A 288,358-nucleotide genomic window follows, 5' to 3' on the forward strand; every position below is an offset into this window, starting at 1 on the left:
ATGTGGAATGCCATCCAGGTTGTAGAGAGGCAGTTGCAACAGACAAATGCATACCTGGAGGGCATTCATTCTGGCCGGGCAGCCCAACAGCGAGCATTTCAGACTCTGGCCTCAGCACTGTTGGCAGCCATTGTCCCTGTGTCCAACTTCCCCCCTCCAACTTCCTCCAACCAGACCCAATCCCCAGTACCTCAGCCTATCCCAAGCACACGATCAGACCAGCATGCACACACCTCAACACAGAAGGGTAGCTCTGGCAAACATAAGCACCACACATCCCACAGGCACTCACACAAGCATCATACCCATGCACACATACCAACATCCACTGCCTCCACTGTGTCCCCCTCCTCCACATCTCCCTCCTCCCTCCCTGTCACGTCTCCACTCACACCTGCATGCACTACATCCTCAGCCACTACCTCCATCACCAGCACGCCCATCACCACACACTGCTCACGTGCAATCACCACCCCCACTACCATTCACACATCCCCTGTGTCCCCTACCAGTGTGTCTGTGAGCCCTCATCCCAAAGTACACAAACGCAGTCACACACCCACCTAACAGCCATCCACCTCACGACAGCCTCCAGCCCATGCACCTTCACCCAAAGTCAGCAAACGAACACCTCCTACAACCACTACCTCTTCCTCCATGCCCAAACCCCCTCCATCGACCCGTCCCAGTGTGTCTAAAAAACTTTTCCTGTCAAACCTTGACCTCTTCTCTTCACCTCCCCCACCTCTTCCATCCCCTAGAGCCTGCCTTTCCAGGTCCCAACCCAGCACCTCAGCCACCACATCACCGGGCACAGTGGTGCCAGCAGTAACTGGATTCTGGAGTGCGACAAGCAGCAGGGCTGCCAGTGTCCCAAGGAGCGAGGCCAAGGACATTCCCCCACCTCCAAAACAGAAGAAGTTGCCCACATCCCGGAGGGAGAAGGCCTAAAAACCCGGCCACCAAGGGCTCAGCCAGGACAACAGTTGGGAGTGGCAAGACAGCTACGCCACCATCCAAGGTGGGGAAGGGCCTGAAAAAAAAAGGCAAGTCAACATCACCACCATCCTGCACGGCGGACAAGACCGGCACCGCCACATGCACCGCCGCCACGGGCACCGTCGCCAGCACCCAAGATACTGAGCCCTTCACCTGCACCGCAGACACTGTGCCCTTCAGAAGCACCAAGGTAAGTGAGCTCGCCACCAGCACCGCCGCTCATGACACCGCCGCCAGCACCAAGGTCAGTGAGCGCCCCACCAGCACCGCCGCTCAGGACACCGCAGCCAGCACCAAGGTCAGTGAGCCCCCCACCAGCACCGCCGCTCAGGACACTGCTGCCAGCACCAAGGTCAGTGAGCCCCCCACCAGCACCGCCGCTCATGACACAGTCGCCAGCACCAAGGTCAGTGAGCCCCCCCACCAGCACCGCTGCCTAATGAGCGCCGCAAGCATCGCCGCTACTGAGCCCGCCGCCAGCAACGCCAGTGGACACACCACATCTTGAGCCAGTGGCACCACCGCAGACATGGCTGCCATCCCCAGTGGTCATTCGTACGAGGCTGGTGGTCAGTTTCAGGGGCCTGGCCAGCTTGCATGTTGCTCCACCGTCAGTGGAGTGTCACATCCACTACCTCTGTCCTTGGCAGGATGAAGCACTCTGGGCACAAAGCCCCCTCCAGAACCAGTGGAGAAAGGCATCCACTACCTCTGTCCTTGGCAGGATGAAGCACTCTGGGCACAAAGCCCCCGCCAGAACCAGTGGAATATCACATCCACTACCTCTGTCCTTGGCAGGATGAAGCACTCTGGGCGCAAAGTCCCCTCCAGAACCAGTGGAGTATCACATCCACTACCACTGTCCTTGGCAGGATGAAGCACTCTGGGAACAAAGCCCCTCCAGAACCAGTAGAGTATCACATCCACTACCTCAGTCCTTGGCAGGATGAAGCACTCTGGGCACGAAGCCCCCTCCAGAACTAGTGGAGACTGTTATCCACTTGAGAGACTGTGGCTTTGCACTCCCCAGGATAAAGCAGTGGGCAAACCACCCACTGGAAAGACTTGAGAGACTGTGGCTTTGCACTCCCCAGGATAAAGCAGTGGGCAAACCACCCACTGGAAAGACTTGAGAGACTGTAGCTTTGCACTCCCCAGGATACATCATTGGGCATGGAGCCCCCTCGTGGAGCTGGCGTCGTGCACTCATCCGGCTGAGGTGCCCCCCTTCCCTTCCCCCTGAGGTGCCTGTGTTTTTTTTCAATCTGATGCCCCTGCAGTGTTCTCTCCGTTTCAATCGGGTATCTTGTGTGGGCCTCGCCCATGCATTTTGGGCCCAGTGGTCCACGGACTATATTGGTGCAGTACCTGGACTTTAATTGTTGGTGTATTTATTTGTTTATAGTGTATATCAATTTTTGATTAATGGATTTTACATGATTACAATCGTTCACCTCAGTTCCTTTTGTCCTTTCATTCTTCCACGGGGTTTAGGGGGGTGCAAATGTAATGTTTCAGCATATATTGGTGTGTGTGTTGTTGTGGGTGAGGGTGCGGGTGTTGCCTGTTGTATGTGTGTGTCACTCTCTTTTCCCTCTCCCCTCCCCTGTGTTGTAGGTGCAGTACTCACTGTGGTCGTCGCCGCCGTCCGTCGTGCTCCTGGTAGAGGAGCAGGAAGACAGTCTCAGGGATTATTTGGAGGTCAGGCTCCATGGCGTCCTGGTTCCTTGTGGAATGTGTACAGGTGAGTGTTTCTCCTTCCAAGTCCTGTTTCCGCCGTGTTTTTGTTTGCATTGAAGCCGCACCGGAAAAGGTGGCAGATTGGCCTGTCATAATAGTGTGGGTGGTACATTGCCTTCCGCCTGTCTGTTGGCGGGTACCGCCATGCTGTTTGTTTGTACCGCCATGGCGGTCGGAGTGTTAAAGTGGCTGTCTATGTTGGCGGTTTCCGCCACGGTCATAATTCCATTTTTTTTACCGCCGGCCTGTTGGCAGTTTTACCGCCGCTTTACCACCGACCGCCAGGGTTGCAATGAGGGCCTATGTGTTAAAGTATCATTTCAGAAATTACACATAATAAAGAAACAATATTGATTTGCAGTATTTCGAACAAGTTAATCGTCATAGTTTGAGAAGAGCACCAATACGCAAAAACAAAAATAAATATGAGTGGAAGGTGAGAAAAGGCAACTTGACAAAATTAAAGAAAGTTATCTTTAAAAAATTTAACTTTGCAATTTTGGTTGTCCTGCTGGGCATGTTTTTTGTCAGATACACACCTTCTGTTTGCAGAGCACTAGCAGTTAAACAGAATAAAATAGTACCTCTATCACGTCGGGAGCAGCGGGTGGGCTCTGATTTAGTTGAATTAATCAGTGCTTGGTCCCTGCGCCACTTAAAGGAATGGAAATGATGCCACGCCTGAAATGGACAAATTATGAAGCTGTAAAGAAGAGTGCCACGCAAACCAACAAATGGTGAGCGACAGGCAGGCTCTAATCCCTTTCTTGTGCACAACAGAGTTTCGCAAGCAAGACTACATAGTGGAGACAGCATTGTCGAGTTGATATATGTGTAGGCCGATGTTAAAATTTTCAATATTGTTTTATGGCACAGACCATTGTGTTTATGCAGCTCTGCTATGTGTTGGCTGTGAGACGCTGTAGTTTTGCATTTTGTCGACTGTTGTTAAAAGCATTATATGACACAATGTTGTGGGTTGATCTCAGGGGCGGCCCCTCCAGGTGAGTGAAGGAGCGTCGCCCCAGAACTGAAAAATAAAATGGTAATAAACTTTCTTTATTACTATTGTACCTTTTAGCACCCCATCCTGTACAGAGTGTCAGGACAGGGTGGGCGACAGCAGCAGGGAGCTGTGCACTTTAGTTTAAAGTGTGCATGTCCCTTTGGCCGGCAGACTTGCGACGGCCATCCAGACATGCACACTTCAAACATCTCTAACCCAGCAGTCTTAAGACAGCTGGGTTAAAGAAGGCACAGGCCTCCAGCACTCTGGGGAGCACTGAGAGAGGCTGCTCCCACCAATCCCGATGCTGGTTTCATGCTGGTTACCAACATTAAGCCAGCATCAGGATTTGGTAGCGCTGTTTCCTGGTCCCCGTGCCAAAGCCACGACGAGGAGGACGCCGTAAGAGAGAGGGAGACCCGTTGCGTCAGGTAAGTGCCTTTTTTTAAATAGTATTATTGTATCCCCCCTGCCGTAAATACAAACCAGCCGCCACTGGTCGATCTGTCAATATGATGAGCGTATTTGCACTTTAGTCTTTGAGGTAGGGTTGCAGCTCAGAAAACAATTCACATTTGAATTAATAAAAAGTTCTCCTTAGGTGTCATATTTTCTACCGTCCAAATTGCTTTGTTTTTTTAAGCAATGCTTCCTTCTCCACCCCCACCACCTCGTTACCATTTAACTAGTCATTAGAACTGGGAAAAGTAAATTGATTCTTTACTCACCAGTTAATTTTTAGTCACTAACTTGTTTAGTGCAGCTGTTAATGTGTCAGATATTGAAAACTGCCTGCTCAGCAGAGTTGAGGCTGTTAATTATCTGCGGGTGTAATCTATTTCTTAGCATGGTAAATTTGTCCTGCAGGTGTGTCTTTTACTAGTCGAACTCTTTGTCCATACAGTAATTGACAACACAGATTTTTTGTAATCAGCGCTATCCAAAACGTTTACCTTTTACTTTGAAAATGTATTGTTTTTCCACTTTCTCTTTTATAACGTTGTCATTCTTTCATCTATGGTTGTCAGCATCATGAAATCTTCTTTATATTGCCTCAAAGGGCCGGATTACAAAACATTTTTGACTGGTCCTATTTCCTGTCCTTGGTAGTAAGTGAAGGCTGTGCTTGGGTCAACCACCTTTTATCTGCGTCTTATGAAAGAGTCATGTATATATGTGCATATTTGTTGTGCGTGGCGTTTTGTTGCGATCACCTCTTTTGTTGTTCTTTGTGATGCAGTGTTTTGTGCTGTATTATTGCAAGATAATGTTGTTCTCTTCTATTGTGGTTGTTATGTTATGTTCTATTTTGACTGTTTTGTTTCGTTATGCCCCGTTATGTTTTAATTGTGTTATTGTGTTGCTATTTGTAGGCTGTGATGTTGGGCTCTGTATAGTCAAACTCCAAGCTGCATGTTGTACATGACCGCTGCTTGTAGTTTCATTGACAGTCTATTGGCCAATAGTGGTGGTACATTGCATGGTACTTCTATCTGCCATAAGTACAGAGGGGCATATTTACAAGCCCCCTGGGCCGTCCTAGTGTAATTTTTATTTTACGCTAAGGCAACGTTAAGGAGGCCTTTCTCCTATGCCATATTTACAAAGTGGCGCAATGTAAACCCTTGCGCCACATTATGCCTGCATCAGGCATAATGTATGCAAGGGGTGCACCCCAACGTAGGGAGGCCTGAAAAAATGGCACAGTGAAATTTACAAGATTTTGCTGCACCATTTTTTCTGTCATTTTTAATGCCTGCTCAGAGCAGGCGTTAAAAATGACACACCATTATTAACCTATGGGCCTCCCTGTGCTTTGCTACACTAGTGTCAGCATCAAAAATTCTGAAACTATTGTGCTAACAACCGCCATGGTGCGCTGTATTATAAATACCGCGCAACCATGGTGTTGTTAGGTAATAGTAGGGGGACCCAAGAAAAGTGGCCCATCGGGACCGATGTGCCACTTTCTTGTAAATCTGCCCCCAAAATTTGTAAAAGAATGCATGACAGTGCCAAAAGCTTGTGCAGAAGTCAGCGGCCAGTGCAATTAAATGGCGGCGCACCGGCGGTGTAGCCTTAAATCCATCTCATATCCCTCTGATCCACTATCAGATAATCAATGCATCTTTACCTTACTCTTGCAAGTTCCTTCTTTCTACCTTGGTGATGCTTTTCTGAGTTTCTCTTCCTCCCTCCTTCCATGTTGTGTAGTGTAGATATCCCTAATAGTGCCTTCTGCTTCTTGGCGCTATTTTTACTTAAAACTTTAAAATTCTATATTTCCTGTTCTACTAAATACATTTTACAGGGTAGATTCATAGATAGCAGAGTCCAGGTGCAGAAACAGGGTAGTTGGATGTTTTATATGTCCCGGAGGCTTCAGATAAGGAGGCCAGACACCTTGCCCTTGGAGGAAATCTGGTTCTAGTGATGCAGGTCCAGTCCTTCTCACCCTTCTCACCCAGGCAGAGGGTAGCAGGCAGCAGGTCAGCACAGCAAAGCAGGAGTCCAGCAGAGTGCAGTCCAGCAGAGTGGGAGTCCTTCAACGGCACAGCAGTCTTTCTTCCCGGTAGAATACCCACAAGTAGAGAAGAGTAGAGAAGTGGTGATGTCTGAGGTTCAGTTCTTATAACCTTTGGTGGCTTTGAAGTGGGGGAGATTACAAAAACATGCATTTAAAGTGCACAGATGTCCGGCCCTCTCTGCCCTGGCTTCAGACTAAATACAGGAGGTATGAAGACCTTTGCCTGTGGACGAGACACAGCCTAATCAGGTATAAGTGAGGCTGGGTGCTGCTCCTCCCTTCCATCCTGCTCAGGATGGCCCATCAATTCACAGCTACGCTCCCATTGTGTGTGGCTGTCTAGGGAATAGAGAAAGTCCAGCTGCTAACTGCACCCAGTCATGTGACCAGAGGCAGGCTGCAGGCATCAAATGGCTAAGGCAAGAAAATGCCAATTTTCTAAAAGTGGTATTATTAGTATTGCAATTTAAAATCCGACTTCACTGTAAATTGGAATTTAAAATTTTGATTCCACAGACACCAAACTTGAAGGAATAATCTCTTCCCATTTGGAAATTATGCTTATAAAATGTAATGAGGCAACTCCAATGATATCCTATAGGAGAGATACGCCTTGCATTAGTTAAAAGAAAATGTAAGAGTTTTTCACTACTAGGACATGTAAAACTTATTGGTACATGGCCTGTCGTTTAAATACACTACACCTTGCACTCTGGGTTGTCCAAGGCCTACCTTAGGGCTGACCTATATGTGTAAAAAGGGAAGGTTTGGGCCTGACAAAAGTGATATTTTGCCAGGTCGAGATGGCAGTGTAAAACTGCACACACAGACTCTGCGCTGGCAGGAATGAGCCATGGTTAGAGGGTTACTCAAGTGGGTGGCACAATTAGTGCTGCAGGCTCATTAGTAGCATTTAATTGACAGGCTCTGGTACCTGTAGTACCACTTTACTAAGGGTTCATACGTAAATTAAATGCCCTAATTGGAGATAAGCCAATAGTACAATGTCCTAAGGCCGATAAAAGCAAATTCAGCAAAAATAGGAGGAGGAAGGCAAAAATTCTGGGGATGACCCTGCAGAAAGTGCCAGGTCCAACAATACCAAACCATTAACAATGAAACAGACAACTGACAATTCAAATCCTTTCGTAAACAAAGTAGCAGATAAACTATACCATTTAAAACCAAAGATGAATCAACAGTGCTACAAACATAGGAGTTGCTTGATACTGTGAAGGCAATCTGAGTCCAAGAAATTAGCAAATATACTTTTTTTTTGATAAACCATTTTTATTAGTTTTATATAGAATGGCATAAAAACCCAACAGGTCACTTGTACAATCGGCACAGTTAAAATAACGCACCATGTAAAACCAACAGGTGACAAACAGATGCACACACTAGAACCACCGCCCCGCTCGTTGGACTACACACACTATGATAAAACTAGGCTCCTTGCCCTGTCTCAGGTCCCCCACACCTTTGTATTTTTGGCTGGGCACCCCAATGCTTCATAGACCAATTTCTCCTGCTGAGCACACCAGTCCACCCCATGACACCACTTTGCAATCGCAGGGGTGGTCTCTGTTTCCAGTTCGCTGCAATGTCTCTCTTGGCCACCAAGCAGGCCGCCCCCACGAATGTTCGATGCGCTGTGCTGGAACCCACCCCTTCAAGCACCCTAGGAGACCTAGCAGTGGAGCAACCTCAACTTCCACCTGTATAACTCCTGAGATCTCTCTGAGCACCACCCTCCAATAACTCATTATATGAGGAGACATCCACACCATGTGAAAGAAGTCTGCACTGGGGCTTGCACAACGAGGACAATCCGCCTGGGGCCATAGGCCCGCTCAATGTAACTTGTCAGGTGTGAGGTATGCCGCATGAAGAAAGTATGTCTGCACCACTCGGAGCCGGGAGGTCATGGTTAGAGACCGCGGGGCCATCAACGCCTCCCTTCAGTCTCCATCGTCTATCGGGCCCACCCATCGCTCCCATCGCTCTCGGAGCTTATCAAGCGTTTGGATTGTGTTAGTAACTAATGAGCGATAGATGTGTGACACCCCTCCTTTACCCAGAGCGCCTATCATAATTTTGGCCTCTATGGGGCTGAACTCTGGGAGTTCCGTCCCCACCCAAATATGCGCCAGGATCACATATACTTAGGAGGTGCAATAGCACACTTATATCAACCCCAAATATGCCTCTAAATTTCAGGTAATCCACAATTCTGAGTAACAAGCCCCAAGGATGAATACCTCATCTACAAAAGGGCTCCCCAGAAGGAGATGTGACTTCCCACAGATATACAGTGCACTCATGGTCACTGAAACCACCACAATCAAGTGCTCTACTAAGGTAGCAAATAATCTGGCAACATTCCACCTCCTCTACAGCAAGAGACATCATAGCTGTGATCTATGATTTGACTGGGTGAAGTGCCCAAGTTGCAAATATAAATCTCTTATATTTAATAATCGGCATGGGTTGGAATGGGACCCTTCGTACCAAAGAATAGATAAAATACAAATACCCCACATCGGTTGACACTAGTCATAGCACCAAGGTCCAACACCCTAGCAACTACTAAGAGTTGCCTCTCCATCTCACATGGCAAGTAAATGTTCACTGAGGGATAGTCTATCCCAGAGTATCAATATTGAATGAAGAAGAATCATCAGATAATATTATAAGTCTGCATTCTTGCAGAAACATTTCACAGCCATTTTACAGCGCCACTTGTTGCATTTATAGAACCCTCAGAAAAGTGACACCCAGCATCAAAAGTATCAAAGGATGCCAGCATCTAAAGGTGAGATCAAACATAAGGCCAGACAAGAAATGCAAGAATGTATTCATTATCAATTAATGTCAAATTGAGTTGGCACTTGTCTCCCCCGCCCTTAACACCTACTTTTCTCTTCATACTAGGAATGTGTAAGATATGTTGCAGAGACACAAGTAAGTGGTGTCATCTGATAGAGATTTCAAACCACAGATTTCTTATCTTACAATAAACCCCTGGTGTCTGACTGGATTAAAATAATCTTGAGCAGCACCCCTGCATGCCAGTAAGTGGCATTGTTCAGCTCAGCATCAACATCATCTGTGCCGGAAGTGACATGCGCAGCTCCTATAAAGGTGCCACCCCAGCACACATACATCAGTCCTCATCATTGTGTGCCAGTCAGCGCAGATCCAGAGAGAGCTATGCCCAGTCAATTTTTGACGGACTTTTCTCGACATTTTGTCAAAAATATTTTTGAAATGTATCTCCTGGTGTGATAGGGATGTCCCTTAAAAAAAACAGCAAATTTCAAACCATGTAGTGCCTGCTATAGGCAGATGTCTGGGACAGACCCGCACTTGGTTTGTTAGTGGTGCCTGGAAAGGGACCACAAATCCAAGACCTGTGAGGACTGCCACAGCATGAATCCAAACACACTGTGGTAATGCTCCCTGAAGCTCCTTGCCACCTGACATCAGTTGACCTCACAACGCTCTTGATCCTGGTCATGTGGAAGGTACTGGGGCTGCTTGCGGGGACACTCCTGGCTTTCGTCATCCTAGTCCAAGTTGGCGGGTAAGTCCCAAAAGCATAAGAAGTCAAAGCACTCTGCTGGTCCAAGTCCTCAGACAAGGTGCAGAAACGACAACACTCAAGGTCTGGCTCCACTGCGAGCCTGTGTCTGGCTCTACTCCACCCCTCCCAAAGTTTCCCAGAGCAAGAGCAACACCTGCCCAGCTCAAGCAGTTTTATGAGCTCATGCACATCATTTAGGTGGTCCCACCCCTCTGGAGTCCCTTTGTGACCCAGGAGTACAGGATAGGCCTCCACTGGATTCTCACCAATGGGTCTGCCTTCATCGCCAGTCAAGCCCCATGGATGCAGAGCTGGATTAGGAGCATTTCCGGTTGCAAGACTGGGATCTTCCACGGAGCCCAATGCAGTGCCTTCATTCGTAGCAGCATCGACGCCACTCAGCCACCCTGATCCCCAACGTCATTCCAGAATCTAATGCGGAACCGGATTAGCATTGCCCTACACCAGCTCTGGCACCTGCCAGTACCAGCCCTTCAGAGATGGAGTCACTGCCTTTTTGTTTATAGGCCTGGAGAGGGGAAATGTTAGAGGGGTCTGAGGAGCCTCACGGATTCCACCATCCCTTGATGAACCAGAGGGCAACTGGTATGAGGAAGTGGTGGATGCTGTGCACCATCAGACACTTGCTTGGTTTTTCCTCCCACTATGGCTGTGGAGGAGGAAGTGTCTTTTACAATGGTGGTGTAGAAGGCGGCTTAGGTCCTGGACCTTACGTTGCCTTCGGTGGCAGTCAAGGCGAACGTTTTAACAGAGGTCTTCAGCTGGAGGTTGCCCCCAAAGAACCTCACCTCCCATTCAGCCAAGCTCTCACAGATGTCTTGTTTGGGGCCTGGTCAAAGCCCTGCAGGAGGATCATCTGTTGCAGCAACAGGGCATGGTCTTGCACCCGAACCTGTGCACCTTCCGCCGTCATGCATGGAGATTGAGCGGCAGCAGTTACAAACTTTTGACCTTCTTCCCGAAGACATTGATGTTATTTTGGCAGCCTGATGTCTCTCCACCAAGACAGTATGCGCCTGCGACTAGGACAAATTTTTAGCATGTGTGTGCATGTGTATAGCGTGTGTGCATCTAAGAACATTGACCCTCTTTCTCCACCCTTACACCAAATTGTATTGTTTGTTTTTTCTCTGGCCCGCAGGGCTATGCTCTAGGCACTGTTAAAGGTTACCTGATGGCCATTCCTGTCGGCCTTTTTGGCTTTCTTGAGGTTGCCAGACAAACCTTCTTTGTTGAAATCACCTTTGTGACACTAGATTTCTCAAGGGACTCTTAACTTTTGTTTCCTCCTAGACCATTCATAATGCCCCAATGGACCTCAATGTGTTCTTAACATATCCCATGTGCGTGCCCCTTGGGCTGCTGCACAACTGTCCACTCCATTTTTTCATCATCAAAAAGGCTTTTCTGGTGCCCATAAAATGAGCCAGGAGAGTCATCAAATTGCAAGCACTCTCTGTCCACCCTTCCTACGTGACGTTCTGCCCAGACAAACTGGTTCTAAACCTGTACCTCCTTCTTGCCGAAAGTCGTGACACCCTTGCATGTAGGCCGAAATATTATCTTAGCTACCTTCTTTGTCTAACTTCACCCTTGTAAAAAAGAGGGGATCCTACACTCTCTGGTCCCAAAAAGATCGTTGTCGTTCAACGTTGATTGTACTAAAGAGTTCCGGTTGGAAAATCAACTCTTCATTGGGTACCTTTGGGTGAAGACGGGAATGACAGTGCAGAAACAGACCATCTCATTATGGATAGTGCTCTGCATAAAAATCTGCTACGCACTGGCCGAAAAGAAACTCCATGAGGGTTTTCTCACAAATTTCACCAGAGCCAAGGGTGAGACAACTCTATTAGTCTCATCACTTCTCTGACCCACCCCCAGAGAGATATTGCTTGAGTATTTATTTTAAGGTAAGCAACCTGCAGTTAGAAGTCTCTATCACATGAACAAGTTACTTTCTTTCAGTAACCCCTTATCTGGTAGAGACTCTATCTGGAAGCATATTCCTTACCCTACAATAATCCCCAGATGTGAGACTCCTCATAAGGGGCGTTAGATTATGCTGTAGTTTTGTCACCCCAAAGAGAAAAACATAGACTTGATCTGGAGTCAGAAAAGGAGGCTGATACTCAAATGTGAACTGCATTAAAGACAAAAGGGAGATCATCCACCCCAAGCAGAGTAACCTCCTTTCAAATACAATAACACTTCAGAAGAAGCTCAGCTTGATCAGAGCTGTGTGTCTTTTAGAACCTGGACCTGCCTACTGCATGAAGACTCTGATGCAAGAGTGATGGTGGACAAATCACACCAAGGAGCAGAAAGGTGCAGATCCAGAGCACAGTCTCAGCTAGCCCCAGTAAGGAGTCCATGCCAGAGGCATCAGGCACAGTAGTATTCCTCTCTCCACCAAGGCACCTCTGGGAAGGAGGACATCATAGCGGGGAAGCAGAACTTCAATGGCAGCACACACCATCACAGCAATATGTCCCATGGCTGCCATCACTAAATCATAGAGTCCTCTCACTACCAGGCTCTGAAGGCAACTTGCGCACCACACCACTGGTGTTTGTAGGAGAGACCAGGTACCTAACTTTGAAGTGAATTACATACATGCAAAGTATCCATGCGCATGTTTAACAGAATTGTTTAGCATACCCGATACCAGCCCCTTAAGATGTTGGATTTATGCATGGAGGAGCTCTGGTTCAGGTACCAATGGGGAAAGAAGTGAGACATGCAATCATTACAGTGATGTGAAAGCTCAGATGTTTGGCCTCCTCACCAGCACTGAGAGGCAATGCCTCCGAAGGCTTATCAGGAGTCCCAGTCACGGTCAGGCCTCCATGTTCATACTGGATTACATGGCAGGGAAGGAGGCAGAATTGGGATCGGTGATCAGAGAGAGACTGATTGTCCTCCTCTGCTAGATCCTGGATGGTACTGCTGGTGATGCCTAGCAAGATTTCAGTCGAGCTATGGCTTGGGGATGAGGATGGTGTCATAAATTTAAGCGTTTGTCACAGCTCTGCCGCTAGATGGCCACCTTGTTGTTTGGCTCTCTGGCACATCCTGGCAATTTCTCACATTGATTTAAATAATCCAGTTAGATGTTTTCGAAAAGCTTTGACTTATATGCTTTATGCAACTGAGTTGCCTTATTTGACAGATCTGGATCAGAAGGTGCCAAGGTTGTGAGAAGGTACTGCCCCCCCAACTGTAACAACTGGTGTATTTTGACTCTAGGGCCCATATTTATACTTTTTAGCGGCGCATTTGTGCTGCTTTTTGATGCAAAAGCAGTGCAAACTTACAAAATACAATTGTATTTTGTACGTTAGCGCCGCTTTTGTGTCAAAAAATGCCACAAATGTGGCGCTTAAAAGTATAAATTTGGGCCTAGGATCCTTAGGCCCCATACCTTGGACCCCTGAGTTGGGCACCAAGTGCTCATTTCAGCAATAGATTCTCGGGATAGCTAAGCAAAGCAGCCAAAGGCTTGATTGAGGGAGATGCTTTGGGGTACAAACTCAGAACTCAGCAATGCAACAAACACCACTTAATAAATCCTTGTCTAATCAGTGTTTTTCTTTTAAAAAGGAATAGTACTTTATTACACCCAAGATAAATACTATGCACAAATTAGCGATAAGTACATGCAGGTGGACATGCCTATGGAGCACCCTCAAAAGAACCTCGTAACCCACTGGGAAGGAATGGTTCTCACGGTCTAATGTAGCCTGGATCGCTATCCCATGGGTGCCTCTAATGGTTTGCGCACCAGCAGGCCCCCATCCTCTACTATCACAACACCCACCATGTGCCTAACATCAACCTCAGAGGTGCAAAATTAAAAGGTCAGATCTTGCTGTTTCAGTGTGCCATGTAGGTACCCTCGAAAATAGAACCTTTCAGCAACCAAAGGAAAAGCATTTCAAGGCAATACCAACAACATACATTTGGTTTAACTTCCTTAATTTGCCATATTTTCTTATTGGCTTTTGCACTTTTATGGGCGTAAATAGTAAAAAATACTAAAGACTTCCGTTAGGAATCTCATTTCTACCTTACCCAGGTTACCTAAGAACTGCTATGTCTGGACCTGATGGCCCAGCTCAGGTAGGGTGACCACCCGTCCGTAATTTTCATGGACTGCCCGCAATTTCACCCTCATGTCCGTTGTCCATAGTAAAAGGTTTAATGAACAGCATTTGTCCGTAATTTTGGCCTTTCAACTAAAGGACACATTCCCCAGCTGAAGTTGAATGGAGGAAGTCTCCTTTTTTGCATTCCCATGGGAAGGGCAGATACAAACAAAAAATGCAAATAAGTGCATTTTGTAAAAGGTTCTCTGGAGCTACAATAGGTCTTAATTAATGGACTCACCTTAAGCTTTCTGTAACAAAATGTTTTTCCTTTTTGAGAAGTACTGAAAGGGCGCTTCAAGCTGAGCTATGGAGTGCATGCTTTTAATGGAAAGTTATAAAAAAGGTTTGCACTAGGTAGGTTCTGTATATTACTGAAATATATACTTTAGAAGCTCTGCTTGTCTTGATTTAAATGTATATGACCATTGTGTGGCCGACTATGTTATACTCCATGTATGTTTAAAATGATGCATGTTTAAAATGATGAATTACACATCCAGAGTGCATTGAGGGACCTCTGAACTCTAAACATACATGTCAATTCTCTCTACTACACCAAACATGATTAAATAGATTAAATAGAGGTTTCATGACAAAAAATAATGCATTCCTACTGTATAGTTTAGCTTTCATTTATTTTTCATTTGGGGTGTGTGTTATTTTATATGTAGTTAGTTGGTGGTGAAATTGTTAACAGAATATTTTGATATTTTTATCAACACCTATGATTCCCCCTCTGCGTTCACTGACCCTCGTCCCCATTGCAGTATTCATACTTTTTAAATGCAGTTCGACTGCCACTTTGAATAGTTATCTAGGCCTTGATTTAACATGTTTGTGACACAATGCAGCAAAACAACTTGCTGCACTGCGTGAAGGGAGAGGGCAGGAATACGCCATATCAAAATATGGCTCATTGCTGCCCTCTACCTGCACTAGTGCACAACCTGCAGTCTAGTGCCAACACACGTACCCTTGTGCAGTGGTGCAAGGGTGCCTATGTTGCAGACAGGATTGTTTTTGTGCAGGACAGGAAACCTGCCTGCACAAAACACTCCTTAGAGGCATTGTCCTGCAGCACACTCAAAAGGAGGAAACAACAAGGCAAAATAAAGATATTTCTCCTTGTTGTGCCTCTCCTGGGAAGGCAAACAATTCTAATGCATTCCCAGGTCTACCAGTGTTGGTATATCTAGGAATCCTTAGAATACATGGGTGGATGTGTGGGAACATCCAAGCTCCACCCATGGAATGCCTTCCCGGCATAATGTAACACAGGGAAGTGACTTGTGCTGCCTTGCACTGTAACAGATTTTCCAAGCCATGCAGGGAAAATCTTCATAACATGGTAAATCTAATTCTAGGTTTTGCCTAGCCCTGCGTTGCACAAGGGAAATGCAAAACCTTTCAAAATCTGCTCTGGAATGTCTTAAAAAGCCAGTGATATTAGGATATGGTGTCCTGCCTTCCCTTACCTGCATAATGTACCCTTTTTAGGGTTGAGGCTGCGAGTGTATGCGCTAGGGCATGAGTCTCACTTGCAAGATTCTATTGTGTACAATGAAGGGCTTGGAGCCTGCCTGTTGCTTACCATTTGTTGGCTTGCGTGGCACTCTTCTTTACAGCCTTGTAATTCGTCACTGCAGGCAAATCATCATTTCCGTTCCTCTGTGTAGAGCAGGGACCAAGCAATGATTGATTCAACTAAATCAGTGTCTGTCAGCTGTTCCCGATGTGATTGAGACACTATTTTGTTCTTTTAGGTTCTAGTGCCCTGCAAACAGAAGGTTTGTGACTGGAAAAAAACGTGCCCAGAAGGACAAATAAAATTGCAAAGTTTTATTTTTTAGAACAAATTTTTTTTATTTTGTCAAGTCGTTTTTTCTCACTTTGTACTCATGTTTTCTTTTATTTTTGCTCATGGGTGCTGCTCTCAAAGATGACGATAATATTGTAAAGCAACATTGTTTCTTTATTATGTGTAATTTCTGAAATGTTGCTTTAACACATATTGTGCAGTACCCCCAATCCAAGGAACTCCAATCTGCCCCATTACTATTCACCCCACCTCACCCCACACCAGTCCACCCCACTCCAAAACAAACCACTCACCCCAATCCACTCCAACCCACCTAGTCCAGTCCTCCCAACCTACCCCTATTTAATCTGGCCCACTCCAATGTATCCCTCTTCAATCCAAAACAATCTGCACCACTCCAGAACAACCTGCCCACTCCAATTCAAAACAATCTGCCCACTTCAATCTGCCCCTCTCCAATCCAATACAAGACACCCCACTCCAATCCAAAACAATATTTCTCACTCCCATCTACTCCACTCCATTCCGAAACAATCTGTCCCACTCCAATCTGCCCCAGTCCAAAACAATCTATCCCACTGAAAACTGCTATCCCCCAATTCAAAATAAGTTGCCCCACTGCAATTCAAAAGTCTGCCCCACTCCAATCCAAAACAATCTGCCCTACTCCAATCTACTCCATTCCAATCCAAAAAACAAACTGCTCCACTCCAATCCACCCCAATCTAAACCACCCCACTGCATCCCATCACACCACATGCCAATCCAATCCACCCCACCCATTTCAATCCATCCCACTCTAATCCACCCCGTCCACCCCATTCACTCAAATCCACCACACTCTACTTCATTCCACCCCATTCTATCCCAATCCAAACCACCCCACCCTACTCTAGTTCAGTGCATCCCACTCTAATCCAATCCATCAACTCCACTCTACTCCACTCCACTCCAATCCAATACACCTCACTCCAATCCGATCCACCTCACTCCAATCCACTACACCCCACCCCAATCCATCTACTCCAGTCCACCCCACCCCACTCCATTCCAATCCACCCCACTCCAATCCAGTGAATCCAGTCCATCCAGTCCGTTCTAATCCACCCCATCTCAATCCAATCGACCCCATCCCCATCACTCCAATCTAAACCACCCACCTCAATCCAATCTAATCCACCCAATCAAATCCACCCCAATTCAATCCACCTCACCCCATTTCAAACCACCCCACTCCAATCCAATCCACCGCACTCCAATCCACTACACCCACTCCAATCCACCCCACTCAACCCCACTCCTGTCCAATTCACCCCACTCCAGTCCAATGCACCCCACTTCAATCCAGTGAATCCAATCCATCCCACTCCAATCCAATCGATTCCAATCTAATTCACCCCACCCCACCCCACCCCAATCCAGTTCACCTCATCCCAGCCCTATCACTTCAATTCAAACCACCCACCTCAATCCAATCTAATCTATCCAATCAAATCCACCCCAATTCAATCCACCTCACCCCCTTTCAAACCACCCCACTCCAATCCAATCCACCCCACACCAATCCACCATACTCCACTCAATTCACCCCACTCTACTCAGTCCAATCCACCCCATTCTACTCTAATCCAATCCACCCCACCTCCTCAATCCACTCCCACCCACTCAGCCCTACTCCACCCCATTCGACCACACTCTACAACACTCTCTGCCACTGAACCACTGAAGTCTACTCCCCTCTACTCAACTATACAACACTCTACTCCCCCACTCCACTTTGACACTCCACTAACTTTTAGACATGCTGAACAACAGCCACACTGGCTTTCAACATTCCAAAAAACATTGCCAAAGCCAATAGCTCTTGTATAGGTGAGACCTATTGGCTTTGCCAATGCTTATTCTTTTTTTAGTTAATGTGTCTGATTATCCTGTTATCTGTATTTATTTAACACAGTGTACTATTAATTTTACAGAATTGTACCAAAATACTGTCTTCTAGTTCGAAAGGGGATTGAGAAAAATACATTAATTTAGTCAGAGGCTTAAGTGCATTATGTGTAATTGGGAAGCCTGGGTTAAAATCCCGGATTCCATGCATACATAAATTGTACAATCTTTACCTGATAATGATATTTGAAAGCAATTTCAAGTAATTCAGTTTGAGATGGACTGTGTACACAAACTCACTTTTATTAGCCTGTAATGTTCCACCATTCATAACAATAATTAACCATAAAGGGACACCAGTTAATTGGCTCACTTTGTTCACTCCTGGTGTTATCAAGAGGGCAGGTTAAGGAATAGTTATCAAATAAATATTTATGCAATATTCTGAACTAACATACTAAATTGAAACACTACTATATATATCTTTAAAAAGATTTTATTGCTGTATGCCAAAACGAGGTTACATCGCATGGTGGTAGTCAGGTATGTCACAAATGATTCCATCGTACATTTACAGAAGAACACTTCTGAGATCCATACATTTATGAAAAGTTAGCACACAATTTTTACAATTGTCTGTGTAACAAACTGACTCATAATAAACTGTTCATCCCCATCCTCCTGTCCAGTCACTGCTGCCTTAACGCTCAGTGTAGGGAAGCACAGCAATGAATCCTGTGGTGCTTAAAGAAAGTGTTCTAGTGTGGAAATCCAGCAGTGCATTGGAGATAGGTGCCCTTAGACCACTGTCTTGTGTAGTTACCTAAATTTGGCAAGAACAACTAGTGCATAGAAACCAAGAGTGTGTATATTGGGTGGGTGACAGGGAAGTGTATCATCCTTGGTGCAGTCTTTAAAGCCCTCCGCCAAAATATCCCACTTCAAAGCAATAAAATATTTTCTCAGACGACTCATTCCTCCCTGTGTGATAGGGTGATCTCAGATCAAAATGAAGAGAGCAAGCCCTTGGTCGAACTTACACTAGTCAAGGAAATTGATCCTTCCAGTGCAATATAATATTGTGTTTTACTAGAAGAAGGGCCAGGTCAAGGAATTTAGTGGAGGGTTTCTTGAACAGAGGGTAGGGAACATGCTGAATAGGACCATTTCTGGGGAATTCGTAAGTACAAGGCCCATCATGGTTGACAGCACCTCAGCAACTCTCTGGAAGTATGAAAGAGTGTGGGGCAAGACTAAATCATATGAAGCAAATTGACATTTAACTGCATACACCAAGGACAAATGCAACTGCAGCACCCTAGTATATGTTGGTAATTCGGGCAGTAGTAAGGTAGATTCAGTCCAGAATATTAAACTGAATATACTTTATGGGGATATCCCAATACTTTAGCCCAGTCCGCATCATGCAGAGATTTGGCCAGGTCAATCTCTCAGTTAGTAATGTTGGTCCCAAACTGTATGCTATCCCATAGGTTTTAAAATGTTTAGAAACATAATCAAAATGTTGCTGTTGCTTTCTTACTGAAAAAGATTGGTTAATTTGGATAGCGTGGATGCCCTTGACACCGTGCTCAGGGGCATTAATTTACAAGGACATAATGTGCCTTTGAATGTAGCATTCCTAGAGGCAATCACATAAAGATCATAGTGATTAAATAGTGCTATGTAGAAAATAGTAAATAAATGCCGGGATAAAGTAGTGTCATGTTCCTGAACTTGGATGTGTCGGTAATTTTGACTTTTGTCCTGAATTTTGACCCTTTGTCCTGAATTGTTTTCTTGAATTTTGACCCTTAGTCCTGAATTTTTTATAGTCCTGTCCAGAATTTGCCTGCATACCAGGTGGTCATCCTAAGCTCTGGCAGTGCTTAATAAAGACAAAAATATTTCCCGAGGTATCTCTTTTTAACCTTCAGAGATTGTGTTTCCAGTGTTGGAATTATTTTAAAGTGCCTGTGTTAGTCGGTACCCCTCATGTGTGCCCCTACTTATTGATAGGACAGCTTCTCATAGACCAGCAAGCTCTCTTCCTGCCTCTGCACTTCTCTCCCTGTTACTGGGTTGGTGAGATGGTGCTTTTGTTGCTCTAGCATGCCTGCTTTCTTTGGCCCCGTCCCCAGTGCTTAATTTGAGCCAGTGGTTTCCCGTACAGAGCACCAGCACTTATTTCTGAGGGATGGCGCTTATTTTTCTGCCTCAAGCATTTACTGCGAGCAAAGACACATATGGGAAAGATGGAGGAAGAGAAAAACGAAAGAGAGTAACGAAAAAGCATCACAAAGGGAGGAAGCAGAAAGCTGCAAGAGTGGGTTGAAGGGGCAGGGAGTGGCTGTAAAGGTGCCTCAGTATTCCGTGCCCACACATTTAATTGCAGCAGCTGCATGTTTCAGAGGAGAGCTTTGGGCACTGGCACTTTTTTATTTACAAACTAAGCATTGCCCGTATCTCAGACACAGGCATGGTAATATGAAGGATGGAAAACACAGATGGTGCAGGTAGTGCTCAGGAAGCCACCAGAGCCAGGCCCCACCACTGGGAGGGCTGAGGTGACTTTATATGCATTGGAACTGAAACTTGTGCAGGTTCCTCAGGGGCACCGCTGCACAAGGCTCCATGGTAATGTTGAGTAGAGTGCTCCCTGCACGAAGGGGTAAACTTTAATGAAGCATGATGGCATTCAGACAATGGATGGCCCACAGGGGGCAGGGGCGGGGGTGGTCCTAGGGTCGTGAAGGCTTTCCAGAGATGTATCAAACACCACCTGATGCAGCAGTGATTTTCTAGGTCTGAGGTATGCAGTCCGTAGGAAAGACTATACATGAGTGGTTAGGTTACTCCAGTATTTCTCTGGTCTCATGGATCTTTTCTTGGTGTGTTCGGTTTATTGCTCCTAGTGGTGTAGTGCAACCAACAGGAGGTTCACGTTTAGGTTACCTGGCAGCTATCATTTTTTGGGACTTTCTTTGGTGGGATTTTAAAAAGAGCTTCTGACTTGCACTCCAGCTCCCAGCTCCTGGTAGTCTCCTGGTGCAGTGTCTTCTAGTAGCAGCACCCTAAGACCCTCAAGACATACTACACGCCCTGTCTCTACTTCCAAGGCCTCCTATGCACTTTAGGGATACCTGTGTATCCAGGGGCGTACCTTCCTCAGTAAGATGGGGGTGAGGAATGAGCTTCAGAATTCCCAGCAATCACGGTGGCATACAATCTCAAAACACATTATACCACAAGTAGGGCGAACAAGAGTAGCGTAAGAAGCAGTGGAAAGGGAGAGGTATGCAGACTGGTAGGAGTACTAAGTGAGAGAAACGCAGTATTTTGTAAAATAAGGAACATTTTTAGGGTTTTCAAAACAGAAAGGACTGTGTATGTGCGTGTTTTTGTCATTTGTGTGCATAAATACCAGGTGAAATCCGACAGAGATGTCACCATACCAAGACTGAAAGCTACTGTACACAACTATTCATCACAAAATACATTTATTGGTGCGGTGTAACAGCCCACACACACCCCTGAAGATACGCCCCTGTGTGGATCTTGCAGGAGTCTGGAGTACCCCTACCCAAGCACCTCACATCAAAAGTGGCCAATAGAAATCTAGAGAAACTCTTCCTTGGGTGATCTCGGGCGTCTACTGCCCCCAGCAGAGAGCCAGAAGCCAACTCTATTGGCTCCGCAGTTAGGGTGCAACAGAGTTAAGAAAACAGACGTCCTTCCACTCCAGATATGGGTTAATCAGCTACCACGGCTGTTCTTACTCTCCGGTAGATCCACTGTTCTCGTAGTCACTGCCTCCGTGCAGGGGATTAAAAGTGGAGAAGGAGAGCTCTAGAAGGTAGGTGTCCCTGTTCACAGCATTCTGGGTTTTCCACCACGGTAGAATCACATTATGCTCTGTAGCATCCCTTCCCTGAGTTTACTTCCCCCAATCCAAATATGTTTTCTTCCCTCCAAAGCTTCAAAGTGAACTTCTGGTGGGTGTGGTTGTGGTTCTATCTGCTCTTATTTTGTTCCTGTGAGAAAGACATGTCAGATTTTCCAGATAGTGGCAGCTTTTCACTTTGTGCAGATTTCATCCCTGCCCTTTCCTGGTTCAAAAGAGAAGGATAACATATAATTGTCATAATATTGTTCAGAGAGAGGTTTAAACTGTCAGATGGCTGCAGGATGAATAACGTGGCCCAGCAGGCAACTTCAAAACGTATCTCTCCTTAGAAATGGCTCAGGGAAACCATGTACAAGTCAGAATATATAAAGGAATTCATATAGGTTGAAATTAATATTTTGTGTGTCTATGGGACTTGGGGAAATATATATGAAAATCCATGTCGATGGATTTTCTAAATTGAGCCAAAACAAAATTGTATTTTAAATTGTTTTCACACAAAGTGTAAATACAGTTAAGCACTACAGACTTACACTTTAGTCAAAAGAAAGGGAGCATTTCCTTTTGGTTTCCCAATGTAAATTATAAGGCCTCATAGATAGACCATAACTTCTTTATTGAGTTTATGTAAAGATTGCAAATAAACTATACATTATAGCAATCCGGTCTTGCTACTTCTATAATCAAGTTACTGATGCACACCAACCCTTGTGCATAAACTCAGATCAACCATATTTATCGCCTGTATTTTAATAATTTCCCTCCTCAATTATGGACAATATCATGGTGTTATCTTCTTTTTCTGCACTTATACTGTTTTTCATAATCTTTGGGTTAGTCATGATGCATATTCCGGATTCCTTGTCTGTTCTTCTACCATATTAACCCAAGCGCCTCTATTCAGGAGTTTCATACAGGTCGATCGTGAGCTACCAGTAAGTAGCCCTAGCCCGCAGACTGTATTTTGAGTTACTTGCTGTCTGTCACTCCATTTCTAGAAATGCAGCTGTGAGGCTCGGAAAGGTGACTGCAGGAACAATAAATAGGCAGCCTTCTCTTCTCTTAGATAAAAATTGTCGCTGATAAGCCGTCTTAAACAAACAATGAATACACGCCCCACATCAGAGCACTGTTTAAAAACCTTAACCCTGAAAAAATATAGAATCCGACAAGTCACAATCACTAGTTTATTTCCTTAAAGTCAATGAAAGTGACAGATTTGGTGAAAAGTTGCATTTAAATGTTCTTTTCCATTCATTCTTTCTTTCCTTTTCTCTTTCTTGTTTCTTTTTTCTCTCATTCTTTTTGTCTTTCTTCCATTCTCTCTTTTCCTCCTTTTCCTCTCCTTTTCTCTCTTTATCTTTCTTCATTACTGTCGTTCTTCTTTCTGATCCTTTCTTTTTCTCTTTTTTGTGTTTAATTTTCTTCTTTCTTTCTGTTTCTCTATCCCTCTCATACTCTTCTTCTCTTTTGCTCTCACATTGGCCGTTTCTCTGTTTTTTTTCTTCCATGCCTTGCATCTTTTTCTTTTTCCATCTTCCCTTTGTTACTGTCTATCTCTGCTACTTTGTCCATTTTTCTTTTCCCGTCTCTGCTATTTTCTTATTTTCTTTTTTACATTTTACTTCTTTTGATATTCCCTTTTTTCTTGGTTCCTTTTTTCTGTTGCTTGCCTCATTAGTTATTTTGTTCCTTTCTTTTATTCCTTTGTTCTTTTCTTTCTAACCTTCCTTCTTTCGTTTCTTTCTCCTTAGTTTCTTTCCTTCCTTCCTGTGCTTTCTTGATACCTCCATAACCTTAATTTTTATCTTCCTCTTCTTCCCTTCCTCCCTCCATTCTGCGTCTCTATTCTTAATCCCTCCCTTAATTCTTTCCTTCTTCCCTGCTTCCTTTTTCATAATGTCTTCATTCTCTCCTTTCTCAAGTTCTTTCTGTTTCCTTCTTTCTCCCCTTTCTTTCACCTTTTATCTCTTTTTCTTTCTCCCTTTTCTTTGCTTCTTTAGAGTTACTTAACTTCCTAAAGCAATCTCTTCATTCATTAATTTGGCGTTTCATCTTAGCCTCAGAGGGATACTTTTGGGAATCGGGATGGCTGCAGGGATATGCTTACTTCTAGAGCACTAGCAAGTGTGCCTGTACCTATTCTTTATCTGAGATTGTTAAAATGGTGCCAGTTTGTGGACATGAATGGATTTTAGGGCAATTAGATAGAAAATGTGAGACGTTTGGGTTCTAACCCTTCTAATAAGGATAGTGTCATCCTATATATTGCGTGACTACGTGACAGCATACCCATTGAGACACATCTCACAGATGATTTGCAAAGAAGATTAAATGGACAACACTGATCTTGGGGACCACATAGTTCCATAATCTTTCCCTACCAGTTCTTCTGCCATTAATGTTGGGTGCTTACTGCATCAGGACTGGGTGCTGTGTGGGGGCCGTGCTTACGTTGCTTGATCTTTTTTGTGTTGATATTTAATATATATATTAGGTAGGAGCTCCGGATGTTTTCAAAGATCAGCAGTAGCTCTCACTATTGAAAAGGATGGAGACCCCTGCACTATATCTTCTATTGCTTTTTGGTCCTTTCTGATAATGTTTTGATGAACAGTTGTTCAGATGTAGCATATACCATCATATCCCTTTGCCATGCTGAGACTGTGGGAGCATTATGATGAAACTAGTCTATGGCTATGCAATATTTATATCTTACTAGCTGTTTACTAGGTTTTGGTACTATTCTTATTAAACATTGTTTGGCTACACTTCTAGGAGCAGCGGCGTCACTGCACAGAATCCCCATACCATACTTCTCCAGCATCAAGCTATTTTTCTAGAGTTATATCATGTGCATAAATGGCGTTTCCATTTTATCACACCTAGGGCAGCAGGGAGATGTCCCTGGATACATTTCTTTATGTTTCAGGGGTTCTTAATTTATATTTGAATCTACCATTCTATGAAATCTCGCACACTTGTGAACATGCACTTTTCCATCTGAGTCTGTAGTGAGGTGTGGAATATCATTGCACCAGTGCTATCTGGCATTTAGTTGAGTTCTCACTCTAACTTGTAAGGGTTTCTGGATTAGGAATACCTGACTACGACCCTGTCCCAGTGTCAATAGCGCTCCCAGTGTCTGTGTCTCCTCAGGAGCACTCAGCATAGGATCACTGACATAATATGGGAATCAACAATATTGTGTAAAGATATATTGTGTTAAAAATATAGTTTATAAAAATATTGATTTCCTGTCCTTGTAATGGTATTTACAAACATATTGGAAAAAATATTGTTTCACACTATTGTTAAAAGCATATAAAATATTGTTTCATCATATATAGATATATTTAGTAGTAAATCTGAGATATCTTAATATATGCCATGAATATAATATGTATATATGTGTGTGTATGTTTTGTGTATACATATATATTTTAGTGTATGTTTTTGTGTGTATATATATATATATATATATATATATATACACACACATGCATATACATACATATATGTATAATAATGTAACACAATTATTAATAATCTATTTATAGTTGTTGTTTAATTGTTTAAATCTACTACTATAAAAAAGCACATACATATATATCCTAGAGATTATATATTAATTGAAATTTTACATGAAACAGGAAAAATATTAACAATTCACGTCCAAAACATTATTTAAATTACCAAACAAATAAAAAAAAAAGTAAAAAAACACATTTACAAAAAATATTATGAAAATGTAAAAATAAATAAAATATAAACAAATACTATAAAATTAAAATTATAAACAAATATTAATAAGAAATGTATTAACTAATATAAAAATTGTATTGGAGTCTGGGAATATTAGATATACTATTCCCACTCCAGGTTATGCAACAGTACAGAAAGTTTAGGACTTCAAAGGGATTAAATATATTATAACTGCTATAAACAGCACAGCAGTAGCGAAAGTGTTGGTCTTTGGAAGGGTTTCATTTACTATTCCCTCTCCAATTTGTGGATCAGTAGTGAACGTGTTGGACTTCAGTGGGGTTAAATTTACTATTCCCACTCCACTCTGTGCAAAAGTAGGTTAAGCAGTGGACTTTTGAGGGGTAAGATTTACAATTCCCACTCCTGCCTGTCAACTGTAAGGAAAGCATTGGATTTCGGAGGGGTAAAACTTACTACTCCCACTCCAGTCTGTGCAACAGTAGAGAAAGCACTGGACTTTGGATAGGTTAAATTTACCATTACCACTGAAGTCTAAGCAACAGTAGGTAGGCTACATCACTTTGCGCACATTAAATATTTGGATAATCCTATTAATTTACACAAAATATAAAACTATACATATAAAAATAATTGCTTAACATAATATATATATATATACAAATAAAAAACAATTATTTAATTTATAAAATTCATAAACAATGTAATAATACATTTTCAATTAAAATGGCTATTTAATTATTACTTAATTTCCTTTCCACTCTAAACCTACAAACCTAGAAACACACACTTAAAATATTATGAAACTAAATAAGTATAACATAATTTACATAATTGATAGTCAATTACATAATTAACTAACAAGTAATAATTAATTGTCAATTAATTATGACTTAACTTTCCTTCCCACAACCTACAAAACCAACAGCCCACACCTAAAATATAACTACAATTTATAATTATTACAACATTTACATAAGTATTAATAAATTAAATATGTAATCATACACTGATTATTATCTTTAATTATTATTGAATTAACGTCCCATCCTACAAACCTAGCAACCTGAAACTAAAATAAATCAGTATTACATAATGTACATAAGTTATAATGTATTCAATAATTAATTATTAATTAATGGATTATTAATTAATTAATTGTTAACTAATTATTACTCAGTTAACTTCCCTATACCCCTACGAACCCAGTAGCCCAACATAAATTATAACCCAAATATATAATTATTACACAAATGACATAATTATTAATCAATTAAATATTTTATAATAAATTAGAAATAAACTGTCAATTATTACCTAATTAACTTCCCGCCCTATACCCCAACAAATGTAGCAACCCGCACCTAAAATATAAGTATAATAAATGAATATTACATAACATATTGCCATGAGCCTTGTTATCGGCAGTTAAGAGGAAAGATCATTGCCCTTTCTGGCACACCCTTGTAAATGGGGGCATGGAGGCAAACGTTCTGATTCACAGCAATATCTCTACAATTACCTGGGTTGTTCATTTTTCTAAACTATATGCATGTGATGTTGGTGTGGTTCACACACAGTGTGCCCCTGGTGGGATACCAGCCGATAGTAGGGATAGCTGTATAGCTGATGTTTCTTCTTACGTTAAGGGTGCAGTCCATACTGACTGCGAGGATAGTACTATAGCTGGTACAAACTTGGAGATTTCTCACTAGGACTAGGTGCTTAAAATGTCAGGCCCATTTCCACTACTGAAATCAACAAAGCCATAGATTGGATTGCCCCTACCAAAGCTCCTGGTTTAGACAAGATCCCCGGGGACCTTTTTAAGGCAGACATGGATATGTGGTGCCGATATGTTTCCTTACATTTGAATGCCTTAATTGTTGCTTCCACACACAGATGATTCTGATTTTCAAAAAATGGCTTAAGGTCGCTCCCCTCCAAATATAGGCACGTCAGCTTTATTGACAGCTCCCAGAAACTTTTGAGGCGGATTGTGTTGAATAGATTGCATGATTGGATGGCTGATGTGGGCTTGCCTTCATCCTTGTAAGCTGTCTTCAAGGATGTTGTCAGTTCAATTGATCTGGTGTTTTAGATCCAACTTATTTACTGAAAACACGTCACTCTGGGGGGAGGATGCTTATATGTAGTTTTTGTGGACCTATGGTCTGCCGTTGACCTCATACCAAGGGAGGCACTATGGAAGGTCTTGACAGAACTGGGTGTTTCAAAATATCATGTTGATGGAATCATCAGGCTCCACTCCAATAATTTTATCCTCGTCAGATGTGGCTCCCCGTATGAACTGATTGCCCCAATTCCTGTTACTCGGGTTATCAGCCAAGGGTGTGTGCTAGCCACTACCCTTCTTTAAATATATTAATGATTTAGTGCTCTAGCTTGGGTTGTGTGATAATTATGCAATGAGTCTCACCAAGGGGAAGGTCCCGGCACTCCTGTTTGCTGATGATGCTCTTTTGATTTCAAAATCCCCCATGGGGATTCAAAACCTGCTGAACCAATTTCAAACCTTTTGTAAGCAGTGACGCCTGGAGATTAATCTCACTAAAATCAAGTATTTGGTCTTTAACCCCTGCCCATCGCCTGCTCCCACCCGACCCTAAACAGTGTCCCCCTAGAAAGAGTCCACACATTTGACTACATGGGGGCAGCTTACTTGGTCCTCCCATATACAGAAGTTTACACTCAAGTTAGAGCAATATTCTAGAGGTGTTGTGAGGTCTTTCCGAGGCTCCACATTCCACCCAGTGTCCCCAGCTCTCCAAATCTACAATCTGCAAGCACTCGGAGCTCCTTATATGATGGGGAACTTTGGGGCCATGAGAATGTAACCAGTTTGGAGCTAGTTGAAAAACGCTTTTTTGAGCCTCATTACTAATCATCTGATCAGCACTCCGCTTATTCCCCTCCGGTTAGATTTGGGCGATAGATCTGTCTCCAACAAAGTGACCCTTAGACCATTATTGTACTGGCAGAGAGTCTGGGTGACTCAGGAACGTTTGCCATACCGGCTGGGCTTGGAAGATGTTGTGAAGATACCTGGGGCTTCTAGAATCCCATGGTTCAGGTTTATTAAACTCTGGCTAACTGGGTTGGGTTGTGGGAGCCATTGATCTAACTCCAGGGCTGCCAGTGGGATTTCAAAAGCTATGCCCAAGGATCTACATCAGTGTTACACAGATGCTCTGAACTCTGGGAATGGAAGGATGGGTTCACTTCCAGTTGCTTTGCTTGAGTTCAAGGATGATTACATCTTGGAAGGTTACCTAAACAAGATCGAACCCCCTTTTGCCAAAGCATTGTACATGAAATTCAGGTTTGGGACCCTGTCACTTTGTTCAGTTACAACAAAGTGGCAGCACTCCTCTAAAGAGTTGAACATATATTGTCCCTTCTGCCCCCAGGTGTTACGAGTCCATCGACCATGTTCTTATTTTTTGTCCACATTAAAATGACTTCAGGAGGAAGTGGAGTTTGCCAGTATGATGCAATTTGGGTATTAGGGATTATAGATAGGCGATTAAGATCCTGAAACTCAGTACACCCAACCCATTGTATTTGCCGTTTCTCAATATTTGCTGAATATGTAGAGGTTCAAGTAAAAAAGCTAGCCCTCGGAAGGGTGTCATGCTGACTCAGTTTTACTATTTGATCTGTGTGCCAATAACACAATGTGAAATTCCAATACTTCAATTGACCCCCTTGAATCATGGTACACGTTTGAACCTTGTTTGTTTACTGTCCGCCATAGAATTAATTCTACGTACTTTGTATATTTATCGTTTTTAACGGGTTTAATTGTATTTTATATAATTTTATGTACTTTTATGGCAGATATGCCGAATAAAGATTTATGATGAAGATGACATAATATACCAAATAAATATCAATCACATGCTTACTTAAAAATATTAAGTAAATAATAATGATTTATTACTTAATTAGATTTTCACCCTATACCCTTACATACCCAACAACCACCTACGACACTATAAATTACTATTAACAATTAAATTAAAAATTCCAAATCACTTAAAATTAGAAACTATATTTAAAAAAAAAATTATACAAACAATTCTAACACATGAAATTAATTTATAAACTAAAACAAATTAATTTGATGAAAACATTCTATTCTATTCAACAATATTATTGAAAAAGATATTTATAAGAACTATATTCTTTACAGCAATATTACGTACCTGAAAAAATGATATTGTTGACGATGATATTTCTGCACCACAATATTTTTGTGCCACAATATTTTTTTCAATATTTCTGTCTGCCGATAGTTATAACTTGATATTTGGTCCAAATACCCTCAGTAGTCCAGAGCTCTCTGGCAATACCCACCTCACTGGTGTATTATAAGCACTGTGTGGGTCTCTCCCAAATGCCTCCTCTACCTCCTGAAAAGAGACATAAGTCTTTCCTGGGTACTGGTCTCCCAAGGTGTCACAGCTGCCCTCTTTCCACTGCACCAAAACCATGTTTTGACTCACCTATCCGAAGGGTTGCTACAAAGAAAGGAAAAAGGGCGGGCCCTAAAAGACACAAACCTCCCTGTATGCAAATGCCCCTTGATATTAAGGTACGTGGGAACTCAACGGAGGACATTGGGCCCTAGTCCTCCACGGAAAAACATGATTCAGAAAAAATTGTGAGGTCCCACTTGTTGAATGCAGATATTTATTTCTCAATATCCAAATATCTAAAGGTGTGTCACGTTCATCTACAAGACTAGAGATATTGTCAATATTGCTCCAAGTCCAATTTTATTTTGAAAAACATTTCGATTCTCTGTGAAAATGTAAACACACACAGATCCAAAAAGGTATATGAATTTGGGCCAGCCAACACGTCTTTTGCCCCACGGGCACGTAAGCCAGGGCTTTCTCAAGGCTGGGGAAGAAAAAGAGATGTCATAAGACTGAGGAAAAGGTAGAAACAAGTGTGGTTATATTAACACCGGTGAGAGGAAGCCAAGGTGATGTGCCAGGAAAGTCCTGAGAGATTACTAAGAATAAGACTCGATTGGTCCATGTGAAAAGTCGTGCTATCTAAAGATATGCTTCTCAAAATCCAAATAATTATCAAAAACAAGAAATCAAAAGCCAAGCAAGTGGCAAAACAAAACCGAGTAAGAGAAGGATTTGGTGAATGGAAAGGCCAGGACAAATAAATATAAATTGTGAGTAGTGACCAATATATATACAACTAATAGAAATAGTCAGAGACCAAACTTTGATTTTATCTAAGGTGACTAGAGTATAAAAAGGCATGCTTTCGAAGAGAAACATTGTTATATTAAGAAATAATTTGAGTAGAAACTGTAGATGTTGCTGTGCATGCAGGAGGAAGAAAGAAGAAGAGGAGGAAGAATAAGAAAGGAAGAAAAAAGAGAGAAGAAAGGGAAAGTAGACATACCATTTCAAGTCATTGTTTGTTCAGATGGCCAAATGATCAGTCGAAAGTATAAGTAGTAATACAGCAAATATCCTGAAATATAAGTGTATGTATATAACATCGCATAACTAATATCAGTAAGTTATACACTAATTAACAGTCAAGGAAGGCCTTTCCGGCTGAAAAATATCAAATAATAAAATTTGTAAGGGAATAAAGTATTATCTGTGTTAACTAGAGAATGAGCACAATTATAGTTTAAAACTAGACTCAAGAGAAAAATGACAGAGGAAGAAAGAGCAAAGGCAACCAAGTCTATGAGATTTCTCAAAAAAAGAATAGCTGAGAATAAAGCTAAGTGCCATTGGTTATGCCTTATGAAGGACCAAAACCATAAGAAAGACACCAGTTTTGTATGTTCTAAAGATAGTTATGCACTTTACATCAGTGAAATGGTCAGCTACTTGGACCGTTAGATAATAACAATGAAGAGAAAAGCCAAATATTTAATGATAGGGGAAAGGCTCCCCCGCGACTGGACTCACCCGTTTTCTATAGGTATATAGTCAGTCTCAAACGTCGCCTGAAGAAAACAATCAAAATACAGGCGGCGCGCCGAAAAATGTCTCGCGTCTTTATACGCAGCCGGTAGAGAAGTGGTCTCTTGTCCTGTCAAACGGTGTGCCGAAAAACGGCTTGCGTCTTTATACGCGGCCAATAGAAAGGTGGTCTCTTGTCCTGCCTCGATGTAAACTATCGGGCATAGACAATGAGAAAGGACTAGGAGTGCTACCAGCATACTGGTGGCACACAAACTTTGAGGGCGTCATCTTGGTAATAACCAAGAACGGCGCCATCTTAAAGTGGATATGATAATATCCTAAACGGTGACTGAAAGGTACTATCAAATTATTACGACCTTATGTGTCAATGGTCTTTGTAAGAAATGGATTACTGGTTACAGAGTAAGAAAGAAGAAAACAAAATGAATTGAAAGAAATAAAAATGTTTTTTTCTCTCTGTAGGTGTAGCCCTAACACCTGAAGGAAATAAGGCGTGAAAAACAAGGGCAAAAATGCACCATATGAAAGAAATATAAATTAACCATTTTAAGAAGAGACAAAGGTATATAAGCAGAGAACTAAAGAGAGACGGAACATTAGCCAGGTATTTAAAGCAAAGGGATAAAGTACATTTTAACAATGACATTGTTACAAGAACACTGTTACAAATAACACTTAGATGGCATTGTAGTTAGGTGTATCAGTTTTACAGTAACCAATAGTGCCACTCATAGTCTTTGTTCAGTCCATGATTGACTGTATCATGTCGAATAATGAGTCTACTTTCCTCCTTGCGCAGGCGTAATGCAACGTTCCCACCTCGAGGGGTTGGTTTTATACGTCGAAGGCCACAGAATGTAAAATTGCGTTCATGAGGGTGAAATTATGTAAAATGTTCAACCAGTGGTGCTTTCATGTCCAATTTTTGGATATTGCGATAGTGTTCTTGAATTCTTATTTTGAGCGGGCGAATGGTACTGCCTATATAGGCTTGGTGGCATGGGCACCATATTATGTAGACCACATTTGGGCTTTCACAAATAATAAAGTCATTGATATAAAACCTTTGCTCATTGATTGTAGTTATTGTAGTTTTAGAGAGGCCCCACCTACAAACTGAACAAAATCGAAGTTTGTGTGCCATCAGTATGCTGGTAGCACTCCTAGTCCTTTCTCATTGTCCAGGCCCGATAGTTTACATCGAGGCAGGACAAGAGACCACCTTTCTATCGGCCGCGTATAAAGACACAAGCCGTTTTTTGGCGCGCCGTTTGACAGGACAAGAGACCACTTCTCTACCGGCCGCGTATAAAGACGCGAGCCGTTTTTCGGCGCGCCGCCTATATTTTGATTGTTTTCTTCAGGCGACGTTTGAGACTGACTATATACCTATAGAAAACGGGTGAGTCCAGTCGCGGGGGAGCCTTTCCCCTATCATTAAATACTTGGCTTTTCTGTTCATTGTTATTATCTAACGGTCCAAGTAGCTGACCATTTCACTGATGTAAAGTGCATAACTATCTTTAGAACATAAAAAACTGGTGTCTTTCTTATGGTTTTGGTCCTTCATGAAGCATAACCAATGGCACTTAGCTTTATTCTCAGCTATCCTTTTTTTGAGAAATCTCATAGACTTGGTTGCCTTTGTTCTTTCTTCCTCTCTAATTTTTCTCTTGAGTCTAGTTTTAAACTATAATTGTGCTCATTCTCTAGTTAACACAGATAATACTTTATTCACTTACAAATTTTATTATTTGACATTTTTCAGCCGGAAAGGCCTTCCTTGACTGTTAATTAGTGTATAACTTACTGATATTAGTTATGCAATGTTATATACATACACTTATATTTCAGGATATTTGCTGTATTACTACTTATACTTTCGACAAATCATTTGGCCATCTGAACAAACAATGACTTGAAATGGTATGTCTACTTTCCCTTTCTTCTCCCTTTTTTCTTCCTTTCTTTTTCTTCCTCCTCTTCTTTCTTCCTCCTGCATGTACAGCAACATCTACCGTTTCTACTCAAATTTTTTCTTAATATAACAATGTTTCTCTTCGAAAGCATGCCTTTTTATACTCTAGTCACCTTAGATAAAATCAAAGTTTGGTCTCTGACTATTTCTATTAGTTGTATAAATTGGTCACTACTCACAATTTATATTTATTTGTCCTGGCCTTTCCATTTACCAAATCCTTCTCTTACTTGGTTTTGTTTTGCCACTTGCTTGGCTTTTGATTTCTTGTTTTTGATAATTATTTGGATTTTGAGAAGCATATCTTTAGATAGCACGACTTTTCACATGGACCAATCGGGTCTTATTCTTAGCAATCTCTCTGGACTTTCCTGGCACATCACCTTGGCTTCCTCTCACCGGTGTTAATATAACCACACTTGTTTCTACCTTTTCCTCAGTCTTATGACATCTCTTTTTCTTCCCCAGCCTTGAGAAAGCCCTGGCTTACGCACCCGTGGGGTGAAACACATGTTGGCTGGCCCAAATTCATATACCTTTTTGGATCTGTGTGTGTTTACATTTTCACTGAGAATCTAAATGTTTTTCAAAATAAAATTGGACTTGGAGCAATATTGACAATATCTCTAGTCTTGTAGATGAACGCGACACACCTTCAGATATTTGGATATTGAGAAATAAATATCTGCATTCAACAAGTGGGACCTCACTATTTTTTCTGAATCATGTTTTTCCGTGGAGGACTAGGGCCCAATGTCCTCCGTTGAGTTCCCACGTACCTTAATATCAAGGGGCATTTGCATACAGGGAGGTTTGGGGCTTTTTGGGCCCCCTCTTTTTTCTTTCTTTGTAGCAACGCCTGTAAAACCACAATAATCCGACTCCCGGAGTATAGCCCAGATTTTCTCAAAGACTATCAAGATGTCACTGCATACAAACAGAAGGGAATTACGGATTTCCAAAGTAGATCAAGTATTCAATTCTTCAGGCACTGGTATCCCGAGCTCAGCATCTACTAACTTATCATCAGCCAAAATGACCTTTCTGGCACTGGAGAAATCCCTTAAAAAGGAAACTTCCAAATGGTGGGAGGTAGCCTCTCTCAAAAAATATCTTGAGAATGATCGAATTCCTCGTGGACTTAGAATCCTGATCTTCCCACCAACTGATACCACCTCACAGGAACACCTACAAAAATGGGAAGCAAATTTAAAATTGGCATCTACCAACATGATCAAACAATTGATCGAAATATCCCAAGACGAATACGAAAGACATCGAACAGAAGTGGATAAATTGACCCAAAGCAGAGAGGTAGCCAACTGGGGTGATATCACCACCAAGAATTATGCCATCCTGAATAATATTATTGATCGTTACGAGGAGGACATTATCCAAAGAAAAAATCGCAAATTTAGAAGGGACCTCCATGATTACCAACAAGGGAGAGTTTACACCTTTAGCAAAAAATATGATAACATCAAAGATTCAAATCTCTCTCCGGAAACACAGAGCTGCCATGACACCTTACCGTCCTCAGACCTTGAATCTTCTGATGACACTGAAAGATGCTCATCAACTAGACCTTTAGTAAATTTTTCCGAGGAGGCAAGGCGTTATCGACTAGGAACTTTAAAAGATATACGAACAAAACCACCAGATACTCCAATGGAAGAACCAAGTACATCCGGCATACAAACAAGAGCCCGCAGCAAGACCCCAAGGTCCTAAACTCTGATATACAATTAACAGTCAATCTCTCGGATCATGAGCTCTCTCCATCCGATCATCAAATCCTTAACAGAGGCCTTTCTTTTTGCCCTACTAACTATTGGAACATCACTCAAACTAAGATTGATTTCTTCAAATTCATACGCCATCTCAAATTAAAATCCTTTTTTTCTAATTAGTCGTCTTCTTCTTCTTCCATTTCAATACCTCCCTTACAAAACTCAAGTGACCATTCAGTTCAAGACCTTGAAGATATCAATATCTTAAGGAACCTATCCAATACTGATGAACCCGATTTACCCCTTTCTTCGATAGCTCAAGACCTGGACCTAGACACTAACCAATATCATCCTTCTGACCTGTGACCTAAATCCACTTTCACCCTGATTCTTTCGGCAGGAAATTCTATTGATCTCTTCTCGACAGTGGTTTTGAGGGACTTAGACCGGGAATTCAAACATTATGGTGACAAACGCAAGCATTTTCGTCCTAACATTACCCAAACTCAAGTACATGCCCTCAAAGCACTGAGTAAAAACAACCAAATCATTATTAAAGAGGCCGACAAGGGTGGAAATATAGTTGTTTTGAACAACAATGACTATTTACAGGAAGCCTATCGGCATCTTCAGGACAAGAACTGCTACCAACCTCTTTCATATAATCCAACAGCTGAAATCCAACATAGGCTTCGTGATCTTTTGGAGCATTGGCATTCCCTCCATATTCTTTCAACTAAAGAGAAAAATGCCTTATACTTACAATTTCCAACCATTCCTACCCTATATCTTCTTCCAAAAATACACAAAAAAGGTCACCCACCAAAAGGAAGACCAATAATATCGGGCATTAACTCCATCTGTTCCCAATTGGGTACCCTAATTGATAAAGAACTACAACCTTTCCTGACAAACCTACCCTCCTTTGTAAGAGACACCAAAGATATTCTACAAAAGTTACAAAACATTGATTGGCAATCTGATTATTTTCTAGTCACTATTGACGTTGTCAGCCTTTATACCTCCATAAAACATAGTGACGGCTTAGCAGCTGTTAGAAGAAGCCTATCTACAAAATCAGTGAAATATCTGGAACGCAACTCAATGATTATGGAAATGTTACAATTTTGTTTAGAAAATAATTACTTTCTATTTGATGGTAGGTTCTATTTACAACTCCAAGGTACCGCGAAGGGGGCAAAATTTGCCCCACCTTATGCCTGTATACTGATGGGTGCAGTAGAAAACCACTGGTTATGGAATGACAAAACTGAACATCTCTCTAAACATATAATTATTTGGGGCCGGTACATTGATGATATCTTGTTAATCTGGCAAGGCCAGAAGGGCCTTTTAAATCAATTTTTACAGTCACTAGTGCCAAACAAATGGGGCATCGACACCACCTACCAAATCTCCAACTCATAAGTAGAATATTTGGACCTTTTGATCTTTATAAAAGAAGACAAGTTACACACACAATTCTTTCGAAAAACGACAGCAGCAAATTCAATCCTCCATGCCACCAGCTGTCACCCTTCAAGTACCATCCGGAATATTCCTCACGGGGAATATAAAAGAGCCAGATTGAATTGCTCTACCACAACAGACTATGACATTGTTTCCACTCAAATGACTGAGAGACTAACGGCCAGGGGTTATAATAGTCAATCACTCAATGTAACTAAGGAAAAACTACGTGATATGGACCGCACTAAGCTACTAAATAAATCTCATACACCGAATACGAAGCCTGTTATCCGGTTTATCACTGAATTACATAATGGTCATCATCTGATTTGGAAACTCCTTCGCAAACACTGGTACCTCCTTCAAAATAACCCTTCCATTAATCAACACATAACCAATTTTCCACAAATAGGCTTCAGACGGGCTCCCAATCTTAGAGATAAACTCTGTTCATCCTTCTTTCAAAATCAGTCCCCAACATAATTTCTATCTTCAAACCCAAAGGGTTTCTATACATGTAGCAAATGTTCAATTTGTAAGTGGGGCCTCTCTAAAACTACAATAACTACAATCAATGAGCAAAGGTTTTATATCAATGACTTTATAAACTGTGAAAGCCCAAATGTGGTCTACATAATATGGTGCCCATGCCACCAAGCCTATATAGGCAGTACCATTCGCCCGCTCAAAATAAGAATTCAAGAACACTATCGCAATATCCAAAAATTGGACATGAAAGCACCACTGGTTGAACATTTTACAGAATTTCACTCTCATGAACGCAATTTTACATTCTGTGGCCTTCGACGTATAAAACCAACCCCTCGAGGTGGGAACGTTGCATTACGCCTGCGCAAGGAGGAAAGTAGACCCATTATTCAACATGACACAGTCAATCATGGACTGAACAAAGACTATGAGTGGCACTATTTGTTACTGTAAAACTGATACACCTAACTACAATGCCATCTTAGTGTTATTTGTAACAGTGTTCTTGTAACAATGTCATTGTTAAAATGTACTTTATCCCTTTGCTTTAAATACCTGGCTAATGTTCCTTCTCTCTTTAGCTCTCTGCTTATATACCTTTGTCTCTTCTTAAAATGGTTAATTTATATTTCTTTCATATGGTGCATTTTTGCCCTTGTTTTTCACGCCTTATTTCCTTCAGGTGTTAGGGCTACACGTACAGAGAGAAAATAATATTTTTATTTCTTTCAATTCATTTTGTTTTCTTCTTTCTTACTCTGTAACCAGTAATCCATTTCTTACAAAGACCATTGACACATAAGGTCGTAATAATTTGATTGTACCTTTCAGTCACCGTTTAGAATATTATCATATGCACTGCTCCACTTTAAGATGGCGCCGTTCTTGGTTATTAACAAGATGACGCCCTCGAAGTTTGTGTGCCATCAGTATGCTGGTAGCACTCCTAGTCCTTTCTCATTGTCCATGCACAATAGTTTACATCGAGGCAGGACAAGAGACCACCTTTCTATCGGCCGCGTATAAAGACGTGAGCCGTTTTTCGGCGCGCCGTTTGACAGGACAAGAGACCACTTCTCTACCGGCCGCGTATAAAGACGCGAGCCAATTTTCGGCACACCGCCTGTATTTTGATTGTTTTCTTCAGGCGACGTTTGAGACTGACTATATACCTATAGAAAACGGGTGAGTCCAGTCGTGGGGGAGCCCTTCCCCTATCATTAAATACTTGGCTTTTCTCTTCATTGTTATTATCTAACGGTCCAAGTAGCTGACCATTTCACTGATGTAAAGTGCATAACTATCTTTAGAACATACAAAACTGGTGTCTTTCTTATGGTTTTGGTCCTTCATAAGGCATAACCAATGGCACTTAGCTTTATTCTCAGCTATCCTTTTTTTGAGAAATCTCATAGACTTGGTTGCCTTTGCTCTTTCTTCCTCTCTCATTTTTCTCTTGAGTCTAGTTTTAAACTATAATTGTGCTCATTCTCTAGTTAACACAGATAATACTTTATTCCCTTACAAATTTTATTATTTGATATTTTTCAGCCGAAAGGCCTTCCTTGACTGTTAATTAGTGTATAACTTACTGATATTAGTTATACGATGTTATATACATACACTTATAATTCAGGATATTTGCTGTATTACTACTTATACTTTCGACAAATCATTTGGCCATCTGAACAAACAATGACTTGAAATGGTATGTCTACTTTCCCTTTCTTCTCCCTTTTTTCTTCCTTTCTTATTCTTCCTCCTCTTCTTCTTTCTTCCTCCTGCATGCACAGCAACATCTACAGTTTCTACTCAAATTTTTTCTTAATATAACAATGTTTCTCTTCGAAAGCATGCCTTTTTATACTCTAGTCACCTTAGATAAAATCAAAGTTTGGTCTCTTACTATTTCTATTAGTTGTATATATTGGTCACTACTCACAATTTATATTTATTTGTCCTGGCCTTTCCATTTACCAAATCCTTCTCTTACTCGGTTTTGATTTGCCACTTGCTTGGCTTTTGATTTCTTGTTTTTGATAATTATTTGGATTTTGAGAAGCATATCTTTAGATAGCAGGACTTTTCACATGGACCAATCGGGTCTTATTCTTAGTAATCTCTCGGGACTTTCCTGGCACATCACCTTGGCTTCCTCTCACCGGTGTTAATATAACCACACTTGTTTCTACCTTTTCCTCAGTCTTATGACATCTCCTTTTCTTCCCCAGCCTTGAGAAAGCCCTGGCTTACGTGCCCGTGGGGCAAAACACGTGTTGGCTGGCCCAAATTCATATACCTTTTTGGATCTGTGTGTGTTTACATTTTCACTGAGAATCGAAATGTTTTTCAAAATAAAATTGGACTTGGAGCAATATTGACAATATCTCTAGTCTTGCAGATGAACGCGACACACCTTCAGATATTTGGATATTGAGAAATAAATATCTGCATTCAACAAGTGGGACCTCACTATTTTTTCTGAACCTATCCGAAGGGTTGGACTTCCCAGATTTCCAGGTCTCTCATGAGTGGGGATCATCAGAGTACTCTCCTTACCACTGTTTGCCATGCTAGCCCTGTTGGTCAAATCAGTTATAGGTAATGACGGGAGATGTTGCCTTCACTCACAAGGGGTGATGCGAGTGGCTCATCTTCAACAAATTCTGCTAAGAGTTATTTTTCCCAGTTATCCTCAGCTGCACACCATTAGGCTGCATGCTGAAGCTGGCTAGCTTAATAATAAAGTTACAGATTAGGTAACCACCTATCCAATTTTCTAAATGTCTATTTGGGCATAGGACACATGACATTTGCACTATTTAAAAACACCTCTGAGACCTCAAAGAAAGGGAAATTCTTCTGCTTAAGCAGTAGTATCTGTAAAAGCGTTAGCAAAGTTGTCAGTCTAAGACATCAGCAAGGGGGCTTGGCCTAACTACCAACCATTATGGCGGTGCGCATCTGACGCTCCCGGGGCCTCGCCATTACTAGTTGCATTCTGCTGCCATCCTGCACTCTGGCCTGCCGTTCAAAGTGCACTAAGCTGTCTGGCTGTTATTGGTGCTTGCAGCCCGGGGCTGGTGTGTGGGGTGCTGTGAGGCCAGCCGCTGAGACCTGGTGCCCACTTCAGAGGCCCTGCGGCGATAGGGGCCATGGGCGAGCCTGAGGTTGGGGTTGCGGCAGCCCTTGGTGGCTTTGCTTGCTGTCAGCTGGCCTGCCTGTCGCTTTCGTGGCTGACGCCAACTACACGCTGAGCCCTTCCCTAATGCCGCTTGGATCGCAGAGGCAGCATTTACATTGGAGCGCTCCTCTCTGGTGAGTGTCACTTCGGGCCTGTAGCCTGTTGGGTCCCATCTGATGTTGTTGGCTCAAGACCTACAGTAGTACGCTGCAGTGACCCGGCACTCCATGACCACAGCACATTTCGCCCTTCTCTGTGGCAACCGGGAGCGCATGGTGAGTGCCTGGCAGTGCACTTGGGCACTGTCTTGGGTCGAGCCCCTCAGCACCTCCCCTCGCTGCACATCAAGACTTCGTGCTTCTCTCTCATGCCTGCTTCTCCGCCGCAAAGCCCTGGCAACCCTCACAACTCCAAACGCTCTGAAGCGGCTCCTGGGCCCCCTTACGGTGAGGTTACCTGCTTTGCAAGGTGCAGGGGCACTTGCAGTTTGCGACACCACAACCACGCATAACCTTGGCCTCCACTGCCTAATTTTTTGATTCTTTGCACCTGGCCCCTCATTTCCTTGGCCCTCCTTGTCCAAGACTCCAAGATGGGGCGCAGTGACCCAAAGCAGTGTCAATTATCCTTTGATGGCAATAAAACACCCCGGTGACAGGATGGCGAGGTACCACAGGGGTCTGTTGGTGAAGAGGGAGCACAAACTGACACCCCTCCCCCATGAAGGGTGCTGCAGCAATTATGGTAGAGTTGAAGGCTGGGTTTAAGGCCATTGACACACACTTGAATGCCCTTAAGATGCGCTTGGTTGGCATGCCCCGGCACCTGGATAACCACTACACCAGGCTTAGTGCTACTGAGCAGCAGATTTCACATGTGGAAGATGGGGCGGTGGCCCTGAGAAAATGTAGGGAGCCAGCTGAGTGCTTTCTGAAGATGGTGGAGGTGAAAAATGAAGATCTGGAGGCCCAGTTCCGTCACAATAACATTCGCATTGTGGGGGTTGCCGAATCAAACAACACCGGTCCCATGAACGGGTGCATCAAGCAACTTCTGACTGACCTCTTCGGCAGGGACTCTTTTAGCCTCACTTTTGCTGTGGAGAGGGGGCAGCATTCTTTGGCCTCCCAGCCGGGTCTATGTGCTACCCCGACCAATCATTGCCCATTTTCTGAATTACCAGGACCGGGACATTGCACTTCGGATGGCTCACAACAAAGCCCCTCTACAGATACAGGGCATGATATTATCCTTATATCTGGATTTCACTCCCATGGTTCAAGAAGCCCGGCGCAAATATGCGGCTGTGACCAATACCCTACAGAATGCTGGAGTGCGCTACGACATGCTCTACCCAGCTCAACTGCATATTGAGTTGAAAGGCAAGCACCACATCTTTGACACCCCAGGGGCGGCAGTACTTCATTGCCAACAGCAGTGGGTGGGGTGTGTGGGATTGAGGGGTCCCTCACTGGGGGTTTCCCCCGTCACTCTCCTGGGCCAACGCTTGACAATCCTGCTGATTGATAATAGCCGTCTCATGAATTGATGGCACCTCTCCATTGTTTTGGTATCTAGCACTGCTCGACTTGACCTGCTCTTACATGTTTCTGCTTCCTGCGGTACTGTGCTACTTGATATGTCTGTGTAGGCGGTATTGCATTGCATTGATATTTCTCTGTTTGATCTTGATCTAAGGGGCGAGTTCCCTCCTTGTTTAAGGAGCATTGCTACTTCCCCGAGGAGTACTCCATGTATCTATGGGTTCCTTTCTTATTACGGGAATGGGAAATTTTGACAGTTTCTTTGACTCTAGTGTGGGTGGGGGGCTGGGGGTTGTTTCGTTTATAGTGCAGTGTAATGATGCTATTGTTATGGCTTTTCTTATCAAACATGTTGTTGCATGTCATGCTCCTCATTTGTTTACGATCTGTATAATGTTGACCTTATGGCACGTCCCACCATGATTGCTTCCGCATTCGACATCACATGCCCTAAGTGGAACATCAGGGGGCTAAATAACCCTAGAAAGGATAAACAGGTCCTCACATATTTGAATAGACATGGTATCAAATTTGCTTTTCTGCAAGAGAACCATCTAGCGCCCGCACGACCTGCACCTTTGCTGCACAGTAGGGGGGAATCCCTATTTCTCATACTACAGCTCGTAAACCAGGGGAGTGTGTATCCTAATCCATAAAAGTCTGTCATTTGTCTGCCATGAGATGCTCTCTGACCCTGGGGGGTGCTATCTGATTGTTCTGGGGACTCTGCTTGATCGCCCCATTTTACTGGTTGTCTATGCACCCAACACAGATTCCTCTGAGTTTTTTTATGACCTATTGGCGCAATTGAGGTGCTTCCAAATGTACCACATCCTCCTGGATGGCAACCTCAACCTTACCTTACAACCACATTTGGACACCACATGCACCTCTGGCTCCGCTAAGCCCTGCTCTCAGAAAGCATTGCATATCTTGTTGGACACCTTTCATCTTATCGATGCCCGGTGCACCTGCAGCCCTTCCGCTACTCCTTACGCCTTTGATTCGAGTCCTCATAATGTGTAGTCTTGTATTGATCATTGATATGTAACTCCAGCCATGCTCATTTGGATTACAGGGATCTCCCATCTCATCTGTACATTAAAGGAGCACTCCTTAGTGCTGGCATCCCTATGCGTCCCATCACAGACCCCGCCACTCTACTCAAGACGCTTCCCCACTAACGCACTACACAATGAAGTGTTTCGCTCTGAGCTGCGTGAGTCCATATCCGAGTATTTTACTCACAATACCGACACAGTTCAGACCCAATCTATACTTTGGGAGGCATTAAAACCATACATCACAGGGGTATTTATCGCCAAACATGCTTGGGTCCTACGCTCTATTAGAGGAGATCTCACTAGAATAGAACAGGAACTACAAGCCCTAGACCAACAGTCCAGGCTGTCGCCTGCTTCCCTGATCCTCCCAATTAGGGTGAACTTTCTTCGAGACTTTAAAGAGGCCGTTGACTGTGAAGTGCTGTACTTTGGTAGGTGCCCTATGGTGCGTTGGTATGGCAAAGGGGAGAGACTTGGCCATACGCCAGCCTGTTTGCTGCGACCTTCTTACCAGTCGTCCTACATCACCACTCTCCAGACGGAGAATGGGGACATGGCATCGGATTCCCCAGCTATCCTCTCCACCTTTAAGGTCTACCATCAATCCTTATATACTGTGTATACTGGCTCGGCCTCTGGCGAGCTCACCAATTATTTGGCAGAGGTTGCCATGGTGTGGCTGGACACCGGCCAGCAGCAGTTTTTGGCCTTGGAGGTTTCTCAGCCATCTAGTCCCTTGGTAGCTCCAAGTCCACTGGAACTAATTGCTTTACAGGTGCTTTCTGTAGGGCATATAGAGAGGTCCTTATCCCTCATTTGCTTGAGGTCTACACGGAGTCCCTCTATCAGGGTGTCCTCCCTCCTTCAATGCAGGAAGCTGTGATTGTACTCCTCCTGAAACCAGGGAAATCACCACATCATTGCGCGTCATATCGTCCATTGTCTCTCCTCAACCATGAGGACAGGATATTGACCAAAATATTGGCTACACGCCTATCCCTGTTATTGGACAGTATAATTGCCCCCATGCAATCTGGATTCATGCCTTACCATTGTACCTCTACCAACCTGCGCATTGTCTTTGCTGTACTTAACCAAATAGCCCCTGAGGTCCCGGCTGCTGCGTTTTTGTTGGATGCCGAAAAAGCTTTCGATTTCCTCAAGTAGCCTTTTCTTTTTGCTGTAGTTTGTAAACTAGGTACACCGCAGGGCTTTTGAGACTTGGTTGCATTCACTTTGACTCTCAGTACTCGTCAGGATTGCCCCTTTCTCCCCTTTTGTTTATTCTTTGTCTGGGCCCCTTGGTCCGCCATTTCCAAGAGCTGCATATGCACCAGGGACTCCATTTCTGACATGGTCCCCTTCTTGCCACATTATATGTTGATGACATCCTACTCTTCGTCTGCGAGCCGAGCGAGCCAATCTTACCCCATTGATTGAGTTGGTGGTCAGGTTCAGTCTTTTCTCCGGCTTGTCCGTTAACTGGATCAAGTGTGAGCTTTTCCCCCAACTCATGCCACCACCCACTGCCCGCTCCCACACCTCTTGCTATGGAAGGATGACTCTATTAAATATCTTGGTATCCACCTCCAAAGAAGCAGCCTCAAAGTCATACAACGCAACCATGGCCCAGCAATCGATAAGCTTGTCACTCAAATTGACAGATGGATCTCCTTATGCTTATCTCTTGCAGGTCGTGTTGCTATAATGAAGATGATGGTTTTCCCTCATTTTTTATATTTATTCCTTAATATTCCAATAGATCTCACTAATCTCTTTTTTGACATGCTGCGTGGCCTGCTTACACTCTTGTTCTTGGCTAGTCAGTGTTCTCATGTGTGCTGGTTGACATTGACACTCCCATTTGTGCATGGGGACTTTGGAGTTCCGGTCTTCTGTTTGTATTATCAAGTGGCTCAGGCTCAGTTTGTCTACCACTTTTACGACCCTGATGACAGGATTCAATATCATAAGCTGGAGCGATCACAGTCCTCTGTATCGTCACTCTCTGTCCTCCTTCCGTAGGGTGTCCCTAGAAACCCCACTGAAATATAGACTCTCCCCACCAGTTGCTGGGCCTGGGCCTGGCTATGTCCATATTTGGGCTTCGACTCTTTCTGCTCAACTCACATTCCCCTTTCCAACAATCAATGGCTTCTGCTTACATGCGAAAAGCTGACTCAGCATGTCCTCCTCTCTTTGCAACTGCGTACGATTGGCGACTTGTTTGCGAGCTCCAGAATCCGCCCTGTGGCGGAGATTACAGAAGGGCACCAGACTTCCCATATGGAGAGATTAATTATACACAGACTTTAGAGTACCCTACTATCCACATTGCCTACATATCCCGCAGATCCCAGGAACTTTCCCTCTCTGTCTTTGATCATCACTGCCCCAGATGGCTCACATTTAATCTCCCGACTCAACCACTCCTCGATGCAGCTTAGACAAAGTGGCCGGAAATATCTATGGTGGCTGGGAAAGAGATACTGGTCACCCTCTCATGGAAAATGTCTGCAATGTCTGGTGTTACTGTTGCACACAAACCACGCTGGTATCTAACAACTACCATCACAAATTGTTTAATTTTAAGTTTTCACATCAATCTCCCAAGTGCTGGGCGGACTTTGCAGATTTCATCCATTTGACATGGACATGTCCCAACATCCTGGCATATTGGGAGGGTTTCTATTCTGCAGTGTCATAGATGGTGGACCAGGAGCTTGCTCCTGACCCCTTTCTGACTTTGTTGAGTTATGTCAATCCGCCTCCAAAATCCATCCGGCAGTTTGTCGCCATAGCACTGTTGCTTGCCAAGCACCGGATCGCCCTCCACTTGGTCAGTGGTATCCGTCCCACTATAGATGCTTGGCTGCAAGATCCCACATACTGTGACGCTACCAGTGCCCTATATGGATCCTTACAGCCACTGACATCCACCAGAAGGACATTTAGCTAATGATGTCTCAGAGATTTCATTGCATGGATTGACCTGTTTCACTGCTTGATCGTGCTCATGTCATTTCAGTTGTTTCAACGCTTTCTGTGATATCGCTTTTTTTTTACATTGGCACAAAACTTGCAATAAAAATAAAGTGAATACATCAGCAATGTTGTAAAGAAGTATAAATTGAAACAGCTTGCTATGTGTTGTTCCAAGAGGTGTCTTGTAGTATTAACTTTCCGAATGAAAAAGTATATATCACTCAGAAAGCTTGATGGGATGAATATTTCTGTTATTATCGCTATCCATGCTACATCAATAGTGGCCAAATATTATTTTGAACTGCATAAATTGCATTCAGCCATGTTCCCAGCAATTGAACCTTTAAGCCCGTTACCAAGAGGAGACAACTATCAACACGCTCTTCTGCGTGGGGAGAGTCACTGGACACTACGTTTACACATGCCCTGTGAGTCAGTGGCAAAGGGGGGCCTAGCTCCCAGTTTACCTGACTTCCAGACTAAAGGGCTGTGTGGGAGGCCACCACGCGGTTGGGGCGGGGAGGCGCTGCCTTGGCCGGCTCATCTGCATCCAGACAGCCATATTTAAGGTTTCACACCTCTAAACCAGGGATTTGTTTTGCTAAAAGTGCTTATACTGACATAAGGGCAACGCTTTAATAATAATAAAAAAAATAATTACAGCTGGCATACCATGCCATGGCATAATTGTGAACTGGACGGCTATTTTTTATTTACCCACTGCAAGGGATATTTTAGAGTTTCTACATGTTTGGTAATACCATGGTCTACATACTACTTCTAGACCACACAATAGCTGGTGGAAATGGTGTTGGATATGTCACAACATATAGGAGAGCCACTTTCAATGCCATTCCCTGTGGTAGTTTGCAGAGTAGATGTTTCCAGTGTGAAGTAGGCGGAGGAAACACTGTGGTTGCTCCACCTTTAAATACTGGTTGGTAACCGAGTGTTGGATGGATACAACATCAACCGTTTTTAAAAGATGTCTCATTACTGCTAAACTCTAAATGGGTCCATAACACTGTTTTTTAAATTACCATTGCTTTTTTTACTTCAACATTTGAAGCTTAAATTCCATGTTCTTATTTTTTATTGAAATTTACCCATCACTCTTTGTTCTTACTATCTCACATGGTTTGGAAATTGTAAACCCTATTCTTAACTGTATTGCTGTTTTGAGTTTTTGCACGTGTACCTCGTGTCTTTTCCAGAGGAAAACCTTGTTGGTTGAGCTACATTGTCAAGGTGAGATCCAAGGATTTCTCACAGAAATAGAGTTAAAGCTCATGTCAAGACTATAGCATTTCTCCTCCATAGTTTAACAGTCTGATGTTGTACAGGGAGCGCCTTAAGTCAATATTTCCTTTAGAATGGCCCAAATGGGTTGTATGTCAAAATATCAAACACTAATATGTCACTGTGCATCAATACAGATTACAGGATCTCAATGTGCACGTTACTGTCAAGGTAAACAAACATACGAGTGTTGATTTAATTTTCGAACCCCAGATCTACTTACTTTGAGGATATTGTGCAAGTTGATATCTTACATTCAATCTTGTTGCAGGTTTCCATTTAACAGTAAATATTTTGGTACCACATAACCAAGTCTGGATTCTAGTTTGAAACTTTGGTGCTTTGATATGTGGAGAGGAGTGCATACCTGCCCAAATGAGGTACTGGACTTTATTTGCCTTGAGAAAAGCCATCTTGATCTCAGGAATATTTGCACAAGACCCGAATGACTGGAAAACCAGAATCCAGTGGGTGCTCAAGGATCTGTTGGCTCCACTGCAACCAAAAAATCCTGTCGTGACCACTAGTGTACTAAATGGAGCCACAAAAGTATAGTCGTTTTGTGGCCTGCCTAGTGGGTGCTGACTCAGACTCCACAGAAAACTTCTTAAAACTTTAAAGCTTCTTTTCGAGTGTCCAATTAGACTTCCCAACTCGAACTTGGTCTGCTAAACCATGTTCATGCTGTGCCTTGTAACTGGTTTCCTAGATCAGATACTTGGACAGTGTTCATTAGTGACTTAGAATCCTCCTTAGCATAACTTTAGATAGGCCCTGTTTCAGTTTTGGTAAATGGCATTTAGTGGGAGAGGATGTATTTTTGGGATATATTTGGGACTTCAAGTGGATTCTAGCATCTAATTCCATGAAAGGTTTATTTGCGCGTGAGCTGGACTACTTTAGATTGTGAAGTTACAGCATCATGATTCCCTATTGCAAATCAGCAAACATCATGAATAAAACCGGTCAAGAATGGTAGAGCTTGTAGTGTCGTAGTAACATGCAACATTAGTCCTTTCTTGTTGCTTACTTATAAATTAGCAATTGAGGCCCAGAGACATTCCTTGCCTCCCACCATGTTTTGTTTCATAAATGCTGATGTTTAAATTGGCTTATTCCTGTCTCAAGCTCAGTGTTCTTTCTCCTTGGTACCCGGTTGTAATTCAGTCAGCTATATCTGGGATCTCATGGATGAAAGACATGCGGGACGAATAAGTAAGAATAAACTTACTTCAGTTATACTTGGATTTCCTTGTTGTGTAGTTCATTACATAACAGAGCTCCCCCAATCCCTCAGTTTACCTTAGCATAATCCAAAAGGATGACATTACCATATAGTCAATGTTGTTGAAATACATAGTGTCAATTACCAAGGAACATTGGCTCTATGGTGAAGTTATGATATTGTTTTGTACTGAGGCAAGCTATATGCACTCTTCGGGTCTCATCTCAGCCCCAGAAAGTGCTAGCAAGTTCCAGAATTTTTCGTGTCCTCCTTTTGCCTACCTGTAAACAAAAGTCCTATTTGTCTTGGAAGTTATAGTACAGAATGGACATTGATGTTGTTACGTAAGTTTCTATTGAATGCTACCTTCTAGAGTAAGCCTTGACAGAGAGAGAGAAAGGGAAAAAGAAAAAGAGGGGGGGCAGGCCTTGTTACTCCAGAGTAACCATACAGGATACTTCTAAGTAGCACTGACAACCTCAGGAGCACAAGAAAAGGTTTTTCAACTGTCACCTTTTTCGCTTTGCTCACCATGGCTAATGTAGAAGAAAGTTTTCTTCGCTCTGAATGCCACCATTTGGACTCTGCACATGCTTTGGTCATAAACCTACATAGATATGGTCTGGCAGTGCTTGTAACCAAGACTGCAGATGCCAAACTCAAAATCATAGCTAAATGTCTATCACATCTTTCTCATCAAGCTCTGGCTATAGGAGAATCAGCTCTTGAGTTCATTAAAAGTGCAGATCACAACTGTATTGGGAGGACATGCAAATCCATCAATCTAGGCCTTTAATAATGAGGTCAGGCACTTGGCGACTGGTTCCAAGGACATTGTCTCCATCGTGCAGCAGTATTATACCATTATCCATCTAAGAGAAGCATGTGCCCCCTATCCTTTCACAAGAGTCTCCTTTCTTCATTTTCAAAGTTTTTATTGTTTTTCATAAAATGACTGTTCACCACAAAGTATTACCCCTGCTCTTGGTTAGACTCTCCTCTTATGTCACTAGTCCCTTCAGTGATGGTACCAAAGCCAGAACTACAAGAGGACAAATGGTAATTAGTCAGTACTTCTTAGACCTTCATCAAGCACATCTGAGAGAACTCGTACTGCTCACGAGTATCTCAGACAAGTAACAGCTTTACAATCCCTTGAAAAAACACTGTAACAACATGTATCCCTTTTTATAAATAAAATACAATTCTCTTAACCTCAACAAGTACCCTCTTCTCCATTCCAGGACATACCATGGTTTATGGTGTTCATCTATTAAAAAATGGGAAAGTGCGTATCTCATATGTCCAGGAATGTCGGTTTTGCTGCCAACAATAACCCATAAACCAATGCATGGCTCCTCCTTCTTGGTCCCTAGGCCGTGTCAGGCACCCAACCTAGATCCCAATTATGAACAATGCAGATATATGTGCGAACATCCTGGATGACTGAAATTTTAATTTCTGGCCGGCATATCCATACATATATCTGCATTGCACGCGTTAAACCAACAGAATGGAGAATTACTGTGCAGACCTGGTTTTACCAACTGAAATTCTGCATGACATTCCGAATTCTGTGGGATATAATGCACACAGTTACCACCTGCTGTAGGCAGATAGTAGATGTTTATGAAGAGAATGGTGTGGGCTTGGAGTATGGGAAGGATGGAATAGGTGGTCAAGAGAAGGGGAGGATGTTGACTGTTAGGGGGGAATTAGATGCTCTTCAGTCTTTTAGTAGAGGTTCAGGCAGTAGCTTGAGATTAGACTGTGCTATTGATGTTCCAGAACCTGGAAAATTAATGTATGGGAACATCAGCCACATACAACAGAGTGGAGTGGAAGCCTACTCTGGGATTGCACGTCATCCAACTCCTATTTAAGGCCCTAGTACTATGCTCACTGTTGATCCTAAGATAGTGATCCCCATAATATTCAGTATGTCTTCCACTACTTCCTCAACAGTCACCAGTGGAAGAGCATTCTCAATGTAAATGGGTCATCATAACCCTTGCCTTGAACCAATGCAAGCAGGGATGAATTTTATATCATACATGGCATAAATACGAGAATGAGTAGGCTGCCTCCATAAAGCTGTCTTCATACCTACCTCGACTCCCTGTGCATGTGTAACTCAGTCGTACGAGCAATGCCAATATTCCCTACCACTGAGCTTTACTTTAGGTGATTCCCAGCTCTTTTTCCCACCCTTCCCGAAACTTCCATTTTCTGGGAGACTCCTTTCTGAAAATGTGCTTCTTGTCATCTCTTACCTACCCATAGGAGCTGGTCTAGCCTATCCTCAGGTAATCATTGGTATCAATCTGAGTAACTGATGTAAAGCCCCTCGACCTTTAGTATCTGTCTTCTTCAAATAATAAAGTCGGGAGACAGATGTTCAGCTTTCTGGACCATTGATTTGTATCTCTAGATTCCTAAAAGAACAACAGTTATTGAGTTTTGGTAAATTTCCATCTTTTGATATTCATATTAAATGCTGAACCTAAGATCTATGCTAGAATGCTTCACCTAGCTTTGATCAAACATATTGACAGGTTATTGGTGGAAGAGTGTTTATTCATGGGTAGGCACCAGGTGCTGAACACTAGCAAGAGAGTGGCACTGGAACTGATGGAACCGCTGTCTCCTTAAAACCTATGACCTTAACTCTGTGTGAAGATAAATATAGAAAAATAGTCAGACTTCAGGGGAGCTGGGGGTATTGGGATAGGGGAAGAAGAGAGAGAAACATTGCAGCACAGACAGAGCTCTACATAGCCCGAGCTTATAATACAGAAGTCTTATTTCAAACACGTTTTTATTGAATTTATTATAATAATATTAGATCACTACATAAGTGCCACTTGCTTTTGACCATTAACAACACAAAAAAAAAAACAAGGGCTAGGTCTAGGAACCTATTCCCAGCATTCTTTTCTTAGATCAGGGCAGTATTCTGAAAATGCTGAAGGATTTTGAGGATGCTGATCCAGTGCTGGGGTTTTCCTAGGGCCACTCCTCGGACCACAAACACAGTGATGCACCTTTGGCCACATGAGTAAATATCCCTCAAAGTCTAGGTGAAGGACAGCCAAAAAACAGTTGCCACTGGCCTCTGGTTAGAGCAAATGAGTGGTTCCCTTTAACTTGCAATAACTTCCTTTCTGGGCAACCAAACTGCACTCTAATTACTTTCCAAGATCCAGCATACTCAGCTGAAACATTTGAGGACTGGGACTCAGTCTCGAAAGCTCCACTGGTGTTCCAGTGTTCTTGGCTACCAACTTACCCAGATAGGCTTCTTCAGCTTTTGTGCTCATGCAGCTGTAACAGGAAGCTGGCCAACTGACTCTTGGAGTCACTCCTGTCTGAAAAGACTTTTCATCGAGCAGAGCACCACAGGCACAGTCCTGTCTTTGCTAGCCCAAGGAGCAGCATGTGCAGAACAGTCTTTGGGGCAGCCTCTCTTTGCTGGGTTCAGGGAACAGCCGGGTGCTCCTTCTTTGGCCTTCTATTCAGTACAGAAGTGGATCCAAGGGTGCTGATTTTACACCCAGTTTGTGCCCTCAGGGATGTGGCACCTGCTAGCCAATGGGTTACAAGTTTCCCCTCCCTCCTAGTGAAGGCCACAGTTTGGGCTACACTGTTCCCATTGGAGAAGGGCCAAGGCTGATTTTCATGTAACTGGGTCCAACCTGAGGTGGCAAGGTGTGCAAATTGACAATAGACTGGGATGTTGCCCCAAGTAATTTCCAGTGACTGAGATTAATTCAGGCATTCCATCCATCACTTTTTGTATACTTTCCTGCAAATTGTGGCATCTAGTTAGCCTAGAACGCACTATACTGCCCATTGCCAACATGGCAAAACCCTTTTCTTGGCCCCCTAGCCCAAACTCTGAAATGTAGCTACATGCCCACTGAAAATGGCTTCTCCATCTCTGTCTCTGACGCTAACCTGTCTGCAACAACAAAAAATGGTTCTATCCATCATTTTCCCTTTTAAGGTGGCTTTCCCTTTGAAGCTCGCCTTTTGGGCTCAGACCATATTTGGTGTGCCTGCCAAAGAGAGGGCACACCCCCTTCAACAGCAGACTCTTTGTGTTCTTTCGTGAGTGTCATTCACACATCGCCCCAGCAGGGTAGAAGGCTGTCTCGTGGTCAGCTACCGTAAATGGTCACTGGAAATCTTTGGGGGACAAAATGGCTATTCACTAAAGTCTCCACTTGTGCAAAAGTTACATTAAATTCAACTTGGACATCAAGTTGTGCTTAATGCAACAATTCTTTTTATACCTTGAAGTATCATTTTTAGTAGTCCCATTCAGAAATTAGCACTGCTGAGTAGTTAGAGTGTAACCCAGAAATTGCCAACGGGGCTACAAGCCTCTTCACAGTAAAGACAGCAGTGAGGGGTTCTTACTGTCAGGACATGTAAAGTTAATAATCATATTTACAACTTTTTATATAATACACCCTGCCTTTAAGGCTCAGTTGGCCTGCTTTAGCGGTGACTTAAGAATAATAAAAAGGAAGCTTTTAGCTTTGGTATTACTTTAAATGTCAAAGTTGAGTTAGCAGTTGAAACCTGCTCTGCAAGCTAGCAATGGTGGGCTAGAAATCACGCTATGCTTTGCCATACTTGAAGTGGCACAATAAGAGTGGTAGTCCACAAGAGACACTTTACCTTAAAGGCCCTGGGTTTCCTGGTATCATATGCATGGGACTTTTGAGTTAGTTAACTTATTCCAATTGTGGGTGAACCAAACAGACATATACCTTTTTAGGGTCTGAGCAATGGCACGAGGTCTTGTGAGTTTTCTTCAGTGTACCTTCAGAGTCGAAAAACCAGCACCTAATAGTGTAAAAGTGGGTCAAAAAGTAGGGGCGAACCTGTAAAAAGCTATTGCCTCAAGCTTTGCTAACCATAACTTGTCAATTTCAGTGTTTCTGGGGGTTTGAATTTGCAACCATAACCACACTTCAACTGCAGTTCTTCAGATAAATTTGTGTTTTTTTCAAATATATGTTATAGTATTATGAACAAAGTTAACCATACCTTCACTTTAACCTTTGTTTTTCAGTGACTTTTTTCATCATATACCTCATGCAACAGTTTCTAGCACTCAAAACTCCAGGGGCAGCCAATCTTCCATGCACAAGACATTTGGCCTTTTATAGCGAGGTTGGCTGCATGGCTTGGCCTGTGTCCAGGCCCTGACACCCAACGTTGTGGGTAGAGAAAGAGTCCAAGACATTTTTCTGGGGGTTTATGGTCCTTTGAACTTGGTTTGTAAACCGTTGTGCCATGCTAGCGATGGAAAACCCCACAGTAAAAACTGCATTTTAGTTTTCACATTTTAATGCTAGGGATCACTTTGTGGCCCTTCCCCCCATCTCCACACCTGAGCATTGTGGTCATGGGTTGCTCCTCATGCACACTTCTGGCTCCTGCATTTATTTCATGACACAGGGATTGAGTTCCAGCGTCCTGTAATGGAGGCAGCAACAATTTAGATTAATTTGCCGCAAACTAGTCAGAGAGCTTTTTGAAATGGAAGATGGGTGAAAAAGGCTCCATTATCCAATCAGAACCCAGGTCTGCAGTCCTTCATGAACTAACTATCCAGATATCTCTAACTTTTTAAGTTTGTTTGGCACTTTGTCTTAATATGAAGCCTACAACACACTTTTATAATGCAGATTTCTCAACAAATACTGAATAGATGGATAGACTTATACCAAATCTGACAAACTTTAGTAAAGTTTTACATTCGTGCCAAGTTTGGTGTAATTCCATTCAGCCGTTTTTTCTTTACCTCAGACAACATCTTTTTCTGGGATTTAATTTGTGAAACGTCACTCCTATGGCTCTCTCTTTTTTCTACTCCCTGTTTGTTGGATGTGCATGAAACATGCCATATGAACCCAAATCAGGGAAAGGTTTATTTGGAATGTTTTGAGCAGATTAGTCCAATGGCACTTGTAAGGAAATGCCTTTGTTAGCATGTTCACCCCCACATTTTTGGACTGATGCGGCTAGTTATTCGACTCTGAGAGTGCACTGAGGCCTGCTAGCCAGTCCAATATCATTTTGCTGTGGGTAAAGTTGGCAGCCCTATTTTCTAACACTGGGTTCTAGATGGCATCCCAACCCGGCTAACTTTTGACTGGGACGACCACATTGTGTCATGTAAGGTATCACATTAATTGTGACATTAAATGCGACCTGATGGCCAGATTGAAGTTAATGTCACTATTTAAGGTAGGCAATGTTTAAAAAGTTTCCACTCTGTGCTCCACTCATCCAGTAACCAAACAAAGGCACACACACCCAGACAGCTTTCTGACTGCCTGGGGAGACATGTGAACAACTCCCAGGCTCAGGAACAAAGGCAGTGCCACAGCAGCGGGGTGTCACCTCCTTTGTCAGGATGGCCACTCAAGGGGGTTAGCTTCAAAGGGGAAGCAGCCTTTGATGGGCAGCCTGGCCCAAACCTTCTGAGCAGGATGCCTTTGCTTTCTGCAGACAACATTGAGATTGGGCCAGACAGGGGAATCAGTTTTTACATGGGCGCGTAGCCATCAGGTAGCCACACCACCAGGGAGGGCTACCAAGCTCCTCATGACAGAGGAAGGATCGTGATATCTTGAAGGAGACAAGAATGTGCCATTCTGGGATAGCCAAATGCTACACATCACAGAAACATCATCACTAGGTAGGGGGGACCGAGTAGCCCAATGGCTAGTGACCGCAAGGTTCTTTCAGGACACTACACTGGGATAAATATGGTACCCCTAGAACCCCTTGCACCCCTAGCACCGTGGAGAGGACCGAAGAAGGACTGCCCAGCTACCCTTGGACCCCACAAAGAGAAGCGGCATGCTCAGAAGAACTGCACCTGCTGCACTTCGAGATAGCAAAGATTGGTCTGTGCCTACGTCTCCTGGCTTGGGGAAAATTTGATTCCTGACATCCAACAACAGCAGTGAATACAAGAATCAGACAGCTGATCTCCTGAAATCAGCTCCAGGGACACAAGAGCTGAAGTTGCAAAGTTGGTAGTCACCGCAGACGTTTTGCTGCTACTAGTCGCCAGGCACCCAAAAGGACAAATTCAAAATATCTAAAGCCTGCACCCGTATCTGCTGACCCCCGGAATGCTATCCAGGACCGGGCTCACCATAACCCAGGGACACTAGCCCCCAGCAATTGATTTTTCTCCACCTGCGCTGCAGACTGACCAGTAGCGGAACATCAGCTGGCCGGCTACTGCAACGTAGAAGACTTCAAGGGACGCTGACCTGTGAGGCCAAGTTCACCCCACTTCACCTGTGGACCGAGGGAGCATCACAAAAGCACCCCTGTCGACCGCACCACAACCGAAGCAACCTTTGAGCTACTTTCTGTCTACATTTCTCAGCACCAGGACCACTCCATTGATGACTATGGTAGTTGTCTTGTAAAATTTGGATCTTGCCTTAAAAACACTCTGGTGGCCAGGTAACTTTCCAAAGTATCCTTTCTGACCACCTAGGCCTCTGCCCTGTTGGACTCAGGTTGGAGTTGCCGAACTAACTTTCCAAACTTTTCAAAAGATTCCAAACTTTATGTGGGCCATTGCTTGTGTGCATTCAATATAAAAGTTATTTATTGCTTCTAAAATATGTATCTACAAAACCCTCTGGTGGAGTTTGATGCTTAAGGTCTCTAAAAATTTCTAACATTACTATCTATTTTTATAAATTTGTGTCTTGTTTCTGCATTGTCATGTGACTTTCTTATTCTGTTGTTTGGTGTTGTTAAACGCTTTACACATTGTTCATTTGCTAAGCCTTACTGCTCGCAGCCACACCTACCCAGGGTTGAGATAAACACACCTGACTGGACCCAATAAGGTATTTGTGAGTGTACAGCATGATAAGGCCTCCCGCTATATCACATACTACACCCAAATCCTCACAGCGCTAAAGTAATTAGAATATCAAAAAAGAGCTTTTCGATGGAAAGGTAGACATAACCATAACTACAGAGATGCAATTTCTATCTCTGTAAGAATAAAGAGTATATATTGCCAATATATAATCACCACGGTTGAACCACACTTTCGATTGAAAAGACAACTTTTGGATTTGCCTATAACTTTGATCCTCACAATGGATCTGTCCCACATTTGGCATCCGTTTAGCATATGCAGCGATGGTTCAGCATGTCAATCTTTGTGCACTTCAGTACGGTGATAAAAAGTTAAAGAATTCTGAGTAATCACAATGATGGAATGGGATCATTACGGGCCACGGCCCTTCACCTCTTGCACATATACAGAGATACAAAGACAGACACACAAGGCACTACAGATGTCCTGGTGTACCCACAGGTACATGCACGGGTGTACACAGGTGTGCGAGCCTGCACACTGTCACAGATGTGCAACAGATTTTAGACAAAGTGCAATTTATTTGCTCCAGAGCACCTGTTTGATCCTTTGACCTTGGTAAAGGTGCAGGTGTAGGCGCTGGGGCAAACGAGTCCCCTTATTTGCATAGAGCCAACCCCCCATGCAATCTAGGGAGCAGAATGAGCTGCACACACCTCTGCAGCCCCATCTGTAATATACAAGTGCCCCAGGGGTGCCACGATGTGTGCAAACCTCCTTCAGTAATATGGCACGAGGAATCCACGCTGACCACTTTATATACAGTAATTGTGGCATGAACAGTAATGAAAACTGAGCTCTTTTTATTCCTCCTAATCACTGCTGAAGCTGTGTATGTTTAAATACCTAAGAATCTCACTGTGGCCGACTCTTAAAAAGAAAAGCAACTAATTTTAGAAGTAAACTGAAATCACTTACAGAATTCAGCATATCTGTGTTTTAAATTAGAGACAATAAAAATTAGGTAGTCGACATTTGGTGGAAATAGCTTGTGCTAGTTTTTTTGTATGATCTTGGTAGTCCATACCACATTCATGTTTCCGTGTGACAGACATAAGTGTTCCTGGCCCCCAGGCCGTCTGGTACATACTGATACTTAAGTCCGGCTTTTCTATTGTGGAAAAAAGAATTGTAAGCACAGAATGCAAAAAAAAAAACAACAGGATGCCGTATTGCAACTTCAGAGTTCTCTGGTGGGAGGGCTGGGAGTGCATCCTATAGGTAGGCTGCTATATACCTTGTCCACTGCCTTCTTACCATAATTGCAACTCCTAACTTTGGGTGCACCAGGACAAAAATCTTTATTTATAAAAAAAACATTTACGTCCAGTCATCGATGTATTGGCACTATCTGGAGCTGCTGTGTACTGTTCTGCTTCCTAGCTTTCTCCTAGTTTTTTTTATTCATCGGCTCATATACCCCAATCACTCACCCATTCATCCATTTTTCCCAAATGTAAAAATTGTGGTGTGACCAAATATTAATGGGTGTCTGCACAAGGCATGTTTGCAAGCTGGAGGCCAAGGTTTAGTTTGTTTTCTTATAAGTTACTGGCTGGAAATTTACCAAAGGTGCAAAACACATGTCATGCCCTCACTTCATATACAGTCCTTCTTGGAAGAACCAAGCTCACGGCTATCATGAACAACTCCATAACCACCACCACCTTCCTGTCTAGCTGGAAAAACACAGAAGTCAATGCCCTATTGAAGAAATCAACAGCAAACCCTAATACCCTCAGTAGCTACAGACCCATCTCGCTACCGCCTTTCCAGCTACATGAAGAGAGCAATTAACACCCAACTTGCAGAGCTCCTAGAACTCCGTCAGCTCCTAAACAGCTCTCAATTTGGCTTTTGCACCAACCACAGCACAGAAACAGCCCTCATTGCAACCACGGATGACATCAGAAGCATCCTGGACCAAGGAGAAATGGCCAGACTGATCCTCCTCGAACTTTCTGCAGCTTTTTCGATATGGTCTCCCACTACTCACTTATCTGAAAGCTTCAGCACCTGAGTATCCATGGAGAGGCCCTCAAGTGGATATCCTCTTCCCTCATGAACAGAACCCAACCAGTTATACCTACACCTCAGATCCTAAGAAGCTCATCTGCGGAATCTCTCCAGGATTGTCGCTCAGTGCAACACTTTTCAACGTCTACGTGATGCCCCCCACGGCCATCATCAGAGATCATGGCATCAATATTGTGTCCTACTCTGATGACACACAGCCCATCCTCTCCCTTACCAATTCGGACGGTACCACCAAAGCAAACTTTGCCAACTGCATGAGCAACGCCGCTGCTTGAATGGAAAACTGCCTCCAGCTCAACACAGACAAAACCAAAGTCCTTATCTTTGGCACCAACCACTTCCCCTGGGATGCCTCTTGGTGCCCCTCTGAACTTGGTCCCCCATCCACCCCTATGGACCATGCCAAAAATCTCTGAATCATCTTGGACACCAACCTCTCAATGAGCAGACAGATCAATGCTGTCGCTTCATCATGCTTCCACATTCTGCACATGCTATGCAAGATATTCAAGTGGATCAGACTTAACATCAGACAGTCACTCACACTCTTAAGTAGGGTTGACTATGAAAACACCCTCTACTTCGGTAATCCCAGCCCATGTTCTATGCTGACTCCAAACCACCCAGAATGCCGCCACCAGACTCACCCTGAGCATTCTACAAAATAATCACATCTGTCCATTCTTCAGCAATCTCCACTGGCCACCAGCCCATTAAAGAAGTTCAAGCTACTCACTAATGCCTATAAAGCTCTTCACAGCACTGATCCAGAAACCTCAACCACTGCCTCAATTTCTACCAACCCACCAGACACCTTCGATCTGTGTCCCAGGCAAGAGCACACCTACCTTGCATCAAGAAGACCAGAAGCGGAGGACCCTCCTTCTCATACCTCGCAGCCAAGACGTGGAACAACCTCCTGCATCACCTAAGAACCTCCCCCCACCCTCATGGACTTCCAAATGAACCTCAAGACTGAAACAGGCATGATTTCCATCTCCCCCCAGGCCTACCCTACTAAACACCTGGATACCCTCATGGGTGATTAGCTGCGCTCTACAACTCCACATAACATGGTATAACATAACAGTAACCGAAGCAAGATGCATCTTTCGTGTTCGGTGAACTTTCTTCATGAGGTGTTCATGTTGCTTGCTCAGAAAGTCTAACAATGGTAGTTTCACAGAACATAAACCTTTCCAACACCCCTAAAAATGTGATGCCTACAGTGTTCTTGACCAAAGTCTGCTAAAAAATGAACAGTAGGTCACACAGATATTTGAGAGGCGTTGACAGTCCCTCGAAAAAGTCATTTTATCTAGACCTCATGAACGGTGACTAACTGATATGTGAATTATAAGTATTCCCCTACAAGACGACACATAAATAAATAATCACTCGATAAATGGCTGATTTGCTGGGTCGGTGGTTTAACAAAAAAGACACAAACAGAAACGGATTCAGAGACTCTTACAAATGTGACTATTTGTGCAGACAGGAAAGTGTACTGATAAAGAAAGTTGTCTAACAGTAGATAACCAAGGAGTGGCCAGATAAGTGGACAAAGAGGCTACTCACAGACGAAGATCGATAATTAAGAGAGGTCAATAAACTATGGAGAAATTTGATACGGGGAGGAGCTTCTCGAGATGTTTGTAGACTGGAGAGACTGATTGATGATAGAGGACAGCTAGTATCAGTTTGAAGTACTGTTGTCATGGATGACGCCCCTGTCCCCTTCACCACAGAGGCTACGTGGAGGCCACACTCTACAGAAGGGAATCTCGATTGTTTACTTCGCCTCCGCCGTTTCTTAGCTATGATTAAAATATTATCCTGCGATTTTGCCCAGAAAGTTACTCAATATATAAATGTTTAACTGTGGTTCGAGGAACAAGTGTGAGTTATTTATTTAGGCACGTGTGCCTTTTGGCACTTCTGAAATCAAGAGAAAAAAGGGCAATCTTGAAAAGGCACGATGCCATATGAGAGCTGCATAAGATGTTTATCATACCAAAGAGGAGCAACGTACTATTTTAAGCCTCTCTAAACTTGAATTGGTAAATGACTGGCAGGAGATGTTGGTTGCCACCAGCGGTGCTAGCTGAAGGGACCGCGCGGTTAATAATTAAACCTTTGTGCCTGTTCTCTTACTCTTTCTGCTGATGCTTTAATCCTGGGTTACTGGCAGTTTAAGACTGCATTGCACAGGAGCTTTCCTCTTTTTTGCCAGTAGTTTCTCGCCCAGTCGTGATGCTGCCAGGATTGTTCTTGCTTGTGCTCCCCCTGGCAACCTATGCCCAGGATCAGCGCTGCTACCCAAGTAAGCAACAACTGTTACCCTTCACGGTGCGAATATTTTTCTGTCTTGCCGAGGGTGGAGCGGATTGTTACACGGATGGATGAGTGCATAGATGTGTGGGTCGGTTTGGATGGATGGATGGGCAATTGGGGTTGGGTGAATGGGTTAGTGTCGAATTAAGTTTCTGTGGTTAATGAATTAATGCATGATTAGGTTTAGAGGGATGGGCGGTAGGATATATCGCCTGCCTGGGTCCTGGTGGATACCTTGTTTAATAAATGAATGGATGGATAGATGGATGGATGAGTGGGCTTGAATCGCAGGATTAATTTTATAGGTTTAGGTGGATGATGGATAGATGAATGGATGGGTGAGGAGGTTTACTAAATAAAAAACCGAGCCTATATGCAGGACTGCATATTAGCGGGTAAACCCTTGCTAAAATGTATACTTATGAAACTTGTAAATATATTCTTTTATTTACAAAGCCCCGTTACTCCTTTAATTCAATTTAATAAATTTTCTAATAGATTTTCTGATATTTTTAACCTTCACTTATTTTGATCCATTTGAAGAAAGATCTTGGTCAGAATACTAAATATTTCAGGGTTCTGTGTTCCTTCTGTCACACATAGTACTTAAGTGAATTGAAATGTATCAAACACTGTTAAAAATCTTGTTCTGACAAACGCTCTCTGTGTGGGAAACTGGTGACATTTCACTTTTTTTGCAGAGGCTCCCAATGCTTTCCAAGTGCGGATTAGTCTCAGGGCTGCTCTGGGGGACAAAGCAGTAAGTATTCCCACAAACTTCTCTCTTCTACGCCCCCCCCTACCCCCCACACACACCTTTTCTACTTATTTTTGATCACTAAAATACATGCTTTGTGTTCACCACTGGAATAGTTCTCGATTTTGTTTTGTTTTACATGATTTCGATTGATATTTTGCAATAAACACAGCTCACCATGCCCAAACCCGATTCTTTAAAGTAACATACATGGCAGTTTCAAACGAGAATCAAGATTGATTTATTTGTAATTTGTTTTGATTTGGTTAGCAACATTCAAGTAAAACTCTGATTTGGTTCACATGATCCAATGCTGTGTCGGTTGTATGTTATTGAAATGATAAACTTGCAATTGCTTCGTCTTAAAAAATACCATATTACATGAATATTTTCTGGAGATTTGTTTTCCTGTAAATCCAAAAATACTCACCAGTCGTGTATGTCTTGATGTTGCTGATTGTGTTATGTCTTAGTTACTATGAGGTGAAAATCTTTTTCACAGCAAAATACCCCTCTGACGTTATTGTTTAGAGTGAATGTTCTTCCAAATTATCAGGTCTGTCCAATGCATTTTAAGTGGGAAGCTTAAACTCATAATGCTGGCAAGTCTTCAAGAAGGGCCATGTTAGGGGCTTTCAGACCACCGTCTTTTTGCCAATGGACCAGCTCTCGTCAGCCATTGGTTAACTTCACTGAGAGTGATGGCATTATTCTCTTTCACTAGGACACAGATACACACAAAGTAGTTTCCTCCATCAACAAGGACTACGATGGAAATGTTTGCCCTTTGAGACCAAAAAAACATATATGTGCTTCTAGACTCTTTTTTTCTACATATTGACGAGAGCCAGACAGATCCCCAGATCAAAGATTTACAAAACCAAGACAAAACAAATGAAGCTTTGGCAATGACAAAATGGAGGTAACCAGCAGCGGACATATTGACTTTAACAATGCTTTTTTTTAGGGTGGAGCCTACGTTGCATGCGCTCGTGCACGCGTATCGCAGCGAGACGCTTTAGTGTTTAGAAAAGGGCTCGGAGCCCTGTCGACGTCACATCAGTGTTTTTCATTGGTTCGTGGGCTTGTCTAATAAAATCTGCTTGCTTTCATTAGTCGAAGGCATGCATATGTCATGCCTTTTCCGGTGGCTAGCCCTCCTCGAGCGCAGCGATCAAGTACAGAAAACATGCGAGGCTCGCTGTTTTCCGTCGGGCTCGTGGACTACTTTTTCTCTAAATTACTAGCGTGATCTTGCTTGGCAGAAGTCGAGCGCTTTACATAGTTAATTGCACTTTTTTCGGGTTACGTATATAAATGCACTTTTGCCAATAGGTGAAAAGTCGGGTTAGGAGTTTACAACGCTATCAGCTCTAACATGAGCAAACGCGAGACCCATTGCATTGCAAATGCTTGTTAATGGTTATTATTGGCGTGTTTGTAGTCTGCAGCCTGTTAAGTTAAAGGTAAGAAAATTGTAAACTGTGCTACTGCGGTGTTTAGGATGAACTTTGGGAGCCCTAACCCTGAAAATTCTTACTCTCTGTATATCAGAGTTTTGCATGTGATCTTAGGACATTTCCATGTAGGATTTTTTTTGGGTGCAATCCTCTCAGCAGAAAAAAAAACAAAATCAAAACATTGCATCAGTTATGCTTTACATTCTCAATACAGATATCATCACGTGCCTTCTTTCTGGAATAAAAATTGTGAAGAGCCTTTGGCTTCATTAAACAAATACCAATGTGTCAGCATGATGCGTGTGTTGAACAGTGAACTGCATTTGAGGTTTACTGATTACTCAGCAGTACTGCATGCTAACAGCTCTTCTATTTGTACTTATGCTTTTGGTCAATAAATGACTAGTTTATATATATAGAGACACATTAGTCATTGTTGCAACCCATAGAATTGGCCAATCGAATGAATGGTGGTGCTGTTTTCCACTAAAATATTCAGAGTGAAATCATAGGCAACACAATCTGTTTTCGTATGCCCAGTTTTTCTCAGATCTAAAGGTGAAACAAGCATCTGCGGATGCCAAGTATGCATGTTTATTTGTCTCTGACTTCTGTATCACTTCCACTTCTTCTCTTTCCGGAGCTGTTCTCATGGGCAGACAAGGTAAGCAGTGAGGAGAGGCATCTTGGAGTAGACACAATTCGCGTGTCCATACTGCTAAACCAAACCCATCAAAATGGCCTTGTCTCCTGCAACCCTTCACCACCTTTCTGTAAACCGTACCCTCCTGTAAAATACAACTAAAGAATATTTGGTCAAATTCTATCCTCCTCTAGCATCTATTTGTACCCATTCCCATGTAATATACAACTATTGATTGCCTCGTCTGCTGCTACCCTTTCCCCCTCCCTTAGTCTACTCAGTTCTCTCTGTCCACCCTACACTGAAAAGTATACCTGACCTCCTTCCACCCTCCTCCGCTTCTTTTAGTGCCCCCTTCCTCCATCAATTCATAGGTTGTTAGTTCACTACTTCATTTGCGGAAGCTCTGTTAGAGTGCCACATTTGCTGCTCAATGAAGGCAAATTTGATCCACATTTCTTATCTCTATAAAAAAAGGAGGCTGGAGAGGGCAGCTCCAGTATAGCTTGCCCAGTACAGCTTGCTCCTCTTTGCTTTCCCTCTGCTTCCCATTTTTTTCTGTAGAAATCTGTGGGATGGTGGGAGATATTGTGACAACAGCTGCCCCCCCTCAAATTCTCTCAATTTTGTGTAGACCCAGGGAAGGTAGACAGGCACCCGGAGTCTCAATGATGATACACCAAGAGCTGCCAGAAATCTTCAATGCATTTATGGGCTTCATAAGGAAATATACAAAAAAGCATTGACAAAGTTAGTGGGTTTGGCTTTTGGAGAGTGCACAGGCACACATACACAAGGCCCCACATGCAGCCCCACTCAGAAACACATATGATCAGAAGGCACACAAAGAAGAACATATAGGTGAGGCAGGTGGAGAAACAGACAATGGGAGGAATCAACTGATTGATTGATACTTTGGGCCACATGTACCCAGCTTTTTTGGTCAGAAACAGCTCGATTTGCAGAATCAGGCCTTTTGCAACCAAAAAAATAGCATTTCCTATGTACAAAATGTACAAAACCATATTTTGAGATTCGGTGACATATTACCCAATCGCAAAATGGGTTTGTGACTTGCTATTATGAAGGGGGGTGCCAAGGGCGTCCCTTCTGAATAGCTACTCGAAGGAGGATGTATGACTGTTTTATCGCCGGGAATGCAGTCGCAAAACAATCACATTTAACAGCCAATTTCAGACTGGTGGTAACCCACTCGCAAACGGGAAGAGGTCCCCAAGGAACCCCTTCTTCTTTGTGAATGGGGAAGCCAACATTCTTCAGAGCAGGCAATGGTCCAAGGGACCATTGCTTGGACCATAGCCTACTGTGAAAAAAAAATGAAAAGGAAACTTTTAATTTTTTTGGTAATGCATCCGTGCTTAAGGAAAACGGGCTGCATTTAAAAAAAACTGCTTCATTTAAAAAGCAGTCATAGACATGAAGGTCTGCTGACCCCAGCAGGCCACCATCCCTGTGAGTGTGACCATTCCCAAATGGGTTGCAAATTGTGACCTGCCTCATGAATATTAATGAGGCAGGTCCCTTGCATTGAATTAATGTCTAGTCTTTTTCCTATTAAAAAAGTACTTAAATTCACACGCAAATACTAACCACAAAAGTACAAATGTACACATTGAAATCAAGACTTCTTTATCACCACCTCAATTAGAGATATGTTTAAAAGGTCTCTTCTGTTTAAGAGGAACTCCCACATGAACACTATGATGTTTGTTCATCTGGGAGTTCACAACAGGAAGGTCTTCCTAATGCAGTTGTCACAGAGTTCTCAACATAAAACCCTTGCCCCTTGCATTTGTCTGAAGGATTACAATGTAAATCTCATTCCTAGTGCATTTGTCAAAGAATTAAAAATGTAAAACCTGACTCTCAAGGCAATGAGTCAGAGTAATTTAAGGCTGACTAGGGAAGGCCTAATGGACTAGAAACTCAGAACTGAGCAACACACAAAAATGAGGCAAATAAATCTATGCCTAACTAAAGTTGTTATTTGAACAAGGAAAATAATTTGAAAGTGCATACAGCTAAATACACAAAGTGCGAAATATTTACAAGATTTCATATAGAATTACAAATTGAAACCCTGAGACGGCTACTGCTTTTGTCACCACATTTAATATTCATTAAATTAAGCTTGTTGGTGTTAACAAATCAATAAATAGACAGGGATATGTGGTCCCAGCCTAGAGAGATCCTTCAAACATTTTAGGAACACTCAAAGTATACATTGATCTTAACCTTAAATATCTATCTGCAGATATCAAGCATTTTTCAGCGCTAGACCAAAAACATGGATATATGTATTGAATGTTTCCCTGAGACTTCACAATGTAAAGTTCCTTCCTGTGGTATGTTTCATATAAAAGCTATTCTTGGTTTTGTCAGAGAGTTCACAATGTAAAATCCCTTCATATTGAAGTTTTCATTTGTTTTAAAACAGAAAAAAAATGTAAGTACGTAAGTACATGTTATTATCAAATTCAAAAGCATTTACACAATTTCAGGTGGAATTACAAACTGGAATCACTCCTAAAAGGGCCATACGTATTAACCACTGTTCAAAGCATATACACTAAATAAATATGACAGAGTGCAACTAACCATGTAAAGTAGTATGTTCTTTGAGTCACCATGGAACAATTTTCATACAAAAAGTCCCTAATCATAAAAATGAGAAATTGTCCAAAAGGGCCTATTTGAAAATATGAGGCTTTCCACAATCCCAAAATTTAAGAGCCTGATTTAGAGTTTGGCAGATGGGGTTACTCCATCACAAATGTGACGGATATCCTGTTCGCTGTATTACGATTCCATTATATCCTATGGGAATCGTAATACGGTGGATGGGATATCCGTGACGTTTGTGATGGAGTAACCTGTCCACTAATCTTTCAATCAGGCCCTTAGTCTACAGGCTCTGTCAAGTCATTTACGGTGTAAAAGGAGATGTCTACTGCCTTTGTCACCATTTAAAATCATTAAAGTAAGCCTATTGACTTTCTTATGAATAGACAAAGGACCATGTGGTCTTTCCCTAGAGCGATCCGTCAAGCTGTTTCGGCAGACACAAAGTAGACATGGGTATTAACTCTCTCTCTGAAGACATCAAACATTTACTGCAGCTAGACCTAAAAAAGGATATTTGTACTAAACTACTTACTATTGCATTTGTTAGAGAGCAGACTCAAGAAAACCCATTCCTGTTCCATTTGTCAAATAGTTCAAATGTGAAGCTTCTTCTGTGGTGTTTGCCGCTGAGTTTATGTTATAAAACCTCTTTCTATTGCATTTGTGAGAGCGGTCACATGGAAAACCCTTTCCTATTCCACGTGTCAAAGTTCACAACGTAAAACTCCTTCCTATTGCATTATTGATAGGGTTCAGAATGCAAATGTGCTGCCTGTGGTGTCATAACCTTTCATAATATAGGCTTACAGCTTTGATAATTGGCTTGCCACAATAACCAACTCAGGCCTCCCATATTGAGAGCAATCAATACAATACAAGCACTCTTTTTCAATGGAAGCACACAACATCTTCCCAATCAGGTTCAGTGGGGAGGAAGATCAACATTTGGGTGGTTTTACAGCAGCTCTCTAAGTAGTATTGCTTTAAGCTCTTTTATGTTGATCGTATAAGATATGGCAACACCGGCACTGTCAAGCCAGATATAAAAAGACTTCTACTGAAAAATGTAACAATATGAAACAATATAGCACACTCAGCAAGTTCATTCCCCCTTTAGCCTCTTTGCTATATAAATAAGTGCATTTATCTCTACAGGCCTAGCATTCAATATGTGATCTTAAGGGTTGCCAGACCCCTCAATGTACGCTGAAAAATATGAGTCCAATTCTGGAATTCCAGCTACAAATTATGGAGGTCAAGTGTGTTAGTTCATTTGGGACAAATGAAGTCAACAAGACTAGAACTCATAACATGCACTGTGATGTGAGACGAGAAACCAGAAGAATATTTAACAAGTTTGAAAGATCTTTTCTAGCTGTGTTTTTGGGCATAGAAACACTGCATCTCAATCTGAGGCTATATTCATTGAATTTGCAAAACAATTTTGCAGGTGTAAAATTTCTTGCCTCTTCCACCTCTTCTCCCTGGCTATAAATTGGGTTGACACTTTCAGCTTTGAGCAACAATTCAGTACTTTTGGGTATGGTACCCAACTGCTGGAAACATGCATTAGTCCTACTTCTGTTTAAAAAAAAGTCTTCTGCAGATCCTACTAACCTGCCTAACTACTGTCCAGTCCCCCTTCTACCACTTCCCACTAAGCTTTTAGGAAATGCGACCAACAGCAAGCTTTCCAGCTTTTTCAAAGCCAGCTTCCTCTTGAAATCCTCTCAGATTTTTAGGCCTCACAAATCCCAAGAAAATACTACGAGCTGCCACCAACGATTGTTGGATGACCTGGGATCAGGTGCCTCTGCTGCCCTGATCCTATTTGACCTCTCACTGGCTACTGACAATGTGGTACATCCATTCTGCTGCGCCGCCTCTTCAATGCTGGCATCTGCAAACAGGCTGTCAAATGGCTGTGCTCTCGTCTCTTTTTTAGATCTTTGGCTGTGTCACTTCCTCCATTCCTTTCTGTGACTGTCCTGGTTTCTTGCAGTACACCTCTGGGCTCCTCTTTAAGCGCTACACTCTTTAATATTTACTTTACTCCCCTGCTGAGTTGGGTTGATCCATTGGTTTTGTTATAGTGTCCTATGCTGAGGATACTCAAATCATCATATCCGTCTTGAACTACTATGCCGAAACACAGGGAAAATTATGTTCCTATATGTTGTCCATCAACACTAAGTTGAAATCCAATAGTCCTGAAATAGAACAGTGCATATTTGGTAGTTTATCATCCAACTGGTCTTCTCTGTGCTGGTCAGGTGACCTGGGACTCATACCTATCCTCACTACATCCTCAAGGAACCCTGAAGTCATTTTTAAGATCTCACCAAGAAAAAACAAATCAATCAATTTACTACAATCTACTTCTCCATTCTCTCAATGCTATGTAAAATCTTTGCCTTCTTGCTCCTGGCCACCCGCAAAACCATTGTGCGAACACTTATCACCTCTCGTCTGGATTTAGGCAATGCACTTTATCTTAGTGTATCTGCACATCAGTACACTGCCTACAAATGATCAAAACTGATGGCGCTCATCTTACCCTCGATCTCGCAACTCCTTCAAACATCTCACATCACCTTAGAAATCTGCACTGTGCCTATGCATAAATGGGCCGTTTAGAGAACCCTGTTTTGTCCATAAGACCCTCAGCAACAAGGGCCCCGCATGTCTCAACAGAAGACTGGAACCGTATCATCCTGCACAAGTCTCACATTCTGTCTCCTTGTATCAGGCGACTCAACCTTGTATCACCTGCCGCAGGCTCAGCAGCAGATCATTCTCATACCTGGCCACCAAAAACTGGAGCATGCTTCCTCTCTCTATCCACAGAGTGTTCAATTTTACTTCTTTCAAAAAGGTTACAACCTGGGTTTTCCAGCAGGAATGAGTTGCATGTCCTCATTAGCTCTCCTTAGTGTCTTGGATTTCATTGCAACAGAATGCCCTTTTCCGGGTAGCAGGTGTGCTGTACAATATCCTAAATAGATAAAGGTGTTAGTGTAAAGGCTGGCAGGTGCTTGAAGGAGTGAATTATATTTTGCCACAAAATTAAGGGTGAAACATAGGAATTTCTTGACTATGACTAAATGTGACCTACAATCTTACCGCTTGGGGATCCTTTTGGAAAACACTCAGTGTAAATAAGAAGATCTTAATGGAAACATTAGTTGAGGTGTGGTTTGTAGCCAATAAAGATCACATGAAGAACTAAAAGTCTTTGGTGGATGTCAGTAGGATCATGATTCTCCATGGGTGGAAAATTATCAGGTGAATGTATCTTTTGTGGCCTTTACTAATGCAGACTACTTTTTGGTGCTCCTGTTGGGTTGGTTTTGTAATCCACGCATCAGGAACAGTGCTTTTGCCTTTGCTATAGTGCGACTTCCACTGTAGATCACTCCACGGTCTTGTGCATATTATGTTGTTATGCCCATCTGTACTGACAGAAACAAAATTGCTTCCAAAGACATTGGTTAATATCACTGGACTACTACTTGACTGTTTGTTGGGCCTTAAATCAACTAAGGTGAAAACAGCCATTTGGTGTGTGCAGTGCAAATGTTTTATTTGATCTCTTGTATTTTTGCCTGTGAAACTTTATTACTGGGTTTACAATGGAGAGGTATAAGTATTTCTTGTAACGAACCTTTCCTGAGTCAATTACATATGGACCTGGGATGACTGTTTCAGCTATTGACTATTTAAATTCTTTATCCCGACGGGATTTCGTTTTCTACCAATGAAAACAGCAAATGTAAAAAGACAAATATGGAAGGCTTTGGAACAAGTGGTCCTGTAGTGGCCAACTGCTACTTCGTCAAATTTTGTTCTCAATACGTTGTTGGAGGAGCATTTGGATGGAACATTTGACATACGTTAGATGCATTAGTGCCATAGGTGGTGAGATAATCACTGACCTGCCACTTGTTAATGAATTCATTATTTTAAATCACTCTGGGTAAAGTAGTTGTGATTTCTGGCACAGGGGCCATGTTACCAACACTGTGCGCCTGCGCATACACTGGTGAGAGCATTTCCATTGCACGGGGCATCCACCTTTCTAGCATTGTTACCCCTCGTCAACAGCACCCTCTCTATGTTTGATTAGCGCAGCTGTGTATATTACATTTTCACTGTGTAGTGCATGTTTTATGAAGTTGTGTCTAACCGTGAATATGTCAGAAAAACATGTTACCATATTTCCAGTCAGGTACATCTTCATAAAATGCGCAACAGTGAATGAACAATGTAATACGGGCATGACGGCATGCACACACAAGAGCACGTGCACAGCTTAGTTCAGGCACCTGCACCTGTGCAAATGCAGGCGTGCGCATCAACGTTTCCACAGGTGCACACTGTTCTAATACAGTCCTGAGAATGGTGATTGCTTGCAAGGCAGTCAACCCTTAGGTTTTAACCAGCATTCAAAGGTAATTAAGCCTTACAAAACAAGCATGGAAAAAGCAAACATGTTTGGCTTGCAGTTTGAGTCCACTCTACATATATAAAGCCTGCTATAATGAAGAAACACAAAATGATTGCTTTCTGTGTAGCACAGATCTATGAGTTAAGAAATGTGAGGCTTGATGATCCAGGCGGAATGATAAACAAAACAGGCAATAGTATGAGAATTAAATACTTATCTGGTTCAGCCAAAGCCCTCTCTCTCTCTATAAATATATATATATATATATATATATATATATATATATATATATATATATATATATATATATATATATATATATATATATATGATTTTGTATGTATATTTCTTTATTGGCATTTGAATAAACGTATTTTTTTACAGTATCTGAAAGAGAGACGGAAACAATTCAATGCTTCTCTTACACTTGTGCAGCAGCGTCATGAGGAGCAATTATAGAGATACATTATGAATAGAACATTTCGTAAGCCAAACAAGCAATATCATATAAGTAGTATCAAACATTTTCATCACACACTCCTAACCTTTTAATGCAACTGAAACGATTAACCCTCCCTTCCTCCAACCCCGTCAAACGTATTTAATATGGTGCTTTGCAGTTTATAGACAGAGCTTTTTTATTGTTTCTCTTTAGCATTGTCTTTGAAGGTTAAACAGTAGGCCCTTCCACACTGTCCTCAGCTTCCCACAGCCAAGGATCATTCAATCTTTGTGACGTTTGTGCACCTCTTCAACTAGCCTATAACCCCCCCATATTTCCATTGCCCTTATACAGCTATTGTAGGTCATCCTCCCTGAGCGCTGCCAACTTCTGCATCATTGCTTCCCATATGAGAAGAGCTTTTGTTACCTTCTCATCCCTCCTTGTCCTTCTCAGATGCGTCTCTTCTCCTTTCCATTCCAGTAAGTCTCTTTTCTAGGTTTTTATCGCACGGGATTGTGCACTTAATCAATGTATGGCAATACGCCTTTTTGCTACTATAAGGCCTAATTGTGCAAACTTCCTGCATAACTTTTTTTGGCTTTATCAGGCAGTAATGCCAACAAGCATTGTTTGAGTGGGAATGCAATCTCCCACCCTGTGATTTTTTTTATGTGTGCCAGTATTTACACCCAATATATTTTAATTACTGAGCATTTCCATATCACATGAAGAAAATCAACATTCGTCTGTCTGCTTTGAGCGCAATCAGAAGATCTGGTTGGGTAAATATTGTGTAGCCTTTTTGGTGAATGGAAGGTCATATGACTATAATTATATTGAACCAGCCTAAACCTGGTGTTAAACATGTTTCTTAGTACTGCTTCATGGTTTCCCTTCACTCCTTGGTGGTAATAGGCTCCTCACTGTCTTGCTCCCAGACCTCTTCTAGCTGAAGTGGTGGTAGTTGCCTATCCTCCTAGTCCGCGACCTCCCTCCATGGCAATCAGTGTCTGGGAACAAAGGCCACAGTTCTCTCTCAGTGACTGCTATCTTTGCATATTGCAAAAACTGTCCTCTACCCGGTCTGAAGTATCTATGGCATCCTGAATTGTTATAAAGCTTCCCCCCGGATATAGGTCAGAGAGCATTAAGCACACTCCCTCTGTACATTTGTCAATGGACATTGCTTGCGCAATCTGCACAAAGGGGCGTATGATCCATAGATCTAGTTCAGGGGCGAAGGGTGCACGCTATATTATCTATTGCACCACTCGTTCTTATGAGTTGCATAGCAGATGGATTATGTGGGGATGTGTATAAGAAACGCCAGCACCCCGCATCAACAACTGACCTAGTTGGTGTCCCTCATGTGTACCATCGAGCAGTGACCTCTCCCAGCTATTTTCCGTGCCCAGCCAGTGGACTGCTTGTTGAATCTGAGCAGCAAGATAGTATAGCTTGAGATTCGGGAGCTTCATACCTCCCTTATCTCATGCACTCCGTAGCACTGACAGTCCAAATTTACATTGTTTACTTGCCCACAACAAGTATACCAGTAGCTTATCTCTATCCTTAAATACCTTGTGAGGAAGTTCGTACATGGAGCTGAACAGCATAAGAACATCTGGGCAAAATAACAATTTTTATAAGGGCAATTTTACCCACAAGAGACAATGTTAATGAATTCCAAAATTCGATTGAAGGACGAAGGGTGCGGATGACACAGCTGATATTCATCTCATAGGCCTGTTGGTTATCGCAAGAAACATGAGTACCTAAATATTTAACCCTGTCAGTTTTCCAAGGAATTCCCACCTTCGGCAATCAGTGTGTGGGCACAGTTTGCAGCTGCCGTATGGGGAATATAACCGGTTTTGCATTGTTCACGCACAATCCGGATAGCTCACCAAATTTGTCCATAACCTTTAGTAGGGTAGGAGTTGAGTATTCTGGCTGGCGAAGGTACACCCTGGCGTCGTCAGCATATAGCGAAACAATGTGTTCAGTGTGGCCCAGTTGGATCCCCTACTGCCTCAGAAGCTGATGCAGAAGACAAGCCAGGGGCTCCAATGCAATATCAAATATCAGAGGGGATAAAGGACATCCCTGTCTGGACCTGCATTGTAGGTGTATAGCTTCCACCACATATTGTCCTGTGTTAACTCTCACCACTATGTGCACGTACAATAATTGCACGCACCGTATGAAACCCTCACCCAATCCCATGCCCTCTAGGACCTGCTTGATATATCCCCATCCCACTAAATCAAAAGCTTGCTCAATATCAAGAAAAGCTAGTGCATAAAGATCTGTCATAACCTCGGGGCATGTAGAACATGGGTTAAGCGGCAAATATTACAGAGTGTTCCTGCAAGGGATAAAGCCTGACTGTCAGTGTAAATCAGTTGTGGCAAGTATGGTAGTAATCGCGATGCCAGCACATGTCTAAGAATTTTTTGATCCGCATTTAACCCCTTCGCTGCCAGGCCTTTTCCCCCTCAGGTGCCAAGCCTTTTTTTGGCTATTTGGGGCAGTTTGCGCTTCGGCCCTCATAACGTTTTGGTCCACATAAGCTACCCACGCCAAATTTGCATCCTTGTTTCCCAACATCCTAGGGATTCTAGAGGTACCCAGACTTTGTGGGTTCCCCTGAAGGAGACCAAGAAATTAGACAAAATACAGTGAAAAATTCGTTTTTTAAAAAAAAAATGGGGAAAAAGGGCTGCAGAAGAAGGCTTGTGGTTTTTCCCCTGAAAATGGCATCAACAAAGGGTTTGCAGTACTAAAATCACCATCTTCCCAGCTTTCAGGAACAAGGAGACTTGAATCAGAGAACCAAATTTTTCAACACAATTTTGGCATTTTACTGGGACATACCCCATTTTTACTATTTTTTGAGCTTTTAGCCTCCTTCCAGTTAGTGACAGAAATGGTTGTGAAACCAATGCTGGATCCCAGAAAGCTAAACATTTCTGAAAAGTAGACAAAATTCTGAATTTAACAAGGGGTCATTTGTGTAGATCCTACAAGGGTTTCCTACAGAAAACAACAGCTGAAATAAAAAAATATTGAAATTGAGGTGAAAAAAACAGCCATTTTTCTCCACGTTTTACTCTGTAACTTTGTCCTGCGATGCCAGATTTTTTAAAGCAATGTACCGTTACATCAGCTGGACTCTTCTGGTTGTGGGGATATATAGGGCTTGTAGGTTAATCAAGAACCCTAGTTACCCAGAGCCAATAAATGAGCTGCACCTTGCAATGGGTTTTCATTCTATACCGGGTATACAGCAATTAATTTGCTGAAATATAAAAAGTGAAAAATAGGTATCAAGAAAACCTTTGTATTTCCAAAAAGGCCACAAGATAAGGTGTTGAGAAGCAGTGGTTATTTGCACATCTCTGAATTCTGGGGTCCCCATACTAGCATGTGAATTACAGGGCATTTCTCAAATAGACGTCTTTTTTACACACTGTCTTACCATTGGAAGGAAAAAATTTAGTGAAAGACAAGGGACAATAACACTTGTTTTGCTGTTCTGCGTTCCCCCAAGTCTCCCGATAAAAATGGTACCTCACTTGCGTGGGTAGGCCTAGTGCCCGCCACAGGATATGCCCCAAAACACAACGTGGACACTTCACATTTTCAGAAAGAAAACAGAGCTGTTTTTAACAAAGTGCCTAGCTGTGGATTTTGGCCTCCAGCTCAGCCGGCACCTGGGGAAACCTAGCAAATCTGCGCATTTTTGAAAACTAGACACCTAGGGGAATCCAAGATGGGGTGACTTGTGGGGCTCGGACCAGGTTCTGTTACCCAGAATCCTTTGCAAACCTCAAAATTTGGCCCAAAAAACACTTTTTCCTGTCATTTTGGTGACAGAAAGTTCTGGAATTTGAGAGGAGCCACAAATTCCCTTCCACCCAGCGTTCCCCCAAGTCTCCTGATAACAATGGTACCTCACTTGTGTGGGTAGGCCTAGCGCCCGCGACAGGATATGCCCCAAAACACGACGTGGACACATCACATTTTCAGAAAGAAAACAGAGCTGTTTTTTACAAAGTGCCTAGCTGTGGATTTTGGCCTCTAGCTCAGCCGGCACCTGGGGAAACCTAGCAAACCTGCGCATGTTTGAAAACTAGACACCTAGGGGAATCCAAGATGGGGTGGCTTGTGGGGCTCTGACCAGGTTCTGTTACCCAGAATCCTTTGCAAACCTCAAAATTTGGCCAAAAAAACACTTTTTCCCGTCATTTCGGTGACAGAAAGTTCTGGGATCTGAGAGGAGCCACAAATTTCCTTTCACCCAGTGTTCCCTCAAGTTTCCCGATAAAAATGGCACCTCACTTGTGTGGGTAGGCCTAGCGCCCGCGACAGGATATGCCCCAAAACACGACGTGGACACATCACATTTTCAGAAAGAAAACAGAGCTTTTTTTTACAAAGTGCCTAGCTGTGGATTTAGGCCTCTAGCTCAGCCGGTACCTGGGGAAACCTAGCAAACCTGCGCATTTTTGAAAACTAGACACCTAGGGGAATAATCCAAGATGGGGTGACTTGTGGGGCTCTGACCAGGTTCTGTTACCCAGAATCCTTTGCAAACCTCAAAATTTGGCCAACAAAAACACTTTTTCCTGTCATTTCGGTGACAGAAAGTTCTGGAATCTGAGAGAAGCCACAAATTTCCTTCCACCCAGCGTTCCCCCAAGACTCCCGATAAAAATGGTACCTCACTTGTGTGGGTAGGCCTCGCGCCCGTGACAGGATATGCCCCAAAACACGACGTGGACACATCACATTTTCAGAAAGAAAACAGAGCTGTTTTTTACAAAGTGCCTAGCTGTGGATTTGTGCCTCTAGCTCAGCCGGCACCTGGGGAAACCTAGCAAACCTGTGCATTTTTTAAACCTAGACACCTAGGGGAATCCAAGATGGGGTGACTTGTGGGGCTCTGACCAGGTTCTGTTACGCAGAATCCTTTGCAAACCTCAATATTTGGCCAAAAAAACACCTTTTTCTGACATTTCGGTGACAGAAATTTCTGGAATCTGAGAGGAGCCACAAATTTCCTTCCATCCAGCATTCCCCCAAGTCTCCCGATAAAAATGGTACCTCACTTGTGTGGGTAGGCCTCGCGCCCGTGACAGGATATGCCCCAAAACACGACGTGGACACATCACATTTTCAGAAAGAAAACAGAGCTGTTTTTTACAAAGTGCCTAGCTGTGGATTTGTGCCTCTAGCTCAGCCGGCACCTGGGGAAACCTAGCAAACCTGTGCATTTTTTAAACCTAGACACCTAGGGGAATCCAAGATGGGGTGACTTGTGGGGCTCTGACCAGGTTCTGTTACGCAGAATCCTTTGCAAACCTCAATATTTGGCCAAAAAAACACTTTTTCCTGTCATTTCGGTGACAGAAATTTCTGGAATCCGAGAGGAGCCACACATTTCCTTCCACCCAGCGTTCCCCCAAGTCTCCCGATAAAAATGATAATTCACCTGTCTGGGTGGGCCAGGTGCCTGCAACAGAAAAAGGCCAAAGACTTGTAGAGATTGAGGGGATAGCACAGCGAGTTGATAAGCACATATTCTTCTTTTATACATCTTTAGGCTGACTCTGCTGTCGGGACCCACACAAGTGAGGTGTCATTTTACTTGGGAGACTGAGGGGAACGCTGGGGAGTAGGAATTTTGTACTGGAGATGTGATCGTACAAAGAAAAGTCAGGAAAATATGATTTTTTAAGCACATTTTGAGGTTTGCAGAGGAGTCTGGGTAAGAAATGTTGGGGGATCCACACAAGCCACACCTCCCTGGACTCCTTGGGGTGTCTAGTTTTAAAAAATGTCTGGGTTTGGTAGGTTTCCCTAGATGAAGGCTGCACCCAAGACCAAAAACATAGGTGCCCCCTCCCCCCCAAACACAGGTAGTTCTGTAATATATAATTTTGATGTGTCCACATAAGTCTGTGATGTGCCAAACACTAAAATTGTGAAAAGAAACGCACTTAGGTTATGTGAAGAAGACCCCTTACCCACCAATCAAGTTGGTGGAATGCTTCATCATTGGGGTCCCACAAGTGTGCTGCGACGACTGATTACAGCAGAGCAGGTTTTGTCATTTTTAACCACACATACTGGTTGGATTTGGCACGAGGGTGAGTGATGGTTCAGCAGATCAAATTTTATTAACAAGAGATTTCACAAAAGTGAAATGCACTGTTAATAACTGAAAGGCCAAAAAACTGAACCAATGACTCACAGCTTGTGAGCTGTAAAGCCACGGCAAGGCACGAACCGCTTTACAGTCCATTCACACACCTTTCATACATGACATGCACAAGACCATTCACGCCCCCAACCACGGGCCCAGCACATTACAACACTCGCATCGACAGACAGCGCCACTCAAGGGCCCATCACTTTCATACACCCACATGCCTGATACAGCAATCACACCAACTGATGTGTGTGGACTGGTGTTTGACTGGCACTGCCAGCCAAGCACCACCCCACACACACCGCCAGCCAAGCGCCACACCACGCACACCGCCAGCCAAGCGCCACCCCACACACACCTCCAGCCAAGCACCACCCCACGCACACCGCCAGCTAAGCGCCACCCCACGCACACCGCCAGCCAAGCGCCACCCCACACACACCGCCAGCCAAGCGCCACCCCACACACACCGCCAACCAAGCGCCACCCCACGCACACTGCCAGCCAAGCGCCACCCCACGCCCACAGCCAGCCAAGTGCCACCCCGCGCACACCGCCAGCCGAGCGCCACCCCACGCACACCGCCAGCCAAGCACCACCCCACACATACCATCCCTTTTTTTGTTTTTAAACAACAAAGAAACCACTAATCATAAATAAGTACAAAACTACAAACACAAAAGCTCTAACTGAATACATGACTAATGCCAACCGTGAAACTGAACATATAAAAATATAAAACAGCAGTTTACGCTCACGGAATTTCCCAATAATTCTTCTGTGTGTGGTAGCTCCTGAAACAGCCACCCACACACAGCCCAGGCTTTGAAGGACAATCAGGGCAGTACATCCTAGTCTCCTTCCTGATACCTCTTCGAGCACAGACTCTACATCTCCTACCAGGAAAGTTTTTTTTGGCTGTGGGAGGAATGTACTCAGCAAAGTGACGATCTTTCAATCCAGCCACATCCTCCACCACTGCTTCTCTAGGAACTCTTGCCTGTTCCAGCACAACAAGGCTAGCTATGATAGACTCCTGAAATTTCACAAATGTCATCCTTGACTCTGGAGAACTATCCTTGAACACAACAAAAGCATTAAAAGTTGCCAAGTGGAACAAGTGAACCGCTAATTTCTTATACCAAACATAAGACTTACGAGCAGCAGTGTAAGGTTCCAACCTCTGATCTACTCTATCAACACCACCCATGTGCTTATTAAAGTCTAAGATGCACACAGGTTTGCGCACTTCGGCAACCTGACCCCAAACAGCCACAGGTGAAGTACTCTCATCATGGATGGTACTTAGCATGTATACATCCCTCTTGTCTACAAATTTTAGAGCTAGCAGCTCATCATTCCGCAAGGCACTGCACTGTCCCTTCTCAAGTTTTTTACAGAAAAGCTCTCTTGAATAGCCTTTCCAATTAGAGCGGATTGTGCCACAAGCAACAGTGTCCACTCTGAACAACTCCTTGAACAACTGAACTCCAGTGTAGAAGTTATCTACATAAAAATGGTGACCTTTGTTAAACAGTCTACCAAGTTCCCACACAATTTTCTCACTAATTCCAAAAGTGGGTGGACAACCAGGGGGGTCAATATTGGAATCCCTACCAGTGTAGACCTGGAAATTATAAACATATCCTGTACTACTTTCAGACAGCATAGACAATTTAATTCCATACCGTGCCCTCTTGCTAGGAATGTAGTGCCTAAAAACCAAACGACCCTTGAACAGGACCAAAGACTCATCTACAGATATTTCTTTGCCTGGAACATAGATCTCTGAAAAACGATCTACCAAATGATCAAGGACAGGTCTAATCTTATAAAGACAGTCAGAATCAGGATGATCTCGTGGCAAGGCTAAAGCATTATCTACAAAATGCAACATCCGAAGAAGAAGCTCATACCGGATACGACTCATGATGGCAGGAAATATAGCAGTTGCCATCAAGGGACTAATAGACCAATATGAAGACAGCGATAGCTTCCTTATCAGCCCCATCAAAAAAGTTAAACCCAAGAACTTTTTAAACTCTTCCAGATTTGTGGGAATCCACCGGCTAGCTCTAGAGTGTGGCCTAAGTATGGCAGCGTTGTCCCTCAAAAACTCGTCTGCATACAAATTAGTCTGCTCAACAATCTCTTCCAAAAATATATTGCCCATAAACAACTCAAAAAAGGTGATGGGCAAAACGTTTTCCGTAATAACTCGACACCCTGGAAAACCAGTAAACGCAGGCACCTGTGGCTGCTCCATGTTTGGTGCAACCCACGTGTCAGGTCTTCCAATGGGAAGCCTTTCAGCCGCTGGCTCCTGCACCATCGGCACATCACTGTCCTCCTCTAAAACATGCCCTTCATCAGCACTGAGAGTGGCTTCATCATCAGATGATTCATCTCTGACAGAAAATTCACTTCCAGAATCCTGCACTTCCTCCTCTGCCTCAGATGCAGAGTCAGTCTCATAATCATGGTCAGAAGATGACTCAATAAGCACACTAACAACCTGCTGAGCGGTCATCCTACGGCTAGCCATGATCCTTCCTACAAAAATTAACTGGACAAATACACAACCAACAATCAGCACTGTGTAAGATAAGTAACAAAGTGTAGCTTTATCACTAAGAGTTATAAATTCAAAAACTATACTGCTCACTTGCCTGAAAAAGCTTGACTCACCTGCAACTACTCTGCACAGCCACAGCAACCACCAATGATACCCCACTAAAAAGAGAAAAAAAAAGCAAATTAGACATAAGACAACACAATAATCATTGTGCATAAATCTAAGGACAATTTCACACACAATCCTGCATTCAGCACACCACCTACAAACATGTCATTCATACATGGCAACAATACTCACTGATTTATTTACTTACCTAAAACATGCAACTACGCAAACCGCAGGACAACTACTGCCAAAACAGCAACAAGCCACATGCAAAGTCAGCAAAAGCTTTGAACTAGAACAAAAAGGAGAAAAACTGTTATTATCATAAAAGCAAATACTTCGCCAGTTGACAAACACCCCGCCACCAACCATTTTTTTATTTTCCCTTGTGTCTAGTGTTCTCTGCTTGGGGGAAGATGGGCCTAAAACAAAATAGGCCAATCTACCCCCAAGGGGGGCAGAAATGCCATAGAATATATTGCCCCCTTTGGGGGTGACCCCTGCCCAAGGGGCCAACCCCCCACACAAAGCACACACATGATCCCTGGCGCTAAGTGGATTCTGCCCCCTTGGGGGCAGATGGGCCTAAAAAATAAAAAAAATAGGCCAATCTGACCCCAAAAGGGGGCAGAACTGCCCAATAGTGCTTTTTGGCCCTTGGGGGCGACCCTTGACCAAAGGGGCACCCCCCAACACAAAAAAAAACAAAAGAAAGAAAAAAAAATCCCTGGCATCTTCATGGTTTCTGTCCCCCCCCGGGGGACAGAAGGGCCTACAAAAAATAGGCCAATCTGCGCCCAAGGGGGGGGGGGGCAGAAATCGCCCAGATTACATTGCCCCCTTTGGGGGGCGACCCTTGCCCAAGGGGCCACCCCCCACACAAAGCACACACACACACATTATCCCTGGTGCTATGAGAATTCTGCCCCCCATGGAGGCAGAAAGGCCTAAAAAAAAATTTGGCCTATCTGCCCCCAAGGGGTACAGAACTGCCTAATAATGCATTTGTGCCCATGGGGCCGACCCTTGCCCAAGGGGCCGCCCCCAACACAAAAAAAAAAACAACAATAAAATCCCTGGTGTCTAGTGGCTTTCTGCCCCCCTTGGGGGCAGATTGGCCTAAAAATAAGGCCAATCTGCCCCCAAGGGGGGCAACGGCGATAAATACATTGGCCCCCCAAAGGGAGCGACCCTTGCCCAAGGGGCCACACCCCCACACAAAGCACACACACACATATATAGTATCCCTGGCGCTATGGGGATTCTGCCCCCCTTGGGGGCAGAAGGGCCTAAAAAAATAGGCCTATCTGCTCCCAAGGGGGGCAGAACTACCCAATAATACATATGGGCCCCTGGGGGCGACCCTTGCCCAAGGGGCCGCCCCCAACACAAAAAAAAAAACAATAAAATCCCTGGTGTCTAGTGGCTTTCTGCCCCCCTTGGGGGCAGATCGGCCTAAAAATAAGGCCAATCTGCCCCCAAGGGGGGCAGAAACGGCAATAAATACATTGGCCCCCCAGGGGGAGCGACCCTTGCCCAAGGGGTCGCTCCCCCACACTAAAAAACACACACACACACACATACATACAGAAATCCCTGGTGTCTAGTGGGCATTCCTGCTGCCCGATCGCATCGCGATCAGGCAGCAGGAATGCTCAAAGAGACATCGAGGGAAAGGAAAACCCTTTCCTTTCCCTCGATGCCTCAGGCATCCCCCCCCGCACGAAGGTGAAAAATTCACCTTCTCCTTAGACGCGCTGGAAGCAAATGGCTTCCAGCGCGTCTTTCACCATTTCATGATATCACGTCATGGGGGGGTTGGGGGTGAAAGGGGAAGGGATTCCCCTTTCAGCCCTGGCCTGGGAGGGTGGGGGGGCGGCCCTTGGGGTGAGCGCTAGTGCTTTCCCCGACGGCCAGTCCCAGGACCTAATGGTTACGTCCATGGCGCCACACGGGCGCTGCCATGGACGTAATCATTACGTCCATGGCGAGGAAGGGGTTAACATAGACAGTGGATGATAAGATCTTGCCTCTAGTGGATCCTTCCCTGTCTTAGGGATCATCGCTATGAGCGCTTCTCTCATGTTATTGGGCAGCACCTTTCTCTCCAAGGCCTCATTGTACACTATTACCAGTTTATCTGCTAAGTGCCCTGCAAACGTCTTATAGAATTCAGTCAGTATCCCATCTACCCCGCCGACCTGGCTGTCTCCAGTGGTTCAATAGCGCTCAGCAGCTCCTGCTTAGTTTAAGGGGTCCCCAGAGTTTGCCTCCTTTCAGATTTGAGCCGTAGAAGCTGTAACTCAGCTATGAAGTCTAAAAGGGCAAGATGATCTGTTATGTGTGGCGTCTGATATATCCTTCTAAGGTGGGCTGTAAAGACCTCATTGATGGCCCTTTGTGTGGTGACGGTCTGTCCCCTTTCACTGTGCAGTGTTAAAACTGGGTGAGGTCTGGACTCAAATTGAATTAATTGAGGCAGCAGTCAACCCGCCCGGTCCCCCTCTACATATAGTCGTCTATGATTAGTGTGTCTGACATGTTTACTTAATTGATCCCATTTCTCGCAAACACAATGCCGCTGTCTATACCATGTGGCCATCCCATCAGGAGTGTCATTTAGTCTCTGGTCCAGTAGTGCCAGTGCGTTCTCTTCCTGAATTAATTCTTCCTCCAAAATCCATTGAATACCCACTGTCGCTGCCATCCACTCACCCTGAATCACCACCTTGAAGGCATTCTATTCTACTGCCCGATACCCTGCAGTTTCCCAGTTCTGAGCAAATTACTGGGTTACTACATCAGACAGTGAAAAACTGGGTCTGTCAAATTTCCGTCCTGAGCCGCCATAGAGTCACCGCGAGAGGCAAGCATGTTAAGGAGTAGCAGGAGGGATGTGTGATTCGAGATGTAGCACCCCAGTGCACTGTGAAATGCGATAGACTGGACCAACAAATAGTCCAGCCGGCTATGAGTACCCATCACAGGCATGTAGCATGAGTATGTTTGCCTGTGTGGGTGGTGTACGCACCAAGCATCCACCAGGTCTGTGTTTGCCTGTAGTTGTGTAACAGCTGCCCTTACATTTGGTTTAGTATTTTGTTGCGGGAGGTTCTATCTATTTCTCCATTCATGACACAGTTGTGGTCATCCACCAGTATCACTTTGGTGTCTAAGTGGTCACGCGCCGCCAGCACCACCCCACCAATGAATGCTTTATCATCATGATTTGGTACATACGCATTTATGAAACAAAACTTGTGATCATCTAGTGTACCCGCCAATATGACATACCTCCCTTTCGAGTCCACTTGGACATATTTTTTATGAACAGGACACACAGGGCTATCCACATTAGAGTACCTCGGGCCTAGCCTGAGTAGGATGTAGCGTATATCTGTCCCCTCCATCTCCTTTTTAAATATTTTATACAGTCCCCCCAAATATGGGTCTCCTGAAGGAATGCTATAGACACCCCATATCTTTTAAGGTATGCATGGACCTGGGCTTGTTGAGGCCCCTCACGTTCCTTGTGAGAAATTTATAGTGTGTCCCTTTGATTGATGTGGTAGACATGGACCCAACACTGTGACTAATCTAAAACCTCCTTTCAGTTGTCGTAGATCATGATAACGCCAATAAGCATAAGAAGGTAATTTAATAAACAACCTTGTTGAATGTAAACATTTTCCCATGGTACCCTCCCCTAACACACCCTCAGGCAGTGTTAGGAAGATCCTGTGACACTACCCACCGTCACTGGGTCCCGAATCCCACCCCAGTCTCCTATACACAATAGCCTTAATTAAACTGAATGAAGAAAAGAATAAGCTAAAAATAAAAAATAAAATAATTAACACTTAGTAGAATGTAGCTAGTATGGGTGTAGTTACAGCCTTGGATACCAAGTCCTCTGTGAATCCAAAGGCCACCTAAGGGATCCAAGCAACTCTCAAGAGGCTTTTGCAAGGCACCTCCCATCTGTGAAGCTTAGGAATGCCGTAGGCGAGTTACCTTCGACTTCGTGACAGTCAAGGAGGGCAGATGACCGCCAGCCGGGGATGATTGTGAATCAAATATTCCTAACCTCCATCATATTCCGAAGTCAAAAAAGTTGTATTACATTGTAGTGGTTCCCCACCAATTCTCATTACAAATAATTCTCTCAGCTTGGCAGTCATCTCGGATCTGTGCTGCCACTAAGAGTGTCAGGAATCTCCAGTAGTTGAGTGAACGAGTTCTGTAGGGGTACAGTCCATAGCTCTGCTTGTATCGTCCCACCTGGGCACACCAAGATGCTTCCAGTGTCGACTCCAGCAGAGAGTTCATCCCTATTTGAAGGTTTCCCTTTGTTTCTATTGGACCCGCGTCAGCCTCGTCTTGATGCTTTGCTCCATTCCTGCATCCGCCTGCTGGTAGAGAGTCCCAGAAGTTCATACCTTACTATCGCCACATGTGGTGTGCCACGAAGACCACCTTGTCGTCTTATTGGATCCTGAGCTTGGCTCTAAATATAAGGCTACAGCGTATTTGGTGCTCCCTCAGCAGTTTTATAATTGGCATAAAGTGTTTATGGAGTTCCTGTACTCGGCGCGTATAGTCAGGAAATATTAGGATTTGCTAATTTTCAAACTGTGGAGGTGGGTGTACACGTACATGCTGACGTATGGTGTCTCTATCTCTGAAGTTAAGGCACAGGGAGGCACACCCTGGCTGCGGTGGTGCCACTAAGGCCCAGTGGGCACACTCAACGAGAAGTATTTGGAGAGACCCTTTGACTGCAAGGTATTGACTATCCAATCTTCCAGGAACAGTTCCACAGATTGCCCCTCTACCCATTCTGGGAAGTCCACCAAGCGCATATTATTTCAGCGTGAGCAACCTTCTGCATCCTCCACACATACCTCCAACTGCGATGTGCTGCATTTGAGCCCGCTATGGTCACCTGTAATGACTTAACTTCATTTATGAGAACTGTAATGTCACCTTCTGTGGTTGTTACCCTTTCAGATACCTTTCTCAGATCCAGGCAGAAGTAGTTGACATCTATTGCAATTGCATCTATTTTTTATTCTAGCACTGTCCTTGTGCCCTGTACGGCTGCCAGAATTTCTGCTGTGGCCCTTTATTGGTTATCAGGCTCAGCTGGAGCCTCTCCTCCTGTGTTGACTCCTGCTGCCTTAGGCCCTGGACCGTGTAATGATCAATCTTGTTGGTTTGTACAGGTTTGGTGGCTTTATCTTTGCCCATTTTGACAGGGCTGCTCTACTGGGATCCAATAACATGCAGGAGAAACTGAGGTATCACCACTTCCTTGGCACCCTTACATGCACCCATGACTGCAGTGTGTCCTGCAGCCAGCGTCTAGCAGGTCTGTGCTTCCATGTGTTCAGCAGACGTTTCTAGGAAGTTTGGGCACAGCCTTGTATGTCCCACAGGGGTGAGTGACAGTTTATGTCTGGGGCTCGCAATGGTCTTAGAGGTCCCTTCTCATGGTCTGTGATTGTATGGGAGTTATTGTTGTGCCTATGTCCAGCCCTCTAATGTCATGTGATTAATATCATTCGCCGTCCTGAGAGGATGCTTCTCAGACAGTCCTGATCAAGTGTTAGTGATTATATAACTGACTGGTCTTTTGAATCCTAGGGGGGTCCAGAAGGCAGGGGATTTCCAGCATACACACCACCATTTCAGCCTGTTAGGTTACAGTTCTGTGCTCCTTCGCCTCCCCAACTCTTTTTGCTGGCAGTTCTCTATGCATTACGTATTGAACAAGGCTGAAGTAACTGATGCAGCAATCAGGGGAAAAAAAGAATCTCTTTCCCAAAAGGGGACTCGCGCTCCTCGAAGACACTGTTATGATTTGAGCTTCCAAATGTGTCCCAGGCTTTTGTCTTCTCCTCGCCAGGGTACTGTATGAGTCCCCTGCAGCAGTCAGCCGTGGGGCTCGAGAGACCAGCCCCACCCAGGCAAACCAGGCCAAGCTCAGCCTGTCCGTCCAGCCATGCTGGTCTTCAGTATCGGACCCGAGCGCCAAGGCAGAGCGCGTCTTTTCATGGGGGACGGCATTTCACTGTCCCAGCAGGGTTCTGAGGCCAGGTGAGTCTCTGATTTTTAAAAGATTCCTCGCTGAATTATAGTTCGCCGCTGCCTGTCACAATGTGGAGTGGCACCTGCAATCGCCATTGAACCCTCCGATAATGCACCTTGCAATGTCTTATCATCAGGGAGGAGGCAGACTCTCTCATAGTCCACTTGTGTGTTGCTGTTCGTGGTCTATGACTGACAGCGGCCCCAGACCCGGCAGTGTATTACCACAATCCCAGAGGCTGCATTGTCGTCCACACTTTCAGCGGGGATTTCGCACCACCCTCCTCCTCATTGCTCAATCTTTTTAGTGATGCATAGCCTTCAGTTTTCGACCTCAAAGGCACACAGGACTCAGGGTGAAGCAGGATGTTTCACTTCACTGTGGGAGCAGTAGCAAGGCATGTCTAACCCGCCATTTTGTCAGGCCCCCCCCACTCTACGTATATTTTAAAGAATTGGTAACAATATGTCTATCATATATACCACTGCACTGTGATGGAGCATTTTCATCCTTCACAGGAATCAATGCTCATCGAGGTCAACGGATCTTTGGACCCGACATAAGATGTGGTACAACTATACAATAAAATGTTAATACAAGCCAATTACAAGGGCATACAAGGAAAATTTCAGTCAAGAAAAAAGGTAAGGGCGTTATTACAAACTTAAGCTCAGAGTCATATAGAAAATTTGCAAGACAAAGTTATAAAGCTACAGAATCACCAAGGGTTGACCAAAGCGACATAACAAGTTCAAGCAAACTAACATTAAAGAACTAGGCACTCAACAAAGATGATGCAAAACATCAACAAGATGATTTGGATTACAGAGAGTAAAGGTTGTTCAGTTTTAATATAGCATTAAGGCAGTTAAAATCATCAAAGTTCAATTTAGCAGGGCAGAGGAAAACCCTTGAGATTACGAACCAGGGGAATACAAGTGTGGGGCAAAACACAAGGGGGCAAAAGGCCAAAAGAACAAAAAGGGCAAAAATAAATTGGAATAGGTAATCTTGGGCAACATGTTACTAAGGTGGGCAAAAAGTAGGTAATAAGGAATGCGTCAACATGATAGAAGCTCACTCAAGAGCCTTCTGTAAAAGTTAGGAAGAAAATCTCTAATCTCAGAGAAGCATTTCAATGGGGCAAAAGGCAGAGAGGAAGATACCTCTCCAAGGGGCTCAGCATTCAGGATGCAGGACAAAGGGTTTCAGCTTTCCATTTTCATCAGGAAACTCATCTTCTGACCAAAGTCCAGCTGGACATTGACTTATTTTTTTTTTAAGGACCAAATTTACTAGTTTTGTTTTCAATGAGTTAAAGAACAGTGCACACACAGTGAGCTCCGACAGCATCACTAATACAGGTACGGAGCACAAATACAATCCATTGCTGGACAATCATTGTTCAGTATTGCATTACAATAAAACATCATGGTAGGCACACCATTAACCCCATATTTATCATGTTTTTCAGGGTGCCCTCGCGCTGCATAGATAGGTTTTTCTTGATGTGCACACCAATCGACCCCTGCTCTCCATCCCGCCAACAAAGGGGCCCCGGAGAGCCTCCAGCCGCGGGCAATATCTCTCTTAGCGACAAGGCATGCAACTCCCACAAATGTTCGGTCAGCACGGGCCCCCCAGCTCCTCCAATAGCCCCAGCAATGCATCCCTAGGGCCTAGGTCTATAGGACGCCCCGGGACCTCTGCTATTTCTCTGCCAAACCCCTCTCAAAAGGGTCATATTTGGGAACAGCTCCAAATCACATGGAGGAAGTCCCCTCCCAGGAGGCCACACCTGGCACAGAATGACCCTGCTCCGTCAGACATCTTTGAGATTATTGCAGGGATTAGACAAAATGCGTGTAGGTAGTTAAATGGACCATCCGCAGCCTCGCTGAGATGGCTAACTCCCAGGAGGGCCAACAGCGCCTCCCACCAATCAGCATCGTCCAGCTACCAAACCCGGTGCGCCCACCTCTGTCGCAGTCGGTCAAACCCATCGGGGGCGTTCGTAAGTAGAGATTTGTAAACTTGGAACACTGCTTTCCTCCCCAGGCTCCCAGATAACGGTTTAGCCTCAAGCGGGCTACACTTGATGAGCTGGATGGTCACTGAAACATGTGCACCCAGGGCATGACGCAGTTGCAGGTATCAGAAGAATTGTGTCTGGTGTAACCCGCAGTGTCATCTCATGTCCTGGAAGGACATAAGGTTGTCCCCAGTATACACGTCCCCAAGTAAGTCACCCCTTTTGAGTCCCAGTGCTGAAAGCCCTTTAAGGGCTTGTGCAACCAGTTTCCATGCCACAGCAGAGTCATTCGAGTAAGACGCCGGTCTCATTTTATGAGTCGTAGGGCCACCCTCCAGCAACCCACCGCCACCCTGGTGGAAGACGCAGTCTGGACAGGAACCCTGCCATCATAGAGCATAACCAGTAGACCCCCAAATCCCGCTTCATGGATCTCAAGTCGATATGCCGGATCGTCCCAGCCCCCGCAAATCAATCATTTATTGGCACCACTTGGGCAGCTAAATAGTAAACATATAGATCTGGGACTCCCATGCCCCCTTGTATGGGGATTTACGTGTGGTATTAAAAGCCACTTTGTGCCGTCCTCCATTCCAGATGAAGGCAGTACATTTCGAGGTGCCAGTATGGAACAACGACCTTGGTATTTGGTACGGGTAATTTTTTAGGACATAGAGGTATTGGGGGAGCCACATCATTTTGATGAGGGCAGTTCACCCAAGGGGGTTTAGGGGAAGATCCCTCCAACACTTTCAAACCCCTGCCCAGACATGCCGTCAAGTCTCCAAAGTTTAGTACCCACGCTAAGTCAGGCAGAAGGGAAACTTGAACCTCCCAAGTATTTAAACACGTTCCTCTGCACTGGGACCTGAGGACACCACTGTCGACCCTCCGCGTCCCCCTTGACCTCCAGCAGTGTAGACTTTTGGGTACTGACCCGGAGTCCCAACACTTCCCCAAACCACTCCAGTAATTCTATGCATCTGGGACCGATGCGGGGGGATCACTGAGGAACACCAAGACGTTATCTGCATACAGCGCCACTCCGTCTTCTACCCCATTCCCCCATCTCCAGCCCCACATCAGGGGGTCACTCCGCAGCAAGCACGCCAGAGGATCCATTGCCAGGGTGAAGAGCAGGAGGGCTAGGGGGCACCCCTGCTGTTTTACCCATTGAATTGGAAACTTCTGGGAGAGCACTCCATTTACCCGTACTTGGGCAGTGGGATGTTGATAAAGGAGACTGAGCATTTGGCGGAGCAATGGCCCCAGCCCCATGCGTGGCAGGATTACCTCCATATACTCCCATGAAATCATGTTGACTGTCTTACAAAAATCCATGAGGAGAAGGGCCAAGGGACCACTGGAACCAGAACCACAAGATATGGCTACCTGAACTCGCCGGTTACAATGACACGTGCTCCTGCTGGGCATAAAGCTGCATAGATCCAGGTAAATGAGGTGGGTCAACATACGCACAAGATGAGGGAGATTGGCCGATAAGATGCACATTGGTCTGGAGCCTGCCCGCCCTTGGGCAGGACCACGATGGTGGTGCAATCAAGTTCAGGGGGAAAAGTCCTCGTCTCCAGGGCCTCAACATAAAGATTCTGGACATGAGGTACCAATACTGAGCAGAACCATTTGTAATACTCTATGGAAAAGCCGTCCGGTCTGGCAGTTCTACTCCCACTCAGTTCGAAATAGCTGTATGCACCTCCTCTGCTGTTGGTGGCTGGTATAAATCCTGGGCGATAGTGGGTCGAATAGTTGGGACCCGGAGGTCCCAAACCATGGAACACTCCTCCATCAAGCGTGGGAGGGGGTCTTTAGCATACAAATCTTGATAATAGGGCACTAAAGCCTGGGCAATCACTTCTAATACCACTTGGGTGTTTTCCTCCCTATCACGGATAGCAGGCACTACTCGAGCTGCCGCCCCTTGCGTTACCAACGAAAAGAGCAGTTTGCCGGACTTATCGCCCATCTCGTATACTCTCCTAGTCGATGTCTGCCAACATTGTTTAGCCTCCTTGAGAGATATTTGATGCAATTCTGACCGCACCAGGACCAGTTGGCGCTGCACTGCTGGGGCATCAGAGTATCCAGCCCGCCCCTCTAGCTTCAGTATCGTAGCCTCGATTTGTTTGCAGCGCGACCAGTGGCGTCGCTCCTGCCCATGAATATAACTTTTGACGATACCCCTCATAGTCGGCTTACAGGCCGCCCACACCGTCACTCCCGAGGCCACCGAGCCCACATTACGTTGAAAGAATGCTTTATGTTCCCCTTCAACAAAACTGACACATTCTGGGGAGATCAGTTGCCACATTTTAAGCCTCTAGGTTGGTCTATGTGTCGGAAACTCAACGTGCCAATCAGCGAACATCGGGCATGATCAGCTATGCCCCTAGGAATGATGCGGACAGACCTCAGATTCAATACATCCGTCGCTGGAACTCATACAAGATCAATACGTGCCTCAATGTGATGGGTGTAGGCACGTGCACGTGGATGCCACACGCTCCAGGCATCGCAAAGCCCCCATGAGTCCGTCCATGTCTTAAGTCTCGTTGATCGTACTTTGAGCAGTGCTAGGCTCCGCAGAGACATCCCTGAGTGGATCTGGAATCGCATTAAAGTCACCCCACAGCAGTGTGAAGCCGGCCGGGAGCAACTCCAACAGTGATCCAATCGCCGCACAGGTAGCCTTCAACAGATGAAGGGGCATATGACAGGATATCAAATTGTATTGCCTGGCCTCCATCTGACCCTCTACTCCAATGTACCTCCCCAGTGGGTCCTTGTGAACCTTAATAACTGTCAATGGTAGCGACTTATGAAGCAGCAGGGCCACTCCCGGGACCCCCACATAAACCCAAAATGGTAGACCCTATTGTATCCAAAGTGCCCCAAAAAGGAGCAGCGAGTTCCCAGTAGATGCATCTCTTGCAGTAGGACAACCCCTGGGACAGGTCTCTTGAGGTATTTAAGTACTGCAGTACGTTTAATGTGGTCTAGGAGGCCATCGACATTCCATAAAATGACCGAAATCAACTTGTGCATGAGAAGTTAGGTATCTTACCCATCAGGCAGCCTGACAAGCAAAGGACAGCATACAGGGACGGTGGACCACGCGCCCAGATGCTAGTATGACAGCTTAAAGACAGTAATATTAAACAATCAGTTAGAGGATTTACTCTGAGTCTGAGGCCCCACCATAGAACAAAAACACAGACTTATTCCTCGCCACCCACAGTGGGAATGGCTCAAGACCACAGTACATCCATCCATCCAACCAAGCTGCAACACTGGTGCCAGTGACAGTCAAAGTACCCCAGCTCGAGGCCGTGTCTAGGCCCCATCAACGAGGACCACCACCTGAGTCGAAAAGAGCCAGAGTGTCAGACAGAGACGAGTCATGGGTCTTCGCCCGCTGCTGAACAGTACCCGGGCTCGCAGAGGTGTCTCCTCCGCAGCCTGCCGGGGGTGCCTCCGCTTGGACCTCCATCGGTGCTTGTGCACCTCGACTTTAGGCCTCGGCGGCCGAGCCTCCGCTCTGTTTATGATATCCCCTGCCAGACCACGCCTAGGATGCAGCATCCGCTGCTCCGTCGCCCACTCCCATGCCTGTTGCAGTGTGTCAAAAAACAGGGAGGAATTGCCGTAGATCACCTTCAAGTTGGCCGTAAAGAGAAGCATATAGGGTATGTTCAGGGCCTGTAGTTTCTAGTTCACATCCTCATATGATCGCCTACGTTGTTGCACAGCTCCAGTATAGTCTGGGAAGATCAACATTTTGAAATTAGAATTGTGTATCTCCCAGTGGGAGCGGGCCTCCCGCAGAATATTATCACGCTCCCAATAGTTGAGGAGCTGGACCATCACCGGCTGAGGAGGGGCCCCCGGTTGAGGCCGCTCAGTGAGCGTCCGATGCGCCTGATCCACCACAAAGCAACTCAACAGCCTGCTCTCGTGGACCCACGACTGAAACCAGGTCTCCATAAGACCCTCTAGTCTGCCTCCCACTAGCTCCTCCAGCAGCCCCACCAGGCGAAGACTGTTCCTCTGTGACCGGTTTTCTGCGTCCTCGGCCTTCTCCTCCAGACCGGCCACCTTCACTGTGAGCTGAGTAACATGTGTCTGAAGGGTGGTCACTACATCCTCCACTGTTGAAATTCTATTCTCAGCCTCAGTCACCCTCTCGGGCAGTCGCCGCAGATCCTGCCGCACCAGGGAGAGGTCCACTTGTACTCCATCCACCTTTGACTCCCCAGCCTCCCTGGAGTCCTGGATTGCCTTCAAAAGCATGGTCATTTCTGGTTGTGGGAGGGCACCTGACACCTCGCCAGCCCCCCGGGGGAGTGTGGAAGAGAGACCGTCACCCCCGGTGCACCCAGAGATTCACTCCAGGTCCCAAGCAAGAGGCAGGCAGCGGGGGGCCCCTGGCCCCCACACAGCCCTCAGCGGCCAGGCAGAGCAGCAGACACACAGCCAGCACCTCCTCACAGACCCATCACTGGCCTTGTCACAGACGTCATTTGGATAGCGCATGGTCCCCCGTGCCGCGATGCTGCCAGCCGGTGGGGCCACACAGGGACAGGGTCCCCCCCACCGGCTCCCATACAGGTCACCTCTAGGGTCGCCTCCAGGTCGGGCCGACTCGCCCACCGCCGCACCCCACTCCGGCATGGGGCCCACTAGGGCAGGCCAGACATAGGATCACGGAGCAAGGGGGTGGTGAGGGGCCACCGAGGCAGCACCCGACAGCGATGGCCCAGGCCTCCAAGTGCCGCAACCGGGCCGCACGCTGCCTCCTCCTGTACGCACTCAGCGACGAGCCCCCGCTTCCTCAAACATTGTCCTCCAGGCTCCGGGCTCCCCGCCCTAAGCCGCAGCCAGGCTTCACATGACCCAGACACCGCTCCTGCCCGGCCGGCCTCCAGCTCCAATCCGCCAGCCAGCTCCACGCGGCAGGCAGGCCCGTCCACAGGGCCGGGACGCGCACTCTCCAAAGCAGGGCCCACCAGGCCCTTGCTCGCCTTCCAGGAGCTCAGCTCCGCCCAACTCTGGCCTGCCACCGGCCCCAGCAGACCCCTCTCAGGAGCCCTGTATCACCCCCTCCCTTAGATCGTGGTGGGAACAATCCACTGTCAGGCTGGATCGTTGAATGCTGAGGAGGAGCGGGAGCTCCGTCAGATTGCGACCGCCATGATGGCTCCCTTGGTCACGCCCCGGACATTGACATATTAAAGTTAATACACCAATCTGATTTGCCAGGGCAACAATTTGATGTTGAAGGGGCATCATGCAATAGAAATTGATCATATGACTTGAAACATCTTAAGATTTTCCCAAGTCTGTCATGAGAACAGCATACATCTGTGTTGCTCCACAAAAGATTGAAACAAATGTTTAAATTGCTAGTACACAGTCCATGATCTATATCCAAGGTAAAATGCTTATGTGCAAAACCATAGGCATCTCTTACAAACTAGTCTTCTCAAGGAAACGAAATCTGAAAGAAAGGTATACGTTAGCAAGATGACTTGACTTTTTCTCCACAGTCAAGAAATACAGGGCCTAGCAGGCCTTGCTTAGGTTAATGCAAGTGAATTAAAACAGCATCTTAATACATTCAAATAAAACACATTTTAATACACAAACTATACATTTTACATTAATTAATCTTCACTAGCATTCATGTTACAGTAACTTTAAACTAAATGACTCTATTAATACATTTTAGTCAATATAACACAGAACTGCATTTCTCTGTTTTTGCAAACATATTTAAAGCATTAATTATTAGAAATTCAATATTGTTTCAATACAGACTGTTAGGTTTGTGTCTAAATTATACCATAATATCAGATTAATGCATCAAACATTTAATTAAACTCCAATACCACCAATGTCTAAGTCTCTAGTCTAAACAAATGCACACTAACATGGTTTCTCACTGCATCACTCTACAGTCAAACTTTTAGTACTTATATGAACATAATGCATAGATTGTCATATATGGATGACCACTGTGACATGAGTGACAGTACTAAAGTATTTGCTATATCAACTGTCAAATCAGACTGAAAACAAATTAAGAAGTGGGTACCAACAGGCATCACGGGATTGAGTTGGAAGAAAAAAAACTGCAGATTAGTTGCAGGGTGTGCTTATTTACAAAAGCATGTTTGAAACTTTTCTGAGACATTCTTAAATGAGCAGGGAAACTTCTCAATTGTTTTGGCTACTGAGAAAAGAATCTGCTGTTGAGGAAACAAAAATGTTTTCAGTTTGTCGAGTTTCTGCTGAGCTATTACCGGCCTGGGCACAATAAATGGATCAGAGGCAAGAATTTGGATTTAGTGCAACCTTTGTAACAGTAAATTGATTAATACTTCAAATAACAACCTACTTAAGAATTTTCTAACTGAATCAACAATCTTTTATGCAGAAGCAGCAATAAACATAAAAATAAAACTTGATTTGTTATCAAATAAGTTTGTGCTGCTTCTGCCAAATGTGTGCTTCTGTAACTACTACAGGCGACATTGTATCAACCCAAAGGAAAACAAATATGAATGAACTCTGACAGAACATGTTTACATGCATCTCTACTCTCTAATTTGTCTACACTTAGTAACCTACATGTAAGGGCGACTTGAGGCAGATTCGCAGGAAGTACACCTTTCTTTTAACTTTCATGGCTTGCTGGAATCACTTAGGCAAACCTTAACAATGGTCACACGAAGTTAACTCTAAGAACACTATTTGCATCCCGTAAAAGTATAAATCTTTGCTGCAACATGGTGGTTCCCTCCCATTCTCGACCCATGGGCAGTTTGCCACACAGGCCACCATCATGACATTCGCAGGAACACTGCAGTGCCGATACTGTATTACCTCCATCAGGTGTGGTTATTTCTGGATGCGGTATTACCATAGTATCCTGAGTTGTAAAACTGGGAATGGGGACTGACAAGTGGAATCTGTAATACTCCGCGTTTCTCTTGCCCCGCGCGCTGTGATTAATCACTCAGACACTATGGTGGTCATTCTAACCCTGGCGGTCGGCGACCGCCAGGGCTAAAATTATGGAAGCACCGCCAACAGGCTGGCGGTGCTTCCTGGGCCATTCTGACCGCGGCGGTAAAGCCGCGTTCAGAAAAGGGCAACCGCCGGTTTACCCCTGGCCCAGGGAATCCTCCATGGCGGCGCTGCTTGCGGCGCCGCCATGGGGATTCCGACCCCCTTACCGCCATCCTGTTCCTGGCAGTTTTCACCGCCAGGAAAAGGATGGCGGTAACGGGTGCAGGGGCCCCCTAACAGGGCCCCATAAAGATTTTCAGTGTCTGCTTTGCAGACACTGAAAATCACGACGGGTGCCACTGTACCCGTCGCACCCCTTCGACTCCGCCGGCTCCATTCGGAGCCGGCATCCTCGTAGAAGGGGGTTTCCCGCTGGGCCGGCGGGCGGCCTTCTGGCGGTCGCCCGCCGGCCCAGTGGGAAAGCCAGAATGGCCGCCGCGGTCTTTTGACCGCGGTGCGGTCATTCGGCGGTTCCCTGCTTGGCGGGCGGCGACCGCCGCCCTCTAATGTAGGAATGACCCCCTATATGCGCTCACACTGGAGCCGCGGGAAAAACTAAAAACTAAAAACTCCTGCGCTCTGCTTTATTTAAATACAGCGTCGCTTCCCCCGGAACCTCTCCCCTACTTCCGGGTTAGTGTTCTGTGATTGGTCTTCCGACACCTAGACTGTCACAGAACACTACAGAATCGTCGTTTGTACACTCATTTGAAATATATTCCCCCCTCCTTCCGCTGCCTTTCTCCTGCACCAGTTTTTCCTCGAAAAAAAGTGCAGAGGTAAACGAACAAAGGCGTACAGTACTCCTGCACAACTTGTACTCTAGAATTACCTGTAAGCACATGGATTTACTGTGGTTACTCTAATGAGGGCCTTAGAGGTGGGACCAGAAGCTGCTTTTACACCTGTTTAATCAGATCCTTGTATTTCTTATGCAGAAGTACTTCAGAGAGTTCATGTCCCTTCGTGTTCATGGATGCCCACCATCACCAGTTCTATTTTTGCACTGATCAATGTGGATCAGTAGCGGTTTCTCTCCCACTGAGGGATTTTTAGATCAATGTCCCCTCCTACTTTTTAACTGCCCATTTTTAATCTCCTTCTTATGAACTGAGTAGCTCATGCCACAAAACTCTGATTTTACGCTATGAGTATAGTGTCATCTGCTATTTGCAGTCGTTAACCCACATGCATTTTGCATCTCTACCACGGAAAATAGCCAACTAGTGCATGCCTGTGCTCTTTCTGCTGCCATGGACTCAGGGTGCCTCTGAAACTATGTACTGGGTGTAGAGAATCTGTTTTTGCAATTAGGTTTTTGCTGTTGGTTATTGAACTGTGATATATTCTAGCCTTTAAGATGGTTCTTACATTTTTCTCTGTACCTCAACTTTAACGAATTTGTAATGCATTCATGTTTTTTCCATCTTGTTAATCTAAAACTCAATTATTATTGCTTATGAATAAATTGTTTTAAGTCTACTCAACTATGTAATTTTTGGGATGAGGAGAGTAGTCTCTTACCGCAAGATGAAAGGACGATTTAGAGCCGAAACTGAATAGGTAAAATTTGGGGTGTTTAAATATTGGGGTTTAGATGATTATAGGGATTCAGGCTTCCGCAGTTTCATCCAGAGAACAAAATCCATTCTTGCTTTCTGTTTCTGGGCCGGCCCATGTTATGATGTGTGGTAAAGGTTCTCACTCTACAGGACCAGCAAACAGAGAGTGCATATGCTGCCTCACTGGGAGAGTGAGCATACCCTGTGTACATAAGTTCTGAGAAGCTGGCTGCTTTCTCAGTGGTCTTGCTTTCAAACCCTCATGCACAATACCATCTGTTGTGCTGTGCGGCGGGGTTTCCAGAGAGACTGCCATAGAAACATGACCAGTCACTGTGTGGCTTCAAAATAAAGCCACACAGTGACTGGCCATGTTTAATTCCTCCCTCCCCTGCGCTGCCTCGTGCCTGGCTCTTAAAGAGCCTGCAGTCAATTAACCTAACTCAGTGGTTCCCAACCTGTGGTCCAGGGTCCCCTGGGGGTCTGCAAAGCCTCCTCAGGGGGTCCACGACTGCTTAGAAAATTAAAGAATATTAAAAGATTAGGTCCCCGGCTTTCAGTAATGACGTAATAGGGGGGTCCCTGTGTTCCAGTAATCATAATGTGAGGGTTCACAGAAGTCAAAAAGTTGGTAACCACTGGCCTAGCCAATCCAGATGCTGCTCTAATGCTGTATATAATAGTAAACAGCATGAAAGCAGCTCTGGGATTAATGGAGCAGCCTAACTCAGCACTGCTTAGGAGAATGGGGGCCTGTGCCTGCACTCCCCTGGCTGTCTACCACAGTGCAGGTTGGAAAGGCTTGAAATGCACGTCATGCTGGCCATCACAAGGCATCCATCCAATTCAACGTGCGCACTTCAAACTTTAGGCCTGTACTATATTCAGCTGCCTATCAGCAGGAATAGCCCTGCCCATAAAGACACTTGAGCAAGATGGCAAGGAATGTTGTTAAACTTAGAATATTTTTAGTTTTTATGATGGCTGCTTGCAGTGCAGGGGGAGGGGGGAGATGCTCTAACACCCTAAAGGACACACCACCCCTGTAAATAGCATAGCTTTCTGCACACTTGTTTTTTGCAGTTCAGTGTATAAGGCTGGTCTAATGTGAGGCTCCTCTAAAAACTGAGCCCTTGACCCCAACTCGCATGCAGTGGAAGAGGTTGTAGAAAGGGAAAAGAGTCAGCTAGTTCATGGCCTCATTATAAGAAGAAGAGGAAGAGTATGACATCTCCTGTTCAGGGCCACATGACTCATCAAAAGAACAACACAAAAAAATGCAAAAAGAAATGGCAGCATCTAAAGTCTCAAGCTCCTGCAGAGTTAACCTCTGACCAGCCTGCTCCACCAGTCTTGATGGGAGGTGATACCTGATCCTGGTACAATACCATATTCTAGAATACATGTAAGTCCCCTCTTTGTTCCTAGATCAGAATCTGGAGAGACATTACCAGAACCCTCAATCCGTGCATCAGCTACTGTCCATTCTAGCACACCCATCAGCACATATGGTCAATTTCCTCAGTATTTTATTGCTTCAGGAATCCCCACCGGCTGTGCCTCTTCCAAAACATGAGGTAAGCACTAACAGGACATTGCTACAGACCACCAAGTTCCAGTCCCATCTGAACCAAGTGTGGGATTTACAACATGCTCTGATGTTGCTTGAAACTCTGTATGTTTCAAACACCTTTATAGATACCTTAATTTTGTGCTCCTTTTGGACTATCCAATCCCTGTCCCTCAGTGGTATCAGTACAAAACATAGTGACTGAAGCTTTCTGGCACTGACTGTGTTATTGCATCAGCTCCCTTGCATCTTCAGGCACATAGGACACTTGCCCATTGCCCAATTCTGGTGTTTTACTACCACCCCAAAAGGATACGCACTGGATAGGTTATATCACATTCATATCCCTAGCCACCTCCTCAGTAGAGGTGGTACTTCCATTGATCTGCCACTACTCCAGACATCAAGATGACTTCTGGTACCAGTGGATATTAAGTGGTGCATGCTATTAAGCAGTACGTCTGCATGCTAAAAAAAAGTAATCCAGAAGAATGAAGGAATCTATACACTGATGAGGGGTCATCTCCCGAAGACATCCTGGAACCTAGCGTCCCCAAACAGACTCAAAGGTTTGGAAGAGGTCTCACAGTGAGATGTTTATTGCAAAATCGTTATGGGAAAGGCACGAAACAGGAAAAGGTTCTCATTCTGATATAGGATAACACTCCTGATCAGCCAGTGGCCTCTTACCTGAATTGGAAAGCATCATTCCCTCACATACAGGAAGCAAAATGTCTTTACATCAAAGGCTGGGAACCTCTGTTAGCCCAACTTTACACAGTCAATCAAGCTTTTTTGTTCCCACCTCATGTTGAGGAGAAAAATAAATGTTTGTTTAATATGGGTAAGGAACAGAAGTAGCTAATGGGCAGAAGTAGCTAATGTTTCCGGACATCATTGACAAAGCAAACAGGGGAATAAACATCGATATCTTCATCTGCCTACCAATGGACCTGAAACAAACCTCATAATTCTGAGGGTCAGTGGCAAAACATTTTTTTTTATGCTTTCACCATGGAGGATACCTACTAGTGCAAAGGTGGCAGAGTCACAAGAAACTTGTTGAGTGTTATCCAAGAGGTAAGTGCCGGATTCCAGTCCAGATTTCAGCTGGTAAATATTTTCCAGTCTTTTAAGACCAAGATCACTTTTTGATGAAGCGGTAGGCAGCCATGTGCTCTTCCTCGGTCTACCAGTATAGGAAGAGTGAAACGCCAGCCTCAACCGTAGTTTAGAAGCCTTAATGAATCCCAGGACTCCACCTCACTCCTTAATGCCATCTATAGATGTTTACTAATCCCCAGTGGAGGTAAGATTTTGTCTCCACTGTGGCCATGGATCCTAGGCTGCTGCCTATGCTTGAATTGTCTTGTGTGGAATGCTATGCAGCACATCACCATCAGTTGCCTTGTTGCTTGCCCTTCTGCCTCACGCAACAACTCATAAGCACAGCCAATGAGCAATGTATGTTGTTAGGTGATCCAATCAAGTACAGTCATGCTCATACAGTTGTGACACTTGGTTTAAGAAGACTTACGACTAGTTTGAGTATGTATAATATTTTAATGTGTATACCATTTATTGCAATGAACTCCTGCTCCGCACATAGTTTAAAGGCGGCAGATTGCTGCTAACATGATTATTGTCTTCATAGTGGAAATGTAGTCTGGGTGATAGTTGTAGTACTAGTCATAACCAAAAATAAACAGTGACATCTGAACATGCAAACGGATAGTTAACATCCTCACTCCAAGACAATAGTGGAAATGGAGAGGGGTGGATTTTTGGGTGTCTAATACAGATTGGCTGCTCATGATTTGTCCCATTCTTCCCTGATCTCCAATGTGTTATTACTGCTAGAGAAAGAGGTAATTTATAATTGAACCTGGTATGATTGTGTTTTAAAATGCATACAATAATTTACCTCATTTTTACCTGTGTCTCCGATTGTTTATTCTTAAAACCTAAATTTTGCACAGTAAATGCAACTCTTAGAGATGTTCAGATCTTTGATCTTGCAAACTAGGTTAGAATGGCCATCCTGTCACCAAACGCCAGTAAACATACATTGCTACCTTGTAGCTTCACTCTCATGTAACTGGAGCAAATGCAAATATGAGGTTCCCACTTAAAATGGGACTAAAGAGATAGAAGCACTCACTTTCAATCACTATGCCGTTGGATGTTTTTATAGCCAAGCTTCAAGAACACAGTGATCACACACACAGAATCCTCCTGTTTTTGCTTTTTAAATCACCCACTAATGGATTTAAAATGTTCTGTGGGTCAGCCTCAATCTGATGGAGTGAGAATGGGAAAAAACATCTATTAGGGCTGGCTTGACAGATTTAGCTCTCTGTTATACCCTTGTAAACAATGCAGTGGTCTTTAAAGTATGTATCCCTACCATGCTATTGGCCAGTGAGTCAATTATTCCACCTCTCAGAGAGCACCTGCATTGCAATGAATGAGGTGCATGTTTCTGTCCGGTGGCAGAGACTATTTGGTGAATGCTGAAACAATCTTAGGATGCTTTGCCCCTATAAGTATCACATTCTGGGGAAGAACAAAAGTATACTTAAAGCATGATGCACACACATTTGTAAATGCAGTAATTTGTAACACAAACAAGTTGAAAAGTATCATGGTGAATTTACATACATATTTAGATCATACTTCTAGGAGCCAATTAATTTCCATTAAAATCTGTGTAGGTATTCTTAGGGAAATCTACCATTCAAGTGCAATAACATATCTTTTGTGACTGATGTCATGGTTCTGATTTCTGTGCTTAAGTCGTTTGTGCACTGCTCTCCCTACAGACTGTGAAAACATAAATAATCATTCCCTTCGTTACAGACGCACTTGCACTATGGTGCAAGGATGCCTGTGTTGGCGTGGCAGCTAAATTTAGCGTCAGAGCTAGGGAAAACACAGGGGTGCGCTGTATTTGTGTAAATACAATGCATCCCTGCATTTCAGAAGTGACGGGGGCAACGCTGCCAATGTTGCCGCAGCACTGTGCTTTGCCACTCCTGTGTAAATATGCCCCCCAGTTCCCAAATGAAGGGTTCTTATATTTCTAATTATGGTTTGGAGGTTATACTTGGAGATGATTGTGGTTTTAAATATTTTAGGCCACTAAGCCAACATCCTACATGAGGGGATTCTCAGAGATGAAATGAGAAAAGCCAGGACACGAGAATGAGGAGCTTTGAATATATACCTGGCTCGATGGTGCAATGTGTGAAATACATGTGGTAGCCACTTAAGATATACTCTTTCAGCTATGGTCCTGCCTGAAGTAAATAAAGTACTATTTTCTGATTAATTGGGCCACTTTACAAATATCTTGTGTGGTATTTTATTTATGGTATATACGTTAGGAAATCATTTTTCTGAAGGTTTATAATTTTTTAATGTGTATATTGATGAATGAGCACTGAATGCTTCTAAATCATTTATAACACGCTCATCTTCCTGGTGTGTTGCGCTGACCAGGGTCTTCCTACCAGTTCATTATAAAATAGTGGTAATTTTAAGATGGAGCTGAGCTCCACAGTTCACTTAGGGCCACATGTATGAAGCATTTTTCTAGTCGCAAACGGGCCGAGTCGCAGACTTGAAAAATACTTTTTGGTATCAGTGGTGGCTGGTGACTGAAAGCAGTGGTGGGGCACAAATACAAGATGGAATTGCACCTTGGGAGTGGGCCTCACTACCCACGTATTTCCATTCACCTACTCACCCACTGCCTTTGGTCATCTACCCATTTACTCATCCACATTGTCATTCACTGCCATTCACACAACTCTTATACACAGACACCCACATCATTTTCTCAGCCACTCTGTCAAGCCCTGCAAACACATTCAAACAAACACACATTGCCTCACCCATCCAGTATCCAGCAGTTTCAGTGATAAAAGGTACACGTTTATTTGAGCTGCAGATTACATGTTTAATATGACATATCACGTCATTAGTCTGCAGAAGAAATAAAACAACAACTAGCCATGATAAATTACTGGAACCCTTACTGCCTTTGAGAGACGAAATCACCTACAGAGGCAGTGAAAGGAGAGGAGAGCTGAGAGAACAGATTATTTTCTTATTGTCTGTAAAAAAGATAGAGCTCCAACTTACTTGTGTGCAGGGTTGTCTTTGGCATATTTATGACTTGAGGTCTTCAGGTCACACTCCTGTCTCCCAGAGAGCCCTGGTTGGAGTTATTTATTGTATTTATTCAATTTCTCTGCCACAGACTGGGGATTTTCTTTGCAAATGCCACATTCTTTTAATAAAATGTGACCTCTGGTAAATAGACCCTTCTGATCACACCCCACCATTTGAGTAAACAGGAAAGGGTTGATAATAATATCAAAGTGACATGAAGTTTTCAGAAACCCAGGCTGAACAAAAAACGCTCCAGGCTGTTTACTATCAAGGCTTCTGGTGGAGGAGGAGATAAGCCAGGGACGTCACAGCGTTCTGAGAAAAAGTAAGGGCTTTGCATGGGCAAGCCCTGTCAGCCCTACTGTGCAGCTTTCAGCCACATACTGACGCAGGCGCAGTGGGGCTTTTCAAAGTGAACAACTTTCACTCCGAAAATGTTGTGCAGAAAATGTTTTATTTTCATCATGTAATTAAATGTATGCTTCACTAGAGAGGCCAGAAAAGGCTAGGGGCGCAGCCCCTTAGCCCTTGAACCCCAGCCGCCACTGTTTGGTATGTACAAAACCCTAAATTGCGATTCATTAACTTTTAACCAAATCACAATTTGGGTTTTGCGATTCTGTATTCGGAAGGGGCTTGTTTTGGGCATTCCTAATTAATACAGAATCTGAATGGTATGAATGATTGTTTTCTGACCGTGAATGCGGTTGCAAAACAATCACAGTTATCACCAATTTCAAATTGGTGTTAACCCATTCGCTAAGGTGAAGGGGTTCCAAAGGGACTCCTTCCTCTTTGTGAATGCATGCAAAAACGTTTTTTTTAAAATGAACCTGAACTTTATTTTAAGGATAACGGTCTGCATTAAAAAAAAAAGATTGCTTTATTTCAATTTTTGTGATTCCCAGTGGGTCTCAAATTGCGACCTACAGCATTAATATTAATGAATTAGGTCTATTTGAGACCCACCAGGAATCGCAGAAGAAACTTAACTGAGTTTCTTACATTTCGAATTGTGATTTCCTAATTGAGATTCACGTGGAATCGCAATTTAGGAAATCACGATTCCAAATGTTCATGCATGTGGCCCATAATGCTTTGCCTCATGGAGTCCTGTCCACTTTTCCCACCATGGTGTTTGCTCTTTGGAATCTGCATGCAAAACCTAGATCATAACTATGTCAAAGCTCAGAGCATAACAACAGAGCTTCACATTTTCCAAACCCTTGGTGTATGCCAGAAGGAGAACTTTTCACCATGTCTGAATATACAATAGAGAAATATCATTATTTCCTCCATAAGCACTATTGTCCAAGGAGGTAAGTTAACAAAAAACAACCTCCACTTATCCCAAAGGAAGATGACAAATTCCAAAGTAAGACTTCAGTACTGGAGCAAAGAAGCAAACTGCCTCACATTTCCATCTGATGCATATAAACTCTCTTAGCTATTTTGGTCTTGATGTGATATCACATCAAGGTTTATCAAAGTACATTTTATGGTTACACATTATTCATTGTAGCAATAATATTGTTTCCTTGGTGCAAGTGCCCAGCTACGTGCAAAATTGAATGTTCTCCAGTCAAACAAACATCCAAACGTTTGAAATGGCATAAAAGATGTGCTGATTTAAAATGTATAGAAAGAACTATTTGCATTTTGGAAGTGACTGTACCATTCCCCATTATGATGTTGTTAGACATGACGCTTCTTAAAGAAGTTTCCTGAAACATTTTGCTTTTTTCTCCTCTCGGTGTGTGACCTTAGGATTCTGAGCACTTCTTCACTGTATGGCAGGGGGAAAGTGCATGCAATGCACCTATGGTACCTATGGTAGGAAGGTGCAGTTATGGATGTACTTGAGGTGCTGTACCCAGAAGAACCCTGTGAAAAAGGTACCCCATAAACCCGGGGCAGGTACTGCCATGGCTACTAGGAGGATGTTGCAATGTGAGTGCAACCACCTAGAAAACCCTACCAACCATGTCTTAGGCCTGATTTGATGGCCCTGCGGGGAGCCACTACTCCTGCCCTCAGGGTAGTAGTCCCTATGTGGGGCCAACACTGAGCCAGCCTTACGCCTTACCCAGAGGGCCCGAAGATGGGGCATGTGGTAGGCGTAGGGCAGATATACAAAGATGTACTCTGCCCTGGTGGGGAAGATGCCCCACGTAGGTGTCCACTACCGGGGGATATCATCCACACACATGGGAATGGGGCGGTCCTCTAGTAGTGGTCTTGGGCCAAGGGCACTGCCCCTCTTTATGTGCAGGGTGGATGTGCACGCGCATGTCCCCTACTGGGTGAGAGGTGGTGCCAACCAACGTGTGTGGATTCAGCCATGGCAGATCCTGGGGTGTGCACTTGTGAAGGAAGGGCCGTTAGAAGGGCTTGGCCTGGCCCTGCAGGCAAGGGGGTGCCCACCTACACAATGGTGTTTTCATGTATGTTGAGCCAGGCCTTGCTTGCCAATATGTGCCCCCTTGCAAAGGGATATCTGATGATATATTGAGCCTGGCCTAGCTGGCCTCTCCGTGCCCATGTGCACCTTGGTGTTCATTTAAATGCTGAGCTTGGCATAGCTGGCCTCCAAGTGCCTACCTGCCCCAGGACATCACACATATAGCGAGTCTGGCACAACTTGCTAGTGTGTGCATATTTGCACACAGATGTTGCCATGTGTAGATGGAGACTGGCATCATTTGCCAAGGTGTGCACACTTGCACATGGGTGTTCTAGTTCAGGAGCTGAACCTGACAGTGCAGGCCAGTATAGGCACACTTGCACTGTTGTGGTAGCTTTAACGTAAGTGTCCATCCTGCCTCTGCAGGCTTGTGTGTGCACCACATCACATCCCCCCAAGGAGGACGGAATACCAAGACGTGTCCGCAGAAATGTTTTCTATGGTGGGGGCATAATTTTAATGTCATTCATCCTGAGGTATCGTAACACTACAGCCACTGTAGTGTTACTCTGCACTGTGAGCCTGCGCACCAGGCTGTACCTAAATCTGTGAGGGGGGGTCAAGCCCCCCCCCCTCATCGCCACCTGCTGACGCCCATGGTGTGTTGGCACTGCCCTTGAGAGGTACCCTGCTCATAACGTAACATGGGAGAAATAGTCTTATTAGGTCTGGCTGCAATAGTCGATTGCAGGGGAGCAGCCCCAAGGTGTTTAGTATCATTGGATTCAGAATGACAAACCCCCTCTGATGGTAAAGGTGGTTTTGTTATTAATGTTCTAGAAATGCCCCTTCTAGGCTGTTACAAGAAAAGAAACAATAGCCAACGCTGTGATTGAATTAAACAAACATTATTTAAAGTGAGAAAGTACAATTAATTGCCTCACACATATTTCTTTTGTGTATTCCAAAACTAAAATTTTTGCCACAAAGGCAAAAGCAAAAAAATGTCAATTACTACATCAGCTACATGGCACTGTACAAAAAGTATGAAAAAATAGACATTCATAAACCAGTAATGTAACATAAAATCAGGTTCTGTCACAATGTTGAAAAATAGAATGAACCTATTTTGATGTCTGAATTTTTTGGGTTCCAGCTTAAGAGATCGTGTATCATGTGTGCATGGAGACACTATTATATCATCATTATTCTACTGCTCTGAGGGACGATGTACATCAAAAGATTTTCCCCCCTGATAGCCTAACCTTCTTTAAAAGCGCTCTCCAACTTCTCACAACTGTCGACGCATTTCGAACTCTCACAATTCAGGGGTCCTCATCAGGACGTAGAACAATGGAGCAGAATTGTCAACAACAACAAAAAAAACATAAACTTACATACCCTTTTGAGCATCAATCCAATAAAAAGTGCCAAAAAAAGAGAGAAAGAGAAATGACAAGACAAAATACCACTAAACCAACTGTAAATACCTCATCAGTAGAAACTTCTATCATAATAGTTAAGATCCTTTGATTTTGAAAAGGAAGAAAAAACAATGAATCTTCTAATGTAAAAAAGCACGTTCCACTGACACATTAACGCGCACTTAATCACTAGAGGAATTAATATATTCAAACATTCATTGAACCATGTTTGAGCCGTCATGAACCAGCCCTTAATCACACACAGACTGGTGTACAAAAATTCCTAATCCATACTTCGTGATAAATCAATAAAATATTGAAAGTTGCAAAACTTATAATCATGTGTAACTTGCAGTTGAAACACTTTGCTAAATGGTAGACGAAAGAAATATTTTGGCCATGGCATTCTGATGTGTAGACGACTAGTCCAAAGCTCATTAACAAAGAACTGAAACGTAAACTTGGAAAATGAGACGACGCAGCTTTACGCGCCCAAACGGTGTGGGTATCACAAAGGAATACAACGTAACAAAAAGTTTTACTTGGACACTTTAAGAAGGAAAACAGTCTTCCACTCACAAAGTAGAAATTGGAAACATTAAACTATAATTAACTTGAAACAGATAAACATATGAAAAGGACCCTAAACTCGAAAGGGCACCAAGGGCCATATGTATGAACACATTTTCCATAGACACAGAATGGGTAAAACCCTTTGATACATCTGGCCCCAAGTTCTAAACGCCTAAACTAGTGCGTCAGGGAGCAACCCTGGCCTTTACATTGTGTATGCTGAGATTCCAAGAGGTGAGCTGGCCAAAAACCAGCTGCGGCTACAGAGGGAACTTTGCCATTTCTTATGACGTATATTGTCTGCGTCGTAAATGCCACGTAGAATAAGGAGAAAAACATTGCAAAAATGTCAAAAACATTCCTACACAAGATTTGGTGAAATAAATCGTTATGGATCCAAAACATTCTAGAACGTGTAATTAAGTAATTACATTTTTTGGCCGTTCATAGAACTACAAACTGCTAACCAACTTTAAAAAACTTAAAACGCTTTTAAGGGAAAGTGCTAAACCATAACAAGTGGTTATGGGAACTTTAGTCATTATTATGGCCATCTATATCAACCAAAAATCGCTGAACGTTGAACCTAGGGTGGAAAACTGTGTTAGGGATGAAATCCGATGTGATCGCAGTATCAGAATACAAAATTGTAGAGGTCCAAACAGCTGCAAAGTGATTACCAAATCTCAACGGTCTTAACAAACACTGCTGAACCATAACAGATGGTTATGAAAACTGTAGTCTGTATCATAAAACATCAATATCAACTGCAAATCAATACACATAGAGAGGCCCACAATAGATCATCAGGCGGAAAACTGTAATATAGGTACCAAAATGATGTGATTGCAGTGTCGGAGTGCACATTTGTTGTGGTCCGAAATTAATCAGACTCAAGAAATAAACAACTGTTACATAAAATTGTGGCTGAACCACCAAAAGATTCCTTCTAGGAAGTTTCCATTTGTAGGTTCTAAAAGGCTTCATGTGTCCTGTTAATTCAGCTTCATTCCACTGGTTGCAGGGGAAGAACACATCTGTGCATTCCCAAGTGACAGCTATAAAATGTGGGGCATCCAAAATGGTAGATCCCTGCCATTTGGGGCCTGCAATAGATCGACTGGATGGAGATGTTTCTGACAGTTGGCCTCTCAGGGCCAGAGCATGGCCCCACTAAAGATAGAGATCTGCATTCCATGGACTTGGGGCGGACAGAGACAAACTTTAGGGGAGACATCTGTGGTTCAAAGGAAACCCCTTTGAACCACCCCGAACTTCAAAGGTACATTTTAGTATAACCTGTCAGAAAGGGAGAGTTGCATCTATGCCAATGCAGGACCGGTACTGTTGGACCACGTAGTGAGCATGGGCAGAGGAGTCTGTTGTGCACAGGAGGATAACTGTCTGAGGAAGGGATCCATACACCCTTCCTGCATTGTGGCTGGCCTGAGCCGACTGCCACTGCTGTGTAGTATCCTGAAGTGTGCTCTCAGAGGGCAGCTTGGCCTGCCCCCTGTTCTCTACAGAGGTCTCAGGGACATAAAAGACCTCCTGCGAATTACTTACATTGTCTGGCAGTATAATTCTGGAGAGCGGTACCCTCTCCTGCACCTACATCATATGCTGGACTCCACCTGGCAGCAGCAAGAGCGTGGACTAAGTAGTGTGCCTGGAGACCAGAATTGCCTGGTGCAGAGCTTACCAAGTACTGCCGCACTTCAGGTGAGTGGCCCTTTATCATGGGGGCAACTGCACGCTGAAACATCTTGTGGTGTGAACAGGATCACTAGGTTCGGTACCCCATGTGGCTCTTGGTTGTCGAGTGCATGGCATTTTTCTCAGGTGACCCTCAACTGAACGTGCATTGCGTGCTGTGCCCAGTTCATAGGTGGCGACCCTCGGAGGTGGGGGTGCAACCTGAGTTGTGCTATACTCGGCCTCATTTGGCACAGCTTAACTTGAATCAAAGTGTGTGACTGGGGAGGCTGGTGCAACAAAAGTTATTGGGTACTAGACGTTGTGCCTCATTCCAGGGAGGTATGGAAATGAAGTTGCTTGCATGACCGGATTGTCTAGACCTACTCAAGTAATCAAATGCTGGATGTTGTGCCACATTTTAGTGGATGCAACATTTACATTCTCCGTGGGAGGGTCAGAGACTGTCTGGTGTGGTTCAAGTCATCATCCACCAGACTTGTGCCTTTTCCGGACGAGGTCCCAGATTGGGCATTGTCTTTGGAGTGATCGTATGTTTGGAGTCAACCCAGGTCCTCACTCCTTGTAGAGGTACAGCACTGAGCACTTTTCACGTGGAATTGTAACCATCTGGTGCAACTCGAGTCTTCGTACACCAGATGTGGTACCTACTTGTAAAGGCAGTGTGGACCTAGGACCTAGTAACTCTTTGTGTGCAACCAGAATTATTGAGGGCGACTCAAGTCAGCACACCCCGACAGTGCACCTCCATTCTGGAGGTTCTGAAATTGGTAACTATTTGCTAACATTGGATTGTCTGTCTGGGCTGGTTGCAGCGGTGGCTAGCAGGCGGTCCCAGTGACCCTCCCCCTGTGTGTTGCAGACCTCTGAGAGAGCCTCATACTTGGAGCCCAAACATCCTTGCTAATTGTTGCCGGATTGGCAGTTGTCTTTTCTCACCCGCCCACCTTGTCCCCAGGATCCTGTGAAGTGTGGCTTTGGCCGCGAGCGACCTAGTATCCAGGGGAAAGTTGACTCAATCTTTGGTTTGTGGTCGAGAGGAATAGCTGAAGCTGGTTGGTGGGTGGAGGGCGGTTTGGGACCCAGAGTGCCTGCAGATGTGGTGGCATCCATTAGCAGGATATCAAGGTACTGCATTAAGGTGCATCTGAGTGTGTATGTGCACATGCCGATTGATAGCCATGGCATCGCACGGTGGTGCAGCATGGATGTGCAGGAGGGGGTAAGGATGAATGCAAGGGCGGCACTGTGGTGTTTCTGGTCACATTCTTCTGCCAGTGAATTCGTGAGGGTGGCATTACGATTTACTAGTGCGGCCTTGGCCGTAGTGTAATGTGACAGTGTTCCAAACCTTGTATGTACTTTTTGCTACTAACGCTAGGACCCATGGTGCACCCTGAATTTATGTGTTACTTTAAAGTTGGTAAACTCTATGGTCAGTCTTGTGCTGACAGCGTTTGGCACCATATCATTTTCTCACTTGTACATGCTGTTGTTGGTGTTATACACAGTTGGGCCTAATATTATGAATTATATTGCTAAGAGTGATTTATGCCATGCTGTGTTGACAATGTAGTTTTTTAATACAATTTGTATATACTTACATGGTGTGTGAAGTCTCATTTGTGCCACTCAGCATGCTTGTGGTGAGAAAATGCTGTGCCATTGCTTTACACATTGCCTCTGTGGTAAGCCTGACTGCTGTGTGCCAAGCAACCCAAGGAGAGCCCAGTGTATACAGCAAGTGTAATCACCCACCTGTGACGGAAGTGCCAGGTTCTGCCTGGCTAGGGCCTTGCCTCAGCCATCCTGAACATGCTACCTCCAACAGATGTGAATTTTTTAACTACCACATTGAAACATTGCTGAAAGTAGACACTTATCTTAGGCCTTATTTAGAGTTTGGCAGACTCAACATTGCAGATATCTCATCTTCAGTTTAACAAGTGCCATACGCTATGGTGTACTTGTAATATGGTGAATTTTGATGGATTATCCCTACATCAAATTGTGAATAAGATCCTTAATTTCTATCAGATGATAGGTGCAACCATTTTGGGTCCTAACAGTGCTAATCATTTTGGCATCTGCTAAACATTATTTTAGCGATTTTCGATTAAATACAAGTGCTATTAATTAAATGACATGCAGAATATGAATTAAGTAGTGTAAGAATTTCTTTAATTTCGGTAACAGTGAAATTTGAAGGTACGTACTTGGACTTTCTATATGAAATGTAGCAGCCTGCTACTCATGTGTAGACTATTGCTCTTACCCGCTTCTCATGTTTGTGTTGCACAAACACAAAATAGGCTGGCAAATGGATGTTCAGGTGGATGTTCAGAGTGCCTCTGCACACTACTAATGCTTATGTCTGCACAAGAAGGTGTAAATATGCACCATAGGCTGGTCTTGGGAGTGTTGAAGTCGAGTATTGAACTTATTCTGTGTGCATTAAACTAGGTTATTAGTTGCAAAGGGCTTGAGTCCTGTGGAAATAATAAGCTTGCAAGTCTCTTTTTTACTGGGAGCCAAGGACCCCATTGTATCACTTTATTCTCTTCATGTAGCACAAGAGAGCAATCCGAGGCCTATTCAGTGGAGGTGCTGTTATCTAGCAATACCAACTCACTGGTATGCAACAACAACACTCAATAAATTATGTTCCTGTCAGTGCTTTTTCTTTAAAAAAAGAAAAGTATGTTTAATATACAAACACACATTCAATTTCTACTATGTACATCACGTAGATGGAAATACCTTTTGTGACACCATTATCACATTTCAGCCCTAGTGGGTCCTGAACCACATACTCACACTGCCCCCATCCTCTCCCACCTTCACCAGATGTAACAGCACAGTGTAACAGGTGTCATTATTTAAAAGGCGGGCCTACTGGTTTTATTAAGGGGTCACATATCAATGTATAAGGCAGGTCAATTTGCTTTGTCAATGGGTCACTGCAATAAATATATAAGGCAGGTGTACTGACTTTGTCAGAGTGCCACATTAATAAACCAATAATCACACAATAGGCAATCAGGGTGCAAAGCTGTTGTTAGGAAGAGTAGAACAGACAGGGTCCCAGGACCGAATGGACTACCCTCTGTCTTGGTCAAAGCTTCCACAGAGCTATGGACAAAAAAACACTCAATATTCTCTTTAGTGTGACAAGTCCCCATCGGCAGTCCCAGACTCTTGGTGTGGATCTATAATCAACTCAATTTTTAAATGGGGTTATAGCGGCGACCCAGCAAACTACTGATTAGCAACTCTACTTGACACTGATTTCAAGCACTAAGCAAGTCTAATACTATAAGATTTGCAAGAACCTGGCACTTATTCCATTTAACCAAACATGATTCCGCACAGGTCAGGGTACATCCTCAAAACTGGCAGTTTTAACACTCTGCATTCAAAAGGCCTTTATTGAAAACTCAACACCACACTTGTTTTGTAGATTTTAAGATGGCATTCAACAGAGTCTCTAGAGATCTACTTTGGAAGAACCTCAACAGTATTGGTGCCCCACCAAAAATAATGAGAGCCATCCAACTTCTTTACAAATAAAATTGGTTATGTGTCAAGCTTGGAGATGGCACCAAGCTTTGTCAGAAATACCACACTTCAGTTGGCTTGAAACGAGGGTGCAATCTCACTCCTTATTGTTTAATATCTACATTTGAAACCTGTCCACAGAATTGGATCCCATAAACGCACATCCTCCAAATGTAGGGGGCTGTTGCCTCACATCCTATACACTAATGATTTGCTCTTGGGGAGCATGGCCTCTGTAGGATTGAAATGGCTTCAAGGTGCTCTATCAGATTTCAGAAAGCGGCATAAACTTTAAAAAAATTATAAAGAAACAAAAGCTGTGACACTTAGCAAGAAATTAAATACACCTAGATCATCGATTATAGATGGGTTCCAGATATCTGTTGAATCCAAATATAAATATCTTGGGATGGTACTCAATCAATCAATCAATCAGTACACTTGTAGAGTGCGCTACACACCTGTGAGGGTCTCAAGGTGCTGAGGAGAGGGTGGGTGCTGCTACTGCTTGAACAGCTAGGTTTTGAGCAGGCTCCAGAATGTCAGCAGGTCTTTGGTCTGTCGTAGGAGTAATGGGAGGGTGTTCCAGGTCTTGGCAGCAAGGTGGGAGAAGGATCTGCCTCCGGTGGTCGCTCTTCGGATGCAAGGGACGGAGGCGAGGGCAAGGTCGGCTGAGCGGAGCTGTTGGTATGGGGTGTAGAAGGTGACTCGTCTGTTGAGGTAGGCTAGACCGGTATTGTGGAGTGCCTTGTGTGTGTGGGTGAGGAGGTTATCCTTTTGTTGACAGGAAGCCAGTGTAGGTCTCTCAGGTGGGGAGTTATGTGGCTGTGGCAGGGTACATCGCGGATCAGGCGTGCAGAGGCATTTTGTATACGTTGCAGTTGTTTGAGGAGTTTGGCCGGGGCTCCTGCATAGAGGGTGTTTCCGTAGTCAAGTCTGCTGCTGACGAGGGCCTGGATGACTGTTTTTCTTGTTTCTGTGGGGATCCACCTGGAGATCCTGTGGAGCATGTGGAGGATGTTGAAGCAGGAAGAGGAGACGGTGTTGACTTGCTTGGTCATGGAGAGTGTTGAGTCGAGGATGATGCCCAGGTTGCATGCATGGTCGGTGGGTGTCGGGGCTGCTCCCAGTGCGGTAGGCCACCAGGAGTCGTCCCAGCCTGAGGGGTTGGTGCTGAGGATGCAGACCTCTGTCTTATCCGAGTTTGCCTTCAGTCTGCTGTTCTTCATCCATTCAGCGACGTCCTTCATTCCTTCGTGGAGGTTGGATTTGGGGGTGAGGGGGTTCTTGGTGAGGGAGAGAATCAGTTGGGTGTCGTCGGCATAGAAGATGATGTTGAGGTCGTGCAGCCGGGCGACGTGGGTGAGTGGGGCCATGTAGGGTTGGGCTGAGGGACGATCCTTGGGGTACGCCGCAGATTATCTTGGAGGCTTCGGATCGGAATGTGGGGAGGCAGACACTCTGGGTTCTGCTGGAGAGGAAACAGGTGGTCCAATCCAGAGCTTTATCCCGGATCCCTGCATTGTGGAGGCATGCGCGTAGGGGGCGTGAGAGACGGTGTCGAAGGTGGCAGAGAGGTCCAGTAGGATAAGGGCCGCGGTTTCACCATTGTCAAGAGGGGCCCTGATGTCATCGGTGGCAGTGATGAGGGCAGTTTCAGTACCGTGGTTGTGCGGAACCCTGACTGGGATGGGTCCAGAATGTTGTTCTCTTCGAGGTAGTGGGTCAGTTGTCTGTTGACGATCTTCTCAATGACCTTACCCGGGAAAGAGAGCAGGGAGATGGGACAGAAATTCTTGAGGTCTCTCGGGTCCGCCTTGGGTTTCTTGAGTAGTTCGTTATAGGCGTGCTTCCAGCTCTCAGGGAAGGTTGCGGTCTCAAAGGAGATGTTGATGATTTTGAGGAGATGGGGTGCGATGATGGCGCTGTCTTTGTTGAAGATGTGGTGTGGGGCATGGGTCAGACGGAGAGCCAGAGTGGATAGTGCTCATGGCATTGATGGTATCATCTATGTTTACATTGGCCCAGGTGAGCAGGGTGTCGTAGTCGATGGTGGGTGGAGACTCTGAGGTGTCGGTGGTTGTCAGGGTGGTCTGGTTGTTGAAGCTGTCATGGATGTCAGTGATCTTGTGGTGGAAGAAGGTGGCGAGGGAGTCACACAGGTCTTGCAGCAGTGGGATGTAGTTGGTGTTGGAGCTGGGGTTGAAGAGTTCCTTCACAATGTGCATTGTTGTCAAGGCGGTCTTTGAAGGAGGTCCTTTTGGCAGATCTGATGAGGGGATGGTGTTTGCGGATGGTGTTCTTGAAGGCTGCATGGCTGTCCGGTGTCTGTTCGCGGAGCCATTTCTTCTCCAGCGTCCGGCAGGTTTGCTTGGGAGCTTGGAGGTCCAGGGTGAACCAGCTGGCTCTCTTGCTGGCACCTCTGTTGGAGGGTTTCTTGAGAGGGGTGAGGGTGTTGGTGGAGTTGCCGATCCAGTGCCTGGGGTTGCAGGTTGCGATGTTGGGGTTGTGGGCTCGGTGGGCGGCTTTATGGCGAAGCCGGTGTTGAGCTGGTCTTTGCTGACTTTGCTCCAGCTGCGGCAGGGGATCTGTTGGGTGGGGTGGGGTGAGGTGGGTTTCCATAAGGTGAAGTGTATGCAGCGGTGGTCAGTCCAGGGGAGTTCGGTGGTGTGGCTGAAGGTGACATGGGAGCTTGCGGAGAAGATGGGGTCCAGTGTGTGGCCGGCAGAGTGGGTTGGTGTTGTGACGAGCTGCCTGAGTCCAAGGGTGGTGAAGTTGTCGATCAGGGTGGTGGAGTTAGTGTCGTTGTTGTTCTCAAGGTGAAAGTTCAGGTCTCCGAGGAGGATGTAGTCTGAGGAGGCCTGCTGACGAAGTCGGTGATGGAGTCAGCAGAACTGAGGCCGTGGTCCGCGGGGTCTGTAGATGAGAATTCCTCTGAGGGTGGTGTTGGGGTTGGCGTGGATCTGGAAGTGCAGTGGTTCGGCGGTGCTGAAGGTGTCATCAGTGGATGTTGTGACCCTGATGGTTTTCTTGTGGACTATGGCGTTTCTCCGTTGGTCCAGTCCCAGCGGGTAATCTTGTACTCAGTTGAAGAGGCACTTTTGCTCCACATATGGACACAATTAAATCTAAAGCTGCCTCCGTAACTTCAGGATTTGATATACTCTCAATATCACTTTTAAGGTCCCAAGGTGACAGCAGCAAAGTCCTCCTATCCATCATGCGTGGCTGTAAAATAATTGTAGGTAAGAAAATAGCAAGCATGTTAGATCTATTAATTGCAATAGCCTATTGAACTGGCTATAGACTTCAAAGTTATACATCACAGGCACAACTGCGTGTAGATCTGTGTTTAATAAAACAATAATTTGCCATACAATGTTCCTTTCTAAAAATGTGTGACAGATTAAGACTTGCAGAGTACAATTCATTAGCTGCACTTTGAGAAAAATAAGAAGAATTCGAAATCAATATTCAGACTCTGCTTAAGCGTTGCTCCACAGGTGCTGGAACAGTAAGGTCATCATTATGACCTAGGCAGTAAATTCTGCCTACCGCCACAGCAACGCCGTGGCTACCTACTGTCCGCCATATTATGACTGTAGCTGGAATTCTGCCAGAAGGCTGGCAGAATTCCGGTTACGATCATGGTGGCGGAAGGCGATAAGGTGGCGCTGCTGCCAGCAGCAGCGCCATACAAGTAGAACGCTGCCGACCGTATCTGACACATGATACGGTCTGGCCGTGTACAAGCTGGCAGACGCTGCTGCTGGCAGCAGCGCTGCATCCCGTCTCCTGCCAGAGGACCCCTGCAAGCAGGTAAGTCAGGTTATGCATGTGGGTGTGAGGTGTGTGGAATGCGTGTGTGCAGGAATGGGTGTGAGTGTACGTGTATGTTGTGTAGTGTGAATGCGTGTGTGCTTGCATGTATGTCAGTGTGTGTGTGTATGAATGTATGCATGCGTGGGTAGATGTGGGTATGCGTGTGTGTATGAGTGTGTATGTCTGTGCGTGTAGGTGTGTGTATGTTGGGGGGTCGGAGTGGGAGGGACAAGGTGGGGGAGGACTATGGGGAGGAGTCGGGGCGGGGAAGACCCCTCTCAGTGCCACGGGAATTCCCTGGCACTGATAGTGCCTACCCCCATGGTTTTTCTTTTGTGGTAAGATTGCCACGAAAACCATGGCGGTAGGCAGGGTCATAATCCTGAGGGTGGGATTGTGACGGCCGCCTGGCTGGAGACCGAAGTCTCCAGCACAGCGGCTGTTACCGCCCTGGTGGACGGAGTGGTACATTGGCAGTTTGGCTTGAGTCAAACCGCCATTGTCATAATTTGGGGAAATGTACTGCCAGTCTGGTGGCTGTACCTTTATCCAAAATAACGCTGTCCACCAGGGCCATAATGAGGGCCTAAGTCATCAACTTGAAAGTTTTAAAAATCCTCAATAAAACCATGAGATCTTTTTCCATTTAAGAAGATAAAGTGTCTCTAGTAAAGCGAGCCGATGCCTGTCATTAACACCCACAAGTCGCTAAAACCACAGCCCTGCTTTGACTTTGGATTCCCATTCCATATCAAGCTTAAGCTTATGTGTCACCACCTGGTTGAAATCTGCCAAGACAGAATACAGACTTAACGATGTGGAAAAGGAGACCCTAGGAGTTCTTTGCATCTGCCCAGCAATGTAACCTGACTGTAGAAGGATGCTGTGCGGTGCCTTTAATTAGGCAGGCATTCGATCAGGAAGGCTAGCCCTTATAACTGCACTCAATCCAGATCATACAAGCTTAAACATCGACGTGGTAAATTTCCTAGAAATATTCGAAGAAAGAACAAAGGCTATGAAGGGGAAATGACAAAATACAAAGGTTCTATGCGGTACTGGCCTATAGTTGGACACTTGCTATTAAAAGCAATGGCTCTTTAGCAAAATTTGAACAGCAGCCACTACAGCCATACCCATTTGATACCCGGTAACTGATGCATGGCAGCTTTCAGTCTATTATGACTCCAATAGGATGACAGCCCTGCTGTGGCCAGCAAAGGTTGCAGTGAAGGTCCAAAAACCTGGTTATCATAAGTGAAAAATCCTGGTAGACTGTAGGTGTGAAACCCATGTGCTATTCTGTGTCTTCCTCAAATATTTTTTCCTTGTAAATCAGATTTTATTAATTTAGTTCACTGACAATAAAAGGACCATGTTCATTTTTACATACAAAAAATGACATAACAAACAAAGGTAACACAAGTTAACCATACTGGAGAAGTGTGGCTCAATGGTTAGAGCGGCAGACCCTGAAGCAGAGATCTGGCACAAGACCAGGGTTCAAGTCCCGCTTCGGCAGGTCTTGGGCTCAATTCCCCTTGACCAGATAATTCTCGCCTCGGTGCCTAATCTAATTCATGGGTCCCACTCTGCAACTCTGGGCAATAGCTTGCTTAATCTCCCCAACAGCGCTTGGATGCCTGGCTTCACCCTGGGGGTGCTCAGGAGTGGGTGCCTCACAGGGAAAAAGCCAGGAGGGGTTCCATAGCGGTATGAGTACAGCGCCTTGAGACCCTAACAGGTGAGTAGTGCGCTATACAAGTGCTAATTTACATTTTTACATTTACATACACAAGGACCGGACAACTTGAATTAGCACATTACAACATGTTCTTAGGTAAATTTACAGAACCATCAGTGAGATTTGTGGAGTGACTCTGGCATTCCTATTATAACTCAGTTTTAACAACATAATTTCAAGGAGGATGATATCATTCCCATCACGGTTCACAGGGAAATGTCTCATTTCCATAACTCAAAGTTCAGTTTGAGTTAGAATCAGTTTCTTGCAAAGAAAATGCTCTTACCTGTAAACTCTTGTCTTGGATGGAGACCTGCTTTCATCTTTAGATGCTCCTTTCAATATCAAGTCGTCGAGAACCACAGAATGGAGTCATGCTTATCCTGCCATAGGCATGTTTCCAAAAAGAACCCTAGAACAATATCGCCAATCACCTTTCTGGAGTGACATTTTTTTGTATGTGCATTTATACAGCACTTCATACTCCTGACAAAGTGTAGAATCACTATCAATGGTTGACAAACACACTACTTCATCGATTTTGGGAGTGAAAACTTCAATGTAACCTTTGATTCTCACTTCATTATGCCTGATGCCTGACGTGAACAACTTGTCAAGGGTTCAATATAGTTGTAATAATCTTTTAGTTCAAATGTAAGTAGATCCTATCCATGCTTACATGCTTTAATTGTTTTATCAGAACACACCATATCCTTCATATCCGTTCCAAATCTACATGCAGTAGTTCATCCTTCAAAATGTCTTATTTTGGTCACTGTCTCCCTTTTTTTGCATTCCTTTTGATTTTATAAACAATAACAAGGTTTGGACATTACACGAGCTCCCACAGTCTGTTTACCTTGTGGCCATCAATCCAGCTTGGGTAGTGCAAAAACAGTATACTTCAGTCTTTGCTTCCTTGGTTGGTCAGCTCTCTGAGGTGACCCCAATGCTAATACATCCCCATTGCATAGGGTAAGCAGGTGTCCATCAGTCTCGGGAAACAGTGTACGGTTAACACATATAACACATATAACATTTGACGATTTTCTCAGTCACCTTCCTCCATGTCTGCATCCCAGTTTACCATTAACATCAAGATAGTGTGAGATGTCCTGCACTCACTTGATTATGACCACAGAGATGATGCTGGACCTCTTATTCTTCCCAGTGGGCAGCCCATAATCAAGGAACCCTAAACTCTTAAATCATACACTGCCCTTGAGGGGAAGGGGGTTGGGACAAAATAAGCAAAGGTAGACTTGCGGCACCGGTCCTGCTCTGCTGCCTTGCAACACCGAGTAAGACGTTTTGCACTCCCTAGACCTTTTGTGTTGGCGTGGATATAATGCAGTGGAATTAACAAGAAGAATAGTTCACCAACAGTTTTCCCCATACAAAGATCATGTACTTATTCACAATATTGTACACTTACAGGCTTTATCACCAGTGGCAGCCTGAAGGTCTAAAATATGGTGGGGCGCCATGGTGCCAAACTCACAATATTTACGGCTCCCTCCCGGTGCAGCAATTCTCCCCCACATCCATGAGCAGGAATGGAAGGACTTCCTTCCTGCTCAGTGGAAAAGGATTCCAACCAACCCTGAAGCTGCTATCATGCTGCTTTAAGTATGAGAGCATCTCCAGGACTGGTAGGAGCAGGCTAACCCATTTTGAGGCTGGGAGCTGTGCCAGCAATCCCCCAGCTGTTTGACAGCCCTGAGTATGCTGGGTCTACAGTGTGCATGTTGGGATGGCCCTAGCTAGACAGCTGGCCAACCTGACATTTGCATTGATATGGGCAGCATTCATCCTGCATATGCAGGATGCAGCCCTTCCCCATGCCCTCATTCTTGCCCTATACACAGTGCATGCGTGAGGGCAAGAACCTGTTGTGCTCGCAGCAGGCTAGGCGATGCTCCTCCTAAGGAGGAACAACCCATGCTCACCACAAGTACTGCATGAGAGTAAGTATAAATCAAGATTTAAGCCTGGAGTTTCTGGCACTCCCAAGAATCATTCGACATTAATTTCTCTATACAAGTTCATATACATATATAGTGCACTCTAATAAGTCCTTTCTCATTCTTCTTGCAACCATTTGTCAAAAATGACTGGTGGACATATTCCATTTCTGATATAATTCAAGTCTGGAGCACCCACTCTATAAAAGAGTTCAGAGCGTTAAAGCTATGGAAACAAAGGTAGTGTCCAATTTGTGGAACGTGAGCTTTCTCTATTCAGAACTCAGTTTTATAGATAGTCTTAGGCTTGACCTAAGTATTAACATGCATGAACCTGCAATCAAGTACTTAGCATTGTCTCTCCTACTTAAACATGGAATCCAGAGGAAGACTTTGTAGCTGTAGCACAGGGAGCAAAAGACATGTGCTGCCTTAAAACAAGAATCTATGTTGCAACGTCCTGCAGAATATCAGGATTTTCGAGACGTCTTTGACTTGGCCCCACTATAGTTCTGAAGTGGAACTGCTTGGTGGACCAGCAATAATAGTGGATTACAATGGGGTCCTGCAGGGGACTCACCAGCTATTGTAGTTGAGCCTGCTCCTGATGCACTGGCAGTCTGGTGTAATGTCACCTGGGGGCTCGGCAATGGTGCCAGTGGTGTAACTGGGTGCTTCCTCGGTCAGGACAGAAGGTGGAAGCTCCACTAAGTCCGATCTTGCAGCCGCTTTCAGGTTCATAGGCAAGGTCTCCAACACAGTACCACGCGGCAGTGCCCGACTCCATCTCTGTGTGGGCTTCTGGGTGTGTCTGTCTGGATCCCAGGCCTTTGCCTCCCCAGCGAGGGCTGCACCACCAGCAATGTGGGCCCAGATAAACGCCAGAGACAGGTGCCAGGTCACAAAAGGTGACTGCTTGTCCCATATCCAATGGGACTTAGATTTCAGCAGACAGGATATCCATCACCGTTGTGACGGAGTAACCTCTCTGCCAATATCTAAATCAGGCCAAAAGTTTGGAAGGATTATCTGAGTTGTAAGCACATCAGCTGAGTCCTATGATCATGCCTCATTTCCTTCATTAAAGGGCTATAGCACCAAAATAAGCAAGCTAGTTTCTCTTAAGGAAGAAAGCATGCAGAGAGAATCTGATAGTGGAATGAGAGCTGTAAAAAAAATAGAAAACACTTGTATGGTTTGCACTTTTCAACAATTTGACACAATCCTGGCCTCATTGTTGCTTGTGGGAACATTTTAACAAATGATGGGATGCAGGGATGTGATGCAACATTCAGGATATACAAAATACTACAATCGATTTTTTTTCAAATACAACAATACACCATATTTTGGAGGTCATACACTAAACATGGTGGCCTCAGTACTTGAGCAAACAGCCTGCCTCACACCGACCCTCCAGCAGAGATAGCTTGTCAGCCACATCTCAAAAACACAGCTGCCCTCGGCTCAGCTCTGTGCATCCTGTTTAAATTAAACAAACAAGGATTGCATCTGTTCAAAAGCAGGACCAGGTGCACAGCAGCATAGGGAAGGTAACTACTTGGTGTGGGAGAGACGAAGAAGCTGCCTCCAGGGAACAGCGACAGGATGGGAGGGGGGATGGAAGAGAGGTAAACAACGAAGGAAGAGGGGTACAAACAGCGAGAGGCATTATGGGCCTGATTACAACTTTGGAGGAGGTGTTAATCCGTCCCAAAAATGACGGTAAAGTGACGGATATACCACCAGCCGTATTACGAGTCCATTATATACTATGGAACTCGTAATACGGCTGGTGGTATATCCGTCACATTTGGGATGGATTAACACCTCCTCCAAAGTTGTAATCAGGCCCTATGTAATTTATTTGGAAAGGAAGAAGAGGTGCTGTTTGCTGTGAGGACAGAGAGCCTTGGTGGCTAAGTAGTTTATTTATATGCAAGTCGGCTTCTCCCTGGGACGTTTGTGCGTCAGAAAAGCACCAAAAAAAAAAACATACCCAAGCCACTTAATATGTAATGGATCTATGGAACAGCCTCATGTGCATATCTCCGCTGTGAACGAACAGATAATGGATAAGCACAGCCGGATTAGCCCGTCTCGCCAAGTCCCCAGTTCCGGATTTCAGTACAACACTTTCATGGGTGGGGTTAATATAACAATACTGATGCTGCTTTCAAATGCACAGAAGTCTTTAAATGTGCAAAGGGACTGAAATCTCCCAGAAGTAGTTAACCCAGCAACAGAGCACTTAATGAAAACATTGACGTGTAAAGAAGTAAGGCTAGAGGATATTTCCGGGCTGCTGAAAGAATGTAAACTAGGCAACGATGCACCCCGACCGCCAGTCACACTAACATTTAAAGAATAACTCTGAAGTCAGGAAAGAAAAAAGGCGCTCTCAGAAAACACCGTCTGACATTTGCTCTCTGTCTTTTAATGCACCACAAATGTGACCAGATAACACTGGGTAAACTGCTAGCACTCGGAGAACCACAAGCACTCCTCTTAAGTGCTCCAGAGGGAAATCTAAAGTAGTTCCTCAACAGAGGACATAAATGGTGACGAGTGTGTTTATACAGTAGCTGGTCAGTGCGCTCGGGGAGGGCTCAAGAAAGCAAAAGGCATGACAAATGCACACCCAGGACAAATGGTAAACAAGCGTTTGCAATGCACTAGGGTCTCGCATTTGTCGGAGTTACAGCTATTCACAGTTGTAAACTCCCAACCGGCGCTGCTACAGTTCACACTAATAAAAGTATCGGCAAAACTGCAATTAACTGAGTAACAAGGTCGATAGTATGCGAAACGCTGGACTTCTGCCCAGCGAGATCGCACTGCGAAATCAGATAAAAAGTAGTCCACAAACCCAGCAAGCCTCGCATGTTTTCTGTACTTGGTCGCTGCGCTCGAGGAGGGGTAACCACCGGAAAAGGCATGACGTATGCGTGCCTTCCACTAATGAAAAGAAGCGGATTCTAATAGGCAAGCCAACTTGCCAATGAAAGACACTGACGTGACGTCGACAGGGCTCTGAGCCCTTTTCTAATCCCTAAAGCATCTCGCTAGTGATACGCATGTGCGAGCGCATGCGACGCAGGCTCGACCCTAAAAGCAATGGGTGAGTGACGATGGAGCCAGCCAATTGCAAGCTGTGGGTGGGCTGAAGCCCCCAAACTGGATACTGCATGTCTCGGTTCGCGACATCGCATTCACGCCACCTGGAGCCGAGACCTAAAAATGACTATAGCAATAGGAATATGTTTTAAGATCCTCTTTGGCAGACAAATGTGAAACAGGCAGTCCGGCCTGGCTGCTTAGATTTTCACAGAAGAGCTTACCATGGTAAAAATACTTCAGATCGTGCCGCACGGTTTTCTCCATGACAGCCACGGAAGCCTGGAACTCACTGCTTGGCCATCTGCACTTAGAGACCAGTTTCTTGTCTTTCTATGGGAACCTCGAAACTTGGCTGCCTATTGTTTCAACTTTTAAGCCAAGGCAGTATCGGATCAAGCTGTTAATAATTTTTAGTGCTGTGTAAATTCAGGGTTAGTTGACTCTACTAACAAACACAAGGTGAGCGACTACTTCCTTGTCCACCTGATTTCTGCTCAGACCACCAAACAACCTACTGCCTCTGCTTCTGGAAAGGACTTTGGCATTCAGTAGAAAAGTGGGTACAGGGGTAAAATGGAGACTGTGTGGCTATATGACCTCCATAGAATCAATAGAATCAACCCACATCCCCAGGGGTCCTAGTCACCCGGGCCCCCATACAAGTGGGTCAGTAGAGGGAGTGGTACTTATCTCACCTGGTAAATATCATTACTCGGTGCCGTAAATATCTCCTTTTTCAGGTTTTTCACTCGGGAAGGCAGCATAGCGTGCAGAACCGGTATTTGACACAATTAATTCCACATGTTTTACCTTTTTCTGGGCCTTTTCCCACAGTCAGTTTCAGCAGGTTTGACCGGATAGAATCTGTCCGAGTGTGGGTGCAAGAAAGGGAAACATCCTTTTTTACGACTTTTTTTTTACGAAGGTCGTGGTTAACGAAAGCGCAACAACGCTTTTTTTAACCACGACTTCGTTTTTTTGTGCCTTAACTACGTATGTTCTGAACAACGAACATGCGTGCTTAAGGTACAAAGAAGGGACTTGGCGAAGGTAAGTGGTGGGTTTAGGTTTTGGGAGGGGGTGGGGGGTCAGGGGGTTTTAGGTTTTGGGCTGGGGTTGGGGGGGTGGGGCGTTTTTGGTTTTGGGGAGTGGTTGGGGGGTCAGGGGGTTTTAGGTTTTAGGGTGGGGTTGGGGGGTGGGGCGTTTTTGGTTTTGGGGAGTGGGTGGGAGGTCAGGGGGTTTTAGGTTTTGGGGTGGGGTTGGGGGGTGGGGTGAGGGATGTAGGGTGAATGGTGCCTATTGCTAATGATTTTATCAGGAATGCCTTTACAACGAAATATCGTTGTTAAGGCATTCGTGGTAAAATCATTAGTAGTAGCAACGAGGTCGGTGTTCCGACCTCGTTGTTAAGGCAGTAGTTGTTTTTGCAGTTGTTGTTTCGTCGTATATTCGCAAGAGAGGGTGGGATAATTATCTCACAGCCCGGAATCCCAATCAGCGTGCAAGCTCCTGTTTGCACAAGGACAGGCATCTAACCCACCGCTTGTAATCAGGTCCCAGACAATAGACTGTAACCCTAGATTCAAACATGCAAGTGAGTTGTTCTCAGCTTCTCACAGAATTTGGAGATTCGAAGACAGCAGGAGAGCAACACTTTCAAATGAGCCTTCCTCATAAAACTTATAGGAGAAAAGCCTAACTCCGAATTCACAATTGAAAAAGTTGCCAATATTGGAACGTTAGTAGCAATTGCAGAATAAGGAACAAATTGTAGCAGCGCCAGACATTGACCCGTTCATAAGTATTGATATTAAATTACCCAATAGATCACCACGTGTAGGACTAAGCAACAATGTAGGTGTTTTTTGCATGTTAGAAAGTTGGGTCCTTAAAATCAGTGTTTCATGTCCATATCTTCAGAAGAGCAAGTACAGAACCTATACAGTGGCATCTCCGAATACAACACGAAAATAAAAAGTGTAACTTCTTTTTATTATCCAACCTAGATTAAACCAGTGATAGAGACTACCAGCAGCACATGAGGTTATGCCAGAATATCAGTAACAAAGACATTGCTGCATTGGGTTTACATACTGATTCATTAATTCCCATGGACAATATGTTTGTAAATTGTATTTAGTAGAAGAAGTCTTTGTCAGGCAATATACAGGTCATGATATTCTGTTACCATACAATGTTGCCACCCTTAATGTAGTCGAGAATAAATACACTAAGTGGTCTTAGGTAGTCCATGTCATTACCCATATAGTAAGAGAACTGCTTAACTTGATCCAGTTGTTACAAGTGAAGCCCGCCCACACTTTGTTTGGGGACTGACACTTACATTTCCACAATAGACTTTGACCTGGAGTAAGAGAAAGAAAAACACAAAAGTGGGAAAGAAAGAGGAAGATGGAAAAACAGTAAGAAAGGGAGAAGCAAAGACGAAAAGAACCTGCAAGAGAGAGGTAGAGAGTGACACAGTGCCTGGTGGGGGTTGAAAGAGGCCTGGGGTGAACTCAAATCTAGGAAGCCTTGTTATTTACCACCCTGACCTTCGACTGTGCTGTGCGTGAGCTTCTCAAGACAACTACGGGCGCCAGCACTTATTCTTTTACAAATTAGGCAGTGACTTAGAGGTTTTGAAAAATACAAAAAACATAAAGACATATTGGATGGTTTTTCATCCTACTGAGAGGCACGTACCAGTGTCTGGCAAAGGCTCGCCCAGTGTTGTAAGAATGCAACAGAGAATATGGACATAGAAGCAATGCATTACTGAAAACAAGGCACAGACAATGAAAATGGCTCGGTCATCACTGACAGGTCGAGCTAACAAGTGTTCCTCTTTCCAAAAGAACAGCTGCTTACTGATGTTTCAGCTGTCATAAAAAATAAATGAAATTTGTTCAAACGTGTTGATGTTATCTCAAGTAAATACTGCAGAGCAAAAATGTTAAATTATTCTTTGTCTTTCTGCTTAGCTGGGAACTGCATAGTGCTTTTATCTAAAGCTCTACATTGATTGAGTTTTAAATACAACAACTTTCGTATTACATTGTTTTAAATTATTAACCTAGCTTAAATAAAAGGCTGAGGGACTATTAGATACGTGCATTGCTATCAGCTGGTTCGTAATCTACTTAGTTGACTCGCCAGTACAATGAATGGCTAACCAGTACTCTTGGGTGACAGTATTTATCAGCAGGGGTTCATCCGTGCTCAAACTTTAGCTCATGGTAGAGAAGATACAGTGGGAGAGACCTGTAAGTGGGGTAATGGGTCAGGATACATGCATAAATTGTTTAAACATTACATCCATCAAGAAATATATGATCAGCCAAGGCACAGACTATTAGTAAGTCAATGTTTAAAAGGTTAAGAAATGAGTACAGACTTTGCGGGTCATTACGACCCGGTCGGTCGGTGCTATAGTGGAGGTATTATTGCCAATAGGCTGGCGGTACCTACCTCCACTATTATGACATTGGCGGTTTGGCCAGAACCAAACCGCTAAGTCAGCACAACGACCGCCACAGCGGTAATGACCGCCGGGCTGGAGACTTCAGTCTCCAGCCTGGCAGCCGTCACTAGGTGGCCCATGGCATTTTGACCCCACCGACCACCATGGTTTCTGTACCACCACGGAAACCATGGCGGTAGGCACTATCAGTGCCAGGGAATTCCTAACCTGACACTGATAGGGGTCTCCCGCCTCCCTCCCCAGAGACCTCCCCCTCCCCCACCCTCACTTTCCCCCTCCCTCTCTCCCTCTCCACATATACACACATACACGCACATACATACACACCCATACACACACGCATACACAAATTCACCCACGCATGCATACATGCATACACACTCACTGCAAAACTCACAAAAATACATCCAGGCACACATGCAAGCACACAACACAACATGCATGTACACACACACCCACTCATGCACACACGCATTACACATGCATGCATGCATACAATCACAGTCACACACCCCTACACACGCACACAACACCCCCCAACCCTCTCTCCTGTCGGAGAACCCGATTTTCCTGCTTGCAGCAGCGCTCGCCAGCAAAACACCGCCAGGCCGTATCATGGAACATGATACAGTGGGCGGTGTTTTGCTGGTGTGGTGCTGCTGCTGCCAGGAGAGCCACCTTACCGCCGTCTGCCGCCATGACCATCGCTGGTGGAACTCTGGCTACGGTCATAATGGCATGGCCGGTCGGTAGCCACTTCAACGGTATGTTGGCAGCCGTCGCTGTGGCGGTAGGCGGCATTTGCCGCCAATCTTATAAAGGCCTTTGTGTATAGAGAGTCCAAATATCCAGAAAGCTCTCCCTTAAGCTATGAAGACCTTCTTTTGCACTGTCACCTGCACCATATTATGGCCTTCCCCTGCTCTGCAGCTCCAGACTCTGGAGGCAAGTCTCTCTGAAGACACAGTACTGTTCTGTACTGGGCTGGTGTTGTTTGATGTGATATTGATGTACCAGTGTAAATTCTGGAGAACCATTAACCTCAATTTCTCTGAATTTCCCCTTGTCATCTCAGTACTTAATAATGGAGGGTGTGCCCCCTGAATATCGAAACCATAACATCGCTGGGACACAATATCGAAGACAGAATATTGAAAAAAACACATTGAGGTGTAATAAAAGGCTAGATTTGCTCTACCTAACTTCAATTACATGTTCCTGCGCAGTACAAGTTCCTTTAAGATACATAGATGTGAAGTTAGGAATAGTCTACCTATACTTCTCTCTCTATGCACTTACCTTTTGATATTCTGTTTTTGATATTCTTGCCAATTTTGCTGGTGTTAATCTATAGTAGTACAACCATCTTGGAGGTTATCTGCCTGTGACCTCTCCAAACAATTGTCTCTTTTTGCTGTAGCTAAAGTACATAAATAAATATAACTTTTTCGTACGGCCTCTCTTCCAGAAAGGGTTGTAAGGGATGGCTATGCCCCTTCATATTCCTGGATATCTAACAAAGCCAATGACTGAGACAGGGATGCAGAGCAGAGGTTCGAAAAAGGGACTAGAACAGGAAAGATGGAGCTGGATTGATAGAAATTGAATCTGAAAATACGAACATAACCACCTCACCCTCTTTCTTGTCTAGTTCTTATTAATCAAGGATATACCCAGGCAAAAGTCTGTGTCAAGCCTGGAAAAAATATGACAATTCTAGAAAGTAGCAACCAAATTTGAGTGTAGATTTACTATCTGTGTTTGCTAGCGCTTGCAGGATGCAAAGTGACAATAAGTAATGCTAAGTAGCACAAACAACTGCATCAAACAACTTTCAAAGGCAAAATATATTTCCGGCTGAAAGCTTGACACAATTTGCAGTGTTAAAGTTGGCTGGCTGGTCAGCGAAGTGGACCTGTTAGAGGCCTGTGACAAACGCCTCTAGAGGGCATAGGACCAGCGGGCTGCATGAGGCCCAAGCCCACAAAAAAGGAGGGTGCAGATTGGCTAGCGTCCTTCAAACCAGCCAATCATTCGATGGTCAGCAGGGTTTTATGAGTCAGATGGCATCCACCTTACAGGGGTAGACATGGACATGTGCTTGTTAAACATCTCAGGAGCGTTAGCACAAATAGGTTTCCAGTAGAGCAGGGAGCATGGGGGGAGCTGCCTGTGGTCTTGGAACTACATGCATCATGGTAGAGAAAAAACACAGTGAGACAGAGAGGACAATAGCCTAAAGAAGGAGAGCTGCTCAGCTAGTGTCCTTGGGATGCTTCATGGCAGGAACACGGGGTAGCAGACAAAAGCCAACATGGGTTAGCAGCAGGAGGACATGGCACTTGCAGCCCCAGCAAGGCCAAGGGGCCAACCACTGCGATTTGGTAACAAGGGAAGTCTAGCCATAAAGTTTTGACTAATTAACCAAAGGGCTCTCAGAAGGAAAGGTTTGCCGCAACGCTGGCATTCAGCGACACAACATGTGGACCATACAACGTGAAGGACAAAGGAAATCTGCTTTACACTGATGCTAAGGACCACTATTGCATGTTTTTTTGTTGGTGATATACAAAGCAAATAAACCTTGGCATTTTATAACCCAATTATGTCTCCCCTCTGATTGTGATACAAGGAGGAAGGGAGGGTGTAGTGGATCCTATTTGGTTTTATTGGGAATCAGGAGATAGCCTAGCCTTCTGGCTTGCAGGCCTGTGCCCCATCACCTAGTGACTTTTAACCTACTTAGCCCACTCAGTTTTCACACATTTATTTAATTATTTCTTCCAAGATGGCTGCAGTGTTCATAGTTAGGAAGATGTTTTGATTTCACATTATCAGTGCCACTCTGTGGAGGCGTCACTATCAGCGTCAAAGACAAGTGATATACATAGGTATTCACATTATGCTCTTTCCCACTTACGTGTGACAGGAACATATTGTACTTTTGGAGGGAATTGTTTATGTAATTGCCGCCCCAAGCATGTCTTTCATATCTATTGCTTGGGAACATACCTGCATCAAGGGTCTTACAAGATCTGTATAAATACATCTTACGCAGACAAGGTTAACAGAGGGATTCCTACCAGATGCCATCAATGCTATCTATGCTACACGTCTCCTTGATGTAGATCCAGCCTTTGGGTCCCCACAGAGTCTGATCTAGAGATCTCATTCCGAGGTAACAAGGAATGGGGGGCTCATCTCATGGACATGGTACTGGCAGATTGGGTTTAACACACCTAGCTCTCTAGGTTAGAGATTAGGTTCTCCATGCTAGGGTATTAGGTCTCATTTCGCATCTCATGTTATTGCAAGATGGTGGGGGTCTTTATATTCATGAATCTCATTTTTACAATTCAGTTTCCTGCATTGTTCATTATCCTAATCATTGCAGCCCATGCATTCTACAGTAGATTGTAGTCTTGTTAATAAAACCTATTGAAAACTTTACTGCTTCTCCTTCATTGCCTGTGTGTGACTGAGACTTGTTGCTCATGTGAGAAAAGGGTAATCCCCGTTTAACTATGACTTCCCAGAGATGTCACATTCTTGAGTCCATGTGTAAAGGCTGCCACAAATCACCTTTCACTGTTTGGGTTTTTGGTGAGGTACTGCTTGTGAGCCAGGAGGATTGGGTCGACAGTTTCGACTTGTTGTAGAATTGGCCTAATCACCTACAAACAAAAGTGCTGTCATCCCAAAACCAGCAGTCTTGCCTAGAGCAAGAGTCCAACTACCACAAGTGTGGAGCAAAACGAGGGATATAGCGGGGAATGGCCAGGAGGGAAGATGGTCCCTTAGCACGTCTGGGAATAGTTGGTGGGCCGGTTGGCGTAGATGAACTGTTAGAGGGTTGCAACAAATGCCTTCCTAGGGTGTGGTACAAGCGGGTTGCAGGACGCCCGAGCATGCAAAAAATGGCAATCACACCAATGATCAGCAGGAGACTAAGAGGTTAAAAAAGGAGGCACAGAACGGGCCCTGGATAAAGCGACCTTTCCAGTATTGTTCCACCCACCCACACCATAAGAGCAGTGGTCGCATCCGCAGGTTGTTGGGTCTGGGAATGAGCCAAAGAAAAAACACAGCCGGACGGAGAGCACAATAGCCTAAAGAAGTAGAGCTGATCAGGTAGTGTCCTTGGGATGCCTCTGGGCAGGGACAGGGGGTAAGCAGACAAACGCCAACAAGGGGTTAGCGGTGGGCAGACGTAGCACTTGCAGCCCAGGCAAGCTCATCAGGCCGCCCACTGCGGTTTGGTAGCAAGGGAAGCCTAGCCGTAAAGCGCTGACTACTTAACCAAAGGGTTCTAAACATGTGGACCACAGGGCAACATGAAGAATAAAGAAAACCTGCAGTACATTGATGCTAAGGGCAACTGTTGCAATGGTTTTGTGTTGATGATATACAAAGTAAATAAAACTGTGCCAGTTTATAGCCCAATGATGTCTCCCCTCTGTTTGTGATGCAAGGAGGAAGGGAAGGCAGAGTGAAACTAGGGTAATAGTGGGAATGGCCAGGAGGGAAGATGGTCCCTTAGCATGTCCGGGAGGGGGTACGCTTTGTAACGCAAAGAACCGAACCCCTATTAAGGAGGGAATATCGGGGAGGGAACAGCGTGAAATCGCTTGGGTTTCATGCAACGTGAGATGTACTAAAGTAGAAAGACCTAACTTTGCATGAAATCCTAGCGCCAAACGAAACCAGGTGCAAATAATCTGCAAGAGGAATAATCAGAAATATTACCTCACCTAATGTGTAATTATGACAAAATTTCACAGCTTAACAGGATTGTTTGCTGTTGCATGGAACTATGTACTTTAGGGTGAACTTCAGCCACAATTGCCATGCATGACTGTCTTGTCTTTGACCCACAGTGCAACGTTTAGCATTGCATTAAAATGACATTTTGTGCATGAGCATTGCCAATGACATATTCGGGGTGCATCTGTTTGTAAATACGGCACTACACTCAATGCCTTAAGTAGAAATACAGACGTCCTGGTACTAAATAGCCAAAGTATCTGTTTTCTCCTGAAAAGTGCCTGTACCCTCCCATTAAATGTAATGCAGCAGCCCTGAGAAGTACAAGTACTCTCTGTTTCATATTAAAGGAGTGCAGTTAGATAGACAGTACCTGTCCATTTGAAGCACCGACTACACCCTTCATAATTGTTTGTGCAATTTACAGTTGTAGATTTTCATACAACGCTACTGAATTCCAAACTGTGCTGCCTAATTTAGTAAATCTGGGCCCAGTTTTAATGATACAGCATACTTAATGTAAACAGAAAAAAATCCACTTGCGAAATCAGAAGAGTACAGGTTTCCAAAAGTCATAGGAACCGCTGTCACCAGGTCTACTAGAAAGAGACAAACAAAAGGAAAGAATTACAGTGGATGGCTGCCCTTCGGATGCTAGGAGAGACATTTCACCTCCCTCCATCAGGGAAGGTGTCATACAACCAAACCTTCCATGCATAGTAAAGAAAGAGTGGGACTTTTCTGGGTATGAGATGACAGCAAATTCACTGTCTCAAAGAAGAGATAGAGGACTTTAGCTCACATCTGGCAGCCTCAAAGTTAACAAATAGGACTTCATTGTAATACTCAAAATAGGAGGACACAGAATAAACAAGCGACAGTGGGCCATTATTTTGAGTATATCTGTAAGAAATATGCATTCATATTTTTCCTAAATTAAAACGCTGCCAATGCATAAATGTTTTCATCACAGAAAGTTAGAACAAATGCTATGCAAGGACAATTTGTGAATAGCATTAGCAAACGATATATTTCCTATATAAATAATCCATAAAGCAGCGATTAAAACATGGTCATGTCAGTAAAGTAAAAACAGGAATGAACACAGCACTAACAAGGTAGACATCATGTATTATTATTTACTGATGTGATTATGTGTTGTTTTTTTTAATCACGCTGCATTCTTAGGTGTTGTTGCTCACTGGTATAATATTTGTGAGGTTGTAGGAATTGCATTTGGTGTGTGAATTATGATTTGCATGGCTGTTGTACATGGTATGAATTGTAAAGCTAATCATAAATAGTGAATCGTAGTAATTTTGAGTCATTTACGGTTGTGTTTTGTAACCATACCCTCAATTTGGCTGTGGTTCTAAGTTAATTTCAGAGCTATTTTGTAAACATAGTTAAGGAATTATAACCAATCTCACCCATTAGTTCACTTCAACTTTAGTGAATTTCAGTTTTTTTATGACATACTACATCCAATTTATATGAAATTATAATCCCACCCCATGAGGTACTGGGTTTTTCAGAACCGGTACTGATCCGGTAACCCAGTGGTGCCAGGGTACACCCAAAGACCTCGGGTACTTTCCTGATTCAGACCACAGAAACTCAGAGTCTTCTAGGTGAAGTCAAAGATCGAATTTATTGGCTGCAACCAAGTAACAAGCGTCCTAGAAGTACAACAGCACGGTTTGTATGTTCTCAGGAGACTGTGTTTCAATGCAAAGTCAGGTTTCCTTATATACAGTTTTTTAAGCTTCAGGCAAACATTCTTGACATTTTGGTTGGTCATTCACATGTTTTCACTACAAAGGAAAAAACAGTGTCATGATGAAACCTCATATTTCATGTCATCAAACCCATAATAAATTACCCGGCAAGGCCTAGTATTTTACATCAGATAAGTGTGGACCCCCAATAAAAACGGGCACCTCCCCCTCGTAAAGTAAGAAGAAGAAAAGAGCAGGTGCAGGTGTGAGCAAGATTAGGCAGGGTGTGTGAGCGATAATAAGGGTTTTATGGCATGGTGTGCCTTGATGCTATCTGATTCGGCCACTGGGAGAGGGACTGACCAAACAGGTTTGGCCTGAGGCAATGGTTCCAGCTTGCCCAGGTCAGAGAAAAGTCAATCAAGGTGTACGTGTCCTTGGAATCAAATCTGACTGTATTATAAGCCTATGTGAGGGCAACTTTTAAAAATGGCTGCCGTGTATAAAATGGGAGCCACGAGTGCAGGACGAAAATGGCGATTTCGAGGTGAAAACGCTGCTGGAATTGAGCGAAAATGCTCATGCTTAGTGTACTAGTCATTATCGGTCTTTTGATACTAAAATCGTACTGCTGTGGCAAAGTAAATTACATGGGTCCAGAATTTTTAGAACCACAAACCCTCCTTTTGCCCTTACATAGGCAATAAACCTATTCTCATGCTAATCTGAGTCCAGGTCTATGTTTCTAAAGTCGTTGAGATGTTGCTGTAACATCATCCTAGTATTTAGCTCGTCTCTTGGTGCAGGTTTCCTTATGCATGATGTAACACAGAAACCACATATCGCAGGAGCACACTGCACGCATAGACAGAACAGGAAAAGAATGGCCAAGATCATCCCAATGACCATCAGAATCTTCCATCCCCATGCTGATATCAGTTCCCAGAACCATCCCATTAATGACCAATCTCCTTTATCTAAATGAATAGATTCGGAAATTCTATGCAGTTTGGAGATGGCCTGGTATACTGTTGGAGCGTTATCTGGGACAAAAACACAGCAACTCGATTGGATCAATGTACATACTCCACCCCGGTCTGCAAGTATGACATCTAATGCGACCCTGTTCTGAAGGGTCATAAGACGATCCGACTGGAGCTCAGCAGTCAAGTTACCAAGGGCACCAGCGGTTTCAGCCACGGTGGATTCAACCACTCTTATCAATTGCCTTATGCTCCTGCTGTTACTTATTTGTCCCCAGAACGGCAGAAAACCCTTTACGAAGTCCCGAAATTCTTGTCCTGCAGTGTCTTCTTCACTGAAGACGCCTCTAACTATCCTTGTCTTGTGGTAATCTGCCGCTGCTGTGTAGGTAGGGGGCAACAGGAACGAAACGAAGCATGTGCCCGAAAAGTCAGGGGGCAACCATGTAAAGGCTCTATCATGGCATATGAAATAGGTACCCTTAGCTGCCAAGAGCGGAGGGGAGGTCTGAGATGCGAAGACATATGTCTCAGTGCAGACGCTTTCCCCTAGCTGAGCTCTGGGATTCTTGCCAGTACCTTGCAGACACAGGTGACCCTGATGGGGTACAACCCAAATCAGGGAAGATATCTTAGCTTGCTGTTTCTCACTCATTGTGGCTTCATATCCGGTCATGTTCCATCCTATATATGCCATTGTCTCATCTCTGGGGATAGTCTCGTAGAAGATATTGTCCTTCATCATGTCTATGATACCTTTAACTAAAGCATTTTTCTTAGGGTTGTCTTCCGCAAAACGTAGGGGGTAGTGTGCATAGATGAATATCGTTCTGAATGCCCACACGGAACCATTGTGGCTGAAAGGCAGGATCAGATAAGGGATACCTTTATCTGCTGTGTGAGGCATAAGGCCACACACCCAACAGTTAGTTGTATTTATCACTAGTTGGTGTTGGTGCAAAAGCTGGATGAAGGAGTTATTAATGAACTCTAGTCTCCTAGCAGATTCATGTTTAGGGAGGAGTTGAAAAGAATGTGGGGAAACAGTGGAAGGAGGAGGTGTAGACGAGGTAGTGGGTGCCAATATCACGTTAAAACAGAATAAAATATATCCTATAAAAAACATAAGTATACTAAATAACATAAAAATGCACAGCAGCAAAAACCGTTTCCTGGTTATCGTTTCACATATTCTCTTCTTGAAACTCAGTCTTTCAACATGTTCTCCATTTTGGAAAGATTCCATCCTCTAACCATTGCCGTTCGTGGCGGTTGGTTTACTTCACTTAGGAGTGTTCTGAATGTTCCAGGCCGCCCTAGAACAAACCAACCTGTAGACCTTGTGTCCACAGGCTACCCCCCTAAGTCTTTTCAGCCACGATCCTACAGCTGAACCCGGATGGAGGTTAAAAAAAACCCACAAAAAAGCAAAAAATCATTCAAAAATAATTTTCCATATTGAAGAACTTTGCTTAAAGGGAAGAAAAGTAAACTGCTTATTTGTCCTTTATTCTTGGTCGTAGATTATAACGGTTAGTCCCAGGTATCGTGTGGTCCTGAAAAAGGAGTTCAGGTTCTGTAGTGTCCAATCGAACTGACGGTGATACTGCTGATTGTAAAATGTCATCACTTTCTTTCTCAGTGAGTGTTCCTTTTATTCGTGCATCGCTGAAAGGCAGAAAACGTGGCACGGTTTCAGTCTCTGAGTCTGCGACACCTTCCTGGACCCACCGGTCATATGGCAGAGGTAGGGGTACCCTTTTGCAATGGGTCCCATGGATCCAGTGTTTCTTCCCTTCTACTCGAACAGCTGATCTTGTGGAGAGAAGAACGAGGTGCGGTCCGGTCCACCTGGGCTGCTCGTTTTTGGTTCGCTGAAAGTTCTTTATTAAAACCCAGGATCCAGGCTCAATGGGATGACCTGGAGATTCAGAGACCGGAGGCAGGGTGTCGTGGACCTGTTGATGTAAAACACGCAATTTAGCCGTCAATTCATACAGATAGTCAAGCAAAACAGGATGCTCTATCTCGCTAAACTTCTTGGGCCTGGGCACTCTCCATATATTGGCCGGGCGGCCAAAGACTATTTCATAAGGACTAAGTTTCACTCGTGAATGCACAGTCATTCTGGTTGATAGGAGTGCTAAGGGTAGAGCGTCAGGCCATTTAAGACCAGAGCTCGCTTGTATCTTGGCCAATTTTAGCTTTAGAGTGCCATTATAGCACTCCACTAATCCAGCTGATTGGGGGTGATTTGCAGCGTGAAACTTTTGGTTTATGCCTAGCCCTTCGCATACTTTCGTCATCACTTGACCCACAAATTCACTTCCATTGTCACTCCAGATCATTCTCGGCATTCCGAATCTAGGGAAGAACTCTTTCACAAGGGCTTTGGCTGTGGATAGCGCAGTATTGTCTTTTAGGGGATAGGCTTCCACCCTTCTTGAAAAGGCACAAACAACAACGAGTACGTATTTTAAGTTGTTGCACCTCTCCAGGTGGATGAAATCTAGCTGCAAAACCTCAAACGGATACGTAGGAGGTGCAAAATGACCAGCTGGAGTTGGGGTTCCTCTACCAGGGTTGTGTTTCAGGCATACCATGCAATTTTTAACCATATTTTCTGCGCACTTGGGAATTCCTGCATTTTGCCATACTGGGGCCAACAACTTACAAATCCCTTTCACACTGATGTGAGCCATTCCATGAGCCATACTGCAAGCACATACGCATCGGGTAGCAACCATCTTTGATGTTCTGACAACTCGACCCAACAACCATTCGCATCCAATTTACCCGTACTTTCTCTCCACACACTCAATTCTCTCTCTGTGGCTTCAGCTTGAATCGATTTCACGCTTTCTATTGTGTCTTCACACATTCCAACATCACCAATCCATCTTGCAGGGCCCGCGACATACATTCGGCTCATCACATTCCTTGCCGTTTCTTTTGCGACCTCGTCAGCAAATGCATTCCCACGACCAACATCATCAGTCACCTTTTTATGTGCGCTACACTTCACAATCGCAACTTGCAACGGTAAAGTAAGTGAATCAAGGAGCTCATTTACCAACTGACCATGCTGTATTTTAGTTCCATGCGAGGTCAGGAACCCACGTTCCTTCCACAAACGCCCAAAACTATGGGCCACACCAAACGCATATTGGCTATCGGTATAGATAGTCACTTTCATTCCTTTTGATACTGTACATGCTCTTGTTAGGGCTATTAACTCAGCTGCTTGGGCTGAATTATGTGGGATACGTGCAGCTTCATCAATCGTACACAAAGTTGTCACAGCATACGCCGCAGTCGTGTCACCATTCGGGAGCTTAAAGCATGAACCATCCACCCACAAAGTACCATCACTCTTTGCAATGGGAGTGTCCAGAAGGTCTATTCTCCCTTTCGTTTCTTCTTCTGTTCTATGGAGACAATCATGTTGTTCAGAAGTATCTAACTCCGTCCCAATTGGCAATAACGTAGCTGGGTTAAGTGTAGTGCATCTTTTTATATGTACATGGCTTGCTAACAATGTCAACTCGTAACCTGACAATCGAGCACTAGTTAAATGCTGTGTCTTGGTTCTGTTTAACAACGTGTCCACTGCATGTGGAACCATTACGATTAATGTGTTATTCATCACTAAACCAGCAGACTGTCGGATAGAAACAGCAGCTGCCGCTGCCGCTCTTAAGCAGCTCGGTAGTGCCTTAGCTACTGGGTCTAAGGTTGAAGAGAAATAGGCGCATGGACGCTCCCTGTCTCCAAACTGTTGTGTCAAAACTGCTAACGCACAACCTTCTTTCTCATGGACATACAATGTAAAAGGCTTGCTGTAGTTGGGGGTACCCAACACAGGAGCTGAACATAATGCATCACGTAATTTGACAAAACTTTTCTGACAATCTTCAGACCATGGGACGGGATTTGGTGTATCTTTACAAGTTAATGCTACCAAGGGTTTGGCTAATAACGAAAAATTAGGTATCCATTGTCTGCAATATGATGTAATACCCAAGAAAGCACGCACTTCTCTTTGTGTTCTTGGCACACTCATTGCTGCAACAGCCCTGATTCTCTCTGGGGTCAGTTGCCTTCCCTCCTTCGAAAAGAGATGACCTAAATAGGTCACTTCTTTTTGACAATACTGTAACTTTGAAAGGGACACTTTGTGGTGTAAATCAGACAAATGACGCAATAATGACAATGTTGCTTCTTTGCAGATCTCCTTAGTATCTGCGGCAACTAGCAAATCATCGACATATTGAATGAGAGTGGCGCCATCAGGTAACATAAGAGTGTCAAGTTGTGCTTTCAAAGCCTGAATATAGATAGATGGACTTTCACAATAGCCTTGAGGAGCTCTCTTAAATCTGAAGCTTCGTCCTCCCAAATTGAAGCCAAAAATGTCCCTGCTCTCTTCTGCAATAGGGATGCTGAAGAAAGCATTTTTCAGGTCTATTACTGAAAACCAAGTGGCTGAAGCTGGAATCACTGTCAACAATGCAGTGATATCGGGGACGACTGGAAACTGTGGCACAACTATTTTGTTCACCTCTCTAACATCAATTACAAACCTATAAACAGGTGGCTGAGTAGGGTCAGTATGCTTCAAGACAGGCAAAACAGGACTATTGCAAACGTTGCCTCTTGTCTCTTCAATTACATCCTTCTCAATCAGATCACGAATAATTGCCAACAACGCTTTTTCCCCTTCACTAGAGATCTTGTATTGGGGAATACGTGGCATTTTAACATTGGCTTTTAATGTTATCACATATGGCTGAATTTCCAAAAGACCTACATCATTAGGTCCAGTAGCCCAAAGAGTATTAGGAAGAGACTAAAATTCTGGTGGAAATCTGTCCTTTGACAAATACATTGGTGAAACCACTTTCTTACCCAATGTGAGTTGCACTCCAGAAGGAGAGCAATACAATGTCGCATACAATCTCTTTAACAGATCTAATCCTAACAAGTTCTCGCCACAACCTGTCGTCAAAATAAGGGGTGTTTCAAATTTACAAGGTCCAACAGAAAGAGATATAGGGTTAGAAATCGGATTTCTTACTGGGGCGCCGGAAAACCCTACTGATACATTTGTTTCGCCAGACAAAGGTGTGCCAGGGAGTTTTGAGTGCATAATAGAACTCTTGGTAGCACCAGTATCCAACAGAAAAGGTTCTGACACACCTGATGCAATCACCTTAACATAAGGCCCACTCTGATCTACTGGAACTGAAACAACTCCCTCTCTTTGTCTATGGCTGTCCTAGCAATCATTACTGTCCAAATGCTCATCCTCTGTATAGTAATCATCAGTATAGTACTGAGCCGTCCTACCAGATGCATTAACCTGTTCATCAAATCTATTCATTGAGTTTTGAGAGAGGAATGGGCGCGCGCTCTGGGGAACATATCCACGTCCTCTTCCTCTAGGTGCTTGTGGAACACCTCGACCTCTTAAACCAGAAGTACCATTTGCGCGCTGTAGCAAAGCAGGGCAACTATACTTGAAATGACCCTCTTCCTTGCAATATGAACACTGATTGGGACCTACTGGGATACGTGGTTGAGCATACTCGGCTCTTTGCGAGTTTCTCTGAAACGGTTGGGGCTGATAGTTATTCTGATAGTTGTTCTGTGCACCACTATTCTGACCACCACGTGGCGGGTACGCTTGTTGTAACAGAACCTTAGTTTTCAATTCTTTTGTTTTCTTCTCTACTCTATCTCTCTCATCTTTATCTCTATTTTCGTAGTACTGTGCAGTAGCCAATATCTGTGCTGAAGAGGAAACTGCCCAAGAACTTTCTGAGTCTTTTAACTTTTTACACAACTCAGGAAGCAGATTATGCACAAATTTATCGACGAACAAACGTTGACCACCTTCCGTGCTCATATCTTGACCACTGTGGTCCACAAACGTTTCTTCAAACCTGGTGAAGAAATCTGATACCGTTTCTTCTTTCTTTTGTTTACATGCAGACAATTTATCCCAGTTTACACTCATCGCAGGCATTATAGTTTTCATGTAATCAATAATCCTACCAGGAAGCTCTGTCACTAAAGGCTCAGGTTTAGCACCACCAATTTGTCGGGCATCTGCAGCAGCAATATTAGCCCATGCGTCACCTAACTCTTGAGCATGGTCTGTATGGCGAATCTTTCCCCATAAAGGCTGTGGAACAACATTCTCAAACAGCATGTCTATGTCAGCTAAATTCATAATGCAAGACCCCGCAGTCTGTGACAATTCCTTGTAATACCCTGTAGGATTCTTACGGGGATCAGGCAATGTCTGCTTAAGGGCTAAAACTTCAGCTCGCTTCCATGGAATGTGTACCCATACACGTTGGAAATGAGGCAGGACAGGTGGATTAGCATTTGGGTCCCCTTCCCTCCACTGTGGGGGAACTTCTCTCATGGGGTACTGTTTCCCTTTCTTTTTAGCAGAAGAATCATATTTAAACAATAACCTGGAAACACCTTCAGTCCTAAACGACAATAACATCGCAACTGCTTTCTCGACATCTGAACCCACAATCAAACCTGTCGCAAAATCGAACCGTACACGACACAACTTAGACGGACTGGGCTCCAAACCATTTTCCTCTAAATCCTCAGAAAGAAAAGTACACATTTTCTCAAAAACGTATCTCTGTTTCGGTTCTTCCCACTGATGGAAGACATCCATAACAGACTCTAGTTCATATCTCGCTGGTTCAGTAACCCAATTATGCGCCAAATAATTCAGGGGGTTATTCTAACTTTGGAGGAGGTGTTAATCCGTCCCAAAAGTGACGGATTTACCACCAGCCGTATTACGAGTCCATTATATCCTATGGAACTCGTAATACGGCTGGTGGTATATCCGTCACTTTACCGTCACTTTTGGGACGGATTAACACTCCTCCAAAGTTAGAATAACCCCCTCAGTGTCTCTTTCTCCATACCATCAGGCAATTGGCTACGCAATTGTTTACGCTCTGAAACTGGGGTCGTAGCCAATGACCCAAAGAGAGGGGATAAAAGACTAGTCACAGTGTTTGTCATTCTCTGACGGATAGAGGGAGAGGTTGACAAATGAACAGGAGGAAAAACAGAATGAGACAAGGCAGAGACAGAAGCAGTGTCAGAAACAATACCAGGAGTGGTAGTCGCTATAGTAGTCAAAGTTGTAGGAAGTAAAGGCAGAGCAGATGTCAAAGCCGGTGGCCCTTGAGGAGGCTGCACCGGAGGAATAGGAACCAACTGAAGAATAGCTGGTGGGTGCTGGGGAGGAGCAGGAGGCAATGCAACCAATGGTTGTGCAACCAGAGGTTGCGGAGGTGCCGTGGCATTCTGCGCATAGGGTGGTGGCGAACTTAGCAAATGCGACATTAGGGGATCTTTTTCAGAGTCTTTTGCTGCATCTTGCTGAAGAGGCGGTAAAACTGGATAGCATTTATCTACTGTCATTTTATGTTGCCTATGCAACTGCTCATTCAACTGTTCTACTTCGTTATCTTTAAACTGTATAGCAGCTTGCATAATCGAAATTCCTTTTTCTCTCTTATTTTTCTTAGCTAATTTAATTTCCTTTTGCTTGGCTTCCTTACGCCATAAGCGGAAAGAATCAAACATTGCCGGCCGGGCTTTCTTCTTAAAAAGTCTAACTTCGAGGTTATCTAAGATTTCTGTGTCAAAGCTACCATTTTGGGGCCATTTTAAAACACCATCTTTTCTGGTGTAACGGATCCATACTTCATTATATGTGATGGGGCCTACTCCGTGCTTCACATATAGTTCATAGGTTGGAGTTCCAATCGGAGGAACCGGACATGAGTCCTCCAACCGGGAGTCCCTTTTACAACCAAGACAAAACAAATTTCCAAGTCTGCTAAGACCAGGCATCTTCGCTCACTAGTCTAGCTTCAAACTTCAAAGGATTATCGTTTACGATAGTCTCATGAATACACGAGTCCTTCGGCTTTGGTACTTGCAAGTTCTGAATCAAAGTGATCCCGAAGGGATACCAAACCAAATGTCCAACTAAGGACCAAACCAAGTGTCCAACTAAGGACTGGGAGACGCTCCACTTATACTTAACTGAAAATATCGATGACGTCACCAGAAGACTTGTCTTATCGTTTCGCTCTACCAAACATCAAGGGTCCAAATCAGGGCGATAGCCAGGGCAGCAGTCCTTCGTAGCCGTCGGGAAGCGGGGAACCTCGCAGCAAAGACTTTCGGACCACGTCGACATGCAGGGGTCGATGAAGTGGCGGCCTTCCTCCAGAATTTTCACACGAAGCTCCTCACGGACCTCAGGCTTGGACCGGTACAGCTGGTATCGCCCCACGTTGGGCGCCAACTGAGGTACTGGGTTTTTCAGAACCGGTACTGATCCGGTAACCCAGTGGTGCCAGGGTACACCCAAAGACCTTGGGTACTTTCCTGATTCAGACCACAGAAACTCAGAGTCTTCTAGGTGAAGTCAAAGATCGAATTTATTGGCTGCAACCAAGTAACAAGCGTCCTAGAAGTACAACAGCACGGTTTGTATGTTCTCAGGAGACTGTGTTTCAATGCAAAGTCAGGTTTCCTTATATACAGTTTTTTAAGCTTCAGGCAAACATTCTTGACATTTTGGTTGGTCATTCACATGTTTTCACTACAAAGGAAATAACAGTGTCATGATGAAACCTCATATTTCATGTCATCCAACCCATAATAAATTACCCGGCAAGGCCTAGTATTTTACATCAGATAAGTGTGGACCCCCAATAAAAACGGGCACCTCCCCCTCGTAAAGTAAGAAGAAGAAAAGAGCAGGTGCAGGTGTGAGCAAGATTAGGCAGGGTGTGTGAGCGATAATAAGGGTTTTATGGCATGGTGTGCCTTGATGCTATCTGATTCGGCCACTGGGAGAGGGACTGACCAAACAGGTTTGGCCTGAGGCAATGGTTCCAGCTTGCCCAGGTCAGAGAAAAGTCAATCAAGGTGTACGTGTCCTTGGAATCAAATCTGACTGTATTATAAGCCTATGTGAGGGCAACTTTTAAAAATGGCTGCCGTGTATAAAATGGGAGCCACGAGTGCAGGACGAAAATGGCGATTTCGAGGTGAAAACGCTGCTGGAATTGAGCGAAAATGCTCATGCTTAGTGTACTAGTCATTATCGGTCTTTTGATACTAAAATCGTACTGCTGTGGCAAAGTAAATTACATGGGTCCAGAATTTTCAGAACCACACCCTCTGTGCATGACCTGAGCTCAACCTTCTGTAGGTGGCCAATTCCCTCTGTAAACAGCTTTCGAACAGGGGGTGGCCATTTTTATTTTATTTATTTAGTTTGTTATTTGTAATTTTTTTCATTGTTATTTTGAACCCCAATGATGGGTGTTCCACAGAGGCTTAGAGACTCTTGACCTTCCTTGGGTGACCTCTACAGCTTTCAGACCTGATTCCAGGGACACAAAATTGAGAGGGGGACCAAAAACTGTGCTGGAAGTCCACAAGCCCTATTTCAAGGACAGGTAATCCATGCCAAAGTTAAAGGCAAGGTCAAAAATCATTGGTTGAATAAACTTTGGGGCAGTTTTATGGATCTGCATGATACTTTGTAGACACTTAGCATATATAGCTTGCTCTCGACATTTGTCATGCAAATTCACTAAGGGGAACAATTAAATGGGTAATCAGAAAAGTGTTAACTGCTGATAGCTTTTGTGATGTTCAAAGAATTTCTTTGAAAGTTTGTGCTCTGTTTGATAGTTGAGCCCAAAGCAGGGATTTCAAGTTTCCATAAAATCTGACAAGGGGAGGGAGGATAGGGGGCATAAAGCAATGTTTATGAGGAGGTTTAAACATCTTGTCATTGACTATGCGTAATTTGTTAGATACTTGGCATGTCACTTACTTCTGCTATGTGGTGTTTCATGTAGATCAATCAAGGGGGGCATGGTTAAAGGAGTGTGGTTAAAAAGTGTGCATTTGCTAATAACTTGGTTCACCTTAGACAAATGAGCATAAAATTAATCAGGAATTTACATTTCATTTTCTGTAACTTAAGCCTGTGTTGGGTTGGTCGGGGAAAGTTGAAATGTGGTGACGTGGAATGTTCGGGTAAAACGTGACTGCGGGGTTCCTTGTGCGGCAGTTGCTGCCACACCGAGGGACTCAGCAGTTGTGTAGTGAATACACTCCTTCAATTCCTAACTGCCCGGTATCCTGCCTAGGAGTTGTTGATGCTTCCTCGTCTCTCAGAGCTCCATTTTGGAGCCACTTTGGAAGCATAGAGTTTGCGGCTTATGGCTGCTGCTGAAGGCTGTCCTCTCACTGTGACCATTAGGAGGGTCACCCAGAATTCTGCCGAGGGCATGGTGTTTTGACATTGTGGATTTGGGCCCATCCAGGGAAGCCTTTTGCACCTACATTGTGCACGCATTAAGTTTACCTAGCATCTCACACACTACTCTCGGCAGCCACATAAGACCCATTTAATGTAAAAAACACACATGCAGTGGGTTTGGCAGCCATTTTGGGCGATTGGGAAAACTGTTCCCATCCATCACAGAGAACACATATGTTGTGCATTTGGCAGCCATTTTGCGTGTTTGGGCAAACTCTCCAAAACAGGCACTATTTACTATTGAAACCATGTTGTGAGATGTACATGAAAGGCATTTTGAGAAGTTGGGTAAATTCTTATTGACTTGCAAATAGTTTGTGTCTACACCAAATAGTATTTTTATTTAATCTCAACTGCTAACTTGATTTGTACTGCCGAATTGCCTGATTACTCACACAAAGACTCATGGTGACAGGCGCCTAAGTCATAGTTTGTTGTAAGAGTGAACTCAACACATGTGCATATGCTATTTAAGTGCACAATATTTTATGTGCATGCCTTTTCCTTTTGTGTATTTGTGTGGCAGAAACAACCCACGTTTTGTGCTCAGTATGGAAAAAATAGCACCACCACCTCTGTTTCTTCAGCAGCCCGGTATCCTCCCCTCAATTTGGAACTGTGATGTGAAGCTTTTGGATCATACCTTGAGTCCATTGATTGTGAGACGTTCACTTCAAAAAAGAAAAAAAAAGCTCTTTCAGTATACAATTTAGGATCTGAAGGTAGGAGTATTTTAAAAACGCTTCCATTAGAAGTGGTCAATGTATGCATTAGCAGAAATCAGGACGGTGATGCAGCCAAAACACAGAAAGAATATGCATCCATCATCAAGACACTGGATAAAATATTCAGTCCTAGAAAAACATTTCCTTAGAATGCCATAAGTTTCATCAATAGGCACAGCTTCCTGAGGAATCAATAAATGACTTTGTAGATGCATTAAAGACACTGGGAGTTACTGTAATTATCACTGATTTATGGATGAAATAATGCGCAATTAATTAATCGGAAGAACATACAACAGAAAGATTTAAGAAAAGTTATTGCCAACAGAAGATCCTAATCTTGAGTGTGCATTACGTATGGCACGTAGCTTAGAACACTGACATGTGCATGAGGAAATTGAATAGTCTAATGAGGTGAAACGAATTACCAAACAGCCTGCAAAACGGATTGCAAAGTCAGAATCCAATAATCCTAGAAGTGCAAATTTTCACAGTAACTGTACTCATGAGAAAAGTGAACTAGTGTGTTAACGATGTGACAATAAGACTCATTTGGGGAATGTCAAATTCTGTGTTGCTCTGAAACAGATTTGTTTTGATAGTGGAAAAAAGGGAGACTTTGCAAGGGTGTGTTAAGCTCCCATGGTCAAAAGTTGCGATCTTCCCTAATTGTTTAAGCAATTGAAGAATGTATACCTGAGGACAGTGATAATGTAGTGCTGATGTTGTCCTCACGTGGTTATGAGGAGAAAGAAGTGCTTGAATTAGCAACAGCTGAGAGTGTGGTGATGAGGAATCCATCCAATTGCATTACTTCCATCAACAATAGTGATGCAAAGTCAATGAATGGTAATTACCAAGTCTAATGAGAGTGCAGTTACCTGACTCTCATTTCTAACCCTTTGCGTATGGTGGTAAGAGAATAGAAGTAGTTGGGAAGATTGAGGCTGAGTTACTTTCGATGACTGAGTTACCACTGCACAGGTTAATGTTGTTAAGAATGGATCAAATTTGTTGGGTTGGAATGACCAGTTGGAACTTGAAATTATTTTAGACCCTAGTCATCCAGACATTGTGATGTCCAAGAACAGTTTTTCAATGTTGCATCTCATATGATCAACTACGTCAATAAGTCGGCATGGGTGACCGAATTCCCACGTGTTCACTAACAAGCTGGGAAAGTTGAAAGGCTTCCAACACAGCATTGTGCTGAAACAAGGTATCCAACCAGTAGAACACAAGGGGCCATATTTACAAGGCCCTAGAGCCACTGGAGCATCACTTTTTGTGACGCTCCAGTGGAGCTGTGTAGTGCGCACATATTTAAAAGGCAGCGCTAGGCCACTTTTTGTGGCTTATCGCCACCTTATAAATTTGGGCACCTCCAACGCAGTTTTCTAAGTCAGTGGGGCATGCATTGGGTGTTGCTCTGGGCATTCCACCAAAACACCTATTACTTTGAATGCTGCCCCAGATTTACAAGAAGGCGTAAATGTGTGGCAGCGCCAGAAACTAATGCAACCCAAGGGGTGACGTTAGAATGGCACAATGAGGAGGAATACTCTTATTCCTCCTCCTGTTTGCTTTTTTCATGTGTGCTGCATTCTACAGCACACATAGAAAGAGCAAAATCCCATGTATGAATGTTTATGTGCAGGAAGGTGTCCTTTTCTGCACATAAACAATCATTCAAAAATGACGATTTGCTGCTTCTATGTGTGCTGTATTCTTCAAGTGCTGAATCACCATTGTAGATTGTTAGTGTGCAGGAAGGGAAACCTTCCTGCACATAAACAATAAATCCCCTCAACGCAGGCACTCTTGCATTATGGTGCAAGGGTGCCTGTGTTGTCGCTGGCAACTAAACTTAGTGCCGGTGCAGAGGTAAACCCAGGGGTATGCCGTATTTTAGTAAATACTGCACATTCCTGCACTTCTAAAGTGACGCTGTGGGTGGTCATTGGTGCCAGTGAGTTGACACTTAAAAAGGATAAATGTAGATTTCCTCGTTTAGGACTGGATTATTTAGGTAATTTGGTCTCTTGGAGAGGAAGGAGCCTAAGATGAATATCTTGGAACCCATAGACAAGGCACCTAAACCTATCAACAAAGACCTGTTTAGGCTTTTCCATCGTCTCATCCAGTAGTAGGACACATTTGTAAAAAAAAAAAAGTATGCAAACAAGACATCCCGATTGCTGAATTTACTTCAGAAGAATGTTAAGTACGTATGGGACATTGAGTGTGACAAAGTATTTGAGTCAGTCAAAAAGGAAATTGCTAGATCAGCTCTTGGCGTGGTTTCCCTGTACTTTTTGCTTCTGACCTCCTGTTTTTGGACCCTATGCTGTAATTTGTTTTGGCTAGTTTTGATACTATGGGCACTTTACCACTGTTAACCAGTGCTAAAGTGCAAGTGCTCTCTGTCTAAATTGTATTGGTGATTTGTTTATCCATGATTGGCTTATTTGATATACTGGTAGGTCCCCAGTAAAGTGCACAACAGGTGCCTATGGCCTGTAAATCAAATGCACTCTGCAGCACTGACTGTGCCACCCCCATGAGAAGCTCAGTAAATATGTCTCAGACCTGCCACTGCAGTATCTGTGTGTGCAGTCTTGCACTGCCAATTTGACCTGGCAAATGCACCCCCATGCTAGGCCCAAACCGTCCCTTTTACTACATGTATCTCACCCCTAAGGTATGCCCTAGGTAGCCCAATGGGCGGGATGCAGTGTATTTAAAAGGTAGGGCATGAACTGATGTGTCTTTCATGTCCTAATAGTGAAATGCTGCCCAAATCAGTTCTCACTATTGCAAGGCCTATCTCGCTCATAGGTTAACAAGGGGACTGCCTTTAAATATCTTTTAAGTGCAGTTTCCTATTGGGAGCAGCTAGAGATAGGGACTTTGGGGTATCTGAACTCACAATTTGAAAATACATCTTTTGGTGGAGTTAGTTTTTAGATTGTCTGTTTTAGATTTTCTTGCTTAACTATTCTGTGCCTCTGCCTGCTTGTGTAATCCACATCTGGGTCAGACTGGCAATTGGGCTGCTTGTGAATTCCCACTAGACAGTCGCACAAAGGAAGCTGGGGAGTGTCCTGCATATCCTGATGAGTCTCCTGGGCTAGAGTGGGAAGGGAGGAGCTGACACCTGCACCTGAAAGGGCTGTGCCTGTCCTCACACAATAGCCTCCAAACCCCTGGTGTGTGTGTGGGCCAGGCTTGGGCAAGACAGGAAATTGTAAACAAAAGAGACTTTCCTTTCAAGATTACCTACTTCAAAGGCAGAAATTAGTATGAGTAGTGGACCCAAATCCTCAGAATTTTAGATTACTTCTGGATGAAGAGGAACCTTTGCCAAGGAGAAGAGCTTGATGCTTGAGGAGGACATGCCACTCTGCCTGTTGGTTTGCTGTACTGGCCTGCTGCTGCTGTTTCTGCCTGAAGAGGGAAAGAACTGGACTTTGCTTTCTGAAATCCTGCTTTGTGAAGTTTCTGCAAAGGTTTGGACTGAGTTTTTCCCCTGTTCTGAAGTCTCAGGGACATCAAAGGCTTCATCTGCCGGTTCCTGGGCTCTTCTGCTGAGAGTCCTGCCTTGCTAAGTGGTGCCAAATCCAGTCCGTGGGCCTTTAGAATTAGAAGATGGTAGTCTGCAGGGGAAAATCCATGCAAAGCTGTGTGCGTGTCAGAAAAATCGATGCACAGCCCGTCCCTCACTAAAAATTCAATGCAGTGCCTCCCTCACAGCTGGATATACGCCACAGTGCATGTTCTCACCGCGGACTCTCCGCACAGCGCGTCAGAAAATTCGATGCACGGATCCTGAGCATAAAAGTCTTCAACATCCCCGCACGGACCCAAGGCTGCGCTCCCGGAATTGATGCACGGCCTTCCATGCAAGGAAAGAATCAACGCTCAACCTCTGGTGTGAGTAAAGAATCGATGCCTGGCCTCACTTGGGAGTAAGGAATCAATGCATCGCTTGCTTTTCTGATGCACCGTCTCCCTTGTTGTTATTTTTTAGGTATACCAGGTACTTAGTGCTATGACAATGCATTCATTGATTTCTGTGGATTAAGACTCTTTTTTTAAAAAAGAATCATATCTTTGTTTGTTTATGTTGTTTTTTTGTCATTTTGGTTTTGTCTGATTTAGATAAATATTGGCTATTTTTCTAAAATGGTGCAAAGTCCTTTTGTGGTATTTTTACTGTGTTACTGTGTGTGTTTTGTACAAATACTTTACACATTGCCTCTGAGATAAGCCTGACTCCTTGTGCCAAGCTACCAAGGTGGTGAGGACGGGTTATCTAAGCTGTGTATCTCCCTTACCCTGACTAGTGCGAGGGACCCTGCTTGGATAGAGTGCAAACTCACTGCCAACCAGAGACCCCATTTCTAACATAAATCATAAAGGCCAAATCACTGAAACCATTCGATATCAATGAGCATCATCACTACACATTTCAGAAACCATGATCTGGGTGCAGTAATAATGAAAAAAGGAAACAATGGTAGTGAGGAAATCATGGCTTTTGCTTTTGCCGCAAGAGCTTTGAAGGGTGTAGAATCCACTTGCCCTACCATTAAGAAGGAAGCTCTTGTTTAATGGTGGGGTACCCAATATTTGAAGATTTTCCTTTCGGGGAACCAATTTGTCCTTAGAATAGATCACAAACCTTTAGTAGATTTATTACGTACCACAGGTGGTGGTAGAGCTACTCCCCACATTGCAAAATGGCAATACTGACTTCAGAAGTTTAAGTATGCTCTTGAATATGTCACAGGAAAAAACTTTGTTGCATATTACTTATCCATGTTATCTCTGTACCCCTGAGTGTGGAGATTTCTGATTAATCTTCTCCATATGACCTTGAAATGGTGTCTGCTATTGGGTCTGTGGGTGCAGCCTTGGAAGGAGCACTTTCGGAGTTTGAATGGAAACAAACATTAATGGAAGATGATGACATACAGACAGTTATTAAGCACAGGTCCGATGGTTGGCCTGATTCTAAAGTGTTGAAAGAAAATCAAATTCCTTATATAGGAGTTCATGATGAGTTGTCTGTGTTTGATGGTGTACTATTAAGAGATGGGTTACTAGCAGTTTCTGTTGGCCTTTGCAGTAAGGTCTTAAGTTTAGTACATGAAGAACATGTAGGCAAACATACAATGAAGCACAGACTTAGGGAGGATGTCTGGTGGCCTGGTGTAGACAAGGAAGTTGAACAATTTAACAGGAGTTGTTAGTATGCCATCAGTGATAAAACACAGGTTACTATCGCTAGCCCTGTCACTCCCATAATGGTTATCACATTGATACAAAGTGTTTTTTGATATTTCGGGTCAATTTGCAGGTTTAGGAAGCACACCTAAATTTGCATTGCTTTTAGTCAATTATATTTCCAGGTGGCCTGAAATCAAGTTTGTGGAGCATGGCAATTCACAGGTCATCATCGAATTTCTTCAAGAAGTATTTCTGAGCGAAGGCTACTCTGAAGAGTTGGTCACTTACAATGGGATTCAGCTAAAATCTACAGAAATGCAGGAATTCTTGACATCTCTAGGGACCAGGCATATCAGAACTTCTCTGTACCATCCAGGCAGCAATGGACTGGTTAAGAGAGTGAGCTGCATTAATAAAGACCAGTTACAGCTAGCGTTGATTAATGGTCTAGAATAGCAATCTGTTGTCAAGGATATGTTGTGGACTATGAGAATTACTCTGCGTATTGGTACAGGAATATCGCTTTTCACTTTATTGAGAGGAAGAGTAGCTGATTCCAAGTTAAACAGAGAATGGATGGGTAGGAAGTTTATGAACTTCGATTAAATGAAATATATTGTTGACATCAGTGAGACGGTTCAAGGCAAGTACAGTACAGCGGGACAATAACATCGGACACTGGTAGTCAAGGTGGGGTACCTGGTCAGAATTAAAAAACCTGGTTATGTTCACAAGGATCGTTTACGCTTTTCTGCTTCTGTTCATATCAAGGAAGTTAAGGATCATGTGCTGGTGTTGGAAAACAGCAAGGTGTGGAATTTATCAGTTGTGTCTGTTGTCCCGAATGCAATGTCTGGATATGGTTGTGTAAGTCTGGTGTAAATGATCACACACTGGATGAGTCCAGTATTGGTTGGGAATTTGAGCACCAACCACCAGAGAGTAGACCTACAATGCTTAAGGACTTTGTGATGTAAACCATGAAATTATGTAGGGCTCTTGTTGCATTGTAATTCTTATATATATATATATATATATATATATATATATATATATATATATATATATATATATATATAAATATATAAATGTGAACAGTGAAACTCTTGTACGTGTACTGATAAATTTCAATGTACCATTTTCTCTTATGTTTTATTCTCATACAAACATTGTACTGCTCCATTTATATATTTGTTTTATATAGATTAATATATCAGGGGAATCTTTGTGGTCGCAGGGAAATCTGCACAGGTTCATGTTTCTTATTTTTATGGAGACTCTTATTTCTGAATTGTGTTTTATTGCATTGCATAGGAAAGTGCGGGTGTTGGGTTGCTGAGGGAGTGTTGGAATGTGGAGAAGTGCAATGATCAGATGAAATGTGACAATAGTGTTCTTTGTGCGGCAGGTGCTGCAGAACGCGGGACCCAGTGGTTGTGTAGCAGTTGTGTAGTGAATAAACTCCTTCAAATTGTACCTGCCTGCTTTCTTTTCAGCATACAGTTTTGATTCCAGGTTTCATGCAAATTTGACATGTAGTCAGTAATGTTAATGAGGGTCTGAATAAAATTGTGGTTTGCTAATACCTTTGGCACCATTTGACAGATTTGCATGTAAGTTGAGATACCAGAATTGGGTTTAACTTGCAAATGGAATGTGTAGCTTGCGACTGACCACATGGGAAGTCAGTGGTCTGCGCCAACACACAATTGATACATGACCAAATGCTGAGTGCAGTGGTGGTTATTCACCATGTGGGGTTGCACAGGGCACTGTGCGTGACCAAGCCCTGTAGTGAAGGCCATGCTGAATGACGGTAGGCAGCAACATGATATAGAGGCATTATCATTTATCATCACACATTTATTACATATATCCTTGCAACCACCAATAAAACATTTTGCCTTTCTATCTAAAAGCACAGTTAATATGAAGTGAAGCTTATATTTTGTGGTAATAATCACATTAATGTATGTTTAAAAAGCCTCTGAAATCCACTGAAAATCGAGTTATGGTCCAGTTAGAGTTGATAAATAAAACTGAAAACCCCCTGAATTTTCCACTGAAAGTTTGCATCACAAACCATATCTCCCACCCCTTCCAGGCAGATTACAACTCACACACCAAATGTAATGCATATTGTTAGACCTGACAGCCTTAGGGTGGTCATCCCTAACTTTTTGCCTGACTCCCTTCACTTTTTAGATACTGTTTTTGCTGGTTTTAAGACTCTGCACACTTTACCACTGCTAACCAGTGCTAAAGTGCATATGCTCTCTCCCTTTAAACATGGTAACATTGGATCATACCCAATTGGACTATTTAATTTACTTATAAGTCCCTAGTAAAGTGCACTATATGTGCCCAAGGCCTGTAGATTAAATGCTACAAGTGGGCCTGCAGCACTGATTGTGCCACCCACTTAAGTAGCCGCTTAGCTTTGTCTCAGGCCTGCCATTGCAAGGCCTGTGTGTGTAGTTTCACTGCCAATTTGACTTGGCATTTAAAAGTACTTGCCAAACCTAAAACTCCTCTTTTTCTACATATAAGACCCCCTAAGGTATGCCCTAGGTAACCCATAGGGCAGGGTGCTGTGTAGGCAAAAGGCAGGACATGTTCCTGTGTAGGTTACATGTCCTGGTAGTGTAAAACTCCTAAATTCGCTTTTACACTGTTGTGAGGCCTGCTCCCGTCAGAGGCTAACATTGGGGCTGCCCTCATACATTGTTTGAGTGGTAGCTGCTGATCCGAAAGGAGTGGGAAGGTCATATTTATTATGGCCAGAATGATGATATAAAATCCTGCTGACTGGTGAAGTTGGATTTAATATTACTATTTTAGAAATGCCACTTTTAGAAAGTGACAATTTCTCTGCATTTAAATCTTTCTGTGCCTTACAATCCACATCTGGCTGGGTTTAATTGACAGCTCCCTGTGCATTCACTCAGACACACCACAAACACAGGATACTCAGCCTCACTTGCATACATCTGCATTTTGAATGGGTCTTCCTGGGCTGGGAGGGTGGAGTGCCTGATACTTGCATTTCAAAGGACAGTAGCCTACCCTCACACAAAGGACTGCCACACCCTCTACTGGGACGCTGGCAGGCAGGATTGAACTGAAAGGGGACCTTGTGCACTTCTAAGCCACTCTTTGAAGTCTTACCCACTTCAAAGGCACATTTGGGTATTTAAGCAGGGCCTCTGCCCCTACCAACTCAGACACTTCTTGGAGAAGAAACTGGAACCAGAGCCTGCATCCTGCCAAGAAGAACTGCCTGGCTGCCCAAAGGACTCACCTGACTGCATTCTGTGAAGGACTGCTACCTTGCTGTTGCCCTGCTGCCTTGCTGCTCTCTGGCTGAGGTGAAGCTCTCCAAGGGCTTGGATAGAGCTTGCCTCCTGTTCCCTGAAGTCTCAGGACCAAAAAGACTTAGGGGGTCATTCTAACTCTGGTGGGTGGCGGAGGCCGCCCGCCAGAGTTCCCCCGCCAGAACACCGCTCCGCGGTCCGAAGACCGCCGTGGTGATTCTGTGTTTCCCGCTGGGCTGGCGGGCGACCGCCAGAAGTCCGCCCGCCAGCCCAGCGGGAAACCCCTTCCCACGAGGAAGCCGGCTCCGAATGGAGCCGGCGGAGTGGGAAGGGTGCGACGGGTGCAGTTGCACCCGTCGCGAATTTCAGTGTCTGCTAAGCAGACACTGAAATTCTTTGTGGGGCCCTCATACGGGGGCCCCTGCAGTGCCCATGCCATTGGCATGGGCACTGCAGGGGCCCCCAGGGGCCCCACGACACCCCATACCGCCATCCTGTTCCTGGCGGCCGAACCGCCAGGAACAGGATGGCTGTATGGGGTGTCGGAATCCCCATGGAGGCGCAGCAAGCTGCGCCGCCATGGAGGATTCCTTAGGGCAGCGGAAAACCGGCGGGAGACCGCCGGTTTTCCCTTTCTGACCGTGGCCAAACCGCCGCGGTCAGAATGCCCTTGAGAGCACCGCCAGCCTGTTGGCGGTGCTCTCGCGGTCGTTGACCCTGGCGGTCAATGACCGCCAGGGTCAGAATGACCCCCTTAATCTCTACAAGAAAGACTCCTTGTTCGGCGAAATTCTATGGACATCCTGCCAGAAACGACGTACAGCCTGCAACACGTTGAAAATGTCACCGCACGCCAAACCAGAACGATGCAGCCCGACTTTGCAATGAGAAGGTCGACGCAGGGCCAGCAAAGCGACCGAAAGTTCGATGCACGGCCTACTGGATGGATACACAGCCGAGCTGGAACAATGCAGCCCGACTTCCAGAGAGGAATCGACGCAGCGCCTGCCATGCAGTAGAAAATTAGACGCAACGCCCACCGGATCTACACAGCTCCTGTGACTTCATCCTGCCAGCGCAGGAAATCCACATATCGTCCCCGGGGCGTCTGAAAATCCAGCAACCCGAAGAGGATCCATGACCGAGCACCAGAAATTGACACACACCCGTGCCTGCGTGAAAACTAAATGAAACATTGCCGTGTGCGGCCCGAGAAATCAATGCACACCCCTTTGTTTCCACGCATCTCCTCCTCTGCGGTTCTTTGCGGATATTTTTCACGCGAGCCAGGTACTTTGGGCTTGAAAGAGACTTTGTTTGCTTTTAAAAGACTTAAGACACTTTATATCACTTTTCAGTGATATCTCAACATTTACTTATTGCATCTTTAATCGTTTTAACCTGCATTTATCCAGACAAATATTATATTTTTCTAAACACTGTGTGGTGTATTTTTGTAGTGCTATATGGTGTTAATGTATGATTAATTGGACAAATACTTTACACATTGCCTTCTAAGTTAAGCCTGACTGCTCAGTGCCAAGCTACCAGAGGGTGGGCACAGGATAATTTGGATTGTGTGTGACTTACCCTGACTAGAGTCAGGGTCCTTGCTTGGATAGGGGGTAACCTGACTGCCAACCAAAGACCCCATTTCAAACAAGTATGATCTCACAATATGTATCACAATAAATGTAAAGAGTTCTCACCAGATATTCAAATGTCAACACATACCCAAAAAGAAAGATCATGCTGCCACTGGTGAAATTATTTATTCCAATTGTGAAATCATCTGTTACAAAATAGGGTGTGGTTATGATCACTGCATTTAGGTGCTAATTACGATTTCTCCATCAGTGCTGGTGGAGCAAAGACCGACCTATTACAATGTTGCGCCGATTTCTGCCAGATTTCGGGCAGAAATCCAACACATTGGCCTGGCTGATGTCGTAATAGAGGCACTTTCCAACGCCGGCATTGCCACGCCAACAGGACGCTGCCCACCATATTACAATCCGTAATATGGCACAGCAGTTTCCTGCTTGGCAGTGCGGTGCCAGCGGTGGAAAGCACCGGAACCCATCCCCTCCCTGACAGCCACCTCGCCAAAGCAGGTAAGTTGATCATCCAAAAGGTGGGGGGTGTTGTGTGAATGTGAGTGGTGTCTGCATGTGTGAATAAATGCGGGGGGGCCTTTGTGTGCATTTGTGAGTGTGTATATGTCAAGGGGAGAGGTGGTGGTGTTGTGTGTGTGTGCATGTATGTTTGTGTGAATGCCGAGGGGGGAAGGGAGTGTTAGTTTGAGTGCCTCCATGAAAGTGTATGTGTCTGTTTGAGTGTGTGAATGAATGGGTCTATCTAAGTGCATGTGTGCGAGTGAATGAGTGTATCTGAGTGCGTGTGTGTGAGTGAATGGGTGTATCTGAGTGCGTGTGTGCTAGTGAATGGGTGTATCTGAGTGCAAGTGAATGGGTGTATCTGAGTGCGTGTGTGCCAGTGAATGGGTGTAGCTGAGTACATGTGTACGAGTGAATCGGTGTATCTGAGTGCGTGTGTGTGAGTGAATGGCTGTATCTGAGTGCGTGTTTGGGTGTGAGTGTTTTGGGGTGTATGTAAGTGAATGCGTGGGTGAGTGGGGGGTGCGTGAATGTAAGTGTGTGGTCATGTGGGGATGTGTCTGCCGGCAACAGTAATGGAGATTCCGATCACCAGGTCCATGACAGCCAGCATTTTTGTGGCAGTGCGACTGCCATCAAAATGCAGGCGGTCTGCCGAGTCGTAATACCGATGACGGTATTACGACTACCACCGGGTTGGAAGTGCTCACCTCTGGCCCGATGGTAGGAGGGGCATTCAGGTGGTTTGGCTTTGGTCAATCCGCCAAAGTCGTAATATGGCGGTCTTTACCGCCACCACAAGTCTGCCAGTCCAAGGACCTCCAGACTCGTAATGAGGGCCTTGGTGTGTGCTGTTACCAATGCAATGCCTGGAAATCATGAAGACTTTGCCTAAAGCAAATGTGTTAGGGAAGCAGAGCTGAGGCATCATATTTCATTGCAGGTGGAGGTGGGAGAAGTCAAAGCTGGCGTGATGATTGGTTGAAAGCCAAGGAGATGGTAGCATCAAGGAGAAAATGCATGCCTTTTGTTGTTTTTATACATTATAGTTTTCATTGTGTGTTTTTTTGTTTTTGTACTGTTGAATAGTGTTCTGTTTTGCTTTTTGGCATGTTTTAATATGTTCTTTGGTTAGTATTGCAGTTGTGTTGTTGAGGTGGGCTGTTGTCCTGTGCACTAAGAGCAGTTGTATGGTTGTGCCTTGTTCTTTGTTTTGTAGTTCTGTTGTTGTGCACGTCGTGCTGACCTTGTTGCATTAGGTTGCTTTTCTCAGATGTTGCTATTGTGTTTCATACTGTAGACAGTTATTGTGTTTTGTGTTGTTGTGTTTTAGTGCCCTGTTATAGGCATGTGTTGTATTATTATGAAGCTGTATTGTTATTGGTAGGTGTTGTTTGTAGTGTTTCATTGTTGCATTGTGTTTTTGTGCTTGAGGGTCTTTTGAGAGTCTGAGACTGGATGGCAGTACCCTGCCTCCACAAACAGGAAATTGTAAAGTAATGTCTGTGAAATAGTTGTGTTAGATGTGTATTGTACGAAGAGGCACATACATGAAGATGTTTGAGGGCGAACATGAAACAAGCAGCTTTTTCTGGGAGGCTGCCAGTGGCGGCTCCTCCGTCAGGGCGGAGGAGTATCGCCCCCTCCTCCCCCGCCAGCAGCAGCAGCTGCAAACCCTTCAATACAAAATGATAATAAACTATGTTTATTGTCGTTTTGTATTCAAGGGGGGGGCACAGACTGTGCTGAGCACTGAGGGGAGTGCACTGTGCACTTCCCTCAGAGCGCATGTGTGTTTAGTTGGCAATCTCAGGCCGGACAAACACACATGCACAGTGTGCTCGCTCCAGCCCGGTCTCTGCTCTGAGCAGTGCCAGGATTGGCCGCAGGGCACGCTGGGAGCCTGTGCCTGCAGTCGACTCGAGGACGGAGGAGTGGAGCAGCGGAACACAGAATTAAGGTAAGTTTTAAAAAAATTATTTAATTTTATTTTTCCCCCAAACCCCCCTCCAAACTCTGTGCCACCTTGCTCCTTTTCCCTCCCACAAGCTGTCACTGGAGGCTGCATAACCACAAATCTCTGCAGAGCGGAAAACACTTCTGTTTTATTACCATGAGTAATACAGTATCTTATTTAGCATTGGAATGAGCAGGAATGAACACGTAAATGTGTGTTGACAGGCTTGTTTAAAATGTATACCTTTCATAATTAGCTGTAATATTCCAAAGTGAAATAGTCATGTGACACAACGTCATACAATTAATGAATTGTAAGATATTGTAAACTGTGACTTAGTTTTACTTTGTGTGATAAAAAAGAGCAATACATTTAGAGTGAATTTATGATGGAATAAAGCAACTGTAGAGACATATATTACATAATGGCAATGCCTAGTGTGCAGTTATGGTTAAGCCTGAATTTCTTTTGAAAAAGCTTCTTTGTTTTCTTAATAACTTTGTGCTGTTCAATGAATCTGCACTAAACTTCCCAACAAAAAAGAACTGCATGCAATTTGGGTTTGGCATGCCACATTATTTGGAAATAAGATAAGAATGTTTACAGGTTAGATCCACTCCATGCTTAATTATCAAGCAATAGTAGAATTAGGTACTGTTGCAGATCTTTTTCTGACCCTTGCATGCTTAAAATGTATATTCTCATCCATTGTCTTTAGATTCTTGTGACAAACAGGTACCGTGGGCAATGCTCATTAAACAAATGTATTCACAAGACTCCAATGCCTTATGCATAAAAATCACATTTACATAGTCCTTGCATTCCTTTTGTAACATTATTGGCATATTTAGCTTACATACAGGTCCCTAGTACATGGTACACAGTGTACACAGGACACACGCGGCCTGTAAGTTAAATGTCTCTAATGGACTGCAGCATTTTTTGTGTCACCACTGCAGTGATAGGATGAAAATGGCTCTAGTTCTGCCAGTGCATAATATTAAAAAGAAGGACATTTTTTTTTCTCCATTTTACATGTCCTGGCAGTGAAAAATCACCATTGTCATTTAGTCCCTTGGCTAACATGCAATTACACTGGCACAACCTCTAAGTGCTAACTTCCATTTGACAATACCAAAAATAGTACTTCAAGGTGCTAATTAATTGTTACATTAAACCTGACTTGCTTAAGTGAAATTTAAGATAACTCTTAATATAAATATGACTTTAGAAAGTCACCACTTTATTGCCCAAAGTTTCTAGTAGTTGTAGCTGATTAACTACTTCAGTTGTCACTTGTGATATCCTGCTGCCCCCCTGCCAGGAGGTATGAATGGCTCCCAGTAGAGGGGAACAAAAGGCCTTTTGGTGGATGAATGTGTGACCTCCTCCTGGCAAGGTGGCCAGAAGGCTGTAGCCACTGATGGTCAAGCTTCTAGGGCCAGCTGCCTCTCACAAGCAAATGCGAGTGACACTTTACTCAGCCCACTCCTTTGTCTAGAGACAGGCTGGTATCCCTTCTAAAGCGTGTAAACCTGTTGCAAAACAGGTTTTCCAGGAGGAGTTTCTCTTTATACTTGACAAACCTCAGGGGTGTGCCCATAGCTCTGGCCAAGTGAGGAAAATTTCCGACATCTTGGATTTAGGCAGAGAGATGCACTGTAGATTGTTTAGTGCCAATCTCCCAGAAAGTAATGTAAGAGTAGTTAGGGTTGCACATGAGAATTCTACCCTTTTTTGTTAGGGGTCCTCCACACCCACAAACTTCAAACTGATGTAAAAGTGGCACCCTTTGGTACCAGCCTCCGAAAGAACAGTAGAATGACTGCACCTGCTGTACCTGTGGACCTCAGAAAGAAAGACTGCACCAAGGAGAACTGCACCTCCTGAACCAAAGGCAAGACTTCAGAAAGATAGGACTGCCTCTGTTGCTAAAATGGTGAATAGAGATCCCAAAGCCTGGACCTGCTCCCACTTGTGCCAAGGACCAGAAAGTGGACTCCAAGGGCTAGGTAGCTAGCCTTCTGTTAAGCTCCAGCAACACAAAAGCTAAAGATGCCCTGCATCTGCAAGTACCCAGCTGCCCAGTTACAACTGAATTTGCTCTTCAACCTGCGGGGGAAGTCCTATCCTGCAAGAGGTGCCCCTAGGTCCTAGACCCTTAGCTGTTTCTAGAGTGTACACTTTCTCCTTAAAAGAAAAGCAACTTGTGAGCCTAGACCTCAAAACAAATGCTTTCCCAGGCTACTCACGTCAAACTGGTCTTTGACTGCAAAGGACTCCGCCAAAGAGTCCCCTCAATGAAGAAAAGAGACAGAAAAGTTTCTTAGTGGAAGATAAGAATTCGATTATGGCCATCCTGGCTTTTGCATCAGACTGGCGCTCCATCATGATCAGCCTGAAACTTTGATTTTGACCAGGACCATTGCATTCGAGGCTCATAGACTACCACTACAAGTGAAAAACAGGGATTTATGAAACATCGGAGTGAATTGCAGTGATTTATACAGACCTTTAAAAATCATAACTCCGGTTCCCCACATCATATTTTTGTCATTTGGTTCCGATTTAAATATAAAAATATATACTGTGTTTTAAAATTGGAGTGGGAATTATATTGTGCAGTGTTTCTTACATGTTTCCTGTTTTGATACTGGTAAACGCTTTACACGCTTTACACTTGTTCTGCTTCAAGTTAAGCCTGACTGCTCTCAGCCACAGGTACCCAGGACCGAGCTAAGGTTTAAATCAACATAACCTAAACGGAAACAGAACAGTTACATTATTAGTTGGTGAGGTTTTATTCTTTCTTCCCGCACGGGTAATTTTGCTTTAGTCGACCCAACCCCTACATTCCTTGGTATAACATCAGCCAAGGGCTTAGAATCTTTTGGGCACTGCTTGAGGGTTAAGACTTGATCTTCCAGAAGCCACCAGCAGGGTCCAGGGCAGATCAAGTTTAAACTGGTCATCTGAGCTCAGCATAGATTTGGCCTTCTTGCAGCTTTTTTATTCCTGGTGCAGAACAGGAGGCTAGCCAACTAGCCCATGGAGTCCAATCTTCTGTCCTGGGTACATGTGGGGAGAAGGCCCAGTCCTCAGGGTTTCTCTCCACAGGTTCAACAGCCGGTTCAGTCCTTCTTCTGTCTTCCACAGGTCCAGGGGTGTTCTGAAGAGGGTACTACTTTTATGCCCAGTGCCAACCTGTGGGTGGGGAGACTCCTGGCCACCCCCTAGCCAGGGGTTCTCATACCCACTTTTGCAGCATTTCCTATGTGTTTTACTGTAAAGTTGCCCACTGTGCAACTCTGTACATAAAACCAGTATAGCACATCCTTTGTTCCCTTGTGCAGAGCTCTGGATATACCCCTGATGTCGTCTACAGAAAGACAAAACTCTCCCTACCAACCAGGTCTGAAAAAGGTTTTCCCTCCACTGGGATTGGTGCCACTACTTGGACAATTGTATGAGTAGGCCTACTTGTGAGGTAAATCTCCCCATGAAAGGGATGGCCTTTTGTATTGACACTTCCCCTCATGCCCTCCTGTTAAGAGGAGGTCACACCTCCTCCCAGCCAAGGCCGTCCGTTGTCCCTTTACTTGTAGCACAATAGGTGCTGCAGTTTATTAGTGGCATTTAACTTGCAGTCCCTGGATACACAGAGTACCATATATTAGGGTCTTGTAGTTAAGTTAAATATCCATATTGGGGATTCACCATTTCTACATGTTTTTGGGGACTGAACACATACACTGGGTGCTCGAAAACAGTACCCCAGTGTTCAGTATCCATACACCACCAATGAAATCTATCAAAATGTAGGTGGGTTGCTACTCAAAAAGGGCATGTTGTTACACTTTGTTGTCCAAATATTTTTTTTTTAAATAGGTAGAAACCTGTCGGGGATCAGAGGCTTTTCTGTTCATGTAGCTAACGGCCTCAAGACGTTTCTTATTACTAATTAGAAGAAAACAGTGTGCTGCCCTTTATTACAGAATTGTTTTAATGTGGTGTTTACAAGAATTGGCCTACTTCTCTTCTAGATTGCAATGGGCTCCAGACATAGCAATCAGTATAGTAGTTCCTTAAAGCCTGAACCATCACTGGTGATTCCACTGTGACAATTGTTTAGATACAGTGAAATTAATCATTTTTCAGTTTGCAGAGTGGGAATTTTGCTATTCTTTTTGCATGTCAGGTTTCAATCTGTAGTTGAATCTGTTGTGAAACCTTATCCTTCCTTTTCATTGGAAAGTGTTGTCAAGCTACAGCAGTTCACTGTTACATGAAGGGGAGAATGGGAAATATGAAAGAGAAAAAACACAGCACAGGCTCAGCTCGGTCTTTGGGCCATGACTTGGTGCCCAGTACTTAGAAATTCAAAATGGGGAATCCTAGCTGTGCTCGTAGATTGTGTATGCTAGAAAACTAACTTCAGTACCCGAGCTGCCATTTTCCTGGATGCTGTAATTGCCAAATCTTTATTCAGTTTCTTCCTGATCAGGATTTTAGCAATTTTAGGATGATGATATCTGCCAGCAGGAAATTGCTTTTTTCTAACCAACTTTAGGGTTTCCTTTCTTGCTGGAGTCAATTTTTGATGGGGTTGATTTGAGATGTGCGTTAAATAATTTTTTCTGCTAACACATTGGAGAACTTATGGGTAGATTTAGAGAATTATGGCAAATAGCAGGTTCACCGTCTGCATCTATTCTCGTAAAAACATCCTATTTATTGTCCAATAAATATGGTGGCATGACAGCTGAGTAACTGGCCACTACTGTTTCTGGCAGAGCAAGCCCTTGAAAAGACACCATAGGAATGGTGGCTGGCTTTCAGGAAAAGATAACTAAAGTGTCCATAGTTTGCTAGGCTATTTTCTCCAGCATGTTAGTAAAATGTCTGCGTGGGCATTGATTGCATTCCCACATAGGCCACATTTCTAGTGCCCACATTTGTTGTCAGACTCTCTCTTAAAAAGGTGAGGTATTTGTACAATCTCTGCTAAAATGTTTCTCCTTTAAGTAGGGACGTTTTCACTAGCAGCTTTGTAAGAGGTAAGTCCATCTACGACAGAAAGGACAGAATATCTGCTAATCACAGTCTCAATCAGGTTATTATTTGCTTTATATTACCGTACTCACTAGTTTCTACAGGCAGTAATGGCTGATTTTATCCTTTTTATGCCCACTTTAAAGTTCAAGCCTATATTGTGAGCTGATGAAACAGGTATATGTTTGAAAAATGTCTTTGTCTTGCTCTTCATATAGACCCGGCCTCGCAGAGCACTGCTGTGTTTCTTTTTTTATGTTGTTTTTTTTTCTTTCTATCTTGCTTTGCTTTATGGCATAGCCATGAAGATCCATTTTTCCCCATGCAGGTCTTACGTTTAAAATCTATCAGAGAATGCAGAATTGTGTTGTATTGCAGTTTCACAAATGTTTTTTTTAAAAACATGATGGGCGCATTACTTCAGAATAATACTAGATGTTGATTTGAAGTCCGTACAAGACTGCTGACTTTAGAATGATGTCTTACTAGACAATTCGTGGAACTTCCATAAGCATCAAAAATATACCCCAAAAACAGTGTTTATTACTAGGGTTCGCTGTTGAGTCAGCATCAAAACTGCAGTACCTCCGGCTATCACTAAATGTTAGTAGTTTCAGCCGGGAATCCAGTAGTGGTGTGTGCTACTCCAGCAGTAATCCAGGGTTTTATGACATATTTCTGTTTTTTCATAATAATTATTGGCCGTACAGCTCTGCACTTTTGAAAGACAGCTCGATGCGCAGTTTTGTATTTTTTTCTTTACTGGGAAAACATTTTGTTCCCACAGAGAAATCTTTTCCTCGACATCCCCTTCTACTTTGAGGGTGATCATTTCCTCTTCCCATCAGGTAGGGGGGTCACTGGACTAGATAAACCTCAGACTGTACCCAGGATACCGTTTGTGGATGCTCATAAATTTACAAGGTGTGTCAGAGAATTATACAGAAGTATGTGGATTTGTGGTTACAAGATCATCTTTTGTGAGTGCCTCCTGCTATTTGGGATCCTAAATGCAATTTATGAATTTGTAAATCGGACCCTTCCTTTATAATGCATTGTAACTAACAGTATTTTTATCCTCTTTCATGTACAATGCATCCAAATCATATGATCTTGTCTGTGCATCATGAGACTCGTGCAGAAGCAGACATGGTAAATCTCAGTCTTATATTTTTCCTTGTTTTTCTTCTATCCAGTATGTGTGGGACAGGAGTGAGGACTATTTGTTTAGATCCATGGTGGCATGGGCAATGAGGAGTTCACTACAGGATGAAAACTTCATGTGAGTAAACTCAGATTATTACAGGCTCATGTCACATTCCACTATGAAAATAATGACTATTACATGGGAATCCACCATCAGTGTGATTAGGTCGAATATCATCCGTATTTACATACCATTGTTTTTTATGCCAGCTTCAATGTCACAATACAATTTATCACTGGTGCTCTTGCGAAAATGTTTTTGGGAGAAAAAATGTATATAAAATAACAAATTGCTGTAATGCATAATATGTTTAATTAAAAAGTTAGAGCCCAGAGCAACTAGTGTTAAGTACATATTATCAATAATTAATCATTAATTTCAGTAAACAGAGTACAATTGTTAGAAGTCCCAGGAATAAGGCTTATGTTGCATTGAGACAAAATTGAAGGAAAAAGCTTCATATTAACAAAAAATACTAATCATTTAAGAGGGACACAATAGGGGAAATAAATAAGGTGATAGTATGGCTAATGCTGCGAACATGCTTTTGGTCTGGTGTTACAATTGTAACAAAGTCATATAATCAGATTTTATTTTCTATACATGCTACAAATACTGATGTTGTATTGTGATGTGACTGTTGGCCAGAGTATAAAGGTTAGAATTTCATAGCATGGGAGGGTAATATTACTGCCTATGGAAATGGACTTTGTTGGGGTAACATCTTGCAACATTGTCATGCTTCTTCAGGAGGGGCTTGTGCATTTTATTTGGCATTAAGCTAATAATTGTCTCATTAACCAACAAAAATATGCATCTCTCATATATCTTTAGATCATAGGTTTCCTCCAAGTACTAGCGTATAGGAATCCTACAACACATTTTAATTTGTTTAGAAATGGTGCGGTAGAAGCTACAGAAATGTGAGGTCCGGTGGTTGAAGTTAGGGCGTTTTGATACAGTTGGCAAAAGTCTAACTTATAAATATGGGTCGAGCTAGGTTGGGCATCTTTGTCCTCTAAACTTATAGATTATTTCCAGCTCCTTCGAGAAGCAATGACAGGCTCATTTCTTTATTTAATTTATATTCATTGTTTTTCAGATTTTACATTTAGATTTCTCACAAACAGACAATTTGACTTTCTCAGTGCTAAAGGCACAGTTATCATTAGAGTTCTTCGGCCCATCTGGAACTTCTCCTTCTAGGTAATTCTATTTACTTTTCCACATAAAGGGACCTTAATTAATGCTAAGGTTAATCCAACGTGTACTACTACCAAGTAATGCATATTTGGGCTTACCTAGAAAGTGAGTTTATGAGCTGCAGCTAGCCCAGAATTCAGCCATTCAAGTGTAAAAACAATATGCCCATATTTTCCCTGCATTCGGATCCCCCCTTTGCCTTACACTGGCACAACACATCAAATTTGTGTTTGTTTCTTTATATTTGTTCCGTAAATCATTCCACTATACAAGGGCTTCCCTTGTATCAGTACACCTCGTAAGCTATCATCCTGTACGTCATCAAGCAGTTTGGCATGCTAGTCCGTACCATCCTTAAAAAGCAGCTGAACTGGTGGTAGAGCCTTTGTACTGACTGTCGCTGTACAATAAAATACGGTTCTAGGTTATGGGCTCCTAGAGTCCTCCCCACTTCAGAAAAGCAGTATACATTAATTCTACTTCCCCACCTCCTGAATCAATTTCTCAGTGCCAAGATGCAGTGGCGTAAGGAGACCCTATTGCCCCGTCAAGGAATGGTGAGGGGGTGCCTAGCGATATCCATACCCTCCAGCTGAGGGGGTCCCCCTTTATGTGTGGAAGGCTGCCCCCACCCCCTCCCTTGGACTGCGGGGGCTGCGGCCGTGTCCGTCACACCCCTGCCAGAAGCATGTGGTTGAATGCAACGCTTTAGCAAAATAGAACTATATAATTCTGAAAATGCTGTCTACCATGACCTTCAATTACCCACTTTTTTCTAACATTCCTAACAAACGTTTTAAATTACTTATTGCAATGCAACAACATTGTGACCCAGTTTTGTCAGTTTATTACACTCTGTCAAAAAATATCAATTCTCTGGCAAATTCTAAACATACCCTCCATGTTACTGATATTTCAATACAACATTCCGATTGAAATATACCACAAACCGAGGACCAAGTCGCAATATTTGATAACTGCAACAAATGCCTTCAGTTTACTCTGACATAGAAGTCTTTGTGTGTGACAGATGAGGTGCTGTCAGATAGAGATTCTGGACTCAGTAACATAGGAAATAACGCTTGGGCCTTATTTAGACCTTGGGGATGTTACTGCCAAGCACCGTTGTCCAGTGTGAGTGTACCGTCATTGTGGGGCCAGCATTAATTTGGAATGAATGATGACACCACAATGACAGTTGTGTATGTGTGCAATATGCATGTTGTGCCATTGTGTCCCCAGCCATGTGTGACACAATAGTCACCTCGACCTATGCATGTCACAGTGATTAAAAAAATTACTGTGACATGTATATGCCTGCAGTGGTCCTGATCTCTGCAGTGCCTACCCAATGTACCCTGGCAATACCTTTGAGTCCAGCGACGGGGTGTCATGTTTTCTCCATGGGTCAGTGGCAGCAGTGATGACAGGTCTTGTCCAGTCGTGTCTCATGGAAATCAGAAGTGGAATAGGGAAAAAAGGTGAGTTTTCACCACTTTTCCCACCCTAATTGACTAACTCAGAAGTTGAGATCGGACAGCCACTTTTTTCTTGGTGGTATTGCACATCCAAATCTGTATTGCGTAAAGGGTGTCATGTGGCCCCGCGGTAAGGCACTTTTCCCTCTCCCGCCATCGATGTGGGTAGTGTTTCTTGGTGGAAATGGCGGATCAAATGCGGCCTTTCATCTATAAGATCGCCAATATCTAAATACCGCTGGTGGACTGGTTTTCAGTTGAAAAGTCAGCAGTGGGACAATAACCCACAAGATTGAAATCAGGCCCTTAGTAATTCCTTCTCCATAAAGTGATATTTCTTATGAAAAGGAAAAGTACTTTTTTACACATACCACTTGATTCCGAGTGGGTTGTTTTTTTCTGACCAATGTGTAAACCCCTGGTTACCCAGTGGTCAGAATTACAAGTTTGGTTGTGTTTATTGCATTTATATATGTATCAAATGTGTTAAATACCTCAACCTTTGTTAAATTTCGGCATGTCAAACCTGTCAAAATTTAACAGGAGAAAAGCATATGGGATTTACCATATAATGTAGATTTTGGAGTATTAAAAACCAAAATCATCATGTTATTCAATAGATACTAGTAATAGGTGCTAATTTTCACACCCGATAAATAACGTACCCATGGCATCGTTATCAAGTTCAATAAATAGCACCTAAACTCATTATCAGATCCTTAAGTACTCTACACATGTTAACAAATATATACAGCAAGACAAGAGGAAATGCCTGTGGTGACCCAACTAAAATGCCTCAAAACAAACATGGGACAGAATACCCAGAGCTACTGGCACCTTTAACGATCTGAACACAAGCAAGGGCCTAACCATAAAAACACAACTCCCTCATCGGTCTAATACAACATTAGAAGTAGATTAATTAAAACCCTTGAAGATAATGCTACCTTTCAGTGACATATAACATGTCCTTACTTACAATATAGACATTAATAGAGCTTTCATTCTTCACAATATAAGTAGTGTGCAAATCACTCTTATATTTTTTAGTAATTAAGATCAATGCACACCTGAAATTGCAAACTAAATCCCCAGCTCAAAGAAATCTTGATAACCAAAGCAAAATCTACTCTCCTGGGGGTGGTCATATTTGTACTTTGCCAGGAGACTTAGGGCCTAATTTACAAGAAATGACGCTCCACTGCCCCAGTGCAGTGGAGCATCAAAAATGTTACTGCCGTCTAACAACAGATCCTAATGCCATGCTTGTGCCGTATTTACAAAACGGCGCTGATTTGTGTTACGTTGTGGCTAGCGTCCAAAAAAATGACGCCACACCTGTCCACCACGACAAAAAAAAATTACGCCAGTGCAGCAAAAGTGAATCTCGCCGTAATCACTTTTGTGCCTAAAAGCGTAAAAACAAACAGATCCCACAATGAAAAAAAAAGCCAAACAGGAGACTGAAGAAGCAGAAATGGAGAAGCCAGGAGACCCGACACCCCAGGACAACCCCAACAACCCCAGTACCAGCCAGGTTGTCCAGACAGACTCCCAGGAGAAGAGGAAAAGGAAGAGGAAGTGCAGGTTTAGTGAGGAGAACAACATGCTGATCTCTGAGGTGACGGAGCACCAAAAACAGCTCTTCGTCACCTCTAAATTGCTTTTAGGGAGGAAAGAGGCCATAAGGCAGTCCATAGTGGACAAAGTCAACAGTGTGGCAGAGGTCAAGGGGACAGTCATCGACTGTAAGAAGAGCTGGCACAATTGCAAGTGCAGAACAATGGAGAAATCGGCCAGCCACCGCAAAGCAGCATTGAAGACCAGAAGTGGAAGTCCAGCACCACAGGAGCCCCTGAATGAGTTGGAGGTGATGGTGGCACTGTCATCTCTGAGGAGTTGTGGCAGAAGTTGCAGGACATTACAGTGCAACATATGATGAACAACAACAACCACAAGGTAAGTTGAAGTGGGGGGCAATGTGGTAAATATGCAATTTTAAAAGGGGGAGGCAACCATGTCCCAGTGCTAAAACACATTGTCTGCAGGCCATAGGGCAGTATGCTGGCACATGTATGGTTAAACAGCAAAGATATGTAATGCACATTGACCAGGCCAGAACCATCACCTCACTCTCTTCATCACTGTGTGAAGTGCAGTATCAGTCCACATTTACTCAACTTTGTGCCTCATGTTTGAGGAAATGAGGCAGTGCTGCGCAGCTAGCCAGCTTGCTGCACTGCTCTGTGTCATTTCGAATGTACAGCAATGTAAGGAAATACAATGCATCCCGGTACTTACCACATGTATGATGCACAAACTGCTGCCTAGCTCCAGTGCAGACACCCTTGCACCATGTAGCTACTTGGTCTCACTTGGGCCTATATACACTAATCTGGGATGGAAATTCCAAGACTTAAATGGCTGTCACAGGATTAACAACTCATCTGAGAGGGGGGCCAGGTGTGGGCGATGAGAGGTATCCACATAGGGATATGGCAAGAGACAGGTCTTTAGTACCCTGCATTATCTAAATTTCACCCAGCTGACATGACAGGCACGGTGAGTGCACACAGGTGTCAGCTGCCACGGAAGGGACCACAGAAACTCATCACAAAGAAACAATTGGTGGGGACAATGTGGGAACCTACCAATGATTATGTGTGGGCACGGTAGGTCCCTGCTACTACCCTGTATGGTAAGTGCTGACTCTGCATGGCAGTATGACCATTGTTTGGAATGGGGAGACTGTGCATACTAGGGAGGTGGGAATGGACATGTGTACACATTGTAGCAACACAAATACAAATGTGCCACTGGTTCTGACTGTGCAATGCTTGTGGCACACATGGGAAGGGATGGCAGTGAAAAGGCCATTGGGAGACTACAACCTACATGTCATGTGGACCGGGGGGAGCATGTGGCACATGCCAGGAGGGAGTATAATGCAACACTGGTGTTGCATGTACAATTGGAGGATATCAAACAGGGACTTGACAAGGCATACCAAAAAACACATAACCACCACAAATGATAGGACCCATGGAAGAACCCAGGTTGAAGTGGGTGGGCCTGCTGATGTGGGAGTCAGATGTAGGGACGTGACACTAATCACACCACTACTAACATGTGGGGTGAAGCCCTAACAATTGCTATCCATAGCAAAATAACATGTAGTACCACGAGATATGGACATGCGTGATAGTGGTGTCATAGGCATGTGAGAATGAATGTATGAACTGTGTAGGAGCACTGTGTGGCACTTACATGTGTACCAGGACACAAAAGTGGGCAATCTGAGGAGGTCTGTACACATACAATGGCCTGGGCCTGAATCATATGACGTGAAACACTGCAGATAAACAAATCACATCAGGATGTAATGAGGGGAATCTAAGTGAGCCTAACTACCAAGTAGAACAGGGCCCATTCCCTCAGAGCAGACACACAGTGCTTGTGGGAACAATCCATCTGTAATGGAAATTTTGGGAAGCTGTGCAGGAATACCTATGCCCAACAGCTGTACTACACATCACTGTTCAACTCAGGGCCCAATGTACGATAAAATTATGCAATGTGGTGCTGCAAGTCAGCCTGCTGTGCTGCACCATTTTGAAAGTACTGGGGTGTGTTGTATGTAACAAAATGCAATGCATCCCTGTACTTTCCTCAGCGATGGTGCACTAACATCTGCCTAGTGCCAACACAGAAACGCTTGCACCATGGTGTGTGGGTGCCTATGTTGCTGAGATGATTGCTCATGTGCTGAAAGGGGTATTTCTCTGAAACGGAACAATCATGAATGGTGTTCACCACTTTTTATTTGTGCTGTAAAATGCAGCACACATAGAATTTTGAAAGAATGGTGAGTAAAATGTCCTTACTCTCCGTTGCACCACTTCAATGCCACTCCTGAGGTGGGGGAGGAATCTGATGAATTTCCCAACATCTAAATCAGGGAATGCATCACGTTTCCATGGATTCCATGGGTGTTGCTTGGGAACACCCACAGCAACACCCATGGAACTCACCTCTTATGCAGCTTAATGCATGAAGGGAGTACACTTTTACTGGGCCATAACAGGATACACAATGTGACTTGGTGTGGCCATGTAAGTTAGGGGCCTGCACACTCTGCCATTGGAGCATCAGATACAATGACACTCTAATTGTGCAGCGTGCTGATAGGGTATTCTAAATGAGGCGTTGACAGTACTGTTTGCGAATCATAGATTGTGAACCTGGTTACTCGTGTCAAAATCTCATCTAGCAAACATCAACATTAACATATCTCCATTTAATTGCAGAGGATGAATGCATCCCTCCCAGCCAGCTGCCTGTCCTGCAATTCTCCGATGATGTGGATGACTAACTGCAAACCATACATCTGGATACCGTCCAGGAAATCCTAGGTGCCATCTAGACACCATCTCCTGTCGCAGGGAGGCCAGACGGCATTGCGGGGTCTCCAGATGATCTACCCACCTGGATAGCAAACACCGCCTACCAGCCCACCCAGGGCCCTGGACTCTCAGGACCCAGGACTTATATTTCAAAAACCTGTGGTATGAGCCCAGCGGGAGCTGGCAGAGACGGTGTGGGTGGGGATAGAGACAGTGCTTGGTGCCCTAGAGGCTGTAAAGGTGCCTCAGTCCAAATAAGGACAACTCTGCATCCATACGAGGTACCTACTCTCCGCTTTGTGGCCTCCAGCAGCCCCTGGCAGACATCGCTGGTGTCATGAGGCAGAGGCACAAGCAAATGCTCTGCCAAAGTGGCACCAGCGAGATTGCCAACAGGCTGGGGGCTATACAAAATGTCATGGAGGCCATGGAGCGGAAACAGGACTCCCTCATTGCCACCTTGGGTGCCTACCACTGTGACTTTGCTGCAGTGTTGCATACCCTGCAGGTCCTCCTTGCTGCTGTACTGCTTCAAATGTTGCCACAGATGGGAGCTGATGTGGACACATGATCCACATCTTCAGTCCCTGATGTGTGTGTGCCTCCCTCTACTAGCACAATTACAACACTCCTGTAATGGGAGGCACCACATACATCAGAGGAGGAAGATGTGGAAGGAACATCTTTCAACAGGACAACTGCCCCGTTGCATCTCTCTGTGGCACATGCTCTCTTTCTTCTTTCTCATTTGCTTAGAAGAACTGTCACTGTCCTCTACTTGACTCTCCCACTGTTGACCTCTTACATATGTGGGCTGTCATAGTGATCAATATTCTCTAATGGCAATGTGGTCTTCCTCCTCACTGGAGCACTCCTCTCTTACACATGTTCCAGGACATATTACCCTCCATGGTCTCTGTCTGGACATCCAATGGCTTGATGCATCTGTTGAGGTTGTTGATTAATGAAATGTACATCAGTACTGCGTGTCAAATTACAAATGTAAATAAGTTGCATGCTATAACCTTTGAGTTGTATGTGTATCTGAAGCTAGACCAATATGAAAATGTTGCAATGTGTAAAGCAAAAACAATGACTACTTGTAAAAGGGATATTTGTGAATTAGAGTCAGAGCAAAGCCACACAGACTGAGTGAACATAATTGATGATGATGATATGTATGGTGGTTAATAAACAGTTTCTGGGGCTCCCTGTCATGCAACAGGTATCATGCTTTCATCGTGACAGCTGATGTAACAGACACCACAAGTGGCTAGTCTAAGCAAGAATTGTAGCATCAAGTCTACAATGATATGACAACTGTTTGATGCAAGTGTGAGACCTTGAGGGGCAGGCATAAGTGTATGAGTAACTAATTCCAGACTTAGGGTGAGTGCAATAACAACAACATTCCACCAATGCATGTCCCATGGCCTACCAACACAGAGCAATTGCATATGGATGCCTGTTGTGGGATGTGTATCCATTCACATCCAGATTGTCACATACGCTGTTCAACAATTGTTGTAGATAGCTGTTGTGACGCCATTCTCAACCTGACAGGTACTTGCCCATAGGGAATACACTGAGTCACACATGTAGCCAAACACAGTTTGCAGAACCAAAGGCATGTACCTAACATAACCTGTGCAGACATGCTACCTCCTAGACAGTAATTCATGATGGAGACTATAATGTAGTAAACAACAAGTTTTAATAAAACTATGTATATTTAACTAAAGCAACCTAAACTACCTATCTTCAGCTATCCTACACTACCTAATACTAGGATACCTACAACTAACATAACTTATCTTAACTTATCCTGAACATTTCAAGCCACATGATAAACATCAACCCCTCACCCCCTTAAAAACATCTGTAGACAAGGACAACAGTACCTACAGCTGTACATAGACTAACTAAACATATATGCCTAAGCAAATATATATACATATGTATATATATATATATATATATATATATATATATATATATATATATGTATATATATATATATACATATATATATATACATATATATTGTAAAAAATAAATAAACCTTTTCTATTTCCTTTTTTTACTAAGAACACATACCTAAGACATCACCCACCCGCTAAAAACACCCAATAAAAAGAAACCCCTAAATAAGTACCCACCCCTAATTAAAAAAACGACTATGTACTACAACTAACCTAGACTACACTAACTTACCTAACACTATCTATCTAAACGCCCAACAATTAAAAAAAAAAACTTCATACAAGAGGAAGGGAGGTAAGTGTCTATTTGGGCCATCCTGCTCCTCATCTTCTTGTCACAACTGCTTCATCTCCCAGAGCAGGATGAGCACCTGGTCATGCTTGTGCTCCAGGCTGGACATCCAGAACTTCATGTCTGCCCCTTCCTGCTGAATGTCCCAGAGTACATGTGGTGGGGGCTGTGCTGTAGATGGGGCAGTCATTGTGGTGGTGGAGGTGGATGGACCTGCCCCTGCAGGCCCACCCCTGTCTCTGTCCCGAGCCTTGCCCTTTCAATGGTGGGTGGAGACACCTGGTTCCATGGTTGGAGCCCCTTAGTGAAAGGCACTCCAGGACCCCAATGCTCTGTCACACTCATATATTTTCCCCATCCTCTTGAATGCCTTTCTCACCTGACGGATCTGGTGATAGAATTCAGCCCTCTTCTCAAAATTCCGCTTCTAGGATGGGTCATGTTTCCTGAGTAATCAGAAAGAATACATGTAATACAAAGGTTTATCTGGCAAATGGATATCAAGCATGCCATGTAAATACTATCTGCAGACATCACATGATGTACATCACAAATCACAAGAACATCTTGAAAGGCAAGATGAATATACATCTGCCCAATATCCATCATCTGCATATTGATTGTGGTCCAGGAACCAAGGCTAAGCTAATGTTACAAACAGAAACAATGCCCGTCTTGGGACATCTTTGATCTAGCATGTCATCATTGTCTATGGTTATGGAAAATGCTTTTTGTGACCATAGTATTGCACACTCATAATGTTACATTGCTCATCAATGTCCCTTCTGCATACTCCATTGCCCTTGGAACCATTGGCATTTACCGAAGTCATCTGAGCAAGGACTGTAAGTTTGATGGCATGCATCACAATATTATGTGCCTGAAATTGCAAGGACACATATCTGGACACATTACTACAAGGAAGGTAGATGTGCCAGGTATCATATGTGACAAAGGAGGGTGGATAGCTCACTCACATAACACAGAGATGCATGTAACTAATCCATATCTACTCATGTCAGTACATGGTGGGCCTTGCCATGACTCCTAGCATACTCTCTGAGTAACTGGATGTGTCCCACTATGCAGCCCATTGCCTGTACGTATATGTCCAAAATTCATGTCACTTTGCTGCACACCAGCACTTAGTACAGACATTTAATAGGTGGGTGCATGCATGCCCTACATCTCAGCTGCACAGGGATCTTTGAACGGCAATGCCAAATGCTGTGCATTTTATGGACCTGTTTGCATTACATCCTGTAGACCATCAGAGCCAGCACTAGCTGAAGCTGGATTGGGTACTGGTGTGTCATATCACAATGTTGTATAGAAATACCTCTGGCCTGACACACATTTCCAGGTCTTGGAAGATGACGGGGATAACAATGGTGATGCACACAACATAGAGTACAGGGCATCACACCACATGAGTGGTCAATTCAACCGCTAATTCACATGTGGTATGATGACCATTGTCCTGCTAATCTTAGGGCCGTGTTCACATGGACGTCAGTCCTGAACTACATGCTTTACTGTGATGTTCCTGTGGCATACTCAGCAAGAACATGTTCTGTGAACCACATATTGCCATCCTATACTCCTGGCACATGTTATTACTGTCATCACTGTGCTTTGACCATGTGTGGGGGCGAGCCAAGTACATCAGACATAGATTGCACCGTGAGTAACAACAGCCTATCTGTGCATATGAAAAGCTTTTTTTCAGGTATACAGTGCCCTGCCATGTTCACTTATGATTCCACTACCACATATGTTCACAGATCCTGGCACTGTGGTCATTGCTCTTTGATCATGCCAGCAAAATTGGGGGCTCTTAGTGATAGCAGATGGAACCTTCATGACATTAGGCAGATGCAAATGCACATCCTGGACCCAACCTCTACTTCACTGTCCATAAACGTATAGCATATGGAGTATGACTTTGTTTACATGCACTTTGGACATGGCATTGCACACAGCATACAACATCACACACAATCCTTGCACTACCCATTACACACAAAGGATGACACTCGTAGAAGTTTTCCACCTCTCCTCTCGTAAATGACTCAGGTCCACCTGCAAGAAATAATTTGAGACATAGCACTGTGAATGTTGAACATTGGGCACTGTGGACAAATATTGCACATTACACATGACTTGCAAATGGTCATGGAAGCCTTATGGTTGTAACAACTCAAATAGGCAAATGGACATGTCTTAATGTCATACATTGGTACACCAAACTGACTTGTACACGTATGTGACTGTATCATACATACATGTCTCAGGTATATTGTTCAAGGCTTTTAAATGACTTACTACCCCAAGATTTTTCAAGACTAGCTGAGTGTATTAGCACTCTGCACCTACATGACTCACAGAACACACTCAACCATGACTACCAATAACCCTGCCTCACTCTTGTCATCACAAGGACATGACAATATAACATGCAATAGTAGTTAAACATCCTTGTCCTCTCATTTAACAGACATTGTTAGATGCCATTGCTCCCTGGTTAAAGACAACAGACATACATCTTTTCTCCATCCCCAAACCACTCCAATTTAGTTTCCTGTATAGACATGTGTGGGACATATACAGGTGTAGGACATTCCACGTTATCAGTATGGACAGAGCTGCATACATTAGGCCTCATCAACATAAGACATGATCCACTGAAGTGTCTCCAAATTGGTTTGCTAGTGCTAAGGGACATCACTCAGGGCGGCACATGTTGACATATGCCCAGACAGCAGTCCATGTATTGAAAATGTGCACACTTCCTCAGGCTGCCCACAGCACATCAGGTGACATGTGCACAGTGGTGCTAACAGCAAAGTGTCCGACAAGTATGCCAAGGACACTGCTCAGTGTGGGCACATGACAGCCCAGTATTCAGAAACCTTTGTTTCTCTGAAATGACTTTTTTGGTGTTGTTGTCCACCTATTTTAGCACTATTTTAGACATGTTATTTTAGCAAACTAAGGCTGCCATTGTACACTTTAGCTGAGTTACATTTTATTCAAGCATCGCTTTATTTTTCTAGCAATGGCCACATTTGCAGTGTTGTTTTATTTATTTCTATCTACTTTTTCTTCACCTAGGAAAGCAATACGTTTTCAGTAGGACATTGTTTTCACTTTGTGCTTTCTTCAAAGTTACAGTCAGATAGGTTGCTGGCAAAAGTGGTACGCTGTGTCTTCAACATTCACAGAAACATACACACTCACAAGTGGGGACCGTTTCTTAGAATGTCAACAGTTTTATTATAAATACACTCCTTTGTTCCATGCACATTAGAGGGAGATTCCAGCCAGATGACCACAACTGTATGCTGATTGCCTCGCTACAGTTGCTTGCTTAGACTGCCAAACCTCTGATCTACCTGGGGACGGTGTTCTTCTAGACTACAGGCTTCCTTACTAAGGTATGAGGGATGATGGGGGAAACCTGAAGGGTGGAATAGGCTTATTATGCTTTGTTCTAACATAGCGTAGGTAGGAGAACTGTATTTTCCTCCTAGTGACAATATGGTGGGACTATTTTGATGTTTCACTCTCCTCGTCACATTATTGCTTTTATTGTGTTTTATCATCCTAGTTATTACAATACATGCCATTTTATCTAAGATGCAGTTACTTCAATAAATCCTCATTGAACTATATTCTACCTCTGTTGTCTTTGCCTGTGTGAGACTAATGTAACGGAGTTAAAAGGATAAGATCAGATTGACCACGATTCCCCTGAGGAGTCTTTCTTGTCATGCGCCCGATTGCCACAATCATCCCTGCTATTGGGTGGAGATGAGGTGCTGCTAGTTAGCCGGAAAACTCGGATTAGGCCAACAGGCATCACATTTTGTGGAATTTTAGTTAGTATCCCACAGTCTATGTGATTCTGCCACCCAAATCCAGTAGCCTCATTAGCATAATGAGAACCTACGCGACAGTGTGTGATCGCATTTGAGCCCTGACATATGTCAACTTACACAATGGGTCCCAGTTACTCCGTCCCAAATTGTGGCCAATATCCCACCCGCCAAATTACAAGTCCATTATATCCTATGGAACTCATAATACCACGGGCGGGATATCTGTCACATTTGGGGTGGAGTAATCCCCTTCCGCCGAAGTTGAAATCAGGCCCTCAGTGTCACCCTGCACCACCAAAGCAGCATGTCTGTTGGGTTTATGTGGCACAGTGTGCTTGGCCATGAGCACAAGACTGGAGATGCATCAGAGTCACATGTCACCTCCGGGGGAGCATCACAGTGACCCATTGGGAATGAAATGACTAATTTATCCAAGTTTTTCATCTACCTATGTGTGGTGCTTTCTACAGCACACATATACAAAGGACTACACCGTTAATGATTTTGTATGGGCAGGAAGGTGTCCCTTCCTGCACATGTACACTCATTCCTGCCAACCATGTACCCTTGCATCATGATACAATGGTGCTTGCATTGGTGTTCATCAGCAATTTGAGTGTTAGCACAGGGGACAAATACAGGAATGTGCCATACAGCATATGTACGGTGCATTGCTGCACTTTTCAGGGATGTTGGTTGGAGCACCAACAACTCTCGCAGCCCTGCCCTGTCTTCCATCTTAGTGAAGGAGGCCCTATGGCTAGCAGACATCTGCATGCAAATGCAATAAAGGAATCACTCACAAAGTCTGTGTACTTACCAACAGTTCCACTGACCTCTATTTCCAGGTAATCCAGGAGGTCACATTCCCAGGAGATTTTTTCTGCCCATCGATGTTTGAGCTGGTTGGTCGTCCGCTCCACCTCGAAGATCTGCTTCATGTGGAAGCAAGCCTTCCCCCACCACAGCTTGTGAGCCTCCTTCCTGTATACCATGATCACTCACTTGCCCATGGCCACAGAACCCAAACTGCCCCCAACTACCTCAACAGACTAATCTACCCCAAGGACAAACACCCGACAATACATAGTTACGACACAATATACAAATGGACACAACAAAACAGACATCAGGGACACAACAGGGACAGCAGACAAATCAAAAGACTCCTGAAACAGCACTCCTCAACACAACTCCAGCACCACATAACGTCTCCCAAGCAAGACTGTGAGTGAAGGAGAAAGTGAAAGTAACTTCACAGTTCCTGGTTTGCAACATAGCTGAACCATTACATCACAATGCGTGGATTTTTGAGGATGCATGACGAAGCACCATGAGGAATTTCCGATACATCGCCTGGGATGTGCCCATTTTTGGCATACAACATGGCTGAAAAAACATGCATTTGGACAACGTTTATTTTTTTTATCACAATCACTTAAATATGTGTATATGTGCATGGTGCCATGTAGAATTCTTGTTTGTAGTCATATGGATTACTGTGTTGCTTGTGAGTAGTTGTGTTTAACACTCTCCTCTCTTCCCATGTGTCCAAAGTATGCTTTGTAAATGTACGTGGGTGAAAGTACATGCATTACCAGGATCAGACCATGCGTAGGGGCACATTTCCTATGTTTTGAGGACATTAGACCTTCGAATGGTAACCCCATGTGCCAGCTATGTGTTGGCACTTGAGTCCATTGTTTAGTTTACCCCCAGGGTTGTCATGGACTTGCCATGGAATGTGGACGTTTTGAGATTGTGTGTTTGAAAATGCCACTCTTCTTGCTTAAACCATTCTGTGATTCTGCCTGTTTGTGGATTCCGTGTCTGGGTCAGTTTGACAGTTGGGCTGTTTGCACCTCTTCTCTAGACAGTGACACAAAGGGAGCTGGGGTGTAGCCTGCATATCCCGATGAGCCATCTGTGCTGGGAGGGAGGGGAGGAGTGGTCACTCACACCTGAAAGGGCTGTACCTGCCCTCACACAATGCAGTCTCTAACCCCCTGGTGTGTTTCTGGGGCTAGCCTGGGCAAGGCAGTATCTTACCAACAAGAGAGTTTTTCCTTTGAAGTTTGCCTACTTCAAAGGCAGAAAGGGGTATAAGTAGTGGACCCAAAACCCTTGAAAATTAGATCACTTCGGGAGATCAAGATGACCCTCTGCCAAGGAGAAGAGCTGAAGAGCTGAGGAGAGGTGCTGCCCCTGCCTGGGACTGTGCTTTGTTGGGCTATCCTGCAGTTGCTGCTTCTGCCTGTGAAAGGGGACAAAGACTGGACTTTGTTGTGCATTCCTGCTTGAGAAGAATCTCCAAGGGCTTGAGCTGAGCTTACCTCCTGTAGTTGAAGTCTCAGGGCCATCAAAGACTTCCCCTGCCAGCACCTGGACTCTCTGCTGAGACTCCTGCCTTGCCAAGTGGTTCTCTTTCCAGTCCCTGGGCCCTTAAAAGGTGAAGTTGGCTTACAAGAACTAAAATCCACACACAGAACGCCGTGCGTGGAAATGTTTGACGCAAATTCCGCAACGCGGGTGATAAATGACACACCGCTGGCTTTGCGGCTGAAATCGATGCTACACCTGCATATTGGCAGGGAGATCAACATATCGCGGCTGGAGAAATGATGTGCAACACCTGCTTATGGAGGCTGATAACGACGCAAACCCCACACAGTGCAGTTTTCTGATACCATGTGACCGGATTTTCCACATTGTCCCTGGGCGTCCAAGTCAACCTGACTCTGCACGGATCCGAGGTGCCCCATCCAGATTCATTTTTTACGCTAACCAGGTGTAGTGTAGCCATTTTTAATATAGCTTTTGCACATTTGCTTAAAGCATTAGGCCTCTGTGCACTTTGTCCTAGATGCATTTTATTTAGCCTTGCACTGTTATTTTTCAATAACCAGTTTCACGGTCTTGTTTTATTTTCTTCTATCACACTGTTTAGCTTACTTCAGCACCGGAGTTCTCAAGCAATACATTCTTGCTCACTCTGTGCTTCAGTCAAGGATACAGTCTGGTACATTGCCGATAGACGTGGTAGAAGTTTAGTCTTTAGGGTTCGTAGAAAGTACACATTCTTACGTAGGGACGTTTCTTAGAACACCGGCGTGTTAGTTATAAAAACACTTCCTAGTCCTGGTACACGTAAGAGGGAGATTCCGACCAGGGAACCACACCTAGACGCTGACTGCCCTGTTGCAGATGCTGATCCTGATCACAGGCCTTTGCTCAGGTATGAGTGTTGATGTCCTCCCAGGGGAACCTGAAAGGCAGGCTTAGATCTTAACATGCTGTGCTCAAAATAGAACTTAGAAGAGAGAACGTACTATAGTAGCACTATGATAGCTTTATTCTTATGTTTCACTCTCCTCGTTACTATTTCAATCTTACTGTGTTGTATGGTTCTGGTTATTGCGGCTCACGCCTTGTTATCTAAAATGCAGTAGTTTTATTAAACCAATCTTTAAAACTCAAACTGCCTTCGTCATTTATATATGAGACCACACTGTGTATGAGAGAACTGGTTGGGATCTGAGTGACCACGACTTCCCTGGGAAGCACTAAGATGTCATGCGCTCGGTTGCCCAATTGTCTCTTCCCTTTGGGAGAGATGAGGCACTGCTTGTTAGCCAGAGCTCAACCCGGATTTGGGGTGACAAGGGTCCTTCGCCATAGGTTAGACTTAGTCCCCCACACTGTGAACGATCCTGCCACCCAAAAAATCCAGTAGTTTCATTAGGCTAATGAGAGCCTACGCGACACAGGTAGTTTGAGAACAACAGCATTCTCACTGTTTTCTAAGGATTAAGACTGTTATTCTTTTTAAAATTCATATCTTGACTTGTGTATGTTGGACTTTTGTCGTTTTGGTCTTGTTCGATTTCCTATTTTTATAAACTGGTGTGGTGTCCATTTTGTAGTGTTTTCACTGTATTACTGTGTGTGTGTTGGTACAAATACATTGCTTCTGAAGTTAAGCCTGCTTGCTTGTGCCAACCTACCAAGGGGGTGAGTGGGGGTTAATTGAGTGTGATTCTCATTTACCCTGACTAGAGTGAGGGTCCTTGCTTGGGAAGGGGGTAACCTGACTGCTAACCAAAGACCCCATTTCTAACAGTGTTATTTTATATAGATGCACTTTATCTTGTTATCATGCCCTTCTGACATGGTGTGAGTCATTCAGGCATGCACCACACACGACTAGTATTTGTTACCTCAGCAATATTGTCGCTATTGATGGTACATTTTGTGCTTGCTCCCCATGTTCCCCATACTCATCTCACAGTTCTTTATGTTCTTCACTGTCACTGGGCCACAGGAGATTTTGCCATGCACATGCATTCTGCAATGTGCAGCACACTAGTATTGCAATTGATTCTATTGGTGGCGAGTAGGGTAATTTGCCCCCAACATCCTGACTCCTGAAGCAATACTCGTGTACTCTGGAAGTTCCCTCCATAATGTAGCAGGTTCTGTTTAGGACATAATTTTGTCTCTGCTGGGCTTCCGTGTGGGTGTTTTCGTGAGGAGTAGTTTTTTTATGCTCCGTTGGCGCAGTATGCCATCCCATATTTACAAGCCCATGCAAAGCCACCTTATGTGGCTTCTCGTGGCCTTGTAAATATGATCCCCTTTCATGTGTAACACTGCATGAAAGAGGCGTTCCATCAGTGTTGCTTTGGGTGTTTTTTCTATGGAACACGAATGAATCTGAAGCAGTCCCAGATTTACCAGTCTGGGAATGCGTTCAATTCCTATGCCACCCCAGGGGTAGCATAAGAGTTACACAACGGGTAGAAATATCTTTATTTTGCCCTGTTTTTCGTCTTTCTATGTATTCTCCAGAAAGAGGAAAACACCTCTTGTGATTGCTTTTGTGCAGGAAGATGTCTCTTCCTGCAAAAAGAAAATCATCCCCTGCAATGCAGGCACCTTTGCACCATGGTGCAAGGCTGCCTATGTTGATGCATGGCAGCAATATGTGCACCAGCACAGAGGGAGAGGACAGAAATGCACTATACCTTGTAGATACAGTGCATTTCTGCCCTTTCCCAATGGCGCACAGCAACACAGCAGACTGCAGCACACATAGAAAGAGAAAAAATGGGGCGAATGTTGCATCACTCTTACACTACCCCTGTGGTGGGGTATAAATCTAACACATTCCCAGGCTATCAAGTCTGGGAATGTGTCAGATTCCTTCATGTTCCAGGGGTGTTGCCTGGGTATACCCCAAGCAACACCTGTGGGATGCCCCTTTCACACAGTGTTATACGTGGAAGGTGTCCATATTTACAAGGCCATGAAAAGCCATGCAAGGTGGCTTTGCATGGCCTACTATATATGGACTGGCAAACTGTGCCACCGGAGCATAAAAAAATTGTTGCTCCAGTGGCGCAGTGATGTACTATGGCCCAGTAAATGAGGCCCATAGTCCCTGATGTGTGAGCCATGACACGTCTGATGGCCCATGTGTGTTGCATGTGACCACCCCAGTGTACATGGTATACCTCGCTTGCACACAGGGATGTTGAGCAGATTTCCTGGTTGCCATGCATGGCTGTGTCCCTTTCCAACTTGCAATGTGTGCCAAACCGGCTTGAGGTCTATTCACCTGTATGTCAGGTTGATTTGCATTAGATATGTGTACTGAAGCCTAGGGCATGTATGTGTTACAGGCCTCATCCTGCAGTCCCTATCTGTGCAGGCAGACAGTTTTCTGTGTATTGTGTCCCCCATATCTATGTGTTATTGTGTCATTTAGGTACTTGCTCTATACTTACCTACAAGCAGGACATTACCATATTGTCCATCGTGGAATCTCTGGTTAATGATGGATGGCCAAAAGATGGAGGCGTCATGGACACTGCCTGGGTATTTGGCCACCACATTCAGGATCAAGCCATAATGGTCAAAGATCGCCTGTACATTCATTGAGTGGGTATGTTTCCAGTTCCTGTATAAGTGTTCAGTTGCAGCAGGAGGAATGAGTTGCACATGTGTGCAGTTTCCGCACCCAGCACATGCGGAAATCCATCAATGGCGTAGAATCCTTGTTTAATTTCCTGCTGCAGCTGCTGGATACTAGGGTAGAGGATGTGGCGGGGTGTGAGGCAGACAATGGCATCCAGGGCAGAGGGGAGGAATGATAACAGGGATGGCTGAAATACTCTGCCCACTCGTGCTGCAGTGGTCTGGAAGGAGCCTGATGCAAGCATACGTAGCACAGCCAGGAGTTTGGTCTGGGGTGGTATGATGGTCACCCTGTCAACCGGTGTCTGCAGTCAGGCGTTATGAGTCGGGCAGTTGGATCATTGACTCCCTGTGCAGCCAGTAGAAGGTGATGACCTCCTCCTCCCTGAGGGCAATCAAGGATGTCCGCTGGCGGTAGATGTGCTCCTTGCTTCTGTGCTGCTTCTGTGGTGCGTGTGGTGGTGCTGGTGGATGTGGTGGTGATGGTGGGGGTTGCGGTGGTCTCCTTGGTGACCCAAGATGTAGCAGGAGTACATCCATGTTGTCCTCCAGGTTGCCAGAGTGTTTTGGGTGTGTTTTCCATATGTACCTGTGCCTAAATGCCATTTTAATGCCTGGTCTGACCAATCATTAAAAGTTTGATGCTAGTCAGACTTAGTGTGACTTTTCCTAAGCGAGTAGAATTTCTTTTTAAAGTTGTAAATATGGCATTATCAACCCAGCGTAATTTTTTAGGAGGGAACACATACCTTGCATATCATTGTCGGTATTTGATGCAGCCAGATCCAACGCTGTGGAAAATGACGCTAGGGTGAGAAAAGTTAAGCTAGAGGCCTCTAGCGTCACGTTGTTAATATGGAGTTAGTATAGAGCCGCCGCAGCTACAATAAAATGATGCTGCAGCAGCGCAAAATCATTGTAAAGAAGCCCTTTAGGACCTCATCTACAAGAAACTGAAGCACTAGATCCGATGCGTCAGTATTCTTGCGATGCCTAACGATTCCCTAACAGCTCTGTGGATGCACTGTATTTACAATACAGAACTCCATGGGGCACGTTTTCACAGATGCGTCAGAAATTCTGGAGCATCCGCTGGTGCTAAATTGGCGCAATGCTGGACTAGCATAAAAAATACGACACTACTCCAGCAATGCTTGGAAGGCTTCCATAGGAAAAAGCCCTGAGTCAGTTTAACACCTGCTCTGAGCAGGCATTAAATGTCTGACGCCGTGAAGTTGCAGAACGATGCACCTAAATGTATATTTCACTGCATCAGTTCTGCACGGCTTTTTGCCTGGGAATGCCTACCTTGCATATTATTGCTGGTACCTGGTGCCTATGAATGAAAAGTGACACTAGAGGCCTCTAGCATCACTTTGTAGATTTGGAGTTGTTTTTGCGCTGCCCAGCATAAACAATAATGCTGTGGCGGTGCAAGAGCCTTGTAAATAAGCCCCTAAGTGTGACACAGATTAACACTGTGGCTCCTGGGGTGCTTGTCGCTCTCCTGGTACCACCCGCAATCTGCGTCGTCCCTTTTGGTCACCTGGGCACTTCCAGAAACTTTAGAAAGTTTTTTAATCAGACCACTGGAGCTTAAGGGGTGACATTTTCAACAACAACTGTTTGTTTCCTGAGCACTTTGGCATGGCTGGGCCTGGTAAATATTATTTTTTTTTTTATTCAGATTTTTATTCAGATTGCCTCCATTTCTCGTGTGTGACATTTGTACCCTTTTCTTTGGGCACAGGTAGGCAGGCTGTGTTCCCACCCAACACATTCCGGTAAGGAGTCAGTTGTGATTGTTCCTCTCCTTCTGCCTGCAGTGCAAATACGTGGCAACTGTGGTCTTGCTCCCCTTTTCCTATGGACACGCGCACAGGGAGCCAACACACAGTCACACTGTTCTACCCCAGAGCTAAATGCTTATCCCTGCATCAAACCTACACACTCATTTTTTGTGCATATATAAGGCCTAATGCACTCACATGAGACTAAATTTTGTCAGTGGATAAAACCTACAGAAACAATTATAGACATATTGTCAGAGACATAATTGTACAGAGTGTCCCCACACCCATGGTGTTTTGGTAGTCTCTTTTGGAGATAATGGGCCTGCTGCATCCTGCAATAGGACATGTGACTGTTACATTCTGCAGACACTGACTATTTTGATGAGTCAAGTGATGTGAAGTTTGGTTCCAGTTTATCTAACACACACCTCCTCAAACCATGTGAAAAAATGCTTTCTAAATAAAAGGTGTTCATGCATTCGCTGTTAGTAAAAAAAATCACAAACATACATCTTACCCTCATTTAGGGCTGTTCTGACCTCATGCGTATTTGGCGTCAGATGCCATTTTGTAGTCACACTCCAGTTCGGGGGGATGGGGCATATCAATGTCAAAAATCAGTTACTTATTTTATATTTATCACTGATGTGAGACAACAATATAATCATCATCATCCATTGATGGTCTGTATTTAGTAGAAATGGAACACTGACAGCTGCTGCCAAGTTGTAGACATGAGGAGATGCACTGCTGTTTACGAGGTTGGGTTGGGGTCAATGTATCCCTTCTCTGAACAATTAGCCTTATGTGTTTGTTCGGGTTTAATGAACTGAAGTGTATTAAAGTGTATGTTATAATGCTTTGCCATCTGGGTGGTGTTTCAGATATTATTTTGCCTGTTGCCGTTAAACTGTGGCTTATCTGGAATGTTATTTCGCAACGCTGTCAATGTCATAATATTTCGAAACCTACAAAATCCTGGATGCTGAGGCTTATTTTCTGGGTGGCACTTTAACTTAGATGACAGTGGACTCCAAGGAATGTCCTCCGGTAGACACATATTTGGTCATATCTAAGTAGAGTTTGCTCATTGGCAGATGGGGTAATTTTTCCAGGACATATTAGTTGAAATCACTATCAGAATGTCCTGAGAACTGGAAATGGCGCATTAGGTTTGTGCTGGTTTTCCTGCACTGAAATGTACTGCAGTGTTCATTGATGCAAGTTTTTGCTTTCCTCGTGGTCATGCCCACCTATTTCAAGTCACACTTGCAAACATAATATAAACCACATTGGAGCTATTTAAATTTGTGTGTTTAGTTAAGATCTACGGTATTCGTAAACCTGGATCAAGTTCCATCATGGCTTTAGTGAGGGGACAGATGTTGCATTTTCCACAGGGCTAGCTGGATGTGTAGTCCCCAGCCGCAGTCCATTGTATCCTTTGCAGTGGGACTGTCATAGGCACCTTCTAGCGCTTGTTGGGGCAGAGGGACTTAACAGTACAGTGTCACAGAAAGAAAAATATGGTATAAGTCACCTTGATTAAGTGCTGAGTTGTGACTTTGCACACTGCGATTTGAGCTGGGTAGCAATATTCATGTATGTTGACCTTTTTTTTTTTTTTTGCTTTCTAACAAAAGTATATTGGAACTGTCTGTGGCGACCTAAATGAATGCACATTAATGAAATGAACAGTGAATTTTGGGAATATACTTTACGGGGCAAATGCCCGAATATTAGGGTAGACCATGTTGCTTTCTATTCTCTATAGCCTTTAGACAAACGTTAGATTTTGCATTGATGTCATTGATATCACTAGACTCCTGAAAATGAAGAGCAATGCTGTAACCCTCTCCATGCCAGAGTATGGGAAAATATATATATAGTTGATGTTCTTTTTCTTTCCTTATTTATAGTGCCTCCAGTGTCAAGCTCTGCAACATTACCAAAAGAATTTCATTCTGGTTTGTGGTCATAAACACAACAGATTCCTCGGTTGTGCCTGAATCTAAAGTTGAAATGGCAATACGGTAATCTCTTTTTTATGTACTTCCACAAACACAAGTTGTACATTTCTGCTCCTCTAGAGCACTATTTAATATATACTGGATATGAAAAGATTTCAGTTTGTCACTGGGACTGCCACATATGCCACTACTATTAAATTTCATATGCTACATTGGTATCAAACTTTTTCAGGCCTTTAATGATTGCAAATTGCTAAATTACTGGATTTGTGACCGCAACATCATTTTTTTTCTAGGTTCCAAACGCATTTTGAAATTTGGATTATTTTTTCCAAATCGAAAAATAGGTTTAGAACATAAACGTTTTCCTGAATCACAAAATGTGCTTGGAGCATGAGAAAAAGCGATTTCGCAGTCACACGCTCTGTAATTTAGCAATTCACAGGGCTTGTGACCATTAAGGGCCTGACAGAGTTCTCTGGAATGGTAACTCCGTCCCAAACGTGGCAGATATCCTGTCAGATGGATTATAGGTGTATTGTATCCACAGCACTTGTGAAAGGGTAGATTGGATAGCGGTCATGGTTGTGACTGATCAACCCATCCGCCAAACTCTAAATGAGGCTTGAAATCACTTAGTTTATGTGGCGCCAGGCCAGGGCATAACAAAGGGCCATAGTCCCTGTGGTGCTGGGGATCACCAGACTTCCACATAGTGAGGGGCCTAATGAACTGTGACTGTAAAGTAAACAGCAGCTTGGTGAAACCTTTGTGTCTTCCATAAGTTGAATGTGAAAGTAAAAATTTTAAACATCGTTTTATTATTGCAAGTGTGGCCCAGCGAAAGGCTCCTCAGTACCTGTCACTGTGAGAGGGCCCAGCCAAGCCGAGAGAGAATTCCAGCAGAGGCAAGAAAGTGGCAGACAGTTGACTGGGGATAAGCGACAAGAGGCCAGAGGGGGGGAAAATTGCAGGGGAGAAGAAGAGTACAAGACAGAGAGCAGGTTTAAGAGAGAGAGGGGTGATCGGTGGAGGAAACAAGCATTTAGAATGTAATGGGTCTTGCATTTGCTTGTGTTAGAACTATCAGCATTGTAAATTCATTACTGGACTCCTCTTGCCACATACATTGGTCAACCCTGCCTCATAATTTGGTCTTTTCCTGCCACACAATTCCAGCGGTGCTGCATATAACTAAAACACTTCCATTTACCTTCTTCCTCTATCTGCAGTAAAAAATTAAAATGTTGCCATTTAACATCCTAATCTAAATCTGCCATGCTAATTTCAATAGAATATCGTTCTCCCCCCCCCCCCCCCCCTCCAGCCCACCATCAGAGTTGCTGGCTGGCTAACCCAATTTCCCCTTAAAAAACACACAAGACAGCCACGGAGGAGTAACAAAAGAAATAAACTAAAAATATATCAAGAGTGTTCAAACAATCATAGTGTAATAAGGATGTTAGCTTGACCTGAATCATGGTTATGATTGCAATAAGGAGAGATTAATTAAATATATTCAATTATCATATAACCCAAATAAAAACCATTATCAGAAATAGATTTTTGGCATTAGATTGTAATGCTCAGAACAGCCCCTAGAGAACACCACAATGAAGACAGCATTTGTAAGATACATAGTCATGTTAGCCCCTACAGAACATAACCACATGGAATGAAATGATCAAAAGTAATGCAGTATAACCATATATTTAGCCCCTAGAGGGCACAATATATTACACATTTTCAGGGCTAGCAGGCCTACTGCAAAAAAATATTACAAACAAGACCCTTAAAAAACAAACTACTCGCAGTTATAAAACAAAGGTTCCAGCCGTGACAGAGGTTCAAAAGACAATGAATTGTGGGAGATTTTATTATTTTGGGATCCCCACTAAACTAGTGTGGGTACCCAGGGATGATCTAAACAGAAAGAGCAGGTTGTGGTGAATGTTTTGAAAGTTATGAGCAAAAATGTTTTGTAAAAGAATGCCCTGCGAAGAATTAGGGAATGACCAAGTGCAACAAATGTTGAAGTATGTTGAATATAATGCGAAGAACAGCCCCTGGAGGACTCCATGGTCATGTACCAATATAGTCAGCTCCAAGAGAACATAACCACATGAAAACAGAATGGAAGAAAGTAATGCAGTGCAGCTATACGTCACCCAGAAAATGCAGTATCTTAAACATTTTCAGTCCTAGCACACCCACTACAATATTAAAAAAGACACTGAATGGTGGGAGGAGTTATTATTTTGGGGTCTCCACTAGTGTAGTGTGGGGACACAGAGATGATCTAGACATGTGATCTAAACAGAAAGAGAAGGTTGTCGTGAGTGTTTTGAAGGTGGTCTCATTGTCCTAGGACCACCACAGGCTGAGTCATGAGCAAAAATGTTTTGTAAAAGAATGCCCTGCAAAGCATTATGGGATGACCGAGTGTAGCGAATATTGCAGTATAGTGACTGTAATGCTCAGAACACCCTCTATAAAACACCACAAAAAAATATGATTTGTAAGAAAAATGTTCATGTAACCATACAGTTGACCCCTGGAGAACATAACCACATGAAAACAGAATGGCAGAAAATAATGCAATGCAACCATATATTTTGCCCCCTAGAGAGCATAGTGCATTACATATTTTCAGGGCTAGCAGGCCTACTGAAATATTAAGCCCCTCAAAACACAAGCTACTCCTATCTGTTAAACAAAAGTTATAGGAATAAGAGGGCTTAAAAAGGAACTGAATGGTGGGAGGTTTATTATTTGGAGTCCCCACTAACCTAGTGTGGGGACCCAGAGATGACCTAAACAGAGTTTGTCATGCTGAACGTTTTGGTGGTGGTCCTATTGTCCTAGGACCCCCACAGGCTGAGTTATGGGCAAATATGTTGTCAAAAAGAATGCTTGCAAAGCATTATGGGTCGAGTTTTACCAAGCACAGTGAATATTGTAGTATCAGCGCTCCCGCTGTGCCAGGAGAGCTGCATTGCAGATTTCTGTGTTTTTTAGTAAAGCATTTAATAATTATAAGTGTTTTTGGGAAAGATATAGAGCGTGAAGGGTGGAGCCAAAAGAAATGACTCTGATTAAGTAACAGTGTAAACAATGTGACCAGCACTTCAATACCATCGATGGAGTTTGCGCTGCTGTTATCGCTGTGAGCACCAGGGATGCCATGGAGCATGAAAGGGAGAGACAGAAGAAAAAAGTAGTTCACCCTGCTGAAGTACATCAGTAATCATGCAATAATACATGTAACAGGGTCAGTCTGAAAGGCGGTAACAAAACCGCCCCAAGGCGGGACAAACGTATAGCATTTACCAATGACATCACAGGATTTTGGAAAGGCAAGCCCACAAACGAGTGAAAGATGATGGGCGTGAGATGGGCATGGTTAAAAGCCCACAGATAGATAGAGTGCTAGCGCAATCAATCTAAAAATGGAGGTGAGGGATAGTGAAAGATGAAAGGAAGAGAGAAAAATAGATGAACAGGGAAAAAAAGGAGCAGGTGACAGTGAAGAAAACCAGAGAGAAGAGGAAGGCAGGGATCGGAGTAGATAGAATGAGTAGGTGAGATCAAGAGAGCAAGAGCGAAAAAAGTGAGATGAGAGATAGAGGAACTACAAGGCAGTGCAGAGGAGGCGTGCGGAACATAGCAGGGGAGAAAAGCAGACAATACATCATTGACAAAGGAGAGCACAGAGAAGAGAAACAATGGCGAGTTATTACATTTTTTTCTTGAAAAAGTGTATGAACAAAGCAACCCCTTATAACATGCATGCACGTTTTCTTACATTAATATCATGGACGTTTTGAATGAGGCATGATATTATGGGCATTTAATATTTACTGACAGTAATCTATATTTACTCCATGGCAAAACAATGGGAATATGTCTTAATAATAAAACGTTTGGTGCATTTTCCCTGACAACATAATTGGCATATTTTTTCGTAATGTCACCAACATTTTCTTTGGGCCGTTAAAGGAATTGCAAAGTTTTTTAAGCCTACTATGGCAAAGCAGTGTTAGGGAGGCCATACAAATGGGGAGCACTCATTTCTAGATATGTGGGGGGGGCCTTAAAAAAGTTTGTAAATCAACTCCCAATATGTTCTGCTGGCGCCTCCATTCATTCATAGAATAGATGAGACCTTCTTAAGGGGTCTGGGAATGAAAGAGTGGGTGTCACTCTATATGTGTTATTTTCCAGTGAATGTTTATTTCCAACACCTCCACTGTGGAGGGGTGATTTGGGGTTCAGGCAGATCTCGAAGACCACCATTCATACAAAGGCATCAAGGTCCATTAATGTTGTCAACTACTTGAAAGAAAGTTTCTCAGCAGGAGAGCACCTATCTGACGCCTAGTATTCATGCTTTAATTAGAGGAATTCAAAGGCTGCAAGAGGACCACCTCACATGTAGAACTGTCAAAGCGGATGCATTGAAATATAGGTAAAAAACAGAAACACAGGCAGTGAGAGATTCTGCGTAAAAGTAGAATGTTGATGAAATATGCATCCAGATTTGCTGCACAATTATTATAAGTAGTCAAAATAGCCCAAGAAAACATTTAGGGGCACATGTACAAAGCATGTTTCTAGTCGCAAACCAGCCGATTTGCAGAATCGACCTGTTTGTGACAAGAACTATGAGATGTACAAAGCCGAAATTGTGATTCATTAACTTCTTACCGGATCACAATTTGGGTTTCACGATTTGCTATTAGGAAGGGGTGTGTTCAGGGCATCCCTTCCTAATACTAAATCTGAATGGTATGTATGATTGTTTTGTGACTATGAATGAGGTTGCAAAACAGTCTCAGTTAACACCAATTTCAAATTGGTGCTAACCCATTTGCAAAAGGGAAGGAGTCCCTACCCTTCACCTTTGTGAATGCATGTGAAAACGTTTTTTGGGACTACTGCCTACTCTTAAAAAATGAAACTGAACTGTTTCATTTTTTTCTTTATAAATGCATCCCCTTTTCCTTTAAGGAAAATGGGCTGTATTAAAAAAAAAAAATTGCTTTATTTAAAAGCAATCACAGACATGGTGCTCTGCTGAGCCCAGCGGGCCACCATCCCTGTGATTTTTTGTGAATCCCAATTGGTCGCAAATTGCGACCTACCTCATTAATGAGGTAGGTCTATTTGTGACCCACCAGGAATTGCAAAAGAAACTCAATGGAATTTCTTACATTTGAAATTGCGATTTTCTAATTGTGATTCGCATGAAATCACAATTAGGAAATCGCAAATCCAAATGTTCGCACACGTGCCGCCAAGTATTGAAAATCCCAGATTGTGATTCCTTCAGATAAAGATCAAAGAGGGGCGGTGTGAAGTGATCAGGCATTTGGGAAACACATGCATTGATCTATGTAACATTTAATCAGACAGTGTAATCAGAAGGTTATTTCTGCTGCTTCAGGCCCCACACCATTGCATATGTGCAACTTAAGAGATAACTATGAGTTTTATGTCTTTAACTCTTTAACTGATGTTTCACCTGAAGCATAGTTCGGTATTCTGGCTACTGAGCTGGCGGGTCTGTAAAACCAGCAGGATAGCTTGACTCCTTGAAACGTCATGAGGTGAGAGGAAGGGGACAAGGATGGTATGGGAAAGTGGTGTGGGCCACCTCAATGTACCATGAAAGGAACCACTCAAGGTTTTGTTTTGCCACAGTCCTGACCATTATTTTGTGGAATGGCCTATTTTTACATAGGCCGGTGTGAAAAAATAAAATAGTGGTTGCAAAACGTCAGTCTGCCATTTGTTACTGCTATTTGCGACCACTTAAATATCACATCAGGTATCCCATCCTTTCCAAGACAACAATAAACTTTACTACAGTAAAAGGAATGGGGACTACTCTATATATCTGTTAAATTCATAGGACTTTTTTGCTGTTTTATGTCATTCTGAACATTATATACAGAATATTTGTTATATAGATTGTTGTAGGAATTTGCAGATATTTAGGTTGCTGATTCTTTCAGGATTATTGCAGAGAACAGTTGACAACATGGATTCTAAAGGAGCCTTTCATTGGTTAAGATTCACAACCATTATCACAGAAAAAACAATAGCCACACTATTGGTAAGATGAAAAGGTCACTTGGTAGTTACAGAGAGAAGTAATGTGAAAAAACAACAACAAACAAAGACACATTGGTGTTATGGCAGTCACGTCTTAGTCCTTTCTTTCCTTTTACTGCTCCCTGCACATCCTTTGCTTTTTGCATCTGAACTGCATGTCTCATGCATGTCTCATGCATAGAGTAGGCTAGTCAGCTTGCGACTGACTTGGTATCCTCCTTGATGCCCTTTTGGTTCCATTCCTCTCTCTTTTTAAGATCCCATGGTCCAGAGATCCAGATCTAGTGACAGGTTGTTTTCTGTACTTGTTCATCAGTTTTGGTGGAGTCTATTCATGGCCTTGTGTCCAATAGTTAATCATGAAAGGAACTGTAGAGCACTAAAATCTTATGTTTCGTTACTAGTCAAGGTTTACTGTTAGAAATGGGGTCTTTGGTTGGCAGTCAGGTTACCCCCTGTTCAAGCAAGGACCCTCACTCTAGTCAGGGTAAGTCGCACACAATCCAAACTATCCTGTGCCCACCCTCTGGTAGTTTGGCACTGCACAGTCAGGCTTAACTTAGAAGGCAATGTGTAAGGTATTTGTGCAATAAATCATACATAAACACAGTATAGCACCACAAAAATACCCCACACAGTGTTTAGAAAAATATATAATATTGATCTGGATAAATGCAGGTCAAAACGATCAAAAGGTAATAAGCATACATTGAGATATCACTGTAAAAGTGATATAAAGTGTCTTTAGTCTCTTAAAAACAATAAATGTCTCTTGCAAGCACAAAGTACCTGGTTTGCATTCAAAATCTCCGCAAGGAACCGCAGAGGAGGCGATGCATGGAAAAGAGGGAGGTGTGCGTTGTTATTTTTCATGCACTGGAAGCCTTTGCGTCAATTTCTGCCGTGTGGATTTGGATCCTCTTCGGGTTGGGGGTTTTCGGACGCCCCATGGTCGATGTGTGGAATCCTGGGCTTGCGGCATTGCGTCGATCCAGTGGGCGTTGCGTGGAAATTTCTACTGAATGGCAGGTGGTGAGTCGATTCCTCTCTGGAAGTCAGGCTGCGTCGTCCCGGGTCGGCTGTGCGTCGATCCGGTGGGCCGTGCGTTGAAGTTCTGGTCACTACGCTGGCGCTAAATTGATCATCTCATTGCAAAGTCGGGCTGCATCGTTCCGGTTCAGTGTGCAGTGAACTTTTCACCGCGATGCAGGCTGTGCGTCGTTTTTAGCAGGCTGTGCATCGGAATTTTGCCGCACAATGAGTCCAGTTGCAGGAGTGAAGTCTTTTTGGTCCTGAGACTTCAGGGGACAGGAGGCAACCTCTATCCAAGCCCTTGGAGAGCACTTCTCAGCACAGCCAGAGCGCAGGAAGGCAGCAGGGCAACAGAAAGGCAGCAGTCGCTCTCAGAAAAGCAGTCCAGGTGAGTCCTTTGGGCGGCCAGGCAGTTCCTCTTGGCAGGCCTGGTTCAGGGATTTAAGTGTGGAGAAATGCTCACTTTCTAAAAGTAGCATTTCTAAAATATTAATATAAAATCTAACTTCACCATTAAGCAGGATTTTGTATCACCATTCTGGCCATACTAGATATGACCTGGCTACTCTTTTCAGATCAGGATCTACCACTCAAACAGTATATGGGGGTAGCCCCAATGCTATCCTATGAAAGGAGCAGGCCTCATAGCTGTGTAAAAACGAATTTAGGCGTTTTACACTACTAGTACATATAGAACACACATGTTCATATCCTGCCTTTTACCTATATAGCACCCTACCCTATGGGCTACTTAGGGCCTACCTTAGGGGTCACTTATATGTAGAAAATGGGGAGTTTAAGGCTTGGCAAGTACTTTTAAATGCCAAATCGAAGTGGCAGTGAAACTGCACACACAGGTACTGCAGAGGCAGGCCTGAGATATGGTTAAGAGGCTACTTATGTGGGTGGCACAACCAGTGCTGCAGCCCACTAGTAGCATTTAATTTACAAGTTCTGGGCCCATGTTGTGCACTTGACTAGAGACTTACAAGTAAATTAAATAGGCCAATTGGGTATGAGCCAATGTCACCATGTTTTGAGGAGAGAGCATATGCACGTTAGCACTGATTAGCAGTGTTAAAGTGTGCAGAGTCCTAAAGCCAGCAAAAATGAGGTCAGAAAAAGAGAAGGGGGAAGGCAAAACGTTCGGGGGTGACCCTGCAGAAAGGCCATTTCCAACATTTACATTTTGTTTTAGATACTGCTCTAGCACCGTGATTATGATACCTCAAGGAGATTGCACATTAAAGGTTTCTCTCTCACTCACTTGGTAGACTGTCATCCTACAGCCATACCAATCTGAATGTCCCCCATTTCATCTAATTTCAGAAAGTAACCTAGCCGGCTCAGGAAACATCTTGAATTGGATACTGCATTGGAAATTCTGTTGATTTAGGCATTATGCTGCTCAGATGCTATTTGCTATGTCTTTTACCCTTTTATTCTGAGACGCTCTCTACTTTGCTGTTTAATTAAAATATAAATCGTAAAACTATTCTAAGGATTAAATTAAGGGCATGGACCTGCAATAGCAGATCAGAGCTCTGGTCTTGATTTGATGCTATTCAAAAAATATTAAACAGTCATAGTAAAACGTTTCTACATTGCATTTGTTTCTAGAGATCAGAGCCATAGTTGTTGGCAGTGGCTGGCATGCTGGAAATGAATTTGGCAGAAGAGGCTGCCCAAAGGAAAAAACAGTCTCTTGGCTTTGTCAATGTTTGTTTTATTCTGTCATGGTTTTTGCAAAGTTCTATTACTGGGGAAGCTGGCACATCCTCATCAAACTTAAATAAATATTGTGTAAAAGCAAAAATATTTTAGGACTCAAAAAGCACATATTGGCATACTGACATAGTGATTGCTGGCACTCAAGGAACTGCTGTTTGTGGGGGTTATTAGTTAATGGCAGAAGTGGACTGCTCATTGCCCCTTGCTGTATGCTGTAGTGGGTGGAATTAAAATGTGACTGAAACAACACCAAACCAATGGATAGAAGGCTGACTGAAAGTTCTTATAAGCAAGTATACTATACATATAATTGTAATAGGATCAGAAAGTCTTGACTAATTCTGGGGCTAAGAATTGCACCTGCATACACAATTCCATGGCAATTTTCTAATCTCCAGAGGCAGTGAAAAAGGAAACATTTTATTTGCTACCACACTTGATAGCCATAATGCAATTCTACTAGAAGAATGTAGATAGACGTCTAGCATAGTAAGTATTAAGACCTTTACTGCTTATACAAATAGTTAACACCCTTCTTTTTGGAGGTTAGCTTTAATCTGCATTCAGGAGGAGTATCAATGTCCCTTTTCAGACCATGCGAAATTTGGCAGGATGACGTCTTTGGGTCTAAGGAAAATGTAATGGACCTGGCACCCAAATTTCAGACGGCTCCCTCAAGACAAGAGTTCTTCAACCCAGGGGGACAGTGCTCCCCCGCCCCCAAATATGGCCTCCCCATTCACGGAGCCCGAATTGGTCTAAGGCGGGGAACAGGCACTGAGAGGCGCATTACCACTTCTCCTAGGGGTACCAAGGCATCATGCTGAAAATAATGCTGTGTTTTAATGAACAAAAAGACAGCGGTAGTGAGCCACTCATGTCCTGAAGATGTTAGAGTGAAGGGAGGAACCCAAGTAACCCTTAAGGTCCCCCATACTGTTGATTCTTTACACGTTCAGGGAAACAAGGCTGCCAACAACCTATAGGCAAACATGTAATTTGATTGAATTGTTAAAAGCGATAACTAAATATTACAGCAATGTTTTAACTGTTTAATATGTTTAGAACTGCCAATTTTAAAGAATTGAGAGAAAATATGTTTATCATTCTTTTTTACATACAGGGGTGCGGGGTTAACATGTTTGAAGAAATTGGCTCTAGAGCAATTACAATATATTTTCCCACAGAATCACAATGTAATGTACTTTTAGGGCCACAAACAGAAAATGCATATTAAAATAAAAATACATTTTTTAGTTGCCATAGTATGATTAATGAAAATATTGGTTTGAAGAAATACGTATCATTTATTGATTTGGAAGAACATCTGGATTGGACCCTCAGATGTTATCGAAAAACGCTGACTGGTTTTTTTTCTTGTTGGGTCCCATACTTCTAGAAAACAGAGAAATCGGATTAACAGTGCCTTTTTGCTGAATGATAATACCCTGGAGTTTATGCAGATTGTTCCAACCCTCAATGCACCCCCTGAATCCTCCATTACGGTGTGGCTTGTGGTATTTGGAGTCATCTCCGGCCTGGTTCTGGTTGGGTTATCTTTTCTGATCGTGTCTAGCATGCGGCGACACCGAGAGTGAGTTTTAATCCTGCAAATGTTTTTTGTTAAATTTTACCAAACACAAAGGAATTTATACTTAGAGATATGTATGTGATTATTCTTTTTATATGAATTGTCTACCGAACTACACACCATCTATGCAAATTTGCAAAAGTCAAAATTGCTCATGACAACCATGGTTTAAAACTACTCTTCAGTGCTCTGTCAATGAATATCACCATGTCTTGAATATGCATTTTTATGATTTATGAAATTGTGAAGAATGAGTCACTCTTGATTTAGGTGTTTATTTTGTTAAGCAAAAGTGACAATGTACAAAATAACGCTCCCATTAGCAGCCTGAAGATGTCAACGGAAGATACATCCAGTGGAGGTCAGCCAAGCAAATTAATAGACTTTTGGGTAGAGTTGAGTTAGGGTGGCCCCTCCACGAGACCGGAGGAGCGTCGCCACGCTAAGAAAAATGCCCCTGGGCAGAAAAATAAAATGGTAATAAACACTGTTTATTACCATTTTATTTTTCAGTGCCCCGCCCTGAACCGAGTGTCAGGACACGGCGGGGCAAATGCTGCTGAGTGGCAGCAGGGAACTGTGCACTTCTTTAAAGTGAACATGTCTCTTTGACCATCCATCTTGCGACGGCCAGCCTGACATGCACACTTTAAACATCTCTATCCTAGCTGTTTTAAGATAGCTGGGTTAGAGAAGGCACAGGCCTCCAGGGCTCTGGCGAGTGCTGAGAGAGCCCACTCCCGCCAATCTTGATGCTGCCTTCATGCTGGTTACCAGCAAGAAAGCAGCGGCAGGATTGGCTAGTGCAGTAACCTGGGTTCTGTTACGCGTGTGACCCAGGAGAGATGGAGAGGCGTTGAGAGGAGGACATCCTTCCAAAGATAAATGCCATTTTTTTTTCTTTTTCTTTTATTATTATTGTATCCCTCTCCTGCCCCCATTTTAAATAAGGACAGCCGCTGCTGGAGCTGAGCCAGGGCTGAGCCAAGGGTTGGGTTTGGCTCCAAAAGCCTGAGCATGAACCCAACTGTCATAATATTTGGCAAGTAAATCATGCACAAAATGACATGTAAGATATGTTTTCAATTTACTACATTAGGTTATTGCTGTTTTGAGCCACAATTATTAGAAGTAATAATATCCAAAAATAAACTTAGAAACATTATTTCCGCCCCCGCGCCACACCGCCATGATGGCAGATTTGTGAAGCAAGTCAGTTGTCATGTGCCGCCTATTTATGGCCTAGGTGGTGATTATAGATGAAGCAAGTTTAGAGTCTATTAAACTTTATACAAGTGTGGTTTTGGTGTGGCCCGCATCCTGCACTAACATATTTCAAGGTACTCTCAAATGTGATGATGAAGAAAGGAAAAAAGGTACAGTGAAATTATGCTTCTGTCACTCCACAGTTTGGTCAAGGGGTGAGCTGAGACTGATCACATGTTTCCTGGTGATGTCTGATTTATGCCCCTACTTTCTTTTCAGATTTCTTTTGAAGATACCTTCTAGCTTGGGGACTTTTGATGTGGCTCGGTGTGTTAACTTGTTTTGCATAACAGTTATTTGAATTATGATGGATCCTGCACCTTGCAGAAATTCTCCCTCGTTCGGTGTTTAATTTTTAATGAGAGTGTCCTATAAAACATGCTAAAAATAGCAGGATGTTCCACAGTCTCAAAGTTATACAAATACAGGGGATCCTTTTGCGCTTATCTGAGTTTTTATTTTTATAAATAATGGTCTGATTATTCTCCTCGATGGCAAATTGGGGACAGTTAGTCCATTACTGCATTACTGCAGGCTTCACATTCCATAGAAAGGATTAAGCCAACAGGCCAGAATATCAAGTAAAATCTCTATTGTAGCTGCTAGATAAATCTGAATGCCCTTCTGTTTGGCTCTTACAGGCTATTCAATTAATGAGGTCTTCTTGTGACTTTGACAGTTTAGCCAGCTCCTCACTATGCTCTGCATGGTGACGTGGTAACTGACATGTCCTTTTGTTGGTCTGGTAGGTTGAAATTACATAGTCCTTGTAAAAACTTGGGAATATTGGTTGAGGGGGTGAAATCCTACTTAAGCAACAACCACAATGCTTGTCAAGGTGAACCACAAAAAGTCACTAAATTGACCTGTGCTTAACCCTCTGGGAGATTGTCACAAAAGCAGTCAGACTTAACTTGGAGGAAATGTGAAAAGTATAAAGTAACAAACAGTAATAAAGTGAAAACACAACAAAAGAAACGTCCCACACAAATTTAGAACAATAGAGTAAAATGGAATAAATTATTTGTCACTAAAAACAACAAAACAGCAATCAGTAGAACGAGAGGCATTCAGTATAAAACATTTAGGTAAGTATAACTCCTAAAAGTACAAAGAGCTACTTGCAGTTATCTGGTGATGCTAGACCGGGGAAAAATCACAAATTCAGACTGACTGTGATCAAGCATGGGCTGGATTCAGGTACCAGGGTAGGCCCACTAAAAAAGTTACTTTCTCAAAGTCCTGCGGACAGAGACCAGTTCACGGTGGAGGGCAGCGAGGAGAAGGGAGAGCATCGTTAATGGTTGTCGCTGTAGCGCGAAGATCCTGTCAGGCATCGCTGACTGTCATGGCTAGAGCTTCACTTTGGCAGTCACCGCAGGCTGTCGGTGCTGTGATGTGGAGTGCAGATCTCACATTTCCAGTCATAGCTGCCAGTTACTGTAGCGCAAAGGGTTGGGCTTCACATTGACAGTCATCAAGGGTGGCAAGATCTGGGCATGAACAAGCCCACAACTTCAGGATATTTCCTTCTGATAGGCGTGCACTATGAGGTTTAACCAAGGGCCCAGGACCTGGAAAAACACCCCTTGGGGATTAGGGATGTACTCAAGTGGTAGCCAGCAGAGCTCAGGCAGGACCAGTTGCAGGTCCAGTTGCAGTCCAGGCAGGTCTAGGTGCAGCAGGCCAGCTGGGCAGTTGAAGGGAGGCCTCCGAAGCTTGTTGCTTCCCTGTAGCTCAGAACAGGAGGTCAGCCAGCTGACCCTCAGAGCCACTCTGCCTGGAATGAAGATAGCAGGTCCAGTCTTCTTTCTCAGGGATGCAGGACAGACCTCAAGCAGCAGGACAGTCCTTTGCCAGCATATCAGTCCTTCTTCTGCTGTATTCACAAGTCCAAGGGTGCACTGAAGAGTGCATCTCTTGGTCCAATATATATACCTGGTGCCAGCTATCAAGTGGGAGAAATTTCTAAACTTCCCCCCACATCTGGTTTTCCCTGTCCAGGCCCTAAGATGTCTGGGGACACAATGGCTAGTGTGAAGCTCTTTGTGAGTGCAGGAGGCAGTCCCTATCAAAGTACAGTGTGGCAGTGACAATTCCATCCCCATCCATGCTGTTGGGAGGGCCCATCCTTCCAACACACAACCCTCCTTTGTGACACACAAAGGCCAACTGCCAACTGTTGTCCAGGCTGTAAGCCAGGACAAAGGCTGCAGGCATCAATATGGTTAGGATAAGAAAATGCCAACTTTCTAAAAGTGGCATTTTCAGAATTGTGACTTAAAATTCAACTTTACCATTAAAGATAATTTTATATTACAATCCTCTAGAGACCAAAAATGACATTTCTACTGGGTCCCAAACAAAATTGATCAATTATTAAATGTAATAACGTATCCCATGGTTCTTGTATGGGAGCGGTATAACCTGCCCCAGGGACGCAACAGGTGTTTGTGCCTGCTTTGCATGCTCCAGGGGCACTTTGGTGTTACAGAGGGGGTGCAAACTATTGTGCAGCCCCTTCTGTAACACAGATAGCTCTGGCACACATATAGTGCCAGCGCTATCATTGGAGGGTGTTTCCTCATTTGCCTGGGGGCATGGCACTTTGCGTGTGCGTTTGCACCATATTACTGATGTAGGGGCAGACGCAAACATGCCTTTAAAAGGTACACTGAAAGTGCACCACAAAAAGGTGGCACACTTTCAGTACGCCTTCTAAACGCAGCCCTCTCGAGGGAAGAAAAGGATCCCATGGACCCCTCAAAGAGTTCCTTGCAGGCGGGTGCAGTGAGTGACTTGAATCCCCCTTAAAAGTGCAGGCGGGGTGGCGCTTGCACAGAGAAACAGTGAGCAGCTTTTAAACAGCTGCTCTGTATTTCTCTGAAATGCGGTGCTCCAAGGGTAGTATGAGTTTGTGCCTTCCCTGGAGGCAGCGCTTTCACTCTAATAAGGCACACTTTCCTGGGTTGTGCAGGACATATCTTTTAAAAGGTGCGCTATGACACAAACAAGGAAAGTACATTGTATGTGTAATACAGACCCTGGACATCTAAAATTTCACACTACGTGTCTAACTTCTTAAGTAAACTGCACCCTGTGCGTTTAGAACACACCCAGGAGGTAGTTTATATATATTAAAAAAGAAGGTTTCGCCATAGCAGAAGGTTTATTTTGTGAGGTAGAAATGACATTTTAAAACTTCACACAGGCTGAAATGGCAGGCCTGAGACTTGTTTAGAAAGAATACTTCAGTGGGTGAATCAGTGAGTGCTGCAGGTCCACTGCTTTCATTCAATTTACAGGCCCTTGAGTACATGTAGTACCACTAGGGACTTACAAATAAATATGCTAATTTGGTCTAAGCCAAGGTTACTCCATTTAAAGAAGAGAGCACAAGTACCTTAGGACTGGTTATCAAGGGTAAAGTGCACAGAGGCCTACAAACCATCAAAAAAGGGTCCAGAAAACAGGAGGGGTAAAGAAAAAAGGTTAGGGGTTTTCAGCACGTTCTGAGCACAGATGTATGCTGAGGCACTTATCATACTGTGACCATCTCTCCACACCATGGGGATGGCCCCTTTAATGATAGCTATGAAGGAAGGATTATGGTCAAACGTTAGGTAATCTTTGTGTGAATATTTTAGATTTGGCCAAAACAATGTCAACCATGTCCAGAGAATCAAGGGTCTTTAATCACTGGAAGATTGTGCATGAGGATGCAAGTGCTTACCGATCTTCCAAACACCATTCCAGCAGGTGACCTACCAGTGATGCCTATATGGTGGGTATAGAGGGCACAGCTCCATAGTTCCTAACAGTCTAACAGGCAACCTGTGACACAGAAAGTTATGTTATTTTGACAATTTGTTTAGTTTTCTTCAATGTGGCTATAAAAAGTTAAGTTATGCTATTAACTTAGTGCCATAGTGACAAGATCTTGTGAAATCCTGGTGCTCTACAAAATTGCTAAAATGTATGCCATTATTGGGTGTATCATCAGATTTCATGACATGTAAAATGTCTGATAATTACTCACTAGCAGCCATAACATGCACATACACAACTTTAGGCCCTACTTTAGGAAATCAGAAATATTAATTTATTACTAAAACGAGATACTGCACTCTTAAAGACTTTGATACACATGACAGTCACCTGACATTTTGTCAGCAATCTCACTGCAAAATGAAAATTTTACATTGGGGGCGGATTTAGAGTTTAGCGGATAGGATACTCTGGGGTAAATATAATGAAATACCCGCTGCCTCGTTTAGAGATGGACAGAATTTAAATATTCTGTTGACTGAGGCACTTTTGGCTTTGTTGATGGAATGCTTCCTTGGATGGGCCAATTCATTAGGGTCCATTGAAGAATGAACATTACATCGCCTGCTGTTGGAAGTTGGCTCTGTATGCACTATTTCAAAGTAAGGAATAGTATGCACAGAGTCCAAGGGTTCCCCTTAGAGGTAAGATAGTGGCAAAAAGAGATAATACTAATGCTCTATTTTGTGGTAGTGTGGTCGAGCAGTAGGCTTATCAAAGGAGTAGTGTTAAGCATTTGTTGTACACACACAAGCAATAAATGAGGAACACACACTCAAAGACAATTCCAGGCCAATAGGTTTTTGTATAGAAAAATATATTTTCTTAGTTTATTTTAAGAACCACAGGTTCAAATTTTACATGTAATACTTCAAATGAAAGGTATTGCAGGTAAGTACTTTAGGAACTTTGAATAATCACAATAGCATATATACTTTTCAAATAAATCACATATAGCTATTTTAAAACTAGACTGCAATTTTCACAGTTCCTAGGGGGAGTAAGAGTTTGTTAGTTCTTGTAGGTAAGTAAACCAAGTACGGTGTTCAAGTTTGGGTCCAAAGTAGCCCACCGTTTAGGGTTCACAGCCACCCCAAAGTTACCACACCAGTAGCTCAGGGCCGGTCAGGTGCAGAGGTCAAAGTGGTGCCCAAAACGCATAGGCTTCAATGGAGAAGGGGGTGCCCCGGTTCCAGTCTGCCAGCAGGTAAGTACCCGCGTCTTCGGAGGGCAGACCAGGGGGGTTTTGTAGGGCAGCGGGGGGGGACACAAGTTAGCACAGAAAGTACACCCTCAGCAGCACGGGGGCGGCCGGGTGCAGTGTGCAAACACACGTCGGGTTTCCAATGTAAATCAAAGGGAGACCAAGGGGTCCCTTCAGCGATGCAGGCAGGCAAGGGGGAGCTCCTCGGGGTAGCCACCACCTGGGCAAGGGAGAGGGCCTCCTGGGGGTCACTCCTGCACTGGAGTTCCGATCTTTCAGGTCCTGGGGGCTGCGGGTGCAGAGTCTTTACCAGGCGTCGGGATCTGGGAAGCAGGCAGTCGCGGTCAGGGGGAGCCTCGGGATTTCCTCTCCAGGCGTCGCTGTGGGGGCTCAGGGGGGCAAATCTGGCTACTCACAGTCTCGTAGTCGCCGGGGAGTCCTCCCTGAAGTGTTGTTTCTCCACAAGTCGAGCCGCCGGCATCGGGTGCAGAGTAGCAAGTCTCACGCTTCCGGCGGGAAATGCAGTTGTTTTAAAGTTGCTCCTTTCAAACAAAGTTGCAGTCTTGGGTGAACAGGTCCGCTGTCCTCTGGAGTTTCTTGGTCCTTCTAGAGCAGGGCAGTCCTCTGAGGATTCAGAGGTCGCTGGTCCCTGGGGAAAGCGTCGCTGGAGCAGTGTCTTTAGAAGTGGGGAGACAGGCCGGTAGAGCTGGGGCCAAAGCAGTTGGTGTCTCCGTCTTCTCTGCAGGGTTTTTCAGCTTAGCAGTCCTCTTCTTCTTAGGTTGCAGGAATCTGAGTTCCTAGGTTCAGGGGAGCCCCTAAATACAGAATTTAGGGGTGTGTTTAGGTCTGGGAGGGCAGTAGCCAATGGCTACTAGCCCTGAGGGTGGCTACACCCTCTTTGTGCCTCCTCCCAAGGGGAGGGGGTCACATTCCTTTCCCTATGCAGATGGAGGATTTCTAAAAGTCAGAGGTGGTCATTCTAACCCTGGCGGTAAAAACCGCCAGGGCGAATGACCGCGGTAGCACCGCCAACAGGCTGGCGGTGCACCGCTGGGCATTCTGACCGCGGCGGTTCGGCCGCGGCCAGAAACGGAAAGTCGTCGGTGTACCGCCGACTTTCCGCTGCCCTTGAGAATCCTCCATGGCGGCGGAGCGCGGGGATTCTGACACCCCCTACCGCCATCCTGTTCCTGGCGGGTCTCCCGCCAGGAACAGGATGGCGGTAGGGGGTGCCGCGGGGCCCCCGTAAGAGGGCCCCAAAAAGAATTTCAGTGTCTGCCTAGCAGACACTGAAATTCGCGACGGGTGCTACTGCACCCGTCGCACTCCAGCAACTCCGCCGGCTCCATTCGGAGCCGGCTTCATCGTTGCTGGGTCTTTCCCGCTGTGCTGGCGGGCGGCCTTTTGGCGGTCGCCCGCCAGCACAGCGGGAAAGCCAGAATGGCCGCCGCGGTCTTGTGACCGCGGTGCGGTCATTTGGCGGTAACCGCATGGCGGGCGGCGACCGCCGCCCGCCGCGGTTAGAATCACCGCCAGAGTCACCTCAGCTCAGGTTGCCTTAGGGGCTGTCCTGACTGGCCATTGACTCCTCCTTGTTTTTCTCATTATCTCCTCCGGCCTTGCCGCCAAAAGTGGGGCTGTGGCCGGAGGGGGCGGGGAACTCCACTAGCTGGAATGCCCTGGGGCGCTGTACCAAAGGGGGTGAGCCTTTGAGGCTCACCGCCAGGTGTTACAGTCCTGCAAGGGGGAGGTGATAAGCATTTCCACCCAGTACAGGCTTTGTTACTAGCCACAGAGTGACAAAGGCACTCTCCCCATGTGGCAAGCAACATGTCTCGAGTGTGGCAGGCTGCTAAAACCAGTCAGCCTACACGGGTAGTTGGTTAAGGTTTCAGGGGGCACCTCTATGGTGCCCTCTGGGGTGTATGTTACAATAAAATGTACACTGGCATCAGTGTGCATTTATTGTTCTGAGAAGTTTGATACCAAACTTCCCAGTTTTCAGTGTAGCCATTATGGTGCTGTGGAGTTCGTGTTTGACAGACTCCCAGACCATATACTCATATGGCTACCCTGCACTTACAATGTCTAAGGTTTTGCTTAGACACTGTAGGGGCACAGTGCTCATGCACTGGTGCCCTCACCTATGGTATAGTTCACCCTGCCTTAGGGCTGTAAGGCCTGCTAGAGGGGTGACTTATCTATACTGCATAGGCAGTGTGAGGTTGGCATGGCACCCTGAGGGGAGTGCCATGTCGACTTACTCGTTTTGTCCTCACCAGCACACACAAGCTGGTAAGCAGTGTGTCTGTGCTGAGTGAGGGGTCCCCAGGGTGGCATAAGATATGCTGCAGCCCTTAGAGACCTTCCCTGGCATCAGGGCCCTTGGTACCAGGGGTACCAGTTACAAGGGACTTACCTGGATGCCAGGGTGTGCCAATTGTGAAAACAAAAGTACAGGTTAGGGAAAGAACACTGGTGCTGGGGCCTGGTTAGCAGGCCTCAGCACACTTTCAAATCAAAACTTAGCATCAGCAAAGGCAAAAAGTCAGGGGGTAACCATGCCAAGGAGGCATTTCCTTACACAACCCCCCCCCCCAAACGAAAGAGGATGAGACTAACCTTTCCTAAGAGAGTCTTCATTTTCTAAGTGGAAGAACCTGGAAAGGCCATCTGCATTGGCATGGGCAGTCCCAGGTCTGTGTTTCACTATAAAGTCCATTCCCTGTAGGGAGATGGACCACCTCAACAGTTTTGGATTTTCACCTTTTATTTGCATCAGCCATCTGAGAGGTCTGTGGTCAGTTTGAACTACAAAGTGAGTACCAAAGAGGTATGGTCTCAGCTTCTTCAGGGACCAAACCACAGCAAAGGCCTCCCTCTCAATGGCACTGCAACGCTGTTCCCTGGGGAGTAACCTCCTGCTAATGAAAGCAACAGGCTGGTCAAGGCCATCATCATTTGTTTGGGACAAAACTGCCCCTATCCCATGTTCAGAAGCATCTGTCTGCACAATGAACTGCTTGGAGTAATCTGGAGCTTTTAGAACTAGTGCTGTGCACATTGCTTGTTTCAGGGTGTCAAAGGCCTGTTGGCATTCTACAGTCCAGTTTACCTTCTTGGGCATTTTCTTGGAGGTGAGTTCTGTGAGGGCTGTCACTATGGATCCATATCCCTTCACAAACCTCCTGTAATACCCAGTCAAGCCAAGGAATGCCCTAACTTGAGTCTGGGTTTTTGGAGCTGCCCAGTCCAGAATAGTCTGGATCTTAGGCTGGAGTGGCTGAACTTGGCCTCCACCTACAAGGTGTCCCAAGTAAACCACAGTTCCCTGCCCTATCTGGCATTTGGATGCCTTGATAGAGAGGCCTGCTGATTGCAGAGCCTTCAAAACCTTCTTCAGGTGAACCAGGTGATCCTGCCAGCTGGAGCTAAAGACAGCAATATCGCAAGATAAGCTGCACTAAAGGACTCCAAACCAGCAAGGACTTGATTCACCAACCTTTGGAAGGTGGCAGGGGCATTCTTCAAACCAAAGGGCATAACAGTAAACTGATAATGCCCATCAGGTGTGGAGAATGCTGTCTTTTCTTGTGCTCCTGGTGCCATTTTGATTTGCCAGTACCCTGCAGTTAAGTCAAAGGTACTTAAGAATTTGGCAGCACCTCATTTGTCAATCAGTTCATTAGCCCTTGGAATGGGATGGGCATATGTCTTGGTGACAGAATTAAGTCCTCTGTAGTCCACACAAAACCTCATCTCTCTCTTTCCATCTTTGGTGTGAGGTTTGGGGACTAAGACCACTGGGCTAGCCCAGGAGCTGTCAGAGTGCTCAATGACCCCCAATTCCAGCATCTTGTGGACTTCCACCTTGATGCTTTCCTTAACTTGGTCAGACTGTCTGAAAATTTTGTTTTTGACAGGCATGCTGTCCCCTGTGTCCACATCATGGGTACACAGGTGTGTCTGATCAGGGGTTAAGGAAAAGAGCTCAGCAAACTGTTGCAGGACCTTCCTGCAGTCAGATTGCTGTTGGCTAGAGAGGGTGTCTGAATAGATCACTCCATCAACTGAGCCATCTTTAGGGTTTGACGAGAGGAGATCAGGGAGAAGTTCACTCTCAGCTTCCTGGTCCTCATCTGTTACCATCAACAGATTCACATCAGCCCTATCATGGAAGAGCTTAAGGCGGTTCACATGGATCACCCTCTTGGGGCTCCTGCTAGTGCCTAGGTCCACCAGGTAGGTGACCTGACTCTTCTTTTCTAGCACTGGGTAAGGGCCACTCCATTTGTCTGAAGTGCCCTGGGAGCCACAGGCTCCAGAACCCAGACTTTCTGCCCTGGTTGGAATTCAACCATTGCAGCCTTTTGGTCATACCAAAACTTCTGGAGCTGTTGGCTGGCCTCAAGGCTTTTACTTGCCTTTTCCATGTACTCTGCCATCCTTGAACGTAGGCCAAGTACAAAGTCCACTATGTCTTGTTTAGGCTCATGAAGAGGTCTCTCCCAGCCTTCTTTCACAAGAGCTAGTGGTCCCCTTACAGGGTGCTCAAACAGAAGTTCAAAGGGTGAGAACCCTACTCCATTCTGAGGCACCTCTCTGTAAGCGAAAAGCAGACATGGCAAGAGGACATCCCATCTCCTTTTGAGTTTTTCAGGGAGCCCCATGATCACGCCTTTTAATGCTTGTTGAATCTCTCAACAAGGCCATTAGTTTGTGGATGATATGGTGTAGTGAATTTATAAGTCACTCCACACTCATTCCACATGTGTTTCAGGTATGCTGACATGAGGTTGGTACCTCTGTCAGACACCACCTCCTTAGGGAAACCCACTCTGGTAAAAATACCAATGAGGGCCTTGGCTACTGCAGGGGCAGTAGTCGACCTAAGGGGAATAGCTTCAGGGTATCTAGTAGCATGATCCACTACTACTAGTATGTACATGTTCCCTGAGGCTGTGGGAGGTTGAAGTGGACCCACTATGTCCACACCCACTCTTTCAAAGGGGACCCCACCACCACGTCTTGGTTTGTCCCAAATGCCCAGCAAGAGGACTATCATGGGCTAAGGTCAGTATGAACTCCCTAAACTCCTGAGGCACTACCACTCTCCTAGTGGCACCAGGTTTGGGATCTCTTGCCTCAGTGTAAAGGAGTCCATCTTCCCAGTAGACTCTATGTGTTCCAGTTGTCTTGCCATTGGACTCTTCAGCAGCTTGCTGCCTAAGGCCTTCAAGAGAGGGACAGGTTTCTTGCCCCTTACACAACTGCTCCATTGAGGGTCCCCCGGGCCTAAGAGCTCAGCCTGATAAGGTTCTAACTCCATAGGCTCAGTTCCCTCAGAGGGCAGAACTTCTTCCTGAGAAGAGAGGTTCTCTTTTTGTTGTTGTGTTGCAGCTGGTTTCCCAGTTGTCTTTCCTTTCCTCTTGGTAGGCTGGGCCCTTTTCCAGGCTCCAACTCTTCTTTTTCACCCTGAGCCTTGCACTGTGCCCTTGTCTTGACACACACCAGTTTAGGGATACCCAGCATGGCTGCATGGGTTTTCAGTTCTACCTCAGCCCATGCTGGGGACTCCAGGTCATTTCCAAGCAAACAGTCTACTGGGATATTTAAGGAGACCACCACCTGTTTCAGGCCATTGACCCCTCCCCACTCTAAAGTTACCATAGCCATGGGATGTACTTTAGTCTGATTGTCAGCGTTGGTGACTGGATAAGTTTGTCCAGCCAGGTAGTGACCAGGGGAAACCAGGGGCCAGATGTAGCAACTTTGCAAATTGCGAGTTGCAATTTGCGAGGCCGAGCAACTCGCAAATTGCAACTCGCAATTTGCAATGCAGAACGGTGTCTCAGACACCGTCTGCGAGTCGCTATGGGGTCACAAAGACCCACCTCATTAATATTAATGAGGTGGGTCGCAAATTGCGGCCCTATAGCGACTGTGGGCACTCACGGGTATGGAGGCCTGCTGGGACCAGCAGACCTCCATGTCCGTGACTGCTTTGAAATAAATCAGGTTTTTTTTTTCAAGTGTAGCCCGTTTTCCTGAAAGGAAAACGAGCTGCACTTAAAAAAAAAAAACGAAACCTTTAGTTTCGGATTTTTTCAGGGCAGGTAGTGGTCCCTTGGACCACTGCCTACTCTGAAAAAATATTGGTGGGTCCACTCACAAAGGGGAAGGGGTCCCATGGGGACCCCTTCAAATTTGCGAGTGGGTTACCATCCACTTCAAGTGGATGGTAACTGCGACTCCATTTGTGACCGCGTACGTGGTCGCAAATGGAATTGCATACCACTGCGAGTCGCAAATAGGAAGGGAACACCCCTTCCTATTTGTGACTCTGAAATGCATTTTGCGAGTCGGTCCCGACTCGCAAAATGCAGTTCTGCATAGCAAACTCCGGTTTGCGACTCGCAAACTGCGATTTTTGCCGTTTGCGAGTCGCAAACTGGTTGCTACATCTGGCCCCAGTTTCTCTGTCACCATGGTGACACTGGCACCTGTATCCCTCAGGCCTTCTACACTTGTCCCATTAATTAAGAGCTGCTGACTGTATTTTTGCATGATAGGAGGCCAGGCAGCCAGTGTGGCTAAATCCACCCCACCCTCAGAGACTAATGTAGCTTCAGTGTGACACCTGATTTGCTCTGGGCACACTGCTGATCCCACTTGGAGACTAGCCATTCCAGTGTTAGCTGGAGTGGAGTTAGAAGTGGTACTTTTCTTAGGAACAGGCCTTGTCTCCAGTTTGGTGTCCAGGCCGATTACAGCTACGACACCAGGCCTTTTTGGGATCAAAGTTTTTACCCTTGTACCCAAAATTGTTTTGTGAAGAGGCTCTGGGCCCACCCGCCTGTGCAGGTTTTTGGGGGCCCGTAGAAGACTCTTTACTATTTTTGTTTTTGGATGTCTCAACACTCTTCCCCTGGGAGGCTTTGTGACCCCTTTCTTTTGGTCACCCCCTGTGGAAGTCTTGGTCACCCTAGTCTTGACCCAATGGTCCGCCTTCTTTCCCAATTCTTGGGGAGAAATTGGTCCTAGGTCTACCAGATGCTGATGCAGTTTCTCATTTGAACAATTACTCAATAGGTGTTCTTTCACAAATAAATTATATAGCCCATCATAATCATTTACACCACTGCCTTGAATCCAACCATCCAGTGTTTTCACTGAGTAGTCCACAAAATCAACCCAGGTCTGGCTTGAGGTTTTTTGAGCCCCCCTGAATCTAATTCTATATTCCTCAGTGGAGAATCCAAAGCCCTCAATCAGGGTACCCTTCATGAGGTCATAAGATTCTGCATCTTTTCCAGAGAGAGTGAGGAGTCTATCCCTACACTTTCCAGTGAACATTTCCCAAAGGAGAGCACCCCAGTGAGATCTGTTTACTTTTCTGGTTGGACAAGCCCTCTCAAAAGCTGTGAACCATTTGGTGATGTCATCACCATCTTCATATTTAGTTACAATCCCTTTTGGGATTTTCAACATGTCAGGAGAATCTCTGACCCTATTTAAGTTGCTGCCACCATGGATGGGACCAAAACCCATCTCTTGTCTTTCCCTTTCTATGGCTAGGAGCTGTCTCTCCAAAGCCAATCTTTTGGCCATCCTGGCTAACAGGAGGTCATCTTCACTGAGGTTATCCTCAGTGATTTCAGAGGTGCTGGCCCCTCCTGTGAGGGAAGCAGCATCTCTGACTAGTATATTTGAGAGGCCCTGTTTTACCTATGTAGGACTGGAGGGGGGGAAGTCTCCTCCAAGTCACTATCATCATCCTCTGGGTTGTCATCCTCAGAGGGATTGGCTTTTTCAAACTCTGCCAGAAGCTCCTGGAGCTGCTGTTTGGAGGGTCTTAAGCCAACTGGGATTTTCTTTGTTTTGCAGAGAGACCTTAGCTCCCTCATCTTAAGATGGAGGTAAGGTGTGAGGTCGAGTTCCACCACATTCTCATCTGCACCAGGCATTATGTTTCTAAAAGTTGGAATACTTTTTACGAATCTAAAACTATCTCTAGAACTTAATTCAAACTTTCACAAAACTTTTAAACTCTAAAAGAAATGCTAACAGGGACTAACACAAGGCCCTAGCAGGACTTTTAAAAATTTAGAAAAATAGCACAAATTGTAAAAATCAATTTCTAATGAAAATTTTCGGAATTTGTTGTGTGATCAGGTATTGGCTGAGTAGTCCAGCAAATGCAAAGTCTTGTACCCCACCGCTGATCCACCAATGTAGGAAGTTGGCTCTGTATGCACTATTTCAAAGTAAGGAATAGTATGCACAGAGTCCAAGGGTTCCCCTTAGAGGTAAAATAGTGGCAAAAAGAGATAATACTAATGCTTTATTTTGTGGTAGTGTGGTTGAGCAGTAGGCTTATCAAAGGAGTAGTGTTAAGCATTTGTTGTACACACACAAGCAATAAATGAGGAACACACACTCAAAGACAATTCCAGGCCAATAGGTTTTTGTATAGAAAAATATATTTTCTTAGTTTATTTTAAGAACCACAGGTTCAAATTTTACATGTAATACTTCAAATGAAAGGTATTGCAGGTAAGTACTTTAGGAACTTTGAATAATCACAATAGCATATATACTTTTCAAATAAATCACATATAGCTATTTTAAAACTAGACTGCAATTTTCACAGTTCCTAGGGGGAGTAAGAGTTTGTTAGTTCTTGTAGGTAAGTAAACCAAGTACGGGGTTCAAGTTTGGGTCCAAAGTAGCCCACCGTTTAGGGTTCAGAGCCACCCCAAAGTTACCAAACCAGCAGCTCAGGGCCGGTCAGGTGCAGAGGTCAAAGTGGTGTCCAAAACGCATAGGCTTCAATGGAGAAGGCGGTGCCCCGGTTCCAGTCTGCCAGCAGGTAAGTACCTGCGTCTTTGGAGGGCAGACCAGGGGGGTTTTGTAGGGCACCGGGGGGGACACAAGTTAGCACAGAAAGTACACCCTCAGCAGCACGGGGCGGCCTGGTGCAGTGTGCAAACACACGTCGGGTTTCCAATGTAAATCAATGGGAGACCAAGGGGTCCCTTCAGCGATGCAGGCAGGCAAGGGGGGGGCTCCTCGGGGTAGCCACCACCTGGGCAAGGGAGAGGGCCTCCTGGGGGTCACTCCTGCACTGGAGTTCCGATCTTTAAGGTCCTGGGGGCTGCGGGTGCAGAGTCTTTACCAGTCGGGATCTGGGAAGCAGGAAGTCGCGGTCAGGGGGAGCCTCGGGATTCCCTCTGCAGGCGTCGCTGTGGGGGCTCAGGGGGGGCAACTCTGGCTACTCACAGTCTCGTAGTCACTGGGGAGTCCTCCCTGAAGTGTTGTTTCTCCACAAGTCGAGCCGGGGGCGTCGGGTGCAGAGTAGCAAGTCTCACGCTCCCGGCGGGAAATGCAGTTGTTTTAAAGTTGCTCCTTTGAAACAAAGTTGCAGTCTTGGGTGAACAGGGCCGCTGTCCTCTGGAGTTTCTTGGTCCTTCTAGAGCAGGGCAGTCCTCTGAGGATTCAGAGGTCACTGGTCCCTGGGGAAAGCGTCGCTGGAGCAGTGTCTTTAGAAGTAGGGAGACAGGCCGGTAGAGCTGGGGCCAAAGCAGTTGGTGTCTCCGTCTTCTCCGCAGGGTTTTCAGCTTAGCAGTCCTCTTCTTCTTAGGTTGCAGGAATCTGAGTTCCTAGGTTCAGGGGAGCCCCTAAATATAGAATTTAGGGGTGTGTTTAGGTCTGAGAGGGCAGTAGCCAATGGCTACTAGCCCTGAGGGTGGCTACACCCTCTTTGTGCCTCTTCCCAAGGGGAAGGGGTCACATTCCTATCCCTATTGGGGGAATCCTCCATCTGCAAGATGGAGGATTTCTAAAAGTCAGAGTCACCTCAGCTCAGGTTGCCTTAGGGGCTGTCCTGACTGGCCAGTGATTCCTCCTTGTTTTTCTCATTAATTCCTCCGGCTTTGCCGCCAAATGTTGGCCCGTGGCCGGAGGGGGCGGGCAACTCCACTAGCTGGAATGCCCTGGGGCGCTGTAACAAAGGGGGTGAGCCTTTGAGGCTCACCGCCAGGTGTTACAGTCCTGCAAGGGGGAGGTGATAAGCATTTCCACCCAGTACAGGCTTTGTTACTAGCCACAGAGTGACAAAGGCACTCTCCCCATGTGGCCAGCAACATGTCTTGAGTGTGGCAGGCTGCTAAAACCAGTCAGCCTACACGGGTAGTTGGTTAAGGTTTCAGGGGGCACCTCTAAGGTGCCCTCTTGGGTGTATGTTACAATAAAATGTACACTGCCATCAGTGTGCATTTATTGTGCTGAGAAGTTTGATACCAAACTTCACAGTTTTCAGTGTAGCCATTATGGTGCTGTGGAGTTCGTGTTTGACAGACTCTCAGACCATATACTCTTATGGCTACCCTGCACTTACAATGTCTAAGGTTTTGCTTAGACACTTTAGGGGCACAGTGCTCATGCACTGGTGCCCTCACCTATGGTATAGTGCACCCTGCCTTAGGGCTGTAAGGCCTGCTAGAGGGGTGACTTATCTATACTGCATAGGCAGTGTGAGGTTGGCATGGCACCCTGAGGGGAGTGCCATGTCGACTTACTCGTTTTGTCCTCACCAGCACACACAAGCTGGTAAGCAGTGTGTCTGTGCTGAGTGAGGGGTCCCCAGGGTGGCATAAGATATGATGCAGCCCTTAGAGACCTTCCCTGGCATCAGGGCCCTTGGTACCAGGGGTACCAGTTACAAGGGACTTACCTGGATGCCAGGGTGTGCCAATTGTGAAAACAAAAGTACAGGTTAGGGAAAGATCACTGGTGCTGGGGCCTGGTTAGCAGGCCTCAGCACACTTTCAAATCAAAACTTAGCATCAGCAAAGGCAAAAGGTCAGGGGGTAACCATGCCAAGGAGGCATTTCCTTACACCTGCTCTATTTAGGATAGACAGTGCAGCGTCTTTTTTTTCTAGTCCGTTACTGCCAGAAAAAAACTGACAGTGAGGATCGGGAAAAAAACAATAATGACCCCCAACCATGGGAGACAACTCCCACGATGTGAGGATCATTAGTTTTTTTGCTTTTCAAAACAAAGTTCCTCTTTTGGAGTTTGTTTCTAAAAAACAATAAAAAAGTTAAAACTTAGGTGAACAGCTATCAAAATCGACAGCAGCCATCCACCCAACTTTTAAGACACTGAAAGTAACTGCCATGACAGTGGTTCCCTTCACTCAGTTGGTGGTCATCCCTAAATACCGTCAGGGTGGTGAAGGTAATATCTGCCACTACCCTGACAGACTGTACTGTGCCCACCAAAATCTAAATCCGACTCTTAGAATTATTTTAGGGGCCCTTTCAGATATCTCTATTCAGGCAAGAAGACAGCAGTACTTGCTGCAAACCAAGCTTCACTGCTGTTCAAAAGCTTAAAAGACACTCATTGTCCATTGATTCTACCACAATATAAACATTAAAATCACCACGTGTTTCATGTGAGAATAATACCCTGAAATAACCCCTTCATGTAAGGGTTTTTCGTGGCCCACAGCTACATATATATGGTAATATTTGCTGGTTTGAGGGAAATGTATGCACTCACAAAGGGATATTTGATGCCATGAAATCAATTTCTAATCCAGGTTTTGTGACATAATCAGTTTTCTTCATGACATGGCTGTGGATGAAGATTAATCTGACCTTCCCTAAAATTGTACTATGGATTTCCCTGGCTTTATGACATGTTGTACGAGTGCTGCCCTTGGATATCTTGGGGAAGTTGTATGAGAGGAGTAAGATTGAATTACTTTCCATAATCTTTAAAATCGATTATTTTACCACATGCATTACAGGCATTCATTTATGTGGGGAATACAGGTATTTGCCAGTAATGGCTGCCCCTCCTGGATTTTCTCCTTTAAGTCTGTGTTGAAACGCGAACGTATTTAAAGGTAGAGCTTGTTACCCGAATCTATTATGTAAACAATAGAATCATAAAACAGACTGTTCGTGACTACAAGGATTATTTTTATTTTGGCAAACAGCCCTCCATTCCACAGGGTTGGCGGCTATGAAGGACCCTATGCCCAGCTGAGAACTGCCTACCATATTTAGAGATCTCCTAATGCCTGGCGTGGGACCTTTTTGTCATAAGTGCCTCCACAAGTACCTCAGCCCTGACGACAAAGATGAGCGGCATGGTGGAGTTTGTCCTTCTGCTCATTCGTATTGTTTTTCTGAAACAAACTCTAGGGTGTTTGTTTCAGGAAAACAAAAAAATCAGTTTGCCCTAATGTGCAAGAAGCTTCGCCCTTGCACCTCAGGCTGCTTGTTTGTTTTCCCTTCTCTAGTCTGCCGTGCCACCTAATGTGACCTGGCCGTCCTGCAGTGAACATGCCATTTCAATAAGTGCAAAAAGAACAGTTGATGGACGGAATGCAGAACAAATCAAACATTCACCCCCAGTCACAGATCTGGGTTAATCCATCAGTTTTCCTGCTCGCTATGCCATTCCAATTTTGCCTGTGCCATAGGCAAATCAGTCTTGACCCTGCTCGCCAAGGGAACAGTCCAAGCCAAACTGCCAGACCAGGTCCTTCCTGGACCAGAAACAAGCATTCTTGGACGGGTTTCGGGGTATCACCCCTCCTCAGCCTGGCTAGTTTGAATCTGGTGCCATAGTTTCAATAAGAGCACAGCGGAGCCAAGAGAGGCTTTGCAGTCAGAGGTGCGAAAACTCTGAATTTGGCAGGGCTGGAGCATTGTTTATTCACGGTGGTGAACCAGTCCTACAAACATTATATGAGGCCTTACAGCCTTTGAATAATGTTCTTTTACTGGAAAGTGCAATTGCTTCATGGTGAGGTATAGGCTCACTACACGTCTATCCAGCTATATATCCTAGGAAAGGAATCATCTGCAAGAAGTAGATATTAGACTGTCTGTGCTTCATAATTGTGAAATGCCCACGAGGAAGAGGTTATTTTGTTGAGATTAGAAATAGAACATGACCTTTGAGTGTTTTATCTCTCCGTTTAAGTCGTTTATTGACCTTTGTAACATGCTATAAAAATGAATTAATGTTTAAATCTCTGAAACAGGCCAAGGCCAAAGAGGGAATGAAGATGTTTGAATAGTGGCTTGTGCAGATTGCTAAATACCTACAACTGATGTCTGCCTGGCTAACGCTTAGCTTAATTTGATGGAAGTCTGAGTTGTATCCTTCTCCTATGTTCCAGCGACTCCAGATCCCAGAGAGCCGGGCCTTCAATTCTATAACAAATGAAATGTACAATTGATTTAATGTCTCAGGAAACGTTAATGAATCCACGAGGCCAGTGAAGTAAGTGTTGCTGGTCCACTAGTGGTAGGCAATAGACTGAGCGTGGAGAAATACCTCGGGTTCAAAATTCATGTAAGAAACCGCCAGGAGACGAGTTCCAAGAAAAAAATGTCACGGAGCTGCGGTCTTATTGTTATTGCAAAATATTTTTTTTTGAACCAATTTCCTACAGGTAAAAAAATTACAAAATGTAACGTCTGGGAAATCTCATTACATTTTGCGAAATTGTTACTAAGAAAAAATTGTGAATTTAGCAAGACTTCCCCTTTCTAGAAATAAAATGTGCCAATCTAGTATCTACCTTTCCCAAAGTACTTTATCTAAGTAAAAGCTGAGTGGGAACCAGAAGCCCAGAACGAGTAACTTTGTTGACTCGTCAGGAGTATACACAAAAATTACCAATCAGAGGCTAGTATGTGGCTGCCACTCAGATGACAGCATTGAATCAGATTTCCGTGTAGCCCAAAGTTCTGTTCAGGTTGGGTGGGACATCCGGCTGTAGGAAATGTCAGATTCGACTAAGTGAAACTATGCTGGCCTCTGACAAATTTTGGGAACTTCGTACAGATTTGTGAAGAGCAGTTTTCCCCATATTTGCCCAACCACATCGGTGTTGTTAAAACTTTGCTCACACCTAATTAAGATGAAGATTTTTTCTGACCTTTGCATTATGCAGAAAGTTCATGTCATCAGGGAAGAATAATATTTTTACTTTGGGTAAAAAGGGCACCTCATGCTTCCTAAACCTCTGGGAAAATATATTCAGAAACATATGCTGTTAGCAAAGACCCCAATAACGCTTCAATGTGACCTCTAAAAATGGTAAAGGTACACCACAAGTTCTTGCATCATTATACTCAGTCTTAATAAACACTCAGCTCAAAGTGCCCCGGTTAGCTGCATCCGATTCCATAAGTAGCCCGTGGAAATATTATGGACTGAATTGTGCCTTCCATATTTATACCAAAACTCCCAGCTAGAGCACAAACCTCCTTTTAACCTTCAATTCTTTTAAAACATACTTAACCAGCCATGCAGTTGGTGCAAAGCTGACTCTGTTTATAAAAAATTGCAAAGAATGGTGGTCAGCTACTTTGCCACTTCGCCAGCCTCTAATACTGATGGAATAACGGCACTTGTCTATGAAGAATGAAACAATTCTTAGACAACGTCCAACTGAAATGAAGAGTACTGGATTCCAAAAAGCAGAAGCAGTACAAAAGTGAAGAGGGGTAAAGTATGAATGCAATGATGCAAGAAGTTGTGCTGTACACAGTTCACAGTGGATGTGAAGCCTAACTGTAATGAGGGTATTAAACTTGAAAGTGAAGATGCAATCACATGAAATTGTACTGCACTCACAACTTTACCTAAATTGGCAAAGTGCCCCACACCAAAAGATTCAATGCTAAACAAGGGGTGGGGGCTTGACATCTGCAAGTCAAAGGATAATTTTCCAATCTGCTAACTTCAGTTGTGCTGTGAGATAAGGGGTGATGCAGCCATCTTGCTACCCAATCTTGTTCCCGGGTTCAGTTTGAATCCTGATTTCTGAATGGTTGGCGGTTAAACTGACACTTCTTCTATTCTCTGAATGATGCTTAATGCTTTTTCAATACTAGTTACAAAATGCTATGTAAAGCTTACTCCAGATCTGAGTACTCTAGAGATGTAAGGGCCAAGATGCTTTCTCTTAAGCAAATTTATATTTGGACATGAACACCACATTGATCTCTGGTAGTGTAGCACCTGACCAGAATGGATTAGCTCAAACCCAAACGGGTTACACTAAAGGCGGCTGTAATCCTACACCAATCACCTTCCCCTGGGAATGTGTAAGCCCTGGCTTTTATGCAAGAAAGTATCAAATGGCCATCCTCCAGGTGCAGTTAGATTGGAATACCTGTTAGGCCACTGTCTGTTAAACTAGACTAAAGAGGGATAAAGCTCTGGAAACACAATAGTGGTCTGTTGTAGACCAGATCTTCCATGTATTGTTGACAGCAGTGCACTTTTGTTCTGTTTTAGTGGGTATTTAATAACAATAATGTGTAGAGAACACAAATGTAATAGGGATTTGCAAGTGTTAGGAGTGATGAAACAGTTGTTCAAAAACAGGAAATAAGAGATGAAAAAGAGAAAGTGTTAGGGGGTGTGAGAAGTTAAGAGCAAGTTGTAAGAGGCATTAAAATTATGTAACTGACCATGGGAGGGAGGATAAGGGTCTGCCAACGATATAGCATGTGAGAGGAGAGGAGAGTCGGAGAAGGCTGAAGGCCAATAAAAGGAAGATGAGAGAAAAGGATAAAGTGGGGAATGTGAGACAAAAGTGGTAAGAGAGGGAGGAAAATTAAGCAGTTCCCGAATAATGAAATAATGTATAGTAACAAAAGCATTTTGCTCTGCTCCATGACCTGGTAAATATCAAGATCCTCTGTCAGTGGTCCTGTGGGTTGACGTTTTCAGGCTAGACTAGGTACCCTGGTTTGAGTGCTAAGAGTGGATGGATAAAATAAAGGTGCCTTCAGGGGACCTAAGGTATGAGGATCCTCATCCTATGATGACCCTAAGTGGGCAAGTATTCTTCATCTGGTGGCATCAAGTTAAGTGGGCAAGATAGTTGGGCAATCTTGGCCAGAGATCTGTCTGAAAATTCACAACACCTACTCCCAAACTAGCAAAGCAAACAACATATGTAACACTGCTTGGAAACATAATAACCGTGTTTCTCACAAACATATGTTACATGTGAGTAACTGAGACTTCCCTGGGCTGTTGCATGGCTCAAAGTAGCCTTAAGCCAGGAACTGAAAATGGTTAAGAAACCACCCTGGTGCACTGAAGTGCTCCTTCTTTCTGAAGGAAATTGGAGCACACCAGACCGCTGTATCAGACTCCAGAGGTAAGTGATTGAATTGATAATCTGTTGGCCTCAAATGATTTGATTCTCCCTTGCCTAAGGCCAACAGCAATGAGCGTCCTATTCATCTCAGCCAAGTGCTCTGGCCTGGAGGCTGCACCCGAACAGTATGGCCTGCCAAGGTTCAGATGTAATCAAACCTTTGGGCTACTCATTAGATTCTGCAGCCCTGTAACAAACATTTCCTTTTGTCAAGAACTCCTCTCCCTTTCCTCATACTTGTCCTTTCTTTCAAGGAGGTTGTGCGGGCCCTGAGTTGGTAGAACTCTGTCATGCCCCAAATTGACATGGCAGAGATGGTTCTGTAAATCTGTGCTTGTGACGTCGTCCTTGGGGGTCAGAGGTGCATTTAGTGGATTTGCAAGGCTGTGGGAAGCAGAAAATGGCCAAATTGCTATCTATGCTCCTCTGTGGCATTCCCAATTGTAGAGAAGTCACATGAAGCCTGGAAACAAGAGGCATTCTGCTCCTGTTACCAGAGACAGGAGCAGACAGGAAAGTTCGCCATCCACTTGGAAAGGAAAGCACTGCACTACTGGAGAAATGGTAATGGTATTGGCACTGCCACCATTGGGGCTATGGAAAGGCAGAATTTAAGGGAAGCTTCAATGTCTGGGCCAGGCATTGAAGTCTGGTTAGCTCATGTCTTGATGTTCCTCTGACTTAAAATAAGACACCATTCTATTCTATGGGGAAAGAACCTCTTAAAGTCCACTGTTATAGGGTAGAACTATAGGATCTGCATGTTGATGTTCTAGGTACATGATCTCGTATGGTCCCAGTTAGAGGCACTAACATTCCCCACAGCAGCACAATATACTATTACTATGGGAAAAAAGTAATTAGTAATGCAGTCTTTTTGCTATAGTTGCGCTTTGAGTAAGACCAGTTGAGCTCAGATCCCTAGAATTCCTGAAGCTACAGAGTATTAAAAGCTCTTCAAGGTAAGATTAACCTACAGTTTAATGAAGGAATTTGTTAATTTGAGGACACAATATTACATAGGGATTCCAAGGTGCACAGTATTACTTAGAGATCCCCGCACTGCCCAGTACTTTTAAAGGGTGATTTGTGCGGGAAGAGACAACACAGTTCTATTTTTGCATTGGTACAGGTTTTCTCTCACAGATTACATTATGGTTTTGTTCATACCTTTTTTTATGTCTTATATCTGTAGGATACCTCTATTGGCAATCAACACATTCATAGATAAAGTATACTTCCTAACCTGAGTAATTATATTCTTTCTTTAGAGCAGCCTTTTATATGAGCTTCAATTTAAAGTATACATTCTTAATTGTATATAGTGCATATCTGAGATTCATTCAACCAATCACTTTGTGATATTCCTCATTTTATAAATTATATATAATTGTTCTCACATCATACTTGGCATTTCTCTTTTTCATCCTTTCAGTTTAAATGTTTACCCTAGACAATTCTGTTAAAACCAAAGAGCCTTCTGTGGGTTTGATTTACTTTGCTGAGGAGGTTAATCTGTAGCATTCATTGAGATGACGTGATTAGGGGTCAAGATACATAAATGTTTGGCTTTCCTTCTAAGTTTTTGGACTGAATAAACACCACTGTGCTACCAATTGCCTTTTCCATATAAAGCTTGTCTGGAAAATTGAGTAGTTTTATCAATGAAGTGCCTTCGGAGTGGCTTTTTAAATTTCTCTTTATCATTTTTCTCACAGAGCGTCATTTTTTAGGTGACAATACGTTCAGTTCTTAGGTACTCACCACGCGTATCTTAGATCCACTGGTTAAAATTGAAGGAAGGGCTAATAAGTTTTCGATTTTCCAATTATTTAGGGAGTGAATTGCTTAATTAATTATATTAGAGGTACTAAGTTTCTTTTGCTTCAGTGAGCATTACATTATATTTTATGATTGAATACATGAGTGATGTCATAAATTAATGAATGAACAGAAAATGTGTAATAAATTAGCTCCAAGATAAATCTCTAAGTGCTATGCCTCCTGCTATGAGATCATGGTTAGTTTGGCCATAAGGGATCGTTTCTTTAGGACTTTGTGCGAAGCAAGTTTACTTTTTCACGAAAATAAATTGCCACCTTAACAAGCACTCAAATTGCAGACAGCTGCAATAATCTAATGTCATTCAAATACTTTACAGTAGCAGCGTTAACAAGAAGGTGGAAAAATTGTCTAAGTGGGCGTCGAAAGCACATGCAAATAAATTCCCTATTGTTTAGAGTTAATGTAAAAGCAATTCAAATAAAACATAGTTTGAACCATATTTGTCACTAAAGACAAAGGCACTGTTTTAGGTAGATGTGAACAATGAGCACAGGCTCTGTAGATCCCTCAGAGTGAAGAGAGTCAAAGGGAAAAGTGGGCTGACCAATTGTCTAACGCAATATGCTGATTTGGGCAGAAGCAAAATGTGAGTAACAATTGAACCAGCGAATTAAGCCCATTGACCAAAAGCTCCACTGTGTAGGTATATTTTGAATAAGTGTTTTAGAAAATCAATTGTCTGGTAAGACAGCTAAAGTTGTTTCATACCTCAAACCTAAAACAACCATTTGTGGATTTTTGTTGCACAGTTTTACAGTTTCTTGGTAACGAAGCAAACATAAACGAGATGGCCAACCATGGATTTCATGGAGTGATCTATCGCTACAATGTATTTTGATGTTAAAAGGCCTGGTCCTTGCAGTACTTGGAGAAGGGTTTAAGGAAGTTCTTGATCTGGGTGTGGACCATTGTAATGCTTTTAGAATCCCTTTAGCAGATTTCCTTCTTCAAAGGTGATTCTTCTGAGCCTTCAGAAATTAGAGGCTAAAACAAGGCTGTTTGTCCAAAGAATAAGAATAACTCAAATTAAACTAAATTTGAGTTAGTATATAGTCACTTTTAGGGAAGATCATCCTTATCATGCAGGATAACATTCAACATAAAATCTGAAAGGGTCAGGGGATCCTGGGTCAATGAGGAGAATCCTGTACCCTCTCCTGTACACAGGGGGAACCATATTTTCAAACGATGGCAAAGTGAATGGAAGGTTAGTCTCACTAGAAATCTCACCTACAAAGCCAGGGGAATGATTACTATTAGTAAGCAGTGACATGTTGGTATTAAAAATCATCAGCAAAACTACTGATCACTTTGCTACTTTGTAAGTAATATATAGTATATGGCAAGCACTGAAGAGTGGTTAGTAAGAACATAGACACTAGCAGTTCTCCAAAAAAGGTTCTAGTTTTATTTGTGTTTATTCTGATTCAATTAATGTGTCTCGCATGTCTCTCATGTATGAAAGAGCCACCTGTAACCTTCCCTTCTGGATGCCTATCGAAACATGATTAATTCTCTTATCTTGAGGCTGTTTCTGTTCATTGTTTTATAGAATTAGTTCTTTGAACTAGAGAAATTCATTGCCCTGCTCAAACACCTGCCTTGGGTTCTTAGTGCTAGAGCCAATACAAGGGAGGCTCAATTGGCGCAGTTTGCCCAAGGCTCCTCTTTTTCAAGACCCCACACCGACACTGCTAAATATTTTCTTATATCACAAAGGCACACCTTGGCTACCTTTATTATTATAAGGGCTAAAGTACTGCTTACTGTATATTACAAGGATATTGCAAGTCACCAAGGAGTCCTATAACCATAGATATTTATGGAACTCTGAGTTGACTTGCACTATGCTTATCATGAACGCCAGGGGGCACTTTATCCCACATAATTCATGGTGACGTCATCACCTTTCCAACAAACCACTTAAAACCATGGTGTGATGCCACGGACACCGGAGGTGCCCCACTTGCGGACCGCGGTCAGATCGGTGGTCTGCATCTCGGATGGCTGTTTCTGCCACAAACTGCTTTTCAGGTCGCAAACTGTGTTTTGGGTCGCAGCACGACCTGAAACTTTCCCTTTGTGCTCTGTTTCACGCTGCGCCCGCTTTTTGCCCGCCTAGTTTTACTTACCTGATTTTTGCTGTTTTTCGCCTTTTCTTCTTTTTTCTTCTTTGGCTATATCCTCTCCTTCCCAGGAGTCGTCTGTGTTTCCTTCCCTGCATGCTTTGCTCACTACTTTTTATACTATGGCCGTTTTCCCATTCACTTTAATGTGATCCAAGATGGTGTCTTCAATACTTCCTGCATGTCACTTCCTGTTTGTCAGTACATAAGCAGAGTTGGTCTTCTGTTCCTTGCATTGCAGACACTTCCATCGTGGTTGTGCTCCTTGCTCCCGTATCCTGTGATTTTGGACTTCACCTGTTTTTCTCTGCCTGCAGTTTTTGTTCCAGACTTTTTTGACATGAACAATAAAAATAAAACTTCTATTGCAAGATTAAATACATCAAAATCTGATATTTGTTGCATATCGATATTAGAAACAGTTAAAGGCAAGTCTGTTTTTTTTTTAAAGCGGCAGTAGCTTTGAATGTGGAAAACATGCAGAAGGATTCTAGTGTTTCTATAAGGAGTGTAAAAATAAACATATTCTTTCTACTTGTCATCGTAAGTTATTAAAATGGAGCAGAAGAAAGAAAAGCACTGTTTGCATTAGACAGTTACTTCAGTTATGCTTCGTGCCCTGACCTGCCTTTCATCTTGGCTGCTGGCAACAGGCAATGTGATGTCAGAACTCGACTGTGATAACTCATTATAGTCTATTTCTGATGTCTTTTCTTTATAGCTGCGACTGAGTGTGTTATTAGTCGCTGATTATGAAAAAATTAGAGATGTGCATTTATACAGGAATTACAGAATCCCATGTGTTATATATTCATAATAAGGCAGGTGATGTCAGCTGTTACAAGTTGGCGCCACATGCCGAAGGTGGCTTCAAATGTGTCTCAGGACACTACTTGTATTCTGAAAGAGGTGATCATGCTACCAGAAAACCAAACCAGAGAGGGGCCTTGCATGGTGTTTGTGTTGAGGGTCCCACAAAGTCTGACAGGCATGCTTAGAGCCCCATAGCCCATAGTGATGCAGTTACTGATGGTTTTCAAAAGTGACCTCTCAACACATCTGACCTAGAGTTTGAATAGTGTACAGCACCCGGGGTGCCCAGTGAAAGCAATGAGCCTCCAATAGAAGGTCTGGGTACTTGAAGAATAACAGTCTTTTGGCTTCACAAACCGAAGAATGATAGCCGAATGGCCGATTTATGATCACAAGACTGGTTTGCACAGAGCTCCGAACACTTGTGTAGTGGAGATAGAAAGTCTCCAGTGGAATCTGCATTCATAGTTTTTATTCTTTCTGCAGGATTGTTAGTCGAGTAAAGCAATTCTCACTTTTTGCATTAACGTAATGCACCCATCACTATTTTCCTGATGATTTTCCAGGGGGAGGTACCAGGTGACTGAGTTGGTTTCAGACATACTTTTAATTATAATATTTTAATTTTTAGGTAGTGCTTTACTTCTTCTGTTTGTAAGTACTGTAAATATTAGGTGTTATTATTACCTACACAAATAGTACTCAGTTAATTGACCTTTAGAAGTATATATGAGTGAGTCAGCCTTGCTGGCTTTAAATTTGAGACTTAACAATCACTGCATGTTTCAAACTCGAGAGGGAAATTAATTAAACTGTCCTAATATCTGTAGTGTAAACAATAGTCATCAAACGTTTCCTCAGCACTGGAGTTAGTGGTGCTCGAAGAATTTTTGGAGTGGGAGTGCTGCCATCAGTTCCACATTTCTGGTGTCAGAGAGACTGTGAAAAATGCAAGCATCACACAAAGAATAAGCATTGCAAATGACCCACTCTAATTCCATAGGAGAGTGGTAAAGGTGTAGGGCCATATTTATAGGCCCCTAGCGCCACAGGAGCGTCACTTTTAGTGATGCTCCTGTGGCGCTAAGCACAACGCCGTATTCACAAGGTTGCATTAAGCCACTTTTTGGGGCTTAACCCCATCTTGTAAATACGGCTCCTTCCCACACAGCACTGTGTGTGGAAAGGGCGTACAATGGGTGTTGCTGTGGGAATGCCACAGCAACACCCATTGCATTTTGACACTGCCTCAGAGTTATGAAATCCCGTAAACCTGAGGCAGCGCCAAAATCTACCTTAGCAAGGCGCAACGAGGAGGAATACTTTTATTCCTCCTCATTTTTTGCTTTTTCTATGTGTGCTGCATTCTGCCGCATGCATAGAAAAAACAAAATGCCAGAAATGACTTTATGTGCCGGAAGGTGTTCTTTCTTGCACATAAACAATAATTTGAAAATGACACTTTGGCACCTCTGTATGTGCTGCATTGTGCAGCACACACAGAAGTGCCAAAGCGCCATTAGTGATTGTTTATGTGCAGGAAGGGACACCTTCCCACACATAAACAATCACACCCCTCAACACAGACATCCTTGCACGATGGTGCAAGGATGCCTGCGCTGGCAGCTAAATTTAGTGCCAGTGCAGGGGGAAACGTAAGGGTGCGCTGTATTCCCTTAAAAATGGCGCATCCCTGCGTTTCTAAAGTGACTCTGTGTCACTTTTCTTTAAATCTGGCCCGTAGTTTGTAGCCGGTGGTGCATTTTGGAGCACACTGTCGCAAACATATTCAGAAAGCATGATGTAGTAGCGCACTCTCATAGATACATTGAAATTCTAAGGAAATTTGCAATGTAATGCCATTTTAATAATAAAAATGTATAGGGGACAAAAATGATATATGGGCGTTGGGTTTCAGCAAATATCTGTCACATGGACAGCCCAAAGTTAGGTGTCTTTATTTGTTTTGGTCCTATTAACGCTTTTCTTTTCATCGCTCTTCAGAATTACAAAAAAGTGTTCACTTTTTACTGTACTAACTGATATATTTTGACATATTTTTACAGTTCATGTTCAAGTATTTAAAAGTTGTGGTTGTGTTACAGAAAAACTAACATCATATAGTATTTCACACCAGCAAGATTATCAGATGGGTAATTTAAAAAAATGCCCCAAAATTTGCAAACACAAATAGAAAAGTACACACCAATTTACACATTAAAAGAATACGCAGCAATTTGAAAGAAGACATAGCCTGCCATTTTACCTCTGTCTATAAACGCCTAGCAAATGTGACAAAATGCCTCTATGAGATGAATGAAAAGAAAGAGGCACTGGAAATTGTGAGAAGTTTGAGTTTCATTTAGACCCTGGAGAGCCTCCATAGGTCTCAGCTCTTTTTTAACTCTCCCATAGCCTGACAATGTATTAATAGTTTGCGGGCAGTCATATCTTGGTCAGTAAGATTGGTCGAAGGAGATATGAGCTTCAGATTTTCCAACAATATAATATTAAAATCCTTTAAACCACAAGCATCGCAAGTGAGTAGGGCAGTGAAAGGGGAGGGGAAGGCAGATTGGGAGGGTTACTAAGTGATCAACATTTTGAAGACTTTCAACACCAAGAGATGGAGGGAGGTTGTATGCATTTTTGTCTGTGTATTTGTAAGAAGTCCTGGTGTAATCCAACAGACACCTCATCAAACCTGACTGAAAGCATCTGTACCCAACCATTTTCCAGACAATACATTTATTGGAAGGAGGCGGTGATAACACCCCAGACACACCCCTGAGCTACATCCCTGCTGAAGTGAATGAGTTTCACAAAGTACTTCCAGAGCAACTGTAGCTAGAAACTCCTTACCCTTCTTTCATTCCCGGTCTTTGTAACAGGCACACAAAAAACAGGACTTTCAAAGCTATTTTTTCTGGTGTTATTTTTGTGTTAATTTCAATTATGTGGTGTGGTTCACATTATAGATTCAGTAGCTTCTAACCATCAGCAAATATACCCAACAACAAGGCAAATAAAAGTCATTGCTGGTTTATATTTGGGTGCTAATGGAAAATTGGCATGTTGTTCACTAGGACATTCTTTGCCAGTTAAGCAACTTCCGGTGGAATTTCCTCTACCATGGGGATAAATTGGCAGAGATAACTCCACAAGAGGATCCTCGACCCCCTAGAGCAGTGGTTCCCAACCTTTTGATTTCTGTAGACCCCCCACTTTAACATTAATGGAACCCAGGGACCCCCACTGAATCATCATGGGAATCCGGGGACCCCCGTCTGAGTCATTACTGGAAGCTGGGGACCTAATTTGTCAATATTTGTTAATATTTTTTAATTTTCTAGGCTATCTGGGACCCCCTGAGAAGGCTTCACGGCCCCTCAGGGGTCCCCGGACCACAGGTTGGGAACCACTGCCCTAGAGAGTCCACAAATGGATCATTAGATTTTCTTGTCCTACCCAACTCTTAATCTAATTCTAGCTCAAATTAGTGGATCCTCAAGGCTGCCTACTGAAACCCCCACATGTCGATGATAGGAGGGCGCTCCTTGACATATGTTGAATAGAGATATTAATTCAGCAATTTTTCTTTCAGGCGTCCCCAGCTAAAAAACCCAGTTATGTGTGGCCAATTAGCAATTTCAGCAAACTTTATCCAACAGGTTGTTGCCTCTGGTGGTTGTGCTGACCTATTGGATGGACGTTACATGTTTTTTTTTTACTAAGAATGATTCCTGAGCAGTGCATTTAGGTGTTGTACTTCTCTGTCTGCTTTTGTGTGAATACCATGCATAAATATTTTCTGATTAATAGTGCATCCCTGTGTTGGAGCTCTGTCATTTCTGGTTGTTCTTCACATAAGATAATCCTTGGTGGTGTCCATCTATTCATATGCTATGCAGTTTATGGTGGCGTCAATTTCAGGATACTGTCTACTTCTAACATTGGTAGGCTTGTAGAGTTGCATCTGTTCTCACATTGTGTGCGACATCTCGTGCTCATGTGTAGTGATGTACGTTACTTTGTGTTTGAAGCCCTTCTTTAAGTGTCACAAATTTGACACCCTTGGATACTGGTGCCTCTGTATCTGCCTCGCTCTGGGATAGCATCGGCACACAGATGAGTGATAGACTGGAGGCTAAGCTCCGCCAAGCAGTTGAGCGTTTATCTGTCTTTGAAGCTTGGGTATCTTCTATATGCAACAGGCTGAAGGAAAGGTTGCGTGATCCCCCTGCTGCCTCAAATGCTTCATTCAGCATACCCGTGGATGAACGGTTATATCCTATGGCTAACATTGAAACAGTCCCTAGTGGAGTCTGTAGGCACCTAAATACCGGTAAGGTCACCGGTGAGGACCGCCCACCCACCTGTGGTAAACCCCTGGTAAAGCATGGATGTTGGGACTTGGCCAAAATAAGTAAGGCGAAGGAAATCAAGAGGGATGTTGTAGTACCGACTAGGACAGGAGCTGGCTGCTCTATGCTCCCTATTATTAATTTACCCGCTGCCTCTTGTCCATATTTGGTCATCCTTGGTAATGTTGCTGTTGTGGGGGTTGGTGTCGGAGAAGATACTGTGGACCTCAAAAGATTGCACACTGGTTCCGTAACCATGTGGACCCTGTATGTAATGTTCACGATGAAATCATTTTTGTACACAGGGCGGGAGGTATTGGCCCCATGCCCCAGCAGATGAATGGGGATGCATTATTATAAACTTTTGTAGTCCTGTTGTGGCAGGAGAAATTCTTTTTAAAACCTCTTTTGGTTTGTCAGGTACGGGTCACATAAGGTTCCTCCCATTAGGTTTTTTTTACAAGCATACTGCCTCTTTTATCATAATAGTATGGCAGTGCAGTCTGTGCCTTAAATTCCTGAAATACCCCAATATCTTCAAGGGAACAGGGTTGCCCCACTTTCAAGTTTGGATGATACAGACTGGTTAATTGTGATAACCTCGATAATGGTGTCTGGACACCTAGTAAGAATAGTGTTATGAAGGAGGAGGAGTATAAGGGAACAGCAGTCGCAAACCACTCTGGGTCTCACAGAGTTAACAAAAAGCCTGATGATCTGTTTGGGGGAAGAAAATGCCGTGATCTGGTAGAAAATGTGAAACATGAAGGGATGATGGGTCAGACTTTGCAGTTATATTGTCTAGATGTAGGTGGGAGGGAGACTATTCCCTCAGTATCCGTCACAGAAGTTAACGGCAAAGCCAAGGTGGATTTTGTAAATTGGAATGGGGCAGCTGTTTAAGCAAAGCTTTTGAAATTATGTTTCTCCAGGGGTCACGGTACTGTGAGAATGTTCACCTTGACGGGTATACCTCTGATTCAGGATGCTCCAAGGTGGGGGGGGGGGGGGGTTGGTGGTATGGTTCAGTTTGGGACTTAGTTGCAAATCACCCCAGTAGCAGTGGGATAGGCACCTATGCAAGTGTTCGAGGTTAGGTGGGCACCCAAGAACATTATGTACATGATTAATTTTATAGTAACATTTTTCAACTGAAGACAACATTTTAATAGGAAGATTATATTTTTTTAATCAAGGACTTAGTTATGAAACATACAGAAACTAAGTGCCCTTTCTATTTGATTTTATCTTTGGATTTTAATGCTAAATTAGGTAACAATCAGTTCTTGAGTACCGCATTAGGGTGTTGTGACTTAGATATGAACGATCCTGGCAATGGTAACCTTATGGAGGCTAGGGGATGACTCCTGTACACTAGGCTATTGACTTATGACTTGGTCACCGCTATCCAATAGCAATCACCTATTCCTACATTTGACGGGGAGGTGGATTCTTTTATAGATTATATTTTTTACACTAGGAATTTATGTCATATGCTTTCTGATGGGAAGATAATTCACACATTAATTAGTTATTATAACACCCTTGCACTTACGATGAATATAGGGATCAAAGCGGTGGTGGCTAATAGCAGTAAACTATCAATGACTGTTAAGGATGAGGGTCTGCACCTGGCAACATGGGTAACATTTTGACTGACCTGACAAGGGAGTGCCCTGCTGGTGTTGTGGAGGGTTCCGGGGCAGGGAGCCATCTGTGGTGCTTAAGAACTTCAAAACCCTTACAGATTACGTTAAAAGGGTAGTATCTAAGCCCACTTGTGCTGCTAGAAGAAAGAAGAAGTCTTGGTTTGACAGGGCAAGCAGGGTTGCCAGGGACAAACTGTTTTGTGCCTTGAAGGCCAGTCCAAGAGATCAGGGGCCTATTAGACCCTATAGGAATGATTATAAACTTGCTCCTAAAAGAAGAAAGGTTGAATTACAGGGAGAGACATGGGACAACTTGGTGGTAGCTTGCTGGCTGAAGGACATCCAGGGATTTTGGAAACAAGTCAGGCCCGTTTTAGATGTGGGAGGACCAGGACATAGTAACTACTCACATTAGTTCTGAGTCGTAGATGGAGCGCTTTGGTAATGTTTATCTGTCTGGACCCAGCCAGGAGGCAGAGGGGTCTTGTGAAGTTACTTTGCCATTGGGTATTGCTTTTTAGGAGGAGGAGGTTCTTATTGCCATTTACAACAGTCTGGCAAACCAGACTGGGTCCCTGTGGATCTATATAAGGCCAACCCAGAATTATGGTCCCCCATACTTATTAATATATTTAATTCTGCTTATAAGACTGGCATCCCTAAGCCATGGCGAGAGTCAGTTATAGTTCTGTTTTTTAAGAAAGGTAGGCATGATGATCCTGCGTGCTATCGCCCAATTTCCCTTCGCTGTTCTGTAACAAAGTTAATGGGATGAGTAGGTTTGGAGCGTCTAATGGACTGGGCTACATGAAATAATATTATCTCTTCAGCACAGAATGGGTTCCGAGAGGGCCTAGGAACAGTGGAACAGTGCCTTAACCTCCATTTGCTGGTTGCAAAATATAAGGTGGCTAAGAATACCTCTATTCAGTTGGCGTTCATGGATCTGTCAAACGCCTTTGATTGTAATCCAAATTTTTGGCCATGTTAACAGCTGTTGGGGTAAAGGCTGGCCTTGTTGCATTCCTACTCCTTCTTCATTGGGATTCAAAATCTGCTGTTTGGGAGAAATAATGAGTGCACCCAGACCTTTGTGTTAGGCGAGGTGTGCGGCAAGGGTGCATGCTTGCACCTATTCTTTTCAGTTATAAATTAATAAGCTTGGATCTGCTCTTGGTACAGTGGAGGCTGATGTTCCTGTTGTAAGTGGGAAGCCAATGCCTGCACAGGTTTATGAGGATGACGCTGTGCTCTTGGTTAAGACTGCAACAGTCTGAAATTGCTAATTAAGTCCCTTGTCAACTTTATGGAGTTAGACCTGCGCACCAATCTGTCAAAGACTAATATTATGATACGTGCCCCCAAATATACAAAAATGTGCCCCATCTCTATTAATGGCCAATATATAGCCAGGGTTTCCCAGTACCCATACCTGGGTGTAATGTTTGATGACGCTTGTTCTTGGTCCCTGTGCATAGCAAACAGGATTTCAGTTTGCTCGTGCAGTGGGGTCGATTTACCCAAGTAAATAGTCTTGGCGGAAAGTCAATTGGACCCATCCTAGAAATTATTAGGAGAAAATGTCTTCCTTCTCTGCAGTATGGTTTCAGAGTGCGGGGTTATAGAGATATTACGAAGGGCCAAGTAGAGAGAAATAGGGTTTGTCCTAGGTTGATGGACATCCCTCCTTCTACTCCTCATTACATAGCTCACCAAGAACTTGGCCTAGAACATGCTGAGGACTTAATTAGTCTGTTCCCGCTAATGTTATGGTGCTCTATTTGGATTCATAAACAGGCGGTTGTAAACCTGAATATTATTGTGGATTGCCTCTTGTGCGACCAGGAAACTGAAATCCCTTGGATCGAGTACATATGATTGACGACCCTGACCTTATGTTGCTCCTATATTTTTGAAAACCCAAGTAGCATTTCTAAGAAGGATAAGGGCTGGTTGAAGGACTGGTTTTTGGCCTTTAGGATGGACCAAAGGGAGAGGGTGGAGTATATGAAACCAACTATCAGGGACTTTTGTCTTGTTCAAACAAATGGTGTTGTTGCCCCATATTTGGGAATGGTTCGGAACCGCTGGGAATGAGCACTACTTACACGGTTTCTAACTAGTTCAATAAGATGGCCGCTCTGTTTTCCTTTGGGGAAATTTGCCTGTGCAGATATCCTTTTATGTCCATGTGATGAAGCATTCACGCAATCCCTTTTGCAGTTTTTTTGTGTGCAAGTTTTATGCTTTGCTCAATATTTAATGCCCCTATTGCGAACGCTGGTATTTAAGAGACGTAGACCTGCATTGGTATTCCTACAACAACTCGAAGGACCTTTGGTGTGCAGCGCCTTTGAATCCTTTTTAAAGACAGCTGTACATATGTGAAAATCAATGCTATTTTAAATTAACTGTTTTTAGTCAGAAAGAATGATTCTGGGTCTCGTAGCTTTATTGCTTTGGGGTGTGGGATTAGTTTTAGATGATGTAGTAGTTTTGTTAGGTGATTTGTTATGTTATTATTATATATTCTTATATTTTTATGTATTAATTTTTATTATGAGTGTATTTTTATGGCATGATTTTTATGATCCATATTTATGTGATTGAATATAGTATTTATTAATGAATGAATGAGTGTCATATAACTCATATACAGCACTTCCCCTATGGGTCAAACTACATCCAATAACCTATCAATCATGGTCTCTGAAAGAATGCCAGAAACAGTGTAAATTGTAGTACTGCTTAATGGCCTGGTGAGGGGTATGAAGTGCCATAAAAGTGCTACAGTACAAGTTAGTGGTTTAGGTCAGATGTCTCATGTCCTTCAATTTATTTGTGGAACATCATTCGTTTTGCATATTCACATTTTTGATTTGACTCTTCTTACTTTACCTTTCCACAGGGTCACCCCCAAACCTTTTTCCTTCTTCTGCCGGTTTTTCTGACTCTTTTTGGGCTGACTTTTAGGATTCTGGGCACTTTACCACTGCTGACTCGTGGAAAAGTACAGGAGCAGAAACCTTTATTGCTCCTAAAATCACAACTTATGGTGAAATTGGATTTTAAATTGTAAGCCGGAACATGCCACTTTTAGAAAGTAGGCATTTTCTTAGTTCTGTGCCTCTGCCTGTCTGGACACACATCTGGGGTAGATGACAGTTGGGCATTTCACATTCCCTCGAGACCGCCACACACAATGGGAGTTTAGGTGCCACTTGATGGGCCTTAATGGGCCATAAACTGGCTTGTTGGGGGGCAAAGCTTACCATCACCACACTTATACCTGAATAGATTTGTTCTGTGCACGCACAATATGGCCTAACGACCCTGTAATGTCACTCCAGCCAGCTTGGAGCCAGGACAGGGGAGGCAGGCTATCTGTACATTTTAAAGGAAGGCCTGGACGTTTCTCCAACTTTCCAGAACCAGGGCACCACAGTGTAAATACTGGACTCCAAACCCATCAAATCAGATTCTATTGGAACCAAGGACACTCTACCATGAAGAAGGACTGCTGTGCTGCCAGGAGGGGCTGCCACTCTGCAACTGCATTGCTGTGTTGGCCTAATGCTTCTGTTGTGGGAGGGACTGCCACTTTGCTACTTGCTCTGCTGTGTTGGCCTACTGCTGCTGCTGTAGGAGGGATTGCCACTTTGCTGTTTGCTCTACTGTGTTGGCCTGCTGCTTGCTGCTTCTGTCCTACAGTGAGGACTGAGCTTGTTCTTTGCATCCTTGCAATCAAGAATCTCCAAGGGCTTGCCCCCTGTTCTGAAGTCTCAGGGACAACAAAGACTGATGCAGCTCATCTGCTTCAGCACCTGGTCTCTGCCATCTGTAATTCTACCCTGCCAAGTAGCGCCACCCCAGTCCCGGACCCTTGGAAGTGGGCCTAAGGTACTCTGCCTTCTGTGGTTTTCATTAGAACCGCTGCAAAGCAACGTGAAGTCTTACAAAGCAACCCCGTGCAGACCGCTCACCAGGATTTAAGGTACTGTGTTCAGTGGGCCCAAGTGGGTTCCTGTAGCTGGCAGGCACTCAATCGCATTTGGCCTGAACTTGTGACTTTGTACTGGTCCAGCACAACCAGATAACCCCAGTTGGCACTTTGCACTTCTATGTGCTATTTTCACCTAAATCTTTAAAATTGAATTTCTCAGGATCTACTTATAGAATTGTTGTTGTTGTGGTCTTCTTTTAATAAGATAAATATACTTTATTTTTTTGATCTGGGGTTGAGTCCTTTTTGTGGTGTCTTTCATCGTAATTAAGTGTTGCAGAAATACTTTACACATTGCCTTCTAAGTGAAGCCTGCCTGCTCCATGTCAAGCTACCAGAGGGTGAGCACAGGTTAATTTAAAATGTGTACCTGACTTACCATGACTAGGATTGTGGTCCTTACTTGGATAGGGTACGTACTTCTGCCAACTAGAAATTCAATTCCTAACAAAAAGTATATAATTATTTTGTTCTAAATGAAAACATTGGTTTCAGTGACTTGTATAGTATGGATTACAAAGTCCATGTCTTGGCCAGTAACACATCTCAAACTTAGTACTGAATTATTCAAAAGGTCCTATTGTTTAGGGATACTGTCCGCTCTACGGACTAGCTGAGCCATGCTGCCTTGCCTGCACCTGCCCCTTAGAGGCAGAAATCCACCTCTTTTGCAGCCTTTAATGGCACTATATCTACTATTATCTCTAATGCACTTTGTTGCTCCCCAGGCAAACACAGCCCCCTTGTTGTTAAATCAGCAGTGAAAATAAAAAGAAGAGGGAAAAACCAGATCACTGACTGCAACAAGGACATCAACACAGAAGATTAGGGCCACAATTTTGCTCTTACCATGCCACTAAAAAACTCCTTCTTGAGAGAATAAGTTTGCTACTAAATGCACTTCTTAAGCCTGTAATAGAAAAGCTTGGCCGGCAGGAGACTGCCTTCGATAGGATAGTAGCTTTTATAGTCCAGAATGAATCAAATCTCACTCTAGCAGCTCCCCTTAGGCTGGCAGCCACACAGAAAATGATCACTTGTGAAATCAGTAGCACCCAACTCCCAGAACTTTAAATGGTTTGAATCAACTTGCTCTTTGGCAAATTGCAAGCTAAGACTCGCCCTTGGCATTGTATCTTAACATCTTACTCATTTTGTGTAACACACACTATAAATTTGCAATAAGGAATAGGAAGAAAGAAATAAAGAAAGTGAATCTAGAGAGTATTATGGAACCTAACAGAAGGAATGATATCAAGACTTTATGGGCAAGAGTCACACCCTTAAGAAATAGGAACAGAAACATGTCACTCCTCAGTTCACATATTACTGCTTACATATGGGTTAAACACTTCTCTGGTGTATATACCCTTAGTAGCACAGATGACAATTCAGAACCTCAGGATGTTGTCACAGGTGTTTGGCCAGTTTGCAGTTTGATTTGAATGAAGTGGCCACTGGTCTAAGGGACTGTCCCCCAACGAAGTTCCAGACCAAGATGGGGTCCCATACAATCGTTTAAAATGTAACTTGAATATTCGAACATCTTTGTTAACAAGCATTTTCAGTGCCCCCTTACCTTTATCCTGGGCCTCTTCTGAAATTGTACCTATCTTTAAGAAGAGTGACCAATCTGACTTGAGATATAGTCTTTGTTATGGACCCTACACTAAAATCTTAGTAAGAGAGGCCTTTAATTGGATCAGAGACTAGGCTTACAACTAGGGTGTTTTGAGTTTCTGTCAATACGAGTTCAGGGAGCACCGCGGTACAGTGGATCAGTGTATAATAAACCTGAAAGTGATAATTGGTAAATATTTTGCAGCCAAACACTACCCACTGTACCTGCACTTCAGGAACATGTCTTCTACCTTTGAGAGGGTACATAGATCCAAGTTTTGTTAATTTTTCTAAAGAGAAGACTAGACCCGCTCCCGGTCAACTTTTAGGCTACCTTCCACCAAGATTTAAATGCAAGGGTCAGATTTGGCCCAAAGGGAAGGGCACTGAGACATTTAATTTAGAAAGAGGAGTCCATCAAGTATATTTTAGTCCCCATCTTTTTTATCCTGCATATAAATGACTTATTCCAATTCCTAACTTCTTGTACTCACGATGTCCCACTGATAGCTTCCAAGTACCAGCATTATTATATGCTGATGATGCGGTACCAATGGCGCACACACCTAATAGCCTGTCACATCTTTCACAAGGGTTTTCTGTATTTATGCGGGACCTTGCTATGGGAATAAACTACTCTAAATCTCAAGTAATGGTCTAAAGCACCTGCTAGCGCGCCTTGTCCTCAGTAAGTAAACTTACAAGGGGACGCATATAGGTTGATGATCCTTTTGGATCGCATGGAGTATCCTAGTCAAGCGGTAACCAATGGATCATCAATATACATTTCAATCAATATGCATCACCATGGAAAAGCCCATCTAATAAGAAAATACTATCACTCTCAATCAAGGGTTAATCGTTTTTATTCCCTATTAGTTACAATTCTAAGTCAAAACCTTTATTCAACTTATTTGTTAATCAAATCTTTATTAGCATTATAAGAAACTATTCATCAAGATTCATTGATATGCAAAACCGAGCATCAACATAAGCCAGCAAATTCTTTAACATTTAAATAATTCAGCAGGGCAAGTCAGTCAGTAAACCGTCACCATTAAGTCACCTTTGTCAGCCTGCCTAACTCAAATTAGCATCAGCATGTGGGTCTTCATGCGAAAACAATTTAGATAAAAAAATCATTAATTTGGAAAAATCTATCTAAGAGAGAAAAACATTTTAAAACAGTGCAGTTGGTACCTAGAAGAAAAAGCACACATTAGTCAGTCACATTATTATAGCTACTTATCCAAGATAAATCAGCAGCGAGTCAGTCTTCATCCCTAGGTCATCAGTCATCAGCAAGTATCAGGCTCACAGAAATTAAGCCCAATTTCATCACTTCTGACAACGTCTCCTGACGACTTCAACTTTCGCCTCTCTGCTCTCTCTTCTCTCCTCTTGTCATGACTTTTTATTAGGGTCTCTCAGTCCGTCCCACAAATTGCTAATTGGTCATCCACATCAGGGGTTATGATTCTAACTTATACTTTTCGTTTACCACTTGTTTGCTTCGGTTCAAGCATCAAGTTCCTTTAATATGATCTGTCCTTCTGTCGATGAGAACATCATCCGGCTCTTAAAGTAACGAAATTGTTGCTCACAGTCTTTTAGTCAGTGCTTCCATTGTCCAAGTCCTGGGGAAGTACATTTAGCCTACTCTACACAGAATTGTATCAATTTGTTCTAGTCATCTCCTGTCCTTTGGTACATTTGCAGAAATTTCTACCAGAGCCCATCCGAACTCTGTACAGTTCAAGGTCCTTTTCTCCGGTTTCAGTCCTCGGCAGCTCATTGCGTCTCCATGTTTAAGCAAGCAAGGCCCAGCACCAACCAGGCCTCCAGTTCGGCTAAGTTAAGGATAAGAAGCATCATAAAACATAGATTATACAATCAAATATGACATTTTAATACATTAGTTTTTATATTTCACACTATTTTAACATTGTTAACACTCATGGTGACCACTCCCCGTGGGTACATTTTACTCATTACACGTTATTTTCAATTATTAGTTTATTTTACCAATATTTCTCATTGGTATGTATACGCAAATCATTAGAATATTCTCAAATTAGCATATCTGCTCCAACACAACAATAACTCCAGAATGAACTTCTTGTATTTTGGCTCTAATTTGTTATATTTGGTGGCCAGTTTCCCTTATCTGGTAATTATATTTGAAACATCAGGTCACGACACTCCAATATATTTACCAACAATGGAAATTCATCCAATCTGTTGGCACCCCCTTTTTTCACCTGTATTATCTGGCAGGTGAGAAACCAAGGGCTTCTTTTTTCAACATTTTTTAATCACAGTGTGTCCCAATAGGACCTTAGAGGGCTGGTATTTGGGGGATATGCTTGGGGATTAAAAGTATTCAGATAGAAGAAAAATGATTTTGAAGAAGCCTTTTATCTGAGCCCCCTAGTTCCAATTTTGTATGTCATGAGAAGTTAGTACTTTCCTACATCGAAGATCGTTATAAGCTTGCACCTTTAATTCTCTGGATATCTGTGTGGAATAATCCTTGTGCCCAGTTCAATCAACAGATGATCAACAATTGCCTTAGATGTAAGCAAGGGCTGAACATCCTCTGTCTAGCTTAAGTGAAAAATCCTTCACCCAATTAGATAAGCTGGATCTCTTTGCTAACCCTATTAGCATAACGAAGCTGGATAGATCCTGGCTTAAGTGCACTTTTATGGATGCCAGGTGTCGACATCAAGATCACAGGGTAACCACAAAGGAAACATATAAACAGTACTTCTATTACAGACAGCTATAGGAATTGAACCCTACTTATTGTGTAGTTCTAGTCAGTGGGAGCGATGTCTTCTGTTGAGATTTAGAGCCAGCTCTGTTTCAGCTTTTTTATGTTTTCTGTGTGGCTGCTATGTGAATGTTGACCACACGCCCTGGCTGTGTGATCATGTCTCAAAGCAAACGTTATTGCACTCTACCTGTTTTGGCCCATTTTATGGGAAACTTACAAGGCTGCTTTTATTGCTCATCTTAAAATTGTACCATTTGTGGTCATGTAAGGCAACTTATATCTTCCTTCAGACTCTGAATGATAAAAAATAAGCTTTGCTGTTTCAAGTTTAAAAAAAAACACTATTTGCTGACATAAATCTATGTATGGATAATTTTATAATTTTAATCTGTGTGTTTTATGCATTGTTGTTGCAATTAAATTTTGTGATTTCGTGACTATGTTTCTAAATCGACTAAACATTTTTGATAGAATGACAAATTGGTTTCAGTGGCTTGATTGAAATCAGTTACAAAGTCCATGTCTTTTTTTTGTCCTCATTTACTACCACAATCAGACTTAAGGGGAGAAACCTCAAAGAGGGAGACCGCCATTTGCTCTTTACTTCTCTCTTCCAAGAGGCTCCTGTCTGGATTAAGGCTGAGTCTCTGATAGTGTACTGCTTTAACCGTCCACAGAGAAAATATCTCAGGATCAGCAAGTAATGTAATCAGAGGACAGTATCAAGCTGGTATTTGCATCAACTCCCCTGCTCTTTCCAACCAGGCTCCTAATGGGCCCCAATATAAAGTCCATGTCTTGTCCAGTAACACATCTCAAACTATTTATCAGTAGTGGATCGATCCAAAATATCTTATTGTTTGTTTTGTTGAGCTCATTTGTATAGTTATCTTTATTTAATCTGGTGATAGTAAGATATAAAATAAAGACATATATTGCATAAGTTAGAAGTTATATCAGTTAAGGACTCTAGAATATTCTCTCGCAACAAAACTTCATGTTATTATTTTATTCTTTTATAGAAAAAAGAAAACGCCAAAACAGATTGTAGATTCAGAAGGCGTCAATGAAATAACAGAGGGAATAGAAAACACAGTTTACTCGGACAAAGAAGATTTGAAGTGTGGTCAAGTTAATGGAGTATATGTTCACGATGATGGCGAAAATGTCACTCCAATGTGAAACAAGTTTGTTACTCTTACAAAGACTTAAAACCCTGCTGTTGTAAATCACAATTCATTAATCCACTTGGAAGGAAAGAGAATGACGCAATGTAATTGTTTGGTAGAGTATTGGCATAATTGGATAATACTTTATTTCAGCAGTATGTGAAAGACACAAGTTAACCACCGACATCGTGCATATCCACTTGTGAATTCGTGCCCCAGGCAAATTAATAATTGTGCATTTACAATAAACAAAACAAATGGGTTCAATTCAAACTGTTGCGTAGTGGACAACGCACATACCCTGGATAATTTACTTCCTCATCGTTGGAAGTGGACATGTAAATCTTCAATATGTTTTAAGGTCTTAGGGCTTTTTATTCATTATACTTAAAATTGATTGCATTTTGTTACTACTTTTCACCAACACATTAAATTTTGGAATGATGTAATGCTGTGGTTCCCAACTTGTGGTCCGGGGTCCTCTGGGGGTCCCCGAAGCCTCCTTAGGGGGTCCGTGACTGCTTAAAAATTAAATGATTTTAACAGATTAGGTCCCCAGCTTTAATTAATAACTCGGTGGGGGGGCCACGGATTCCAATAATGATTCAGTGGGGGTCCCCAGGTTCCAGTAATGAAATAGTGGGGATCCACTTAAGTCAAAAAGTTGGGAACCACAGATGTAATGTATTTACAAAGGTCGATTCAATCTGTTTACAGAGTGTCATCAGTTGATATATCATATTTGAAGAAGAAATTATAATCAATTTTGAGGGAAACGGTTTCGGATAAATGTTGTCTTGAGTATTTAATTGCTGTAAGGCGTTTGCCAGACCAAAACCTTCAGTATCCTAGACCTCAAAGTAGTTTGTGGCAAGCATGTATTTTCTGCAATTGGGGAGACTTTTTATCTTACACGATTTTTCCTCTTCTGAAATTTTGGCCAAAGGCTAAAATCTAATTTCTTCAACAAAACACTGAAATCCGGTATGCTATCTTCACTTTCAACATACAGTGTTACTTATCAGGATTTACATTAACAGACACATTCTGCATGGATGTACGTTCCCTCGACGAGGGACCATTCAGCCTAAAAGCATTATGATCATGTTTCCATGAAGGAGTTATATAATATTTAAAAAATGTTAATGTCGTACGTAATATGCTAGCATACAGCACTAGTACAGCTACCGATTAACAAATATCACTTTAAAAACACAGCAGTGGAAAATTGCATACAAATTGCACGAATTCGAGCTAAGAATACAGATATCCTATTGACATTACTAGCTGTACTGACAGGCTAAAAAGTGTGATGTGTCATTCCTTACGAGACACCATAACGTTCCTTGGTTGGTCCATGCCACTACAAACAGAGACCAACCACGTACAAGTCAGTCTTGGCACTGTCACAGAAGAGACTGCAAGTCAAAGCTGATCAAATAAGATTACAAGTAACAAAAGGCGTTTACCTGCCCAGATAAGACATCAAACAATGAAATGGGATGTGATTGGTTAAGACTGACTCAAGCATTTCAAGCCAAGTTTAATTGTCCTTTGCTGCCAGTTGCCAGGATCCTCCAAGTAAGTCCTTCCAGCAACAGTGGTCCACGTGTCTTTCTTGTTTTTCATTCCATGGAGGTAAATGGATCCTCAGTGTGCTTAGAAAATGACCATTGCCTCCAAGAAATGTTCAATTTACATGGAGAACGTCAGAACATACATAGAATTCTGACTGAAAAAACTATTTGTCAGGATGCATTTGATATTGTTTTCAAGGCAACAGATTCTGTGGATGGGAATCTTATTCAGTCTAAGTGGTATGAAAAATACATTCCAGTGAGGAGCTACATCTCTGATGCAGAAAATGTTATGACGTTTCTCTTTTGTCTTTTTTCAATAAAAGCAATACAGTTTTACTTGTGTGTTCGATTAGTACCTTGGGTCAGACATTAGCCCTGCTCCGCCAAGGTATTGCCACATGTCCTGGCTGCCAATTTTAAGGCGGCAGTAAAGTCAGGGACAGTGGTAATCTGACAGCATTTTTCCCGCAACCACCCTCTTCTGCCAACCCTCCCACGTGGCATTTTTTCAGCATGTTCGAAGTGGCCATTCAAGATTCCCAGGTAAAGAATTTGGACACTCCTGCTCTAATTACGAGTTATTCATTAATTTCATTGATAGTCTTTATTGTATACGCACTATGACCCTGTCTCGCTTTGTAAGAGAGACAAGCTGCAGATCAGGAGAGGCTCAGCAGGTGATTTAAGCTTCTGCTAATTACACGTACTCAACAGTAGAGCCCCTGTGGCACATAATGTCATTCGGCGAGCTGATTGGTTACAGCAAAGCTGTCCAAAGGAAGGGTGAAGCAACAAAAGCGTTTTCCTGCTGCGCAGCTCCTGTGGCCAGGAGGCAGACTCAGGGTTGTCCGAGCCTCCCGGCTCTCTCTGGAGGGGTTGACTCATGGAAGGCTGCTTTTGTGTACTAGACTGCCGTAAGTCTGTCTCCCTCTGACCTCAATGGCCAACCACAGGAGGGGGAGAGGGGAGTGGTGTAGCTGAAGGGATTTATGGATTCCTAAACTTTGATCTGTGACTTGTAGATCACGAGGCACAAGCTAATAAATACCACTGCAACAGTGATACCCTGACACAGAGTGGGGTGGGAGGGTCCCAGGGTGTCAATTAACCAAACATGGTTACAGAGAGAACACGCATTTACAATGCAATAGGTTTCGCATTTGCTTGAGTTAGAGCTATTGGAGTTGTAAATGCATAACTGGACTTTGCTTGCCACATAAATTGGTCATCCCTGCTGTATTATTTTATCCTCTCTGCCATATAATTCCAGTGGCCCTGCAAATAAGTAAAGCACTTCCATTTACCTTCTTCTCATAGCGGCAGCAAAAAAATCCACACCATAAAAAGCTGAAAAAATACGACACTCGTTTTACAGACCTACATAACTAAGTGGCATTTGTAGAGAAATCAGTGACAGAGCAGAGTACCAGTCCCCAATCTTCATTCCAACCCCAACTCAGGATGTTCTTATGGCACACATAAAGAGAGCAGCTGGTGATAACCACATTAATTGAAAGTCACGTCGCATCATTGAGCCAATCTCGCAACCTTTGATGCATCACTGTGACAGGCAACAGGAGAGTGAAAGAATACACTGATGCATGTGGGAATGCTTTGTTTAAAACAAGATAACTGGCTATTACAACAAATAGTTGTGACTTGCACAAATGTATAAAGAGCATTCCTTATAAAGCCTAAATATGACATAAGCAGCACCAATACACAGACCCACTGAGATTGCTACAGATGCATTTCCAGGACCAACATACAAAATGCCGGGGTGCCAGAGTGCTTGTGCACAAGATGGCCGCACTCCCGTGAGGCTCCTGCGACCTAGGGACATAATCCCTCAGAATAAGGGGCATTCTGCCCATGATCTCGCCACTGGAAAGCACCCTGCGATCGACTGGGATTCCGTGCCAGATGAAATGTGATAGACCCAGCTTCTTGGCCGGGGTCCTAAAAAAATCCAAAGCAACAGTGTGTGGCCTTGAGGATCCAAGATGGTGGCCGCGTGATGCCTGGAGTCCGTCGCAGCTGGTGCAGGGCCACGCTGACTGATGGCGCCAAGCGGCTGCAGCGTGGTAAACCCCAGTGACTCCCCATCCTATCCCCGGACTGATATTGGCATGTGAGAGAGACACCGCAAAGAAGGTACACCACTAGACCTGTGAGTGACTCAAGAGGACTGCTGTGTTGCTCTGCTGTAAGAAGGACTGCTTATTTTCTGCCCTGCTGCCGAAGTGAAAAAGACTGGAATTGCATCTTGAACCTAGCACCTCCGAGTGACTTCAGACTAATTGACTGCCCTCCTGATTAGAGCCTCCGGGACATAAAAGATTCAAGCCACCTTGACCCCAACACCTAGACTCTGTCTGCTGTGAGTCTTGCCCTCCAAGTGGTGCAACCCCAGTACTTGACCCTTTGAAGTCAGCCTCAAGGTGCTCTGCCAACCCAGCAGTTGTCCAAGCAGAATCGAACCAGTGTGACGCATCGCCTCACAGCTCTGCATTGTAACTGCTGCTGTGTGACTCACTCCCACTGCAAGACCCTGCAGCTCTTCAGAGCCACGCTGTGCAATGCCTCCTCAATGTAGGATCCTGCATCACAACCTTGCAATACCTCAAAGCTGGCATTGCATAATGCATCCTCTATGCAGGACCTTGCATTGAATTCCCACAGCTCCCAGAATCACTGCTGCATGATGCATCATCGACACAGGACCTACCATCTCAGTCCAGAGCCCTTCGGAACTACTCCTGTACGACACATCCTCCTTGTAAGATCTTGTAACTCCTCCGCAGACCAGGTTAAAAGTACTTTGTTCAGCAGACCCAACATAGTCCCTGTATCTGGCCCGCACTCCATTGAAGTCGGCCTGAGCTTGTGACCTTGGCCATGTCTGGCGCAACCAGGTAACCACTGTTTGCGCTTTATGCTTTTAGACAGTATTTTCACTAAATCCTTAAAATTCAATATCTCCAGTTCTAATAATTGGATTTTTGTCTTTTGATGCCAAACAATTAATTTCATTTAAGTCTATTTTTCTTAATTGGTGTGGTATTTTTCTTGTGTTGTGTTTTCCCTTTATTACTGTTTGAAGTGCTGCATAAATACTTTACACATTGCTTCTAAGTTAAGCCTGACTACTTTTGTGTCAACCTACCAGACGTTTGTTTGTGTTTCACCCTGACAAGAATTGTGGTTGCTGCTTGAGTAGGGTTTCACCCCCCTGACCCAGTAACTCAATTTCCTACAGAGAGGAAAGAACATTTCTCTTTGAGTGGGTCAATCACTTATGGGATTGCAATTGCTGAAAAGTGGCCTGAGCATGCTGTGTTTCTTTGACCTCAGAGTTCGAATTAATGAGAAACTGATATAAACAACACAACACATTTTGAGGTTTTCTCTTAGAACCACAATTAGTCAAGTAATCTGCCTTCCATTCATCAGAATTGCTAAGTGGACTGTTATGAAAGGCCGCAGGTATTAGGAGCAACTCCCCCGTAATAGCAGAGGAGCATTTCCCCCCTGCTCAGAGTCAGGCAGTGACAAATAAAATGATAATAAAACAATGTTATTATCATATTATTCGTCACTGTCTCTCTGACAGCTAAGAAATCTATGGTGGGATGGGGCCATAGGGAGGAGTGGTGGGAACTGTAAAGTGTGTATGTCAGATTGGCTGCTGGTCTTAGGACTGACATGCACACTTACATTTCTCCAACCCAGCTGTGATACACAGCTGGGTGGAGAAATGACACAGCCTCCAAGTGCTTGAGCGAGCATTAGACCAGCCCACTCAGGCCAGTCCAGGCACTGCTCTCATGTGTGGTATAGCACGGGAGCAGCATCTGATTTGGGAGCCTGTCCTTTGTGCTCCAGTGACTGTTGGGAGGACGAGGACCACCAAGGCAGCTGGCGCCAGGACCGGAGCAGCAGGTACATTTTAATTTTTTTATTCTTATTCCCCTAGCTGCCCCACCCCACCCTTTTACATTAGCAGCAGCCGCTACTGGTAGGTATGGCATTTTATAGTCACTCAACTAATCAAGGCAATTGGTTAGCACTCATCTTATCGTGTTCACAAAAAGTAAGGAGAGGACACTGGAAATTTTGAATGATAAATAAACCATTTCACTAAATTTTCTTTCAGGTATTTCTTGAGATGCTCTATTCTTGGGTTGTTTTAAGTAGAAGTATATTCTCCTTCAAGGTATACCTGACCAGACTTCAATAAGGCAGTACTGATAATGAGGTAATGGTGTACCTATCTGTTGCTTGGGTGCACCTGTACACAAATGCGTTACTGTGTTGTCCTGGTTAGTAATTGTGAGCCAGGAATGACAATGAGCTGGACAATAGTCTGGGGCGGGGTGCCTCAATACAACTTATTTTGGAAAGGCTATGGTGGACTGATGCCCAATACCCACAATAAAAAACAGGGGATGCACTCCCTCATTTTGGCCACCTTTGCAGTAAAGATTGATTAATGTGACATTGCCTGCTGACATTACCTACCTTAACGTTCCCAAACTAAGACTGCCTACTAACGCAATGCACAGCCTGACACTGCAAACACTGACACTAATGGCACTGTCACTGCAGATCCTGCATGTCGCACAATGACATGATCTGGTATTGAAGATGATGACACTGTACTTTGACACTGTAGATTTAGACATTGTGCATTAACGATCCCTTCAGATATACTTCCCACCCCATCAATGCACATTGACAATGCCCCTAATACATTGCACATCCTGATGCTACCAACAGTGCAGAGGCTGACACTCAGCATCAGTCTACTCTATTTCTGCACACTGATACTGCACTCCTTAGTACTGAACAATGTAGTATTCCTGATTCAGATATTTCCCATCAGGACACTGATCACCTTGATACAACAATTCCCACCACAGACAAAGCATATCCTAACACTGCCCACAATGACACTAGCCACGCGAATAGCGTCCACCCTGACACGCCCACACAAAAATGACATGCAATCACACTGCAGATCTTTAAAATGCTTACATGACCACTGCAGAGTGCTGCACATTGATTCTGCACAAAACATACAGCACCCCAAAGCATTATCTATGGATCCTAACCACCATAACATTACCCACTGTAACACTGACCACAGCAACACAACATAACCAAACTGAAACTGCAGACCTAGACTCTTCAGATGATGATTCTGCCCAAGCTGACTCTTACCACATTTAAACTGCCCACTCTGACACAGCCAACGTTGGCATTGGCACACAGTCAACTCTCTGCCCACCTGTTTGGGGTTTAGGTATTTTAAAGCACGATTTGAAAATAGACAGAAACAGTACCACACACAGAATGATGCTCACCATGCAAATGAGGGGATCCTGTTCATTTTCCCATGAGAACAAAGCATCGGGTTTGCACACCATAAAGCACTAATGGACATATTGAAGAAAAGTGGGGCTGCACACAGTGCAGCGCCACGTTTCGTGCGACCCTTAGCATCCCCCTAACACCACCATGTGTGCACTGTATTTAAAATATGGTGCACCGTGGCGGTAGTTAGTGGACCAGCATCAGAATTTTTTATGCTAGTCTGGCTCTTTGCAGGATTAGTGTCAAAAGATTTTGATGCTAATTCTGCAAAGCACCCAGAGGCCCATTGTAACCAATGGAAGCCATGAGCAGGGATTAAAAGTGGTGAAAAAAAATATCTTTGATTTCTTTGCTCCATTTTTTGGGGTCCCCTAACAGAGGAATGCCCCCTTTGCACAAACGGTTACAAAGTTTTGCAATGCATGTGTTGTGCCACTTTGTAAATATGGCGCAGTTTTTGGCCTTCTAATGCCACATTAACGTTAAAAAAATGACGCTAATGTGGCATTAGAATGGCGCGAAGGGCTCTTAAATATGCCTCTAAATATATCAATATATCAAAATATTGCTCAAATCAGGATAGTTCCACTCTGAGAAGAAAAAAACGTTGCTGCTGCATTTAACACATACTGTTGCAAAGCATTTGATGGTCTGCATAAAATAATCCATTTAAACATCAATTATGTCCGTTGCTGTTCTCAAGGGAGTTGGAAAATGCAAATCTCAATAATGACGAGACGGAAGCAAGGGCCAGATGTACCAAAGGATTTTACCCATTCTGTTTTCATTGGGAAAAAGCTTTCGTACATATGGCCCCAAGTCTCTTTCGCTTGAACTCAGCTGAATGCACTGGATAGTGTAGAGGCAGAGTCTGTAATGAGGTAAAACAGCGCCTTAGAGTTGTAAGCCAATAGCGAAGGAGCCAACTTGCTTTTCATTTGAACATTCTGATGGATCAGGTATGTGTTTCTGCAAAGGTGGCCCTGGTCATAAGGCCCTCAGATGCTGTTCTGCATTAAGGCTCGACAATGCGTTTTATGGCAATCTTGGGGGTGGTAAATTCGCCCCTAAAATTACCATTTTATTGTGGTTTCTAAAGCCATTACCGTGCAATGATGAGATTTTGGTCTGAAATATAAAAGCATCTAGGGTACGGAATTAAGCATACGTTTTTGCCTGTTTTCCCCATTATAAGGACAGAACTGGGCACAAATTTCGTCTGCATTTTGCAGGTGGAGCTGTACTCGGGTGTTACTGCATCTCATAATCCGGCCTCACTCAGAAGTAGAACTTCTTTTGACATGGATCAAAAGGGCGTTCTGGACATCCCCATGTCCAGGTCACGGCATGACTAATGGTTGGTGGCAGCTGACTGATAGTTGTAGAATAAAGATCTATTTACCTTCACTTCAAAAATACAAGTTTAATACTATCTGTCACTGGTAAATCAATATAGTGTTTTATGAATGACCATTCTCATTTCCTGAGTGTAAGAGGTGGCATGAAGAGTCTGTTTCCTGTGTGTGTTTGCAGCCCTTTCTTTGAAGAGAGCCCCATAGGGATAACTGTACTTCTTAAAGGTATGTGCCCCTTCTTACCAGTGCACTCCACTGTCCTCCTATGTGCCTTTGCCATCCACTATAAGCCATGCCTGTGTGTCTGGTTCTGAATTCACAAAAACCTCAACAGAGCAGGACAACTCACTTGTCTTCTCTTTCCGTCAATCAACCTGCGTCCAGTGCATCAGCAGGTGGTCTGGCAGAAGGAAGATCTCAAGAAAAGACTATGACCGGGGGTAAAGCCACTTCCAAACATCTGACCAGGGAAGGTGGACTTCCTGCTCATCCTTTGCACCATGTGCCCATCTCTGGCATCAAGATATTACCTGCAGCAAAAGTCACTTATTGGTTGAAGGGGTGTCTGAAAAGCAAAGACATAACTAACTGGACATTGTGGGATGCCTGCCAACACCATCGGACAAGACGGACATATTACCCTTTACTCCTTCCCATAGAACTCGCCTGATCCAAAAAAAGATGCACCTGAAATGTAATGAATTGCTTTGAAGTTTCGAGTGGCATCCAATTTGATAGCGCACCAACTACTGCTCTTCATAGATATAAGCTGCCCTGTGAGTCAGGTATCCAAACTTACCCGATAAATTCAAGGATCTTTGTGCACCGGCACAAAGGAAAGGACTGAAATAGACGTATGAATTTTGCCTGTCTACCTGGAAAGAGTAGCAAAGATACTCACTAACCAACGTAGAGTGCTCTGTGTTTTTAGAACTGGCCTCACACAGTGCCAGAACTGCAGACGCTGATGTTGCGAGTGATGCCACAAGGACTCTTAGAACAAGGAGCTACCAGAGATTGGAGGATTTTCACCATGACACAGCCTGAGAATGAAGAATGCATTGCACTAATAACCAGGTTGATGACAACAACCTGAGAAAGACCTCATTGCATCATGGGATCTAAATGTTAAGGAAGGTACAACACAAGAAGACATCAGGACCAAGCGCTACCTTTCTGCCGGTCCACTGGATATGTCCACCCACTTTTGCTACTTTGCCAGTGTATCCCTTGGTACTCTGGAACTCCTGCTCTGTTTATGAACCTGGTGCAATGATCATATTAAACTTATGTGAAATGTATATTAAATTACTACATTGTTACTGTTAGACCTGACAGCCTTAGGGTGGTCACCCCCCAACTTTTTGCCTGCCTCCCTCCACCTTTCTGACACTGTTTTTTCTGGTTTTAGGACTCTGCGCACTTTACCACTGCCAACCAGTGTTAAAGTGCATATGCTCTCTCCCTTAAACATGGTAACATTGGTTCACTCCCAACTGGCATATTTGATTTATTTATACATCCTAGTAAAGTGCACTACATGTGCCCAGGGCTTGTACATTGAATGCTACTAAGTGGGCCTGCAGCACTGATTGTGCCACCCGCATAAGTAGCCCCTTAACCATGTCTCTGGACTGCCATTGCAAGGCCTGTGTGTGCAGTTGCATGGCCGCTTCGACCTGGCATTTAAAGGTACTTGCTAAGCATTAAATTCACTTTTTCTACATATAAGGCACCCCTAAGGTAGGCCCTAGGTAACCCATAGGGCAGTGTGTTATGTATGTAAAAGGCAGGACATGGACGTGTGTTTTATATGTCCTGGTAGTGGAAAACTCCTAAATTTGTTTTCCACTACTTTGAGGCTTGCTCCTTTGACAGGATAGCATCAGGACTGTCCTCATATACTGTTTGAGTGGTAGATTCTGATCAGAAAGAGATAACCAGTATTTAGTATGGCCAGAATGGTAATAGAAAATCCTTCTTATTGGTGAAGTTGGATTTTAGATCACAACTTTAGAAATGCCAATTTAAGAAAGTGAGCATTTCTCTGCACATAAATTCCATCTGTGCCTAACAGCCTGTCTCCAATCAACATCTGGGCTGGGCTGGTTGACAGCTTCCTTGTGCATTTCACCGAGACAACCACAAATACAGGACACTCAGTCACACCTGCATTCATCTGCATACTGAATGTGTCTTTCTGGGCTGGAAGGGTGGAGGGCCTGACACTTACATTTCAAAGGCTAGTGGCCTACCCTCACACAATGGACAGCCAAACCCCCTACGGGAACCCTGGCAGACAGACCTGTACTGAAAGGGGAACTTTTGCACTCAAAACCACTCTTTGAAGTCTCCCCCACTTCAAAGACATTTTTGTGTGTATGTAGTAGGTCTCTGACCCCACCAACTAAGACACCTCTGGACCTGAACTTGCAACCTGTCAATAGGAACTGCCTGCCCAAAGGACTCATCTGTACTGCTTTGCTGATAAGGACTGCTGCCCTGCTGTTGTCCTGCTGCCCTCTGACTTTGCTGAGAAGTGCTCTCCAAGGGCTTGGATTGAGCTTGCCTCCTGTTTTCTGAAGTCTCAGAGCCAAAAAAGACTTAGGCGGTCATTACAACATTGGCGGTAAAAGCCGCATACCGCCATGCAGAAGACCGCCAACACACCACCGCGGTTGCGGAATTCCGCCACAGCTATTATGACCCACAGCACGGAATCCGCCAATATTCAGACACCCACACAAGTCCGCCACACCATAGGCCAGTGCTAAACTGGCGAAAACAAAACCTCCACCGTCAAGCCAACAGAAATACGCCCACACCATCACGACCCACAAATCCACGCGGCGGTTCTTCATCCACGGTATTCCATTGGCGGTACACACCACCGCTCTCAAAATACACACACACATACAAAACACTGCCACATTGGACAAATCGAAATACACACACCTGATACACATACACACACCACTCCCACACACCCAATACAATATAAAACACACACCCACATCACCCACAAACCCCTACAACCACAATTACTGAGAGAAGGCCAGAGAGAGACACCACCATCAACAATACTAGCATCCACAGGCACACAACACCATCACCCACATAACTTCTACGCACCTCACACTACACACCACTACATATCAGCACACTTATCACCCCACACACCACCACACACATCACCCACACCACCCCATGGCACGGCAAAGACACCCCAGGTTCTCGGAGGAGGAGCTGAGGGTCATGGTGGAGGAAATCGTCCGGTTAGAGCCACAGCTATTCGGATCACAGGTGCAGCACACCTCCATTGCAAGGAAGATGGAGCTATGGCGAAGAATAGTGGACAGGGTCAACGCAGTGGGACAGCACCCAAGAAATCGGGAGGACATCAGGAAAAGGTGGAACGACCTACGGGGGAAGGTACGTTCCGTGGTCTCAAGACACCACCTTGCGGTTCAGCGGACTGACGGCAGACCCCCACCTCCTCCCCCACAACTCACAACATGGGAGGAGCAGGTCTTGGCGATTCTGCATCCTGAGGGCCTCGCAGGAGTAGGTGGAGGAATAGACTCTGGTAGGTCAAATCTTAACTATTACATACCCCCACCCTACCTGCCTGCCAGCAAATACCCCCACCCTCACCCTCACCCCCATCACTCTAATTCCTCACAAATGTCCCAACATCACAAACCACACATCCTAACACCAAGCTCTGCATGCAACAACAAAGCATGGACACCCATCACTAAAGCATGGCCACTGCACATAGCCATACACCCCCCTAAACCATCATCACAAAAGGTCCCACACAGGAAAGCAAGCACTGGGGTACACGGTCACCCACCCATTGCACACCATGGCACACACAGATGTAATAAACATCCTTTCATACCCCTGCAGGAAACCTACCCAACGTCACCGGACAGGAGGGTCCACACATGTCCACACCACCAACAGAAGAGGCCCAGAGTGATGACAGCACCTCTGTCCAACTGGATCTGGATGACCAGCCCGGCCCATCGGGGACCTCAGGACAGTTGGTTCCCTTGACACTGGCACAGGCCATCACAGAGCTTCCCCCCTCTGGAAACACCAGCACAGCACCCACCCAGCGGGCCCATACCTCCGTCCCCAGGACACGTCAATCAGCAGTGTGTCCACCACTACAGGGAACCCAAGCTAACCCACCACCCCAACAACAACAGGGACCTGGGGGCAGTGGTAGTGGGCACACGGTCCAGGGGACGGAGGCCCAGGAACACTGGGGAACTGGGAGGGCTGTTGTGCGACAGGGGAAGGGCAGGCCAAGGGAACCCACTCTCCACGAGGCCCTCTCCAACATCATGGGAGCCTACCACCACTCCCAGGAGACGATGGCAATGGTACTGGCCAAGTTTCAGGAGACCCAGCGCCTGCAGGAGGAACAGTATTTGGGCTTCAGGGAGGAACTCAGAGCCATCAATTCCAGCCTGGGCACTATCGTAGGGGTGCTGAAGGAAGTACTCAACACCAGGAGGGACACTGTGGCACTACAAGGGGTCCCTGAAACTAGCCTGGACGATGAACTACCCACCACCTCCGCCAGCGCTAGTGGACAGGAGGCACCGCCACAGGACCACCACACCAGCACCCCACCCCCTGCAGAGGGAGACCCACCTCGCAAACGGTCCCTGAGATCCAGGACAAAGACAGAGAACGATGCCAAGACCCCTGCCAAGAAATGAGACCACCCTGAATGTCATCCTTCTGCCCCAGCTCCACTTCCTATGCCCATTTGGACAATGCACCTGTGAGACTAATAGACTGGACTCTGCCATGGACATTCCTCCGCCATCACCCCTCACCATTTTGCTACCCCCTCCAATATTGAGCACTAAAATAAACACCCTTAAAGCACAAAACAATCTGGAGTCAGTCTGTGATTTCGGAATAGTGTATTAGCAATTACTGTGGCAAAAAGCTCTTTCATTTGTAATGTCAACATACCTATGTAACACAGCTTTAGTCCATGAGGAATCAAAGCAGATGTCACACATTGGGACCCACATCTGTGAAACGTAAGGGAAAGTGACAACTCAGTGACCATACACTGGGTGAAAATGACAGACAGTAGAGAGGTAGCAGTGTTTAAGTACATGTAGTAGGCAGGTTTGTATTCTTACCTGTGTTTCACTGGAAATATTGCTGGATCACTGAGTCCCTGTTGTCCATGTCTTCTTCTTCTGCTTCCTCGTCTTCACTGTCCACAGGCTCCACAGCTGCAACAACACCGCCATCTGGACCATCCTCCTGCAGAAAAGGCACCTGTCATCGCAAAGCCAAGTTGTGAAGCATACAGCCGGCCCGATGATCTGGCACACCTTCTTTGGTGAGTAGAATAGGGATCCACCTGTCATATGGAGGCACCTGAACCTGGCCTTCTGTAGGCCGAAGGTCCGTTCGATCACCCTCCTCGTTCGCCCATGGGCCCCATTGGAGCGTTCCTCTGCCATTGTCCTGGGATTCCTCACTGGGGTCAGTAGCCATGACAGGTTGGGGTAACCAGAGTCACCTGCAAATGGCGAGGGACAACTGTTAGACACACACTAACCTGTAGGGATATCCCCAGACCCAGAGAACCATTCCCACTGTCTTGCTTCCAGGTGCTCACCTAATAGCCACACACGGTGCATCTGGAGTTGACCGATCACATAAGGGATGCTGCTATTCCGCAGGATGTAGGTGGCATGCACGAAGCCAGGGAACTTGGCATTCACATGGGAGATGTACTGGTCTGCCAAACATACCATCTGTACATTCATCGAATGATAACTCTTCCGGTTTATGTACACCTGTTCACTCCTGTGGAGGGGGACCAAAGCCACATGGGTCCCATCAATGGCACCTATGATGTTGGGGATATGTCCCAGGGCATAGAAATCACCTTTCACTGTAGGAAAATCCTCCACCTGAGGGAAAACGATGTAGCTCTGCATGTGTTTCAGCAGGGCAGACAACACTCTGGACAACACGTTGGAAAACATAGGCTGGGACATCCCCGATGCTATGGCCACTGTTGTTTGAAATGACCCACTTGCAAGGAAATGGAGCACTGACAGCACCTACACTTGAGGGGGGATTCCTGTGGGATGGCGGATAGCTGACATCAGGTCTGGCTCCAGGTGGGTACACACTTCCTGGATTGTGGCACGGTCAAGCCTGTAGGTGATGATCACATGTCTTTCCTCCATTGTCGACAGGCCCACCAACGGTCGGTACACCGGAGGATGCTGCCATCTCCTCACATGTCCCAGCGGACGGTGCCTATGAAGGACAACAGCGAGCACACAGTCAAACAACTCAGAGGTACGTACCCATAGCTTACACAGAACACCAATCATAATCCAAAAAGTGGCCTGTATGTGTGTTGAGTCTAGGCCTAGGTATGTGTGATGCAGTTAAAAATGAAGCCATGTGCGTCCCTGAAATGGCTGCTGCCTGACCTGTAAAGTGGGACAATTGGATGTGAGGTAACTGTGCTGGCGTTGTACACCGTTGTGGTAGGCGGTCGAAGACCGCAGCGCAATGCTGCATTGGTTAACATTGGACCCTATGGGTCACAGGAGCCAAGGACGATGTACCTCGGCGGTGACAGTACGCACCGCCGCGAACGTGACCGCCATTTTCTAACTGTTCAATCACTCGATACCTGATCTTCGACAGGAGAGGACCTTCACTGCAAGTGCTGCTGTGACCTTGGTCTGGAAGAGACAATGGCTCGAGTGTCTTGAGAAAGGGCCCCTGCCTTCACATCGGAGAAGTTGGAGAAACTCGTGGATGGGGTTCTCCCCCAGAACACACTACTCTACGGTCCTCCAGACAAACAGGTAAGTACACTGGGAGCATGCTGTATGGGCTATGCCTGTGTGGAGAGGGGTGGATGTAAGAAGGAAGGGGGGAGAGTGCGGCATGCATGAAACGACGGTGAGAGCATGTGCCACATGCCAAGGGTAGGGAAGGGGGCCAATGACTGTGACGGTGCAGTTGGTAATAAGTTTCTCTTCCCCCTGTACAAATCATGTAGGTCAGCGCCCAGCAGAAAAAAGATATTTGGTGTGCCATCTCCAAGGACCTCCGGACCCTGGGGGTCTACCACAGACGGAGCACCCACTGCCACAAGCACTGCTGAACAGGGCACCGCCGCCTCAAGCACCGCTGAACAGGGCACCGCCGCCACAAGCACCGCTGAACAGGGCACCGCCACCTCAAGCACCGCTGAACAGGGCACCGCCGCATCAAGCACTGCTGGCCCATGAGCACCAAGGGCACTGACGTTACTTAGTCCATCACGGGAAGGGTGAAGCACTCTGGGCACAAAGCCCCCTCCAGAACCAGTGGATAGATACATCCACTACCTCAGTCCTTGGCAGGATGAAGAACTCTGGGCACAAAGCCCCCTCCAGAACCAGTGGAAAGATACATCCACTACCTCAGTCCTTAGCAGGATGAAGTACTCTGGGAGCAATGCCTCCTCCAGAACCAGTGGAGAGATACAACCACTACCTCAGTCCTTAGCAGGATGAAATACTCTTGGCACAATGCCTCCTCCAGAACCAGTGGAGACTGTTATCCACTTGAGAGACTGTGGCTTTGCACTCCCCAGGATTGAACAGTGGGCAACCCACCTACTGTAAAGACTTGATAGACTGTGGCTTTGCACTCCCCAGGATTGAACAGTGGGCAACCCACCCACTGTGGCCCTCTCGTGGATTTGGCATTGTGCACTTAACCGGCTGAGGTGCCCCCCCTTTCCCTTCCCCTGAGGTGCCTGTTTTCTTGCTCTCTGATGCCCCTGCAGTGTTCTCTCCGTCATGGTTGGGGATCTTGTGTGGGCCTCGCCCATACCGAGTGGGCCCAGTGTTCCACGGACTTAATTGGAGCACTACCTGGACTACTATGCTTGGTGTATATTTTGTTTATGGTGTATATATATATTTTTGCCTACTTGATTTTAATATATTACAATGGTTACACTCATTTCCTTTTGTCTTTGCATTCTTCCGGGTGGGTTGGGGGGTGTAACTATCATGTATAAATATGTATTAGTGTGTGTGTTGTAGTGGGTGAGGGTGGGGGTGTTGCGTGTGTGTGTCCCTGTTTTTGTCCTCCCCTTACCCTGTGTCGTAGGTGCAGTACTCACCGTGGTTTTCGCCGCCGGCTTTCGTGCTCCTGGTAGAGGAGCAGGAAGACTATCACAGGGAGAATTTGGAGTTCCAGCTCCATGGTGTCCTAGTTCCTCGTGGGGTGTGTAGAGGTGAGCGTTTTCCCTTTGGAATCCTGTTTCCGCCGTGTTTTTATCCACGGTGAATCCGCCCCGGAAAAGGGGGCGGATTGGCCTGTTGTGATACTGTGGGCGGTACTTTGTCCTCCGCCTGTCTGTTGGCGGTGACCGCCACGCTGTTTGTTTGGACCGCAGTGGTGGTCGGAGTGTTAAAGTGGCTGTCTTTGTTGGCGGTTTCCGCTGTGGTCGTAATTGCAAATTTTTTACCGCTGGCCTGTTGGCGGTCTTACCGCTGCTTTAACGCCGCCTGCCAGGGTTGTAATGACCACCTTAGTCTCTTCAAGAAACGCCTTGTGTGACGAAAATCGATGCATAGCCTGCCGGAAAGACACACAGCCTGCCTTGTGACCGAGAAATTGCCGCACAGCCGAACTAGGATGGCGCAGCCCGACTGCCCGAGTGGAAATTTGATGCAGCACCTGCCTTGTGACAGAAAATTTGACGCACAGCCCTACCGGATCAAAGCACATCTGAAACAGAACGATGCAGCCAATTCCCCAAGTGGAAAATCAATGCAGTGCCTGCCGCGTAACAGAAAATTCGAAGCATGCCCTACCGGCTCGACGCAACGACTGTGACTTCTTCCAGCACGCCCAGGATTTACCCGCATCATCCCTAGGCATCAAAAAAGATCCCCGCATCAGAAGTGAGGAACCAAGACCTCGCGCAAAAAAATGACGAAAATCCCACGGCAGCATGGGAAAAAACAATACATCGTCTGTGTGGCATCAGAAAATTCGACGCACACTATATTTTTCCACCTATCTCCTCCTCAGTGGCCTCCGTGCATGTTATTTTTGACTCAAACCAGGCACTTTGTGTAATCAAGAGACAACTGTTGATTTGTAAGATTTACTCTTTTTAAACCTGCAAAAGTGATATTTCAACTTGTGCTTATTGAATCTTTATTGTTTTTACCTTATTTTATTCAGATAAATATCAACTATTTTTCTAAACTGGTGTGGTGTATTTTTGTGGTGTTCTCACTGTGTTACTGTATGATTTATTGCACAAATACTTTACACATTACCTTCTAAGTTAAGCCTGACTGCTCAGTGCCAAACTACCAGAAGGTGGGCACAGGATAATTCGGATTGTTTGTGACTTACATTGACTAAGATTGTGGTCCCTACTTGGACAAAGGTGTATACCTCTGCAAACTAGAAACCACATTTCTAACAGTTACCTTAACATTCCAACCTTGTGTGAAATGCGGGTTATTGCCTTATGTTAACTGTAACTACCACAGTCATGTTTTCTTGCTCATTCGCTAATCAATAAGGTGTAGCTCCTCCCTTTCTCATCTTGGCTTCTGAGATGGCAAATGAAGATCAGCTTGCTCAGCTGTAAATGGGTGTTTGGACAAAATATTAGAAAAAAATATTGGGATACAAGAATATTATGTCAAGAATATCAGGATGTCAAAAAGCTTGGCAATAGAAATATTGAAGGTAAAAATATTATTTTCAGTGTTACTTTTACTATTGCTGTAAAAAATGTCAATGCAGTAAATGTATGTAATATAGTTTGTAAGTGTTAATTAGTATGTAATTTATAGTAGTGTGTTTGATTGTTTATGTTTATTATTTTTTATTTGTATTTCTAGTGAGATAATTTGCTAGTTATTAATTTTTTGAAATGTGTATTATTAGTTATACTAATGCATATAAATAACCCTTTTATACTTTTATTTGAGTAACAGGATATTGGGTTTTTAGGGGATAAGGGTGAGGAGATTTTAAATAAATGTATATATTAAATTTGATTTTATGCCAATAATGTAATGTTATGCAACTTAATAACACAATTTTATTATTATATTAATATTTGTAATAATTTTGAACTTAACAAAACATATATTAATGGTATTACATTAAAATGAGAAAATATTATTTGAAACAGTTATAACTATATTTTAATAAAGCAAAATATTGAGAAATATATTTATATAAAAATGTAATTCTTTTAAAATTTTGTTTAACAATATTGTAAATTGCATAATTCTTTTTTTATCTTTTGGTTTTAAAAATGAAATTGTAAATACATCCTTACTTTCTTAAAATATAAAATATATTGAAATCATTTTCTTACATTAATATTGTTAATTTTGGATTATGATTTTTATTTTTAATTTATGGTTATAAGTTTAAGAATGTTTGTAAATATTTTTATACGTATATACAGGTTTGCAGTTTTGGCTATTGTGCTTTTAGACTACACTTTATTTAATTTTATAGTTAAAAATTCTGTGTATGCAGTAATAAGTGTGTATTTAAAAAGTTACATTTGTGGTACCTTGTTTAAAATATTTTAAATTGAACTGGATTTTGACAATTTTACCTCTTTAGCATCCAACACTTTAGGTACCCTTAGATTGGTGGGGGAATAGTAAACATCAATACTTTAGTGTCCAGTGCCTTCCTCAAATTTCTTTAAGTTGGATCCGAAATAGTAAATGTCACCTCTTAAATGTCCAACACCTTTCCCCAATATAGAGACATTGGAATAGGAATGGTAAATGTCACCCCTTTAGTGTCCACCACCTTCCCCAAATGGGTTTATATTGAGTGGAAATAGTGTCATTCATTTAGTGTCTAGCACCTTCCCCAATATGATTAGACTATAGTGGCAATAATACATTTTACCCCTTTAGTGTCCAATTTCTTTCTCAGAGTGGTTTAGGGCCTTGAAGTAATTGGACGGAATCCAATACAGGAACAGGTAAGTGTTTTTATTAGGCGAGAACCTCAATCGCGGTGCTCTCTCTCCCGAGGTCAGCAAGCAACTGCCTAGGGAGAGAACACCGTAACCAACATTCCACAATAACATTCTGATGCAGGCTTGTCTCGAGGCCTACATCACAGAGGACCCTCGAGACACATTATAACACATCTCTCTCAGTTAATAATACATTAATGAATACAGCATGTAAAAGCGCTGAAAATGTAAAACACATAAATTATTCAAATCAAGTTATTGATCAGACACAAGAAAATAAAAATAAACAAAATAAATAATAAGAAAATTATGACACAAAATCGTTTAAGAATGCAGGTGGTCTCCTAAGCCGAGTAGACCTAGCACTTACAAACCTTGCACTCTCACAACTAGGGTTTGCATTCATAGCATCAACACCTGGAACCGAAGTACCAGCACCACTGCCACCATCGAGCACTTGTTCCCTAACACGAGCCTGCCCCACTTCATCATCTCCCATCAACATATACCCACTACAACCATCTCCACACTTTCCTTCAGTCCAAACAGAAGCAAACTTAGCAACCCTCCTCCAATTCCAGCGTTGACTGTTAGAAAGAACAACATGCCACTTGTGCACTTCCTGAACTCTGAAGGGCCCTAAAAATTTGGACACTCCTCTCTTTACTCTCCCCGATTTAACCTTTACCCAATCACCCGGTTTAATTCTCACATCCTTTCGCTCAGTTTTGTCTCCACAAGCAAACTTGTCCGTAGAATTGCCATAGACAACATCACACCCCAATACCAACTTCTGCATCCATGATGGTTTAATCCTACCAATAAGTTTCCTGCCCCTCATGACCTCAAACGGTACCTTGCCTGTACACACATGCACTGTGGTGCGATACGCCCAAACAAGTTCTGAAATTACACGCCCCACATCCAAATTGTTAACCTTAGCTAACTGTAATCCTCCTTTGATCATACGATTCGCTCTTTCCACAATACCATTCGCACGAGGATTGTACAAAGCAGAACGCGCATGTCTTACTCCACATGACTCCAAATATTCTTTCATTTCTCTAGACATCAATTGTGTGCCATTATCAGTGATCAACACTTCTGGAAAACCTTCCTCAGTAAAAATCTCCTGTAACTCACTAATAGTTGCCAACGTAGTAACTTCAGCCATAAATTTGACAATCAACCATTTCGAATAAACATCCATCATAACGAGCGCAAAATTCTTGCCCCTTCCTGTCCCTGACAGAGGTCCAATAAAGTCCAAACAAACGCTATGCCATGGCTTACCCGGATCACTTATGCTTTCACCTTGTGACTGTGCTCCAACTTTCAGACGTTTTTCACTCTGTATACACTCAGTACACTTTTCAACCCAATTTACAATATCGCTGTCCATGCCCGGCCACCAAAACTCCATCCTGAGTCTTTTTTTTGTGAATGTCTGTCCCAAATGCCCTTCATGAGCAATGTATAACAATTTGTTTCTTACACCCACCGGTGGGACAATCTTATCACCACGTAGAACCATTCTGTCATTCACTTCTGAGAGTTCTTCCAATACCTTATCATAGGGCCGCACCAACACAGGAAGAGTGCTGTCTCTCCTACCTCCTTTTCTAATAAGGTCTATAACATTCTTCAGCACGTTGTCACCTTCCATTGCTGAAAACCACTCACTCACAATTCCCTCACTCCAATGAGTAACTTCACACACAGATGCAACAGCACCTTCCTGTTCACTTTCCAGAACATTGTGCTCATCCACCACACGCCAATCAAAAGCTAATCGTGACAGACAATCACCCTGTACGTTTCTCCAACCAGGAATAAATTCAATTTAATAGTTGTATTCCTACAAACGTGAGGCCAGTCTAGGTAATCTTGCAGCTCCTTTGCTAGTTCCACCAGGCAACAAAATTTTCAACAGAGGTTTGTGATCAGTGCGTAGAATGATACCACAACCCCAAATGTACATGCGAAAGTACTCCACAACCCACGCTGCAGCCAATGCCTCTCGTTCAATGACCGCATAGTGTCTCTCAGTAGCCGTCAAAGTCCGTGAAGCAAAAGCAATTGTCTTTTCAATGGAACCATGCATCTGAGACATAACAGCGCCTATTCCCGTGGCACTGGCATCAACCGTTATGATGGTACTCTTCCTAGTATCGAACGGTATTAAAATGTCAGCATCACACACAGCCTCTTTGATTTGTTGAAAGGATTGTTGCTGTGCCATGTCCCACACGAAGCTCACTCCCTTGCGTAACAGAACTTTCAGGTTTTCTGTTTTGCTTGCAAAGATTTTCACAAATTTGGAGTAGTATTCTATTAGACCCAAGAAAGATCTCAGCTGTTCTTTATCCTTAGGAGCAGGTGCAGACCTAATTGCATCCAAAAGATCTTTCTTTGGCTTGACCCCATGTTCAGATAGGGAGTGACCCAAGTACTCAACTTCCTTCACGAGAGACTGACATTTTTCTTGCTGCAATGTCAAGCCGCTCTCCGACAGTCTATTCAACAGCGTTTTCAAGGTGACATTATGATTTGCTATGGAATCGCCAAAAACGAGGATATCGTCTTGGAAGAACAGAACATTCTCCAGACCCTTGAAAATGTTGCTCATCGTTCTCTGAAAAACGCTCACAGCCGATGCTAACCCAAAGGGCATCTGGGTAAATTGAAATGTCCCTTCCATAGTAACAAAGGCTGTAAGAGCTTTGAATGCTGGATGAAGCCTTATCTATTGATAAGCATGTTTAAGATCTAAATTAGAGAAGTATTTAGCCCCTTTGCACAACAAAACCAACTCACTAATATTAGGCAAAAGAAAATTGTCTGTCACTATGTTTTGATTTAAACCCCTCAAGTCCACACAAAATCTTAACTTTCCATCCTTTTTTTTTTAGATAACAATGGGCGACAACCATTCTGAGGCCTCTACTGGTTCAATGACCCCACTATCTAACATTTCATTTAAAAGTACTTTTACCTCACCCCTAACCGACACTGGCACCTTCCTGACTTTGTGTTGCACAGGAATGGCCCCATGCTTCAATTTGATCTCATGTACATAACCCTTCAGTACCCCCATTTCTTCTCTAAATACATCCTTTGCTCCACACAAGATAGCCTCTAATGAGACATCATCAATGACCATAACTTGACTTGGGGCAGACGGATTAATTGTAATGCAGAGATCAAACTGATGTTGCCAACCTAAAATAGGAGGACCTGACTCAGCTACATATACTTTGCCCATAACCTTCATCCCTTTGAAAACTATCTCTGTAAGCATGTAGCCAACAATATCAATTTGCTCTCCCTAATAACCACCCGGGTTGATATCTTTAGGTAATAATCTAGTCGAAGGCCACTTGAGAAGGAACACATTTTTAGGGATAATTGTGTATAAGGAACCAGAGTCCACCATTAATTCAACAGGCACGTTCTTAATGATAAACTCAGCTTTTGGTCTCTGCATTCTCCTTACACCCACCTGACCGGTGTTGGGCTCAGATACACATAGTACTCTCTCAACATTATCGCTCATGTAAGAGTTTTCTGCCTCGTCAACAACCACAGCTACTTTCGCTTTGACTGCTTCCTTTCCTTTGCAGACCTTGGCAAAGTGTCCCTTACGTCCGCATCGTCTACACTCCTACCCAATGGCAAAGCTATTTTTAGAATCGGAAGAGTGATATTTACTACCACACTTAGAACATATTTTATTGCCAAACGTACCGACACCCGAGACACCTTTATTCAACTTACCCCTGACGTTCTAGAAGTGACAGCAACATCACCCTCAATAAATGGTATTTCATCTGAATGTTTGACCTCCCTCCTTTCCATCAGTTTCATACATGAATTCGGACTCTTCAACCACCTTTGCAAACTCTATGGCATCCTTCAACTTAGGATCCTTTGCTGCCCACAATCTTTCCTGCATTTTCCTACTTCTGCATTGTACAATGAGCTAGTCCCTAATTAATTCTTCTGTCATAGACCCAAATTTGCACTTAATAGACAACTCCCTCAAGCGAGTAACAAATTTGTCTACGGATTCAGCTTCCTTTTGCGACTGTGTGTGAAACTTAAATCTCCGCATGACTACATTTTCAGTTTTGGCAAACCTCAACTCTAACCTACACCTAGCTTCAACAAACACATCATCTATAGGTTGCCCTGATTGATCACACGCTTTGGGTAAGTATTTAAATACTTGATGACCTTCATTGCCCAAAAAACTAAGCAAAATTGCCTTTTTCCTATTAGAAGAAAACCCAGACCCATCCAGCGCTTCCAGATAATCATCAAATATTTCAATCCAGTCCTCCCATTCTATTGGTGGGCCACCTGGATGCATCAAAAACAGAGGAGGGGAATTGACTGCTGCTGCTGGATTATCCATAGTGTCTAAGATGTAGGGATCTCCTTAAAAAGGCAATTTTCTTTTTTTTTAAGTGGTAACTCTTTTTTTTTTTCTTTTTGTGCCAGGAAAAGTGTGTCGATCACCACTGAAAGCACAATAAGAGCAGAAAAGCGTGGAGAACTAGGTAGAACAGGTGTGCATATCACAGTTGAAGGTCAGATTTAAAGTGCACCATTGTTCAAATTTCCAATTTTTCAATTGTTCAACATGGGTCCATTAACACTTATCATGCATACGGAATAATGGGATTCTTCCCAAAGCAAGAAGATGGCCGCCACGCAGCATGATGCGTGCCCAGTTGCTTGGCAACGATGCAATCACAATGTAAATTCACATAAACAAGCGTTTCCTAGGGCGGTGTACGTTTCAGTTGCTCACGACGTCCAGAACGTAAGACAGATGGACGCACTAGCTTGTCTCCGCGGCGCCGTAAAATGGCTGCCAAAAAGAAAACGTTAGCACGCGTACAGCTTGCCCAGGTTGCTAAGCAACGTAACCAGCCCGTATGTGAAACAGCACGTGCTTTGGAAATGACGTTGAAGATACACGTGCAGCGTGCCCACGTTGCTAGGCAACATTAATGCACGTATGCAAGACAGCCTGCGTCTAAAAAAAAAATCATTACAAGTCAGTATCCGGGAATACATACGGCAAAAAGTCTTCTTAATGAAGTATCTGGAAACTACAACCACGTGAAGATTGCGGGTGCTGTAAGGTATGTGGGTCCTGAGCATCCACGATGAGTCGCAGTAAATCGCCTTTGCTTGCTGCCTAAGTCGTCACCAAAATGAAGTAATTGGACGGAATCCAATACAGGAACAGGTAAGTGTTTTTATTAGGCGAGAACCTCAATCACGGTGCTCTCTCTCCCGATGTCAGCAAGCAACTGCCTAGGGAGAGAACACCATAACCAACATTCCACAATAACATTCTGATGCAGGCTTTTCTCGAGGCCTACATCACAGAGGACCCTCGAGACACATTATAACAGGCCTCATATCGAGTTTAGCGGTCTCTAGACCACCAAACTTGTGGTGGCTGTTGGACCACCGCATTCCTGGTGGTCCAACCATAAGATTACCACTCTGGCTATCGGACTACCAGGGGACTGCCACCAGGATAACAGATCCTAACAGGGTGGCGGTGGTTGGAGTCGGGGTCAGCCACTGCGGTACCCATGGCAGCAACCACATGCTGATCACAAGTCCCCTTTCCAACAGCCTTTCCATGACAGTTTCACTGCCATGGAAAGGCTGGAGGAAAGCCCGTGCTGGGGGGCCACAGCAGGGCATAGGCAGTGCAGGGCCCCCTACCAGCACCTTTGGAATGCTCACTGTCCGCTCTGCAGACAGTGCGCATTCTGAGGGTGCTGTTGTGCGATAGCATTTGCTTCGGCTCCGGCACTAGATCAGCCAGGTGGAAACACCATAATACGATGGAGGTGAGGTCACCGGTATGACAGCGGACTATTCAGTGTTGGACCACCAAAGTTGTAATGAGGACCTTAGATTGGAGTGGCAATAGTGACCTTCACCCCTTTACTGTCCAACACCTTACCCAAACTGGTTTAGGTTTTTTGTGGGAATAATGAATGTCACCACTTTATTGTCCAATGCCCCTCCTCAAATCGGTTTAGATTGGAGTGGGAATAGTAAATTTTAAACACTTAGGGCTCTATTACCAGTTTGACAGATGGGAAAGTCTGAAGACTGCCATACTCGTAATGAGGTCCAGCACCTCCTCCTTATTGGTTGAGGTTTGAGTGGAAATAGTAAATGTCACCCCTTTACTGTCCAACACCTTCCTCAAATTGGTTTAGATTGGAGTGGGAATAGTAAATGTCACACCTTTAGTGTCCAACACCTTCCCCCAATATGGTTTGATTGGAGTAGGAATAGTAAACGTCACCCCTTTAGTGTCCAATACCTACCCCAAATTGGTTTAAGCTGGAGTGGGGGTAGTAACTGCCACCCATTTAGGGCCTCATTTATGCTTTTTTAGTGCTGCATTTGCGTCATTTTTTTACGCAAAAGCAGCGCAAAGTTACAAAATATAATTGAATTTTGTAGGTTTGCCCGCTTTTGCATCACAAAATGACACAAATATGGTACTAAAAAGTATAAATCAGGCCCTTAGTGTCCAAGGCCCTCCTCAAATTGGCTTAGATTAATGTGGGAAAAGTAAATGTCACCCCTTTAGTGGCCAACACGTACACCCAATAAGGTTAGATGGATGTGGAAACAGTAAATGTCATCCCTTTAGCTCCCAACACCTACCCCCGATAAGGTTTGAATGAAGTGGGAATAGTAAATGCCACCCCTTTATTGTCCAAAACCTTCCTCAAATTCCTTTACATTGGAGTGGGAATAGTAAATGTCATCCCTTTAGTGCCTAACACCTTTCTCAGTAAGGTTAGATTGGTGTGGGAATGGCAGTTTATACCTCTTTGGTGTCCATTGCCTTCCTCAAATTGGAATAGGACTTGTAAATGTCACCCCTTTAGTGTCCAACACCTTCCCCCAATATGATTATATTGAGTAGGACTAGTAAATGTCACTCCTTTAGTGTCCAACACCTTCCCCAATTGTCTAAGAACACTTATCCCCAATATGGTTAGATTGGAGTTGGAATGGTAAATGTTTCCCCTGTAGTGTCCAACACCTACCCCAAATTGGTTAATATATGTTTGGGAATAGTAAATGTCACCCCTTTAGTCTACAACACTTTAACACAATGTGGTTACATTTTAATAGGAATAGTAAATGTCGCAGCTTTAGGACTTCATGACAAGTTTGGTGGTCCGAGGACTGCCATGTTGGTGGTGGCGGTCTGACCGCCAACGTGCTGGTGGAGAAGACCGCCAACTTATGACCTTGGCAGTGATACATACAGAAACCCACCAAAGCACAGCCGGCACTGCCAGTGAGGTCAGACCGACGCAGATGACTGAAAGCACCAACAGTCCAATTGAGACCAAGTTTCCATTAGACTTATTACGAGGTTGCACACCATCAACATGTTAACGACGGTCACACCACCACGGTAACCCAGGTGGAACAAACTGTATAAAAGGAGACACTCACCTCCAGGAATCAATTACTCGTCCGGAGCTGCCATGGAACCAGAACTAGACGTCATCCTGCTGCTCGCCGAAAAACAATGGAATCATCACCGACAAAGAGGAAAACAACCATAAATCAACACACTCACCTGTTACATTTGTAAATTGTTGAATTTTGTACAGTTACATAACATACCATAGGGAAGGGGTGCGAGGGCAACACTCACAGGTTACGTTGACCCATACACTCACATTCAGCATCAAAGACACCCACACATAACCAGCACCAACTTTGCAGCCAGCACACACACACACCACACGTCAGTATCACACAGTTACGCACAGCAACACAGTACTGGTGCAGCTTCACACAATCCCATACAACATACCAACACGTCAAAACACCACAACCACACCATCATAAACACATTGTCAAGCACGAACAACAGCCACTGGCCAGGGACACATCACACATACAACACAATGTGCAACCATCCGAGAATGAACACACACAATTATACCATTATGCAACTTAGCAATCGACACACACATTACACACACACAGCACATCGTACCTATCACACCATGAACACAACACATACAAAGCACACAAAGCCACACACCACAACAACAAACTCAAATCAACACAAACACTACACAATACAGAGACAACAACATGTCTGCACATACACATGCCCATCACACAACACACACCCTATCCCTGAGGGACAAAAGCGCCACACACAATCTCACATACAGCTCAAACAATACATGAAGCACAAGCACCACACACACACAAATACTGGCATACAACCAATGTCAGGCAGGAACAACTCAAACCTAGGAAAGGAAAAGCAGGACAAAGATGCAACCTGAAAACCAACAACTTGTTGGTCAGAATATATTATTAATTCAACAAAGACAAAAGTCCAAGACCATTGGCCAGTCCATAACAATAAAATTGTGGTGCCTCAAAGGCACTATATGGTGTCCCAACTTGACTCCTTACTGCCATGTAACTTCCACAGATAGGGGCATCAGGGGGGCAGGCAGGCACATCAGTGATCCTTGAGGGGTGGTGGGGGATAGGGGGGGTTGAGCTTAGGCTGGGGAGGGGGTTTTGGTTTAGGCTCGGGAGGGTGTTGATTTTAGCTTGGGGTAGGTTGTGTCTTCTTTGGAGGGGTCAACTTCTTGGCTGGGGTGGGGCATGGATACTGGCAGGGAGGTAGGGGAGGTTTTTGAGGTGGAGTGGATAGCCTTGGTGAGGGAAATGGATCTCTTAAGGGGTGTCAGGGGGAAGAAGGGTAGGGAAAAGGTTAAACTCCAAGAGGAAAGCTTTTTTGCACCCACAGGAACAGTCGTAACTAAAAGGTTTGGGTGTGGGCGGAGAGGCAGTAGTTGTATGAGGTGTTGGTGTGGATGTCTTGGGTGCGTGTTTGTGGGAGGTATTCTTGTGGGTGGTGGTGTCTGTTGGGCCATGAGTGAGGGTGTTTATGTGTCTTGGGCTAAGGGAGGCGGAGGTGCAGGGGGATGCCGTTGTGGGTTGGTGGCTGTTGTGGTGGTGACTGCAGGTATGGTGGATGTGCTGGATGTGGGCGTGTCAGTGGTCATGGTGTCTATGGGTGTGGTGACTGAGGTGGATGTCTGAGGGTCTACTGGGGTGGTGTCTGCAGGTAGGATAGGTGTGGTGGGTGGATCACTGAGTGTTGGTGTGGTGTCTGTAGGTTTGTTAGATGTTGTGTCTGTGATACTGGGACCGGTGGGGGTGTCAGGGCAGGTAGTGACTGCTGCTGTGTATGCAGGTAGAGTTTGCTTATGTGTATGACGGTGGTGTGTCTTGTGGTGCTTATGTTTGTCTGTGCTGCCCTTAGATGTTGAGGTGGATGCATGCCTGTCTGTTTGTGTACATTGGCCGTGTTGGCAGAAAGGCTGACTCAGTTTGGGAAGAGGAAGGTGGAGGGGGATGTTAAACAAAGGGTGACTGACTGCCGTCAGTGTGGAGGCCAGAGCCTGAAATGATCTCTGTAGGCCAGCCAGTGCACCGTAGATGCCCTCCTGGAATGCATTACTCTGTTGAATCTGAGTTGCCAATCCCTGGATGGCATTCACGATGGTCAACTGACCCACAGAGATTGATCCGCGGAGGTCAGTAGTGTCCTCAATGAGGGCAGAAGGGATAACAGGGGCTGGGGCAGAGGTGCCTACAGATAAGAAGATGCCCACCCTCTTGGATGGGTGGGCACAGCCAACTGGGTGGGGAGCTACAGGGAGGGCGGTGATAGACAGGGGGCGGTGGAAAGAGATGCTGATGGGGTGGTCCCTAATGGGTCTGCCACCGCCAGGGAGTGTTCACTGGAGGAGGATTCCGAAGATGGTGAACTGGATCCAGTCTTCCTTGTGGAACTCTCCTCACTCTCCAGGACACTGGGTCCCTCAGTGTCAGTGTCCTCGTGACTGGAGGCCTCGTGGCCTAAAGCTTACCCACTCGGCTGTGCTCCATCTCCTTTGCCTGCCAATGCTGATGCTGACAAACAGAAAGTGAGGTAGGGTCATCACATTCTTTTCTTACCACTTCCATCACACTCTACACATCAATAACCTTATATCGGAACAACACCTCCAGGTAGTACCAGTTAAGTGCCAACATTATGTCACAAGATACAATGTACATCCCTCAATAAAAAACATTGTCACAAACCAGCTAAGCTACATATCTCAGTAATACAATACAACGATATCAGTAGAGCTATCAGACTAACCATTCCATGACAAGGTGACTTGGCCACATAATACAGAGATCCTATTCAAGCAACATAGCCAACCAACAGCCAAGCTATAGTTTAGAAATTTAACATTGACTTCCCCAAATCAAATGTACAAACTCAACACATACGAACAATTAAGCCTGATGTCATGTTCCAGGCAGTGAGACATATTGTATGGTAAACATAAGACAGCCTATTGTATACAAGCCATACCCACTTCATGCCACATAGTTCACAACCTTCACAAAGTATATATGCAATCATGCAACTCCTCTAATTGGCATACTCTAATTTTAGAAGATGAAAAAGTCAGAACACATGTTACCTACACATGTGCCAATAGTGATGTAGGAAAGGAATGTACATACTTTGTGGACCATGTCATCTGAGTCATTGTCCTCCTGAAATCAAAGTATATCGGTCATATAAGGGCCTATAAGTTTAGAGCATTTACTCACACACAACAACAGGTAGTATATCTACTGTTTCTAGTCAACGGACACCTGTCATGTGCATGAAGGTAACAATCAGATTTAACTAATCATGCAATTATTCCATCAATAGCCCAATGACTGTGTGGGAACATCACTATTCACACATTAGACATAGCTAGCCTTACATATGTCTGTGAAAAAGCAGAGAGATAGACCACATCTGAGGCTACCAGGACATTTACACCCACCACAATGGAAGCCAAATGCCTGAATACATATAACATACCACTCATGTGAATGTGAACTACCACACCTGCACCACATTAGTGTTAGTGCAAACAAAAGATTTCCCTACAGCAAGGACTAAGTAAACATATCCAAAATAGCAACAGAAAGTATGTTTATGACTCATTGCAATGTGGATTCATGACAGAACCTTTCAATGTACACATGATGCTGGCAAAAAATAGGTAAGATTTTAACTGTGAATAAGATCTCTTAGCCTATTTATCATTCCTACATCACTATGGCTAAGGAAAATGCTGTGTAGCCACTTACCACCTACAAAACAGGAACATGTTACTAACCTTCATAGCTCTGACACCAATGTATGTGATCTGATAGGAGTCTAGCAAAACCTCCACGGTTACCAACATGCAGGATGTCCACTCAGATGAGACATTACAGAGGCCTAAGTACATCACTCACTTACCAAGCGGGATCAGCTTGTAACAGGTCTGAATATGTTTAGCAAGTATGGCATGTGAAATGTCAGATGGACAACACAGACTCACATGATGCTGTCACTCATCAGAGTCCTTTTGAAAAGTTGTTATGACTTCAAATTGTCAGACTGTCACAGGGTCCGTTCCTCGGGATCTGCACGTCACTGAACAAAAGGCCCACCTCCCGGCGTCATCAACTCAGAAAGCTATTATAGCACAGAGTTATGATGAACCCAGTCGGGGGTAAGGGAATTAGGGAAGGGAACATCAGGGAGAGAGATCTGAAAAGTAAAGGTTAGAACAAATATGCATTTACTCATTTATCAACTCTTGACTAAATGCGTCTCCAAGATATCAAGTGGAGATCACTTCTGAAATGAGGGAACAAAAATAAAACACGACCTCAGAATCAAGAGATGGCAAGAACTTTGAACTATGATTATACACAGAATATCAATCTTGTAATATCTATGTATTCGCAACATAAACCTTTGATCATGACTTAGAAAATCTCAAAGAATTAAACATGCTTTTCACATCTTAAGCTTTTCAAAGAACAATGAAAACTATGATTTGCTTATCTCCAGAAATATCTTCACATTCACAACCATAAATGCCAAAAGGTTTTACTCATTGAACTTAAAGCGCTTTACTTAATAATACCAGGAAGTGATTTTACTCAAGTAACTTGCATCACTTAGATTGTTATGCCAAGAACCTTTTCCTCCTGTGAATTGAAGCGGTTACATCTGTGAACTGAAGCGCCTGAATCATCATGCCAAGAGCGCTTTACATCTAAGAACTGAAGTGCCTGAATTATCATGCCAAGAGCGCTTTACATCTAAGAACTGAAGTGCCTGAATTGTCATGCCAAGAGCGCTTTACATCTAAGAACAGAAACACATGGAATTACTGTGCTCCAAAAGCGCATTATATCTGTGAACTGAAACACTTTGAATTACTGTGCCAAAAGAGTGCTTTACATCTAAGAACAGAAACACCTTGAAATACTGTGCACCAAAAGCGCGTTATATCTGTGAACTGAAACGCTTTGAATTACTGTGCCAAAAGAGCGCTTTACATCTGTGAACGGAAACACCTTGAATTACTGTGCACCAAAGCGCGTTATATCTGTGAACTGAAACGCTTTGAATTACTGTGCCAAAAGAGCACTTTTCATCTGTGAACTGAAACACCTTGAATGACTGTGTACAAAGCCCATTATATCTGTGAACTGAAACGCTTTGCAGTACTGTGCCAAAAGAGCGCTTTACCTCTTGGAAGTAATAACTTCCTCCAAACTGGGATTCAGCAAGACCTTACCGCTACCAGTACGACCTACTCATTTTTTAATGCACCAGGGACTTTGATTAGACAACACTCTGCCATTCAGGAACTCTGCTCCAGAGAAACCCCCACGAGGTCTGGCTGCATCGAAATCTTCAAAATAGTGAGCAACGTGCTTGGCTGTGGCTGGGTATTTATAGGCCTGCAACACCCCAAGATGGCTGCTGCCTCTAAAAATATGGGAATTGTAGTCCCTTCATAGAATAGCATTGATAAGTGCATCTTGTCCACCAATGCCCTGAACCTGCAGCTCTATGAGTTTTGCCACAGGGCAGACGACGCTGATGGTCACCTTTGGAACAAGAGGGGACAACAAGTGGTACGCACAAAGCGATGCAGAGTCGCGCAGCGGAATCTCAGGCGAGACCTGGACCGCGTCTGGCCTTATGCCTGACACAGACTCAATGTTGCACATAGACATGGATCAAGGGACATTGCAATGGACAGGGAGTAAGGACCTGGACAACTTACCATCATGATATTGGGAGTATTGACCTGTAGGCGGGAATGAACAAACACCAAGGTATGCAAAGCTGTATAGTGGCACACATATGACACTGTCACATATGCATTATCACATTCTTTTGTAAAAAAGGGGCTAACACAGGTGAGTAATATGTCCCTATACACATCAGAATGTGCACACCTGTGTACTTTTGTTGGGGACTGTACATCAATGTGTTGACTGGAGAGGTTTGACCCTTTGAACGTATTGCATTGTCAGAGCTTAGAATCTGTCATATCAGACACTAACCTGGTAAAGGGGTGAAATTGTGCTAGGTCTCTTCTAACTCCCTTGTGGCTGCTGTGCTGCCCTTGTACACCCATCCAAGTCCAGGTAGGCCACTGCCAATATGGGGGCCTTTAGGTGGGTCAAGGTCTGACGGGCACCCCATCCTCCTTAGAAGGACATCCCCAGCTGGGCCTCTGCGGTCTCCCAGGCTCAGCGTCTCAGGTGCTCCTCAGGTGCTCCTACAGTGGGTGCTCTGTCAGCTATGAACCCCCAGGGTCCGCACTTTCTTGGCAATGGCACGCCAAATCCTCTTCTTCTGATGGGCGTTGACCTGCATGGATGACACAGACAAGAAGAGAATGTCATGTTCACACACACCATACCAAAACAAAACAAGGAGAGTGAAAAACATGTTAGTGCAAGTAGCCATACACAGACTGTCTTCAACATACCCTTCAACAAGGAACGTCCATCTGCAGTCAGGCCAGGTGTGATAATGAAACAGGCATACAACATGCATATCCAGCACCAGGTGCCAGCTTGTTACATATGACCAGACCACAAGCATATCTCTAAACATGGTATATCTGGCAAATATTGTCAGACCACCTTCAGTGATTATGTTTTACAGTCTGTAGGTGGGCCAGGGAACATACATCACACACTCTCTACTATGTCTCAGGACTCAAAATCTATCAAAACAGATATGCACATGCACGCCTACCCACAATTATTACCATAACCCTTCATTCTTCCATAATTCCTGGACATCATCATACCTATTACCATTCAACCATTGCAATTGCATTGCATTTACCTGTTCTGCTGGTGCACCATAGAGATGTTCATATAGGGGTAGAACCTCCTCCACCAGCTTATCAAGCTCCTCCAGGGAGAAAACAGGGGCTCTATCACCTGTAGGACATGGCATGATTACTCCCAGAGGCAGAACACAGTAGCTCAGGTAGTGGAGATCTTGCTGGCAGCAGTGTCAAGAGTTGAGTGAGAGATGAAGTATGAGATGGCGGTCACGTCCGCCATGTAAATGACAGTCACTGTTGGCAGACGTCGCCATTGGCGCAAGACCGGCAAAGGAAGCAATGTGTTTCAATGGCAGTGTCCACTGCGGTTGTATCTGCCTACCACCATGACGACTTCCACTGGCGGTGTTAGGTCATTTCCTACTGTCCAGTACAGTAGGTCATGAAGCTGCTATTTTAATGCTCATAGATGAACGGTAATGTAAATGAAAAAAAGTTATGTCACAAGTTGTGAAACATATCTACAACATTGTGTTCAGTGCTGGCTTTGAGCAAACGTGTAGAAATATGCAGGAATAATGTACAGATTGTAAAATATATGAGTTACAAGTAATGTAAATGTAGTAGCATAGTCAGCACACCAATGACAATCTGACATAGCATATGTGTGTCTCATAAATGTGGAACATGGTAAGAATGTCATTATCACAGAGTCTGTTAGGTACATGCTTATCTGTTTCTAAATCATGATAGAAGAAAGGGGATTTGATTGTGGAAATAAGCCATTATTTGTCTGTTACTTATGTTTGCCTTTTTAAACTATTTCTTACAGGGGACTCTAGCTACCCAATCAGTCCTTGGTTGCTGACACTAGTGAGTTACCCAACCACACCAGGGGAAGTCCGCTTCAATGAGGCCCATGGAAGGATAAGGTGCGTCATGGAGCAGACTTTTGGGCCCCTGAAGGCAAGATTCTGTTACATCAATAAGCCTGGTGGAGCCCTCCCCTACTGACCCTCAAAGTGTGTCACATCATTGTGTCCTGCTGGATGCTCCACAACCTTGCCCTGATATATCAAATTCCATTTATACCAGATGAGGGGGAGCCAACAGTTCCAGCAGGTGAGAATGCAGATTTGCCAAGTGAGGTTGAGTGTGATGAGGATGAAGCTGGAGACATCCAGGCAGATCTCATCAATCAGTACTATACCCAACTGTAGGTATGTGATGTTTTGTTAATTAACTGACTCAGTGGGGCATTGGAGGGAGGGTTAGGGATGTTTAGAAAGGGTCTTAGTATGACCATCAGACAGGTCAAAAGTTGCTTCAATGCCAATAACTCAGATGTGAATGCAGAATACTACCTAGAGTAGTGTGCAGCTTTTTTATCACCAAAGTCTACGTTTGTCACAATGCACAGTCAAAGTTACCATTGTATATTGATTTACAATCAATTTGGCCTAAACCTCATGTGTGATATTTTTATTTTGCAGATTACTTCACAAGGTCGTCCTCATTTGGCAATATCTGACAGTGCCACAGGCATGTGGGATTTGCAGACTGACAAGTGAGGTGAGAATAGATTGAACCAGGTACTGCCATGCATGAGATTTGGGGTGTGTGAGGTCTATGCCCAGACTGTCAGGGCAGTTGGATGGTAGTGTCCAATTCCACACTATTGACCTGTTTGCCATTGGAGGTTGGCCCAATGGTGCCATGTGTGTGTTCCTGTGTCACTGACACATGTCATCCTGTGCTATCCATACCCTCAACCTTCTGGGTGGTTTGTTTTGGTAGAACCTTATTTTTATGGAGCTGTCACTGTGCTTCCTCATTGTAGGCCACTGTGCACAACTATCAAGACTGACATAGGTGAGTAGTATGCCTGCTGATACCTGACCATGGTAAGTGGAAGGTTCCATGACTTGGGGCATTTGCACTGACCTCTGTGTGTATCATGGGGTATTGTCAAATGGGAGTTATGGTATGGCTATATGATAAGGCTTTAGCTGTTTGCCTTTAGGGAAAGGCTGACATGTCCCTAAATTCAGTAGTCTGTGGGGTGCTAGTGATTCACACCTATGCTGAGACACTGAAGTGTGCAGCAGTACTTTACTGGGTGATCATTGGCTTGCTCCCAACCTATGTGTGGGAAAGTTCAATGAAAGTGAATAGAGTATTGTCTATCATTATCACAAAAAGCAAAATCTATCCTGATTAAACAATACATGTGAAAAAACACATTACTAATGCACTGCACTTGTGATCAACCTTTCTGTGCAGTTAACAGTTAAATGTAGTTTAAAAATAAGCCTCACACATGATCTGTGGTTTAGAAGTGTTTATTAAGGAGTGCACATCAAAATGTGGGAATTGGATCAAAATAATAAAAAGTCAACAGTGAAGGGTTCAGTCATGGTGGATTAAATCATCAGGGGAGCTGCTACAACATTTGGAGACTCAAGTCCAGTGTCCTTGTACCTCTAGAAAATGGATATTGGTTGCAGAACAATCAACACGGTGTATCAGTGTCGCACAAGGGGAACCGATCAGTAGAGGGTTACTTTCTGACAGTCGTTGAAGTCTTGGCTTCTGCTCCTACTGGTTCATCAGGTACCTTTACTGGGGAGCACAAGATGTTTGATACTGTCCTTGGAACACAGGTTTGGGGGTGAATGGTTGCCTGTGATGTTGAAGCAAGAGGGCTGGGAGGAGTAGATGTAGGCAGGGTGAGGTTCACAGTTGTTGACTGACCAGGTGTCCCAGATGGGCCAGCGTCATCCTCAATGTCCACATATCCAGGGGTGTTTCCTCACTGAGGGCTTCATGCAGAGGGGAAGTGGGAGTGGGAGTCTCTAGTGTCCTTTCCATGGTCACAATGGCTAGTTTACCTGTAGGAGAAGTGGAACACACAGTTACTGAAAGTAATGCAACAAGATATATCAAACTTTGACTGGAAGACATTCTATGTGACATGCACACAAAGCCTTTGCTTGATCCCCAGATAAGACAATGATACCTGCTTTCAGATCTGGATTAGCGCTACATGAGACACAGATATTTCCAATATCACACACCTTGCTACAAGATGTTGGAGTATCTTGGTGGATAGATGTCTGTTCACAGACTCATTTCTTGTCTGATTAATGACTTGACATGTGATAGTTATCTCCAAGTTATGTGTATAGCATCATTGAGTCAGCTAACAGCTGCACAATGTCCTATGGAAACAGAGCTGGACAACAGTATAGGAGTAACCATTATACCTGTGCCTCTGTGTGGATGTAGTGCAAGTACGTCCAGGTTCCTACATTGGTGTCCCCCAGGTGAGTCTGCTTCATTACAAGTTTGGCGGTCCCACTGCGGGACAGCCAAACTCTCAGGGAGGACACCGCCGCCATGTGGCCCCCGCAATATTACAATGTTCCCGCCAACATTGCAATAGAGCATTTCCGCCGGTCAGACCGTCAGGAACAGTGCTACGAGATGGCACTCAGTTCCCTTACAGGAGCTGAGTGCTATCTTGTAGAAAAGAGAGTGCCGACCAGCACCCTGAGAATGTGCACTGTTTGCTAAGCAGACAGTGCACATTCCGATGGTACTGAGCAGGTGGCCCCCAGCATACCCTCACTACCAGCCTTTCCATGTTGGCAAAACCATAATGGAAAGGCTGGCAGTGATGGAAGTTGTGGTAAACCAGGCAGGGCTGAGTTTAGCGCCGCCCTGGCTGAGTACAACTCTGACCACCATCATACCGTCGGTAACCATGTTCCTGGCGGGAACGGCAGTCCCCCGGGGGTTCCTCCCGTCAGGGTTATAATTGGGCAGTCAACCCACCCAGAATGCGGTGGTCTGACCATCAACGCCAGTGTGGCTGTCCTCAGATCATCACACTTGTAATGAGGTCCTATTGTACAACATTCTTTGACATATTTTACATATTTAATATTTTTTTTACATTTTGTTATACATTTATTCAACTTTTTTACAATATTTCCCATTCATTTTTATTAGGAGACATTCTTTTTTTAGCTTCATTTAGCAGCCATTTTTAACGGCTACCCTCTATTTTGGAATCTATTTGTGTGTTTATAGTATGATTTTGTAGGAAGAGGCAAGTCATTTTTTAAGGTTTTTAAATGGTTTTGAGGTTAGGTGGGTTTGGTGGGAGGTTTAGGAATTACTTATAGTGGCATTTGTTTTTTTTTTGTATATTTAGGTGTATTAGTGTTAGGGCCCCATTACGAGTTTGGCAGTCTGACCGCCGAAGGTCTGGCGGAGCGACCGCCATATTACAAGTTTGGCGGTCATACAAACAGAAGACTGCCACTGTCACAATGAAATGCAAACAGGCCAGCGGAGACAGTGTTTCCTCTGAACCCATTACGAGGGTGCACCCCACCAATGTGATTGTGACGGTCCAACCACCATTTACAAGATGGTGGAAATGAACAGTATAAAAGGAGACACTCACCTGCAGACAGCTTTACATGCCTGGGGCCACCATGGAGCCATTAACAAACATCATGCCGCTGCTGCTGCTCGACCAAAGGCAACAAAAACAATGTTGACGTGGGCTCCATCAACCATAAGTACAAACAGCTACCTATATCATTAACCTTAAAAACAGCTTGTAGTGCTGGGAAACACATCATGGGGGGTATGCCAGAGGAAGTATGTACACATCTCATACAACACACACTCACTGACATACATCAACACAGACACATACAGACACACAATACACACTCTTTGACCAGCACACTCACACTGCACTGCAACACTTCACAAATACAGACGGCCACACAGCTCAGGCACAGGAACACCAAAGGCTACACCACATTGGCAAACACAGCAACAACAACACACCTACAGCACATAGACAAATGCATCTCACACACTCACATTCCACACGGCCAGGGCCTGTCTACACTCGCAATACACATATCTATCAATGTGGCATGGAACACAAACAACACCACCTGTACACAGCCCTGCTGTGGGGACACACATCACAGCACAATGGAAGCACAATGGCAAGCATGAAACACAGAGAGACAAATACACCAAGAGCAGCATAACAACTATACCTACACAATTTGAATGTGGCCATCTGGGGCCTGCAGGGAAGGAGACTGCACCTACACAAATGCCACTTTGAACCGGACCCTCAAACAACATATCCACAGGAAATGACCCTACATGGGTCTCAGGGACAAACTTTACCAAAACCAACTGTCATTCACATCTAAACAATGGGAAGGGAAAGTCAACAAAGCACATATAACTCCCACTGCATGGGACATCCCTCTACAGGAACCATCTGCAAGGGACACACACCTAAATGGACACATGTACAGGCAAATGCAAACAAAGGTAGCACAATTCAACACATTCCATATTTGCACATACAAACCTCAAGCTGACATACATTACATGTAGAAATAAGCTAGATCAGGGGGCAAGTCTAACACCATACATGCTCACATTACACATCACAAAAATAAATACTTACCATACTAAATAGTGCATAATGCCATGATACCACCATTGCAGTTACACACACATAGCTATACACACAACATATACCCTTCTCTATTCTGGGGGACAACAGCCCTGAACGCAAACTCACATACTGTCATCAACATCAAGTAGAGCAGCAAGCAGGCTCAAACACGCAACTGGATGCACACAACCAAAGTCCCTCAGGGACAACAGAAAGTTAGAAAAGGAATTGCAGGACAAAGATGTACCCAAAACAAAACAACTGTTGGGTTTATTAACTCAAACAACTATGAGTGTCCAAAGGCCATTGGCCAGTCCATAAAAGTCCAATAATGGCACACTACTGTGCCCAAACTTGACTCCTAACTGCCATGTAACCTCCACAGGGTGGGTCATCAAGTGGGCAGGCAGGCACCTCAGGGACCTTCTTGGGGGGGGAGTTAAGATTTGGGAAAGGGTTGGGCTGGAGAGGGGTGGACTTCTTTTTGGGTGGGGTGGGCTTCTTCCGGGGAAAGAGGAATGGGTACTTGCAGAGGAGGCAGGGAAGGCCTTGGAGGTGGAAGGGACAGATTGGGAGCTGGGTGGGGTCCTTTTAGGTATGGGATGGGGGGCAGGGAAAAGGTTACTGTCACATAAAAAAAATGTTGGATACTGTCAACACCAGGACAATGCGCGCTCTCCGGGCAACATAATGCAAAGAAACAAAACTTGTGCAATGTAATAATTCATGCATTGTGTGCTGATATTGCATATTAACTTTTTGCATTGCAGGTATTTATATGGATATGTCTTTAATACTGTTTCAATGTATTGTTCATTTTCAAGCCTTTCCTGCAGCCCGACTAGGTGTGGCTGGGTGTAGCAGTGGGCGGGGCTTGGGTCTATTTAAGGAACCCAGCCCAGCTCCACATGCTCACTATTCAGAGGTCCCAGTGCAGAGCAGCAGCAGTTTCCAGGGCTCCTGTTCCGGAGGCCTACTTGGACATTTCCAGGCCCTGTCCTCATTACCTTGGTGATCCTCAAGCAGGGCGGTAAAGCGAAGGTCGGGTTAGGCCCCCCGACTCCGTTTCTTGAGATTTTTTTAGTTTTGGTCTTTGGATTAAATAGCGTGTGCGATTGTTTCTTAGCATTTGAATCTTGATGGTTGAATCAGCAGCAGTGTGCACGATTCATTCTTGGCCTTTAACTCTTGCATTTCAGATCGGCAGTGTCCGCAATCATTTCCTGGCATTTGCATCTTGATGGTTGAAATGGCAGCATTGTGCACAATTCATTCTTGGCCTTTAACCCTTGCATTTCAGATCGGCAGAGTGCGCGATCATTTCCTGGCATTTGCATCTTGATGGTTGCATCGGCAGCATTGTGCGCTATTCATTCTTGGCCTTTAACTCTTGCATTTCAGATCGGAAGAGTGTGCGATCATTCCTTGGCATTTGAATCCTGATGGTTGAATCGGCAGCAGTGTGCACGATTCATTCTTGGCCTTTAACCCTTGCAGTTCAGATCGGCAGAGCACGCAATCATTTCCTGACATTTCAATCTTGATGGTTAAAGCGGTAGCAGTATGCGCAATTCATTCTTGGCATTTAACCCGTGAGTTCAGATCGGCAGAGTGCACAATCATTTCCTGACATTACCTTGGTGATCCTCAAGCAGGGCGGTAAAGCGAAGGTCGGGTTAGGCCCCCCGACTCAGTTTCTTGAGATTTTTTTAGTTTTGGTCTTTGGATTAAATAGCGTGTGCGATTGTTTCTTAGCATTTGAATCTTGATGGTTGAATCAGCAGCAGTGTGCACAATTCATTCTTGGCCTTTAACTCTTGCATTTCAGATCGGCAGAGTCCGCAATCATTTCCTGGCATTTGCATCTTGATGGTTGAAATGGCAGCATTGTGCACAATTCATTCTTGGCCTTTAACCCTTGCATTTCAGATCGGCAGAGTGCGCAATCATTTCCTGGCATTTGCATCTTGATGGTTGCATCGGCAGCATTGTGCGCGATTCATTCTTGGCCTTTAACTCTTGCATTTCAGATCGGAAGAGTGCGCGATCATTTCTTGGCATTTGAATCCTGATGGTTGAATCGGCAGCAGTGTGCACGATTCATTCTTGGCCTTTAACCCTTGCAGTTCAGATCGGCAGAGCACGCAATCATTTCCTGACATTTCAATCTTGATGGTTAAAGCGGTAGCAGTGTGCGCGATTCATTCTTGGCATTTAACCCGTGAGTTCAGATCGGCAGAGTGCACAATCATTTCCTGACATTTGAATCTTGATGATTTAATCGGCAGCATTGTGTGTGATTCATTCTTGGCAATTAACCCTTGCAGTTCAGATCGGCAGAGTGCACAATCATTTCCTGGAATTGGAATCTTGATGTACAGTTTAGCAATAAGATGAATAGTAATTTCTGGGCAATTAAATCCTGAAACTCAAACCAAAACAGAGTGTGACTTTACAGTATTATTCATGAATCTTTCGCTGTTCATGTTTTGGGAATTAATGTGTTAATTGACCTTTGTCATGCCATAGTTACTATTCCAAGAACTAACTTGAGAGAGTTCCATGGTCAGTGTATAAGGTGTTATTCTGGAAATGCTTAAATTAAAGTTTGCATAATACTTCTTTTACTTCCAGGTATCCAGAACTAAAAAGTCATGTTATTGAAAAGCTTTTGATCTCTCATGTTATCAAAGTAGAGATATTTATTAACAAAGTTCATGAAGATTAATGTGAATAAACTTCTTAGTTGTTCCTAACTCTTGTTTCAACAGGTTTCCTTCCCCGCTGTTCCCAACCTAAAACCCATCCCCCACTTGGCCATTCTTTAACTCTGTGCTATAACGGCTAGTAGAGTTTGGAGCAGCCAAGAGGTGGACATATTAGGAACAGGCGCAAACCCCGAGGATCCGGTCTCGCTGACAGTATAGTGCGCCCACAAATTTTTTATCCTCCTGGTTTTTGCTAGGTTTTCAATATGGCCACATTGGACGAGTTGCCTAAGGTAATTACGCAGCTTCAAGTGGATGTAGTTGAATCTAAAAACATACCAACCAATCTAGCAGAAAGGGTGGATCAGTTACAAGACAGAGTGGGAAAGGAGGAGTGAGGTCCTTTGGGTGCAGGTAGATTTAAAACTTCTCTTCAAGGTTTAGGAGGGAATCCTTCAACTAACATATCACTCGCAGTTCCCACACCCATTCCTTTGGCCCCCCCAGAAAGGTTTTCAGGTGATCCTCAGAAAGTACCATCCTTTTTGACTCAAGTAGAATTGCACTTCACCTGTAGACCAAACACCTTCCCTGATGCCCAATCCAGGGTGGCCTTCTTGATTTCTTATCTGACTGGAGACGTGGCCACCTGGGTAATTCCTCTTGTGCGTCGAGATAATCCTTTGCTCTATAACTGAAGAGACTTTGTCCGAGTCGAAAGTGTTTTCGACCGAAGAACAGTTACTCTGTCCGCAGACTGAGAACTGTTAGAATTACGACAAGGAAATAAGGATCTTGTCTCTTACTTGGCGAACTTTAATCAGCTGGTAGCAGAAATGGCCTGGCCTGAGGAAAAGAGATCAGCTCTATTCTATCAAGGACTCAAAGATTAGTTAAAAGACATCCTTGCACAGATTGACCCTGAACCAACAGATTGTCAAGATCTGATAAATCTTGTTTTAAGGTTAGACCATCGTCTTGCAGAACGACATGGAACACGTAAAAAGACTGAGAAAAGTTCCTGGCGTGTTCATGAGCATAAAGACTCACAAACTCATAGAGACCACAATCATGAACCAATGGAAATAGGAACCATCAGGCGGCCCTTAACAAAAGAGGAGAAAGACCTACGTAGAAAGAACGGACAATGTCTATATTGTGGTCGAAAGGGTCATTTTGTTAAAGATTGTCCAGCAAAACCAAAAGTCAAACAAATCCCTACCAAGAAAGTTGTAGCAAATGCACAGACCACTCAGGAAAACTAGAACACCAAAGATGTAAGGAAGGGTTGCTCTTGGGTGTAACCGTGGACCCTTCACAAGATGCTAAAAAGTTTTTACTTGAGTCCAGGCATTTAAAATTAGATCTAGAAGTACGAGTAAAACAGAAGACTTATCTAAAGAATGCCTTAGTAGATTCTGGAGCTACTGGTAACTTAATCGATGCACAATTGCTTCAAACATGGGGGATCCAATATAAAAAAAAGAAAACACCAGAAATAATACAAGCTGTAGATGGAAAACTCCTGGCTGGAGGTCCGGTGACTCTACGGACCTTCCCCTTGTCTGTGCTCTGTAAAGGGTGAAATCAAGACACCAAACATGTAAAGAAAATCATCTTTGATGTAATCGATGCGCCTCATTATGGAATTATTCTAGGAATGCCATGGTTAAGTTATCATAACCCTTTAATAAACTAGCAAGAAAGGAAAATCACGCTTTCTTCATTCAGGTGTAAAGAAAAATGTCTCCAAACATCAAGTGTCACAGATTCCCACAAATCCCACATAGCCACAGCCGCTGAAAAAGATGTAATGCTGCCTTTGCAGTATTCATCTTTCCTTGATGTTTTTGATGAAAACAAAGCAGGAACCTTGCCTCCACACAGACCTTATGACTGTCAAATTGATCTGACTCTCGGTGCTATACTCCCTAGTTGTTGTGTGTATGCCCTGTCTGAACACAAAAATCAATATCTGATGAACTATTTAGACCAATTTCTAGCTAATGGATTTATCCGTCCTTCAAGTCTCCTGCAGCATCTCCTCTTTTTTTTTACCCAAGGGTAATGGGGATCTTAGGGCTTGGATAGATTATAGAGGGTTAAACAAAATCACAATAAAGAATAAATACCCATTACCCTTGATCCCTGTCCTGTTGGATCAAGTAAAAAAGGCCAAAATTTACACCAAGTTAGATCTAAGAGGAACTTACCACCTAGACAGGATGAGAGAAGGCGACGAGTGGAAAACCGCCTTTAAAACTAGATATGGTCTATTTGAATACACAGTCATGCCTTTTGGACTTTGTAATGCTCCAGCGGCATTCCAATTCTTTCTGAATGATGTCCTTAGAGAATATCTAGATCTATTTGCAGTAGTTTATATAGATGATATTTTAATCTATTCTGATAACGAAGTCGAACATGTACAACATGTCAATAAAATTCTCACAGCCCTTCGGAAACATCATTTATATTGCAAATTGAGCAAATGTGAATTTCATGTTACCGCCGTTGAATTTTTTGGTGTCATCCTTACCCCTCAAGGCATGGTCATGGCAGAAAGAAAAGTGCAAGCAGTATCCGATTGGCCAATTCCAAAAACCGTTCAAGATGTTCAGTGCTTCCTTGGTTTTGCAAATTTCTATTGTAGGTTCATAGACCACTTCTCACAGACAGTGGCGCCAATCACCAAGTTACTACGAAAGAAAGAACCATTTATATGGTCTCCAGAAGCGGACAAGGCTTTTTCAATCTTAAAGGAAGCCTTCTCCATCTCCCCAGTCTTGACTCACCCAGATACTGAACGTCCATTCATAGTAGAAGCAGATGCTTCAGATGTGGCAATTGGTGCAGTGTTATCACAACGCAACAAAGATACCGGTCAGCTACACCCTGTAGCTTACATGTCCCGAAAACTAAACAACGTGGAACAAAATTATGTGATTGCTGAGAAAGAACTCCTAGCAATCCGTGATGCATTTAAAGAGTGGAGACACTATTTACTAGACGCCAGATACACTATTACAGTATACATAGATCATCGTAATCTCCAGTTCATGAGCTCAGCTAGACTTTTGACTCCTTGACAATTACGATGGATGCTGTTTTTTGCCGAGTTTGATTTTGTGGTAATCTTTTGCCCGGTAAAGATAATCACAAAGCGGATGCCTTGTCCAGACAAGACTCTACCATGTTACCTACAATCCAGCCCCCACAAGCTATCATTGCTCCAGACAAAATTCTTTGTATCCTCAAGACTGAGGACTTTTTTGAAAGTATTCATAATTCTTTCACCATCGAAAAATGGCAGAAATGGGCTCAAGCAAACCCCAAAAGATCAATCAAACAAGGCCTACCTTTTCATGATGCATATTTATTTGTTCCTACTACCAAGTTGTGCAAATTAGTGCTTCATTGGTTACACGTTATACCTACGGCAGGTCATCCAGGTATTCCTAACACACCTGAACTAATCCAAAGTTATTTTTGGTGGCCTACTTTGACGAAAGACGTCAAGCAAATGGTAACTAATTGTGAAGTTTGTGCCTGCACTAAGACAAGTTATTAAAAACCAAAAGGATTGTTACATCCTCTCCCAACTCCGCTCCGACCTTGGGAACACATATCAATAGACTTTATTACAGGACTTCCAGTCGTTCAACATCCCTCCGTAATTCTTGTAGTGGTAGATAGTCTCACAAAATATGCACATTTCATTTGTTGCAAGAATGTGCCTACCTCCAGTGAATTGACAACAACATTTTTAAATCAAGTGGTCTGTTACCATGGATTACCAAAAATAATTATTTCCGATCGAGGGTCACAATTTGCCTCTAACTTCTGGAAAACATGGTGCAAAACACTACAATTTACATCTACATTATCTACCAGTCACCATCCTCAAACAGATGGCCAAACGGAGAGACTCAATCAAACATTAAAACAAAATTTGCGTGCTTATGCTGAAAAAGCACTTAATTCCTGGGTATCAATGCTTTAGTTAGCTGAACTGGCCTACAATAACTTTTATCATTCTTCTACTGAAGCGACGCCCTTTTTTTGGCCAATTTGATTATCACCCAGATACTTTGCCAATCACAATTCCACAAGAAAGTTCACTCACACCAGCGGTGTCAGAAACAATACGACAACTCCATCAAACCCAGAAACAAATCCAGCAACATCTGAACAAAGCAAAAGAAAAGTATAAAAAACATTATGACAAAAAAGATTGTGAGGGACCACAACATAAACCAGGAGATAGAGTGTGGCTTTCCACACGACACATTGACTTCAAGAAAAGACAAATGTTTAATCCCAAATATATAGGTCCTTACACCGTTCTTCAACCGATCAATCCAGTGTCTTACAAAATACAGTTATCAAAATCACTACATATTCATCCCGTATTCCACACTTCTCTACTAAAAAGAGCTTTCCAGAAAACTCGCTCTCAACCAAATCCAGTACTGGTACAAGGAGAACTGGAATACGAAGTAAAACAGGTTTTGGATTCAAAATTTAGTACTCTCTGGTATCTAATATCCTGGAAAGGGTACAGTCCCGAGAACGGCTCATGGGTCTCAGCATCTAACATTCATGCTCCATGTCTAGTGCGGCGTTTTCACCGCCTAAACCCAGACAAGCCAGGCCCTAGAGCACGTTCTGGAGGGGGGAGTACTGTCAACACCAGGACAATGTGCACTCTACGGGCAACATAATGCAAAGAAACAAAACTTGTGCAATGTAATAATTCATGCATTGTGTGCTGATATTGCATATTAACTTTTTACATTGCAGGGCTTTATATGGATATGTATTTAATACTGTTTGCAGTGTATTGTTCATTTTCAAGCCTTTCCTGCAGCCTGAATAGGTGTGGCTGGGTGTGGCAGTGGGCGGGGCTATTCAGAGGTCCCAGTGCAGAGCAGCAGCAGTTTCCAGGGCTCCTGTTCCGGAGGCCTACTTGGACATTTCCAGTCCCTGTCCTCATTACCTTGGTGATCCTCAAGCAGGGCAGTAAGGCAGACGTCGGGTTAGGCCCCCAACTCCGTTTCTTGAGATTTTTTGAGTTTTGGTCTTTGGATTAAATCACTTGTGCGATTGTTTCCTGACATTTGCATCTTGATGGTTGAATCGGTAACAGTGTGCGCGATTCATTCTTGGCCTTTAAACCTTGCATTTCAGATTGGTAGAGTGCGCGATCATTTCCTGGCATTTGAATCCTGATGGTTGAATCAGCAGCAGTGTGCGCGATTCATTCTTGGCCTTTAACCTTTGCATTTTAGATCGGCAGAGTGCGCAATCATTTCCTGGCATCAGAATTTTGATGGTTGAATCGGCAGCAGTGTGCGCAATTCATTCTTGGTATTTGACCCTTGCAGTTCAGATCGGCAGAGTGCGCGATCATCTCCTGGCATTTGAATCTTGATGGTTGAGTTGGCAGCAATGTGCGCGATTCATTCTTGGCATTTAACCTTTGTAGTTCAGATAGGCAGAGCGCGCGATCATTTTCCGACATTTAAATCGTGATGGTTGAAGCGGTAGCTGTGTGCGCGATTCATTCTTGGCATTTAACCCTTGAGTTCAGATCGGCAGAGTGCGCGATTATTTCCTGACATTTGAATCTTGATGATTGAATCGGCAGCATTGTGCACGATTCATTCTTGGCAATTAACCCTTGCAGTTCAGATCAGCAGAGTGCGCGATTATTTCCTGGCATTGGAATCTTGATGTACAGTTTAGCAATAAGATGCATAGTAATTTCTGGGCAATTGAATCCTGAAACTCAAATCAAAACAGAGTGTGACTTTACAGTATTATTCATGAATCTTTTGCTGTTCATGTTTTGGGAATTAATGTGTTAATTGACTTTTGTCATGCCATAGTTACTATTCCAAGAACTAACTTGAGAGAGTTCCATGTTCAGTGCATAAGGTGTTATTCTGGAAATGCTTAAATGAAAGTTTGCATAGTCCTTCTTTTACTTCCAGGTATCCAGAACTAAAAAGTAATGTTACTGAAAAGCTTTTGATCTCTCATGTTATCAAAGTATAGATATTTATTAACAAAGTTCATGAAGCTTAATGTGAATAAACTTTGCTATTGTGTTCCTAAGTCTTGCTTCCACAGATCTCCTTCCCCGCTCTTCCCAACCTAAACTCATCCCCCATTTGGCCATTCTTTAACTCTGTGCTATAACGGCTAGTAGAGTTTAGAGCTGCCAAAAGGTGGACATATTGGGAACAGGCGCAAACCCCGAGGATCCGGTCCCGCTGACAGATACACAGGGACGGTCATCAGAAGGTGGATGGTATTTGGAGATTCAGGGAGTGGTTGTAGGCTGTGTAAGCGTGGTCCTGGGTGCGTGCTTATTTGAGGTATACTTGTGTGTGATCGGTGTCTGTTAGGTGGGTGAGTGAGGATGGTTATGTGTCTTGGGCT

At 44.0% G+C, this 288,358-nt stretch overlaps 1 protein-coding gene across 1 annotated transcript; it reads left to right on the forward strand.

Annotated features, from left to right (window-relative positions):
- The first annotated feature begins 60,462 nt into the window (after window positions 1–60,462).
- On the forward strand, window positions 60,463–241,988 carry CLTRN (collectrin, amino acid transport regulator). The gene is made up of 6 exons (XM_069205017.1): window positions 60,463–60,632; window positions 61,345–61,403; window positions 163,734–163,819; window positions 186,672–186,785; window positions 197,002–197,196; window positions 239,926–241,988. The coding sequence occupies exons 1-6, from the start codon at window positions 60,563–60,565 to the stop codon at window positions 240,083–240,085; spliced, it is 684 nt and encodes a 227-aa protein (XP_069061118.1). The 5' UTR covers window positions 60,463–60,562; the 3' UTR covers window positions 240,086–241,988.
- Window positions 241,989–288,358: the final 46,370 nt, after the last annotated feature.

Source organism: Pleurodeles waltl, chromosome 8, assembly GCF_031143425.1.
Source record: "Pleurodeles waltl isolate 20211129_DDA chromosome 8, aPleWal1.hap1.20221129, whole genome shotgun sequence".
Lineage (NCBI taxonomy): Eukaryota > Metazoa > Chordata > Amphibia > Caudata > Salamandridae > Pleurodeles > Pleurodeles waltl.

Bases quoted from the DNA above. Each gene is read 5' to 3' on its own strand.
- CLTRN (XM_069205017.1), top strand. From the start codon at position 60,563: ATGCTGCCAGGATTGTTCTTGCTTGTGCTCCCCCTGGCAACCTATGCC. The intron at 61,404-163,733 runs GTAAGTATTCCC...TCTTCTATCCAG, and splicing joins CTGCTCTGGGGGACAAAGCA to TATGTGTGGGACAGGAGTGA. The intron at 163,820-186,671 runs GTGAGTAAACTC...CCTTATTTATAG, and splicing joins CTACAGGATGAAAACTTCAT to TGCCTCCAGTGTCAAGCTCT.